This window comes from Pelobates fuscus, chromosome 3 (genome assembly GCF_036172605.1).
Source record: "Pelobates fuscus isolate aPelFus1 chromosome 3, aPelFus1.pri, whole genome shotgun sequence".
NCBI lineage: Eukaryota > Metazoa > Chordata > Amphibia > Anura > Pelobatidae > Pelobates > Pelobates fuscus.
The window spans coordinates 92,732,188-92,987,162 of record NC_086319.1 but is presented as its reverse complement, the minus strand read 5'-3'; the positions used below and the strand labels follow the sequence as shown (position 1 = coordinate 92,987,162).

The 254,975-nt window shown below is 42.4% G+C and overlaps 1 protein-coding gene across 2 annotated transcripts; it reads right to left on the bottom strand.

Annotated features, from left to right (window-relative positions):
- Positions 1-81,796: 81,796 nt before the first annotated feature.
- STK10 (serine/threonine kinase 10) lies at positions 81,797-196,626 on the bottom strand. 2 transcript variants are annotated; one of them, XM_063447360.1, is made up of 19 exons: positions 196,384-196,626; positions 165,193-165,357; positions 119,352-119,400; positions 117,367-117,516; positions 110,766-110,838; positions 105,346-105,540; positions 104,458-104,539; positions 103,099-103,238; positions 102,288-102,813; positions 97,454-97,584; positions 95,757-95,880; positions 94,305-94,484; positions 93,116-93,208; positions 91,238-91,367; positions 89,438-89,562; positions 88,868-89,056; positions 86,921-87,046; positions 86,375-86,488; positions 81,797-83,379 (listed from the first exon to the last, which is right to left on the bottom strand). In XM_063447360.1, the coding sequence occupies exons 1-19, from the start codon at positions 196,537-196,539 to the stop codon at positions 83,242-83,244; spliced, it is 2,886 nt and encodes a 961-aa protein (XP_063303430.1). In that variant the 5' UTR covers positions 196,540-196,626; the 3' UTR covers positions 81,797-83,241. The 2 variants fall into 2 exon arrangements, with proteins under 2 accessions (XP_063303430.1, XP_063303429.1); XM_063447359.1 differs by having other exon boundaries at positions 102,288-102,824; positions 103,107-103,238.
- Positions 196,627-254,975: the final 58,349 nt, after the last annotated feature.

Genomic DNA, 254,975 nt, shown 5'->3' with positions numbered 1-254,975 from the left:
TAGTACATTTATTGTATATAGTTGTTTTTCTTTACCATTTGTTTTGTCTCTACCCATTTTTTTTTGCTTATTTGCTGTAGCTAGTTTATGATCTATCACACACTACTACCCATACTTCCAGGTGATGGGAATGGCCTGAGGATTATTTCTGAAGACCATTTACATCTTTCTTCTTTTGTTTGCCGTTTTTTGCTATACTGGGGTTAAGCCCTGTTCTGAGATCCCTGGAGTCTCTTGGCGGTATATAGGACACTGGGATGCTTAAGGTGTTTTTCATTCTCTTTCTGGAATGTGAATAGACCGATACACACCCAGAGCCCTACAATTGTTTTTGTTCCTTACTATTATTTATATAGCGCCATCATATTCCGCAGCGCTGTACGATAGGTACACAAGGCAAACATTAAATTCTAACAAAACATACATGGCATACGGAAACAGGAGGTGATGATGGACAAATATAATAAGGGAAGTAAGGGAATCACATGATCGGCATGAACCTGAAGGATGGGAGGCATGGTGGGGAGGAGGAGGGCAGTAGATGGAAGACAGCACAGAGATTGCAAGGGATGATAAATTAATGGGTGATCTGGTTATGGAGAGCATTAAAGGACCACTATAGGCACCCAGATCACTTCAGCTTAATGAAGTGGTCTGGGTGCCAGGTCCATCTAGGGCTAACCCTGCCTGCTGGTTTAACCCCTTCCTCCCACTTCAGCTCAGCGGGAGTGGGGCCATGAGGATGGGGGGGGGGGGGGACCTATTAACACTATAGGCCAGAAAAATGAGTTCGTTTTCCTGGCACTAGAGTGGTCCTTTAAGCACGAGAACTCTGAACCCTAAATGAAACAGGAAGCCAGTGTAGAGACTGACAGAGGGGTGAGAGTTCCTGGATATCAGGTAGGCACAGTCATATCCTCCAACTTGTGCCAATTGATAGTTGGGATGTTGGAAGGTTATGCAGACCACATCTGGTCATCTGGAATGGATCGAGTATTTCCTTTTTGGAGTTTGTTAGGATATAAAAAAAAATTATCTTAATTTTCACTTTACTCATTAAATTCAATAATAATCTTTGAATTTTTGGACCCTACAATGAATAAAGGATCCACAAGGGGACATTTCAACATCACTGTATCGCAACACCACCGTTACACACAGCTTCCTTCGTTGGTGAAGCTGTCACCCAGGCCGACTCTAGGGACCTGAATCATGTTTATCACATTACTTGTATACAACACATCACCTATAATAAAGAATTTCAGGTGGATATAGGGGTGAAACTATTTTTATTTGATTTTGGTTTAGTTGTATGCATCCCCTAGTGGGCCTGTTTCTTGTTAGCGTTCTAAAGCTAATTTTATCTGGTGCCACTCTAGTCGCCATAACAACCTCACTGAATTAAGTTGTTATGGTGCCAGAAGGTGCCAGGCGCTATCTTACCTTACCTTAATTGCACTAATTAAAAAATGGTTTGACCCCAAAGTTTCAAAGACAGCACCTGTCAGATCTGCCCAGTTACTTCATTCAGAGTGCCGAGGTTTCAGCCCTGATGGGGTGAGAGCGTCAGTTAGCTTAACATACAGAAAACTGAGTGAATAATCCATGCCCAGTCTGAATCCTGATTAAAATTTCAAAACATCAGAACTTAGCTGGACAGAGTAAACAGGTGCTCTCTTTGAAACTTTGGGGTAAAACCATTCGTTAACGGTTTTACCCTTTTAAAGTGACACTATAGTCACCTAAACAACTTTAGCTTAAAGGACCACTCTAGGCACCCAGACCACTTCAGCTTAATGAAGTGGTATGGGTGCCAGGTCCAGCTAGGGTTAACTAATTTTTTTATAAACATAGCAGTTTCAGAGAAACTGCTATGTTTATCAATTAGTTAAGCCTTCCCCTTTTTCCTCTAGTGGCTGTCTCACTGACAGCCGCTAGAGGCGCTTGCGTGATTCTCACTGTGAAAATCACAGTGAGAGCACGCAAGCGTCCATAGGAAAGCATTATGAATGCTTTCCTATGCGACCGGCTGAATGCGCGCGCAGCTCTTGCCGCGCGTGCGCATTCAGCCGACGGGGAGGAACGGAGGCGGAGAGGAGGAGGAGAGCTCTCCGCCCAGCGCTGGAAAAAGGTAAGTTTTAACCCTTTTCCCCTTTCCAGAGCCGGGCGGGAGGGGGTCCCTGAGGGTGGGGGCACCCTCAGGGCACTCTAGTGCCAGGAAAACGAGTATGCTTTCCTGGCACTAGAGTGGTCCTTTAATGAAGCAGTTTTGGAGTATAGACCATGCCCCGGTAGTCTAACTGCTCAAGTCTCTGCCATTCAGGAGTTAAATCACTTTAACATAGCCTTCCCAAACACTTCCTGTAAATAGCCATCTAATGTCTACACTTCCTATATTGCACAGTCTTTTTAATTAAGAATTTCTTACCTCCTGCTCTGTTAATAGCCTGCTAGGGCCTGCAACACCCTCCTGTGTATAATTAAAGTTCAACTTACACAGCAGGAGATAAAAACCTTTAAAGTAATTTAACATCTGATTGAAGCTGAAACCATTTTGTTTTCATGCAGGCTGTGTCAGTCACAGCCAGGAAAGGTTTGGTTAAGGCAGAATAAAGAGAAACAAAAGTGATTTAACTCCTAAATGGCAAATAATTGAGCAGTGAGTCTGCAGGGGCATGATCTATACGCCAACACTGCTTCATTAAGCCAAAGTTTTTTGTGACAATAGTGTCTGGGACCTCCCAGCACCATAAATTCATTGCAATAAGTTTTTATGGTGCTCAGTGTGTCCCTTTAATAATACAATTCTAGCAGCCTGACTCTCTTTTTTTTTCATTCACCTGTAAATATATTTTTATTCTGTGTCCCTGTGTAGTAGATTATTTTATGCAAACCAATAAGTTTGAATGACTATCTGTTCCTGTCCAAATTAAAAATAATAAAGTTGCGTGCACGCTGAAGTAAATTCACACTGAGACACGAGGTTCAGGTTAAATGAAAGAACTTCGAGAAAATTTAATGGCATCTGTTAAAAAGTGGGTGCGCAGACCCTTATAAAGCACAATTACATCATAAGCATTGTCAGAGATAACATTGATTTATGCATTAATAATTGGTTTAGGTGTTAAGTGGTTAGTTAAATGCCCTCCCATCAAGAGGTGGTGACATCCTTGTCACGAGAGTGGACACAAGGTGTAAGTGTCATCCCGTTAGCACGAGGTGTCCCTTGATGGGAGGGGGGCTTTGGCAGCAATTTTGAGTAGTTAGCATTATTAGTTTCAAAGTTAGAATTCAAGGTTCTTTTAGTAAATACACATTTTATGATTCAGCTGACACATGCTTATCAGGACCAAAATGTAGCTCAGTTGGAACAATGTTTCATTAAACAGAAACTCATTGTTCCACTGACGCACACTTCCTCCTGACACAGCATTCTTTAAGACAATTTTTATGAGGCCTAAAGACAATTTTTATATGAGGCCTAATAATTCTACAACAGTCCCCCCTTAAAATGTTAGTTACTAAAAGATAAACTTTATTTGTTAATATCAGAAGACTTGTTAACCCAAAGACACATAAACCCCATGACCGCTAACTTGGTGTTATTGCAAAGTGCAGTCGTATGTAATAAATATAGTACAAAATATCATTAGCAGTGATGGTTATGGACTCAACCCTCGTCTTTTACTGTGAAATTATCTGGTACCCCCTTGGCACACCTATGGCATCAATATATAAATATATGTACAGGCCAACCTGTTTTTTACAGGGGTGCCCCTTTTTGTTCTGAAGCATGAATGTGGTGTGTCAAGAGTACCTTGTCATGTATTATGTGTATGGACATAATAACCTTGGCTAGGGCACATTTACTTATTCATCATAGTATGAAACCTGTCCCATGCTATGTCAGTGTAGGTGGACCTAAATCATTTAGTCAATATTGATATCACCACAAACTCAAGATGGGCAGATAATCTTGAAAAAGCTTGGCGTCTGAATCTTTTTAGCTTCACGAGGTCTCCTTTTTGGGGTCCTCGGCTTTCCATCGATGGCAGGTGGTCAGGCGTTATTATGGCCATCAAAACACCTACTTGTTGACATCTTTTTAAGTAACTTTTCCTTTAGAATCAAAGGTTTGTCAAGATCAACAAATGTTACTTCCCATGTTGCAGAGAGAGAGAGTCTTGAATCTGGAATGGTGAATCCACTGAGTGATCTCTGCAACTTTCACGATGAATTACTGGGTATATGGTCTTGGTTGTCACATTGATGACCGGCTAGGCCTCTGGTCATCCTGACAAAATGTCTATTATAACTATTGCATATCTGAACCGGCAACTCTCTGGCACCTGGATATAGTCACTTGGATTCTTGAAAGGGATAGTGAGAGTTAGCTAGATGCTTAGGATTCTCCTCCTCTTCTGCCTGAGCTGTCCTTGGCACAAATGACACAGGATCGGCAGTAACAGTTGATCAGAGGAGTAATTATAGGTGCTTCAGAGTATTTAGAGATCAAAGAGTTCATGAGGGTCTTGGATAGGTATAAAACTCCATGGGCCCACTGGACCACTGCCCAGTACATGTTTTTTGGGTAAACAGAACTTGAGAGTGTTGGAGTACAGCCCGTCTTTAAGGGTTGCCCCTTTCTGTTTTCCAGCTTTGTATTTCTTCAGGGTCAGCAGCTGCTTGTTATTCCTTTAGGAGCTTGAGATCTGTAGATAGGATCTTCATGGTGAATATAGAAGTTTCTTCAGCGGACACCCTTCTGTCCACTTCCCTTGGTGCACTTGCGGCTTGTTTGGCAGCTTGGTCGGCTGAGTAGTGCTTCTTCTAAATTCAGTTTTCCGTGGGCCTTCACTTTCATGGCCACTTCTTCAGAAGGAGTAGGGCATCCACCAACTTCTTAATAGCCGTGCTATGCTTAACTGGCGTGCCAGTCGCTGTGTGAAATCTACTTGTCTTCCAGATTGATCCAAAATCATGTGCCACACGCAGGGCATATCTTGAGTCAGTGTAGGTATTAGCACGTCTTCCTTCAGACATTTTGCATGCCACTGAGAAGGCTGTCAATTCAGCGTCTTGAGCAGATGTGGGTGAGGAAAGTGAAGATGCTTGACGTACCTGATCTTCTGTAGCAACAGCAAATCCAGTATGGTACCTTCCCTCTTCATCCGCAAACAGAGTGGAGTCAGGATCTGGGAAAGCTACTGCATGCCCTGTTGAGAGGTGTCTTGTTTCTTCTTTCATCTGTTCAAAGCAACCATGAGGAGCAGTAGGAGAGGTATCCTCACCTATTTCTGTGTGAGATTGGGGGTATTTGTCTTTCCATTTACAGTTCTCTTGCTGACCCCCCTCTGTAGAGAGCTGATATTCAAGTTCCTTTCATGAGATTTCTGGGGACTTAGTGAAGAAAACATGAGGGACAGCCACCTCCCAGTGATGATACATGTGTCTTACTTCCATAGTCCCTCCACCAGTCTGAATAATTATTTTTCGTAGTGTGGTATTCCCCCCTGGGAAGTGGCAGAAGAGCGGCCGGAGTAACAATTCTTCAAAATATGATGTTGTTAGGTAGAGGCAGAGTTGTCTGTGGGCGGAAATGTCCTAGAGAAGTAAGGTGCTTTGGCTGGATACAATAGAGAATAGAATTAATATCATGAGGAGCAAGAATTATTAGGACCGGCACTAGAGGTGCCACACCACTGGGGGCTGCCATATTGGATGTGGGCACGACTTGAGCAGGTTGAGGCAGGGTAGGCGTGATCGGGGTAGGGGGTGTGGCAATGGAAGGTGCATGGGAAGTGGCTGAATAGGGCGAAGTTGCGAGGCAAGGGTAGGAGAATGGTCAGGCCATTTGGGCAGGTGCCAGGGCGGGGCACGGGTAGGGCGGAGGAGATGGGTAGGGATTAAGAAGGGAGGAAGCATATATATGGTGGTGGGGAGATAGAGGAATGAGCGGCGGGTGGAGTAGGAGGGGAAGAAGGAGGAGTAGGAAGGACATGAGGAGAAGGTGGAGTAGGAAGGACAGGAGATGAGTAGGAAGAGGAGAAGGTGGAGTAGGAAGGACAGGAGGAGTAGGAGGAGGAGAAGGTGGAGTAGGAAGGGCAGTAGATGAAGGAGGAGGGAGAAGGTGGAGTAGGAAGGACGGGAGGAGTAGGAGGAGGAGAAGATGGAGTAGGAAGGGCAGCAGATGAAGGAGGAGGGATCGGTGGAAGGAGTAAGAGGAGGTGGGCAGGTAAGGGAGCAGACAGGTGATGTAGTAGTGGAGGTGGGCATGGTTGTGGATGGGTTTGAAGGGAGGAAGAGCGGACGGGAGAAATGGATTGGAGGGGGAGGGTTGTAAAGGAGTGGACGAGGGTGACGAGATCTATGGGACTGATGGGGGGAGAATAAGGATCCATCAGCATTCAAGACCAGGTAGAAATGAGGAGGCAGGTAGGATTCTCTTCCGCTATGGAGGCCGCAAATAGCCCATTTACAACAACTATTAACTGACCCTATGCTTTCCCTATAGAAAAATAATAAAAGGCTAACAAGCACATCTGTCTGAACAGGCCTCGAACGCTTCACTCCGTGGGTATCCCGCAGTGGCTAACCCACTACATCTCCCACACCAGACTTGTGCCCGTGGAGACAGACGCTATCCCTGACTCTCCGTTCTTTATTTTATTTATTTAGTTATTTTTTTTTTTCTAACATATCTCAAAATATAATTCTTACATACATCACAAATATACATTATCACAATTTTATGTCTCGCAAAAGGGATAAAACTTATTCTACTCTTCACTGATAATGTATTAAAACATACAAAATAGACAAATAACATTGTTTTCTGCGAAATAAATGAAAAAGATAATGGAGATTTTGTTAAGCTTTATAAATAGCTATACATTAATTTACCTTTTTTTTTTTCTTTTTGGTTTCCAGTTTCTGGCTGCTAGTACTTGCTGCTAGTAACAGATCTGGAATCAATACATTATAATGCCCAAAGTCTCGACTCATATGTATATGCAATAATAAAATATCTGGGCTTACATCAAAATTTATGTTAATCAGTTTTTTGAATCTTGGAGCCTATCATTTTCCAATAAAGACAGATTAGAGCACACTCCCACCTTCATAGTTTATGCTAGTATCTAAATCCTATTCCATTTGTAAATAGTTAGGCTTATAATGTTTTCTGGTTCCTTTTCAATTAGATCAAAACATTTTGAGACCAATCCTTTAACTGTATTACCATTTGTTCAAGAAATCTTTGTTTATTAGAAATTTATTTTAGTAAATATTCTTTAAGATAACCCTTTTTCCAGCATGTTATCAATTTTTGTACACAAAGTTAAAACACATTTGTTACTTACACGTGAATCGATATATCTATATATTTTCTCCATCATTAACCATCACTTGTCACAGACACATTTCTGATATAGGGAAACAAATAGCAGGATTATTTTAGTAATTGTAACTTTCTTGTTCATAATATGTAGAGTACAAGGAAAACAGCATATCATAAGACAGGATGAGCATGATAGGGGTAGGCCTCTTGATGGAGGCAGCCATGACAGGGGCGGGGAAGGAAATGATGACAAGCGTGGAAGTGACGACCATGATATGTGTGGGAAAGGAAGAGACAGGGTAAGGGCGGAAGTGACATCAGTTTAGGAGCGTACGTGACTGTAGATAATGGTAATTAGGTGGAGGTCACGGGACTGGCTGTGCCAACCTCCTTTTGTACTAGGCTGACGTACTTTCAACATTACACTATATCATGACTAATAAAATAAGGCAGAGAAGCAACATTCTGTTCTGCAAAAATGAAATACTAAACTATGAACAGACTTGACGGGTTAAATAAGACAGTTGAGAATATTATGCATTTAACAGCCCGTAAAGCTGTCTCAAGAAACATGTACTTTAAGATAACATGATGCAAAATAAACTCACGGAATTCAATCAATTTACCTTATCATCCAACAGCCATTAATCACTTCACATACTAACTTAACAACTTTGCATATTCCCTCTATCCACATTGTATAGTATTGCAACAAATCACACTTGCCTTTACACTTAACTCGTCCAAATAATCCTCTATTCTTGCATCAGATTCACTCCTTAACCATCCTATCAACTTCTATTGAAATAACAAAATACACAATTAGAATATCTTCTAGCAAAAATCCAATTTCTAACTCTTATCAGTAGCTCTGACTAACTTCACTGATACAGACCTGCCACATTCTCCACTGAATGCAGGCATGTCACTCCTCCCCCCCAAACCCGTACCTCACAGAACGCAAGAGAGGGAGGGGTGGGGGGAGAGAGAGAGAGAAAAACAAGAAAAACTGCAGGCATGAAATTTAACCACTTTAACCGCGCTGGAAGGACAGTTACGTTACAATTATTGCGAGCAAAGAGACACAAAAACACAACATTTAGACAATACACCCCCACCTAGGGTACCCATACTATAGCAACAATTGAAATAATCCCTGATCCAGTCAGGTCAACAAACAATACAAAACCCCCACAGCATTTAAGATTGGGGTAGGGTGGGGACCAGGGATGGTGACCGTGGTCAGATACATTTCGGTCATTGCTGACTGGGGAAGTTGGGAGTGGTCACCTCCTGGGCGCTGGCTGGGAGAATTTCCCAGTAACACAATTATTATGATAAACATACAATCTTAAACCTTTGTGATCAATCTCCTCCTCAACCCATCCTTCTTGCTGAATAGCTCTCGCTACTCTATATCAAGCTTCTGCTGTACGGATCAAATCATGGTCTGCCAGCTTGCCTTTCTTTTCTGTCAGTAACTTACGCCAACTCTCTGGCTGCAATCTGCCGCACGGAGGTACGGTAATTCCACATACTTTGGCAATCTTATCAACTTGCTTAACCATCTCTTCTCCTTCTTATGGCAATTCCACATACTTTAGCAATCTTATCAACTTTCTTAACCATCTCTATCTTCAACCAGATCACATGCTAACCAACCCTTACTGGGTTTATCTAACTTCTGTCCCATCCTCCCTATATAAGGCGTCCCAGATATAGAGAAAGAGAGAAAAGAAGGTCTACAGTGCTCGACTGCTACGTAAGAGTGGGTTCCTATGTACATCTTCCCAAAACGTAGACTAGTCACTAATTCCGCCTACCCGAGGTAGCCGCGGATTGGAGCGTGGCGAGAAGTGTGTGACCAATCACTTCTCTCAACAAAGAGAAAATAGGAGGGGAAAGAGTAAATAATACAGAGAATAAGATAAGAGTAAGCACAGGAATCAGTGTGACAGACAATTAAGACAACATTTCAGATAAAATACAGTGCATGCATCACAGTTCAAATAAAATCAACAGTAATCCCTTTCCTTTACTCGTGTGGCAAAAGCCACCTCCCTCAACCTCGTAGTGTCCCCGCTCGGGGAATGACTGCAGTTTAGCCGCACTACCTGGCGGCCACGGGAAACAGCAACCAACTCCGACCTGAGTCCCGTATAGCCTCCCTAATTACAGTGGTTCGTAACCACCTCTTCCCTCACTCCCGTAGTGCCCCTGCAGACCCACCCGCAAGTATCACTACCACGTGGTGATGGAGACAGCAATGCCTGCCCGAATCCACACGCCACAAAAATAAAAAACTGGAATTACTACCAGCCTCAGCGCTCGAGGCTGAAGTGTACCACCTCTCTGTAAGCAGAGTAAAGAAGTGTCCAATGAGGCTAGCTAAGCTGTCAAAGTGACACTATGGGGAACCCCCAGGAAGCAGTGAGTCTACACCGACCTCCACAGATCCCCCCTCCTCTTTTTCCTTACTGCCGTAGCCACTCGGCACCTAAAAGAGGTAAACAGGTAATAGAGGACCCCCAGGAAAACTTCCACAGATCCACCCCCCTCTTTCCTTACAGCCACAGCCACGTGGCTACTAAAAGGGGTAAACAGGCAATCACTCAACCCGGGTACTAAGCTAAAGACAAACCAATTCAAACACACCCAGGTAACAGATAGCCAACAGTTGCAGGTAAAGTAAGTATCCAATTAAAAATACAAGGTCTCTGGGCAAGTAATTACCTGACTTTGATGTCCCCTCGGAAGCAGTCTCAGACACTGGGACAGGTAAATCACAGGGGGCAGGAACATACCGGCTAGGTGCTGCAGCAATCTCTACCGTGTATTTCAGAGGTGATCAATCTCTTTCCTTCCCCCAGGATTCATCCACCCAGCGTCTTCTTGGACGGCTGTCCGGGCGGGCATAACCCAGAGCCCCACGTTGATGCGCCAAATTGTAGTAGATTATTTTATGCAAACCAATAAGTTTGAATGACTATCTGTTCCTGTCCAAATTAAAAATAATAAAGTTGCGTGCACGCTGAAGTAAATTCACACTGAGACACGAGGTTCAGGTTAAATGAAAGAACTTCGAGAAAATGTAATGGCATCTGTTAAAAAGTGGGTGCGCAGACCCTTATAAAGCACAATTACATCATAAGCATTGTCAGAGATAACATTGATTTATGCATTAATAATTGGTTTAGGTGTTAAGTGGTTAGTTAAATGCCCTCCCATCAAAAGGTGGTGACATCCTTGTCACGAGAGTGGACACAAGGTGTAAGTGTCATCCCGTTAGCACGAGGTGTCCCTTGATGGGAGGGGGGCTTTGGCAGCAATTTTGAGTAGTTAGCATTATTAGTTTCAAAGTTAGAATTCAAGGTTCTTTTAGTAAATACACATTTTATGATTCAGCTGACACATGCTTTTCCGACCAAAATGTAGCTCAGTTGGAACAATGTTTCATTAAACAGAAACTCATTGTTCCACTGACGCACACTTCCTCCTGACACAGCATTCTTTAAGACAATTTTTATGAGGCCTAATAATTCTACAACACCTGTACTCCTTCCTCTCAGGCTGGCCCTGGTAATTTCCCAACAATTAAAATCAAGTTCTTCCACTGGAAACCTTGCATAAATAAATTAAGAAATATTCATATAAAAATTAATTACAGTGTCTGCATCATATATAAAGCTCAGTTCGATAAATACTGCACAACACAAGGAGCAATTTAACCACCAGGATATACCAGTTGGTTCACACAGAGATACTGGCCATCCACTAGCCAAAGTAAGGAGAGGTAAGATTAGAGCCTTAGTTTGTATTTATCGTTTTATTTATCTTGTTATATCACTGTATAACCAGAGGGACCTAATGCCAATGGGCAGGGGTTGAGGGCTCTAATAAAATATATAAGGGATGACCTAATGTCCCCACCCAAGCCCCCACTCACTGGCTGCTCACTGTTTAGTATAAATAACCCCACCTGCCTCATGGTATTAATTTAACTCTTTAACTTGTTTAATATGGTGACTGACTTTCACACCAAGGCTGCCAAGGGTTAACTATTGCCCACTGGATGGCATACAGACTTTAGTGTATAACCCTGTTAGAATTCTACCCAACACATTTTATATTGTTCTGGAACGCCTATAATTAAAATAAAAATGTAAGCAGGTTTAAGCTGTGAAATCAAAAACATTTTCTTCTTTGATTTCGGCAGGTGAATATATTTTCCTCAAATCGAGAAGCAGGACGAGCCATGGCTAAGGTTACAAGCAAAGATGTCGGCTCTGTAAATGTACGCGGAAAATTACCGGAATCTTTATCTAATGAGACAATCACAGTGGATGTTACAGAAATCCTGCCACCACCTTCACCAATATATTTATATTACTTGGAAACCAATAATTTACCATCTGATGGACAATCCTCTACCAATAGAAAACCAGATTGGAAGCCTGTTACAGCATTTTATAAATATTTCATAGCCTCCTGCATCCCTTGTATTGATTGGAGCTTACCTGGAAAGAGGGACACAAAATTGTGTAAAAATTATTAGAAATCTACAACTGAGTAACATAAATACAATAAGCACTTTGTTTTTAAAAGAAACTGTTATATAAAAATATCCTCTAATAAAATCCTTCATTAAAACCTATTTTCTGTCCATTGACGTTAACTCTGCCAGAAGATATTCTGCTTCCACAGAAGGTCTAATATGGTTTGTGATGTGCCACGTTATTTCTGTAGCCTGTGTAGCCAAAAAGTCCTCGCGCCTGCCCTGTGTCTACGTTCTCATGTTACTTCTATTACATGTCTTTACTGCTTTTACATTTTGGGACTAAGGATAATTTGGAGTGAACAGTATCTCTTGAAATTCTCTCTCTATTTACATATATTTATTTTAGAATTATTTCATTCATTCTGTTTATATTTTTATTATTATTATATTATTATTATTATTATATTTATGTTTCTATGTTTCTATGTTACCCCTTCTTTCCCTGTTTGTATAACTATTTTTTATTTGCAAAGACATGACAACGGTGTATGGATCTTTCATCGTTATTTATCTGAAGTGGAGCATGTTGGCCTCAGCCCTTCACATCAGATTATGTAAAGACAGTTCTGGCAGGAAATGATATCATGGGAAAATAGGGATTTAGGGATAGTGGGGGTTAATCGCAAGGAATTATTTTTTTCATGGTGAGACGACATTGTGAAATAAAGGACTTTGTGAAATCAGAGTTGGCCCAGTCTAATGGCACACCTTGTATTGCTTGTCTACTCTCAAAATAAACCGGTCCTGCCCTCCTACACTGAAATTCACTGTAATTAGTACATATCAGGTTTTCTTTAAGGAAATCACTGACTAATAAGCCTTATATAAACCGTTCCAGAGATAGATTAGTCCTCACACTGTACATGACCAGCAGTCGGACGCCAGTAAGAATGGAGGCATTTCAGATTCTGGCCGTGTTTCTCACTCTCGTTATCGCCACCTACGCTGCTCCCCTCACTCCAGACTCGCAGAACATTCCAGGATACACAGACTCTCCAGAGAAAGATCTAGAGTTAAATTCAACCACTGAGGAGGTAAGTTACACATCACTGATTTTTACCAGATTAGAATATCATGGAGGTGCCTCACCATACCCAGAGAAGGGCTAGAGGGTAAGCTCTGTGGGTGGGCTGGCGGGCAGGCGGACTAGTTAACGGGTCTATGTGTGGGTGGGTGGGTCTGTGGACAGACGGACCTGTGAATCTGCTAATCCACCCCCAAAATGTCAGCACAGTATACGAGTTGGATCAATCTAAAAAGATATACACACATTCAATGAAAACAGTAAACTATTCTTAAAATAAAACATTCTGAATTTGTATTCCCAATTTATTCCACATTAACCTGTGTTGTCTTCACTAAATTCACTGAGCAGATCAGAATCCATGTAACATTATCACACCCATTTAAAGGTACACTGAGCACAAACAAATGCTATTTCTCAATTTAGAAACTTTGTTTTTTAGAAGCTTTGTCAGCCTCATTATCCTTTCTGAAAAATGGTAATGTTTACATTTTATTTAAAACATCCCCTCTGTTTGCAGTTAGACAAATGGTCATTACAGGCATTTCATCCTTAAAGGGTTACTCCAAGCGCCATAACCACTGCAGTGATTTGAAGTGGTCATGGTGCCTGGAGTCTTTATGTGCGTTTGCTTTAAAACTCTGTACATACAGGATTTAACCTCCTTGACTCCACCTCCATAATAGCATAGCCAACTCAGAACAAGAGTTCCAGCCTGACTAATATTAATTATGTGCATATTCACAGAATTGCCTTCGTTGGCTGAGAGCAGTCAGCTCACATTCTCATCCAATAAATGGCCAGCGGGATCAACTCTGCAGAAGCTAGGTATCATCACTGGCCGCTAGAGAACCCTTGTGGTCTGGTGGGGACCCAGGTAAAAGGGCAGTAAAGCTTGTTTTAATGGTTATGATTAGTGATGTCGCGAACACGAAATTTTCAGTTCGCAAATGGCGAACGGGAACTTCCGCAAACGTTCGCGAACCGGCGAACCGGGCGAACCGCCATTGACTTCAATGGGCAGGCGAATTTTAAAACCCACAGGGACTCTTTCTGGACATAAAAATGATGGAAAAGTTGTTTCAAGGGGACTAACACCTGGACTGTGGCATGCCGGAGGGGATCCATGGCAAAACTCCCATGGAAAATTACACAGTTGATGCAGAGTCTGGTTTTAATCCATAAAGGGCAGAAATCACCTAACATTCCTAAATTGATTGGAATAACGTGCTTTAAAACATCAGGTATGATGTTGTATCGATCAGGTAGTGTAAGGGTTACGCCCGCTTCACAGTGACAGACCAAACTCCCCGTTTAACGCACCGCAAACAACCGCAAACAGTCCATTTGCACAACCGCAAACTCCCCATTTGCACATGTTTTAGTGCAAACTAGTCTAACTACTAATATAGTTGAAACATGCTACTTTTATTCATGCCAGAAAACCATGCAGGCCAGACTAACAAACATGCCAGGGCCAATCATAGTTAGCCACCTCAGATAGTAACATGGTGTAACGGACTGTTTCGCCCACAAGAGGATAAAACCCAGTTTAGGCGATAATCCCCTTTTCCATAGACCAGCAGCTACTGCAAGCACCAATCTCCCGAACTGCAAACTGCACGAATTCACCAACTCCCGAACTGGAAACACACGAACCCTGCAATCAGCCGAACAGGAAAAGCATACAATCCGCTTACACTCCTGGCAGTCAGCACACAATCCAATTCCCACAAAAACGAGACGACACATCGGTTTGAGGGTCAAGCAGAATCTCTTTTACTGAGGGCTACCTGCCCAGTATTTATGCAGGTCTCCCACTTGGTGGACACTCCCCTAAGGGACCAAATGGGAGACAGACAAGTATCACTTTAGTACATACAGCCACAATACTTTCCCACAATGCATCCTGGCTTCCTCCTCTCTGTCCTGGAGATAATTAGAGAAGTAATTAAATTATCTCCCAGGACAGAGGCAAGACTCCATTATACACGTGGTGATACAAATACAGTATATCACTTTAAAATACATAAAGACACATTTTATACATAAAACACAGACATGTAACATATCCCCAGATAGCTCAGGTCTGAGTGCACATTATTAGGTGAATGGCACTCAGACCACACGAATACAGTTTAATTGCCATGGAGCTAAAGTCTTTAATTATATGAACAGGCTCCATGGCTGTGCTATCTGGGTTAAAACATTCACATAAAACAAACTACCGAATTTCCATGCATTCGTTTAATCCATACGAATTAGAACCAGGGTCTGGAGGTTCAGCGGTGCCTGCACGTAAAAGTGTCCGATTTTGGTGCATGAAAGCCGGGCAGAAAAGTGTTGGCTGCCCGGGGAGCTCCAGAACACCACCACCTAGCGGCCGCTAAGTGTAACAGCGGCCACCCAGTAACAATCAATTAAGCTGCGGCTAACCGCAGCTTCAGGGAGGTAAACTGGCAGCACACTCCAGCTTCTGGGTGGCCAATCAACGGCGCCGGCCTGCTTCCCACGGCTCTGGGGAAGCTGATAAACGGCTGTTTGTTCGGTAGATAGAATCTACCAAACGGCTGTGCAGAGAGGGAGAAATAAATCCTCCTGCACAGCAAAATTAACCCTTTAGCTGCCGGTCCATAATCTAAAGGCAGCAGGCGGGCAACCAGGCTCCTCCAGTTCACAGTGGCGAGGTTGACTTCGCCACTCATGGCTCCCTCTATATACAGAGTAACATGGCTCCTCTCTATATACAGAGTAACATGGCTCCTCTCTATATACAGAGTAATATGGCTTCCCTCTATATACCGTGTAAACATGGCTCCCTCTATATACAGAATAACATGGCTTCCCTCTATATACCGTGTAAACATGGCTCCCTCGATAGAATCTACCGAACGGCTGTGCAGAGAGGGAGAAATAAATCCTCCTGCACAGCAAAATTAACCCTTTAGCTGCCGGTCCATAATCTAAAGGCAGCAGGCGGGCAACCAGGCTCCTCCAGTTCACAGTGGCGAGGTTGGCTTCGCCACACATGGCTCCCTCTATATACAGAGTAACATGGCTCCTCTCTATATACAGAGTAATATGGCTTCCCTCTATATACCGTGTAAACATGGCTCCCTCTATATACAGAATAACATGGCTTCCCTCTATATACCGTGTAAACATGGCTCCCTCTATATACAGAATAACATGGCTCCCTCTATATACAGAATAACATGGCTTCCCTCTATATACCGTGTAAACATGGCTCCCTCTGTATACAGACTAACATGGCTCCCTCTATATACACAGTGTAAACATGGCTCATTTCTATATACAGAGTAACATGGCTTCCCTCTATATACCGTGTAAACATGGCTCCCTCTATATACAGTATAACATGGCTCCCTCTATATACAGTATAACATGGCTCCCTCTACATACAGAGTAACATGGCTTCCCTCTATATACCGTGTAAACATGGCTCCCTCTATATACAGAGTAACATGGCTTCCTTCTATATACCGTGTAAACATGGCTCCCTCTATATACAGAATAACATGGCTCCCTCTACATACAGAGTAACATGGCTTCCCTCTATATACCGTGTAAACATGGCTCCCTCTATATACAGAATAACATGGCCTGTTTCATCCATACTAAGTGGTCTGTCGTTACTGGGGGGTTTAATGGGGTTAGATTTTGTTTTAGGCTGCATTGCGATTCCCCACTACGTACATACATGTGTGTGTATAGTGTGTGTATAGTGTGTACAGTGTGTGTTTATAGTGTGTGCAGTGTGTGTATAGTGTGTGCAGTGTGTGTATAGTGTGTATAGTGTGTATGCAGTGTGTGTATAGTGTGTGCAGTGTGTATAGTGTGTATATAGTGTGTATGCAGTGTGTGTATAGGGTGTATGCAGTGTGTGTATAGTGTGTGCAGTGTGTGCAGTGTTTGCAGTGTGTGTAGAGTGTCTGAAGAGTGTGTGTAGAGTGTGTATAGTGTGTGTATAGTGTGTGTAGAGCGGCGGGTGGGGGCCCTAAATGAAAATCCCTCCCCCTCCCCCATCAAAGCCCCAAAGCCCCTAGTCACACAACCAAATAAAAAAGCCCCTACCTACCCCCCTCACCCTAAAAAATAGTGAGGGGGGGATAAAATTACTACCCTGTAAAGTAAAATTCAACTTACTATTCAACGTCTTCTTTTTTCTAAAATCTTCATTTTTCAGCCCCAAAAAAGGCCAAATAAAAAGCCATCATACCCGTCGAACTTAAAAATAAAATAAAAAACCCGAACGCCAAAAAAAATGAATCCATCTTCACCCATGGAGGGCTCCGTGTCAGTGTTTATCAGGGATCCTTAGGATAGGTGTCAATCCATATCTGCCAAGTGACCCTATGTAGGGGGAACAGTCCATACTCTGCTCTGTGTCAGTGTCTGGAGGGAGTATCTGCAGTAACACAGAGTGTCTGGGGGGAGTATCTGCAGTAACACAGGGTGTCTGGAGGGAGTATCTGCAGTAATACAGAGTGTCTGGGGGGAGTATCTGCTTGAAACATTTATATGCACAAAAAATAAAATAAAAAAAATAATAATAAATTGCAACAAAAAAAATAGTTGCAGCTTCCGAATTAATCTAAAATGGATGCTGTCCAGTAGGTGGGAGGGTCTGCTAGGGAGGGTGTGCTGCTGATTGGCTGTAATGTGTCTGCTGACTGTGAGGTACAGGGTCAAAGTTTACTCAATGATGACGAATAGGGGGCGGACCGAACATCCCATGTGTTCGCCCGCGGTGGAAGACGCGAACATGCTATGTTCGCCAGGAACTATTCGCCAGCAAACCGTTCGGGACATCACTAGTTATGATGCTTGGAGTAACCCTTTAAGACCTTCACATTTTATATTTTTTTGTTTCTCTGATGGCAGTTCCTCTTACCTTTAACACCATAAATGCAATTGAACAATTTACTGGGTACCAATAGATGCAAACATAAAATACACTTAAAGGGACACTCCACTGCCCAAAAACAAAAATCACTGTTTAGTAGATAAATCTCGAATGAAGATATCTATGCATTTACATTTTTCCATTGAGAGTATATCTGAGAACAGTTTTCACAAAAGGATCAGCGATAGATAAAGCTACAAAAATGTAAGTTTTATATTAGGAGGCAGCACACCTTCGGATGAGAAGGGTTCCCTCTTGATACCCCACAATTTATAAAGAAAGAGATGCAAAGTAATAAGGTTGCGCCTTGTAGAATTTGGAATATTTCAAAATAGTGAAAAAGATAAAATATCCGATAAAACAATTAAAATGCAAATAAAAAAGTGAAAAAGAAAATGTAAAAATATAATAAAAAGTCTTAAAGAGAACAGCCAAGCTTGATAGAGTCAGACGTTCTTGACGGTTTGATTCTTGTAGTTCCAGAGGTGCATGCAAGACATAAAAGGAGGGACTCCAATGGTACAGTATATAATGAGGTATATAAATAGTGCTGGATGGTTATAATTCTACTCACACCTACCAGAGCTATGTCCAGCTCTGGTGTGTATAGCGTGAAGTGGAATGATCCCCACTTCTAGGATATGTGTGGTAGATAGTTTTTTTTTTTTAAATATTTCCAGTATTAGCAATTCCGGACCGGGAAAGAGAGAAGGTAGTAAATATAGTGCTCACTGTATCAAATTGTAATAAAAATAGATAACTGCGGAGGAGATGTACTCACATTTCTGGTGTGATCCCCACCTAGGATTCTTTGGTCCTCGCTTGGGATGGTAAAATCAGGATGCCAGGTATAGAGAGTATTATTACAAAATTTATTTTATTAGTACAAAAAATATAAAATAATCTTCAACGCGTTTCGTCTTGCAAGGCTTTATCAAGTAGAATAATCAAATGAAATAATCAACCTGGCATGTCTTTGTTTATATAGGGGACTAATTACATACAAATTATTGAATTTTGGTGCCAAAATGACGTCACGTGGGTGGGTCAATAACAAAATATTGTATAGAGTATAAAAATCTAACATACATATCTTACATAAATAATCTGATTGATGCTTCTATGTTGTTAACTTTATGTTTAAAAACAAGGCTTATTCTAAGTGTTATTAAGTTATTCGGTATAGCTTCCCCATCATGTGGCGTGCTATGTGCGCACGTGTACAGTGTGTTTGTTATCTGCGCATGTCTTTAGCCGCATGGGAGGGAAATGCGGATGTTGCCGCGCCCTCATTTATGCGTCGTGACTCACGTCATGAGTATGGATGTTTATTCACTTCCGCATCACGTGAGCGGGCTTCAAAAGAGAAGGGAGATGTAATCTCCTCTCTCTATTTATTCGAATGAAGCTTAAAAGTTTTATAATAGAGAGCAAGCTAAGGGTTTATATATTGTCTTTGTACATTTGATGTGATAACTTTGCCTGACTCTAATATCTAATAACACAGTAAAGGAGTTTAAGCATGCGTGGGATAGGCATAAGGCTATCCTAACTACCAGATAAGGCCTGGGACTAATGAAAGTATTTAGAAAATTTGGCAGACTAGATAGGCCGAATGGTTCTTATCTGCCGTCACATTCTATGTTTCTATGTTTCTAAGTAATAGTTGAGAATAGGAAATAAAATAAAACCTTAAGATTAGTTATCAACAATGAGATGAACTTAAATATATCTATATGGAGAGGGGGACTGATAATAGGACTCCTATTTAGGGAGATAAATATTAAAATGTTTAAAAGTGTAGGGAATGTAATATATAAATAAGGGTAAAGATTGTTTAGATAATAGGTATAGAAGATAAAAAAGAGAGAAATAGGATTATGAAATGAAAAGAAAGAGGAAAAAGATATATGATAAAATAAAAAATAAATAAATATAAATATAAAAATAGGACTAGAGATAAAACATGGATGAAACTACAGATACAAATGTGGATAGGTAAGAAATAAAAATAGTTATACATATATGTGCAGACATTGTTAAAAAAATAGTAAATAAAAAATAGTAAAAATATAATAAACTAAAGTGAGATGTAAGTACAAAACAAATAGAGAAAAAAAATAGCTAGTAAGTAGTTAGAGAGAAAAAGAGGGATGTAAAAACTGTTTTATAAAAAGTTATGAAGGTCGAAGTCCACATTTAGACTTTGCGGGGCGAGAGTTTTTAAATTAAAAACCCATTCCATTCCTGTACTTCCTAAGATCTTTTTAATGTCGCCACCTCTCCATGGGATATTGCACTTTTTTATTCCTAGTGCATCAGCGGGGTGTGAGCTGGGTGTGAGCGGTTTCGTTTGCTGGGGGGATTGGTAGTTGGTTGAGTGTGTCTTGTGCCGTTTGGCACTTATTCAGCAGGTTTGGTTTTTCCCCCTAAGGTGCAGGATCTAGGTCTAGAACATTTTACGTTGCGGGTGTGCCTCAAGGGTCGCAGGTGTTTGAGGTGTGTATAGTTTTATATTATGTCCTTTGTGTCTTGGGTGGGGTGGAGGGGGAGGGATTTGTGGGGATGAGGGAGTGTGGGTGCAGGATGGATGGTTATGTTTAGAGAGGTGGGGGTGAGTGGAATGTGTCAGGGGGTGGTGCGAGGGTGGTTCTCTCGGGGAGGTCACTCGCCCCTGGGTCCCTCTTTAGACCCCGAGCTAGCGTCCCACTATCCAGGGGTCCCAGATCTTATGATAGTGTTTGGTTGTGTCGTGTAGGAGGGCCGAGAGTTTTTCCATTTCCATGGTTTTGCCGTCTTTTTGGAACATTGTCGCCAGGGAGGGGGTGGTTTGGATTCCCCACTGTTCTGCTATTGTGCGCCTTGTGGCCAGGGCTAATTTTGCTACTAGTTTACTTTGTGCCCATGTGAGGGGGGGATGGGGCTTAGAAAGGAGCCATATCCATGGGTCCTTGGGATGTCTTCATGTAGGACCCTAGAGACGAGGTTAGTGACCGCCATCCATAGTTGGGAGCTTTGTGGGCTTTCCCACTACATATGGATGTATGTGCCCTGATGTCCGCATTTCTTCCAACAGGAGTCTGTAAGCGTATGTCCCATTTGTTTCAGTCTCAAGGGTGTCAGATACCAGCATAGCATTGTTTTGTATGCTTGTTCCTTGTGATTTACGCATATAGTGAGTGATGCCGTAGTTTCCCATATGTCCGTCCAGTCTGAGGGGTCAAACGGGGGGTCTATGTCTCTTTCCCACGTTTTTGTGTATGTGAGTGCGTCTGATGGGGAGTTGGAACTCAGAAGGGAAATCTGTCCTTTGTGGATGGGGTTTGGGGTTTGTAGGCAGGTTTTTTCAAGCATGAAAAAAAGTTTGAGTTTTGTGGTGGCTGTTTCTGTGTGCTGCGCAGTATCGGAGCTATCGGAAGTGGTCAAAGGTGTTCAGTGGTACCTGTCGTGGTAGTTCTGGGAATTGTAAGAGTCGTTGGCCCTGGAAGAAGTGCAGGTATCTAACAAGGCCATTATCTTCAAAGTGTGCAAAGTCTTGGGGAGTCAGGCCTGGAGGGAACCGTTTGTTCCACAGGACTGGCGTGAGTGGTGATGGAGTGTTTATTATGTGTTGTCGTGCGATGGTCGCATCCCATATGTGTAATGATATCGTCAGAGCCGGTGTCATCGGCGGGGTGTCTGGTCTGTCCCTTTTGGGCAGCCAGAAGAGGAGCGAAGGGTGGTCTCTGCCTAGTAGATCGTGTTTCAACCCATAATTTTATGCCTGGTGGTGCATGCAGGTGTTAGATTTGGGCTAGTTGGGCTGCTTGGTAGTAGTGGTAGAAGTTTGGGAGGCCTAGGCCTCCAGTCTTGACGGGTTTATACATTGTCTTGATTCTTAGTCTCCTGTCTATCCAAATAAATTTGTCTATCTTCGTTTGGAGGGTTTTGAAATCTTGTTTCGATATGGGGATAGGCAGAGCTTGGAATAGGTAGAGGAAGCGTGGGAGGAGGTTCATTTTTATCGAGGCTATTCTGCTGAGCCATGAGATGGATATGGGTTTCCATCTCTGCAAATCCTCATGTGCTTGTTGAAGCAGAGGTGTTTAATTTAGTGTATAGGTCTTGGAAAGGTCCTCGGGGAGGCGTGTACCCAAGTAGTTGATGCTCTGTGTGTTGTATTTAAATGAATGTGTGCGTTTTATATGGGCTGGGGATTGTTGTGGGATACCTAGTGGTAGAGCTTACGTTTTGTCCAGGTTTAGTTTATATACAGAAAGGTTAGCATAAGTCTGTAGGAGTGTGAGTAGTGGTGGTAGGGAGTGGCTGGGGTTGGTGATGGTCAGGAGGATGTCATCGGCGTATGCCACAATTTTGTGTTCTTCACACCTGATTTTCAGTACCTGAATCGTTGCAGCATATATTTTGGAGTACAGGTTCAAGGGAGAGGGCAAAAAGGAGTGGGGACAGTAGGCATCCCTGTCTCGTTCCGTTTCGTATAGTAAATTCCGGTGCTTTAGTGTTGGGGACGAGAAGGGTGGCCGTGGGTTGGTCATATAAAATTGTGAGAGCCCTGATGATGGGATTGGGGAACCAACATTTTTGCAGGGTTGCGAAGAGGAAGGTCCAGAGCAGGCAGTCAAATGCCTTTTTGGCATCCATCGAGAGGAGTAGGGTCGGGATGCCCCTGTGTTGGGCCCTCCAGATTAGGTCTATCATGCGCAGGGCCGGCCTTAGGCCTTTAGGCACCCTGTGCGAAAAATCTTCACAGCGCCCCCCCTTCCCCCCCTCCATCCCCCTTTCCACACACCATGTCACACACACACACAGGCAGACAGCCATACAAATGCACACAAACACACGCAGGCAGTCACACACAGACAGCCACACACAAACACACACACAGACATAGAATGTGATGGCAGATAAGAACCATTAGGCCCATCTAGTCTGCCCAGTCAGTCACACATAGGCAGTCACACACACACACACACACACAGTCAGACAGCCAAACACACAGAGGCAGACAGACAGCCACACACAAACACACAGGCAGACAGCCAAACACACAGAGGCTGACAGACACACACACACAGTCACACACACACACACACACAGGCAGACAGTCACACACACAGACAGTCAAACACACAGACAGTGACACACACACAGGCAGACAGCCACACACACACACACACACACACACATGCAGACAGTCACACACACAGAGAGTCAAACACACAGTCACACACACAGGCAAACAGCCACACACACAGGCAGACACACACATAGACAGTCACACACACACCGACAGTCATACACACACAGACAGTCACACACTCACACACACACACACAGGCAGACAGTCGAACACACAGACACACACACACACAAGCAGACAGTCACATAGTTACCTCTGTTAATTATGGAGGCAGACAGGCAGTGCAGCTACTGGATTCTGGTTGTTGGGGGAAGCAGGGACTCCTTCATGCTTCCCCTGCAGCAGTTTTTCCGGCGCATTTAGCTTCGCCCCGCCGCACGGTAAGCTCCGCCCCGCCGCAATATTTTTTTTTTATTCCGCCGGCCATGTGTGAGCTGTGTGGGCCACATGGCGCCCCCTGCTCCATGGCGCCCTGTGCAGCCGCACAGCTCGCACACCCCTAAGGCCGTCCCTGATCATGTGTCTCGTATTGTCGCATGCTTGCCGGTTGGGGATAAATCCAACTTGGTCTGGATGGATGAGTTTTGGGAGGAAGGGCTTGATTCTGTACTGTTGGTTCTCCTTTCAGTAGTGAATTACAGAGAGTGGTTAGGTGGGGTATTAGTATATCAGCGAATGTCTTATAATAGAGGCCTGTGAAACCATCTGTTCCCGGACATTTGTTGGGTTTTATGGCCTTCAGTGTGAGTGCCACTTCCTCGTCTGTGATAGGGGGGAGAGCACCCTCATCTCTGCGTCTGTGAGGGTCAGAAGGGGAGTCTCCTTGAGGTAGGTATTTTGTTGGAAGTGTAGGTGTTTGACGCAGTTCCGTTGTGTGGTCATATAGTGAGGAGAAGTAGTCGGAGAAGATAGAGGCTACGCGATCGGGATCGTTGTGGATGTGTCCACCGGGTGAGTTGATTTTGTCTATTTGTTTGGTGTGATAATTGTTTTTTTAAAGCTTGGCTTTTGATGTAAAAGATAAAGCATTCCGAGCTAACTTCCAGTTATGTATTGAATTGTAAAACAAAATAAGGAAAAACAAGTATGCACACCGCCCTTACCACAGTCAGGGCCGGTGCAAGGATTTTTGACTACACAGGCGAAGATGCGTTTTGCCGCCCCTCCTCCCCCCCAAAAAATGCGTCTTCACCTGTGTGTCAAGTAACCCCCCCCTTTTGAATTTCTTACCCCCTTCAGAGTTTTATATCCTATCATTCGAATATCTTACTCCCTTTTTCTCCTTTATGTGTCTTACACCCGCTTTGTTGTGTTTTATCTCCTCGTGTTTCTCTTACAACCCATTTGTGTATTTTTTACTTACTCCAGCCTCTTTGTCTGTCTCTTTCTTCTCCCCAGCTCCTTTGTGTGTCTCTTTCTCCCCCAGAGTCCCTTTGTACGTCTTTCTCCCCACAACCCTTCTGTCTATGTGTCCTTCCTCAGCCCCTCTGTGTGTCTCTTTGCCCCCGTGTGCATTCAGCCTCTGTGACTTTCTTTGTGCCCCCCAGCATTCCTGTGTCTTTCAATGTCCCCCTCCCCTATACCTTTCATTGTCCCACCTCCCCTCCTGTGCCTTTAAATGTCCCCCACCTTTTATTGCCTCCCCTGAACCTTTTATTATCCCCATACCCTCCTGTACCTTTTATTGCCCCTCCATTTCCTCCTGTAATTCTTATTGCCCACCTACCCTCCTGTAACTCTTCTTGTCCCCCTCCCCTACTGTTACTCTTCTTGCCCCTCCCCTACTGTAACTCTTCTTGTCCCCCCACCTGTAACTCTTCTTGTCCCCCCTCCTGTAACTCTTCTCTCCCCCTGTAACTTTTATTGTGTCCCCCCCCTGTAACTCTTCTCTCCCCCCTGTAACTTTTATTGTGTCCCCCCTCCTGTAACTCTTATTGTGTCCCCCCTCCTGTAACTCTTCTCTCCCCCCTGTAACTTTTATTTTGCCCCCCCCTACTGTAACTCTTCTCTCCCCCCCTGTAACTTTTATTGTGTCCCCCCTCCTGTAACTCTTCTCTCTCCCCCTGTAACTTTTATTGTGTACCCCTCCTGTAACTTTTCTCCCCACCCGTTACTTTTATTGTGTCCCCCCTGTAACTTTTCTCCCCACCCCTGTAACTTTTCTCCCCACCCCTGTTACTTTTATTGTGCCCCCCCTCCTGTAACTTTTCTCCCCACCCTGAAACTTGTATTGTCCTCCACTCCCCTCCTACCTTTCATTGGGCCCCCTTCTCTCTCCATGTAGCGTGGTTGAGCGGGCGGTATGTGGTAGAGGATCCCATTTCCTGTCCCGGTCTGACAGGAAGCAGTTTGTTGCATCTCCTGTCAGACCGGGTAAACCGCCGCCGGCCCGCCCGCTCGGCCACTCTACACGCAATGACCGGCAGGAGAGGAGCACTATGCAGGGTGCTCTCCTCCTGCCGGTCACCCCAGGATTGCGCCCCCCGGGCCAGTGCGCCCTAAGGCGGCCACTTGTGCCGCCTTATGGTAGCGCCGGCCCTAACCACAGTGTGTAGAGTGTGATAAACAAATATTGTCCCTTTAACTTTTTTCAAAAGATAGAGTATATATATATTGTATTGAATTGTGTCGCTCTGGTTGTAACAGCGCCATTTTAAGATTCAATCGACGGCTTTATTTAACCTTTTGTGTCTTTGTAATTTTCTATGTTGTCAGTATTTCTACACAATGACTCAAAAATAGAATTCGGCTCCTTCTATAAAGAGAAAGGTAAGGAGGGGAAAGAGAGAGATATCAAAAGAGAGACAGAGATGGAGGGAGGAAAGAGAGAGAGAGATAGAAGGAGGAACGAGACAGAGAGATAGAAGGAAGAACATGAGAGATAGAAAGAAATAGAGGGGAAGATGGAAGAAGAGAACAAGAGAGAGGTAAATAGAAGAATATACCGTCAGTAATTAGATCATTGCTATTTTCTGTACTGTATCCTGCCACCATTAGTAGTGGTTATAATGTATAAACCACACCTGCCGTAGTCTGCTAGAAAAGTGAAATGGCTACTGTCTGCCACTTTACTGTTCAGTATTCATTCACATAAATCCGTGACTGCATAAAATATTAATGGCCTGATTGTTGGAGAATACATGGAGGGGTCGATACAAAGTTCTAACAGGACAATCAGCAATAATCTCCCATTGGTTTCACCTTCCCCCTTACATTGCTCTATATGTAGAGACCATACTAAGAGATTGTTATTTCTGATCAAAAGAGACAGGGGCAAATTATTATTTAAATAACAGTCCTCAAGACCCACCAACAGTCCAGGTTTTGTGAGTATCCTCATTGGAATAAACCAGGAAAATACATCAATCCTGGGCTGTTGGTGGGCTGTGAGGACTTGTTCGGGAACCACTGGATTATCTGCTTCGGGCAAACAAAGGGAAATCAATTATTGGTTGGGATATGGTATAAACCACCTAATGTAAATATTATTGAGGAAGAACAGCTGTTAGAGCAAATTGAGAAAGCTGCAAATCGAGGTAACACGTTAATTATTGTAGATTTTAATTACCCAGACATAAATTGGGATAGAGGGACTAGTACTTCAGCAAGGTGAATCAGGTTTTTGAATGTGTTAAATGACACCTTTATGTCACAACTGGTATAAGCACCAACTAGAAAGGATGCTTGTCTGGATCTCGTCATAACAAACAATGTTAATCTTTTAACCAACATTCAAGTAGGGGAGCATTTGGGAAATAGTGATCACAATATGGTAAATTTTTAAATAAACTCAAAAAAGCAAAAACAAGTGGGGTTTACTAAAACATATAATTTTTAAAAAGCCAATTTCAATAAGATTAGGGCAGCTCTACAACATATCGACTGGCATAAACTCATTAGTGATAAAAACACTGAGGATAAATGGAAACTATTCAAATAAATATTAGAAAGGTACATTTCTCAGTATGTACCATTGGGTAATAAATATAAAAGAAACAAATTAAAACCAGTGTGCCTTAGTAGAGAAAAGGGCATTTAAAGCATTTAAATCAGACAAATCAGAGGCATCCTATTTAAGATATAAGGAAGCCAATAACGATTGCAAAAAGGCAATTAAGTGGCTAAACTAGAAAATGAGAAATTGATAGCAAAAGAATGCAAAACCAACCCCAAATGTATTTTCAAGTACATCAATTCTAAAAAAAACTAAAAAAATGAAAGTGTAGGTACACTGGAAACAGAGTTGGGTTTATTAGCTAATGGAGACCAGGAAAAAGCAGAAATTTTAAATAACTATTTTTCTTCAGTATACATTAATGAGGATCCTATGGCAAAAGATATGCAAATGATTTCTGCAAAAAACTTGCAAATAACTTGTGATTGGATAACTCGAGACAAGGTGCTACAGCTATTAAAGAAAATGAATGTAAATAAAGCTCTGGGGCCTGACGGTATTCACCCACAAGTACTTAAGGAGCTAAGTGGGGAAATAAGTGAACCTATGCATTTAATTTTTCAAGATTCTTTTGTTTCAGGTGTTGTACCGGAGGGTTGGAGGAAGGCAGATGTTGTTCCTATATTTAAAAATGGTTCAAAATCCTTGCCTGGAAATTATAGACCTGTGAGCTTAACTTCTGTAACTGGGAAAATATTTGAAGATCTATTAAGGGATAATATTCAGGAATTCATTGGGAAGAACTTTGTCATTAGCAATAACAAGCATGGTTTTATGAAACATAGGTCATGTCAAACTAACCTAATTGCATTCTACGAAGAAGTAAGTAGAAGTATAGATCAGGGTGTTGCAGTGGATGTGATCTACTTGGATTTTTCCAAGGCATTTGATACGGTTCCTCACAATAGGCTAGTCTTCAAACTAAAAGAAATTGGTCTAGATGAATATTCTTGTTCTTAGGTAGAACATTGGCTTAAGGATAGAGTACAACGAGTTGTAATTAATGGTAGCTTTTCCGGCCGGACAAAAGTTGTAAGTGGTGTCCCTCAGTGTTCTGTTTTGGGACCACTTCTATTTAACATATTTATAAATGATCTTGAAATAGGCATTGAAAGCCATGTATCAGTGTTTGCAGATGACACAAAACTTTGTAAAGTAATAAAATGTGAGCAGGATATTGCTTTGGTGCAGAGAGATTTGGATAGATTGGGGGACTGGGCACTAAAATGGCAGATGAAATGTAACGTAGAGAAATGCAAAGTTATGCACTTCGGGGTTAAGAATGCACAAGCAACTTACACACTAAATGGTAGTGAATTAGGGATAACCACACACGAGAAGGATTTGGGAATTGTTATAGACAACAAATTAGGCAGCAATATGCAATGTCAATCTGCAGTTGCTAAGGCCAGTAAAGTTTTGTCATGTATAAATAGGGGCATAAATTCTCGTAATGAAAATGTAATTTTGCCTCTTTATAAATCGCTGGTAAGACCACACCTTGAATATGCTGTGCAATTGTGGGCACCTGTTCTAAAGAAGGATATCATGGCACTAGAAAAAGTCCAGAGACGAGCTACAAAATTGATAAAAGGAATGGAGCATTTCAGTTATGAAGAAAGGTTAAAGGAACACTATAGTCACCTAAATTACTTTAGCTAAATAAAGCAGTTTTAGTGTATAGATCATTCCCCTGCAATTTCACTGCTCAATTCACTGTCATTTAGGAGTTAAATTACTTTGTTTCTGTTTATGCAGCCCTAGCCACACCTCCCCTGGCTATGATTGACAGAGCCTGCATGAAAAAAAAACTGGTTTCACTTTCAAACAGATGTAATTTACCTTAAATAATTGTATCTCAATCTCTAAATTGAACTTTAATCACATACAGGAGGCTCTTGCAGGGTCTAGCAAGCTATTAACATAGCAGGGGATAAGAAAATCTTAATTAAACAGAACTTGCAATAAAGAAAGCCTAACTAGGGCTCTATTTACAGGAAGTGTTTATGGAAGGCTGTGCAAGTCACATGCAGGGAGGTGTGACTGGGGTTCATAAACAAAGGGATTTATCTCCAAAATGGCAGAGGATTGAGCAGTGAGGCTGCAGGGGCATGTTCTATACACCAAAACTGCTTCATTAAGCTAAAGTTGTTCAGGTGACTATAGTGTCCCTTTAAAAAAATTAAACCTGTTTAGTTTGGAAAAACGGCGCCTGAGAGGGGATATGATAACTTTATACAAATATATTTGGGGCCAGTACAAACCTAATCTGGAAATCTATTCATAAACAGGGCTATACATAGGACACGAGGTCACACATTTAGGCTGGAAGAAAGGAGATTTCATCTAAGGCAAAGAAAAGTTTTTTTTACAGTAAGAGCAAGAAGGATATGGAATTCTCTGCATGAAGAGGTGGTTTTATTAGAGTCACTACAGGTGTTTCAACTGCAATAGGATAAATACTTGCAAAAACATAACATACAGGGATATAATTTCTAATTAGTGGGGTAATAGCTGCTCGATCCAAGGAGACATCTGACTGCTATTTTGGGGTCAAGAAGGAATTTTTGTCCTGGTTTCTGGCAAAATTGGAAGCGCTTCAGACTGAGTTTTTTTGCCTTCTTTTGGATCAACAGCAACAACATATGTGAGGAAGGCTGAACTTGATGGACACAAGTCTCTTTTCAGCTATGTAACTATGTAACTATGTAATGTATATCCATTGGTGTGATTTAATTTTTATTTTTTTTTGCAGGTGATTGTGCAGACAAGTCAGTCCAATGGCAGAGATACACAGGAACTTCAGCAGAATCAACAACAGTCACTCAAAATGACAAATTTGACCGAAATACAAAATATAGTACATTGCCTTCCCTGTATATTTACCAAACTCCCAAGTGTATGACCTGGTGACCGGTCACTGTCAAGACCAATAAACACAGCCATTATTTAACTGTCATAATGCGTACTGTTCTGAATTCCTGAGAATTATACCATCAACAAACCATATTCTGCAGTTTACAGCTGTATGGGGTGCAACACACAGATTGAAAATTAAACAATGATTCATGCAGGCTGTGTCAGTCTCAGCCAGGGGAGGTGTGGTTAGGGCTGTATGAACAGAAATAAAAGTGATTTAAATCCTAAATGGCTAAAAATTGAGCAGTGACACTACAGATGCATGATCTACACACCAAAACTGCCTCATTAAGTTAGCATTGTTTTGGTGACCAGGCCCGGACTGGCCATCGGGCAAACCGGGCAAATGCCCAGTGGGCCGCGGTGGCCAGGGGCCGAGGCCGGCAGGGGAAATCCCAGGATCTCCCCTGCCGGTCCATGCAGAGGCGGCGCTATCCTAGCGCCGGCCCGCTGTTTTCCATGAAGGGCCGGTGGGGAGATCAAAGATCTCCCTCACCGGCCCACATGCTGTCACACGCAGCCGCCAGCGGGGAGAGAGGGAGGGAGACAGCTAGCCAGGGGAGGAGGACCTAACTTGCAGCTCTCCCGGGTTTCTCTCGCGAGATCCGGACGGTTGCCATGGCAACGGTCCGGTTCTCGCGAGAGTGAACTCTAGCCTAACAGACTAGAGTTTACTTACCACGAGGACCACCAGGGATGGATGTCAGCAGCAGGATCCCCACCCTTCCAGGCTACAGGTAAGAAAGGGGGGGGGGGGTATAATGTATTTTTTTTTATTATAAAAAAATGTTTTCTTCGACTATAGTGTAAAGTGGGACCACTAAAAGCCACAGGCAGATAGGGACGCCTAAATATACAAAGTGTTCTGTGTTATAAGGCGCTTAAAATAGTAAAACTTAAAGTGCTCTCAGTTATAGCAGCTTTCACACAAAAATAGGAACTCTCTATTCCTATTACATCAAATACAAGAAAAACACTATTTAACAGACAAGTGCCAAATTAGTGAAGGTGTGCAGCGCTGAAAAGTAGATTACTTACTCCCAAATTGTTGGGGATATAGTAGTGTGTAAATGGCTGTATAAAAAAAGGGAAAAGTATATAGTGCAACACTGTTGAATTAAAGTGGAAATATATATTCCAAATGGAAGCACTCACGTGGTCTAGAGCCTATTATGGATTGGCTCTAATCACTTGCGCCGTTGTGCACTTAAGGTGGCACACACCTTCTAGATCCACGTGTAAGATGTTCCTCAGAAGCATGTAAAACAAAGAGGTAGGGGGGGAGACAGGGAGAATTGCCCTGGTGCAGAAATCCTTAATCAGGTAAGGTATAGTGCAAACATATATAGATGGCTTCTCACCTTAAAAAGAGCCTATCACTTGGCTCTAAGTGTGTAAGTAGATGAGTCCAGTTCTAGGGTGACTCTACCCTTCTTTGAGCAGGATAAATGGTCCACCAACGTGTAGATTCAATAAAATTTATATTTATTCCATTAGTATAAAACTTTTATAAAATAAGTTGCAATACATACACAGTGGTGGTAAGTCCAAAGTCCAAAACGCGTTTAGCCGATTCTGTTCGGCTTTTTCAATTGGTAATGTGCTTCCTGCTCTCTCATACATATATATCCCTGTCTGAACACTGATTGGTTGCAGGAGATCGTGATACGGCCAATCACGAGTGCTCCTGTTGAAGATGGGTGTGTAGCTTCAATATGCCAATAATCTATCCCGTATGCGTGACGTCATCACGCACGCACACGCGTGCGCGTGTCGTCACTTCCGGGAACCTGAAAAGTGTGTATACACCTCTGTAGTCTTATTGATCCGATCCCACTGGATCCAGAAAACGGATATTTCTTCGTATATTGCCTCCATAGTCCATAATACTTCATTATCTTGCATCAATATGGCAGATGGTTATGGCATTAGTGTCTTTATTCGTTCAATCATCGTTGTATTGATGTCCATGTCTCCATTTTGGTTATGGGCAAAGTCCTGGCATCACTTAATCCTTATAGTGAGTAGTTCCTAAAGCCATATGCTCATTATCAGAGCAAACAAACGGATATAACAACATATAAAATAATTAGTATAGACATTATTCTATTAGTGAACTCCTATAAAAACATATATAAATAGCATAAAAATGGTGATGTGCAAAAATAAGCAATTGAGGACATAATTAATGTTCATAGGCTCTTATACAAGCCAGACCATACCAATATAAGTGTTAATACACCCATTATTAGAATCCAAATAGATCTAGACCCAAGATGATTGAATGAGCCACTGTTAAAAATAGAAAATTATTAAAATAGATAAATATAGATAATAATTAGTATAGGACAAAAATAATAAAAAATGTAAAAATCTATATATTAAATTAATTATAAAAAGTGGCACAATTCAAAATCATCATTGAGTCCATGTGGTTGCATGGTATTAAGATTAAAAATCCACTGCATCTCTGTTTGTCCGATCAATTTTATGGGGTCCCCACCTCTCCAATTGCCGATTACTTTCTGGATTCCCATAAATTTCAGCAGTGACGGGTCACTATTATGTTTATTCTTGAAGTGTAGGGACACACTGTGTTTTAGGAAACCATTTCTAATGTTCCTAATGTGCTCTTGAATTCTTGTATTCAATTCTGTAGGCCTTTTACAGTAACAATAATGATGATTATGATATTTAATAAGGAATTATTTTTGTAACTTTGCCCCTACCTAGAACACAGACAAGTGTTAATAGAATTATTCCTGTGTTTTGATTCTGATCCCTATAGCATAGGAAGCCACCATCCTGCCCCTTTCCAAACCTAATGCCAATTTTAGAACTAAATATACAGCCAGCAATAACATACTTTCACCAATACTTTTTTACTATTTATAATGCATCCCACTTAACAGAAATATCTGCTATACTTATTTATTTAACATCAAGTGTTCAGTGTAATTACCTAACATAACACACACATCACCCTCACACAGCACCCTAACACACACATCACCCTCACACAGCACCCTAACACACACACATACATCACCCTAACACACACAGCACCCTCACTGACACATCTTCCTAACACATACAGCACCCTAACACATACAGCACCCTAACACACTCATCACCCTCACACACACAGAACCCTCACACAGCACCCTAACACACACACATATACACACATCACCATCGCACAGCACCCTGACACACACAGCACCCTGACACACACACATATAACCCTCACACAGCACCCTAACACACACTGCACACCTCACACACACACACTGCACACCTCACACACACACACAGCACCCACACACACACACGCACACACACACTATACTCCTCACAAATGCACACTACACCCTTCACACACACACACTACACACAGCAACCTCCAAACACGCTGCACCACTCATACACACACAATACTTCCAAATATATATGTATATATACTACAGAACCCTTTTTCAGTGGGCCGCTGTGAATAAAAAATGCCCGGGCCAAAGTTTTTCCCCAGTCCGGTCCTGTTGGTGACAATAGTGTCCCTTTTTTAAAAAATGCAGCCTTGCTGTCAGGACAGTGACCCCAAGCACGCAGAGTATAACCTACCAAAGAAACGTATTACCGGACCTTAGGACGGCCAGCTTTAACGTTTTAGAATAGTCGTGGAAATAGCCAAAAGTCAGCGGATACCAGAAAGTGGAACACTGAATAAACTAGCCATAGTCCGGATACCAGAGAGGAGAAAAGTCAAAAGGGCAAGCCAGAGGTCAAAATACGAGGAGACTAACAGAGGAAGTATCAAGCACTAGAGGGAACCAAGAAAGGAATCACAATAGGGCACTGATCTAGGGAGAAAGACGCTCTTTTATACTAGAGCGTCTTTGGCTTTAACACCACGCCTCAAAAACGTTCGTGAGCGTGGAATACATTGCATCTGTGCAGTATAATCCTTCTGTCGTCGGCGTCGACGTCATAAGAGGAGGCGTGCGAGGAGCGGCATGCGGCCGACAAGCTATGCCGTTGCCTGGAAGTGTTGGAACCTGAAGCTATGCCGCGCGTGTTAGGAAGGAGAAAGGTAAGGTATCATGACGCTTCCAGTGAATGAATAGTTTGTGCCTATTGATTATTTTGACTATTTTATTTTGATGTGGGAATAGATGGTGTAGACACCACAGCGGCCATATTGATAAATAAGTAAGGAAACGTCTGATTAAATTGTGATACTTACTCTCACATGTTAAATTATCCAAATTGTCTGATTTAATATTAATTAATATGGGATTTCATGATTCACTGTAATGATGACATATTCACCATATAAATCTATATTTTAAATATATATACATTTATCTGTTCAGATCTGGGAATTGGACTTTTGTCAAATTAACGTTTATATATTTAAGTGTTATTTCTGCCCAACGCATTTCATACAATTCTGGAATAGTGATGTACCGAACTGTCCGCTGGCGAACAGTTCCCGGTGAAATTAGCGTGTTCGCGTTCGCCGCGGCGGGCGGACACATGCGCAGTTCGATCCGCCCCCTATTCGTCATCATTGGGCAAACTTTGACCCTGTGCCTCTCGGTCAGCAGACACATTACAGCCAATCAGCAGCACTCCCTCCCTTCCACACCCTCCAACCTCCCTCCCAGCATCCATTTTCGATTCATTCGGAAGATGCATGCTTAGTGAGAGGAGGGAAAGTTTAGCTGCTGCTGATTACATAGGGAAATTGATAGCTAGGCTAGGGTATTCAGTGTCCACTACAATCCCGAAGGACTCATCTGATCTCTGCTGTAAGGACAGCACCCCAAAAAGCCATTTTTAGGGCTATAACATCAGGCTGCTTTTTTTTTTTTTTTTTCCTGTGTAATGTAATTGCAGGTGCCTGCCTGCCAGCTTCTGTGTGAGGTTCACATTGGATACTGTGCCTACTTGCCCAGTGCCACCACTCATATCTGTTTTAACAATAGGTTAAGCTTTACATTTAAACTAAATATTTTGTTTTCACTGTAATAGAAGAGCAGTTGCCTGCCTGCCTGCCAGCTTCTGTGTGAGGTTCACATTGGATACTGTGCCTATTTGCCCAGTGCCACCACTCATATCTGTTTTAACAATAGGTTAAGCTTTACATTTAAAATAAATATATTTTTTTCACTGTAATAGAAGAGCAGTTGCCTGCCTGCCAGCTTCTGTGTGAGGTTCACATTGGATACTGTGCCTATTTGCCCAGTGCCACCACTCATATCTGTTTTAACAATAGGTTAAGCTTTACATTTAAAATAAATATTTTTTTTCACTGTAATAGAAGAGCAGTTGCCTGCCTGCCAGCTTCTGTGTGAGGTTCACATTGGATACTGTGCCTATTTGCCCAGTGCCACCACTCATTTCTGTTTTAACAATAGGTTAAGCTTTACATTTAAAATAAATATTTTTTTTTCACTGTAATAGAAGAGCAGTTAGTTGTCTGCAAGCGTCTGTGTTTCAGGCCTACTTCAGCGTGTGCTCTGCAGACCTGTGCCAGCGTGCTTTGACAGTTGCCAATCATATCTGGTGTCTCTATAGCGTGCTTTTACAACCAAAATTTTGTTTCCACTGTAATAGAAGAGCAGTTGCCTGCCTGCCAGCTTCTGTGTGAGGTTCACATTGGATACTGTGCCTATTTGCCCAGTGCCACCACTCATATCTGTTTTAACAATTGGTTAAGCTTTCGATTTAAAAGAAATATTTTTTTTTCACTGTAATAGTGATACCGGAGAAACTGACGGAAGCCAAGCACAGAGAGATGGACACAGGTTTCTTCAGGAAGGAAGAGATTCTTTATTGGATCACCGATCGGGACTCAGAGGGACTAGCGTCACCAAAATACAGCAAAGTCTGAGTACTGAATACATAGAGTACATTCCTTATATAGCACTGTAGCTCCTCCCACAATTAACTACACCCACACATACCCTTAACCTATTTAATGAATAGAGTCTAAACTCATCCATCCGGTCTAACCACGTGGCTCATCTGATACAAAGGAGAGGGACGCGTAATTCCAGTTCTTACATTCCTGCACCTGGTCAGTACAGTGATGACAGTATCTTAGCTACGTGTAATTAAGTAACTGATACTACAAACACATATACATACATATGCCTTGTGGCAATCTTAGCCTGCTAAACTTGTATTTTACTGGAATTACATCACATTCCCCCCTTTGATGCCTCTGATATTTCACAATTACTTGAGGCATCACTTAACCTTGGTTTGCATATACCTCAGGTTACCATGAACCAGACCAGACTTTTCTTATGATGTGAATCTTTTCAACACTCATCTTCCTGCATAGTTTCTCCCTGATCTAAAGCCTTATACTTATATATGGCCATTATCTGTGCAGCAGCCTTCCTCTCTGCTATAGTTCCTATCAGGCTTTGCACAGACCTAACTACTAAGGGTATAAGACACGGCAGGAGTAGACACAACATTAAAATTAGTAGGACTCCACCTACCACTGCCTTAAGCCCTCCAAACCACTCATACCAGCTACCAAACCAACTACTTGGATTATACCCTTTCCATACCTGAGTAGGCACATGCGCTAGTTTAACCATATGGCTAGTAAGCTCAGCTATTGCTTGCCCTTCGTCATCTATTTGAAGACAGCAATTACTTAGGTTAAACTTCCCACATACACCTCCCTCTACTGCCAAAAGGTAATCCAAGGCTAATCTATTTTGGTAGACTGCTGTCCTCATCCTGGTGTTATGCTTCGCTAGAAGATTGAGCGCTTGTGATGTCTCATTTGTGATAATCTCAACCACCGCCTGTAATCTTATAATACGGTTGAGCATATAAATAGGGGTTCTATAACCAAAGGTACCATCCTCAGCCCACGTGGCTGGCCCATAGTAATCTATAATACGCTGGGGAGGCCATTCATCATCTTCCCAGGCGCCTATCTCTATGGGTCCCCTTTTCTTCCTATGATTCACATCATACACTTTAACACCTAAAGTCTCACCTGTTTCAATCGGTAACAAGAAGAAGGATGGTTTGAGCATACCTAACACACATGCCCCTTCCCAGTCCTGTGGCAACTCCGAATAGGCTTTCTTACCACAGATCCAGTACAAATTTGCTGGGGCTCTCCAGGTAGATGTGATGGATAGATCAAACCACACATCCTTTAAATTGGCATATCTAGCAAACGGGTTAGATGGTTCTGAGACATTTGAAGCCGACCACCAAGTTGTATTCTTTGTATCATCATCATAAGCTTTTTGCCCTAGACAAGTTAATTCTCCTACAGAAGTATTATACATTATTCCTTTCCTTGCTATGCAAACATAACCTATGATGGAGGTCTTTAATCTCCACTCAGATTTACCTCTAACACTCATATGATAATCGGCTTGTGTAGATATTAATTGGTCAACTGCCTCAGAACCGGACATTACCTCCTTTGCTTCCCAAGGCCATTGGTCTCCCATGTTAGTACCTCCACACACATAGCAGTTGGTAACATTAAGACTACCGGCAATACTTTCAGCTAAATCGATGAACAGGTTTTTAGCATTATGGGGGATCTTATTATCTATACTCATCTCTGCGTAAAAGGAATGGTATACTTGATGAGTCTGGGAGGATACCGTATCAGTCTCTATTCCTATAAACAATAATGTCCCAGGATCTAAACCCGTCCCGTATATTTGAAACCCAAATAAATTTCCATACTTATCTAAGAACTTGTCGGGGTTATTAATGAGTATATGGACTGGGTTGCATTCCATAGACTTACAATAAGGGCTAGTCGGCAACTTAGTCACTATCATGTCTTTGTCTACTGTCTGTCCCCAAGTTGCCCACCCCACACAAGACCAATATGGGCAAAAGTTATAATCTCTATTTGGGCATCTAGGACTTACATATTTATTTTTGCTACTGAGACAAATATATTTATCGTTAGACCCATACGTCCTCTCCCATCTAAGATCCCCACATACATTCCACGGCTTTCTACCACTCGATATCGCTTTACACGCATCAAATAGCAGAACACCCGAAGAATGTACGGATTCTAACACCGTTTTATTAATTAGGGTCCCCTGAGGATCTCCATTCCTGAGAGTCAACCAGATTGTACGAGGCTGATACTCCGGACTGAAGCACTTAGGTTCTCCTACTCCTAAATGGCACACACTATAATCTATATTTAAGTATCTACATCTCGATACATCTCCTTTACATTCGTATTGTGAATGCCAAATTAGGGTTTGGGAAATATGGTTACCTGTTCTCGTAGTCTTAATGCATACCTCACAGCTAGGAGTGTCGGTACCTCTACCTTCCTGAATATAAAAACACATATAAATAAACACTATCAAAAGCACATCTTTCGCCGTCATCCTCAGTCTTCGTCCGTGCGATGGCGCCTCAGCTTCCAGGATGTGAGGGGCTGCAGGGAATGGAGTTCTGCTCATCTTCACAGGTGTCCCTTCGAGACTTTCCTGGCTTATACACTATGTGATGGTAAGCGGACAGGCTTTATTATGGCCTTCTCACTCACACCTGTAACAATAAAATTTGTAATCCACAATAATTCCTCGTTACTCCGACTGAGTAGTGCGTTTTAACCGGATCTTGCAGGGATTCTCTGGATCTGCTGTAACTTGCCAAGAATCGACTGCTGCTGGTTTAACCCTGGAGTGATGTATCCACGGAGTCACTTCTGCTACTTTTATTGCTGTAGGGGTAGACAAAAGAACAACATAAGGACCTCTCCACTTGGGCCCTAACGGTACAGTATTCCACTCTTTAATCCACACTTGGTCTCCTGGATGGTAACTATGAACAGGGGGATAAATATTCACAGGTAATCTATCTTGTACCCATTTCTGTACCTCCTCCATAGTTTTACCCAACTCTACAACCTGCTGCCGAGTAATTCCTTCTCCCAACTGACTCAAGTCCCCCCTTAAGTTACCAAGTACGGGAGGTGGTCGCCCATACATGATTTCAAAAGGAGAGAGGCCCATCCTTCTGGTAGGGGTACTGCGGATTCGCAATAAAGCTATGGGTAAGAGAACGTTCCACTTAAGTTGGGTTTCCTGACACATTTTAGCCAACTGGTTCTTTATAGTTCTATTCATTCTCTCTACCTTACCAGAACTCTGGGGTCTATATGCAGTATGAAGCCTCCACTTTATACCAAGCATATGAGTCAGTTGTTGTAGGCACTGGTGAACAAAAGCTGGACCATTGTCCGATCCTATAGAACAGGGTAGTCCATATCGGGGTATTATTTCTCGTAGCAGGAATCTCACAACTTCTCCTGCTTTCTCTGTACGAGTAGGACATGCTTCTACCCAGCCTGAATAGGTGCACACAATTACCAGCAGGTAACGATGTCCACCCGATTTAGGCATCACTGTAAAGTCTATTTGTAGATCGGACATGGGGAGTCCCCCCATAAACTGGACTCCTGGTGGCTTTACTGGTCCTTGTCTTGCATTATTTTTAGCACACGTTACACATCTACGTACAATGGCCTGAGTCAAGTTGGACAATCTTGGTATGTAGAAATGTTTTCTAAGAGATTCTTCAGTACTGTCTCTCCCAGAATGTGTCCCGTTGTGATAATTTTGGACAATTTCTACCGCTAGCGATGCTGGTATAACTATTCTTCCATCTTCTAGCTGATATCACTTGTTCTCCAGATACTTTCCCGGTTCAGTCTTTAACCACTCCTCTTCTTGAGCTGTATAAACTGGAGTCCATTGGGACAGTGGAGTTGGTATAAGAGCAGCTATATGCCCCACATACTCCTGTCTTCCTGATTCAGCAGCACGCTTAGCTGCACTATCTGCCATCCGATTTCCCTTGGTTACATCACCATCACCTCTCAGATGTGCTCGACAATGAATAATACCGACTTCTTTCGGCTCCCACACTGCTTCCAATAGTTGTAGGATTTCAGCTGCGTACTTGATTTCTTTGCCTTCTGAATTCAGTAGTCCTCTTTCTTTATACAAAGCTCCGTGGGCATGAGTGGTTAAAAACGCATACTTAGAGTCCGTATAGATATTTACTCTTAAACCTTCAGCCAATTGTAACGCTCGTGTTAGTGCTATTAATTCTGCCTTTTGTGCTGATGTTCCTTTCGCCAGTGGCCGAGCTTCTATCACCTTGTCTATTGTTGTCACTGCATATCCTGCATAGCGGATCCCTTCTTTCACATAACTACTGCCGTCGGTGTAATATTGAACATCGGGGTTCTGGATGGGAAAATCACGAAGATCTGGTCTACTTGAGAATACTTCATCCATTACTTCCAAACAATCATGTTGACTTTCAGTAGGTTGTGGCAAAAGGGTAGCTGGATTTAAGGTGTTTACAGTCTCTAAATGCACTCTTGGGTTTTCACACAACATTGCTTGATACTTGGTCATACGGCTGTTACTAAACCAATGATTTCCTTTGTAATCCAACAACGTCTGTACTGCATGTGGGACTCGTACATAAAGTTCTTGACCCAGAGTGAGTTTATCGGCTTCAGCTACTAGCAGGGCGGCTGCAGCTACGGCTCTTAGACAAGGTGGAAATCCGCTGGCCACTGCATCCAATTGTTTAGACATGTAGGCAACAGGTCTTTGCCATGATCCCAAGTACTGTGTCAATACTCCCACAGCCATTCTTCTTTGCTCGTGTACATATAAGTAGAATGGTCGTGTGTGATCAGGTAGACCTAATGCTGGGGCACTCATCAAAGCCTTCTTCACATCTTCAAATGCCGTTTGCTGTTCTTGGGTCCATAAGAAGGGGTCGTGCTCTGTACCTTTGATAGCTGCGTACAGAGGTTTTGCTAGTATCGCATAGCTGGGAATCCATATCCTACAGAAGCCTGCTGCCCCCAAGAATTCTCGCACTTGTCTTCTATTCTTGGGTATTGGTATTTGGCAGACAGCTTCTTTTCTCTCTGGCCCCATAATTCTTTGACCTTCAGAGATATGGAATCCTAGATACTTGACAGTTGGCAAACACAACTGAGCCTTCTTTCTAGACACCTTGTATCCTGCCTTCCAGAGAATGTGTAGTAGATCGTGCGTTGCTTGCTGACAGATTTCTTTTGTAACTGCTGCTATCAACAAGTCATCTACATATTGTAACAATACACACTCTCCTGGGATGGACTCGAAATCCAATAGATCTTGACTTAGGGCTGAACCAAATAGGGTAGGTGAATTTTTAAACCCTTGGGGCAGTCTTGTCCAAGTCATTTGGCGTTTTGAGCCCGTTACAGCGTTCTCCCATTGGAAAGCAAAAATACATTGACTTTCTGCGGCAATTCGGAGGCAAAAGAAGGCATCTTTGAGGTCTAAAACTGTGAAGTAAGTAGCCCCGCCCGGAATTAAAGCAAGCAGGTTATATGGATTGGGTACAACTGGATGTATGCTAACAACCGCATCATTGACTGCTCTTAAGTCCTGCACAGGTCGATACTCATCTGTGCCGGGCTTTTGAACAGGCAGCAATGGGGTGTTCCAGGGGGAAGTACAGAATTTTAGGATACCATACCGTATGAACTTATCCAGATAGGATTGGATGTTCTTCTTAGCCTTCTGCGGAATGTGATATTGTCTTAGGCTCACTGGATAAACCCCATGTTTCAGTTCAATTTTTATTGGTGGAATATTGCGGGCCAGTCCTGGTGGGTTGTTCTCTGCCCAAACTCCTGGTATGTTAAATAATGTCTCATCACTCCTAGGGTTTTGGCTAGTCAACACTGTATAAAGTCGCCACTCTTCTTCCTTTGGTACGGATAAAGTCATAATACCTGAAGGTCCATTAAACTTTAAAGATGTTGTTCCATCTGGTAGGAACGTAATCTGCGCTTGTAATTTGGATAGCATATCACGTCCCAGCAATTGGACTGGACATTCAGGCATATAAAGGAATTGGTGTTTTACTACGTGGCCTCCCAATGTACAGAGTCGACTTTTAAGAACCGGTCTTTCAGCACTTCTTCCAGTTGCTCCTATCACAGTAATAGTCCTTCCAGATGGAGGAGCAACTAGATTAGTCACCACTGAATGTTCAGCACCAGTGTCGATCATGAACGCACTCCTTTTCCCCCCTATTGATACATCGACCATAGGCTCCGCTCGACCAAGGGGGATGGAGCCCGGTCGGTATCAATAGTCCTCCATGACCGTGTCAGCCAATCCTACGAAGTCCCTACCTTCTCTATCGCGGGACCTTTGCGCTGCTGGAATATATCTGTCTTCCCTAACACTTCCTCTGTTCCCATTACTCCCTCTATAACCATTACTCCCTCCGGGGCCTCCTCTACCTCTCGCTCTGCCTCTAAAGTTTCCGTAGCCTGCCCTGGGTTGGTCTCTCTCGTACTGCTCTCTTTGCGGACATTCGTTCCTCCAATGCCCTTCTTCCTTGCAATACGCACACTGATCCCTACTCAAAGGCTCCCTACTCCATCTATTATTGCCTCTATCTGGGCCCCGTTTATCTACGCCTGCGATCGCTACCGCTAGCATATCAGCCTTTTTACGCATCTTGCGCTCCTCCTCTTTCTTGCTTTCTGTTTCCCTATTCATATAGACCTTATTAGCTACCTCCATTAGTTGGGAGATTGACATACCTGCAAACCCTTCTAACTTTTGTAGCTTGCGCTTAATATCTCCGTAAGCTTGGCTGACAAAGGCGGAGTTAACCATTCGGGAATTGTCTGCGTCTTCCGGATTAAAGGGGGTGTACAAGCGGTACGCCTCCAATAATCGGTCATAAAAGACACTGGGCGCTTCATCGCTTTTCTGGATCACCTCAACTGTCTTCGACATGTTAATGGCTTTCTTTCCTCCGGCTTTCATGCCAGCAATTATAGCGTCTCTATAGGCTCTGAGTTGAACCATATCAGCACCATTTACGTTCCAATCGGGATCAGTGTTGGGATAATGTGTTGCGGCCCATGCTGCTGGATTAGCTTGGTTCAAAGCACGGGCTCTATCCTCTAATGCTTTAATGGCTGCTTGATTTATTCTTGTCCTTTCCTCATTGTTAAATAAAGTCATTAATAACTGCTGGCAATCAGCCCATGTCGGATTATGTGTCTGTACTATTGAGGTGAACAGATCAGTCATGGCTTGTGGTTTCTCAGTATACGAGGAATTATGGGTCTTCCAGTTTAAAAGGTCGGTAGTGGTGAAAGGGACATATACGAAGACAGGGTCAGCGTGTGCCATTTGACCTGCGGCATCGATATAAGCTGACCCGGGATTTAAGCGAAGAGGCATCTGATAGTGCTTTAATTGTTGGGCACCAGTCAACTGTCGGGTTTGGATGGGGCTACGTAGGGAAGCGTCAGTCATGGGTTCCGGTCGGGGAGATATAGGGTATGGGGATGTGGGAGGTTGGTTTTGGGAAAAGGTAGTGAATAGAACACTTCGGGCCGAGCTAGATGAAGCTTGACCGGAAGTCTGAAGTGGCGCCAAATCAGGATATTCGTTTCTAATGGGGGTGGGTTCTGGTTCCGGAAGGGGAGATTTAGTACGAGGGGGGGTGGATCCTGTACTGGAGGAGGAAGCGGAAGTGGATGAGGGTAATGAGGGAAGGGTTACAGGACTTCCTGTATTTGCGTCACTTCCTCTTACCGGAAAGTAAGGGGGCGGCAAAGGGATCTCGGACTCAGGGGGCGTGTCCAAAATGGGCCTAACACCAGCCCTAGTGGACGAACAAGTCCTAGCTACCATGAGGCGACACTGTTCCTCGTGGCATGTCCGGAGCCATTTTGGCGAGTCATTTACGGCCTGTCTCCAACAATCAATATAAGGAAACTGGCCGTAAAGTTCAGGCCTACCTGATACAGCCACGTGTAAGCGCTGTACCAGAGTTGGATCCAAACTGCCACGTGGCGGCCATGCCGCAACCAAAGTAGGCCACTCCCTAGTGCACAAAGTGACCAAACGTACAGGGGACATCTTAACCCCAAAATCACAAACTTTGAATCCCTTTTTAAAATTCTTAACCATACATCCTAAGGGATCCGGAATCGTTGACTGCGACGCACCCATATTTAACAGTGGAACGTCGTCGACAACGATTACTATACATGCGTACTATTCAACAGTCACACCCGTTTCCTCTGGCAACAGCACCACGTGGTACGGTTACCAAGTGAAACGTACACAATAACAATAAACACTCAGGGAATTCCCGTACACACACAGCTGCTACACCAGTCACTATATAATCAATATTATGCCCTTTGGCGTAACTACACAGTCACCCACGCTATAATTCTCTATATACGAATTACCCGTCTATAACACACCCCAGTAACATCGTCTTTTACAAATAGCGGTTACAGTACGGTTAGCATAGGTCAAAGCACAAGTTAAGGTCACAATACAATTATTAGTGGTTATGGTGTTAAACATGCAATGGACGACAATGATTAGTACTTATTATATAATGTCAGTAAATATACAGGGTTATGGTACCGTGCACTATAATACAGCAACACACTATTAACACTCTCGCTAGACGGCTGAGCTCGCGCTATCTAACAAGATATACACTTTACTAAAACAATCGTTAACACATTTACAATTCCCAACTAAACTATTGGCCAGTACCTTGAATGGACTACCTAAAACTATATACACCCGTTTTGGTTAGCCACACTGCCCAATCACCACATATACATAGCGAGCTAGAGAACCGAATTTACACAGGCGCCTCTTAGTCGCACTATACAACGAGCTAGAGATCCGAATTTACACAGGCGCCTCTTAGTCGTACTATCAAAAGTCTAGTGGGTTCCAAATTTACACGCCTTCCCACTTAGCCCAGATAGGATGAGAACTAGCGAACCGAATTTACACAGGCGCCGCTTAGTCTCCCGGTCCCTCCGACCTAGCGAACGTAATATACACCCTAGAACGCTAGTCTAGACAAGACACCGGTGTCCGGCTAGGGCTATTTACACCAGGACCCCGCCTGACTAACCAAATCAAACGGTCTGACTAAAGAGCGTTCGATCGAGCGGTGCGCCTTCGCTCCTTCCCTCCGACAGAGGGGGCAGATACAGATTCAAAAACCCCTTTGGGCCTACCGCACAATCGGTATACCCTTAGCGGGTCCTGCCGTCTAAAACAGCAGTTATCTTACCTCCTCGTTCCTGAACCTGAGTTCACACTCATCGACGGGGACACCCCAGCACTTCTCACGTAGAGGCCGATGATCTCCTGGACAACAGACCAGTGGCGCCGAGACGAAGGGAGGTCCACGCAGAAGTTCAGGGGTGCAGCCGTAGAGAACGTGGGCAAAGATAGACCGTCTCACGCCTCTGCCTCTCAGCTACCGTTGAACGATGAGCTTCCCGGCCAATGCACCAAATGATACCGGAGAAACTGACGGAAGCCAAGCACAGAGAGATGGACACAGGTTTCTTCAGGAAGGAAGAGATTCTTTATTGGATCACCGATCGGGACTCAGAGGGACTAGCGTCACCAAAATACAGCAAAGTCTGAGTACTGAATACATAGAGTACATTCCTTATATAGCACTGTAGCTCCTCCCACAATTAACTACACCCACACATACCCTTAACCTATTTAATGAATAGAGTCTAAACTCATCCATCCGGTCTAACCACGTGGCTCATCTGATACAAAGGAGAGGGACGCGTAATTCCAGTTCTTACATTCCTGCACCTGGTCAGTACAGTGATGACAGTATCTTAGCTACGTGTAATTAAGTAACTGATACTACAAACACATATACATACATATGCCTTGTGGCAATCTTAGCCTGCTAAACTTGTATTTTACTGGAATTACATCACAATAGAAGAGCAGTTAGTTGTCTGCAAGCGTCTGTGTTTCAGGCCTACTTCAGCGTGTGCTCTGCAGACCTGTGCCAGCGTGCTTTGACAGTTGCCAATCATATCTGGTGTCTCTTTAGCATGCTTTTACAACCAAAATTTTGTTTCCACTGTAATAGAAGAGCAGTTGCCTGCCTGCCAGCTTCTGTGTGAGGTTCACATTGGATACTGTGCCTATTTGCCCAGTGCCACCACTCATATCTGTTTTAACAATTGGTTAAGCTTTCGATTTAAAATAAATAATTTATTTTTCACTGTAATAGAAGAGCAGTTAGTTGTCTGCAAGCGTCTGTGTTTCAGGCCTACTTCAGCGTGTGCTCTGCAGACCTGTGCCAGCGTGCTTTGACAGTTGCCAATCATATCTGGTGTCTCTTTAGCGTGCTTTTACAACCAAAATTTTGTTTCCACTGTAATAGAAGAGCAGTTGCCTGCCTGCCAGCTTCTGTGTGAGGTTCACATTGGATACTGTGCCTATTTGCCCAGTGCCACCACTCATATCTGTTTTAACAATTGGTTATGATACCGGAGAAACTGACGGAAGCCAAGCACAGAGAGATGGACACAGGTTTCTTCAGGAAGGAAGAGATTCTTTATTGGATCACCGATCGGGACTCAGAGGGACTAATGTCACCAAAATACAGCAAGTTCTGAGCCCCGGACAATAGTGCAGGCTCCTTATATAGGCACATAACTCCTCCCATATTAAGCTCCACCCGCACATTTTCTTGACCAATCAATACAAATAAGAATTAACTTCCTGCTTGACCGCATGGCCTGTCCAGCACAATGGAGGAGGGGAATACTACATGCTGTATTCTTGCACATGCTCCGTACACTACTGATCGTATCTTGCCTCGTGCAACCAACTGATCGATACGTCAGCATATGCACGTACACATGCCACGTGGTAATCTCGGCCTACTAAATTTATTTTTACCGAGATTCCACCACATTCCCCCCTTTGATGCCTCTTGATATTTCACAATTACTTGAGGCATCACTTAACCTTGGTTTGCATACACCGCAAGTTACCTTGAACCAGACCAGACTTATCTATGATGTGAATCTTCAACACTCATCTTCCTGCATTGGTTCTCCCTGATCTAGAGCCTTATATTTATAAATTGCCATTATCTGTGCAGCAGCCTTCCTCTCTGCTATATTTTCTATCAGGCTTTGCACAGACCTAACTACTAAGGGTATAAGACACGGCAGGAGTAGACACAACATTAAAATCAGTAGGACTCCACCTACCACTGCGTTAAGCCCTCCAAACCACTCATACCAGCTACCAAACCAACTACTTGGATTATACCCTTTCCATACCTGAGTAGGCACATGCGCTAGTTTAACCATATGGCTAGTAAGCTCAGCTATTGCTTGCCCTTCGTCATCTATTTGAAGACAGCAATTGCTCAGGTTAAACTTCCCACATACACCTCCCTCTACTGCCAAAAGGTAATCCAAGGCTAATCTATTTTGGTATACTGCTGTCCTCATCCTGGTATTATGCTTCGCTAGAAGATTGAGCGCTTGTGATGTCTCGTTAGTAATGATCTCAACCACTGCCTGTAATCTTATAATACGGTTGAGCATATAAATTGGGGTTCTATAACCAAAGGTACCGTCCTCTGCCCACGTGGCTGGCCCATAGTAATCTATAATACGCGGGGGAGGCCATTCATTATCTTCCCAGGCGCCTATCTCTATGGGTCCCCTTTTCTTCCTATGATTCACATCATACACTTTAACACCTAAAGTCTCACCTGTTTCAATAGGTAACAAGAAGAAGGATGGTTTGAGCATACCCAACACACATGCCCCTTCCCAGTCCTGTGGCAACTCCGAATAGGCTTTCTTACCACAGATCCAGTACAAATTTGCTGGGGCTCTCCAGTTAGATGTGATGGATAGGTCAAACCACACATCCTTTAAATTGGCGTATCTAGCAAACGAGTTAGATGGTTCTGAGACATTTGAAGCCGACCACCAAGTTGTATTCTTTGTATCATCATCATAAGCTTTTTGCCCTAGACAAGTTAATTCTCCTACAGAAGTATTATACATAATTCCTTTCCTTGCTATGCAAACATAACCTATGATGGAGGTCTTTAATCTCCACTCAGATTTACCTCTAACACTCATATGATAATCGGCTTGTGTAGATATTAATTGGTCAACTGCCTCAGAACCGGACATTACCTCCTTTGCTTCCCAAGGCCATTGGTCTCCCATGTTAGTACCTCCACACACATAGCAGTTGGTAACATTAAGACTACCGGCAATACTTTCAGCTAAATCAATAAACAGGTTTTTAGCATTATGGGGGATCTTATTATCTATGCTCATCTCTTCATAAAAGGAATGGTATACTTGATGAGCCTGGGAGGATACCGTATCAGTCTCTATCCCTATAAACAATACTGTCCCAGGATCTAAACCCGTCCCATATATTTGAAACCCAAATAAATTACCATATTTATCTAAGAACTTGTCGGGGTTATTTATAAGTATATGGACTGGATTGCATTCCATAGACTTACAATATGGGCTGGTAGGCAACTTAGTCACAATCATGTCCTTGTCTACTGTCTGTCCCCAAGTTGCCCACCCCACACAAGACCAATGGGCAAAAGTTATAATCTCTATTTGGGCATCTAGGACTCACATACTTATTTTTACTACTGGGACAAATATATTTATCATTAGACAAATACGTCCTCTCCCAACTAAGATCCCCACATACATTCTACGGCTTTCTACCACTTGATATCGCCTTACACGCATCAAATAGCAGAACACCCGAAGAATGTACGGATTCTAATACCGTCTTATTAATTAGGGTCCCCTGAGGATCTCCATTCCTGAGAGTCAACCAAATTGTACGAGGTTGATACTCTGGACTGAAGCACTTAGGTTCTCCTACTCCTAAATGGCACACACTATATTCTATATTTAAGTATCTACATCTTGATACATCTCCTTTACACTCGTATTGCGAATGCCAAATTAGGGTTTGGGAAATATGGTTACCTGTTCTTGTAGTCTTAATGCATACCTCACAGCTAGGAGTGTCGGTACCTCTACCTTCCTGAATATAAAAATACACATATAAAAACATTATCAGAAACACATCTTTCGTCGTCATCCTCAGTCTTCGTCCGTGCGAAGGCACCTCAGCTTCCAGGAGGTAAGGGCTGCAGGGAATGGAGTTCTGCTCGTCTTCACAGGGGTCCCTTCGGGACTTTTCCTGGCTTATACACTATACGTCGGTGAGCAGACAGGCTTTATTATGGCCTTCTCACTCACTTACCAAATCTCTGAAACAATAAAATTTGTAATCCACAAAGTTCCTCGTCACTCCGACTGAGTCGTGCGCTTTAACCGGATCTTGCAGGGATTCTCTGGATCTGCTGTAACTTGCCAAGAATCGACTGCTGCTGGTTTAACCCTGGAGTGATGTATCCACGGAGTCACTTCGGCTACTTTTATCGCTGTAGGGGTAGACAAAAGAACAACATAAGGACCTCTCCACTTGGGCCCTAACGGTACATTATTCCACTCTTTAATCCACACTTGGTCTCCTGGGTGGTAACTATGAACTGGGGGATAAATATTCACAGGTAATCTATCTTGTACCCATTTCTGTACCTCCTCCATAGTCTTACCCAACTCTACAACCTGCTGCCGGGTAATTCCTTCTCCCAACTGACTCAAATCCCCCTTTAAGTTACCAAGTACGGGAGGTGGTCGCCCATACATGATTTCAAAAGGAGAGAGGCCCATCCTTCTGGTAGGTGTACTGCGGATTCGCAATAGAGCTATGGGCAAGAGAACGTTCCACTTAAGTTGGGTTTCCTGACACATTTTAGCCAACTGATTCTTAATAGTTCTATTAATTCTCTCTACCTTACCAGAACTCTGGGGTCTATATGCCGTATGAAGCCTCCACTTTATACCAAGCATATGAGTCAGTTGTTGTAGGCACTGATGAACAAAAGCTGGACCATTGTCCGATCCTATAGAGCAGGGTAGTCCATATCGGGGTATTATTTCTCGTAGCAGGAATCTCACAACTTCCCCTGCTTTCTCCGTACGAGTAGGACATGCTTCTACCCAGCCTGAATAGGTACACACAACTACCAGCAGGTAGCAATGTCCACCAGATTTAGGCATCACTGTATAGTCAATTTGTAAATCGGACATGGGGAGTCCCCCCATAAACTGGACTCCTGGTGGCTTTACTGGTCCTTGCCTTGCATTATTTTGAGCACACGTTACACATCTTCGTACAATGGCCTGAGTCAAGTTGGACAATCTTGGTATGTAGAAATGTTTTCTGAGAGATTCTTCTGTGCTGTCTCTCCCAGAATGTGTCCCGTTGTGATAGTTTTGGACAATTTCTACCGCTAGTGATGCTGGAATTGGATGGAGACTATTCTTCCATCTTCTAACTGATACCATTTGTTCTCCAAATACTTTCCAGGTTCAGTCTTTAACCACTCCTCTTCTTGAGCTGTATAAACTGGAGTCCATTGAGACAGTGGAGTTGGTATAAGAGCAGCTATATGCCCCACATACTCCTGTCTTCCCGATTCAGCGGCACGCTTAGCTGCACTATCTGCCATCCGATTTCCTTTGGTTACATCACCATCTCCTCTCAGATGCGCTCGACAATGTATAATACCGACTTCTTTCGGCTCCCACACTGCTTCCAATAGTTGTAGGATTTCAGCTGCGTACTTGATTTCTTTGCCTTCTGAATTCAATAGTCCTCTTTCTTTATACAAAGCTCCGTGGGCATGAGTGGTTAAAAACGCATACTTGGAGTCCGTGTAGATGTTCACTCTTAAACCTTCAGCCAATTGTAACGCTCGTGTCAGTGCTATCAATTCTGCCTTTTGTGCTGATGTTCCTTTTGCCAGTGGCCGAGCTTCTATCACCTTGTCTATCGTTGTTACTGCATATCCTGCATAGCGGATCCCTTCTTTCACATAACTACTGCCGTCGGTGTAATATTGAACATCGGCGTTCTGGATGGGAAAATCACGAAGATCTGGTCTACTTGAAAATACTTCATCCATTACTTCCAAACAATCATGTTGACTTTCAGTAGGTTGTGGCAAAAGGGTAGCTGGATTTAAGGTGTTTACAGTCTCTAAATGCACTCTTGGGTTTTCACACAACATTGCTTGATACTTGGTCATACGGCTGTTACTAAACCAATGATTTCCTTTGTAATCCAACAACGTCTGTACTGCATGTGGGACTCGTACATAAAGTTCTTGACCCAGAGTGAGTTTATCGGCTTCAGCTACTAGCAGGGCGGCTGCAGCTACGGCTCTTAGACAAGGTGGAAGTCCGCTGGCCACTGCATCCAGTTGCTTAGACATGTAGGCGACAGGTCTTTGCCATGATCCCAAGTACTGTGTCAATACTCCCAAAGCCATTCTTCTTTGCTCATGTACATACAGGTAGAATGGTCGTGTGTGATCAGGTAGACCTAATGCTGGGGCACTCATCAGAGCCTTCTTCACATCTTCAAATGCCGTTTGCTGTTCTTGAGTCCATAAGAAGGGGTCGTGCTCTGTACCTTTGATAGCTGCATACAGAGGTTTTGCCAGTATCGCGTAGCTGGGAATCCATATCCTACAGAAGCCTGCTGCCCCCAAGAATTCTCGCACTTGTCTTCTATTCTTGGGTATCGGTATTTGGCACACGGCTTCTTTTCTCTCTGGCCCCATAATTCTTTGACCTTCAGAGATATGGAATCCCAGATATTTGACAGTTGGCAAACACAACTGAGCCTTCTTTCTAGACACCTTGTATCCTGCCTTCCAGAGAATGTGTAGTAGATCGTGCGTTGCTTGCTGACATATTTCCTTTGTAACTGCTGCTATCAACAAGTCATCTACATATTGTAACAATACACACTCTCCTGGGATGGACTCGAAATCCAGTAGATCCTGACTTAGAGCTGAACCAAAAAGGGTAGGTGAATTTTTAAACCCTTGGGGCAGTCTTGTCCAGGTCATTTGGCGTTTTGAGCCCGTTACAGCGTTTTCCCATTGGAAAGCGAAGATACATTGACTTTCTGCGGCAATTCGGAGGCAAAAGAAGGCATCTTTGAGGTCTAGGACTGTAAAGTAAGTAGCCCCGCCCGGAATTAAAGCAAGCAGGTTATATGGATTGGGTACAACTGGATGTATACTAACAACCGCATCATTGACTGCTCTCAAGTCCTGCACAGGTCGATACTCATCTGTACCGGGCTTTTGAACAGGCAGCAATGGGGTGTTCCAGGGGGAAGTACAGAATTTTAGGATACCATACCGTATGAACTTATCCAGATAAGATTGGATGTTCTTCTTAGCCTTCTGTGGGATGTGATATTGTCTTAGGCTTACTGGATAAACCCCAAGTTTTAGTTCGATTTTAATAGGTGGAATATTGCGGGCCAGTCCTGGTGGGTTGTTCTCTGCCCAAACTCCTGGTATGTTGAATAAGGACTCATCACTCCTAGGGTTTTGGCTAGTCAACGCTGTATAAAGTCGCCACTCTTCTTCCTTTGGTACGGATAATGTCATAATACCTGAAGGTCCATTAAACTTTAAGGATGTTGTTCCATTTGGTAGGAACGTAATCTGCGCTTGTAACTTAGATAGCATATCACGTCCCAGCAATTGGACTGGACATACAGGCATATAAAGGAATTGATGTTTTACTACGTGGCCTCCCAATGTACAGAGTCGACTTTTAAGAACTGGTTTTGCAGCACTTCTTCCAGTTGCTCCTATTACAGTAATAGTTCTTCCAGATGGAGGAGCAACTAGGTCAGTCACCACCGAATGTTCAGCACCAGTGTCGATCATGAACGCACTCCTTTTTCCCCCTATTGATACATCGACCATAGGCTCCGCTCGACCAAGGGGGATGGAGCCCGGTCGGTATCAATAGTCCTCCATGACCGTGTCAGCCAATCCTACAAAGTCCCTACCTTCTCTATCGCGGGACCTTTGCGCTGCTGGATAGTACCTATCTTCCCTTACACTTCCTCTGTTCCCATTACTCCCTCTATTACCATTGCTCCCTCCGGGGCCTCCTCTACCTCTCGCTCTGCCTATAAAGTTTCCGTAACCTGCCCTGGGTAGGTCTCTCTCGTACTGCTCTCTTTGCGGACCCTCGTTTCTCCAATGCCCTTCTTCCTTGCAATACGCGCACTGATTCCTACTCAAAGGCTCCCTATTCCATCTACTATCGCCTCTATCTGGGCCCGTCTATCTACGCCTGCGATCGCTACCGCTAGCATATCAGCCTTCTTACGCATCTTGCGCTCTTCCTCTTTCTTAGTCTCTGTTTCCCTGTTCATGTATACTTTATTTGCTACCTCCATTAGTTGGGTGATAGACATTCCTGCAAACCCTTCTAACTTCTGTAGCTTGCGCTTAATATCTCCGTAAGCTTGGCTGACAAAGGCGGAGTTTACCATTCGGGAATTATCTGCGTCTTCCGGATTAAAGGGGGTATACAAACGGTATGCCTCCAATAATCGGTCATAAAAGACACTGGGTGCTTCATCACTTTTCTTAATCAACTCAACTGTCTTCGACATATTAATAGCTTTCTTTCCTCCGGCTTTCATGCCAGCAATTATAGCGTCTCTATAGGCTTTGAGTTGGACCATATCTGCGCCATTAACATTCCAGTCGGGATCGGTGTTAGGATAATGTGTTGCGGCCCATGCTGCCGGATTGGCTTGATTTAAAGCACGGGCTCTATCCTCTAGCGCTTTAATGGCCGCTTGGTTAATCCTTGTCCTTTCCTCATTATTAAACAATGTCATTAATAACTGCTGGCAATCAGCCCATGTCGGATTATGTGTCTGAACTATCGAGGTGAACAGATCGGTCATAGCTTGTGGTTTCTCAGTGTACGAGGAATTGTGGGTCTTCCAATTCAAGAGATCGGTAGTCGTGAACGGGACATATACGAAGACTGGGTCAGCATGTGCCATTTGACCTGCGGCATCGAGATAGGCTGACCCAGGATTCAGACGAAGAGGCATCTGATAATGTCTAAGTTGTTGGGTATCGGTCAGTTGTCGGGTTAGTATAGGGCTACGTGGAGGGGCGTCAGTTATGGGTTCCAGTCGGGGGGAAATAAGGCATGAGGATGTGGGAGCATGATTTTGGGAAAAGTTGGTAAATAGAATACTCCCAGCCGAGCTAGAAGAAGCTTGACCGGAAGTTTGAAGTGGCGCCAACTCAGGATATTCAGATCTAACGGGGGTTGGTTCTGGTTCCGGAAGGGGAGGTTTAATACGAGGGGGGGTGGCTTCTGTACTAGAGGAGGAAGCGGAAGTGGATGAGGGCAATGAGGGGAGGGGTATAGAACTTCCTGCACTCGCGTCACCTCTTCCTGTAGGGAAGTAAGGGGGCGGCAAAGGGATCTCGGACTCAGGGGGCGTGTCCAAAATGGGCCTAACCACAGTCCTAGTGGACAAACAAGTCCTGGCCACCATGAGGCGACATTGCTCCTCGTGGCATATCTGAATCCATTTTGGCGAGTCGTTTACGGCCTGTCTCCAACAATCAATATATGGAAACTGTCCGTAAAGTTCAGGCCTACCTGCACAAAGTGACCAAACGTACAGGAGACATTTTAACCCCAAAATCACATGTTTTAAATCCCTTTTTAAAATGCTTTACCATACAACCTAAGGGATCCAAAATCGTTGACTCCGACGCGCCCATACTTATCAATGGAACGTCGTTGACAACGAATACTATGCACGCGTACTATTCAACAGTCACACCCGTTTCCTCTGGCAACAGCACCACGTGGTACGGTTACCAAGTGAAACGTACACAATAACAATAAACACTCAGGGAATTCCCGTACACACACAGCTGTTACACCAGTCACTAAATAATCAATATTATGCCCTTTGGTGAAACTATACAGTCACCCACGCTATAATTCTCTATATATGAATTACCCGTCTATAACACACCCCAGTAACATCGTCTTTTACAAATAGCAGTTACAGTACGGTTAGCATAGGTCAAAGCACAATTTAAGGTCACAATACAATTATTAGTGGTTATGGTGTTAAACATGCAATAGACGACAATGATTAGTACTTATATACAGTGTCAGTAAATATACAGGGTTATGGTACCGTGCACTATGATACAGCAACACACTATTAACACTCTCGCTAGACGGCTGAGCTCGCGCTATCTAACAAGATATACACTTTACTAACAATCTTTAACACATTTACAATCCCAACTAAACTATTGGCCAGTACCTTGAATGGACTACCTAAAACTATGTACACCCGTTTTGGTTAGCCACACTGCCCAAGCACCACATATAGCTACCTAGAGGGCGGAATTTACAACAGAACCCTCTTAGTCTATTTACTCTATCAAAAATCTAGTGGGTTCCAAATTTACACGCCTTCCCACTTAGCCAAGATAGGTTGAGATCTAGCGAACCGAATTTACACAGGCGCCGCTTAGTCTCCCGGTCCCTCCGACCTAGCGAACGTAATATACACCCTAGAACGCTAGTCTAGACAAGACACCGGTGTCCGGCTAGGGCTATTTACACAGGACCCCGCCTGACTCCAAACCAAATCAAACGGTCTTACTAAAGAGCGTTCGATTGAGCGGTGCGCCTTCGCTCCTTCCCTACGACAGAGGGGGCAGATTCCATACACAATTCAAACCCCTTATGGGCCTACCGCACAATCGGTATACCCCTAGTGGGTCTGCCGTCTAAAACAGCAGTTGTCTTACCTCCTCGTTCCTGAACCTGAGTTCACACTCATCGACGGGGACACCCCAGCACTTCTTACGTAGAGGCCGATGATCTCCTGGACAACAGACCAGTGGCGCCGAGACGAAGGGAGGTCCACGCAGAAGTTCAGGGGTGCAGCCGTAGAGAACGTGGGCAAAGATAGACCATCTCACGCCTCTGCCTCTCAGCTACCGTTGAACGATGAGCTTCCCGGCCAATGCACCAAATGATACCGGAGAAACTGACGGAAGCCAAGCACAGAGAGATGGACACAGGTTTCTTCAGGAAGGAAGAGATTCTTTATTGGATCACCGATCGGGACTCAGAGGGACTAATGTCACCAAAATACAGCAAGTTCTGAGCCCCGGACAATAGTGCAGGCTCCTTATATAGGCACATAACTCCTCCCATATTAAGCTCCACCCGCACATTCTCTTGACCAATCAATACAAATAAGAATTAACTTCCTGCTTGACCGCATGGCCTGTCCAGCACAATGGAGGAGGGGAATACTACATCCTGTATTCTTGCACATGCTCCGTACACTACTGATCGTATCTTGCCTCGTGCAACCAACTGATCGATACGTCAGCATATGCACGTACACATGCCACGTGGTAATCTCGGCCTACTAAATTTATTTTTACCGAGATTCCACCACAGTTAAGCTTTAGATTTAAAAGAAATAATTTTTTTTCACTGTAATAGAAGAGCAGTTAGTTGTCTGCAAGCGTCTGTGTTTCAGGCCTACTTCAGCGTGTGCTCTGCAGACCTGTGCCAGCGTGCTTTGACAGTTGCCAATCATATCTGGTGTCTCTTTAGCGTGCTTTTACAACCAAAATTTTGTTTCCACTGTAATAGAAGAGCAGTTGCCTGCCTGCCAGCTTCTGTGTGAGGTTCACATTGGATACTGTGCCTATTTGCCCAGTGCCACCACTCATATCTGTTTTAATAATTGGTTAAGCTTTCGATTTAAAAGAAAAATTTTTTTTTCACTCTAATAGAAGAGCAGTTAGTTGTCTGCGTTTCAGGCCTACTTCAGCGTGTGCTCTGCAGACCTGTGCCAGCGTGCTTTGACAGTTGCCACTCATATCTTGTGTCTCTATAGCGTGCTTTTACAACCAAAATTTGTTTTTCACTGTTATAGATTGAATAGCAGTTACTTGTCTTCAAGCGGGTGTCTCAGGCCTACAGTGTGTGCTCTGCAGAACTGTTCCAGTGCACATTGCCAATCATATCTGGTCTCACAGTAGCTTGCACGCATAGTACCACAAATCCCCCAAAAAATGACAGGCAGAGGCAGGCCACCCCGCAGGGGCCATCGTGGTCGTGGTGCTGTGATTCCCTTTTGCCCTAGAATAATGCCCAGTTTTCAGAAGCCACGTACCCTGAACTTGAAAAGTTCTGAGGACTTAGTTGACTGGCTAACACAGGACACCCAATCTTGTACAGCCTCCGCTCGGAACCTTGACGCACCATCCTCCTCCAGCTTAGCTTCAGGCACCTCTCAAGATAGCACTCACCCGCCTGCCGCCACCACCAAAACTAGCACCACAGCCGCTTTACTTGGTATGTCAGAGGAGTTATTCACACACCCGTTTGAAGAAATGAGTGATGCGCAACCATTATTGCTAGAGGATGTAGATAACAGGGATATGTCTCAGGCAGGCAGCATTAAACACATGGAGGTACGGTGTGATGATGATGATGTTGTACCCGCTGCTGCTTCCTTTTCTGAGTTGTCAGATACAAGCGAAGCGGTTGATGATGACGATGCGTCCATGGATGTCACGTGGGTGCCCGCTAGAAGAGAAGAAGAACAGGGCGAAAGTTCAGATGGGGAGACAGAGAGGAGGAGGAGGAGACCAGTTGGAAGCGGGGGGGGTCGTCGCAAGGAGCTAGTGGCACAGTCAGACAGCATGCATCGGCACCCGGGGTCAGCCCGACAGCACGCCAATCAACGCATGCTGTGTCCACCACCAGAATGCCGTCATTGCAGAGCTCAGCAGTGTGGCATTTTTTTTGTGTGTCTGCCTCTGACAACAGCGATGTCATTTGCAACCTGTGCCAAAGGAAACTGAGTCGTGGGAGGTCCAACACCCACCTAGGTACAACTGCTTTGCGTAGGCACATGATCTCACATCACAAATGCCTATGGGATCAACACATGAGTACAAGCAGCACGCCTACTCTAAGCCGCCATCCTCCTCCTGGTCCAGCATCTTCAGCCACGTCAACCACTGCTGTCCTTCTTGCCCCCTCTCAACCATCCGCCACTCCGTCTCCCGCCTTGAGCAGTTCCCGCTCATCTGCCCACAGTCATGTGTCTGTCAAGGACATGTTTGAGCGTAAGAAGCCAATGTCACCAAGTCACCCCCTTGCCCAGCGTCTGACAGCTGGCTTGTCCGAACTATTAGCCCGCCAGCTTTTACCATACAATCTGGTTGAGTCTGAGGCGTTCAAAAAATTTGTAGCTATTGGGACACCGCAGTGGAAGGTACCCGGATGGAATTTCTTTTCACAAAAGGCAATCCCCAACTTGTACTCGATTGTGCAAAAGGAAGTCATGGCATGTCTGGCACACAGTGTTGGGGCAAGGGTCCATCTGACCACTGATACCTGGTCTGCAAAGCATGGTCAGGGCAGGTATATCACCTACACTGCGCATTGGGTAAACCTGCTGACGGCTGCCAAGCATGGAATGCGTGGCATTGCAGAGGAGTTGGTGACACTGCCACGAATTGCAGGCAGTCCTGCTGCCACCTCCTCTACTCCTCCTACTCCATCCTCTTCCATAACCTCCTCGGCTGAGTCCTCTTGTGCCGCTGCTTCTTGCTCCACATCAACGGCATCCCCCCAGCTCCCCAGGTACTATTCCACATCCCGGATACGGCAGTGTCACGCCGTCTTGGGTTTGACTTGCTTGAAAGCAGAGAGTCACACCGGACAAGCACTCCTGTCCGCCCTGAACGCACAGGTGGAAAAGTGGCTGACTCCGCAGCAACTGGATATCGGCAAAGTGGTGTGTGACAACGGAAAAAAATTGATAGCGGCATTGAAGTTGGGCAAGATGACACATGTGCCGTGCATGGCACATGTGTGTAATCTGATCGTACAACGCTTTGTGCATAAGTACACAGGCTTACAGGACGTCCTGAAGCAGGCCAGGAAGGTGTGTGGCCATTTCAGGCGTTCCTACACGGCCATGGCTCACTTTGCCGATATCCAGCGGCGAAACAACATGCCAGTGAGGCGCTTGATTTGCGACAGCCCTACACGTTGGAATTCAACACTCCTAATGTTCGACCGCCTGCTCCAACAAGAAAAAGCTGTTAATGATAATGAATATTTGTATGACCGGGGTGCTAGGACAGCCTCTGGGGAGCTGGGAATTGTTTTGCCACGTTACTGGACGCTCATGCGCAATGCCTGTAGGCTCATGCGTCCTTTTGAGGAGGTGACAAACCTAGTCAGTCGCAGTTGTGTGTGTGCGTGTGTATGGCTGTCTGCCTGTGTGTGTGTGTGTGACAGGGTGAAGATTTCTTGCACATGGGTGTGGCAGGGTGAAGATTTCTTGCACAGGGCGCCCAAAGGCCTAAGGCTGGCCCTGCGCATGGGTCAGTGGCTCTGCACCAGACTTCCCTCCAATTGATCAAAGTTAAAGGATTTCAAGTGGACTGATTACAATTACAGGGCCTCTAAAGAGTCCTGTATTGTTATTTGTCATCACTACCTTCCCGCGTCGGGAAGATTTCTTGCACAGGGCGCCCAAAGGCCTAAGGCTGGCCCTGCGCATGGGTCAGTGGCTCTGCACCAGACTTCCCTCCAATTGATCAAAGTTAAAGGATTTCAAGTGGACTGATTACAATTACAGGGCCTCTAAAGAGTCCTGTATTGTTATTTGTCGTCATTTTATTTGGGTCATTTGCGCCCCTGCTGCCTTCCTTGCATGTGGTAGCTGTTTGTCAGGGATTTGTCAATCCATATCTGCCAAGTGACCCTATGTAGGGGGAACAGTCTCTATTCTGCTCTGTGTCAGTGTGTATCAGGGATCATTAGGATAGGTGTCAATCCATATCTGCCAAGTGACCCTATGTAGGAGGAACAGTCCCTATTCTGCTCTGTGTCACTGTGTATCAGGGATCATTAGGATAGGTGTCAATCCATATCTGCCAAGTGACCCTATGTAGGGGGAACAGTCTCTATTCTGCTCTGTGTCAGTGTGTATCAGGGATCATTAGGATAGGTGTCAATCCATATCTGCCAAGTGACCCTATGTAGGAGGAACAGTCCCTATTCTGCTCTGTGTCACTGTGTATCAGGGATCATTAGGATAGGTGTCAATCCATATCTGCCAAGTGACCCTATGTAGGAGGAACAGTCCCTATTCTGCTCTGTGTCACTGTATATCAGGGATCATTAGGATAGGTGTCAATCCATATCTGCCAAGTGACCCTATGTAGGGGGAACAGTCCCTATTCTGCTCTGTGTCAGTGTGTATCAGGGGTTTTGAGGACAGGTGTCAATCCATATCTGCCAAGTGACCCTATGTAGGGGGAACAGTCTCTATTCTGCTCTGTGTCAGTGTGTATCAGGGGTTTTGAGGACAGGTGTCAATCCATATCTGCCAAGTGACCCTATGTAGGGGGAACAGTCTCTATTCTGCTCTGTGTCAGTGTGTATCAGGGCTGGGCTTTGAGGACAGGTGTCAATGTTAGGTGATTTCTGCCCTTTATGGATTAAAAGCAGACTCTGCATCAACTGTGCAATTTTCCATGGGAGTTTTGCCATGAATCCCCCTCTGGCATGCCACAGTCCAGGTGTTAGTCCCCTTGAAACAACTTTTCCATCACTATTGTGGCCAGAAAGAGTCCCTGTTGTTTTTAAAATTCGCCCGCCCATTGAAGTCAATGGCGGTTCGCGTGGTTCGCCGGTTCGCGAACATTTGCGGAAGTTCGCGTTCGCCGTTCGCGAACCGAAAATTCCGGGTTCGCGACAACACTATTCTGGAACGTCTTATGTTAGAAATATTTTGTAGCAGGTTTAAGCAAGACGTTCCTCACTGTGAAATCAATCCAATATCAGTAACCATTTGTTCTTTGATTTCGGCAAGTGAATATATTTTCCTTAAATCGAAGAGCAGGACGAGCCATGACTAAGGTTACAAGGAAAGATGGCGGCAGGGGCGTACCTAGAGCATTTGGCACCTGGGGCGGGTCCTATTTTTTTAAGAAATGGTATTCCTTTGTGAGGTATTTTTAATAAGCAACCTGCTAAATACTCCAAAATGGGACATAGACACAGAGTAAAAATTCTAAGTTTGAAAAAACCCTGAAATGGATGTGTCTCAAATGTGCCCCTTCAACATCCACATATACCTGTCAGAGGTACAAACGGGGATATTGCTGTACTAAGACAACATCGCTGAGCAACATATGAAGTATGTTCACATGTCTCTTTTCAGCCTATGTAACTATGTATTATACTGCCGTAGCACACTTAAGGTTTGCAAAATATATAGTAAAAACTCACTGTGGGGGGCGGAGCCTAACTGCTGAGCCAGCCGGACGCACTGTGGCCGAACTCCGCGGAAAAACAGCCTAAAACATTGATTAACGATGATTAAAATCAAGTAATCAAAGCCTGCAAAACTTACAGCGACTGTGTGTCCTCGAGCACATTAATCCACCGGAGATTGGCCGGCGCCTGGTGGTTCTGGACCATGGGAGGGTGGAGGCCTACTACACGAGGGGGGGAGGGAGACGGCCGATTCCTCTACCCCCGGGCTCCAATACCCTCGCAGGGATCATCAGAGCACGTCCTACCCCCCCCCGCCGGTGAGGGAAATCCCGGCATCTGTCAGCCGTGCTGCAGGGTCTGGGGGCATGTCTGCCCTGCTACACAATGACACAGACACCACCTGAAATGGCGGCACAGAGAACCCCTGACAAGGGAGGACAGCCACCCGACCTCCAGGGCAAACTAGAAGAACTACTCGCACATTTCTGGCGCAAGCTAGAGGGCAGAGCTCACCCACCTGCCCCACAATCAACTGGCAGCCATATGCCCCACAGGCTGACCCAACATGGGAGAAAGCCCCTGCAGGCCCGAACCCCCCATGTCCTCCCTCACTCTTTGGGGGTCAAAATGACCCCCATAATAGCATAATTACAATGACAATGGGGGAACCTATTGTCCCCCCCTGCCCCACCCATGAGCAGTGGGTGGGGCCCCAAATGACAATGGGGGGACCTATTGTCCTCCCCCCCTGCCCCACCCATGTAACCCCCCCCAGGTGACTAGGCGTCCCCAAGCCCCTAGTCAACCCCCCACCCAAAATAAAATAATACACCCCTCACCCTAAAGATAGTAAGAAGTGAACAAGAAAACTAAATACCTGTAAATAAAACTTACCATTTGATGTCTTCTTTTTTCAGCCCCAAAAAAGGCAAATAAAAATCCATAATACCCATCGCAACTGTTAAAAAAAAAAACCAAACAGAGCGCAAAAAAAAAAAACCTGATGCTAAAAAAGTAATACATCGTCAGCCAGCGAGGTCACCGCGCAGAGCTCCGCAGGGTGGGAAACAGCTCATGGAATTTGACTTGCTCCCAAGCCAACCAATCAGAGTGCTCTGACAGGTAAATTAAGAGACTGACAGGTAAGTCTCTACATTTACCTGTCCCAGCACTCTGGTTGGTTGGCTTGTATTTAGAGTGCTCTGTGTCATTTTACACAGCGTGGGAAAGTTCTTTGGAATTTTCCCATGCTGTGTAATTTGACTCATAACACTGTGATTGGTTGCTTTTCAAATTGAAAACAACCAATCACAGTGTTGTGTCAAGTGCAGTGGGGGATTTACACAATAGGTCCCCCACCCCCATTTTCATTTAGGGCCCCCACCCGCCGCTCATGGGCGGGGCCGGGGGGAGGACAATAAGTTCCCCCCATTTTCATTTAAGGAACCCACCCGCTGTTCATGGGTAAGGGGGGGACAATAGGTCCCCCTCAATTTTCATTTAGGGCCCCCACCTGCCGCTCATGGGTGGGAGCCGGGAAGGGACAATAGGTGTTCCCCCCATTTTCATTTAGGGCCCCCACCCGCCGCTCATGTGTGGGGGGCCAGGAGGACACGCTAGGTCCACCTTTTAGTTTAATAGCCCCCACTCGCGCGGCACGGGTGGTGGCTCGGGAGGACATCAGGGGGGCTTTTTTTCAACAGTGACCAGCCACTGGCTGCTCCCTGTTTAGTAGACATGCCCATACATGCGGTATAGTAGTAGGGGCAGGTCTACTAGTATTAGTACATTTGTAATTTAGTAAATTCGACTGAAACATGGCTTTCAGCCTTTTGGTAGATAGCTGCCTAATACCGTGGGAATTAAGGAGTTATCTACTAAGATGCAACCGTGGCACGAATAGATCGGAATTTCATTCATTCGAATGTAATTCTGATCCGAAGAAAGCAGACATGTAAACAATACATCTGTATAATGGTGTAAAAGGCTTCAAAAAATGGAGTACAAATCTTTTAGAAAATTCAATGGGTGATAAACATTGTTTTAATCGGTTGATGAGCACATGTGAGGTTAGTTTCCAGTCTCAAATTGATGGAGCCTGCCACTTAGTGGTGAAGTTGTGAAGTTATTAAATGCAACCATGAAAACGCTGGTTTTGTACAACAATGCAATACAAAGTTATTACTGGTAAAACAGAACGTTTCGCTTTATAGCTTTTATGAAACTATAAGTTCAAATCCAATTCTAAGGCTGGCCTGAAAGGTGGTGCTGTTCCCTAGCTTACAAAAATGCCTACACCAATGTTACAGAGAAATAAGAAAACGATTTAAAACCCCCAAAGTAAATAAAAAAAGTTTGCGTTTTCCTTATTTTGGAATCAAAATTTATCTCTGCTTTTTTTTTTTCTTCCTTTTTCTGTGTTTCTATTTTTTGTTCCAATAAAAGTACCTTTTTAATTTCTAAATTAGTAAAATACTCCTGTACAGATGATATGGTAGGAATGCATATTTAGAAATATGGAAAACACTACAGGATGTGTTGAGTGAACCTAGTCACAACCTAATGTAAAAGGGACAAGTAGGGTTGCAGACAGAGGTCTAACTAAAAATCACGGGCGCATGTCTCATTCCTCCCCCCAGCCCCTCCAGGTGTCTTATTCCCTCCCCCCAGCCCCTCCATGCGTCTCATTCCGTCCAAGCCCCTCCATGTGTCTCATCCACGGATGTAGGAACCGGGGGGGGGGGGGGGGGGGGGGGTGAAGGACGCATCTCCCTCAGGAAATCATGCGGGAGGACAGGTAATGGAGAATCCCCTGGCACATCGAGATACCGGGAAATCCGGACTGGCACATCGAGATACCGGGAAATTTCAGGCCAGTGCGCGGCCACCTAGTGCATACTGGCCTGCAGGCCACATGGCGCAATTACAGAGTAACCGGCAGGAGGGGACATGCTCCCCTCCTGCCGGTCACAGAATGTAGTGTGGCCGAGCAGGCAGAATGCAGGTAGAGGAGCTTCTATTCCCCTAGCTGGTCTGACGGGAAGTGCTCACTGAGAGCACATGACTGCTTCCTGTCAGACCGGGTAGAAACTCCTACAGAAACTCCTCTACTGCGGTCTGCCTGCTCGGCCACGCTACAGCAAGGTACAGGGAGAGCTGGGGGAGGACTAATGGGACAAAGGAAAATATTAGTTTGGCCCATGTTTAGAAATCAGCCTTTACCAAGGACTAAACAGGTGAGACATTGAATTTCCATAAGAGATGATTTATCATCATTGGTAAACAGAGGTGGGTTGGAGGTGGGTAGAAGGTCTCAAATGAAGGACAATATTAAAATTCTTCATTTGAGAATATTAATAATAATAAATATTAAAAGCTGCAATATATTTAAGCATGGAAATTATGTTAAATATCTGTTCAAACATGTCTGACAGTTACTGATGAAAAACAATTGTAAAGGTGGATGATCTTGTGCTCTTTTTTTTTTACTCTCTTTATGTTCTCCCACTTCTTTTCAAACCAAATATTTGGGAGCCCATCATATTCTTTTAACCCCTTAAGGACACATGACATGTTTGACATGTCATGATTCCCTTTTATTCCAGAAGTTTGGTCCTTAAGAGGTTAAAGGCAAGAGATGAGTCTAGAACTGTGAGTAATATAATTGTTCTGTTGTTTACTGTGGGAAACACACCACCAGGAGCTGTTAATATGGCCCTAAGAGATGTTTATACAGAGCAATATTGGTTGTTATAGTGAAGATTTAACAGAGAAAAGAGGAGTTTTTACACAAAGATAATACACGTAGCAACTAATCGACCAGAATCATCTACATATTGATTAAAACCCAGACCTGTTGTGATTAAATTCTCCTCTAAAATCCTGCAGTTTTAAAAAGATTTTTCTGCTCAAAATTAAGCTCCAGACATAATGAAACACAGCCACTATTAATAAAGAGTTATTGCAAGTCAACCCATAAACATTTGGAGAAATGGTGATTTATCTTCGATAACTATTGGAAACAATGACTAAAGCTTAGTAATGAAATAGGAAAGGAGCAATGAATATTATTGAGACAGATAGTAAGATTTTGTTGAAAACAAGTGTTAAATGTAGACCTGCTTTTTTAGGACATAATACATTCCTCTGAATGTACGGGCACCTCAGTCTAGAGTCTAGACAAGCAGATGTTTGTATAGTTCAACCATATTTATCCTTTGGTGATGGTGTTTACAATAGCTCATCTTTTCTCATATGCTTTAAGATCCATCAAGATTACAGTTTTCATCATCCAGGTATCTCTACTAGTGGATGGCTTACCTCAAGCCCTAAATTCTTTGATTCAAACCTACAACTACTGGAATTGCAGGTAGTCAACAACACCTGTCAAGTCACACCTAATGTTCCCTCGGATCCCTGGTGTCTGAAGGACTATGGGAAAATGTAGCTCAAGAGCATGACTACCAAAGCTCATGCTTAATTTTTCATGATTTTCAAGATATTTAAGACCTTATACACTTGAAAGGCTGTCCTGCCGGGCAAGATATAATTTTGGCGTGCGTGTGTGCCAGGATGAACCACAGTTGTGAACAGGAATGATGTCTATAATATTAATTATGAACACACCCGTCATCCGGTATAAGCCGGTACCTATCATAATAGCAGTCCTGCCATAGTTGACAGGTGTGAGTCACCTACTTTGGTATAGGTGAGGGTAAAACGCATAATTTAGTGGTCAAACCTGGTGCTTGATTTTTTTTTTTTTTTAAATAAATGAGTAAAGACAGAGTGGGTAGATTAATTAATCAATGTGACCAATACAAAAAAATATGGGGCTGTAGCCGTCAACTGCACATCTTGTAGACAAAGCAGTTCTAACCTTGGATTGTTCTCAAATCCTTATGCTGGATAACTAACATGGTTATACAATAAAGTAATAGTTCAAAATTAATTTCCCATTTAAGGCCAAAGTAGCCAAATTGTCAGCATAACTAGTCTCATAATTGAAATTCACTTTGAACTCACAATTCCGACTTTAGTGAATACCCATATAATGTTACCAGATCCACCAGTTATTCCTGGACACATACCCATATGATATCGGTAGGCAATACATGGGAAGTGATGCCCTGCAATAACAATTTATGTTCCGCATGAGGGAAGTAAATGAATGGAAGAGGAATCCTGCAGCCCATGTATGCTATATATTGCCAGTGACTGGTCAGTATTTTTATGACCTGCCCATTATTAAAAAAGTGCGATCTGTTCATGAAATCATAAGAAATCTGGAAAATAGCTGGCTCTATATGTTATCAATCTCTCTTTCATCTACAGCCCCTCCCTTATAGAGACAGCAGCCAAAACCATCCCCAAAAAGACAAACTTTGCACTGAACTTTATTTTTTATTTATACGAACTCGTTAACTGCAAAAAACACTTTGGGGTTTATTTACTAAACATAAATTAAATTGCAGTGAGCTGAAAAGTGGGATCCAACATGTAGGCAGCATTTTTTTGTCTTTTTGGGCCTAAATGCCCTAAACACAGCTCCCCCTGTAGTGACATCATGCTTTACTATGGTGCAAGGTGCATGAAGCCGTGTTTATAACCAGCCAAACTACAGCTCTTCAGAGCAGCGCTTCCTTTAATGGTGTGATCAGGGGCTCTGTTGTCTAAGTTACTAGTGCCCCTGCCAGCAGTATGCAACCATGGGTGTTTTACCCAGCAGCCATTCACACCGGCTCACTTTCCACTTGTCTTCTGCAAGCAGGCGAGGAAAGATTTTGAGCCTTGTCAAAATGATAAAAAGAATATATAATTTTCAAGGAAAATATACTCGTATTTTCTAGGTTTATGTACAGTTAATGTTTTAGCTCTGTGAATTGAGTGTACACTCATCATTTACAACTCTGCAGATCAGGGGTTGGTGGGATATGTAGTTCCGTATGAATGTAATTGATGCAGAAATAGGCATTTCAGGGGGGCGAGGCCTGGCAGACAAGATGGCTGGACATGCCTTTTGAGTGCTCTGACATGAAGGAACCAAAATTCAAATATTACTGCCCAAAATCGAACTACTAACAGCCTTGTATGCCCGTGACTTACCACTGAATAGAGTGAGAGCTTCTGGACACAGGTCCCACACAAATCAATGGAGAAACACCTCTGTCTGACCATGTGGCCTACTCTGAGAGGCAACCTAGTAGCCAAGAGAGGAGGCCGATCTTCAGGCACAGAGACCGATCTGAAAAGCTACCATCCAGGAGCCCCGCAGCCCCTTCCCCTTCGACTGGTGGGGGTCATGCCGGTCCCCGCTGGGGAAACCTACTCACCTGACAAGCTGGGATAACATGCTGAGCCGACCTCACGACGAAACCAAAATGGCGGCCGCGCCACAGCTTGTGCAGCCTCTGGAGGGCCCAGGAATCCAGCGATGAAGGGAGCACTTTGAAGCTCAATTCAACCTGATTTGTCAAGCGTTCTGGAAACGCATAGAGCACAGGCCTCCCTACTGCACCTTACCTACCGAACCGGAGAACAAGGACGCGACTGCAACCTTCCTACCACGCTCAAAGCCATGATATTTTACTAAGCATTTTTACACTTTTCATTTAATTACCACCCTCTGCCAAATCTGCTGGCTATGTTATATATTTTGTGTTTTTTTGTTTTACAGGTTTAATTTTTATAGAGATTGTCTGACTACTAGAAATATATTTACATTCTGCTACAGCCCCTGTGTACGAAACTACTCCACATTTCTATCTTCGACAGATGTGTTAGGGACTTGCAAGGTGAAATAAAAGCTGCCCTAATTTTTACTTGCCCCTTCGCTCACTTTCCTTTTGCTCTTTAGTGAAGTGACACTATTTGACAATCACGTGTCGCAGGGAGACCTTATCAGGGTCTTTTTAGACCATGTGGGTGTCCCTGGCTGAGATGGGCTCACCTAATTACCCCGCATTCAGACAGGACCACCATGGCTGCACGATGCTCAACAAAAGTGAATTATAGGGCGGTGTACAGCATGCACGCTGCACACAATTCATAGGTCAGTGTGGGGCCACTAAATAGGACCTCCATCTGTCAGAGGGATCCCAGGTATCCATTGATAACTGGATCTTCACTGTGTAACCAGAGATTTAACCTTGCTCACTCCTAAAATGCAATATTATATTCTGACCCAAGGGATTTTTAACCCCTTAAGGACCAAACTTCTGGAATAAAAGGGAATCATGACTGGTCATGATACCGGAGAAACTGACGGAAGCCAAGCACAGAGAGATGGACACAGGTTTCTTCAGGAAGGAAGAGATTCTTTATTCAATTCACCGAACGGGACTCAGAGGGACTAATTTCACCACAATACAACAAGATCTGAGCCCCGGACAATAGTGTAGGCTCCTTATATAGGCATGTAACTCCTCCCATAATAAGCTCCACCCACACATACTCTTACCCAATCAATCGAACAAGAACTAACTTCCTGTTTGACCGCATGGCTTGCCCAGCACAATGGAGGAGGGGAATACTACATCCGGTATTCTCGCACATGCGCCGTACACTACTGATTGTATCTTTGCCACGTGCAACCAACCGACCGATACACCAGTATATGCACGTACACATGCCACGTGGTAATCTCGGCCTACTAAATTTATTTTTACCGAGATTCCACCCCATTCCCCCCTTTGATGCCTCTGATATTTTCACAATTCCGGAGGCATCACTTAACCATAGTTTGCATATACCTCAGGTTGCCATGAACCAGACCAGACTTTGCGACTCCCTAAAGATATGAATCCCTCAACATTCCTCTTCTTGTACTGGTTCTCCCTGATTTAGAGCCTCATATCTATATATGGCCATTATCTGTGCAGCAGCCTTTCTTTCTGCTATATTTTCTATAATGCCCTGCACAGACCTAACTACCAAAGGAACAAGACATGGTAGGAGAAGACACAGCATTAAGATTAGCATGACTCCACCAACCAATGCCTTAAGTCCTCCAAACTGCTCATACCAATTACCAAACCAACTACTTGGATTATACCCTTTCCATACCTGAGTAGGCACATGCGCTAGTTTAACCATATGGCTAGTAAGCTCAGCTATTGCTTGCCCTTCATCATCTATTTGAAGACAGCAATTGCTTAGGTTAAACTTCCCACATACACCTCCCTCTACTGCCAATAGGTAATCCAAAGCTAATCTATTTTGGTAAACGGCTGTCCTCATTCTAGTATTATGCTTCGCTAGGAGATTGAGCGCTTGTGATGTCTCATTGGTAATTATCTCAACCACTGCCTGTAACCTTATAATACGGTTGAGCATATATATTGGGGTTCTATATCTAAAAGTACCATCCTCTGCCCATGTAGCTGGCCCATAATAATCTATAATATGCTGGGGAGGCCATTCATTATCTTCCCAGGTACCTATCTCTAGGGGGGCCCTTTTCTTCCTATGATTCACATCATATACTTTAACTCCCAAAGTCTCTCCTGTTTCAATAGGCAACAAGCAGAAGGATGGTTTGAGCATACCTAACACACTGGGAAGGGGTCCCAGTCCTGTGGTAACTCCGAATAGGCTTTCTTACCACAGATCCAGTACAAATTTGCCGGGGCTTTCCAACTAGATGTGATAGATAGATAAAACCACACGTCCTTTAAATTGGTAGAACATGCAAACGGGTTAGGTGGTTCTTCGACATTTGAAGCCGACCAACCAGGTTGTATTCTTTGTATTATCATCATAAGCTTTTTGCCCTAGACAAGTTAATTCTCCTACAGATGTATTAAACATTATTCCTTTCCTTGCTATGCAAACATAACCTATAATGGAGGTCTTTAATCGCCACTCAGATTTACCTCTAACACTCATTTGATAATCGGCTTGAGAAGATATTATTTGTTCAATTGTCTCAGAACCAGAATACATTACCTCCTTTGCTTCCCAGGGCCATTGGTCTCCCATGTTAGTACCTCCACACACATAGCAGTTGGTCACATTAAGACTACCAGCAATACTCTCAGCTAGATCAATAAACAGGTTTTTAGCATTATGGGGGATCTTATTTTCTACACTCATCTCTTCATAAAAAGAATGGAAAACCTGATGAGTTTGGGATGCTACGGTATCGGTCTCTATCCCTATAAATAATATTGTCCCAGGATCCAAACCCGTCCCATATATGAAAACCAAATAAGTTTCCGAACCTATCTATAAATTGTTCAGGATTATTAATAAGTATATGGACTGGGTTACACTCCATAGACTTACAATATGGTTTGGTAGGCAACTTAGTAACAATCATATCCCTATCTACTGTCTGTCCCCAAGTTGCCCACCCCACACAAGACCAATATGGACAATAATTATAATCCCTATCTGGGCATTTTGGATTTACGTACTTGTTTTTACTACTGGGACAAATATACTTATCATTAGACCCATACGTTCTCTCCCACTTAAGATCCCCGCATACATTCCACGGTTTTCTACCACTTGATATCGCCTTACATGCATCAAATAGCAGAACACACGAAGAATGTACGGTTTCTAATACTGTTTTATTTATTAGGGTCCCCTGTGGGTCTCCATTCCGGAGGGTCAACCAAATTGTACGGGGTTGATACTCTGGATTGAAGCACTTAGGTTCTCCTACTCCTAAATGGCATACACTATACTCTATGCCTAAGTATCTAAACCTAGATACATATCCTTTGCACTCATATTGTGAATGCCAAATAAGGGTCTGGGAAATATGATTACCTGATATAGTAGTCTTAATGCAAACCTCACAGCTAGGTGTGTCGGTACCTCTACCTTCCTGAATAATTAAAATCACAAAAGTATACATTATCAAAAGCACTTCTTTCGACGTTTTCATCCTCAGTCTTCGTCCGTGCGATGGCACCTCAGCTTCCAGGGTGTAAGGGCTGCAAGGAATGGAGTTCTGCAGGTCCTCTCTTCCCTTCACAGAGGTCCCTTCAAGACACCCTGGCTATGACACGTGGGTAAGTGGTCAGGCTTTATTATGGCCGTCAAAACACTCACTTGCTGATCTCTTTAAACACACTTGAAATCCCGATATCTCCTCGTCACTCCGACTGAGTCGTGTGCTTTAACCGGATCTTGCAGGGATTCTCTGGATCTGTTGTAGCTTGCCAAGAATCTACTGCTGCTGGTTTAACCCTGGAGTGATGAATCCACGGAGTCACTTCAGCCACCTTTATAGCTGTAGGGGTAGACAAAAGAACAACATAAGGACCCCTCCACTTAGGCCCTAACGGTACACTGTTCCAGTCTTTAATCCATACTTGATCTCCTGGATGATAACTATGAACAGGGGGATAAATATTCACAGGTAATCTATCTTGTACCCATTTCTGTACCTCCTCCATAGTTTTACCCAACTCTACAACCTGCTGCCGGGTAATTCCTTCTCCCAACTGACTCAAATCCCCCCTTAAGTTACCAAGTACGGGAGGTGGACGCCCATACATGATTTCAAAAGGTGAGAGACCCATCCTTCTGGTAGGTGTACTACGAATACGCAACAGAGCTATGGGCAAAAGAACATTCCACTTAAGCTGAGTCTCTTGACACATCTTTGCTAATTGGTTCTTAATAGTTCTGTTCATCCTTTCTACTTTACCAGAGCTCTGAGGTCTATATGCCGTATGAAGCTTCCACTTAATACCAAGCATATGAGTCAGTTGTTGTAGGCACTGGTGAACAAAGGCTGGACCATTATCCGATCCTATAGAGCATGGTAGTCCATATCGGGGTATTATTTCTCGCAACAGGAATCGTACAACTTCTCCTGCTTTCTCTGTACAAGTAGGACATGCTTCTACCCACCCTGAATAGGTACACACAACTACTAGTAGGTAGCGATGTCCACCGGATTTAGGCATTACAGTATAGTCTATTTGAAGATCGGACATAGGGAGTCCCCCCATATACTGGACTCCCGGTGGTTTCACTGGTCCTTGCCTTGCATTATTCTTGGCACATATCACACATCTTCGTACAATGGCTTGAGTCAAGTTGGACAATCTTGGTATATAGAAATGTTTCCTGAGAGATTCTTCCATACTATCTCTTCCAGAATGTGTCCCATTGTGATAGTTCTGGACAATTTCTACAGCTAGTGATGCTGGAATAACTATTCTTCCATCTTCTAACTGATACCATTTGTTCTCCAGGTATTTCCCAGTTTCAGTCTTTAACCACTCTTCTTCTTGAGCTGTATAAACTGGAGTCCATTGAGACAGTGGAGTCGGTATAAGAGCAGCTATATGTTCCACATACTCCTGTCTTCCTGCTTCAGCGGCACGCTTAGCTGCATTATCTGCCATCCGATTTCCTTTGGTTACATCACCATCTCCTTTCAGATGCGCCCGACAATGTATGATACCAACTTCTTTCGGTTCCCACACGGCTTCCAGTAGTTGTAATATCTCAGCTGCGTACTTGATTTCTTTACCCTCTGAATTCAATAATCCTCTTTCTTTATACAAAGCTCCGTGGGCATGAGTGGTTAAAAACGCATACTTGGAGTCCGTGTAGATGTTCACTCTTAAACCTTCAGCCAATTGTAACGCTCGTGTGAGTGCAATTAGTTCTGCCTTCTGTGCCGATGTTCCTTTTGACAATGGCCGAGCTTCTATCACCTTGTCTATGGTTGTTACTGCATATCCTGCATAGCGAATCCCTTCTTTCACATAACTACTGCCGTCCGTATAGTACTGGACATCAGGGTTCTGGATGGGAAAGTCACGAAGATCTGGTCTACTTGAAAATACTTCATCCATCACCTCCAGGCAATCATGTTGACTCTCAGTAGGTTGTGGCAAAAGGGTAGCTGGATTTAAGGTGTTAACAGTCTCTAAATGCACTCTTGGGTTTTCACACAACATAGCTTGATACTTAGTCATGCGGCTGTTACTAAACCAATGATTGCCTTTATAGTCTAGCAACGTTTGTACTGCGTGCGGGACTCGCACATAGAGTTCTTGACCCAGAGTGAGTTTATCAGCTTCGGCTACCAGCAGGGCAGCGGCAAGGTGGAAGACCACTGGCCACTGCATCCAGCTGTTTGGATATATATGCAACAGGTTGTTGCCATGATCCCAAGTACTGTGTCAATACTCCCACAGCCATTCTTCTTTGCTCGTGTACATATAAGTAGAACGGGCGTGTATGATCAGGTAGACCTAATGCTGGGGCACTCATCAAAGCCTTCTTCACATCTTCAAATGCCTTTTGCTGTTCAGGGGTCCACAGGAAGGGATCGTGTTCTGTACCCTTTATAGCTGCATACAGAGGTTTCGCCAATATCGCATAACTGGGAATCCATATCCTACAGAAGCCTGCTGCCCCCAAGAATTCCCGCACTTGTCTTCTATTCTTGGGTATTGGTATTTGGCATACAGCTTCTTTTCTCTCTGGCCCCATTATTCTTTGACCTTCAGAGATATGGAATCCCAGATACTTGACAGTTGGCAAACACAACTGAGCCTTCTTTCTAGACACCTTGTATCCTGCCTTCCAGAGAATGTGTAGTAAATCATGTGTTGCTTGCTGACAAATTTCTCTAGTAACTGCCGCTATCAACAAATCATCTACGTATTGCAATAGTACACACTCTCCTGGGATGGACTTGAAATCCAGTAAGTCTTGACTTAAAGCTGAACCAAATAGGGTAGGTGAATTTTTAAACCCTTGGGGCAGTCTTGTCCAAATCATCTGGCGTTTCGAGCCCGTTACTGCATTTCCCCATTGGAATGCGAAGATACACTGGCTTTCCGCAGCAATTCGAAGGCAAAATAAGGCATCTTTGAGATCTAAGACAGTAAAATAGGTAGCCCCGCCCGGAATTAAAGCAAGCAGGCTATATGGATTGGGCACAACTGGGTGTATACTTACGACCGCATCATTGACTGCTCTCAAGTCCTGCACAGGGCGATACTCATCTGTACCGGGCTTTTGAACAGGCAACAATGGGGTGTTCCAGGGGGAAGTACAGAATTTTAGGATACCATACCGTATGAACTTATCCAAATATGATTGTATGTTCTTCTTGGCCTTTTGTGGGATGTGGTATTGTCTTAAGCTCACTGGATAAACCCCAAGTTTCAGTTCGATTCGAATTGGTGGAATATTGCGAGCAAGTCCCGGTGGGTTGTTCTCTGCCCACACTCCTGGTATATTGAACAAGGATTCATCACTCTTAGGGTTTTGGCTAGTCAACACTGTATAAAGTCACCACTCTTCTTCCTTTGGTACAGATATTGTCATTATACCTGAAGGTCCGTTGAACTTTAAAGATGTTGTTCCATTAGGTAGAAACGTTATCTGTGCTTGTAATTTAGACAACAAATCACGTCCTAGCAGTTGGACTGGACATTCAGGCATATAAAGGAATTGATGTTTCACTACGTGGCCTCCCAATGAACAGAGTCGACTTTTAAGAACCGGTTTAGCAGCACTCCCTCCAGTTGCTCCTATTACGGTGATAGTTCTTCCAGATGGAGGAGCAACTAGGTCAGTCACCACCGAATGTTCAGCACCAGTATCGATCATGAACGCACTCCTTTTTCCCCCTATTGCTACATCGACCATAGGCTCCGCTCGGCCAAGCGGGATGGAGCCCGGTCGGTATCAATAGTCCTCCATGACTGTGTCAGCCAACCCTACAAAGTCCCTATCTTCTCTATCGCGGGGTCTCTGCGCTGCTGGATAGTACCTGTCTCCACTAACACTTCCTCTATTGTTACTATTCCCTCTCGCTCTACCTCTATAATTACTGCTATATCCTGCCCTAGGTCTGTCTCTCTCATAATGTTCCCTTTGTGGACACTCACTTCTCCAATGCCCTTCTTCCCTACAGTACGCGCATTGATTCCTACTCAGGGGTTCCCTATTCCATTTACTCTCGCCTTTATCCGTTCCCCTATACACTTCCTTTTCCCTTCTATCTATGCCTGCGATCGCTACCGCTAGCATATCTGCCTTTCTACGCATCTTGCGCTCTTCCTCCTTCTTTGTCTCGGTTTCCCTATTCATATATACCTTGTTTGCTACCTCCATTAGTTGGGTTATGGACATCCCTACAAACCCTTCTAAATTTTGTAGCTTGCGCTTTATATCTCCATAGGCTTGGCTGACAAAAGCAGAGTTAACCATCCAGGAATTCTCAGGAGCCTCCGGATTAAAGGGGGTATACAAACGGTATGCCTCCAATAATCGGTCATAAAAGACACTGGGCGATTTATCACATTTCTGTAATACCTCAGCCGTCTTAGACATGTTAATCGCCTTCTTTCCTCCAGCTTTCATGCCAGCAATAATAGCGTCCCTGTAAGCTTTTAAATGGACCATGTCTGCGCCATTGACATTCCAATTTGGATCGGTGTTTGGATAATGGGCTGCGGCCCATGCTGCTGGGTTGGCCTGATTTTGTGTACGGGCCTCTTCTTCCAGCGCTTTAATTGGCTCTTGATTTATCCTAGTCCTTTCCTCATTATTAAACAATGTCATTAATAATTGCTGGCAATCAGCCCAAGTGGGATTGTGTGTCTGGACTATTGAGGTAAACAAATTGGTCATGGCTTGAGGCTTTTCGGTGTAAGAGGAGTTATGGGTCTTCCAATTAAAGAGATCGGTGGTTGTAAAAGGGACATAGACGTAGACTGGATCAGCATATTGTATCTGGCCGTCATCGTTAATGTGTGTCGGGCCAGGAGTCAATCGAAGAGGCATTTGATAATGTCAGGGTTGGAGGGTACCGGTCAGTTGTCGGGTTAGTATGGGGCTTCGTTGAGATGCGTCAGTTAGGGGTTCCGGTCGAGGGGTAGTAAGACAAGGGGATGGGGAAGCTTTACTAAGGGGAAGGTTGGTGAGTAGAATATTCCGGGCCGGGCTAAGAAGAGCCTGACCGGAAACTAGATATGGCGCCAAATCTGGGTATGTGGAGTTAACGGAGGTAGGTACCGGAAGGGGAGGGTTTGAAGCAAGGGGACTGGGCTCTGAGCTAGTGGAGGGAGTAGGTGGGGACAATGGGGCAAGGGGAGGAGCGTTTCCAACAGCACCTCCTGTTCCTCTTCCGGTGGAGGAGGAGTAAGGGGGCGGCATGGGGATCTCAGACTCAGGGGGCGTGTTCAAAATGGGCGTGATTATGGCCTTAGTGGACAAGCGAGTCCTGGCCACCATGAGGCGACATTGCTCCTCGTGGCATACTCTGATCCATTTTGGCGAGTCATTAACGGCCTGCCTCCAACAATCGATATATGGAAACTGGCCGTAAAGTTCAGGCCTACCTGATACAGCCACGTGTACACGCTGTACCAGATTAGGATCCAAACTGCCACGTGGTGGCCATGCGGCAACCAAAGTAGGCCATTCCCTACTACACAAAGTAGTCAGGCGTGCTGGAGACATCTTTACCCCAAAATCACATGCAGTATATCCCTTTTTAAAGTTTTTTATCATACATCCTAAGGGATCCAAAATCGTCGAATCTGACGCGCCCATACTTAACAATGGAGCGTCATCTCCAACAGAAACTACACAAACACTCTTCCAACGGTCACACCCGTTCCCTCGGCAACAGCACCACGTGGTACAGTTACTAAGCGAAACGCACACAACAAAACACTCAGGGAATTCCCGTACACACAGCTGTTACACCAGTCACTAAGTAACTAATACTGTGCCCTTTGGCGAAACTATACAGTCACCCACGCTATAATTCCCTATATCTGAATTACCCGTCTATAACATACCCCAGTAACATCGTCTTTACAAACAGTAGTTATAGTACGGTTAGCATTGGTTAGAGTACAATTTAAAGTCACAGTTCAATTAGTAGTGGTTATGGTGTTAAACATACAACATAGACGACAATTATTAGTACTTATTTACAGTGTCAGTAATTATACATGGTTATGGTACCGTGCGCTTTAATACAATTACACACTATTCACACTCTCGCTAGACGGCAGAGCTCACGCTATCTAGCAAGATATACACGCTACTAAACAATCTTTATCACATATACAATCCCAACTAATCTATTGGCCAGTACCTTGATGGACTACCTAAAACTATCTACATCCGTTTTGGTTAGCCACACTGCCCAAGCACCACATATAGCGAACTAGAGGGCGGAATTTACAACAGAACCCTTTTAGTCTATCTACTCTATCAAAAGTCTAGTGGGTTCCAAATTTACACGCCTTCCCACTTAGCCAAGATAGGTTGAGATCTAGCGAACCGAATTTACACAGGCGCCGCTTAGTCTCCCGGTCCCTCCGACCTAGCGAACAAAATATACACCGTAGAACACCGGACACCGGTGTCCGGCTGGGGCTATTTACACCAGAACCCTGCCTGACTCCAAACCAAAATTAAACGGGCTGACTACAGGGCGTTTAATTGAGCGGTGCGCCTTCGCTCCTTCCCTCCACTGGAGGGGGCAGATTCCAAATAACCCCTTATGGGCCTACCGCACAATCGGTATCCAATACCCCTAGTGGGTCCACCATCTAAAACAGCGTTCGTCTTACCTCCCCGTTCCTGAACCTGAGTTCACACTCATCGACGGGGACACCCCAGCACTTACTACGTAGAGGCCGATGATCTCCTGGACAACAGACCAGTGGCGCCGAGACGAAGGGAGGTCCACGCAGAAGTTCAGGGGTGCAGCCGTAGAGAACGTGGCAAAGATAGACCGTCTCACGCCTCTGCTTCTCAGCTACCGTTGAACGATGAGCTTCCCGGCCAATGCACCAAATGATACCGGAGAAACTGACGGAAGCCAAGCACAGAGAGATGGACACAGGTTTCTTCAGGAAGGAAGAGATTCTTTATTCAATTCACCGAACGGGACTCAGAGGGACTAATTTCACCACAATACAACAAGATCTGAGCCCCGGACAATAGTGTAGGCTCCTTAAATAGGCATGTAACTCCTCCCATAATAAGCTCCACCCACACATACTCTTACCCAATCAATCGAACAAGAAATAACTTCCTGTTTGACCGCATGGCTTGCCCAGCACAATGGAGGAGGGGAATACTACATCCGGTATTCTCACACATGCTCCGTACACTACTGAATTGTATCTTTGCCACGTGCAACCAACCGACCGATACACCAGTATATGCACGTACACATGCCACGTGGTAATCTCGGCCTTCTAAATTTATTTTTACCGAGATTCCACCACAGTCACAAATGTCATGTGTCCTTAAGGGGTTAAAGCCCACCATTTCAAGAACTTAATGGAATGTCCTAAGGGTGTTAAAGCAATCTTGATATACACGGTACATCACCTGCCATCAAGGTATTATTTTATGTTTTAGGTGAAATCTGTTGAGATTCCCCTTATTATTCAAGTATGTTTTGGAGTGAAAGAAGATCAGTAAAATTAGATATTTTTTCCATTCCACTATAAAGAGATACAATTCCAACTTTCTAAAATATATGTTTTTATAGGATAATTTAATGTTTATGTATTTAATAAAACGACCTTTAGAATTAAACTATCAATGCATATAGTTGAATTCTCCTCTGAAAGGCAAACTCCAGAATAAATCCTAAAATGAGCATCTACTATATATCAGGGCTCAACATATCACAGGAGCCCGTTATCTTAGAGGCAAGCGGGAAGCTGGCTGTGGAATTGTAGAGTCGGGCAGAGCAGGGACATCACAGCTCCCTGGCCACCCGGCAACTATACATGCAGACAGCCACCCACCTCCATGATCCCCCCCCCCCCCCCCCCCGAGCTCGCTGCCAGCCAGCACTGGACCCTATATTAAAACAAGCAATAATGTGTGTGTTTATGTGTCTGTTTAGGTCATGATATGTGTGTGTTTAGGTGACCAGATCCCTTCCGTTCACAAGGGAATGGTGTTTTTATTCACCATCCCCCCCGCCCCCCCATGCTGTGCTGGTCTACCCTGGACTGCCCCTGCCTGTATGGTTGAGATTATCAAGCTTGATGATCTCAGCCAATCTGATGTTTTCCCATAGGATTGGCTGCAAATCAATGCATCTGTACGGAGAACTTCAGCGCTCCCATTCAGATCGTGGAGACACTGAATGTAGGTGCTGCACACTGTGCAGCACTGACACAAAGCACCTCTAGTGACCATCTGAGTGACTGTCACTAAAGGTGACACTAGGAAGCAATGTAAACACTGCCTTTTCTCTGAATAGACAGTGTGTATATTGAAGAGCCTGCAGGGACAGGCAATAGACACCAAAACCACTACATTAAGCTGTAGTAGTCCTGGTGACTATCGTGTCCCTTTATGAATTGTATTTTTGTTGTTTAATATAAAGCTTTCTAAGTTAAAAAAAAATATATATATGGCTCCTAACTTTTTAAGCTGGCTTCTAGATTCAATACAAATTTGTCAATCACTACTATATGCACCAAAACAACATTTGCTTAATTTAGTTATTTTGGAGCATAGGTCATGCCCCTGCATTCTCAACGCTTAATTCTACGTCATTTAGGAGTAAAATCACTTTGTTTACACACCTCCTCGCATGTGACTTGCACAGCCCAAATATTTTCTGTAAGGAGAGATCTAATGTTTAAAACTTCCTTTATTTTTTCACGCAGTCTGTGTTATTCACAGCCAGGAGAGTTGTGGCTAGGACTGCATAGACAACTGTTTTAACTCCTAAATTGCAGAGATTTGAGCAGTGAGACTGAAGAAGCATGATCTACACACAAAAACGGCTTCCTTAAGCTAAAGCGGTGTGATGCCTATTGTATCCCTTTAGGGAAAGAGGGTACCATAAGGGTACCAAAGTGGAGGAAGTGAGAGAGTGAAGAACTGGTGGATGTGCTCATATAACAAATCTAAGAAAAACCATCAGCAGGATTCCCAGTAAATGTGAGCATGTGTATGTCAAAGGCAAAGCATATACAAGCAAGGGGGTCTGGCATATTGCAAAATGAGTGTGGTTTTATGAACACCAAATTTCAACTATTTAATAATGGAAATGCAGCAACTGTGATTTTCCAGTTTATAGCAACAGAGATTAAACTTAATCTTATTAACATTTATTTCAACAGGGAGAGAGTGTTTTTGCTGCAGCTCCAATCAGCCTTACTTGAAGTCATTATTACTGATGTCGTGAGTTCAATAAGATGCTTCTTAGAGAGAAGCATTGAGATACAAGGTCTGTGCGACAATCACTGTGATCCACCAGCAATGATTCCCATAGAGAAGTACTCAAAACAATGCACTCACTTCCAATTCAAAGTGAGTGAGACAGCCAGTCCTTCCACATGCCTGCTTGACAGCCCAGAGAGAATTACTGGATTTATAAAAAAAAAACAAAACAAAAAAAACAAGTGTTGATTACTCTTTAAAGGGACACTATAGTCACCAAAACAACTTTAGCTTAATGAAGCAGTATTGGTGTATAGATCATGCCCCTGCAGTCTTTGTTTCTGTTTATGAAGCTCTAGCCACACCTCGCTGTGACTGATACAGCATGTATGGAAAAAATGGTTTAATTTCCAATCACTTACTTTAAAAGTTTTTAACTTCTGCTCTGCAAATTGAATTTCAAAGGATCACAATAGGGTCAGGAACATAAACATGTATTCCTGACCCTATAGTGTTAACACCACCATCTAACCCCCCTCCCGGCTTCTCATGCCTCCATAAATATAGCAAAATCTTACTGTATTCAAGCCAGAAGCTGTAACTCTGCAAGCTGTTTCCCTCAGAAAAACAAGCAGTCTGCTGACATCATCAGAAGTGGTAGCCTGATCCAATCACAATGCTTCCCCATAGGATTGGCTGAGACTGACAGAGGCAGATCAGGGGCAGATCCAGCATGATTCAAACACAGCCCATGCCAATCAACATATCCTCATAGAGATGAATTGAATCAATGCATCTCTATGAGGAAAGTTCAGTGTCTGCATGCAGAGGGAGGAGACACTGAATGTTTGGATGCATTTTAGGCAGCCATGACTCAGGAAGCATCTCGAACAGCTATCTGAGGAGTGGCCAGTGAAGTTATCACTAGGCTGTAATGTAAACACTGTATTTTCTCTGAAAAGACTGTGTTTACAGAAAAAAGCCTGAAGGTACACACCAGAACAAATTCAATAAGCTGTAGTAGTTCTGGTGACTATAGTGTCCCTTTAATTACATACATGAGTATCCTGGTCTAGCAAGCTATTAACAGAGCAGGAGGTAAGAAATTCTAGCCTAAAAATAATGTGCAATAAAGTATAAACATTAAATGACTCTACAGGAAGGCTGTGTAGGTGACATGCAGTGACGTGTGGCTGGGGCTGCAGAAAAATACTCATTTAACTCCTAAATGGCAGAGTATTGAGCAGCGAGACTACAGGTTCATGATCTATACACTAAAATGGCTTCATTAAGCTAAAGTTGTTTTGGTGACTATAGTGTCCCTTTAAATCAGCATGTGTACAAAATAACCCAGAGAGGACATGCAATCAACATGTAAAGCACAGTGAACTGAAATATTCCATTAAGCAGGGATTTTGATAGGTCATATTAGAACCCACTTCCTATACAAAGCAATATTTGGGGTGTTTAGAAAAAGAACTGGAGAGAATGTTTCTATTTATATGAAAACCATCACAGATTACTCACAAGCACTACAACAAAAGTACTTACACACAATTCAATTTCCAATACATTACTTTATTAGCATCTTATTTACATTACACAGTGTTTACCCCATAGCTCTGATCATATAGACTCTGTATACACACCTGGAATAAATTGAGAATCTGTCAATTGAAAACTCTTGCCATAGAGGTTTCATTCCTGAATATATATATTTCTATTTTACAACTCTCTTAGAAACAATTTGGGTGAAAGAACAAAGATTAGGATATTGCACTTAAGTGAAACTACAATGATAAAGTAGATTAAACCTTCTGTATTGCTTACATTGTTAGTAGCTCAACGTGAAGCTATATTTGTTTCTATTTTCTATAAATACTGTAATCAAAAGGAGGGATTGTGCAACTGGGAACACCACAACCCCTGCCCAAAACACAGAACCCCTTTAGAATGTGTATTTGGTACTTGTTGCTGTGCCCATCTGTAACATTAACAAGAGAAAAAAAAAAAACAACCCCACAAAATATGGGAATGTAGATTAGAATAAGTACATAAATATAGAGGAAAAAGTGATGGCACAGGAGTTTATAAAATGCTAAATTATATCTTTGATTGTTATACAATACTTTTGTTATCTATAATAGGTCAAAATAGTCATGTTTACTAAGGTACTTTGGCGCTATAAGGCACTGCCGATGCATAGTTTGCAATCTGTCTAAAGCCCAGACTCTGTAAATATGGCCATCATATTAAAGACTGGCCAGCAGTCCACTCACTAAATTTCTGTGAGGTAAAAAGTGCTCTTACGAATCACCCAAATAAAATTAACATCTCCCCTTAAGTTATTCGAAAGCACCCAGTTATTAGATCATAATATATTGAAAACATTTTTTTGCTTGGTCCCTCATGAAAAAATGTACATTGTGTGACCTTACACAATTATTTCACTGACAAACTACTGTCAGTCAACATATATGCAGTAACAAAAAAAATTATATTTTTTTTATTCTTCATCTAAATGTTAAAAGGAACCTCAGCTAAAGGGCTCTTTCACATTTCTTTCGAACCTGGTGGTTGAGCGGTAGAAGCCATTCATTCACACCTGGGATTAGAAGATATACATACACACAGATATTTACCCAATATCATCGCTCTGGCATAGACTACAGCACATGTGTTAAAAGTTGACTATTTAATCTTTGTTGATCTACATATACCATAATTCTTGGAAGTTTAGACCAACATCATCTTGAAAGGCAAAGGTGACACTCCTGGCCAATGTTTCCCCAAGAAGACATTTTATACATTTATGTTCAGGAAACCATTTTCCCCCTTCAGTTTAAATGATCTTCAAATAGGCTGACTTCTTACTTATTTTCACATTTTGTAATCCTTTGCTCTGTGATCACACTCAACACAAAAGGAAACAGGAGGCTACTGTTTACATTTTTGGTATGGGACTCAAAGTCTAAATGGTTCTACTTCTGGACATGAAGAGGTTAGGACGCCTCAGCAGAGCTGTATGGATAGAACTTGGCAGGCTTCTGAGGCGTCAGTGTTTGTACTCCAGCTTCCTCACTCATCCGGAAAAAAATCTCCTGCTCCTGCTTTTTCAGTTCCAGGTCCTCTTCCAAAGCCTGTTAAGAGAAAGAAAAAAAAAATAGCATACATTACTATCTTTTGAGATTACATGCCCAGATCCATTGGTTGCCTTATTTTATGATCAGCAAAATGTTTTTTGAGGCCCGAGAAAAAAAACATAGAAATCAATCTATCCCAGACCTGGGTGCATCTATCTTTGCTTTCTGTCAATCATTGTTCTAAATCTTTCCCTTTACGGCCATTGAACACAATTAAAGGGACACTATAGTCACCAAAACAACTTTAGCTTACTGAAGCAGTTTTAGTGTAAAGATAATGCCTCTGAAGTACCACTGCTCAATTCTCAGCCATTTAGGAATTAAATCATTTTGTTTCTGTTTATGCAGCCTTAGCCACACTTCCTGTGGCTGTGATTGACAACCTGCATTAAAACAAAATGGTTTCATTTTCAATCATGTATAAAACTTACTAAAAACATTTTTATCTCTTGCTCTGTAAATTGAACTGGAATCACATATAGGAGGCTCCTGCAATGCATAGCAAGCTATTAACAGAGCAGGAGATAAGACATTCTAAATTGAACAGAATTTAAATAAAGGAAGTGTAAACATTAGATCTCACTTTACAGGAAGTGTTTAGAAGGCTGTGTAAGTAATTTCCGGGGAGGGTGATTATGTGGATGATCGTTGTGTAAAACTGTTTAATATATATTCTGACTGCCCTACCTTTAGAACTTTGCACCACTGTTCTGTAAGTGAAACAAGGACAGTGACTGACATTTCTTATGAATTATTTAGCTTTATCTGTAAATTTATTGTTATTCACAGCTGGTCCTTACTACATATCACATTCAAGACTTAAGAAATTGACTGTTCTGCTATTGGCACCATCTGCAGGTGATAACTTCATAAACTATACATTTAGCTGAACACCACTAATCATATGTGCTAGAGCTCCCTCTGCTGCTCCCTATAGGATATTGCAAATTTAGATATTTTAATTCCTGGGCCCCAGCTCATGAGAAACATGGATTAAATCATTTTATGGCACATGAAATTGGGAACCATTTGTAATCGACTCATTGCTAGTAAAATCAGGATGACAATGATGGTGCATTACCAAATTAAGCCCCACACACGATTGAAATGTTTTGAGCTTCATACCTTTTAACTGAAAGTTGCTATGCCTGGATGGCAGTTTTGGACTCTCTGAATAACCCAAGGCACTGGTAATGGTATGTGTCCGGATCATGAGAAATACAGACAATGCAACATTTATTGAACTGGGGACAATCACTACAAATTTTCATGGAGGACATTCTGCTCTCTGTCTAACAGGGATAGGCAACCTTTGGCACTCCAGATGTTGTGGACTACATCCCCCATAATGCTCTTACACCCATAATCCTGGCAAAGCATCATGGTAGGTGTAGTCCAAAACATCTGCAGTGCCGAAGGTTGCCTATGCCTGGACCAACCCCTAGGCCAGAACAGTTGTACTGTGGCACCAAGGCATAACTTTGGTGCAAGTAATAGAGTTCTCAAAATTTTAACAGATTTTGGGAATTACTCCGTTGGCCCTGGTGTAACCTACACCCAGAATTCACTCTTGCTATTCCCAAAATACTCCTTACACTTTAGACGAGACACTTGAGGACTGCCATTAGTGTAACGTGCCACGTACTTGCCATAAGCTGTTGATTATCTGGGAATTTTTTCATTGGTTTTGGACACTCCATAGACCACGAGGTCTGCCTAATACCTCATTGGTATTTTTCCATTATGAGTAGTCACTTTATCTACGTACCATCACTCAATAAAAAGTTAACAAGAATAAAATAAAACAATGTTTGTGTAACCTCCTCCTGCATGCTCTTTCAGATTCGCATTTACTTTTCAAACAGCCTTTTGTATTATCACTTCTTAGAGTTTACCACTAACTGGTTATTCCCAGATGCGGAGGAATTTGGAGGGACTTTTAGCAGCAATTACTTCTACACACATAAATGTATTGGGATGAAAAATAATCAAACATGGTAGCAATTTAATATTCTTTAAACAGGGCTCAAAATTAAATATGGTGACTCGAATTATCAAAAGCTCCATTTAGATATCCACTCCTCTGCAGCTACATTTATAATATGGAATTAACAATTCGGAATTTTCACTGATAATTTTGTCCAGCGCTGGATAGTGGTGACAGGCTGAGAGAGCTAGGGCAGATTAGCCTATCAAACCCAGTTTGACGAATTGGAGATGGTTAAAGGGAAACTATAGACACCCAGACCACATCATCTTATTGAAGTTGTCTGGGCACAGGGTCCCTATTGTCCTTAGTCGTGCAATGGAAAACATTTAGAGAAACGGCAATGTTTACATTGCAGGGCTAAGACAGCCTTCTCCTGGCAGTCTACCAGAGAGCCACTAGAGGAGATTCCTGCTCGTTGGTTGACACTTGGTCGCCTGACGCTGGACGCCCTCACGCTCTGCATGAGTAGATCCAGCGTCAGAGAAATCTCCATAGGAAAGCATTGATTCGTACATCTGTATTAGGTCCTCCCGTCTGATGAGGTCATTGGAAGTAAATAATAAAAAAAGTTTATTGGCCTGGGGAGAGGGGAGGCAGATGGAACTATAGCATCCCTTTAATGTGAAAGTGTGATTATCGCAGTAACAATTACCATGAATAGGGGGAAGTCTCTAGGTGCCGAGGAGAGCCTAGTTTTTTAAAATAAAAAAACTGGGGAACGTGCTTGGAGATTATGCAGCATAACCACTACCCCAAGCTGCAGTGGCATTACAAGTAAGAAGCCAAGCTGTTCAAAAACGGTTTGACGGTTTGGAAATGGGTGGGTGCCAAGGCACTCCTGACAGAGAGCTGTAATGTTTCTAGTGCTTGTAGTGTTATGGCGACTAGGCTGACCCTTTTACATGTTCTATGCCAATCCCATTTTTTTCATACGTTTGTTTTCCCAAAGGTAATGAAAATTTTACACATGGTGCTTGTAAAGTACAATGTTGTGCTCATTACCTTCTTGCGTGGCCTCAGTTTCTCTCTCCATTCTTTCATCACTTGAGAGTGCCCATCATCCAGAGCCTTCAGTTTCTGGGTCTCGTGTTCTACCAGCAAGTGGCATTTCTCATTCTAGAACCAAATGTATTTGTTTCAAACAAAAACCAACACAGACAATGAAACATAAAAAACATTAATTCACAAGATATTTCTACCTGGACAAGAGATTCTACTGCTTTTATTAAAGGACTACATATGCCAGTCAGACATGTTTGTATAGTTAAAGTGCACCATTAAATGGATAATACAATAAAATAGGAAAATTTACATTTTTAAGCTTAGGACAAAATCTAATTCTTTGAAAAGTACATCTGTAGATGTCTTCAATTAAAATAATGGTAATAATACTGATCTGCTAGGTAGAAATATATGTATGATAAATGTAACACACAGTTGATTAAGACATGAAATGTACACTCTAAGTTGAATATCTTTGCCAGGCACTGTCCGAGATCTCCAAGCCCACCGCTATTCCCAGAATTTGGCTGAACTTAAGTTAGTCACCTGAAGTTGTTGGAGTTCTCGGACGTTGCTGTCGCATTCCGCTTGCATTTCAATTATTTGATGCTCGTGCTTCTGTTGCTGCTGTAGCCTCTCTGCTTTTTGCTTCCTTTCCTCTTGCTGAGAGAACTGTGATGTAAGGAATCCAAAGGTTAGGTATGGTACATGTAACAGGAATCCAAGCACATGTTTAGGATTACAAATTTACAGTTGCCGCTTGAAGACCACAGGAAATAATGTTCTTTTATGTCAAAGAATAAAACATACAGATGCAGATATACCAAACACAGGATACCGTCAAAGCACTATAAATAAAAAGAAAATGAACCAGCATCATCATAAAGAATGTGGCTTTGAGACCTTTGTTGAAGATTTGCCAAGACTGTCTGGTATGACATTTCTAGATTTTTTAAGTCTTTCATTTCATGTAGTAAATGAATTAAATAAAGCTAAGGAGTGCACATTTATCTATGAAGATATATATATATATATATATATATATATATATATATATATATATACATATATATACACATATATATATATATATATACATACACGTGATTTCAATGGCAAGGGGGACAAAGATCAGATTACGGGTGAATTAAGTAAAGATGAGTGCTAAGTAAAGGAATTAATTTGAAGCAACACTGGGTTTAAAGTATATACAATATCTCAGAACACTGTTTTGACAAGCAGGGATGGCATCTGTTTAAAGGACCAAGCACCATAACCACTACAAATCACTTTAAAAAGCCCTGCTCACTAGATCTGTGACAAACTGACACTTATTGAAAGAAAATAAGATTTTTGTATGTTTGTTCAATAAAAAAATATACACATGGACAATAAAAAGGCATGCTTTAGCCACTGTGATACAGACCAGATGCAAGATCCTGATTTCTTAATTTATTTCACTGGCCACAGAACAGAGTTAACTCACTCTCAGAATAATAGGAAAAGTAGACCTAATATTTATCTCTCAGTTGGAAAGAGAATCCAGATACATTCTACAACAGTAAATTAGACAGTGTATGTCACAGAGTTAATGTAAAACTATACCACTAATTAAAATACAATATTTGCCTCCAAAGGAAACACTCCAGGCTATTTGAGCCATTTGCATGAACAATTACGATTCCTCTCCTCACTGAAAGAACTTGAGAAACTAGGAGAGACGTCAGCCATACCACCACCACATTACAAACTAGGTTGGATGAGGAAAATCCACATTGTCTAATGAATTCCAACTTTACTGTGATTTTTTTGACCTTTACTTGTTTTGCAGAGGATTGGGGACATTAAATCCTGTTTATTGATTATCACAAACTTTTTTAACGCAGCTCTGTCATTCAAAAGTTACCTTCCTCTAGTGGTTTCTTCTTCTCTTCAAATCTGTTATTCTCTTCTTTCTATTCTCCTGTCTAGTCTCCCCCCCCCCACCCCCACCCCTAAAATACGCAAGACAAAGTTTGGACTACTTTGTCTTATGCATTTTTCCTACACTTGACAAAAGGTGAAGCTTAAGGCGAAATGCAGGTTGTTAATATTTGTCAAGTCCCACTTTCCCACAATACTCGGTACTTTCAAGAGCATAGCAAATAAATTAACAGTGAGCATTTGCAGAACTTTAAAAAGAGAACACAAAAGCACTCCCAGGATCCCATAACATGGCAGCAGCTTGGAACGGGATCCAGGACCTCATCTCAACTAATTAAGTAAAACCAGTTTAAATGCAAAAAAAACAAATATACAAAACTAGCTTGCCCCATGACAGAACTGCTTTGATGTCAATATTTTAGAAAGTGATTTTGGTAGTAAATTTGGGGGGTCTGTGACTCCAAAAAAGGGACACTTGTAAAGTCTGAATAAACCACAGGGGTCAGTGGACCATATGCATTACCACCTTTGAGATCACTGATAAAGATAGTAACTCCATCCTTGACTTACCTGCTTTATCTTCTCTCTCTGTTCTGCAGAGTTCCCAATTGAACTAATATGAAGACTCTTCTTGTACATAGCCATTCGGGTCTTCCCTTCACTTCTTTGGATCTTTGGTAGACGGGCTCTTTCTTGCTGCTGCCGAAGTCGGAGCTGCTCCAACATGCGCTGGTTGTAGTGCTGCATCTGTTCTTGTTCCTAGGTGGAAGAAATTAAACTACAGTATTAACAAAATTTAAAAAAAATGATAATATGTTGTTCTGGTATTATTAATCCTTTGAGAAGCACACACAAATATAAGCGACTGAAATGGAAATTAATGTAATATTTCATTCTTTCCATGCCTAGATGATAAACACATTAAAAAGGATTCCAGGCCAACGTTTGAGTCACACTAATAACTTGGATTACATTCCTACCTGGACAGAAAGCCAAGTTGCAATATTTAAATAGATAATCTGCAGAATACATTTAAGCCAAAGTATAGTTGCTACCCCTTTTTAAATGTTTACTCTCCTAAAAATAAAATAAAAAAATTGAAGAACAAGAGAGGGGCCCCACGGCCGCTAGGTGTGATACCTTATCATGCTTTCGTAGAAGCTCATGGCGTTGCAAGAAGTACTGGTCTTTCAGTTGCTGCTTCATCAGCTGGTGTCTCTCCTGAAGGTGGCGCTCTTCCAAGTCCCAGATGAATGCTTCTCTGTCTGTGTGATAAGCAATTTGCAAGCACGAAAACGGTCAAAATTTAACTATCTGTGTTGACCTCAACTGTACATAAGGTTTTACTTCAAACCAGAAATAAACTGTGTACACACATTCAGAGATTATTCACATCGGATACAGATGTATAGATATAGAGAGAGATATTGTGTTTAAATTTAATTAAGTCACCATCTTTCCTTGACAAAGTATAGTTCATTTAACTGCTAAGAAGCTAATTGGGAGTTCCTATAACATTTCTCTCTTAATTTAACTGTTGCTGTATATAATTTGGTCTTTTTTTGTACTGTGACTATTTTCTGTTCATAATAAACATTCCTGTAAAAAAGTTCTGCCTCTGTCTGATAAAGAATCACATTGCCTAAATAAAGGATGTCAAACTCTTGGCCCACAATGAATATCTTTGTGTCCCGGTGAGCTGCGAGTTTCACATGTTAAGGCAGAGTAGGCACCTGCTCTCCCCACATTGCAGGTGCCTACTCTGCTAAAATTTTCCCGGCCGCGGAGGAGAGGTTGCTGGCGAAGGAGATCAGTCTGCTCTTCCTGCTAGTCACTGTTCGCGTGTGAGCGCCCTCTGTAGTGATGCCGGGTGCTGGAATAGGACATCATTCCGTCCCGGCATCACTAAACTGCGCACATGAGGGAGCAGTGAGGAGCAGGAGGGGAGACCCCAGGGAGAGGCCCCACACCAGCTCCCAAGGGTAGAAAGCAACAAATAAAATTATTTGTGAGTGTGTGCAAGAATGTGTAAATGTGTGTGTCGTCTGCCTGTTAGTGAGTATGTGTCTGCCAGAGTTAAGCGTGGGTGGTGTTAAAGGACCACTATAGTGCCAGGAAAACACTCTTTTTCCTGGCACTATAGTGTCCTGAGGGTCCCCCCACCCTCAGGGTCCCCCTCCCGCCGGGCTCTGGAGACAGGAAGGGGTTAAAATCTTACCTTTCTCCAGCGCCGGGCAGGGAGCTTTCCTCCTCCTCTCCTCGTTCCTAGCGACGTCATCGGCTGAATGCGCATGCGCGGCAGGAGGCGCGCGCACGCGCATTCAGCCAGTTCATAGGAAAGCATTTACAATGCTTTTTTTATGGACGCTGGCGTCTTCTCACTGTGATTTTCACAGTGAGAAGCAAGCAAGCACCTCTAGCGGCTGTCAATGAGACAGCCACTAGAGGCTGGATTAACCCTCAGTGTAAACATAGCAGTTTCTTTGAAACTGCTATGTTTATAAAAAAAAAAAAAAAAAAAAAAGGGTTAATCCTAGATGGACCAGGCACCCAGACCACTTCATTAAGCTGAAGGGGTCTGGGTGCCTATAGTGGTCCTTTAAGTGGGATTTTATATCATTATTTTCAGTCTGGGGCAGACAAATAATGATTTTTAACCCTTTCATTGTCTGAACCAAGTTGTGTGCACGATTGCAGTAGTGTGACCGTGACAATCTGCAACTTTTGCAATCTGTCTTTAGATAATTGCATGCATGTTTTCATTAGGGGTATATCTACTAAATAGTGATGTTTTATTTATTTTGTATTTGGGCAGTGGAGGGACCCTTTATCCTCTAAATGGCAGAGAACTACATCTATACACCAAAACGGCTTTGTAAAGCAACAAGAAGAAACAGGTATGGTGCTTAGAATAATCTTAACCAAGGTCAAAGCATTTACCTCTGAGAAGTTGCTGTTTCTTAGTTAGGAACTCTCGTTCTTTACTATAGATCTCTTTCTTGTTTTCCATCGTTATCGTCCTCATTGCCTGGGCCAAATCCTCTTTTTGCTTACTTAAAAACTTTTGTTCCTGCACTCATCCAGAGGAAAGACAAGAAATCAGAATTGTACTGGTGACACAGAAGAGAGATACAAGATCATAATTTATTTTAACAAAGTTTGGGGAAAATCATCTGTACTCGAATATAAAGGATAACAGCCAAGGCAAAAAAAAAAAAAAAAAGAAAGCAGAGTAGCAAATTTTGTTTTAGTAAATAAACGTGTATTATTTAACCCCTTCGCGACGCTGGATGGAATTTTTTCATAATTTACTAACGTTAACCCCGGATCGCCCTATGGGGATCTGAACGTGCGCTGCGTGAGTTCAATGTGATTTTCACACTGAGAATCATGGAAGCGGCCTCAAGTGGCTGTCAGGGAGACCGCCATAAGAGGCTGGATTAACCCTGCAATGTAAACATAGCAGTTTCTCTGAAACTGCTATGTTTTCAGCTAGAGGTTTAAAACTAGGGGGACCTGGCATCCAAACCACTTCATTGAACTTTAAGGATTTAAGACAAGCTTCTGAAGCGGTGTCCTTAAGGGGTTAGTGTTTTTAGTGGAACTAAAAGACTTAAGATTTCAAGGAATGCAGAACTAAGCACCCTAGCTTGCTTTGGAACTTTGCTTTGAAGTCAAAATAAAAATAAAAATAGTATTTACATACAGATTAGTTAACGGGAAAGCGCTTTGAATCCCAGTGGGTCAAAGCTTGTTGGTATTCAAAAGATCAACAACATCACATTCCTCCGATATTGCCAGCACAAAGCCACCAAAGAATCTGATTCAGGCAGATTTCCAGGGCCAGGTACTGATAGCACTGTGTGTTCTTAAAGAACAGTGTTTTCACACAGGTAGGCTGTACACCTTGTTCACTCGCTTTCTAAATGGATCCATTTAGTGATTAGGTTTGTAAACACGACACTACAGGAACAGGACTGAAATTAAATTACTTTATACTTTTATTTCTTCTTTTTTCTTTTCTGGAAATATCACAGTTCAATTAAAAGGTCGGACAAAAGATGAATGCTTCAAAGACCAGCTAAACTTAATATAAACTAAAAAGTGGGTATAATTACCTCAATGAGCGCTGATAAAAGTTTAACTTTTTGGGTACTGTGAAATGGAACATACTAGCATACACAACCTCCCTCTTTCTCAAAAATACAAAAAAACACTATTCATCTGAAATTCCTAAGATGTGACAAACATAAGCTTGACCAAAAAAAGAAATAAGATTCCTTAAAAACCCCCCCAAAACAGTGAACTTTAATTACATTGTCCCCCTCGTATGACCAATGAATATTCTATATATTTCACCAAAATTGTAATGTTGATATCAACGAATCTTTTCCGGACACGATTCTATTGTCTTGGCATGAGCCGTTGCATATTCTTCCTATTTGTACAATAAGCTTTCACCATCATGTTTCCTGACCGTTTAGATGAGCTCCTTTGTGCAGTCTAAACACCAGCAGCCTAAAACATTCTCAATCAAACTTGCCCATGGGGTCTACTGCACCAATGTCTCCCAGTATGATGACACTTTACACAGTTTTTACAGGACGACAAAGTTCAGTCGACCATAATGTGCACACTGGATAAAATTCAGTATTTGAGAAAAAAAAAAAAAAAAAAAAACTTAATACACTAAGTCATTAAACATTTTACCAGTAGAATTTTGTAAAAAAAAAAAAAAAAACTTGACTGTTCATTACCGTGCTACTCTGACAGAGTCTAAAAAGTTAGGAAGGGCAGAGTACTCCAAATAAATCTCACCTCAACTTGCTTATGATTACCAAATTCTTCCATCTTCACCTTCATGCTTTCCCTACGTTGCTGACGCGGGAGTTTCTCCACAGCCATCTTTACCTTAAACAGTACAAATTAGGGAATTAAAAAGCTGCTCATTGGCCAAAAATAATGCCTTAACAAAGAGGTAATAGGGTATTTAAAAAAAAACCAAAAAAAAAAAAAAACACACACATACACCACTTAGGATCACAATTAACTTCTCACAGATATTTTTTTATATATATTGGATGGGACAAAATGTAGACAGGAGGTAAAATGTTAAATGTGTCACACAAACAATGTTCATGACGAGCAATAGGACCAAAAAGCTGAGAGGCTGGCTTATGACATGCTTCTTGTCCACTTATCTCAGGAGGAGGTCTGTAGGCTGCAGCCAAATGCCACAAAACTCCCAGTGAAAAAGATGCTTACCGGTATGTTTTCTTTTAGTCTACGTATGGGTGGCATGGATTCAGTTTACAATCCTGATTAGCAGCAAGATGAACCGCTACAAACAGTGGGGCCAACGGGCGCACTGCCTCCCATACAGAAACTGTTTTTGCAGCTTAAATAGATCTTGCACATTTTTGGAAGCATTTGCAAAAATTTTAATAGGAAAAGAAAGTGATACAAACCGCAACCTAGTACCTTGAGCTTGACAAAGGTGAGTGATCTATAGTTCCAAATGCCCAAGGCATGGATACCAAATTTTATTTGGTTATTATTAATATTATTAGTTATGGAGGGCCCACAGCCACAGCAAAGTTATGTTACCCAACAAATGAAGGTTCACAGAGTCACTGTACTCAAAAGAAAAATTAAATGTATGTTTGTCTGATCAATTTCCTCTATTTGTACCTGTCCATGATTGCCACCATATTTCTCTGGGTGCTGGTGCAAGGTTTATCCAGGATTTCATATTTTATTTCCCTCCTCTATACAGCAAACTAATAAGCTATACAGATTTTACCATACAGAGTGTTACCATACAATGAAAAACATATCAGGAAACCATACAGTAACACTTTTTTTTTTTTTTTTTTTTTTAAAGTGATCCTGTGTATTAAGTTCACCTCATTAAAATTTGTTGAAAACCGTTATTGCATTTCTTTTATTTTTATAGAGTTTATATCCGCGAGCCAGTTACTCTACTTTTTAATTCAGTTACAGTTACCTCCTTCTTTTTTTGCTTAAGCATCTCTAAGAACTTGGTATATTCTCGCTCCTGGTCAGTTCTGATACGTTTGGCCTCATCTCGTCTACGCACTGCGTGTTCTTGCTCCATCCGCTCAATTTGCTGTTTCTGCTGCTTCTCCAGAATTTCAAGTTCTGTGTCATAGAACTTTTTCTTAGCCTGCAAAGTCAACAATATTATCCACTGGGACACTTGTGCAAACCAAATATAGATGTTCACAGCAGTTTGCTAATGAAAATAAATATTGAAACTTCTATCTCCTTCTTTTGTTACGCAGTCTATAGAGTAAGAGCGTACTCATGTATGCTTTGATTTGTACAGATTTAAATAAGTAATTTTTATCTTAGTAAGTATAGCAAAATTTACCTTTCAACACCTCAAGTTAGGCCTCTAGGAGTCAAACAATCGAGACCTGTCTTGCCAACTATGCATCTGCAAGGATTATAAAGAGAGTGTCTGTCCTCGTGTTTTCCTGAGGAAGGGACACTGTGCACATGTGCGGTTTTAAGCTCCCATTCTGCTGGGAGGGCTATGACAGGGTACTTCTCCCGCCAACTGACCTATATCAGCCCCCAAAATCTACTTTCAGTCTTATTTTGAAAACAGGTTTATGCATAAAAGAGGAAAACATACAACATAAACATGTTTGTTAAACATCCTGCAGATCTAAATACTCAGTTTTCCATTTAACATATATGTGGTGTGGACAGCTGAGCCCTACTCCAGCTATAGGATTACAATTCTCTCACTATACTGCTATCTAAAAAAAAAAAAACATTTTCCATATTTGCAAGGCATTAGCAGTGAACATGTTCACATTTAAATGGATATTATAATCACCAAAACAACGAGAGCTTAATGACTCCATGTTGGTGTATAGATCATGCCTCTGAAGCCTTTACTGCTTAATTCTCTACCATTTAGAAGTTACTTTTGTTTCTGTTTATGCAGCCCTATCCGCATTTCCCCTATTCATTTTCAATCAGGTCTTAACTTGCATTAGAACCATTTATCTCCTGTTCTGAAAATTGAACTTGAATCACAAACAGGAGGCTCTTGCAAGGTCTAGCAGGCTATCAACAATGCAAGAGATAAATTCTAAATTAAACAGACTTTACAGGAAGTGTTTAGGAAGGCTGTGTATGTCACATGCAGGGAGGTGTGACTAGGGTTGCATGAACAAAGTGATTTAACTCCTAAATGGCAAAGAATTGAGCAATGACATGGCAGGGGCTTGATCTATACAACAAAACTGCTTCATTAAGCTAAAGTTGTTTTGGTGACTATCGTGTCCCTTTAATGTAATCAATTCTAGCAAACTCATGGAATGCATTCTCATAGTAGTGCTTTTAGGAGGTGCAACATTTATTTATTTAAATAGTGTAAAAATTCTCACATGCATCTCTGTGTTCCCTAACCAGAAATACATACGCTCATTTCCTGCTCAAAACGCCGCAACATCTGTTCCTGCTGCAAGTGATGCTTAGTGGTCAGCTGTGCCTGGTTTCTATGCTCCTCCTTCTGCAGCAATTTTAACTCTCGCAACTCTTGGCGCCTTGACAAGGAAACGAATAAGTGAGCAATTATAAAATAACCAAGAGAGCACAACTGGAGAAGACATAAAATGTTCTAATATGGTAGATATTGTTTTTCTATAGAGAGAGACATACCTCCCAACATTTGAAATATACAAAGAGGGACACTTTCATTTTAAGCGTATAAGTGGGTTGTAGAGAGGGCAGGGACGGCTCTAAGAGAAGTTATAGGTGACTTACTAATAATTTAGAGTAATGTATCACATTTACACAGACTGATTTATAAAGACATTTATTGTCGTGTACAGACACATTACTGTGCGCATTTATTGCTGTGGACACAACAATAGTATAGAAAAGAAAAGAGATTTGGCCCCAAAATATGGACTGTCCCTCCTAAACAGAGACACTTTGGAGGTGTGCATATATAAAGTAAGAATGTATCATAAGAAGTTGACAAATGTTAAATTCATGGACTGAAAAGTAGAAAAGACAGGAAGCACATCAGCGATGCAAATATATGTATGAGAGCAAGTCTCTCTAACAGTTAATCTCTAATTTACAGGACCTTAAATAGTTACAGACAACACTGGGAAATAAAGTAGTCATTTAGCTGTAACACATGGCACGCTTTCAATGACGTTGAACAGTTCCATATTAGTCCGCTGAGGCACAGAAAAAATTACAATGTAAAGCTGTAATGTTTTTTCTGGGCAACGGTACTTTGGAAAGACATGTTTTTGGGAGTTGCAACTCCCGAGAGCTCGTCCTTTCCAATTACTGTTAGTCTAATAAATAAAAAAAGTTTTACATCGATTATGCGTCAAGAACCAAAAATCAACAAGCAAAGTGATTTCCTGAATGTTTGTGAATATAAAGCACTACTTATTAAAAAATACCAATATGAAAAGGGAATGCATCTACCCCTGGATTCTGTATTTGTTCAATTCCCTGCAGGGATTCGGCTTACACAAGGCTTGGCTCAGTGCACTGTGCTCACTTTAGCAATGGTCAATCACCTGTTCCTCCACCAAATAAATAAAACTGTTGTGAGGAGTTTCTCAAAGAGAGATCTAAAATTTCACCACGACATGGGAGCAGGTTTCACATGCAACAACAGAGCCCACAGTTTCTGAATGCGGGACACATAAATCTCAGGGGTTAATTGACCAATGGGGTATTTCAATGAGAGTAAAATTTCAATGAATGATATTTGATGAGAACATGAAGATTTGGGATAATTAAAGTTTAAAAGACTGACATTAAAAGAATACAGCCTTGGCCAAAAATTTGCTTCTCGCTTTGTACAAAAGGAGGATCATATGAATCGTTCATATAAAAAATAAAATAAAAAAAATAACACATAATAAATGTTTATATCTAAAGCTATAGTTAATCATTGACACAGTTTAAAGAGTTTATGAGTGAATGCACTTATTTAAGTGATGGAATGTATCTACAATAAAGCGATAACAGACCTATGGAGGTGTAAATACATACATTTTATGACATGGCAGTGTATTGGTGGGAGCAGTATTTGGACGTCCTACACTGTGGTGGCTAGAAGTGGCAGACAGCAGTCACTTCACTCACCTTAAGAAACGCATTTCCTCATCTTTCTTCTCATCCTCACTGATGATCTTTGAGGTAGTAACACTAACTTGCACTCCATCCACTACGTACCTCCTTGTACGTTTTAAGGTCTTGTTGTGAGCTCGCGATTCCTGAGGCAAATAAACAAAATGAATTAATATGGTTGAAAACTACAGTATACATTGAGAAATGCTCACTATGGCCGTGCTACACTGAAGGAGAAAATGAACATAGTTGGAGAAAAAATTTCAATAACAGACACCCAAGGCACCAGAAATCTACTTGGGAAGGTTTTTTTGAAAAATATTTGATAATTACAAGTGAAAACCCAACAGCAGCCACTAGAGGGCTCTCTTTCAAGACCTCAAATTGAAACGTCATATTTTTAACTTAAAGTGAAATTGAAAGGGTTTTTCCAACCACAAAAAACAAACAAACAAACAAAAAAAAAAAACAGCATGGTTTTAATAACCCCCCCCCCCCCCCCACACCCCAAAATCTAAATCATTTCTCTGTCAAATCACTGAAGTGGTCATAGTGCATTGGCGTAAGCATTTAATTTTTGCTATAACATTTGCATGTATGGCAGAAACTATTTGAGAACACAAAGTGGTACTTAAAGATACAAGTCACGCTGAATGGCCATAAAGTATTTATATAGCGCCAACATATTCCGCAGCACTGTACAATAGGTAAACAAAAACTCTATTCTAACAAAGCACAACACACTATAGCAGTAGGTGAAGAGGGCCCAAATGAGCTTACAAACTAAAAACATTAAAAAGCTATATGGATGCATCTTTGTGGCAAAGCTAAATTTTTCAATGATCAATTTAGTTCTTATAGATTGTGGGCACTGAATGTCTTGCTTATTAGGCATTGGCAGATCTAAAAGCCCTGTGTTCATTAAGTGGGTACTTCTTTCCATTTTGGAAAAGGATCCCTAAAAAAAATTAAACAGATCATTATGGCGGCAAATATTGTCATGCGTCCTTAAGGGGTTAAGAGTTTTTTCATTGCGGTTGTGATCAATATGTTAACAGATTAAAACACTGTATGCTTATATTTATAAATGTATGCACCGGTAATCAGAACACCACCATTTTTTTGTGTTATATATGCCCATTTTACAGTATTAGAAATGTGTGTGAATGAAATAGAAACCAGTCTTTACCAATGGTGAAAGCAAATCATAGTAAAAAAAATGTAAAATCCAAATTTCACCTGACCATATTATTTCAGGAATTGCAGAAGAGTAAGCAGAATCAGAATGGTGAACTCTTGTGAACAAATATTCTAGGGGTCGCAGTCAATCATTAACAGAGCAGGAATAGAGGAGGGTGGGTGATTTTGTGATCTATGTCCTAAGGCTTCCAAGAAGCAATAGCAGTATCTATACTTTGCCCTCAAAGTAAACATTCTAACTGCTTGTTAAACAGATAAGCAGTAATGTCTAAATCTGGATGTTGGAGGCCTAATATTCCTAGGATGCTCAACAAGCCTGGCTCAATATTAATGAATTTGCAATTGTCAAAGCAAAAGGGTTAGGAGGATTAGCCGCTGATGGAACAGAAGACAACAAGATACGCAACATTCTACAGTCCTGACGTGGACTTTAATGCAATCAAAAAGGCTCAAACAGAAGCGGTTTCACAATGTTTGGGTGTGTCCTTTTCTCTTTCTTGCTGAGAAGCATTTAACTTCATTCTACACAAAGGCCAACATAATCCGCTGCCCCGGAACCTGCAGCAAAAGCTCAGGAAATCCTGTCATGCTACAGCTATTGATGCAACAGGTAGTTTAAGTGGTTTTAACAAAGAACAGCAGATGGTAATGCACAGTTTCCAATGAATTGTTAATGCTAAAAATGAACAAATTCATCTTTCAAGTTTATTGAATGCGACAACCCATATTTCTAACCTTAAACACAAAACATTTACCACCTATGGTGTTCTACCACTTTGCCCTCAGGGGAAACAAAAAAAAGTTCCCACTGAATCTCATGAAAAATTATTCACAGCAACTGATATATCACAGCGTTAAAGTGCCCACTATGGTTCGACTAAAGTTGTGTCTGGTGAAGATCCCCTTCACAGGACAAGCAGTAAGACTGAAAATCACACTAAGCCAGCACACTAAGCCAGCACACTGTATACAGGATTGCTAATCTTGACTAGAGTTGATTCAGAGTGTAAGAAGACATTAGTGTGAAGGTACAATTAAAACGGAATAATCAATTTGCTTTAAATTGGATGTCCATAATGTCCCAATATCACAATTGCATGAGATATTTTGTTTCTTTTTTGTTATCCGCTTCAAAAATAATTTACATTTTAGGCCACATTGGCTAAACAGGGAAATATTCTCCAAGTCAGCTATGTTTTTATTTATCATAAAATGTAAAATTCCCACTTTAATGAAAGAAAACCTAGATGTTTAGGTCTTAAGGCTTGTAATGGCCAATTGCTCATTATGGACACGCTGATAATGTACTGCTCGAAATCTCAGCTCAAACGGTTTGAGAAGTCTGCAATAAAAAAAAAAAGCAATCTCTAAGCTTGCCTATGACCTTCTTCCGATTCATGATTCGACCATCTCCAGGTTTGTATGGCAGTCTTGAGCGCCCAGGATCGAGAGAGCACCGCTGTACCTACCAAAAGGCAAAAGGGGAAGTGGGATTCCCATCCATCCGGGATTACCACAGAGCAACTCACCTTAGACACCAATGCTGTGGATTCAACTGGAGAGGACTCAGGTGGAGGAAATGCTCTCTGCTTCAGTGTGGTTGCATGGCCTACTCCTAACAGAGTAGGCCAGGCAACATTTACGGACCCACCCATTCATAGGAGCGACCCTGTGGGTGTGGAACTCTGTTAAGACTAGGCTTACACTATCCACAACGCCAGGCCCATTAACCCCACTCATATATAACTCTAAGATCACTGGTGGCCTTACACCTAGAGACATCAACGCCTTTGGGGAGTCGGACTGGACATGCATACACCAGTGGTGCACATTGGACGCACTGAAGCGGCTCCCGGATCTACTGCCAAACAGGACTCCCAACAGGTCTAGACAGATTTTGCCACTTCCAAGGCAGTTAAATCTTACTACACTTCCCAATATGGGCGACACCTATTCCACAGGGATCGAACAGAGTTTAAGGAACTGTGCAGGGTGAGGGCATACCTCTATAAGGGAATCTCTGTGATATATACGCTGCTCCAGTCATCCGGCCCATCCGAACAGGATCACGCTCACGACCTCTCAGTGGACGAAAATCGATGTTTTGACGCACCAGAGCACCATGTGCTACAAACAAGAGCTCAACTACAAATTGTTGACGGGTGGTCCAGAACCCCGGAGAGAATACATTGTATGATCCATGAGGTATCAGAATGCTGCTGGAGATGTGAGGAGGAGGTGGGCTCTGATCCCCACTTCTGGTGGTCTTGCAGGAAACTAATCTCTTACTGGATGGAGGTCCATACAACGATCAAAGACATACTGGATATCGACCTCCCTTTTCAGCCTCTCTAGATGCTCCTCCACCACAATGCCTCTCTCGAGGTAAAAGAAGACACTAACCAAACACCTTTTAAACGCAGCTAAACTGCTGATTCCGGCTAGGTGGCGCTCCACTACTGTGCCCACCCTCCAACAGTGGATGGCGAAGGTGGAAGAGATCCATGACATGGAAATGCGCACAGCCTGAAGGGTACTATGGAACACTGCCTGCAGAGATGACTGGATGGACTAGTTGTCCTGACGACCGACCTAGAAACCTAAACCTTTGTGGCACTTTGGTGACTGCAATAGAGCGGAATGACTGAGATGGAACCAACTTCAAGCACACTGACGAGACAGGCGGGCGGGTTGTGCTACATTGCATCTCTTCAGTCCCGGTGATGGTGCTGAGGGTGCTCCTTCCGACAGTGGGTCTCAGGTCAGCCACCACCAACCTCCCCCCCCCCATCCCTTTTTTCCCCGCTCTCTTTCCTATCTCTTCTTCCTCTTCATATCTCACCCCATCTGTTGCCTTCCTTCTCCCCTACCTCTCCCCCCCACAAATATCTAGTTGATCGTTTGTCTATGCTAACACAACCAATGTTTCTTGATCTCCTATACTCCTGCAATGCTGCATTCTACTGAGTATCTGTCTTTTCTGTGTAAAAAAATACAATCATAAATAAAGATTGTCCAAAAAACAAACAAAAAAAAAACGCAGTCTCCCCTTTTGGAACTTTAACAAGTTAGCTTGGGTGAAAGTTTGACTCCTGCTTCATACATGTGGTGAAGCAGACACCAATCTGTTGATATTACCCGCACCAGTGCCATGCATGAGCAAGAGGCTTACCTGAGCATGCATGCTTATAAGTGTGCTACTGGGGCCAATTCATACATCATACAAGATCCAGCGCACTCGTTCATTCACAAAAATATCTTGTATGAACTGGCCACAGCAACACCCTTATAAGTATGCAGGTTCAGGTGAGTGCAGCCCTCTTGGTTTCACTTTTTTTTGGGGGGAGTCTTACGCCAACTCCCCGGTTTTGCAACCCTCACTGTCACATGATCTCATTCCAGGGCCCTATTTAGTCTTGACCTGCAGAGAGTCCCAGGAGGAATCATTTCCCAATTAAGTGGGTTAATCTCGTAAGCGCAGGCATCAAGTAGCTAGAGTAAGACCTGCCAAGAATGAGGTACATTGACATTGTAGCAAGCTTATGTAATATATGATCATATACTGTAACTATACAGTTATTTTATTTCTGACTAGTGGCCAAGTTGAATGAACAGATTTGGAAAAGGAAAAAATAAATGGTTTCCTTACCCTAAGTGATAAAGAGCCAGTTTCATTAAGTGACAGATCCGCAGACAAATTCATACTTATGTCCATACTGTCTGAAGCAGAGTTGCTACCGGAATCAGAATCCCTCTTCGATCGGCTACTAAATAAACGTCCAGTGAGATCCAGAGACCCATTGGGCATTAGTTCTCCAGACTGTCGATGTGAGCCACTGCTTTTTGGTCTATGACGTGTGCTGCTAGCCAGTTCTAGATCATGTTCCCTGTTTTGGCTGTTCTCTGCCATAGATTTCCTCTTTGGGTCCAAGTTGGCAATGAGTGGGTTGACAATGATGATATCGGGCTTATCCACCACCGCAGGAAGATTTTGTACATTGTCATTCAAAGAAGTCTTACTTTCTACTTTGCTGCTTAACTCATTTTCTGGAACTTGGTAATATTTATCTGTTTTCTGAGCATCCAGTTCTCTGCGAAGTTTTAATCCATTACTCACAGGATCATTGTTAATCTTGTTTTTGTCCATCTCAAATGAGTTGCGGTCATCTTTCTTGCTTACAGGTGGCTACAAAGCAAAAAATAAATAAGCAAAGGAATTGAAATGCACACAAAATATAAATATAGGTTATATATAACTCTCCCCAAACACACACACGCACAAATGCTGTCACCACAAAAACTTGGTTCATCTAATGTAACACGCACCTTGGATTGCAACGTATGTAAGCAAGACGGTTTGTGGATTTTAAATAGCATTTTAGTAAAGTATGTGCTATAATTCTAAAAGCCATTTAATTTATAAAAAGATTACTACTTGAGTGAAAGGGCTGGGAGAACACGAACTTACAGAGATGGGTTCAGGAGAATCGTCTTCTTCCACTTCCCCATTGTCTTCTATTTCATCCAAAACTTCAGCCTTGGCTTCTGCCACCAGATCCCTCAGTGGTTTGTTACTGGACACTTTATTTACAAAAGGGTGCTGGGAATAGAAAGATTGGTTAAAACATACATACAGTGCAGCTACAGTCTAAATGCAAGCATTATCACTGTAGTAATACATTTAATGAAAATGGAAGATGTTTCGGAGATGGGAGAAAACAAATTGTATATTTATATGGGGAGAAATCCTACTTCTAGAATTCCATCTTTCTGCATACATACACCCAAGTTATGAGGTGATGATTTTGTAAAAGACGAATGTTGTGTTAGAGAATAAAGACAAAACAGTCTTATAATCTTTACATTTACTGCAGAATAGCATATTTTTAGATATTTGACCATTTCTAGTCAACTGAAAGGTATTCTCCTGGCACCACAATGAAGTTATGGTAAAAGGATATCCCAAATTCCATCTTGCTTTGAAAGGTTACTCCCACCAAAAACCAATGTTTTCATAAAAACACTGGTTCTGGTTAAAGTCTTTCTGAAGTTACCCGCAGCCTCCAGTCCAAATTCTTCATGAAGCGTAATCCTTACCTTAAGTCACTCCTGCCTGGACAGAGGGGATGGGACAGTGAAATCATTTTAGGGCTTTTACCGCTATCAGAACTAATTCTGTGGTGACCCATCCACGGGTGATTAAGATTAATAGTTTTTTTTTAATTGCAGTGCAGTTTTGATTTTTCAGTTTTTTTTTGTTTTGTTTTTTAACTGCACTGGTAAACTCAGCCCTTATCCACCCACAGCACATTTATAATGAGTACTTTAGCAAAATATAAACTTTTAAAAAAAATATTAAACATGTGTCTGAGTGCTCAATGTCAAAAGGCAAAAATCCCATTTGTCTGTGGGAAAAACAAAACAAATGCATGTTATATAACCAGTTAAGAGGGCAGTGTACCCCTTGAATTCATGATACAGGCATCTGACATTGGTTATCATTTGATCAGTCATCACCAATGTTCCTATGAAAAAAACAATGATAGATTCCTCACAGTGTAGCCATTTGTGGCCTGTGGATTTCAGGCCAATGTAATATAAATGATTGCATTATTATTCTGGAATTTTAGAATGACGTGATAAATGCGTCCTCCGTCTCTAAAGGGCATTGCACTACATGTTTAAAGATCAAGAAAAACACGAACAGCCCCCCACCCTCAAAACAAACAAGCCAAAAACAAAACACAAAATGTAAATTAAACAATAAAAACCATACATTATTCAAGCAGATTGTTGTGGTTCCAACAACTTTGGCTCACCTCCAAAAGCTGCACAGGACTTGGCCTGGTCTCTGGATTCTTATCTAGAGCCTTCTTCAGGAAGTCTCGGAACTCCTGGGACCTACAAAAAACAGTTGGTTAGGTCATTCCAGATATGACAGGGAAGGTATAAGATACTGTGCCCCCCCCCCCCCACCCCACTCATTCACGTACTCATTTCCCCAATTTCTGGCCGCACTCCCAGAGAAAGCTTTAAATTCAACCTTTGGTTAGAATAAGAGGACACACATCTGTGCCTTCAGCCAAGGCACAATTATCTACTGAAGAGAATCAGAAAGGACATTTTTAGTATGAATAAATATTTCATTATTTTTCAATTCATTCAAAAAAGGTCTGCTTCATAAAGCGGAAATATATTTTCTCTATGGCTCTTTAATCACAATGTTCAAAAGTGCACTTCGATCTTTTACTGTAGTATGTATATGAACAGCAAATTCTATATTACCAGGGTTATTTACTAAAGCAAGAATTTAAAGTGAATTTCACATTTAAGGCCAGAGTAGCCAAACTGAAAGCATAGCGATTTAAATAATTTTTCCAGTTCGACTATTTTGATTTTAAATTTGAGATTCACTTTGAATTTACACTTTAGTGCATAACACTGTAGACCCCAAAGGTTGAAACCGTTTTTAATATGTTGTTCATTAAATCATCTGATGCACTGGTAAAAATTACAAGATCCTCTTAGTGTGGCTTGTCCTTTCTTTCTATATATTTATATATACACACACAAACACACACACACACAAACAAACACACACACACACAAACAAACACAAACAAACACACACACACACAAACAAACACAAACAAACACAAACAAACACAAACAAACACAAACAAACACAAACAAACACAAACACTTACCATTTGGAAGGGGAGGAAAGGGTTGGTGGCTCAGATTTTGCAATCTTCAGAAGAACACGCATAGGGTTTAGCTCATGGTGAGGTGGTTCCATCTGAGCCATTTCGATAAGAGTTATTCCTAAAGACCATATATCTGCTTTATAATCATATGGGGCATCTTTCATGGTCTCACACATCACCACCTCTGGAGCCATCCTGAAAAAATAAATAAAAAAAGAAGCAAGAGTTCACAGTATATAAGGAAACATGACAGCTAAACACTGCCTCACCAGTATAATGTATTTCCTTGATGCCATTCGGTTTGAAGCATAAAGAGAATGTAGCCAACAGCTGGAGTTAAAATGCTCAAAGCTACAAGGTTAGGGCAAAAAATATTCTTAACTCTATGAGTAAACCATCAATACGGAAGCAAATACATATGGGATGTAAATGTGTCCCCAAGTCATTCATTATTATTGCATTTTTTTTTCCACTTCAATTTAAAAAAAAAGTAAAGTATAAATTTAAAATGTATGAAAGCATTCATACCAAAATAGAAAAACAGGAAAGACTGATGATTTATTTTTCCAGCAGTTGTGGTCTAAAATGTGAAATTTACTTTTGAATTTCAGACTGTTCACATTTTAGTGAATAATCCTGTTTGTGCATTCCTGGTTCAAGAGCACCATTTTTTTTTTTTTTTTTTTTTTTTTTTTTTTAACACAAACTGGATTATCGGCTAAACCGTGAATTAAGGGGAATTTAAAACTGATTCGCAATATTCAGATTGCATTAAAACGGTCTGTAGTAAATTATTTTAAAATCGGCACTTTATGCCTAGATTCGGCAATTTGGTTATGAATTCCTTGCAATCCAGTAAGTAAACCAAACAGTGGATATCCGGGCATAGTAATAGTAATCCAAGCCTGATATAACAATCAGTGGACTGGATTTTGCTCTGAAGTCATAGGGCTGTTACTCCTTGTTGCACAAGAAAGAAAGTCTCAAGTTGTAAATACTTAAAAGGAAAAACACTATAGTGTTGGAAATACAAGCATACATTCCCAACGCTATATGGCCCCCTTGCCATGTGAGGGTTGGAAAGGCGAGTTTTACTTACCTTTCCGTCTTCGCTGGGCTGGTCTCCCTGGGGAAGTTCTGCCTCTTTGGCTGAGATTCTCAGCATAGGAAAATTATATCATATCATTGGGATGCAAGTGCACATGCCAAACATATGAGACCATGTGACTGAGACAGACTAGTTTCACTCTGCTATTGCGGCGTAAGCTCCTCTAGTGTCAGCCAGTGTGATATTCACTACAGGCATTTTAAAGGGACACTCCAGGCACCCAGACCACTTCTGCCCATTGGAGTGGTCTGGGTGCCAACTCCCACTACTCTTAACCCTGCCAGCGTAATTATTGCAGTTTTTTTTATAAACTGCAATAATTACCTTGCAGGGTTAACTCCACCTCTAGTGGCTGTCTACTAAACAGCCACTATATGGCACTTCCTGGTTTCTAGCACAGGAAACCAGTGCTAGAGCGTCGCTGGAGGTCCTCACGCTGTGTGAGGACCTCCAGCGTCGCTCATTTCCCCATAGGAAAGCATTTTCAATGCTCTCCTATGGGTAGCGCTAAGGCCCCACATTAGGTCTCCCCGGCCGGTGGGCGGGATCAGTCTCGCTGACGCAATCAGAGGGAGGAGCTGCGCAGAGGAAGAAGCAGCGACGTGGGACATCATGCCTCAGGTAAGTTACTGAATGGGTTTTAACCCCTTCAGCAACCGGGGATTGGGGGGTGGGAGGGAGAGGGGACCTGCAGTGCCAGGAAAACGGATTGTTTTCCTGGCACTGGAGTTTCCCTTTAAACCTGCAATGTGAACACTGTCTTTCCTACAGAATGGCAAGCTTTTCAGTTGCAGGATTAAAATGACAGTGAAATGGCACCTTCACGACTTCACTGAGATGAAGTGTCTAAACTGTCCTTTTAAAGCGGCCCACAATGGACATCTTTGTGGCCTGGCGAGCCGGGAGTACATGCTTGGTAAAATGTACCCGGCTCGGGAGGAGGGCAAGCGAGGGAGCTCCGTGTTCCTGCTCCTCACTGCTCCCTCGCGCGCGCCATCTGTTGTGAAGCCAGGCGCCGGAATATGATGTCATATTTCGGCATCACTAAACTGCACGTGAGGGAGCAGTGATGAGCAGATAGAAGATCCCCACTGGACCTCAGGGAGAGGCCCCACATTGGTTCCCAAAGGAAGGGAGCAATAAAGAAACGTATGTGTGTGCGCGTGTTTCATTGGCTGCGACTTAACAGCGGAGAACCTGGAGGTGCGTTGAGGAACGCAACGACACATTCCGACGTGCTCCACCTTCACAGGGTTTCAAGAAGTAGCGGAAGGATCAGATTTGGCACAGGGTGCGGTCGGCACCTTTTGGGGTATACCAGAGGCCGGAGTCGCATACTGGCATCGGCAATGTGAGTGGAGTGCTGGGATCTAGTAAATGGGGGGACGACGACTGGGATATAGTAAATGGGGGGATGACGACTGGGATCTAGTAAATGGGGGGACGACGACTGGGATCTAGTAAATGGGGGGACGACGACTGGGATCTAGTAAATGGGGGGACGACGACTGGGATCTAGTAAATGGGGGGACGACGACTGGGATCTAGTAAATGGGGGGACGACGACTGGGATTTAGTAGGGGGGACGACGACTGGGATTTAGTAGGGGGGACGACGACTGGGATTTAGTAGGGGGGACGACGACTGGGATTTAGTAGGGGGGGTGCTTTTTTTTTTATACTGTGCTTTTCAAAATAAACCTACGTTTCTATGAAAAAAAATTTGTAGCCCACAAACTTAAACCTTGTTTATGTGGCCCATGCTAAACTTTGAGTTTGACATGCTTGCTTTAAAGGGACACTGAGTAGCAATCCATGTTTAATTAAATTGATAGGTTTTTGCCACATTGATTATACTGTATTATTTTGCAGGTTAAAATTAAATATTTGCACATGAAAAAACAAACATTACCGTATATAATAACTTTTTAAGGAAGCCTGCAACCGTAGCTACGCCTCCTCACTCCTGAAAAATACTTTTCTGAAACGTATGCACAGAGTTTAGCCTCCAACAATGCTGGGTGATCTGATACAATACAAAGCAAGCTGATTTAGAAGAAAAAGATACCCAGGGAGACATAGTAAAACATAGTAAGGATATCACTAACTGTAGTTTAGGTTATGAATTAAAGAAGATCTTTCACTTTCCAGGATTTCGGTATATTTCACAGAGACTCCAGAAACAAACACATCCAACGTTGGTCTGGTGGCTGCAGGGGAGGGGGAGGTGAGTAACTATCCTCAGGTTCTCTCTCACGGCCACCACCATCTTCATGCGGCTGTGCTCGTCGGCTCTTGGCACCATGTCAGTGCTGTACTCTCACACATGCACAAGAGTTTAAGACAAGACTGGAGGATACTCTATAGAGAGCCAAACATTTGTGACAGCCAATGGGATTGGAACAAACATTGGATTGGACATAAGAGCTCAGCCTCTTTTCAACCTAAAGCTCTACTATAAGAGAAAATAGTCCCTACTCTGTCCTATGGAATCTGCGTTGGAAGACTTTATCAGTATTTCAGAGAAGATAAATCTTTACGAAATACTGAAAAGTCTGCTTTAAAAGCAGCCATTCATGTCTGTCAGTGGCTGAGCTGTGTGCATACATTTGATAAGGAATAGTTTTTCTGGAGTGGAGGGGCATGGCAAAGGAGTCAGACTTGGGGTGTAGCATGCTGCAAATTATTTGTACAAAAACGATAGGATTTGAGCATGCAAATAAATACATATTAAAGAGGTAAAATCCTATTAAATGCATTCATTTTGTACTGGCGCCCAGAGTATCCCTTTATAGGAACCTTTGGAAGAACAAGAAAAATAAAATAAAAAAATGTTAACCCCATTTCTCTCCAGGTTACAACTCCTCCACCCGCGTCAATTGTGGAACCAACAGGCATGTGTGGCACTTCCCACACGAGTTAAACCCTCCCCTTTAGAAAGCATTGAATGAATGCTTTCCTGCGAGGAATTTGAAGATATAAGACACACTGCATGAAGTCATCCATCATCATTTCACAGAGTAAAAGTCTGTTTGGGGCCCAGAAGGCTGTCAGCATGAGTTAACCCTGCAATGTAAATATTGCAGGGTAAAAGAGACAGGGCACTCCACCCAGATTACATCAATGAGATGAAGTGGTCTGGGTGCTTATGGAGTCCCTTTAACTCATTAATACAAAAAAACAAACCAGTCACATTCAAGTCTACGGAGACTGCTCCATTGACATTTATTAAACCAGCCAAAACATGGACTTTTAAAAACAGCCTTTGCCTTTGAAATCCCCAGTGACTTCGTGTTTCTTTTTGTATAAAGAGATCATTAACCTTTACTAAACCAAAAAACACTTAACATTCATGGAAAATTTCCATCCATGGTTCAACTACATTAGGAAGCACAAACTTTGTGTACAATTATATCACTGCAAATTTGAGATTTCTGTAGGAAACACAAGTCTTATAGCTTGACTGTACTAACCATTAATTACTGACTTCAGGTGGTAGGGGTTTTCAGCTACTCCCCCTCCCCCACCATAGCTTTCTTGGTTTGTGCAATTAATAATAATTAAAAAAAAGCTATGGTGGGGGGAAAAAGTAACTGAAAACCCCTACCACCTGAAGTCAGTACATTATTAAACACAGATCTACACACGTCAGTCAAGCTATAAGACGTGTGTGTGTGTGTATAATATATATATATATATATATAAAATTAGATTTATTACACAATGCTTCACTTCCCTGAACAGATGAGATTGAAAATCCCTTGCTATGTGGCTTGCATTGCCCTCTACCACGAACCATTTAAAATGCGGACACAATATATTTCAAGGGCACGAATTGATGAAGTAGAAATATTGTTTTGTGTGAAATCTGCCTGCCTAATGAATAACTAGCAAAGCTAGATTACTGGCTTCTCGTTTGCCTTTAAAAAGGATGATCAAACAGAAAGGCAAATGTAAACATTTAAGTTCCTCATAAATGGCAACGTTGTACATTGCTAGAGAAAATGTACAGTGTGTATGCGCCCAAACCACTTTATAAAGATGAAACGGCCTTGGCGCCAAGAGCATAAAGAAAAAAAAAAAGGGTATCAAAAAGCAGATACAAATTCCCATTCGAGTAACAAGGTAAACCTTAGATTAGGTATTCTGGGAACTAATCAGGAGAACTTACAATTTTGACTTGAAATAACATTATACAAAGCGGACTAGCTAAGATTTTCAGGGCTAATAAAGGTTATGTGAGCCACTGACTACAACTACTTTAGCAGTATTTGTCCTTTTATGATCCCATGTAAAGTTAGGCGGTTTCTTACCAGTATGGGGTCCCAATGAAAGAGTCCCTTCTTTGCACCGTCCTTACATTTTTCGCAGACACTCCAAAATCAGCTAAAAGAAAAAGGCAGATATTCACTATAACAGACTTCAAACTAGAAAGGCCGACAGACGCACTGGGTAAATGAAAATAATGGTTTATTAATTAAGAACAGCAAAAACTAATAAAATTTTAAAAAGCAAATCAAAGCTCTAATAATCCAGCGCTCTACTAAACAGAAGTGTCACACAACAACATCAATAGAAAAAAAAAAGTCTCTAAAATAAGAACTATAAATATTGGGCTATCAATGCTCTTTCCATTAACACAATCTGAAATAGAAACGTATTGAGCAGAAATTATAAAGCATGGAATTTTTAAGCGAGAAAACAAAGGAGACTGTATGTAATGTATCTGTAAACTTTAAACTAACCCTTTCACTACCAAGCGGCTTAGAAAAAGAATATAAGTATTTTGGGTGTCCAGGAAACAAATGTTTAAAAAATTTTTTATTTTTTTTTGTTTCAGTGTGCATAGATAGAATATTATTTAATGGGGAAGAAAAAAAACAAAACAATTACATTCTTTCACATTGTTTTAAGCAAATCATGACATTACAGATGAGAAATGAAACAGTTGGTCAGAATTGCAACTGCCATGATGCCCAAGATTGGAAAAAAAACATTTTGGGTCTTTTAAAGTTCTAAAACAGGCGAGATTCGATCATTTGGTAACCCCCTGTTCAGTCGTTTAATAAAATGTACACTTCTTACACCCGATTTAACTTAAAGTGCTCTAGATTCTGTAATATGCATATCATTCACATACATAAACATGCACAACTATCTGGTTGAAAAATACAAAATATTGTTTTATAACACAGCCGTGAACTTGACGATTTTAAAAGAAAGAAAGGAAAAAGACAGAGAGGGCAGTAGATGACTGGAATTTCAATCCAACCCCACTCAGAGTCTCCCGCATGACTGCTGCAGTAAGAATGCGACACCACATGCGGCTTGCTAACATGGCTCCTGGGAGTAGTCCATGAAGATTTTGCTATAGAAACAACTGGCCAGGTGCTCAGCCCAAATGAAGATCAAACAGAGTAACAGTTGATTCAAGTCTACTGCTAGATTAGAGCTAATTCCCCAAATACTCTTCTTCTAACAAGAGTTTTTTTTTTATAAATTTGCTCCACTGCCTAGAACACATCTTATGGCTTTACTCTGGAGTAGTTTATTACAAGAGGTGTGCATTTAGGATTCCTCAATAGATCTGACACTCCTCCTTGCTTTCTGCAAACATAGGACGCCTGAAGCAAAACAGGTATGTGTATGCTTGCACAGAGCCATGTCTTTCAGCAGCAAGGTGTGGAGTGAGATCTTTATAATGTGTCTTTCATTGCATTTACAAAGTGGGTAGCAGTTTTAACACAAAGAACAGAGATCCAAATTATTATCCTTTCAAGAATAACTTTTGGCCGCCGACCTAAAAGTCGGATCTGTTCGAAAACTGAAAAGGTTGCTTGTGTCTTAGATTCCAAGACAAAAAGGCAATAAAATTAAACTAAGCTATATGGTCTAAACTAGGTGTGGTAGGCAATAACGCATCATGATATTTGCATGTATTTCAACCGCAGTTAAGGGTCTATCTCTTGGCTATTACAGGTCTAGACAGTTACCAACACACTTGGCACCCTTTGGACTTGCTAAGTACCATAAGAAATGTAGATCACAATCATCTGGAGGGCCAGTTTAGCCATCAAAGATCTAGATACTGAGTGAGACCAAAGGAAAGCCTGGGTCCCATAATCTTCACAGAAAAATCTTCAATAAAAAAAAAAAAAAGGAATAAAAAAAGTTTAATAGCATCAAATTCAAGAGCTTGTTTCAAGTACAGTATTTTCTTGTGTTAAAAAAAGGTGTATAGCCACACTCAACTGTATTCATTTTATAACCATTGTAAAGATGAAGGGCTCGATCAACACAGATATAAACAAGTAGTATGGTTACTACAAATGGCACACTAACCATCCGAGCTACCTCACTGCCAACATTCTTCGAGGTCATAGTCGCAAATCACATACGTACGAATGACAAAACGCATTCTGAATAGCCTCTAATAACATTTGCAAGGATATTCACTGAAGTGAGAATTTTTGGGAAGTGAATATCCTATTTAAGACCAGAATAGCTGAACTGGAAAATTTATCCATGTCAGCTATGCTTCCAGTTTGATATATGAAATGGAATAAAGCCTTTCTCACAGCAATGATAAATGGCAAGGCTAACATCTGCAGGGAGAGCGACAGCCAGTTTTATGAACGGATTCTTGAAGACCTAAGATCGTTCATCTGAAAAGTGGCACAGCTTAGATGAAATGTGCTGGTAATTTCAATTCCTGCTGTGTGCAGAAATAGCTGACATGCTCCAATTCTAGGCAAACGCATAGCACAATATAACTTATCAATAGAAAAAGATTGTATAAATCAGCCCTAAAATAAAGAAATTATAATTTATGGATTATTTAATTTTTTTTATTTATTTTTTATTAAATCAGTAACAAATGATTAAATGCACTGGGGTGGTGTGTGTGTGTGATTTGGGAATTAATTTGGTGCAACTTTATGCCCATTTAAATGGCCACTAAACTCACTAAGATCACTTCATATACAATGCAGGGATAAACACATGTCTAACGGCTCTCTTCCAGACAGCCACTAGATGGTGCGTCCTCACCTACAACCATGAGATTCGGTTATTTGCCGTTCAATGCCCTCGCATGTTTCATGAGGACACCAAACGTTCGCTGATGTTTCTCATAGAGAAGCATTAGATTGCTGGAGTGTGGTGCTTCCGTCGCATATGCTTCTCATTCATGATGAGAAGCATTCGATCAAATGAAAAGTCAGAATGTGTCAGGCGAAAAAGGAGGTGAATCAGGGGACTGCAACAACAGCATCTCGACACTGGAAATGAGGTAATTAAAAAATATTGCACTGATATTTTTAGTAAAATAATAAAGGGGAGGGGGAGACAGGTCACTGTAATGGCAGGGAACGTATACAGAACAAGTTACCAAATCAAAAGACTTTGTGCTATTATTCTATTCATCTCACTTGCCAACGCCATGTGGCAATTGCAGCTCAAAAGAACTGCTAGGTATTGTCTATTCCTTTTTTATTTATTTTTTTTAAGTCCTGGGATATGTCCATTTCAAAATGTGCATAATCCGTCAAAAAAGGAATCCCTTTTGACAAGTTCAGTGCACTACTGCAGTGGAATGCAACAGTCTGACACCTGGTCCAACCACAGTACAGGGTATTCCAACTTAGCTTGCCTAATTTCAAAACTGCCACCAAACTATGCAGGTCTTGCACTGCTACGGCAACAGTATGTGAACAAAATTTAAATAAATAAATTAAAAGCAAGTGTGTAGTCTTTTTATAGCCATTTGGCAGTCCGTTGAGCTGTTCCATTCCATAAGCTGAGAAGTGAGCAAATACAAAACAGATCACCATGTACATTAGTGATGACAGGAAAAAATATGGATGAGATGGAGCTATGATATTTGTATTTTTTCCATGGACAGGTTTAGGAATTATTTTTCGACGGTATACTGATCTACCCATAGGAGTGTAAAGTAACTTTTTTTTTTTTTTTTTATAGGACTTGTTCATCTGACCCTTCTACAAAATAAAATGCTGTCAAGGTGTTTACATATACTAGAAGCAAATGAAACCAAATACAAAGACCATTTTAACAACTTCAGTTTTCATACTTTCATGACATCTGAAACGCTATGGACATTTCAATTTATGTTGGTCTCCTCAGCGCTGAGCAGTCTATCCAAAGCGTGACGCCGATTGTTCAGGTAGATAAACAAATGCATATCCTTACAACAGAAGATAAAACAACCAAAATCTCTCCAGTGCTCACATGACTATTAGCGGTATCTAACAGAACAAAACCAAAACGCGTTGTTAGTGCGTCATGATTAACCTTGCAGGGGACAGCGGTAACGAGAGCACCTGCAAAACGCTGAACAGGAACAGTGGAGAAAGCTCTTAACTGGCTACAAGTTCCTAAAGTCTGTCTGATCATCTCATGCCAATTAGTGTGAGTGGCAATATACCACTCTACAACTGCGAGTTTGTTAAGAAGGACTACGCGTTTAATAAAATGTTTTACATTTTATATTAAATATTACATTACATTTTATTACAGTGTTGTACTATGAATATTGTTTCTTGCAACAACTTGCACATGTTCTTCAGAGGTAACGATCTGAAAATCCTACTAAATAAGGAACAAAATAGGACACTTTTTTTTTATAACCCATCTATTCTAGTGTCCATCCCGACGAGTGATGGCTCAATGAATGAGTTTTACTTACCTTTCAGGCTTTACCACGCTGAACTATGTGGGAAAGCTCAGACTCCTTGGTTGAGATCAACGAAATCCAATGTTTTCCCATAGGAAAGCATTTGGAGGCTAGTGCACCAATCAGATGCACTTTGGGTGTTACTTGGCTATTTTCGTCCATAGTGCCACTAGAGGCATTTTAGCCCTGCAATATAAACATTGCCGTTCCTGCATAACGTCAATGTTTTCACTTGCAGGGTTAAAAGTAGTGTAACATGGAACCCAGACCACTTCAATATGAAGTGGTCTTGGTGCCTATAGAGCTTGGTACAATCTGCTTTATGGCAGATTAATAAAAAGATTCTTAAAACAGTTTGGCAGAAAATATTTCTAATATCCTTGACATATTTAAAAAAATAACATTCTTAACATTCTCTAACTCAACATCTGTGTTAAATATATCCATATATAAATGTACTGTGAACTTAAATTCCTTTGTTTGTGAAATGGCTAATTTAAAACACAACAAATTGCTAAGTAGAGGTCCCCAAGAGACCCTGCGCCCTGTTATGCTGCTTCTTAGGTGGAGAGCACAAACTGAAACTTTATTAAAACCACAACTAAGTATTCCTTTCAAGCAGGGATACCTCATTGTGGTTTGAATTTAACCCCTTAAGGACCAAACTTCTGGAATAAAAGGGAATCATGACATGTCACACATGTCATGTGTCCTTAAGGGGTTAAATATTACATCACTTCTATAACATAGGCTGTGAGGGACAACCTTGAACTTATTTGCTCATGATTACAAAGAAAAAAAACTATAATTAAAGATTTGTGGAGCTATACTTGGATAAAACAGAATTCTAGTTTGTCACAGACATAAATTAAAGGGGCACCTTAGGCATCCTAACCAGTGCACTGTAGTGGTTATGGTGTCAAAAGTCCCCTGGCACCATCCAATTGTTAAGAGTCAAATCGTTTTAGAATGATTTGCCACTGTCCCTAGTCTCCTGGGAGCCAGTCGTCCTGCCCTCTTCTACCACAAAGTGGAAGTTCCACTTCTACACTAAAAGCATCAATTTAGTTTCCTATTTTGAATTCATTGGCTAAGGTGTGTCAGCTGATACACTGTCAATTAAATCAGTCCTGAGGTGGCTGGAATTAATAGGGCACAATACAATTAAAAGATTTAGTAAAACAAAAAACAAAGTGAAAGCAAAGGGATATTTAATGGTTAGTGTACTTGCACTGTGTTTTATTTAACAGCCTGTACATTTGTTATTAGAGCGATGTCATAGCAGATATTGTATATTGAAAAAAATTAAACTGAAATTATATCATTATCCTCTGTAACAGCCTTGAAGCAGGTTAATGAATGATACCACCCACCTCAGTCACAACAAGGTATTGCCTGAACATGCAACACACACTATACTCCAATGCGTTCCTACTGCGCACTTGTGCAACGAGTATGTGCCTTTACTTCTGCTCACATCAGTACTCTACAGGCAAATATCAACTGGTTTCTGAAACCCAATGTCTGCTGGGAATGCAAGCTGAAAGATGAGCTAAATTCTGCAAGCGTATCCCTTTACTTTACAAAACCCATGCATGTTAAGGATAGAACAATCATATTTTTAGCTGGGATACTTATATGAACGTTCTCCACGCCATTTAACTCAAAAAGAAGGGGAGTATATCATGTGTTCACTTCAGGGAGCCTAATGAAAAATACATTCTGCATGCCTGCGTTACGAGCCCTGCCTTACACATGTTTAATAAGGGTATCTCCTTAAAGCGTGGTGTCCTACACGTAGGTCCAGTGGTTCAATGAATGAAGGAATTAACTCAATCCTCCTGTAGTTCGCCTCCAAGAATTAATTTAGATAACATCTAGACTAATGTTCAATAAAACCACAATCAAACTATACTGCAACAAACGCAGATGCTTTTTTGGAACAAGTTAATGGAAATTGGTCTGCAATAGTGCTTGAGAAATCAGTTCTCAAGGACCATCCCAATTCTACCAAAATGGAAGACTGATGAAAGGTTGACACTGTTTAAGATGCACTTCTTTAGGTAAAGAATGGTTAGCAATTATAATTGATCAGGGTCTTACTTGTCTGAGAATCACTACCATACCGCACTAGATTTTCACAGATTGAAAAAAAAACCAAAAAAACAATATACAAATTATCATTCAAACAACCCATAAAATAAAGTTCTTCCTCTCACCTAGCTTGATATCCCCATCCTGTGTCAGAAGCACGTTTCCAGCTTTCAGGTCACGATGGATGATCTTCACGCTGTGGAGGTAGGCCAAGGCTTCCAACATCTGTCTGCAGACTGTTTTGATCTGAGGTTCCGTTAGTCCATGATCGAGCTCTGTAACAAATACATTTTATATTCACAATTTCAGCATGCAAATCAACAGTATGATTAGTACTTTTATTACCGGATAAAAGACCCACAAAACAACGGGCAAAAACTACTCTAGCAGGAAGTTATGACATGCAAACAGGTTTGCGTGCCTTAACAGGACACAAATGTCCACTAAAATGCCCATAACAGACATCAATAATACATCATGCGCTGAACTACCAGCGGTACAGTGACCAGAACCCCAGTAGGCATTCAAACATCAGCAATATTCACACACAAGCAATGCATCAAGGGAAGTGTACGGCAGTTGATCTGCCTTTTGGCCATCCCTGTTCTATGGGAGGGGGCAAGTTTTGTTTTTTTAGCACGAGGCCCCTCTCTTCATTAGTTGCACTAATGAAATAAATTATATTTTCATTATAGTTATTATAGATCTGCAATTAGAAATTTAGCATGAGAGTGCATTTTAAATAAGAAAACAAACACATGGTCCTTTTGAGACATTACAAAATTCCATAAACAATACGCAATTTAACATTTGCTGGAATGGTCTGCCTCAGATGTTCCTCTTTATGGGATTAAATTATTTTTTTTTGCACACATAGGAGGAGGTGCACGAGTGCAAAAATGTGAAGAAAACCAGTCTTAATACACATTTTGAAGTGTTATCCAAGGTTCCATCCAGTTCAGTTCATGATTGTTTCATTCCACATGTCTCTGGAGCTGGAAGTTTGATTATATAAGGAAGAACCCATCTTCACATTTCACCAACACTTTTGAGAGTAACTCGTATGCACAGTAGATCACGTGCTTATAGTATGTTATACAATGCTTCTGGTTTATGTTCACTACATATTTTCCACTTGTCTTTTTGTTTGAATTTGCTATTGGGATCTAAAGAATCCTTTGAGAACGTGATGAGCTCCCTAGCCATATAAGGGAATTTAATGTTATTTAATGTTTAAGGGGATACTGTAATAAGGGGAAGTAGTCTCAGTGTGCTCGTATAAACATTTCAACAAGGACAGATTGTTTCAGTATTCCTTTAAAATATAGTATATACAGAATAATGGATATGCTCTAGTTTACCTTTACAGGAAGACTCTTCTTGTGTTTCACTTTATACATCAATGGATTTGTGCATTACATCTAACCAAACGGACACATGATTACAAATCTGAATCCTTTGATTCCAGGCACAAGCAATATTCTGTAACTCCTCTCTATACTAGTGATGGCAAACCATTGTGAGCTAGCGTCCAGGCAGTAGCAGAAATCAAGTGATTGTTTTTAAAGTGCCAAGAACCTTTTTTTGTTCATCGCTCATTTTCAGTTTGTTGTGTAATTGCTGGTGCTCCTCGTTTGACTCCATTCTTCTCTCTATCTATGCTTTCCTCCTTTCATTTCTGTATCTCACTTCTCCTGATATCAGTGACCGTTATGACAGGTTGAGAACAAATAATGACTGCCATCTTTCAGGACTCCGGTTAATAGGTGGCAGTCGAGCCAACACTACCCTATGCTTTTTTCCAATCCCATAACCCACATCTGCACTAACACGTGTCAGCTACATGTCTCTAGAGATAATCCAAAATCAAGTCTTCCTGTATGATTAGCCAAGGCAAACAAGTACAGCTATTTTTTTTTATTTTTTTTTTCAAATTTCGGTTCTCAACTCTGCAGTATAAAGGGTTGTGATTAATAGGTTTTTAAAACAAACTTGATATACTTTCCTGAAAGCTAATAAATATAAAGAAATTGTAGTTAAATAGAACCAATGATGCAGATCACAAAAATCCCAAAAATCCTTAGTTTGCAAAGTTTTATATCTCACATACCGAGCATTATGGCATCCACAGCTCCTCCTTGGCAAAACTCGATCATAATCTGCCAAGAAAACAAACAAAGCAAAAACATATCCATTAATCACAATATAGAATGTAAGTGCAAGTAAGAACAGAAAGTAAAACAACAAATCTAGACATTAAAGGCCCCATTGCAGTACCGCTTACTTCTAGGTTAAAGTAACTTTTTTATTTTGTTCTGATTTAGGATTGCCATATAGTCAGTGTTTTCCTGGAAATACATCAATTCTAGATACTGAAAAAATCCTGCCCTGTAGCAGTAGAATTTATATACAGCAGAATGACTAAGTGTCGTCCTTGGAGGATCGGACGCAGGGAGAACGTGGACATATTAAAGTTTTTAGTTTTTTTGGGGGTGAGCGGGGGATGTGAGAGACCTGCACAGTAAAGGTTACAAAAACAGTGTTTAATTATTAAAACATTGTTTGGTTGGAGTAGTCCTTTAATCAAGAATGAATCCCATGCTTTGATAATTAAATCAAGTTATTTTTCTTGAAATGTATACTTTTATGAATTTTGACAAAGAGCATGGGATGCCCTTTTAATTAGCATGGTATTAAACAAGATGCAAAGGACATGAGTATGATGATACAGCTTTGAAAATGACACAACCAAAAATTATGTTGAAACCTTGCAAATATACCCATGAGAAACACTAGACCCAGGTTTCTGGTCTTTGGACAAGATACGAGAGCAGATGTGATATGCCAAATAGATTTGCATTTAAGAGTGGATAAAATGTTGATAAATGGTTTATATGGAGGTTATTAAAGGAATACTGTAGGCCCCAAAACAACTTTAGCTTTATCAAAATTGTTTTGGTGTATTGATCATGCCCCTGCAGTCTCACTGCTCGTATTCTGCCATTTAGGAGTTTGATTACTTTGTTTATGGAGCCATAGCTACACCTCCCCTGGCTGTGACTGACAGTCTTTCTAAACACTTCCTGTAGAGAGAAATCTAATGTTCAAATGTCCCTTGCACAGAATTTTAATTTGGAATTTCTAATATCCTGGTCGGTTAAGAGCCTGCAGTAACCTTGTGAGTAATTAAAGAAAAAAAAAATTCAAATTTTCCAAGGGTTCCCCAACCCCGAATAAAGAGACACTATTGTCACCAGAACAACTACAGCTTAATGTTGGTGCTCCAGTAAATCTAGTTTGTCCTGGTAGGCCTTTTGCTGTATAGAGGTGTCCCTAGGCAGTAATGTAAACACAGCCTTTTTACATAAAAGGCTGTGTTTACATTACTGCCTAGGGACACCTCTAATGACAGTCACTCGGACACGCGCTAAAAATGCTTCCCGGGTTAGTGCTGCACATTATGTTCAGCATCTCCATGTCTGCATGGATGCGCATTCTCTAGTCTCGAAGGGGAGTTCTCCCACTTTTTGAACCATAGGGAGTGAACACCCACAGGGAGGGAGGAGAGAGCTACTTTTCCCCTTTGATTACGTTCTGTCTGCAAGGGGAAGATTTTCATGTCTGCTGGTACAGTGCACTGACAACAGACTTCAAGGGAAACTCCAGTGCCAGGAAAACAATCAGTTTTCCTGGCACTGCAGGTCCCCTCTCCCTCCCACCCCCCAATCCCCGGTTGCTGAAGGGGTGAAAACCCCCTTCAGTAACTTACCAGAGGCAGAGACATGTCCCACGTCGCTGCTTCTTCCTCCGCTCCTCCTCTGTATTACGTCGGCTGATGGGCGAGACTGACCCTGCCCACCGGCTGGAGAGACCTAATGCGCATGCGCAGTAATGCCACGCATGCACATTAGAGTTCCCCATAGGAAAGCATTGAAAATGCTTTTCAATGCTTTCCTATGGGGAAATGAGCGAAGCTGGAGGTTCTCACACAGTGTGAGGACGTCCAGCGACGCTCTAGCACAGGTTTTCTGTGCTATGATGCAGGAAGTGCCCTCTAGTGGCTGTCTAGCAGACAGCCACTAGAGGTGGAGTTAACCCTGCAAGGTAATTATTGCAGTTTTTAAAAAACTGCAATAATTACATTTGCAGGGTTAAGAGTAGTGGGAGTTGGCACACAGACCACTCCAATGGCCAGAAGTGGTCTGGGTGCCTAGAGTGTCCCTTTAACCCCTTAAGGACCAAACTTCTGGAATAAAAGGGAATCATGACGTGTCACACACGTCATGTGTCCTTAAGGGGTTAAAATAGGCAAAGAATTGACATTGGCAGCCAGGAACAGTTCTGGCTTGCCGATGTCACATGTGCTGGGGGTGCAACTAGCCCCCAGCATACAAGTGCAAATAACTCCGTATGTGCAGTGTTTCAAGTTGAAACACGGCGCACATACAGACTTATACCACCATGACCAGTTCAAATCACTGAAGTGGTGACAGTGGTTGGAGTAAACCTTTAAACTTAATTGAAAATAACACTATTTTTAAAGCAGGCTGTGTGAGTCACAACCAAGGGAGATGTGACTAGGGCTGCATAAACACAATCAAAAGTAATTTAACTCCTAAATGGCACAGAAGTGAGCAGTGCAAACACCAAAACTGATTCAGTAAACTTTAAATAAAGTTAACTTTTCTAAATAAAAAACTTAAAGTTGTTTTGGTGCCTTTAGTGTCCCTTTAAGGTTACATTAATCTTATCACTATTCTGTAGCAGACCAACAGGTGTGCCTAACACTTATTTTCCCATTCCCCTCCATAAACTTGGAGGTGATCATCTTTAATGATTTAATAGTAAGTGTCTTGCAGAGTTTTATGGATGGACCCTAACATGACTCACCCTGTAGATTAGATATACAGATGTGCAGGTATAAAAGGTGTTCATACAATGGCATAAATGGGACTTTAATTACATTTTGGGCATCGTTTTTCTCCAGGCTCCACACATTCTTCATTAACCATAATGAATGGATATTGGGGTGAGCAAACTTTGGCCTGACAGTGGCGTGACTACTATTCCCATAATGCTGCTTGATTTGCTGGTTGGCACAGAACTAAATTAACTGTAGCACAGCGATAGCTGTATGACCAAGGTAGCAAATTCTTCGATCACACATCTGCAGCTGAACTGAATGCAGAAGTTCAATATTTTACAGCCTCTCTCTCTCCCCATCTAAAAATTAAGTGTGATCCTTTGCCACAAGATGATCTATAAGGCGCACGTTCTTCATTGTTCTACTGTACAGGAAGTCTGCAAATTATAATGTGCAGGTTGCTTGCTTATTGTCACAAGCTCCACACATGTAGCATCCCGTATAAAACTGGGAACAGCCTTCTGGGATACAACTGCTTCCTCCAGATAACAACCATGGCACTTGAAAGGAAGTTATGCAGTTTAACCCCTTTTTCTCCAAGAATAAAACTCCATCTCTGATGCTAAACATGCTTTTAAGGTTTTACAGTTCAATTAAATGGGATGTAAAACATGCAGTGCTGGAAGACAGAACCCGGCTTGACAAGTCCATGATTGCGAGACACTAGTGGCTGGTAGGGAGCAAGGAACATTTATCTCAAGTGGATACTTAATAGGTACTTAAAAAAGTCTAATAAAGCAGTTGTAATGCCCGCAGAGTCCCTGTATCGGTTAGACAATTACAGTTGATCAAAGAATCGAAGCATTTATATTTACAGTGAAATAAAAAATTCTAAAAAAAACAAACAAATAATTTAACTGTTGTGTAATATCGTCATAGATATGAAAAGAAAACGGAATACTCATGTGTGGGGCCCTATACATGCATGCTCTGAAAATATCCTATAAAAAGCCATGGAAGGACAGTGGTTGGTTAAGAGAATAAAGTAATTTGATGCTTTAAAGGGATGTCTCCATGGACATTGGACGTCTTTTATGAAAGATCATGGTAATTTTGTCTTTAAAACCAAAAACACTTCCCCTATATTTCTGAAGTGACTGAAAGTAGAAGGAACACCATTGTACTTCCAACGCATCCTCACACGCATTGGTAGGACAAAGATAATGTTTTGCTATGTATTGTGGAGGGATGGACCTTTAGCAATGCAAAGTATGATCGATGTGATTGTGTGCAATGCATGTTATGTATATGACAAAGCTGTCTTGAATGCCAAGATATAGAATATGATAACTGAAGAAAAGTTGCTTGTGGCAAACTACGCACTTCAGGAATGAGGTGAGTAATGCCATAGCTTTGAGTTTGGTATTTTGAAGGATTGTGGACCTGAAGCTAGTAAATGAAGTCGTATTCAAGTGAAAATAATTCACTCTTGAATATTCACACTTCGTTATTAATGTGCTACAGTGTTCCACCACTCCTGATACCATGGTGTACATTTTGTAACGCAATTAAACATGTCATACGTGCATGTCATGGCGTAAATGCACAGTAGTATCAGAAGTACGCATGTATACATTCCCATTACACTGTTCAGCGTACATGATTAAATCCCATGTCTAAACACCGTGGCTCAAAATTCCTTGCCCTAGTGGACAGGTCTAAAAATGTACTGGCTAATGAAAGCATTGAGACAAACGCAAATTCAACTGGGGTCAAGATCTACTTGCCATTTGCTGAATGTTCACTAGTCAATAGCTAGAGGAAGAGTGTAAATTCTGAGCCCTACAAACACCATGGACACTAAATCTGAAAGAAAATCCTGAGTGCTTAACTTGTGAGCAAGTCTACATAACATTCCTTGATGGAACACTATACAAGGCCCTGGAGAGAAAGTAACTGATCCATTTTCTCTTAAAACAAATGGTTTTGAATTAACCATTTCAGGACAGCCTGTCATAAAAGCTTTAGTCTACTTTCAACCTAACCTAGATTCGAATCCCAGACACCTCACCAGTTAGTGTCCCTGGGAAAGATGTCAAATGATATATAGTCACCTACCGCAAATCCTTATAGATTGTAAACTAATTTGAGCAGGGACTACTTAAACTCATTTTTGTATGTCAATTACTTGTCAAATATCCCCATTTCATAATTGTACAGCACTGTGGAATATATTGGCAGTCTAGAAATAAAAAAGTTAAAGTGAGATTACGTAAGTCTTAGATCTGAGTGAATGTAGAAAATCTTGAAAAACATGCCCTTGCGGCAGATATTTGTTCAAATAAATGTTTGATGAGCTTTGTGTGAATGTTCAGTAAGCATTAATTTTAGCAACGGTCAGCTACAGCTCTTGATTTAGCCCCATGTGTTGAGAACTCTCCCAACATCCATCATGGTGCCACACATCCTACGTTGCCCCAATAGGTAGATCTAATTTTAATTGAAACTATCATGAGGATACCTAGCACATCCTGATAGGGACATAGGACAGTTGAGAAATCTTTGTGATTTTCTAGGTTCTATGCATATTTTGCAGAACCCAGACTGTGACAACACGTGTTGTCTGGTGGACTGGGGGTTCAGGGAAAGGTAGGTGTTAATTACTAGAACGTGTGCCTTGTGGCTGCTGCAATGTTGATTTGGTGCATCCTCTTCAGCTCCTGGCACTTCTTATGCCAAGAGCTATGTCCGTTCAACACGGATGTATATTGAGGACCCTGCAGGAGACGCCATAGACAATTCCTTTTTCCCCTTTAGCCATCACTAGTGATGGTTTGACAGCGGTAGCTCTGCCTTTTTGTCAAGCGCCCCTACTTTATCTTCTGATTATGACTGCAATAGAGCATCAGTAAAATTTCAAAATTCTTGAAATGGGGGGGGGGGGGGGGGAGGAGAGAAAGACAGCTGTTTTAGTACATACTCCTATCTGTCCCAGATTTATTCTTATGTTTAACTTGTTGCAACTTTTGGTGCATGCATATAAAATTGTACACGGAAGAACAATAATACTACACACTTGTTCATACGATATGTATCAATAGACAATTTGCTAAATTGCCATATTCTACTACAGTCATAAAAGATGTGTTAAGATAATTTGAATAGTATTGTCCAATCTTAAAATAAACTTCAAACAAACGGATGTTGATTACTAATTGCATTTTTCTGTTTTGCCAACACATCTCTGTAATATTCAGAAATCAATTATAGTGTTAGGCTGAAACAATACGCAAGATGCAGAGGATATGGGTTTACCCAATACAGTAGGAATTTAACTTAACACGCAAGGGAAATAAATGTGTCTACTAAATTAATATACCACATTAAAACTGTGGACAAATCAAATGATATGCTCATATATCTCCATTAATTCACCCATGTGGGCATAATAGCATAGCTCACCCACAGGGAAAGCACTACTCTAGCAAACACTGTGAGGGGTGGGGGAGGAGTCTTTAGTGTCATAATCTAAAGCACACATTCATCCTAGCCTGCCAAGAAAGATTATCGATCAATCCAAATCACAACGTGTACATGTCACAGAAACTTCATACACACAGTAGGGGCATGAACATGTTCCGATAACTCATCACAGAAGGGATTTACTTAGAAATGATCTCTAGATTCCATTGAGGAAAACCTTTGCATTTACATAGCTTCACTTAAAAATAAAATAAAAAATAAAGTATAGCAACGCTCAGAAACTGCTGGGAGCACCAAACATCCACAGCTCAGTACAGCAGTGTGGTAACACCACCAATAGCTAATCAGGTTGTGGTTATGTTATCAGCTTAATTTGTATCGCTAAACCACGCTACTCATGGAAACAGTACCTCTGATAAATGCATTTTATATGTGCAAATCATATGTAAAAACCATAAGGAGTCCCAAATCACATTCGCAGGTAGATCTTGTTTATATCAGGGATGGGTGACCAATGCTAATCAGAAGGAACAGTTAGAGCACAGGTACAGCAGTAACTGGTTAACACCTCCTGCATTCCACACATTCCTGCTTTACTGCCAGCCAAGCTTACACACAAACTATGTAGGGCAGTATTTATTGAAGGACAAACAGAAGCAGCCAAGCATGCAGGTTTTGATCAACTGCCGTGATAACATTTATCTAAATTCTGTGTCTGCACTGTATATAGTGCGATCACTTCTGAGAAAAAAGTGGTACATAATACCTCACCTCTACCTAACCCTACCAGGTTATTTTTGTTATTTTTTTTTTTTTAAGGTAAATAGACAAACTGAGTGAGAAAAGAAGCGAAACAAAAAAAAATATAGAAGCACTGTACGGTCACACAAAGTGATACAAAAAGAAAAAGGAATTAAAATAAGATAAGATAAAACCTATGATTATATTGTTACTGGCAGTTTTAGAATGTGTGCTACACTTATATAGGTAGTGATCATTAATCACAAGTAGCTGCTTTCTACAGCATTAGAGGGGAGCCTACAGCATGGACGTACAGTAAGATCCCAATGTCCCATATGTTATACAGCATGATGTGATTGTGAACTCCTGGGATACCTGCACCTGCAGAAGTACAGGCTCCTAGGAATGTGCTAAAATAACAAAGCCACCAGAACATTCTCAGTGACTGAAGCCATAGGAAGCACAAAGCATGTGTCACACAGAAAGCAAAACACACAAAAAAACATTTGAACTGTGACCTGCACATTATAGCATCAATCCTGTTAGACCCTGTATAGCAGATGTATCTATTCACATTCTCTGGACTGGTAAAAACTTTTCACAGTTAATTTAGATCACAAAAGGAGACCCAACCCCACTATATAAAAACACGAAACACACCAAAATCTATTCCCGTGAACTTTTGCAGGTGCAAGGACATGTTCATCGAGGCATGTTCTTGAATGGAGAAATATTGGGTGTTCTGGCGACTTTCAACACATGCACAGTAGCAGCAACATAAATGATAAGAGAAGCCTTATAAGCCTGTAGGCAGGTTGTATCTGACAGTTTCCTAGATAAAGTCACCTGGCTGAATTACTGCAAACAGTTTATGCCTATTGCACATCTTCCACTGTAAGAAATGCAAAGGCCTGTTACTCCACTCACACATGAAATAATATGAATAAAACACCAGCCTCTAGAACATGGCCTGTTTGCTTAATACAGACTTACTGTACTGCCAAACTTAAATTACGATGGGGCACAACAGAAAATGATGTCCGAGGGGCGCATTACCCTAGCACTCTAAGCTACTTGTTCATATGCCAGTTGCACCTACTCACCGCTTTCCTCACACTCACCTCGAGCCTACTCACATAGTGTACCATCTTGAGTGGAAGCCTTACTCTACTAGCATATACTCACGCGACTACACTACACCAATCTCATATCAAACAGGCATCCCTCCATTACACTTGCAACGACTCGAAACGGTCTGATAGCCTGAGCAAAATGCTGATACTTGTGTTACTGCTTACCAAAGTTACCTCTTGCATACATATTTTAAAATGTGCAGTTATATCTAATGCCACTGTTATACTATGTGTTTTCGTGCTCCTGCTGTTGTGGCAGCATAAGACTGATTTGTTATTTGTACACAAAATAAAAAAAATAAAACAATAAAAACACTTATTAAAAACATGTTTTTAATACCATTGAAATGATAAATTATCTCTAACATACAGTGGACGAGAGCATAGATTTTTAATTTATTTTTTGTTACAAAAAAATTAATAAAAAAAACTCAAATTAAAAAAATTCAGACGTCTTGTAAAAAGATCGCTTTGGCAAACAAACTGTGGTACACAATTTTTAAAAAAAAATAGTAATAAAAAATAAAAACTCAAAACACAAACTCATATTCCTAATATTTGCAACATATAAAATCTGTAAATTTTGCAGAGTGGAATTTTTTTGTTGTTGCCTGGTTTAATAAAGCAATAACATGATGGCAGACATTCATTTTCAAACACTGACCATTGCATGTAAATATCCAAGCCTTCCATCTACATTTTGAATAAATAGCCATGCAGAACACAGTGAGGTTTCAAAGACCCAACATACTGAAAATAAACATTATAAACAGCTGTTTTCACCAAGTACTAGACTTTTCATTTATTAGGGTGCTTCCAAGTAAAATAACACACGCAACTTGGTCTCTTCCAGAGGATATTTGTTATTCCAATGTGAGATGTTGTCATGCAAATAGGAAGGCCCTGCATTCCACAAGTGCATGTCTAATGTATCCCTATGTAACAAAAGCAACAGAAATGTGCTCTATAAATCTCACTGCAAAAACCTGTTGTCCTGACTGGGGAACAGAGTGATTAACTTCAAAGCAGCTAGCATATACTGCAATGATGGTCTGACCAGTCAATCAGTTTCATATTCAGCTACTCAATAGAATACATCCCATTCATATTCACCCAGCATCCATCTCAAAGTGGGAATTTTAAAATTGGCAGACATGAAAATAATAAAAATGAACAGGATTGCTTTAAAAGGAAGCACCATAACTACTATAGTGCATTGTAGCGTTCAGAATACCACGCGTGCCCAGGAACCCCCACACCTCTGGAGTGCAAAGCTTAGCTCATTGATTGTTCTCAGCCAAGGTGCCAGGAGTGAACCATTTTTTTTTTATTGTGTTTGTTGAAAAGTAGAAAGACCTAAATTCACAAAGTGATATAACATACCGCACTGGTTTACAGGTTTACCTGCTACATCTGTTCGAGAACAATCTGCTTTCGATAGATCGGTCTGTTCAAAGTGAAGCCAAGCAGATGTCAACTTGATTTCACAAAACATTAGCAAATGTGTGAGTGTCGTGGGGTGGAGGTGCTATATTTAAGGGAAGACTTAAATATTGTAAAGCGCTACGGAATATGTTGGCGCTATATAAATGGCAATAATAATAAAAGCATGGAGGTTGTTAAAAATAACAATACAAATAGACCAAGAGGTATGAGAACCTTATTTTTCTGTCATATGGTGGCAGTACCAGTGGGTTTTGCTCCTTCCTGTGGACAAGCATCTAACAAGCTTAATTAAATCAACAAAACCCCTCCCCCTTGCCCTATAAGAAGGGCTATCCGGCAAAACCAACCCCAGTTTTCCTTTCTTGTCCCGAGAGGGAAGGACACAGCATCTGGAGGGTGAGACACACAGGCTGCTGGTCTGGGGGATTCCGGTCCGAGAGCTGCCCGGGCGGTTAGCTGAGAGACCATGCTACCTCCGTTATGGTTACGGAGCAAATGGATACATTGCCTCTTATGCCGAGAAGGTTCCGGCGAATACTTTCTGGAGGCGGTCTTGATGACCTGCGCACAGCGGTGGAACGCACGCCCGGGAGGTGATGCGTTCCACCAAAAGTTTCCGGTGGTGCGCATGCGCATGCCGAAACTTTATAAAAAAAAAAAGCGCGAAGTTTGATGCTCGGCATAGATGAAGCTGTGCAGTACCCACTGACAGCATGGATGCTTGCCAGAAGTGGTACGCCGTGTCACCAACCCCCCACACGGTTCAGAGGCATTTTGAGGTGAGGTGAATTAATCTTTCCTTCAAAATGATCTCTGTAAAAGTTTAGACACTTCATTTGCAAAGTGTGAAGCCACGTGGTAAGAAGAGGACGAAGATGACGGTATATGTACCCACTTTATGCACTATGATGAATTGCTGTGAGCAGTATAGGTACTCTCTATATGCTCTATGACGAATTGCTGTGAGCAGTATATGTACTCGCTATATGCACTATGACGAATTGCTGTGAGCAGTATATGTACTCACTATATGCACTATGACGAAGTGCTGTGTGCAGAAGATGTATGCAATATATGCACTACGATGTGTTGCTGTGAACAGTATATGTAATCACTATATGTTCTATGACGAGTTACTATGAGCAGTATATATACTCACTATATGCACTATGATGAATTGCTGTGAGCAGCATATGTACTCGCTATATGCACTATGACGAATTGCTGTGAGTAGTATATGTACTCACTATATGCACCATGACGACTTGCTGTGTGCAGAAGATGTATGCAATATATGCACTACGACGTGTTGCTGTGAACAGTATATGTAATCACTATATGTTCTATGACGAGTTACTATGAGCAGTATATATATATACTCACTATATGCACTAGGACGTGTTGCTGTGAACAGTATATGTAATCACTATATGTTCTATGACGAGTTACTATGAGCAGTATATATTCTCACTATATGCACTATGACGTGTTACTATGTGCAGTATATATTCTCACTATATGCACTATGACGTGTTGCTGTGAACAGTATATGTAATCACTATATGTTCTATTACGAGTTACTATGAGCAGTATATATTCTCTCTATATGCACTGTTGTGTTGCTGTGAACAGTATAGGTTACCACTATATGTTCTATGACAAGTTCTGTGAGCAGTGTATGCACTCACTATAGGCACTATGACGAGTTGCTGTGCACAGTATATGTACCCACTATATGCTCTGTGTGTGAGTGTCTAAGATGACTCGGCCTCAGTAGGGTACACACTATAAAGTCCTTGTATAAGGACAAGAACCTCTTTAGATGTATCCACTAGATGCTCTATGTCGCATTGTTTTGTTATCCACTCGACCTTAGTAGATGCACCCACTATATGCTCTATGCCGAGTTTGAAGTGTGGCCTCCGCTTCATTAGTTGTATGCACTGTATTCGTTAAGAATGAGAACTCAACCTCCGTGCATGCTCTGTTAGGAGTTACTTGAGGACTTAGCCTTAGTATATGCATCTACTATATACTCTGTCGAGTTGATGGGTGGTCTCAACTTTAGTAACCACTATAGGCTATTTTAGGGGGGTTCTTTTCCTTTTATATACTCTATAAAAAAAAAAAAAAAAAAAAAAAGCCTCACTAGTTTATGGGATATAGGTATACTCTATATGCCTTATGTATGAGGTACTGGGAAGACAGGGCCTCAGTATATGTCTTCACTAGTTTCTCTATGGATGAGTTACCAGGAGATGTATGCTCATTAGACGGTATAGAGATGGCATCTTCACAGTAGCTCATATATCTATATCTGTATCTATATCATCTCCACAGGAGTTGCGTAACCCTGGTATATGGCATAGGTTGTGTAGGTATGCTTTCTGTTCATACAAGATTCAGTATAGGTTACTGATATCTCTGGCAATTTGGACGGTTAACGAACACACACAATGTAGGTGTTTTTTCATCAACACACTGCAGAACAGGATTAACCTCTGCCCCAGTCGTTTCAGAAATTGCAGTGGTCTAATAAATTCCGTTACTTGTAGCAGGTGATTAGCGTGTAACCTCGGTACTGTCTAAAGAAGTACTGTTGTGTATATTAAGGCGATTATTTTAATTTTTGGAGATCAGACTGAGCGTACAGAGGGAAAAATTTCTGAGACCGACGTTTCCCCAGCAATCCATATATTCTATTGCCTATTCATAAGAGTCCCTAGATCTCGTAACATGTTAAAAAAGAAATCCCACTGTTTTCTCTCCCCGATCATAGAAGAAGGGGTGTTGGTAGTAGCGGATCCAATTTTCAAATTAGATAGAGTTCATTTCAGGAAGTCTGTCTTCCGTCTAATGTTTTCTGGTTGGGGATCGCTACAGATGCTCTTTTTTAATCCCCTTCATGTTTCGTGGTAATGATTAAGGGAAAATCCGCAGATTCCAGGGGTTTTAAGGTGTATTGCCACCCTTCATCTCTTCATTCCGTAGATATGGCAGAAGGCTGTAAATTTTCATGCGCACTCTTCTACAGGGTTGGTACATCAACCGGCAGGGAGGAACCGGTGTAGGCGCTCTCTCTCTCTCCTGCATGCGGTTATCTTGCTGAGGTGCAAATTCATCTAGTAGATATTTCGGTAGTTCCTTTCAGAGGGATTGACATAGCCGTCTAGCTCAGAGAGGGTATTTGGAATTAGGAAGTTTGGTCCTTATGTCCGTGTAATTTGACTCTCTGGAGTGGAAAATTGTTGTTCCAGTCAGGGCTCTGTTGACAAACTTTTCAACGACCAAGTCACTTCCTGTTTCAGTACAGGTCCCTCGGTGATGGATTACTCTCTTTGTAATGTGTCTTACTTCCGCTTACGTTTTTTCTAGTTGTCTTAGAAAATTAGGTCTATCGGAGCCTTATCCTGGTTCTTATTCCATGCTGAGCATAAAGATTCTGATTCCCAAACGTTCAAAGCTCTATCGGTCTCATGATGTATAGGGATCTACCCTAGTGGTTCTGTAGAGTTTCAGGTTGATAGCCTGACTACGGCTAGGGTTCCTCTTCATCATCTAGGTCTGCGGGAAGATTTGTTTGGCTATGTTGCTTGGCAACTATATATCCTGTTTAACCCCTTAAGGACCAAACTTCTGGAATAAAAGGGAATCATGACATGTCACACATGTCATGTGTCCTTAAGGGGTAAAAGGTCTACTTTCTGATAAGGGTTAGAAAATTTTTGGGGGGATTTTGGGAACACCCCTGCTGGTGTGTTTCATTCGTCTAAAAACCCTTGCTTTAATGTCTTCTGGTTTTTTGTTCGGCAGGCTTCTGCGTTTTCTGCTTTGAGGTCCAGGCCTTCAAGCCTGAGAATCCTGCTGTTCTTAGAGTTTACATCCAGATTTTAAGCTTGAGGTTTTTTGTAATCTGCCAGGTCCAGACATCCTCCTAGAGTTTTGTTTTCCCTTCCTGGTATTTTTGTCCTTGAATTTTGATATATTTTGTTACATTTTTTTTAGGTAACACCCGTTCGATCCTGTTAAAGGGTTTCCCTTACAAGTTTTGTTTCTCCAGGACACCTTCTTGGGGGCCATCTTATCGGCTAATATGTTCAGAGAGCTTCAGTCATTTTTCATCCCCAGATGATTTTTCAGTATTGCTCATGGACACGGTGGTTCTTCACGCTAAACATTTTTTTTTTTTTTCCCTACGGGTTGGTACTAAGTGTAGCTTGAAGGAGCTTTGTAATGTCTCTTTTCCTAGGACTGAAGAGCTCAGTTATTCTGGTCCTCTGTTTGTTAGCCTCCCATAAAAGGTGCAAGGATACAGTGATTCCTGCAACTCTTTTGTTTCATTTGACTCAGGCGAGTATGTTGGTTGGCCATTTTCTCCCGGTGGTCTTCAAGTTCCGGCTTCTCTCAGGACGCTTGGAGTATTGGCTGCCTCTGGGCCAGTAAGAACACTTGTTTTTTCTAGTGGCCTTCTGTTAGGCACCATCTTGGGCTTCCATTCCACATTTTCATAAAGCTCTACAGGTTAGAGATGTTCTCATCCTCTGAAACTGCTTTTTAGGTGTATAAGTTGCGACCTACGGTGACATTGAACCCGCCCTAGTTAAGGATCTTGCTATATCCCACTGGTACTGCCACCATATGACAGAAAAAACAGAAATTTTTACTTACCGTAAATTCTTTTTTTCTTAATATGGTGGCAGTGCAGCTTCCCTCCCTCTATTTTACATTATCTTGATTCAGTATGAGTTCTATTTGGGATTTTTCTTGCTACTTACTGAGGTTGGTTTTGCCGGATAGCCCTTCTTATAGGGCAAGGGGGAGGGGTTTTGTTGATTTAATTAAGCTTGTTAGATGCTTGTCCACAGGAAGGAGCAAAACCCACTGGTACTGCCACCATATTAAGAAAAAAAGAATTTACGGTAAGTAAAAATTTCTGTTTTTCCCAGTACATGGGAGACGCACAAAAGATGACCCACTAGATGGTGGAAAATTTGCAGACACTTTATTTTTTATTTTTTTATAAATATGCTTTTAAAGTGCATTAAATTGTCACTCCAGGTTGCGGTTTATCATTTGTTTTAATTAATATGCATTGTTTTCCCTGTTACCACCGCAACAGATCTGTATTTAATTTTAATTTCAGTACGCAAACTGTCAAACTCTGAGAGATCATCCTGAAACAGAGTCGTCTTAATAAATGTGGTATCCTTGTAGAGATGATCTTGCAAATATCTGTACATCTGAAGCAGTGTACATGGTGAGAAAGTCTTAATAAACAGCTGGAATAGGAAGTGAACTAAGAACGGAACATTTGGGGCACTCATAAGTGAGCAAGTGGTAGCTACTGGACACAAATTGCAGTCAGTATGGTTTGTTGGAAACAACTATAGTGGATGATCCTTTCTAAAAATAATAAATTAGGACGCCATAGGGACATGCCATTCAGAACATTACTGCACTATTTTTTTTTTTTTTATAACTAACAATAGTGAGCAGAATTGAATGCACTGAAGTTGGTTCAGAAAATTAGGCAGTTAGGAGCCATTCTAAAAAAAGCTCCATACACCAGAGCAGCAAAGCTGGTTATGAGATGTGTTTCCTTTTAACCTAGGACTGGACAAATAAAAAAATAAAAAAAAAGATGGGGGCATCTGTCCTTATCTCAACGTTGTGCAGTAACATACAGCTTTCCTCACTAGCTCTCAGTCACCATTTAACATCCTAATCAGTGGCATAAGACTGCATTTAAAAACGCAGATGATCTCAGATTAGATAAATAAAAATGATCAAATTCCTTTAGTTTCTTTATGAAACTGTATTAGAATTTCATGGATATCCCAATGCAGCCAAGAGCTATATAGAGACAAAGAAGGGACTACGAATTCCGCAAAGCCTTGCTTAAGAGTGCTATTCATGGTAAATTATGATGAAAAACAGGCATACCAAAAATCATATGGAAATTCATGTGAGATTGCAAAAAGGCAGTAATTAATCATGAAGAAAGTTGGAAAGGGCACAATTAGGTGGCGGTAGGCAGATTTTATTGGAAAGCCATGAAATGTTTCAGCACCCACAGCAGTGTTGATTAAGCTTGACAGGTACCCGAAGTTCTTAACAAGTTTCATTTTAGGAGCAGGAAACCTGCAGGTGCAACCACACCCTGCCTATTCCAGTGCACATTTCTGTGTGAGGAGGGAGTGATTAGGTAGGTATATCATTTTTAAAGAAGGTCTGTCAGATTTCAGGGTTTTGGCATATTTTGTGGCTGGCGACTAGGTGGTATAGTGGAAATAGCTCTACTTATCCAAATAGTCTAACTGGTGCCACCATATTTTATAACATTTTAGCACTTCATCTGCCAGTAGCCTGCGTTACTTCTGTACTCTTCCACATGCACAAGAGTACAATGTTCCATAGAACAATCTACGGAAAAAACATGGTGTCCTCAGGGCCGGCGCTACCATTAAGGCGGACTAGGCAGCCGCCTAGGGAAGGGTCGCCGCCAGGAGCGCCGGCCCCCCTAATGCTGCAGCCGCCCGAGCGCTCTATAGAGCGCCTGAGGCGGCTGCAGCTTCGCCCGGGCTGGTGCATCCATGAGGACGCACCACCCGGGAGCAGCATGAGGAGAGGGGCTGACAGGAGGGAAGCGCTCAGCGCTCCCTCCTGTCACTCCCTCGCTGTAGCGTGGCCGAGCCCTGTATGATCCGCCGGTACAGGTAGCATTTGTCTCCTGTACCCGGACGGACTAACAGGAAGTGAACACTGAGTGTTCACTTCCTTTTAGTCCGGCCGGGTACAGGAAACAAAAGCTCCCTGTACCCGCGGACAGTACAGAGCTCGGCCACGCTACAACATAGGTAGGGGAGGGTGGGGGGGAATAAAGGGAGGGGGGGAGAAATAAATGGAGAGGGGGGGAGAAATAAATGGAGAGGGAGGGGGAGGGGAGAAATAAATGGAGGGGGGAATAAATGGAGAGGGAGGGAGGAGGAGAAATAAATGGAGAGGGAGGGGGGGAGAAATAAATGGAGAGGGAGAGGGGGAGAAATAAATGGAGAGGGAGAGGGGGAGAAGAGAGTGACAAGGGAGGAGGGAGAGATTGACATCCATCACACACACACACAATGCACCCCTTGCACACAGAAAAACACACAATGCATTACACACACACACAAGCAGTTCAACCCTTACATACAATGCATCCCTTACACACACAGAAACACACAATGTATTCCTTACACACACGCAATGCACCCCTTACAGACGCACACACTGCATCCCGTACATACACAGAAACACACATTGCAGCCCTTACACATACAAACACAGATTCACACAATGCATTCCTTACACACATATCAGGACATCCCCTACTCCTGTGAACAAACTATTTGGTGGAACATGAAGGTGGACCCTGGGGCCCAGACCATGAGCTGTGTAAAGGGCCTTTAAAAAAATGGAGCTGCTTTCCGTTCTCCCAGAACACAAACAGCCTCCAGAGAGCCTATTCTACACCAGACGAGTGGAGCCAGACTGCAGCTAGAGCCCATCACCATCCTCATCTGATTGTAAGTAGGCAATCTAGTATATTATTCGTGGCACTAATCTCTAATTTACCTCACATTAAAGGGACACTTTAGTCCCAAGAACCACTGCAGCTTAATGTAGTGGTTCTGGTGTCTATAGCCTGTCCCTGCAGGCCTTTTAATGTAAACACGGCGGCACTGCAGCACTTGCGTTAGATTGTGATGTCATATGGGGGGGGGGGGGGCGGCAAACTTTACTTTTGCCTAGGGCGGCAAAAATCCTTGCACCGGCCCTGGGTGTCCTTTTCACACAGTTATCACTAGTGATGGCTGTGGATACGGTCTTCCAGAGAATGCTGAAACTGGCATAGCTATCTGCTTTTTTTTCCTAAAGTAGACCCTGCTTTGCCTTATATATTTCAATTCATTCAATGAAATCCCAATGCGGTCTAGAAGAGTATTTCATAAAGGTTTTATCAATACCAATTACTTGTGGCCAAGAGTTTTATAGAGCCACGGTAAATCTACAGTGATTTTGTCAGTACAAACATGTGAAATTAATCTATACTTATCTGAAGGTAGAGGTCATCCACATGATTTGTGAAAGGCAACTTATTTTATTTTTTAAGATGGCCGTCTTTACTGGCCCACACGCAGAATGTCTTAATAACATAAGAGAACTCTTATATGATTGATATTGTATACAACACAATATATGCTTATTATGTGTACTCAACTGTGTACCTTTGAACATAGAAATGTATTCAAATTAATCTATAGCCAATAAACAAGTGTTTGGGCGGATGTGGTGTCACAGCTCCTAAACCACATTATATGAAGAAAAGTAGAGGTCAATTTTCTTCTATTTTACATGACAAAACAAAAGCATTTTTAAGCAGTAAAGTCAAGGCAGCCTTCAGTTCCATATTGAGCTGTAAAAAAAAATCATTTTAGAAGTTAACACTAAGCAAGAACAGTTGAATAAGCTCCTCACCAAAGACTTCCTGTTTAAACACAGGTTCTTGGCAAGATATCAGCGAGGTCAGTGGTTTTCAAGCAGATTGCAATGCTATAATAGTGTGTATCAAGCCACCTCAGTATTAAAACTGGGATTCGCATAAGGCGAAAAATTAAAAAATTAAAACAAACAGTTATTTATTGGCAATTAATGAAGACCAATGTGGGTAGAAATATTTAGATATCTATAGCGGAAGACTATAAGTAAAATGTTCTTTTTAGAATTAAACAGTGAAAGTAAACAAAAAGGTTGATACCGTTTGGAAAGTTATCTCAATCAAGTGTGCCTTGACCCAAAAAAGGCTAAGAACCACTGAGCTAGGTTATTTCTCCAACTTGCTAAGGGTGAGGATATTCAACATTTAACTGCTCACTTTCTCTAGAGGTTTTATACAGTGCTCAAAGATCAATATGCACTTGTCATGATCCACCTAATCAATGAAAATATCTCCCTTCAGGATTCCAGAATCAATCTATGCCCAGAACAAATGCTAATGTAGGTATATTATGTATGTTTAACCCCTTGGTGAGCAGACAGTTTTTCAGTTTTCTTACCGATAAGGACCAGGGCTCTTTTTAAATTTCTGCTGTGTTTGTGTTTAGCTGTAATTTTCCTCTTACTCATTTACTGTACCCACACATATAAGTTTTTCACGCCATTAAATGATCTTTCTAAATATACCATTATTTTCACCATGTCATGTCATAATTCCATATAATTATTTTTTTTATAAAATACGATAAAAAAATTAAAAAACAAAAACAAAAACAAAAAAATCTAAAAAAAAACATTTTTTCGATCTTTGACCCCCACAATCTTTTGCGCATCTACAACCGCCAAAAAACACCCGTGATAAAATGGTTTTTAAATTTTGTCCTGAGTTTAGAAATATCCAATGTTAACATGCTTTTTCTGGAAAGGTATAGGGCTATAAGTACAAGTAGCACTTTGCTATTTCCAAACCATTATTTTTTAAAATGAAAGTTACATTGTAACACTGATATGTGTCAGGAATCCCTGAATAACCCTTTACTTGTATATATTTTTTTAAAAGAAGACAACCTAAGGTATTAAACTTGTTTTTTTTTTTACTCTTTTCATGCAACCATTTTACCAGAAATCTATGCCAAATGCAATTTTTTTTTTCATAATTGGTGATTTTTTATTTTACAAACATGGCAATTTAAGAATACATGTACAAAGAACTGCTAAAGAAAATATGTGTTCAGCAACATCTCCCGAGTACAGTGATACCACCCATGTATAGGTGTGCCAGGATCTCTGGGGGCTAAAAGACCTTAATTGGAGGGTACGCATTCCAGTTTTCACAACTTGGAATTTTCACAGCTGGTCATCATGCACCCATGTCCTATTTGGGAAAATTTTTAAGTCGGCCAGTGTAGTTTACCCCCATCAAACCATAGATTTTTGAAAAGTAGACACCCTAGGGTATTTCAAATGGTGGTATTTTAAAACTTGCCATGCACTAATTCTACCACCAGTCTTTGTCAAACTTTTGGGTAGTCATTTTTTGTGGTGTTTTTCTCTCACATTGTACTTTAGGCATGGATTCTCAGTTCCTGTTATGTGTTACTGACAAAGAACACCCCAATATGTTTTCAGCAACATCTCCTGGGTACAACAGTGCCTCAATGTTCAGGTTTTACGGGTTTTAGCAAACTTACAGGAGTAATAGTAATATAGGACTTTCCCCTTTTCCATGTTGGCACATTGAAATTTGGCAGATTGGTTTGCTGGGCCTATGTTGCCTTTGAGACCATATAGCGAACCAGGAATGAAAACTAACCCATCACGTCATACCATTTGTAAAAGGAGACAACCCAGGGTATTCAAAATGGGATAAAGTTAGCGTTAAAAAGTTAGCGTTCATATGTTTTAAAAAAAAAAATATATATATATATATATATATATATATATATATATATATATATATATATACACACATATACACACACACACACACACACACACACACACATAAATATATACACATACATAAGCTGTAACAGTAAGATAATAACAATAGCACCAGTCGGTTGTGGTATGCCGGAACAGACGTATGGGGTAGGCCTGTAATAAAAAATGGCCTACCCATTGAATTGTGAAAAAAGGGGAGAAGTGGGAGGGATGACCGAACCTAGTGATGACGGTTCTGACGTGGAGGGGGCCTGAGTTTTTATAGCTGGGTAACCCCTCCCACAATTACAGGTTACGCCTTCTCATGTGAGCACCAGTCGGTTGTGTTGTGCCAGAACCAACGAATGGGGTAGGCCTGTAATAAAAGAGGCCAAAAAGTTGATGTATACAAATAAACTTTATTATACACATGTAACACAGCTAAACCTTTAAATACCAAACTCAATTCCTGTTCTGGTTGTGGAAAAAACTGGTATATGCTGCGGATTTCCACAATCCAAGTCTTAATTATATAAGCAGGGACATTGTGGCTTGAAGCCGCTAAAGCGGCTCCAATTCTGAATTAGTGGCCAGAAAAAGCCGTGGTGTCAAGACCGGGTCTAATAAACAGAGTACAGATGTAGAATGTAAACTTCGTAGTTGTCAGAGGTTTGCCATATAATGGAAGTAGTGGCAAATTAGGGTTAAGACTGGCTAGTGCTTAACAATATGTGTCAAGTAATTTAACGGGACACCATTGGTTACCGGTGGGATAATAGCATACTTAATGCTGCTGGTCAAGACTCTTCTCCTCCACCAGTCTCGATCTTATGTGAAGGTCACTGTGCGCCAGGAGGAAGTGAAGGGATCTGCAATTACTTCCTCCCGGCACTGAAGCCGCGCAAGGGAATGATTGTGCGGGTGGTCTGGTCTGTGATATGTGGGCGGGCATTGGGTCTGTGAAATGGGGGCGGGCAGCGAACAGAGACGATTTTACCAAGTGTCCTGCTAGCTTGTAAGTTATCTGTGTGGCCGCAGCGCCGGGAGAAAGTAATTAAAGATCCCTTCCTCTCGGTACACCTGCGCACAGAAAGCTACACGGGGATTGAAATAGGAGGAGGAGTGAATGGGCTGACCAATCCCAGGCGCCTGGGCAAAATTCTTAGTCGCCATGGCGACCGGGATTTGTCAAGCCCTGTTCTAATGAAATCATATATATGCATTATATATGTATAATATAAGTGTATTTTGAGATATGTGTATATATGTCAAAGTACACTTATAATGAAGTCATATATGCATTATATATGTATAATATATTGAAAAATGCTTTCATTATTTTATAATATATTATACATATTAGATATGTATAATATATTTACTTATTTTTTAGCAGCCTGGGGGACTGCCTGACAGCTCAGACAGTCCCCCTGCTGGCACCTCCTAGAGTCCATGGTGATGACATGGCCCTGGAGGTCCAGAGCTGCTGCAAGGGGACTGCTGGGGACTACGGCAGTCCCCCCCGACCATGATCGCCGGCCCAGGTAAGTCCCGTGTTTCTATTTGCTGCGGATGCGGTCCTTAATGTCAAAATACAGTTAGAATAAAAGTACTTATACATATATATATTTTTAAAGTAATTGTTTTTAAGAATTATGAATTTTTCATAATATATACACTATATAGTTTATATATATATATATATATATATATATATATATATATATATATATATATATATATGTGGGTAATTTTACTCTAATTGTATTTTTATATTAATATATGTGTACTGAAATGCAAAAAAGAGACTCAGGTAGAGAGACAGTGTCAGGTTGCTAGTGATTGTTGGGGGGTAACCCCTATGAGAAATAAATTAGAAAAGTAGAACCAAAAACTCGAACCCCAAAATTACAGGAGGAGAGGTGTCCTATAGGAAAAACCACTCTCTCTTCTCTATATGGAGCGAGTATATATTATAGCAACCCATTCGCAGTATTTGTTGATTAACTAAAATATAACCTTTAATAAATCATTAAAATAAGTAGTAGAGAAAAAATGTAAATCGAGTAGAAAAAATATATATATATATATACACACAAAATCTAAAAAGGCTGTAGTCAACTAGCCTTTGTTACCGTCAGGGCTTGAATAGCCTCAGTCTGTTTGCAGCCACGGTGGTTGCAGGTAGAAGCAAAAAAGTAGTGGTTATTAAGGTTGTAAAGATTGTCGGAGTTTGACTTAAACACCATCCACATACCACAACAACTTGCCACCCTGGAGGCAAACAAACCCAAACAAATCCAGATTTGAGCCCCCTATTGTTAGCTGAAAAAAATTATCACAGCAGCTAGGACACAGTGTAGTAGTCTGTAAATAGCGTAACACACAGGGGTAAGTAGTGACCAGAAAAAACCTGATCAAAACCTCCACATCCCTAGTCTATAGCGTTAAGAGTAGTTAAGCTAAGTGTCCCTGCCGCCGGTTACAAAGAAACAGCTCACTGCTTCAGTTCAATTGTTCAAAGATTCGCTGGAGAGTAAAGGAAACATACTATCGGTCCCTATTTTTCAACTCCATAAGGTTACGATAATTCTTAAACAGGCGTCCCTGCGCTAGAGAAACAACTGGAGAGTATTTCAAAGAAAACTTCTATCTGTCCCTAGTTTTCAAGCTCCATCTCTAGCTAGTATTAAACATAAAATAATCAGGCGTCCCGACGCGCGTTTCGCCAATACTTGGCTCGTCCAGGGGAACCGGGTTACTGCCTGGTGGTAGTTTAAATATCCCTCCCTCCCTTCCCATTGGTCGATTGTTAGCCAATACTGGGAGGGGAGGGGCTGGGAGTAAGTGAGTGTTGGTTTAACCCTTCGAGATCGGGTACAGGTTCGGCACTCCAACCGACATCATTAAAATTGCTGTATCCTGTAGTGGTACAGTAATGATTATATCGTCTTTAGGCAATAGTGACAAAAGTGTCCATAGGACAACAAGCATCCACCTTCAAACCAGTTTTTCCAATAAGAGGTTCACAAACAGTAGTTATATATATGCTCCGTTTCTATATATACACACATGGCCAGACACTAAGAATATAATGTCCTTGTACAACATACAGTCTAATGTTGATGTGCTGGCACTCAGTTAGAACGAAACGTTTTTTAGGTGTTTCTAGGGAGTAATGGTTCATCGAGCGTCCCCACACCTTAGATATGACTACATTCTCCTGGGGATCCAGTGAGGCACTCTGGGTCCCAGTATACTCTTAGATAATGTCTAGGTCCTTTGATTAGTGGAATGTAGGGTTTATATGAGCATAAATATAAGATAAAGTTAGGGAAGAGAAAAAAATGTGAAAAAACATGTGAAAAAAAAAAAAAAAAATGATGAGAAAAAAATGAAATCCTGTTTCTTATGTTGTAAGCCAGTGCTGTAAACCATGCTGTAGTTCCATTATCTGGAATTCTGTACATTCTCCACTAGGGATTATCCCCTCTCTGTAAGTGCCACGATGAATGTAGAGAAACCAAACTAGTAATGCTGTAGGAAAATGTACACTTCACATTTTCAACATCTACTAGTTAAAATATTCGAAAAGAAACGAAACAGACCCCTCTTTTTATCTTCCCAGAGATTCTTAGGCATGAATAAATGGAGTAAAATTAAATTCTTCATTCAGTCCTCTAGGGTATAGGGTCTGAAAAGAATAAATCCAGCGAGACTCAGCCTTTAGCAGAGAAATATTAATGTCACCCTTTCGATGGTTCAGAGTCAGTTGTTGTAATACCTGAAACTTCAAGACTTCAGGTTTAGACGCATGGTTGATCCTTACATGTTTTGAAATCAGAGTTTCAATGTGTAGATTGGAGATGGAATTAATGTGCTGTAAGATGCGTCTGCGTAGTTGCTGATAGGTTTTTCCTATATACTGTAGCCCACACTCACATGTTATTATATAGATAACATTGGTGGAACTACAGTTGATGAATGCATTGATGGTTATCTCTGTTGAAGTTCTTTTATTCCAGACAGACCTGGTTGGTGCAATAAATTTACAGGCTTTACAATGTCCGCATTTGAAAAGGCCTTTGGTTGTTAACCAGGTGGAAGTAAGAGGTGTTGTCGAGCCAGGTTTCAGGTGACTATGTGTTAGTATGTCACCAAGATTGTTTGCTCGTCTAAAAGTCATAGAGGGTTGTTTAGTGATGGTCTTTCTCACACTGGTGTCATATTGTAGTAACGGCCAATTTCTGCTTAAGACATGTTGTGCTGTGTTCCAATGTTTATCAAAAGTTCCTATGAATCTTGTCAGACTCGGGGTGTTACTGAGTTCCCTAGGAGGTCTATGTAGGCTTTCGGATCTGTCTACATTAGTGGTTCTTTGGTAGGCTCTTTTGAGAATTCTGTTGGGATAGCCCAATGACTTAAATCTAGTTCTTAAATCTTTCGCTTCTTTCTCAAAATCCTCCTGGTTTGAACAGTTTCTCTTAGCTCTTAAATATTGGCCATATGGAATGTTGGCCTTTAAATGAAAAGGGTGGTAGCTTTGCCAGTGCAGCAAACTGTTTGTTGCTGTTGGTTTCCTAAAAAGTGATGTGCTTACATCCCCATTTTCATGTATGTTGATGTTCAGATCTAAGAAGACCAGGTGTTTTTCGTCAATGACATGAGTGAGTTGGAGATTAATATCATTGTGATTGAGTTCATCAACCAGCTGTTTGAATTGGGAGAAGGAACCTGTCCAAAAGATCAGAATATCATCTATGTAGCGAAACCATTTGTGTATAGATGGAAAGTAATTTGAGTTTGACACATTAAACACAATTGTCTCCTCCCACCATCCCAAAAATAGATTCGCATAGCTGGGTGCGCAAGACGAACCCATAGCCGTGCCCCTTGTCTGTAAATAATATTTTCCATTAAAGGTGAAATAGTTGTGTGTTAACACAAAACGGAGCAAAGTTAGAATAAAAGTTTGTTCTTGTTCGATAAAGGTTCCCGATTTTTCCAAAAAATAGGCTACTCCAGCTATACCATTCTCGTGTGGGATGTTGTTATATAATGCCACTACATCCAAGCTGGCTATAGATGTATAAGGGGGCACCGTCAGATTCTCTAGAGCCAGAAGGGTCTGTTTTGTATCGCGTATGTAGGATTTTAGTTTCTGTACCAGTGGTTTTAATATCTTGTCCAGGAATTTACTAGCTCGCTCAGTCAGGCTATGGTTCCCAGAAATAATTGGTCTCCCCGGAGGCTTGTGCATATCTTTGTGCACCTTGGGGAGACAGTAAAAGGTTGCTATGGTTATATTAGATTGTGCAACAATGTATTTGAATTCATTCTGGGTAATTATTTTGTCAGTTAAAGCTAACTGTGCCAGCTCTTGTAATTCCTTAAAGAAAACCTTCGTTGGGTCATCCTTAAGTAGCTGGTAAGCAGCTGTATCAGAAAGGTGTGCCATACACATGTCCACATATTGTCCCCTTTCCATGAGAACAATATTCCCCCCCTTGTCGGAGGATTTTATAACCATGTCATCTCGTTGTTTTAGCTCTTGTAGAGCCAACTTTTCTACATAGTTTAAATTAGACCTGGATGGTTCGTGTATACCTTGGTTCTCTAATTCATTGGTACAGATCTGGACAAACATGTCAATGCAGGGAAATTCTTTAAGGTTAGGAGTAAACCACGACAGTGGTTTCAAATCGGTCAATGATTCTCCAAGTGCCTGTTCAGAGGATAAATCTGTCAGGAGTTGGAAAATATCACTATCTTCAGGGGTCAGGCCTAATTCTTTAAGATTTTTTAGACTTCTCTTTTCATGGTAGGCATGTAGGGCCAGTTTACGTCCAAATAGGTTCACGTCTTTGGCCCAATTGAACATGTTATACGTTGGGGTTGGTATAAACGATAGTCCCTTAGACAGTAGGGTAAGATGCCTAGGTTTCAATTCAAAATTAGATAGATTTATAATTTTGTTTTCCATGTGGGTCTCTATTGGTAGTTGGATTTGTGCATCTTGTACCCCCACTTCTTTCTGTCCCTTAGTCTTTCCCTTTGTGGTCGTGGCCAGTCCTGGTCTAAAAAAGTAGTAGACGTGGACTGGATAGGGCCAGAGGGACCTGAGGGGCCTTCACGTCCTGAGGGATAATCACCACCAGAGGGAGCTGAGCCATCTGAGAAGGAGATATTTCTATCAGAATTTCTCAGGATCCCTCTCGGTTGGGCCCCAGGGGCAGGTTGTCTGTCTAGATGTAGATCTTTTATTGAACCTTGGTCTATCCTCTGACTCTGACCATTCCGTTTCATCTGAGGAGGAGAACCCTTTATTTCCCATATTAGTATTCTTCAACCTCCGTTTGTTTTTATTTTTAAAGATATTTCCCTCTTGGAAGTCCCTATAGTCCCTCTGGAACTTGTAATGTTTTTTTTGTCTTATATTTTTTTTGAAATTCTCCAAATTTTTTTGTAATTTTACTTCCATAGTGGTGTACGTGGGTTCCTTATCAAATATTTTTATTTTCTTAATTTCAATATCCAAATCACCATTAGTCTTGTCTAAATTCTCTTGTTCTAACTTTATCAGAAATTGCATAATCTTAGCAGAACAGTCTAGCAGAATGGAATTCCACTCTGCAATCTGTTCTTCCGTTTTTACTTTGTCTGGCAATAAAATATCTGGCCTCGGACCTCTAGGTACCAGTTTCTGTTCAATGTAGTGCCTTAGACTAGTAAGTTCCCAAAAACCTTTAAGTTGGGTTTGGTATAGTTTTTGAATAGAAAAAAATGCTTGATTGATATCTGTTGGATCAAAGCTACTGTTCCCCAATGGGTTGTTAGAAAAAACATTAGCTACGTCTTCAGATCTTAGATCTGGATGGACAACTTGTCCTAAAAAGTCAGTCATATTAATATCAGTTTGCTATAGAGCCCAAACTATTCTTCCATTTTAGAAAAAGGAAAAATGATCTTACTGTTGTATCGATTGTCTCCCTATCTTCAAATAATGGTATTGAAACCCAAAGATAACTGAAATGCAAAAAAGAGACTCAGGTAGAGAGACAGTGTCAGGTTGCTAGTGATTGTTGGGGGGTAACCCCTATGAGAAATAAATTAGAAAAGTAGAACCAAAAACTCGAACCCCAAAATTACAGGAGGAGAGGTGTCCTATAGGAAAAACCACTCTCTCTTCTCTATATGGAGCGAGTATATATTATAGCAACCCATTCGCAGTATTTGTTGATTAACTAAAATATAACCTTTAATAAATCATTAAAATAAGTAGTAGAGAAAAAATGTAAATCGAGTAGAAAAAAAATATATATATATATACACACAAAATCTAAAAAGGCTGTAGTCAACTAGCCTTTGTTACTGTCAGGGCTTGAATAGCCTCAGTCTGTTTGCAGCCACGGTGGTTGCAGGTAGAAGCAAAAAAGTAGTGGTTATTAAGGTTGTAAAGATTGTCGGAGTTTGACTTAAACACCATCCACATACCACAACAACTTGCCACCCTAGAGGCAAACAAACCCAAACAAATCCAGATTTGAGCCCCCTATTGTTAGCTGAAAAAAATTATTATCACAGCAGCTAGGACACAGTGTAGTAGTCTGTAAATAGCGTAACACACAGGGGTAAGTAGTGACCAGAAAAAAACTGATCAAAACCTCCACATCCGTTAATCAACAAATACTGCGAATGGGTTGCTATAATATATACTCGCTCCATATAGAGAAGAGAGAGTGGTTTTTCCTATAGGACACCTCTCCTCCTGTAATTTTGGGGTTCGAGTTTTTGGTTCTACTTTTCTAATTTATTTCTCATAGGGGTTACCCCCCAACAATCACTAGCAACCTGACACTGTCTCTCTACCTGAGTCTCTTTTTTGCATTTCAGTTATCTTTGGGTTTCAATACCATTATTTGAAGATAGGGAGACAATCGATACAACAGTAAGATCATTTTTCCTTTTTCTAAAATGGAAGAATAGTTTGGGCTCTATAGCAAACTGATATTAATATGACTGACTTTTTAGGACAAGTTGTCCATCCAGATCTAAGATCTGAAGACGTAGCTAATGTTTTTTCTAACAACCCATTGGGGAACAGTAGCTTTGATCCAACAGATATCAATCAAGCATTTTTTTCTATTCAAAAACTATACCAAACCCAACTTAAAGGTTTTTGGGAACTTACTAGTCTAAGGCACTACATTGAACAGAAACTGGTACCTAGAGGTCCGAGGCCAGATATTTTATTGCCAGACAAAGTAAAAACGGAAGAACAGATTGCAGAGTGGAATTCCATTCTGCTAGACTGTTCTGCTAAGATTATGCAATTTCTGATAAAGTTAGAACAAGAGAATTTAGACAAGACTAATGGTGATTTGGATATTGAAATTAAGAAAATAAAAATATTTGATAAGGAACCCACGTACACCACTATGGAAGTAAAATTACAAAAAAATTTGGAGAATTTCAAAAAAAATATAAGACAAAAAAAACATTACAAGTTCCAGAGGGACTATAGGGACTTCCAAGAGGGAAATATCTTTAAAAATAAAAACAAACGGAGGTTGAAGAATACTAATATGGGAAATAAAGGGTTCTCCTCCTCAGATGAAACGGAATGGTCAGAGTCAGAGGATAGACCAAGGTTCAATAAAAGATCTACATCTAGACAGACAACCTGCCCCTGGGGCCCAACCGAGAGGGATCCTGAGAAATTCTGATAGAAATATCTCCTTCTCAGATGGCTCAGCTCCCTCTGGTGGTGATTATCCCTCAGGACGTGAAGGCCCCTCAGGTCCCTCTGGCCCTATCCAGTCCACGTCTACTACTTTTTTTAGACCAGGACTGGCCACGACCACAAAGGGAAAGACTAAGGGACAGAAAGAAGTGGGGGTACAAGATGCACAAATCCAACTACCAATAGAGACCCACATGGAAAACAAAATTATAAATCTATCTAATTTTGAATTGAAACCTAGGCATCTTACCCTACTGTCTAAGGGACTATCGTTTATACCAACCCCAACGTATAACATGTTCAATTGGGCCAAAGACGTGAACCTATTTGGACGTAAACTGGCCCTACATGCCTACCATGAAAAGAGAAGTCTAAAAAATCTTAAAGAATTAGGCCTGACCCCTGAAGATAGTGATATTTTCCAACTCCTGACAGATTTATCCTCTGAACAGGCACTTGGAGAATCATTGACCGATTTGAAACCACTGTCGTGGTTTACTCCTAACCTTAAAGAATTTCCCTGCATTGACATGTTTGTCCAGATCTGTACCAATGAATTAGAGAACCAAGGTATACACGAACCATCCAGGTCTAATTTAAACTATGTAGAAAAGTTGGCTCTACAAGAGCTAAAACAACGAGATGACATGGTTATAAAATCCTCCGACAAGGGGGGGAATATTGTTCTCATGGAAAGGGGACAATATGTGGACATGTGTATGGCACACCTTTCTGATACAGCTGCTTACCAGCTACTTAAGGATGACCCAACGAAGGTTTTCTTTAAGGAATTACAAGAGCTGGCACAGTTAGCTTTAACTGACAAAATAATTACCCAGAATGAATTCAAATACATTGTTGCACAATCTAATATAACCATAGCAACCTTTTACTGTCTCCCCAAGGTGCACAAAGATATGCACAAGCCTCCGGGGAGACCAATTATTTCTGGGAACCATAGCCTGACTGAGCGAGCTAGTAAATTCCTGGACAAGATATTAAAACCACTGGTACAGAAACTAAAATCCTACATACGCGATACAAAACAGACCCTTCTGGCTCTAGAGAATCTGACGGTGCCCCCTTATACATCTATAGCCAGCTTGGATGTAGTAGCATTATATAACAACATCCCACACGAGAATGGTATAGCTGGAGTAGCCTATTTTTTGGAAAAATCGGGAACCTTTATCGAACAAGAACAAACTTTTATTCTAACTTTGCTCCGTTTTGTGTTAACACACAACTATTTCACCTTTAATGGAAAATATTATTTACAGACAAGGGGCACGGCTATGGGTTCGTCTTGCGCACCCAGCTATGCAAATCTATTTTTGGGATGGTGGGAGGAGACAATTGTGTTTAATGTGTCAAACTCAAATTACTTTCCATCTATACACAATATCATCTATACATAGATGATATTCTGATCTTTTGGACAGGTTCCTTCTCCCAATTCAAACAGCTGGTTGATGAACTCAATCACAATGATATTAATCTCCAACTCACTCATGTCATTGACGAAAAACACCTGGTCTTCTTAGATCTGAACATCAACATACATGAAAATGGGGATGTAAGCACATCACTTTTTAGGAAACCAACAGCAACAAACAGTTTGCTGCACTGGCAAAGCTACCACCCTTTTCATTTAAAGGCCAACATTCCATATGGCCAATATTTAAGAGCTAAGAGAAACTGTTCAAACCAGGAGGATTTTGAGAAAGAAGCGAAAGATTTAAGAACTAGATTTAAGTCATTGGGCTATCCCAACAGAATTCTCAAAAGAGCCTACCAAAGAACCACTAATGTAGACAGATCCGAAAGCCTACATAGACCTCCTAGGGAACTCAGTAACACCCCGAGTCTGACAAGATTCATAGGAACTTTTGATAAACATTGGAACACAGCACAACATGTCTTAAGCAGAAATTGGCCGTTACTACAATATGACACCAGTGTGAGAAAGACCATCACTAAACAACCCTCTATGACTTTTAGACGAGCAAACAATCTTGGTGACATACTAACACATAGTCACCTGAAACCTGGCTCGACAACACCTCTTACTTCCACCTGGTTAACAACCAAAGGCCTTTTCAAATGCGGACATTGTAAAGCCTGTAAATTTATTGCACCAACCAGGTCTGTCTGGAATAAAAGAACTTCAACAGAGATAACCATCAATGCATTCATCAACTGTAGTTCCACCAATGTTATCTATATAATAACATGTGAGTGTGGGCTACAGTATATAGGAAAAACCTATCAGCAACTACGCAGACGCATCTTACAGCACATTAATTCCATCTCCAATCTACACATTGAAACTCCGATTTCAAAACATGTAAGGATCAACCATGCGTCTAAACCTGAAGTCTTGAAGTTTCAGGTATTACAACAACTGACTCTGAACCATCGAAAGGGTGACATTAATATTTCTCTGCTAAAGGCTGAGTCTCGCTGGATTTATTCTTTTCAGACCCTATACCCTAGAGGACTGAATGAAGAATTTAATTTTACTCCATTTATTCATGCCTAAGAATCTCTGGGAAGATAAAAAGAGGGGTCTGTTTAGTTTCTTTTCGAATATTTTAACTAGTAGATGTTGAAAATGTGAAGTGTACATTTTCCTACAGCATTACTAGTTTGGTTTCTCTACATTCATCGTGGCACTTACAGAGAGGGGATAATCCCTAGTGGAGAATGTACAGAATTCCAGATAATGGAACTACAGCATGGTTTACAGCACTGGCTTACAACATAAGAAACAGGATTTCATTTTTTTCTCATCATTTTTTTTTTTTTTTTTCACATGTTTTTTCACATTTTTTTCTCTTCCCTAACTTTATCTTATATTTATGCTCATATAAACCCTACATTCCACTAATCAAAGGACCTAGACATTATCTAAGAGTATACTGGGACCCAGAGTGCCTCACTGGATCCCCAGGAGAATGTAGTCATATCTAAGGTGTGGGGACGCTCGATGAACCATTACTCCCTAGAAACACCTAAAAAACGTTTCGTTCTAACTGAGTGCCAGCACATCAACATTAGACTGTATGTTGTACAAGGACATTATATTCTTAGTGTCTGGCCATGTGTGTATATATAGAAACGGAGCATATATATAACTACTGTTTGTGAACCTCTTATTGGAAAAACTGGTTTGAAGGTGGATGCTTGTTGTCCTATGGACACTTTTGTCACTATTGCCTAAAGACGATATAATCATTACTGTACCACTACAGGATACAGCAATTTTAATGATGTCGGTTGGAGTGCCGAACCTGTACCCGATCTCGAAGGGTTAAACCAACACTCACTTACTCCCAGCCCCTCCCCTCCCAGTATTGGCTAACAATCGACCAATGGGAAGGGAGGGAGGGATATTTAAACTACCACCAGGCAGTAACCCGGTTCCCCTGGACGAGCCAAGTATTGGCGAAACGCGCGTCGGGACGCCTGATTATTTTATGTTTAATACTAGCTAGAGATGGAGCTTGAAAACTAGGGACAGATAGAAGTTTTCTTTGAAATACTCTCCAGTTGTTTCTCTAGCGCAGGGACGCCTGTTTAAGAATTATCGTAACCTTATGGAGTTGAAAAATAGGGACCGATAGTATGTTTCCTTTACTCTCCAGCGAATCTTTGAACAATTGAACTGAAGCAGTGAGCTGTTTCTTTGTAACCGGCGGCAGGGACACTTAGCTTAACTACTCTTAACGCTATAGACTAGGGATGTGGAGGTTTTGATCAGGTTTTTTCTGGTCACTACTTACCCCTGTGTGTTACGCTATTTACAGACTACTACACTGTGTCCTAGCTGCTGTGATAATTTTTTTCAGCTAACAATAGGGGGCTCAAATCTGGATTTGTTTGGGTTTGTTTGCCTCCAGGGTGGCAAGTTGTTGTGGTATGTGGATGGTGTTTAAGTCAAACTCCGACAATCTTTACAACCTTAATAACCACTACTTTTTTGCTTCTACCTGCAACCACCGTGGCTGCAAACAGACTGAGGCTATTCAAGCCCTGACGGTAACAAAGGCTAGTTGACTACAGCCTTTTTAGATTTTGTGTGTATATATATATATATTTTTTCTACTCGATTTACATTTTTTCTCTACTACTTATTTTAATGATTTATTAAAGGTTATATTTTAGTTAATCAACAAATACTGCGAATGGGTTGCTATAATATATACTCGCTCCATATAGAGAAGAGAGAGTGGTTTTTCCTATAGGACACCTCTCCTCCTGTAATTTTGGGGTTCGAGTTTTTGGTTCTACTTTTCTAATTTAATATATGTGTACAGTTTATGCAGTCCCCCTGCTGGCAGCACTATGGACACCTATCGCAGCCATGTGAACGCTCACATGCTGTCATTTTTTTTTTTTTTTTTTTTAATTGAAATCCACTCAGCCTCCCTAGCTTTTGAGAGCTCCAGTGGATAGGCAGTGACATTACAGCTCCCTCCCTTGCCACCCAGCTCCATGCCACACACCGGCCAGACTCTGCTCTTCCACAGCCGACCTGCTGCCTGCATTCTCCCACACCGCTTCAGGCCGACAGATCCCAGATGCCAGGCCAAAATTCCTAGTCACCATTGTGACCTGGCACCTGGAATTTGTCGAGTCCTGCCATATACACTACAGTGTGCCCCGTTGTAAACAGTCAAACCACTTTAGAACAGATTGCCTGCTTACATGGGGTCCTATAGGCTCCTTAATCTATCCAACAGAGAGCCGGAAGCTCTATCTGAGAAGTGTTCAGAGGTGCAGTGCCTGAGAGTGATCAGCTCTCAGCAAATGATCTGGTTGTGCACTCCAGTTCTTAGTTTAGGAGAGATAATGAAGGCTCCTACTCAAGAGCTTACAGCTCTCTGACAGATTTAGTGGAGGGAGGGAGCGGTACCCAGTTAACTACAGGTTAGAAGTTAAACCATTCTAAAATGGTTCGAATATTTACAACGCAGTGAGCTGTAGTGGTCCTTTAACAACATCCACTTTCAATAAGTAATTCGGGATGCCAATTGGTGCCTTTTTCTCAGCTCAGAATTGTGAATTGGTGTTGTCCCATTCTGCTTGGCATTTCATGGGACAGAATGAATAATTAAGTTTTCTTTTTCTGCAGAATGGCAGACTGAACAAACTGTTTCCTCCGCTCCAATATGACAATACTATGAAGTCTCTTGAAGCAGACAGCTCTTTGTGCTCCCGCGACAGGGTACAACTACTCTGTAGGTGGGGATGGAAGAATATGTTTTTGTTCAGTGCTCCAAATTCCAACACTTGGAATGCACAATGTTCTTATTCACGTTAAGCCTTATCTGCCCACTAACTTCACTGAATTCATACATATGAATAGATACTTTGCCTCTGCATAGATTCCAAAGGATGCATTAATTTCCCAGACAAGAAAATCGTCAACCCAGTGGGCCAAGAGTGCATTTGGTACCTCTTTTAGAAAATAGTAAATATTACCCTGAGAAGTTGTGATGTATAGAAAGAGTCTGGATTATTTAGTTCCCCCTAATAGTGAGAACATGAATAACAGTGAAACATAAACCCACACGACCCTTTCAGTGTTTACAGAAATTACACATCTAAAAGCTTTAAAAAGTTACAGAAATATTAAAGGGACATTATAGTCACCAGAACAACTACAGCTTAATGTAGTTGTTCTGATAAGTATAATAGCTCCCTTCATGCATTTTCATGTAAACACTGCCATTTCAGAGAAAAAGCAGTGCTTACATTGCCCCTAGGGACACCTCCAAGTGGCCACTCCTTAGATGGCCACTGGATGGGCTTCCTGGCTCAGGGCTGCACAGTAAGCAGCCTTGCCGTTCAGCGCCCCCACGCTCTGCATGGAGACGCTGAATTTTCCTCATAGAGATGTATTGATTTAATGCATCTCTATGAGGAGGTCCTGATTGGCCAAAACGACATTTGGCCCGGCACTGTGCCGATTTTAGCCAATCCAAAACCGCCCATTTCAATGATGTCACAAAGTGGGCGGATCCAGCACCGGCGCTGGAAATAAAGTGAGTTATCCTTTTATAGAGGGGGCTGGCCACCTAAATGGTGGGTTAAACACTATAGGGTCAGGAATACATGTTTGTGTTCCTGACCCTATAGTGATTCATTAAATATGTAACTAATTTAACAAATTTTAAATGGATGATTTTAGTGGTTGTGTCAAAACAGTTCAATTCCAATTTACGAGATAACGCATTTTCACAAATCGTGAAAAGAAATTTAAAAATTTTCAAAAAGGAATTTGTGTTCTCCAGTGAGCTCTTCAGAATACTCTAAGCCAATTTTGCCACCCAGTTCTCTGCCAGGCTATTCGGTTGAATTTATATATACCTGCATAGCAGATGTCTAGTGGACACCTGGCAGAAGATGCACTCATGTGAAACATTCAGCTTTCTATGAGACTGGGAAATTACAAGTTTGATGCCAATGTCGCCAGCACAGTGAAAAATTAAAGGGTTAAACCAAGCACCATGACCGCTCCAGTGATTTGACGTGGACATGAAGTGGTCATGGTTCCTGGAATCTGTGTGTGCGCATGCAACATTTCACTTTGAATCTGTACACAATAAAAGATTGGCACCACCTCTGGCAGCGTCATTTGTCAGCTCAGAATAATGCTCCGGGCTGACTCGAGCATGCTGGAGTCAGACAGCCAGTGGCAGCATGCCCCCATCCACTACAGCCATGGGGGTGATATCAGGCTAAAGGGAAGAATTTGGACTCCGTAATGAAACAGAAGTATTAGTGTGTTTAATAGTTTTTTCCTTTTTAAATAAAATAAAGGTGGGAGGGGGGCCACCTCAAAAAGGTTACTTCAACCGAAACGAATTTTATGAAAACACTAGTTTTGAGGTGGAGTAGCCCTTTATTTTGGCTGTTCTTGCAACCTGCTATTACCGTACAGGAAATGCATCCTTCCCTTACCTATTGTGCCACTTTACCCCACAACCTCTAGTGTAAGCGCATTTGAGCAGGGCCCTCAACACCCTCTGTTCCTGTGCATCCAGCTCACCTTGTTACAAATACTTTTTAGTCCACCTATTGCACAGTGCTATGGAATTGATTTGCGCTTTATAAATAATAATAAACAATAAACATGAACTAGTCATCTACACAATTTGTGACACAAATTTAGTATGCCCCCATCTTCCCACCTCACAAATTGCAGCATTTCTTTTGTTTGTTTTTGCTGCAATAATACTGCTGTATGTCATCCGGTGTAAATATACTATCCTAAAAGGTATTGATTCATTAATATCTAAATTATTTGAATCCAAATATCAATGTGAATGTTGAAAGATTTTTACAGCTACGAAATATTCAAAGCTTGGCTATTTTTCCCAATTGGATTTCAAGTCACTTCAATTTAAGCTTTAGAAAATAAAGTGAACTAAACAAATAAAAAGTATTTGCCGGATACACAGAACCTTCTTTTAGAGTTTAATTTTCTTTGTTTTGCCGGTTTACTTGAATTCATTAAAGAGGCAGTCAGATGAAAACAATTTCAATGATCATGTCCCTTTAACAATCTAGCACTTTGTTTCTATAGAAAAATTCCTTATAATAAATTATTCAAAATGATTCTTTATTGCACACCTTTGCAAACATTCGTCAGCTTGTGTTTTGGGTTTTCTTTTTGAGAAAGGAAAAAAAAACTAAATAAAAAAAACTTACAGAACAAGTTTGCTGAAACAACAGTCCCCTGTGTTAAAGGGTAGCATCATTAATTTTCATTGAGGGAAGAAGCACTAGGCCAATGTCTTGTTTGGTTAACCTAATCTCCTTTTCAACAACCCAAGAGACAAGGTGTTAGCCCAAAGCATAGATATATTTACTGTTCAATAATTCTCGCCTAGAATGAAGCAAGCAGGACATACACGCAAAGAAGCTGACCGCTAACACACACACATAAGGGAATAAGACAAACATGAAATACAGCACATTGCATTGATCTTATGAAATTAATGTAATCTGGTATATTTGTCTATCTATATGGTGAGCAGACTGTAACATTACTGACTATCGCTATTTACATTTGTAGAAAACAGACTGCTTATTGAGTGGGAGTCTCTTCGGAAGTAACAAACCTCATTTCAAATGTGTGTCATTTATCAGCACCTTGTACATGCATAAGTTCTGCGTTACAGTTGCGGACACTTTACACGAACAGGAAAGGGCTATACTGGCACGCAGACTGCTTTCACTGCAAACTGCTGTGGGTTATTTTCTTAAAGATCGCATATCTTAGCAAGTAACTGAATGAACCAGACTTCTACATTTCACCAAACTTAGCAAGGCTAAGCAAATCTACAGATTGCGAACTCAATGAGACGTGCCCTTTCAAAAGAGAACGGTCATCACATTTTCACTTCTCATCTTTTTGTAAAAAAAAAACAAAACAAAAAAAAATTACCAAAAAAAAAAAAACAACTAGTAATTTGTTTTTAAATGAGGTATATGGATTTAAGAAAATTGCACTTTATCTGGCTGGCAGTGAATAATGGGTCAGATTCTATTGTTATCTGACCAACCAGTGCTAAACCTAACTTGCCTGCTGCAGCTATTGCTCTGTGAGAATCTGCAGCAGGCAAGTTAACTTTAATAGCAGTTTATTTTATAACAGTAGAATCAAGTCCAACCTTTAAAAAAAAAAAAATTTACTATTTGATTACAGCTGTCCTTTAAGTAGATTTGTCACATTTCAAATAAAGGCATCTGAAGTCAGAACGTAAGCGTAGCTATTACGCTTTGTTTTGGTAAGTTGACTCCTTCTAAACGTGGAACACGGCAAGCACCATTGGGTTTTAGTGCGGTTTGACAACCTATCTGGGTCCCCTAGGCATAGTGGACAAGATTTTTCTCCTGCAGAAGCAAAAGTCTCTATAGAGTAAAGTACGGCTGATCCAGGACTGCACCCATTGGCTGAGAACGCTCGTCTGATGTTATCAGCCAATGAGTGCGGTTCTGCATAGGCATGTTCAGATCTAGTATTAACATTCTTCTGCAGAAGAAGACCAGAAGCAGGGACTGGAGACACAAGCACTCAAGTTAATTGTCAAACCGTACTAAAATTGTTTGTCTGCTTGCTGTGGGACTGTGCCAGACAATCCTGGCACCATAACCAATACAGCAGGCTTGAATGGTCAGGTCTGTGGAGTGTTCCTTTAACGTGGATCTGTTTTAGTTAATTCTTTAACCAAAATGTAACTATGTACATAGTATTTCTCCCCTCCCACCCCCCATACAAGGTGGTAAAAGGCATTGTTAAAATAAATGGTCAAATTTAGCATTAACGTTAGCATTTTAGGAGTACCTCTTCCCTTACACAGATCACAAGGATAACTGGTTTCCTTTAATTTGATTAAAGGACCACTATAGGCACCCAGACCACTTCAGCTTAATGAAGTGGTCTGGGTGCCAGGTCCATCTAGGATTAACCCTTTCATAGAAACTGCTATGTTTACAAATGGGTTAATCCAGCCTCTAGTGGCTGTCTCATTGACACGCTTCTCACTGTGATTTTCCTATGAGACTGGCTGAATGTGCGCGTGGCTCTTGCCATGCATGCGCATTCAGCCGATGACGGCAGAAGAAGAAGGGTCCCCAGCGCCGAGGGAGCCCGGCGCTGGAAAAAAGGTAAGGGATTAACCCCTTCCTCACCCAAGAGGTGAGGGGGACCCAAGGGCCCTATAGAGCCAGGAAAACAAGTATGTTTTACTGGCACTATAGTGGTCCTTTAATGGCCAAGGTCTGCAAAATTTAGACTACAGACCAATTAACAGTCTGACTTTACTTAGACAGCCTTCAGAAACAAAATGACATAAGGAGGACTATTTGATAAGGAGTAGTCTTTCGAATAAGAGAAATAAATAAAAAAGTGTGTGTGTGTGTGTGTGTGTGATTATAAACTGCCAGATTTATTTATTTTTTTGAAATTCTTTATTTTTTTTTCAACAGTCGCATGACAAACCATGCAATGTTATACATAAAAATGTTCCATCTTGGGTGTTCCAAAAACAGTACCTGTATATTCCACTTACTATAGCCAAACATATTTCAGTATAATTTCATTAGGAACATGTATGCATATATGCTATCCCACATGGAGAGCAACAAAACTGCCATTTAAAAAAATAAAATATGAACATAGCAATTAGATGCTTACATAAATTATTTCTCCCATGTTGCTAAACTGGTTCTTAAACAGCCATTCTTCTAGCGCCACCATACCTTTATTTTACTGTTGTTATAAAATAAATTAATTCATTTAAAAAAAATTGTATATGTATTTCCTTATAGCATAACTGAACAAGCTGCGGTGATCTGAAACCATCATCTAAAAGGCAACAGGAAATTTAAGAAGATTATAACAGAGTACAGAAGAGATAATGAAGAATAAACTAAACTAGAGTGCCATAGGATAGAACCCATCCACCTCAGCCGCCCAATGACATTCCTGATTTCAAATACATAGTTTTATACTAAAAACTGAAATATCCACTTTAATAGGAATTCAGTCTGACATTATGCCTATTTCAAAGGAAAATGTCGCAAATTATCCATGCGATTCCCCTTTAAAAATACAAAATACAAAACTTTCAGAAACAGAAGGAACGGTGGAAAAACTAGTTTAACTCAAACGACGGGAAAATAAAAAACAACTTGGCCAAATATATCAGTTGGTACAATCAGCAAAAGACAAAGAAAAAAAAAAACACCTTCCTAATAATCTGTGAAAGTAATGAAACTTTTGGGTAAATACACAATAAAACATACACAAATAGAAATGTTAAAGCCTGTAATTAAACAATTGGGTATGTGATGACCATCCAGCTCAATTGTTTAACAGATATTATTAAAGGGACACTATAGTCACCAGAACACCTACAGCTTATTGAATTTGTTCTGGTGAGTAGAATCATTACCTTCAGGCTTTTTGCTGTAAACACTGTCTTTTCAGAGAAAATGCAGTGTTTACATTACAGCCTAGTGATAACTCTACTGGCCACTCCTCGGAGGTCTGTTAGAGATCCTTCCTGGGTCATTGCTGCCTAAAATGCATCCACACATTCAGTATCTCCTCCCTCTGCATGCAGACACTGAACTTTCCTCATACAGATTCATTGATTCAATTCATCTCTATGAGGAGATGCTGATTGGCCAGGGCTGTGTTTGAATCATGCTGGCTCTGCCCCTGATCTGCCTCCTGGTCAGTTTCAGCCAATCCTTTGGGGAAGCATTGTGATTGGATCAGGCCACCACTTCTGATGATGTCAGAGGAAGTTCACAGGCAGAGGCAGCAACTTCAGACTTGAATACAAGTAAGATTTTGCTATATTTATGAAAGCATGAGGGGTCCAGGGGGGCTAGATGGTGGTGTTAACACTATAGGGTCAGGGATACATATTTGTGTTCCTGACCCTATAGTGCTCCTTTAAATGTAGTTTACGGTAAATACTAATCTATAAAAAGTGCTAGGATATGGATTATTGAGCTGTAGAACGGTAGGCTCTGAATTTTCTTTATGAGGTCTTGACTGTAAAAACACATTCTTTTACCAAGCACACAGTCAGCGAAATAATGTGCACGTGTCAAGGAGTGGTGGCGTTTTTAATGGCTATTGAACAAAGTAATGATCTGTAAACAGATACCGGAAATAGCAGACACAATAAGTCAATAAACGGGATTTGTGAGTCACCTCACTGCACCACTATGTAATTAAATGGATTAGTAGAGTCATTGCTAGTTTGCCTCAGGCAACCTTGGGAACATGGCAACCCAGGAGACTGATTATCAACGCGAAAACATGCTGGTAATTAGTTCATTTACGTATACCTCTTTAACGCAATAAGTACCTTTCCCTGATACATGCACATCCTAAACAAGTCTCAGTGGAAACACTCTAGAGATCACTTGCTATTATCCTAGAAGCGTAAATCCCACGTGTTCTGCAGTGACACTATATAAGAAGGAGAAAGTTTGAGGGCCACAGAAAGAAAGAAAAACTGCTTTTTTTTAGTTGCCTTTATGTTTTCAATCAAACTGCCAGATTTCTAATAGATTGCTAAAAATATTATGGAAGCTGCCATTTGAGACATTCTAAAAGCATAAATTTGCTTTATTAACCAACGTGATAACCACATGGGAGAGAGAGGCAGTGTCTCATGCTCTCCCGCACCTCACCCAGCCTTTGAGTAAGGTACACAAGATGATGGCAGTATTGACACACACACACACTTTAATTCAGTGTATGGCATCATATGACGGATCAGGTTTTCAAATCCCATTTTGCACAGCCAGATGCAACACTCCACGCATGTAATGGACACTGTGCAGTCCCTTGCATTAGAGCAGCAATTGCCGCTTCTAAAATGTTTTCAGAAACAGATATGATAGATCTCAGCATATTAAGAAAAGTGGTAATAGTTCTATTAAGAAAAGTAGACCAATTTAATTAATTGCTTCCCTGATATTAAAAGAAATCTAGCCAGGGGCGGAGCTAGCATGGGAGCTCATAAGACGCACCTTCAGTGAGCTCCGATATGCAGCCCACTTAAAGTGGTCATTTGGAGGCCAAAACCAGGGTTGATATCTGCCCTAGACACACTTTTCAACACCTACAGATATGAGGAAGTGCTCTAAAAAGCAACGAGCGGCACAGGCAGGCGGTTCCCGTGACATTGGGGAATATCTTGCACGAGTCCTACAGGGTGTCGAACCTAAGGTGGCAGCCATGTCAGCAGATAAAACCTCATCCCCTGAGGAGCGGGAGATGGATACTCTTGATGACTTTTTCAGAGTGGCCCTCTATAATCCTTCCTCTGATGAGGAGGACGAAATTCCCTCCACCAGAGGACTCCTGAAGGAGCTGAAGGTCAGAGAAGAAGTGTGCACGCATAACTGTGGCCGAACTACCTGCTTAGATAGGCAGACTCTTTCTGGCACTGTTGAAGCAGAAATCAACCTCCGCCGTAGCAGTGGTTGCGATCATATAAGTCTCTGACCTACCTGGAGCGAAGAATAAGGGATCCTGCGATACTACTGCACAGCGGTCTCGTATGGGCAATACATTTGCCATTATGAATGCTACTAGAAGCATACCCACTGGCGCCCAGCAACTTGAAGGTAACACTATCCTTTTATCAGGATCTCTCCAGGACCACCCTGAGATGGAAAGTCTTGTTGGGTCATGTCAAACGAATACTCCACAACAAGGAGGCCTATCATTGGGGCAACCGGAGGTCCTGGAAGTGTAACACAATGGAGTGGTTCTGAAAATGGTCCACACCACAGAATGAGCTTGGGGAACTGGGTCTCTCTCTCTCTCTCTCCAACCTACCACAGCAGACAGTGATGAGAGCTTGGTAGTAGAGAAAGTTGCTGCAACCCGTACTAACTTGTGGCCAGCACTAGGCCCCTGTCCAGAGGGTCCCTAAAAACAATGGCATATTCAAGTCTTTGCTCACGAAGGGGCACAACAGTCACAATTGGCTGTTCACCAACAGCCCCATGAGTCTTGAGTTCTTATTTCTTGCATTGCACAGTTTATTCACCCCCCATTTTTCCGCTATGACATCTATCTAATCTAGTTAGCCAATATTATATTTCACATTTGTGCTATGTATTTAGCTTCGTCTCCAGCTCATATCTTCACATGGCAGTAAGCGCCAGTGTTAGCTTGGAGTTTGGTCTCACATTCCAAATTCCACCCTTATACATAAGTGTTCTACTTAGCAACCTTAGCATCCCTTCATTTTAACAATGTGTTAGCACTTGTTCATCCTATGACTGAAACATTTTGAATGCTATTAGGATCCAGACTTATGCTTAAAATTACTATAAGTCTGGCAAAACATATAAGCTCTGTTACACACTGATACGACGATGATCTGCAGATGCCAATGTTTATTCAAGTTACCCATGAAAAAAAAAAAATGCAGTTAGTGTTCTATTGCTTGTCAATGCATCTGCATAATAAAAATAATTTTAAAAAAAGCCCTTGCAGTAAAGGGACACTATAGTTACCAAAACAACTTTAGCTTAATGAAGCAGTTTTAGTGTTTATTTCATGCCCTTGAAGTCTCACTTCTTAATTCACTGCCACTTAGGAGTTAAAGGACCACTATAGTGCCAGGAAAACAAACTTGTTTTCCTGGCACTATGTAGTCCTTATGTCCCCCCCACCCTCATGGCCCCCCTCCCGCTGGGCTGAAGGTGTTAAAACCCGGCGGTTACCTTAATCCAGCGTCGGGCTCCCTCGTTGCTGGTGGCCTCTTCTACCCCTCCGACGTTGGCTCCCGAGTGGAACGCCCATAGGAAAGCATTACTCAATGCTTTCCTATGGATGTCAGCGTCTTCTCACTTATTTTCACAGTGAGAATCGCGGAAGCGGCCTCTAGTGGCCGTCAGTGAGACAGCCACTAGAGGCTGGATTAACCCTGCAGTGTAAACATAGTTTCTCTGAAGCTGCTATGTTTTCAGCTGCAGAGTTAAAACTAGAGGGCCCTGGCACCCAGACCACTTCATTGAGCTGAAGTGGTCTTGGTGCCTATAGAGGTCCTTTAAATAATTTTGTTTCTAACCATGCAGACCTAGCCACACCTCCCCTGGCTCTGATTGACACAGATTGCATGAAAAAAAAAAATGGATTTCATTTCAATTAGATATTATTACTTTAACATGTTTTTATCTCCTGCACGGTTAATTGGACTTCATTTACATGCAGGAGGCTACTGCAGCATCTAGCAAGCTATTAAAGGACCACTCTAGTGCCAGGAAAGCATACTCGTTTTCCTGGCACTAGAGTGCCCTGAGGGTGCCCCCACCCTCAGGGACCCCCTCCCGCCCGGCTCTGGAAAGGGGAAAGGGGTAAAAACTTACCTTTTTCCAGCGCTGGGCGGAGAGATCTCCTCCTGCTCTCCTCCTCCGATCCTCCTCTTCTCCTCCCCGTCGGCTGAATGCGCACGCGCGGCAAGAGCTGCGCGCGCATTCAGCCGGTCACATAGGAAAGCATTCATAATGCTTTCCTATGGACGCTGGCGTGCTCTCACTGTGAAAATCACAGTGAGAAGCACGCAAGCGCCTCTAGTGGCTGTCAGTGAGACAGCCACTAGAGGACATAGGGGGAAGGCTTAACCCATTCATAAACATAGCAGTTTCTCTGAAACTGCTATGTTTATGAAAAAATGGGTTAACCCTAGAAGGACCTGGCACCCAGACCACCTCATTAAGCTGAAGTGGTCCGGGTGCCTAGAGTGGTCCTTTAAGGAGCAGGAGATAAAGAAAAGAAAAAAGTTAAGCAGAATTTACAATAAAGTGTAAACATTAGATAATTCTTTACAAGAAGTATTTTGTTAAGGCTGTGTAAGTCACATGCAGAGAAGTGTGCCTAGGACTGCAAAAAACAACAGGATTTAACTCCTAGATGGTAGATAATTACGCAGTTGGACTTCAGGGGCATGATCTATACACCAAAACTGCTTCATTAAACTAAAATTGTTTTGGTGATTAATGTGTCCCTTTAAGATTTAATCAGAGGGATAAAAACAAAACAAAAATCACAATATAAAAGATACATAAATGCTGAAGTATGGATTATGGGAAATAACACTGTCCCTGGGTTCTGGATACAGCCATACACCACTTGACCTGCAGTTTAACGACTTAGAATAATTTTTCAGAAAACAACTCAAAAGGCATCATTTTTCCCATAACGCAGGCCTATAAATACAGACTATTTATGCACTATAAATATGACGGAAATCAAAGTTTGATTACACGAGGGCAATATCTATGTGGCATAATCATTTAGCTCAGTAAACCCCTGCCCTTACAATTGTAATTAAAACTAAATCTCAACGCTGACTTTTAAACCCAGCAGCAACAGAACACTGTACTTTGTATTCCTATAAATTCAATATTCACTCTAATATTTTTTTTTGGTACCAACGTAGCATAGCATGACTACAGGATAACCATCTACTGCACAAGCGGATGATGAGGGAGTTTAAAGAGATTAGGAGGACGAACTCTGGTTACTGTAACTCATCTTGGAAGATTCTTAGTTAGACTATTTTCAAATGACAGTGTATAAATTCCTCCTCCATGCACTCCCACCTTCAGAAATCAATGGGGAAAAAAAAACTGGAACTCAACTGCCCTGAGCAATTATTATGCTTCAAATGAAGGAGTCAACAAACAAAGCCATGAACATTCATGACTCCCTATCCTGACTAGACTTCTGAAGCTGTACAGTTATGTAACCCAGGTCAAACTTTGCTAGGCTAAATTTAAACTGCTATGTACCTTGAGAAATTGAGTATTTTTAGAGCATCTGTATTTGGTCACACCCAATTACTTACTAAACATAGAACAATGTACTAACAAATCTGTTACGCATAACTTTGTTCAGACTTGTCTGTAACGGCGTACAGTGCCAAGTAGACGGGCTAGTAGGAAATGCCTTGTTGCTCCTCAGCTGCTTGTATGCAAGAAAAAATGCAAGTTATGGCATTTATGGAATATACAAAAGAAAGCCAGTACCAGCCCCTGAACACTATGGAAGCACACAAGCGAGCGTTAAGCACTTCAGACATCCAGCTTGGAATTCTTTGTTAGCTAAATAATCAGGGATAGTATGTCACATTGAAAGTTAAGATATTCAAATCCCCACTTGATGGTTGGTAGGGCAACATATTCCTTTTACAGACTGGCAAATGTTACAAAACTTTGTGAGAACTCTACATATAAAAAACAAAACCATAAATACAGAATGTGAAAAGGAAAATTTATTTTTTTTTAAAAAGCCTTTTGTCACTTTTGTCATACCAACCTCCTCAATGATTATTTGGTCATTATGGTTTTATTTCTTTTGTTTATTCTTGACGGATTATATATAAAAGGTGTTATCTTTTTGCAACACTTCTACTTTTAAGCAGACCTTTCATAACAGAGTTTATATTAAAGAAATCACTAAGCTTTGATGTCAGTCATATTCTTGTGCAAGGAATGGAAGAGGGAACAATGCATTGCTGCTTACCCATAGCTTGTTCTCATAGTAGAAGGCACCGAGCAGTTTCACAATATTGGGGTGGTTGCAGTTGGCCAAGATGTCAATTTCAACCATGTAATCCTCCAGCTCCTCCTCGTTCTTGGTTTCAATAACCTTGGCAGCAGCCAACGCACCTGTTTCTCGGTTTTTAGCCTAGAACAAGAAATGAAAGGAAGTGAGGTTTAGGCTATAAGTTCCAAACCTTTTTTTAGACAGACACATTTCAGTAACAGTCACGTTCCCAAGGCAAACCTGGATTTCTTTTATTTAAACTTCATCAGCAACGCATAAATGTCACATGTATGGGAATCCTTACTAGAGAGATAAGCAGAGGTTTAGTCAAATTGCCTTATTAGTTTTAATTGCCAGATTGGATTTCTAATTTTAATGCGGATTCTCATTAAATAGAACATTATAAATACTGCATTAAACCCATTACATTCCTGAATTCAATGTGTTTGTGGCATACACTTGGTTGGCTTGAGGTACAGGAATGTGTAACACATTTCTCTACATTCTCTAGATAATTTTTTATAATATAAAAAAAATTGTACATTCTATTTTTTTACATTGTGACTGACACTTTTTCTTTCACTTCTGAAATGAGTCGATCTGCCAGAAGGTGCCATCCTTCTAAAACCATTTAACATGACTGATAAAAATACATTCAGAAAACAAGTGTCACATTGGCCTTATCGTAAGCAGTTCTAATAGGCACCCAGACCATTTCAGCTCAATGAAGTGGTCTGGGTGCCAGGTCCCTCTAGTTTTAACCCTGCAGCTGAAAACAGTGTTAATCCACTGAGTGTTAATTCAGCCTTTAATGGCCGTCTCAATGACAGCCGCTAGAGGCGCTTCCACGATACTCACTGTGAAAATCACATTGAGAAGACGCTGGACGTCCATAGGAAAGCTTTGAGTAATGCTTTCACATGGGCTGTTTGAATGCGCGCGCGGCTCTTGCCGCACATGTACATTCGGAGCCGACGTCGGCAGAAGGAGAAGAGTTCCCCAGCACAGAGGGAGCCAGGCGCTGGAGAAAGGTAAGTGGCTGGAGGGGTTTTAACCCATTCAGCCTAGCGGGTGGGGGACCCTGATGGTGGGGTGGGGGACCTTATGACCCTATAGTGCAAGGAAAATAGAGTTTGTTTTCCTGGCACTATAGTTGTCCTTTAAGGAGGAGTAGTTTTATCACTGCATAATAGTCCGGAAAATACAATACACACAGAGGTAGAATATAAACTATCATAAAATAACCAAATACCCTGGTGTTTCTTCATTATAATAATCACAGTTCAATTGCTAGCTGTACATGGAAAAGGTGTTTGTGTTGTTTGTTTCTATAAACAGGTATACAAACATTCCCTTGCTTTCCAGGAATTAATGGCTATTGTTAACTCGCCTTTTATAAACTAAACAATCTATGAAAACATTTATATAAAACAGAACCTACTTTACGATAATCATATTTGATTTTGCAAGGTCAATGAAAACACAAAAGCAATCACTTCTTGGAATTGCACACAAGCAAAACCAGTTAAATGATAAGAGAAAATATGACACCCCTTCCCCCCCCAAAACATAGAAGGAAAAAAACCCTCACCACAACATGAAACTGGAGTACATAATCAAGTCTGGAAAAATGTGTTTGAAAATTGTTCTCTTTTGCTTACAGTGTAAACGTGTAATTATTGCTGTGCTCTGTCCTTCAGGTTTGTACGCTCTAAATGATTAAGGTTTGTTATGAGATATGATGTAATATTTATCCAATAGAACAATGCTAAACGTTTGCAATTGTGTTCCTGCAGTCAGTTCACATTTTGGACTTGCACAATTTACTGGAAGGGAAATAGACTGTATGTAGCAGACTGGAGATTTATTTCAGGGTAAGTCACCCCACAGAACAAGCAACGTTTCAGCTCCCCACAACTTTAACAACGCATAAGCAGGGAATTAAGCATGTGTGTGTGTGTGTGTGTGTGTGTGTGTGTATATAGCTACATACTGATTAACCCCTTAGTGACCAGACCGTTTTTCAATTTTCTTACCGTTTGGGACCAGGGCTCTTTTTAAATGTCTGCAGTGTTTGTGGTTAGCTGTAAATGTTTCTCTCATTTACTGTACCCACACATATTATATACGGTACCTTTTTTTCGCCATTAGTCTTTCTAAAGATACCATTATTTTCAGCACGTCATATAAATTACTATACATTTTTTTTTTTATAAAATATGATAAAAAAATGTGAAAGTAAAAACCACACCCCTTTTCATACTTTGACCCCCAAAATCTGTTACGCATCTACAATCGCCAAAAAAACCCGTACTAAAAAACAGTTACTACATTTTGTCCTGAGTTTAGAAATACCCAATGTTAACAGTTAAATAGGGCAAGAAGTACATGTAGCGCTATTTCCAAACCATTATTTTTTTTTAAATGAACGCAAGTTACATGGTAACACTGATATCTGTCAGGAATCCCTGAATAACCCTTCACTTGTATATATTTTTTTGAAAAAAAGACAACCTACGGTATTAAACTTTGGGGTATTTTGACTCTTCATGCAATTATTTTTTATTTTGACCACCAATCTATGCCAAAAAAAAAAAAATGGTGATTTTTTTGACACACACAGCAATTTAAGAATAGATGTACGGAGAACTTTAAGGGTTACTGCCAAAGAACACCCCAATATGTGTTCAGCAACATCTCCCGAGTATAGGGATACCCCCCCATGTATAGGTGTGTCGGGTTCTCTGGGGGCTAAAAGACCTTATTTGGAGGGTGCGCTTTTCAGTTTTCCACCTTGTAATTTCACAGCTGGTCATCATGCACCCATGTCCTATTTGGGACATTTTTGAAGCCAGCCAATGTAATTTACCCCCATCAAAACAATATATTTTTGAAAAGTAGACACCCTTGGGTATTTCAAATGGTGGTATTTTAACACTTTCCATACACTAATTCTACCACCAGTCTTTGTCAAACTTTTAGGTGATCATTTTTTTATTTTTTTTCTCTTACATTATACTTTAGGCATGAATTCTCAGTTCCTGTTATGTGTTACTGACAAAGAACACCCCAATATGTGTTCAGCAACATCTCCAGAGAACAACAGTGCCCCCAATATAGAGCTTTTATGGGTTTTTGCAAACTTACAGGGTCAAATGTAGGGCTTTCCCCTTTTCCATGTTTGCACAGTGAAATTTGCCAGATTGGTTTGCTGGGCCTATGTTGCCTTTGAGACCGTATAGCAGCCCAGGAATGAAAGTTAACCCATCATGGCATTTGTAAAAGTAGACAACCCCGGGTATTACAAATGGGGTATGTCCAGTCATTTCTAGTAGCCAAAGTTGGCATTCATATTTGATTCTTGCATTTTTTTTTTTTTTTATATATTTATTACGCAAAAACTGCACTTTTACTGGTGATTTAATCGTCGTGATAAGTTTTACTTTTTTTAAACAAACACTCATTTGTGTTCAGCAAAGCTTCCCGAGTATAACAATACCCACCCCGTACAGGTTTTATGGTGTTTTAGAAAGTTACAGGGTCAGTATAGGGCTTGCCCGATTCAGTTTGCCAGATTGGTTTGCTGGGTCGGTGTTGCCTTTTGAGACCATATGGTAGCCCAGGAATGTGAAATAACCATCATGCAATACCATTTTCAAATGTAGACAACCCAGGGTATTAAAAATGGGCTATGTAAACGCTGGTACCTCGGTTTACAAACGCCTCGGTTAAAGGACCACTCTAGGCACCCAGACCACTTCAGCTTAATGAGGTGGTCTGGGTGCCAGGTCCTTCTAGGGTTAACCCATTTTTTCATAAACATAGCAGTTTCAGAGAAACTGCTATGTTTATGAATGGGTTAAGCCTTCCCCTATTTCCTCTAGTGGCTGTCTCATTGACAGCCGCTAGAGGCGCTTGCGTGCTTCTCACTGTGAAAATCACAGTGAGAGCACGCAAGCGTCCATAGGAAAGCATTACGCCTGGCCGTAAGTGCGAGCAGTCGTAAAACAGGTAGGTCACTAAATGAGAGCCACCTGTATATGTATATTATACTTGTTTTATTATTATTATTATTTTTTTTCTCTTTCACTTTTTAGCAGCCTGGGGGACTGCCTGACCGTACCCTTGCTGGCAGCTCCTATAGTGGCGATGTGATCACATGGCCCTGGAGGTCCGGAGCTGCTTCGGGGAGGGGGAGGAGAAGAGAGCGAGTGAGATAAAATTCCATTCTAAGTGTATATTGATATAAATATTAATATCAAAATACATTTAGAATAAAATTACACATTTAAAAAACTATTTTTACAATATATATATTAATAAAAAAAAAAACAGTATGAGATATTTATTTAGATTAATGTATTAACTTTATTAAAAAAAAAAATTACTGGCAGCACTGTGGACACGTGACAGCTCTTTTAGAGCAGTCACATGGTCCCTGGGGGTCCTAAATTGCAGAGGGGGGACTGTCTGGGTGGGGGAACAGTGGCGATCGGTAAGAACATGGAGAGGGAGAGGGTTCATTTTTTTTAATTTAATTTTTATTTTAACTGAGTGCCTTGACCCTTTGATGCACTCAGTACACGCAAAGTAGGGATCGACCGATTATCGGTTATACCGATATAAATCGGCCGATATTCGGTATTTTCTGCAATATCGGTATCGGCCAATAGGGATACCGATATTGCCGATAATACCTCCCAGGACCGCCAGGCTCATTACAAGCCCGGCGGTCCTGGGGGTGCAGGCAGCAAGCGTTTACTCACCTCCCAGCAGCTCCTCCAGCTCCCCAGTGTAAATCTCGCGAGACCCGCGGCCAGCTCTGACGGCCGCGGGTCTCGCGAGATTTACACTGGGGAGCTGGAGGAGCTGCTGGGAGGTCAGTAAACGCTTGCTGCCCACCCCACTTCCCTCCCCTCCCCTCCCCTCCCCTCCCCCAGCTAAGCCAATGCCACTGGACCACCAGGGATTAACATATCCCCCCTCCCTGGCAAGGCAACAAGCAGGGAGGGGGGGACAACAAAAAATAAATAATAATCATAATTAAATATATATAAAAAAAATAATAATTTAATAAAATTAAAAACAAAATTTTTAATAAAAAATGCCCCCTCACACACACACACTATTATTATACACATACACTACACAAACACACTGTGTATATAATTCAGTGTGTTTGTGTATATATAATGCACACTACACACACACACACACACACACTGCATTATATACACACACACACTGCATTATATACACACACACTATACAAACACACACACTGCATTATATACACACACACACTATACAAACACACACACTATACAAACACACACACTATACAAACACACTGCATTATATACGCACACACACTATACAAACACACACTGCATTATATACACACACGCTATACACACACACACACACACACACTATACAAAACACACACTGCATTATATACACACACCCTATACAAACACACACTGCATCCACTACACACACATACACAGCTCCCCTGTCTAAACACACTGCATCCACTACACGTGGCATGTATATTTTGTGCATTTACCTTTAGAAATAGTTTTTTATTTTCCAAAATGGTAAATGTACAGAATGTCGGCAAATTATATCGGCTATCGGCCTGAAAGTTCACAGGATATCGGTATCGGTATCGGCTCTAAAAAATCAATATCGGTCGATCCCTAACGCAAAGCATGGGAAGCCTGCCTGAAGGCTTCCAATACTCTTGCCTACACTGCTGGGCGTCACGTGCTGCATCCCGGAAGTGATTGTTCCGGGTGGAGCGATCACTCGGGGGCCCGGTAGTGTGTGGGGGGGGGGGGGGGGTTATTGCACAATGCCTTGATATCGAGGCATCGTGTAATACCCTCAGAGCGGCTGAAGCTCTCAAATTTACCGTAAGGTTAGTTTTTTGTCGGACGTACTTCATACGTCCGCAGTCCTTAAGGGGTTAATCACATGGTCTGCAATTAGCAATGTAGAAAATGTGACATGGAGTCTTGTGGGTACAGTTCAGCCTACCCATCGTATTTTTAGATTTATTTAATGTTACATGCAATTGGCAGAGGATGGAAAGAAATTCAGTTTAATACATGGATTTGCAGTTATCCATGACTTGCAGATATGAGCTTGGTGTAAATCCATGAAATTACGGAATACAAGTGTATTTGCAAATGAATTGGCAATAGCAAAAAACTAAATAAAAACTTTCATGCTACTGTAGCTTTAAGCATTTTTGAATACTCCATGCCACAATTTTTTTTTATTATTTCATTTATACTCCATGTATAAATGAATCAAGTCAATGAGAACTAAATGCAAAATGGTCTGTCCTGTGTGGCAAAATTCATACACTATTTAAAGGGACACTAGTCACTAAAACAACTTTAGATTAATGAAGCAATGTTGGTGTATAGATCATGCCCATGTAGAGGCTCTGCTCAATTTTCTGCCATTTAGAAGTAAGATCACTTTTATTATAGAGCGTTATTAAAGGAACACTATAGTCACCTAAATTACTTTAGCTAAATAAAGCAGTTTTAGTGTATAGATCATTCCCCTGCAATTTCACTGCTCAATTCACTGTCATTTAGGAGTTAAATCACTTTGTTTCTGTTTATGCAGCCCTAGCCACACCTCCCCTGGCTATGATTGACAGAGCCTGCATGAAAAAAAAAAAATGGTTTCACTTTCAAACAGATTTAATTTACCTTAAAGGACCACTCTAGTGCCAGGAAAGCATACTCGTTTTCCTGGCACTAGAGTGCCCTGAGGGTGCCCCCACCCTCAGGGACCCCCTCCCGCCCGGCTCTGGAAAGGGGAAAGGGGTAAAAACTTACCTTTTTCCAGCGCTGGGCGGAGAGCTCTCCTCCTCCTCTCCGCCTCCGTTCCTCCCCGTCGGCTGAATGCGCACGCGCGGCAAGAGCTGCGCGCGCATTCAGCAGGTCGCATAGGAAAGCATTTACAATGCTTTCCTATGGACGCTTGCGTGCTCTCACTGTGATTTTCACAGTGAGAATCACGCAAGCGCCTCTAGCGGCTGTCAGTGAGACAGCCACTAGAGGAAATAGGGGAAGGCTTAACTAATTGATAAACATAGCAGTTTCTCTGAAACTGCTATGTTTATAAAAAAATTAGTTAACCCTAGCTGGACCTGGCACCCATACCACTTCATTAAGCTGAAGTGGTCTGGGTGCCTAGAGTGGTCCTTTAAATAATTGTATCTCAATCTCTAAATTGAACTTGAATCACATACAGGAGGCTCTTGCAGGGTCTAGCAAGCTATTAACATAGCAGGGGATAAGAAAATCTTAATTAAACAGAACTTGCAATAAAGAAAGCCTAACTAGGGCTCTCTTTACAGGAAGTGTTTATGGAAGGCTGTGCAAGTCACATGCAGGGAGGTGTGACTAGGGTTCATAAACAAAGGGATTTAACTCCTAAATGGCAGAGGATTGAGCAGTGAGGCTGCAGGGGCATGTTCTATACACCAAAACTGTTTCATTAAGCTAAAGTTGTTCAGGTGACTATAGTGTCCCTTTAACAACCCCCTGCATGTGACTTGCACAGCTTTCCTAAACATTTCCTGTAATGTGTAATCTTCCTTAACTGTGCATTCTGTTTACTTTAGAATTACTTATATCCTGCATTGGTAGTAGGCCTTCTAGACCACGTAGGAGCCTCCTATGTGTGATTTAATTTCAATTTACAGAGCAGGAAAAACAAGTAAAGCAATTTAACATCTGATTGAAAATGAAACCATTTTCTTGTCCATGCAGGCTGTGCCAGTCACAGCCAGGATAGGTGGGGTTAGTGCTGAATACACAGAAACAAGAGAGGTCTAACTCCTAAATGGCAGAGAATTGAGCATAGAGACTGCAAGGACAGGATCTATACACCAAAACTACTTCATTAAGCAAAAGTTGTTTTGCTGCTTATAGTGTCCCTTTAATTTACTAAACACAGTAAAAATAATAAAAATAAATAAATAAATGTAGACAAAGTGTTGAGTTAAGTATATTTTCACACAGCTAAGAACTTCGTTATAATAACCTACTTTTTTAAGTATAGATTTACTGTGCACTGCAATTCAGTGTATAGTAATTAAACCGGTCCTCTTGTTTTGAAAAACCTGTGGCATATTAATACAGAAAAATGCTATTAAGATCGGATCTCAATGATAAAGATACAATTAATAATTGGGAAAACTATCTTGAAACATTCTGGCAGTTTTCAACTTGGCTTATTGACTTAGTGACTCACAGAGTCATCATGCAGATGATTTTATTCATTACAAATATGTCCTGTAGGATGTATTCTTCAGCTTAAAGCCAAGTGTGGGAACTGAGAAGTGAACATGTAATAAAAGGATGTTGTATCAAAAGCAGAAGTTACCAAAGAGGAATACATTTCATGACCCATCAAAAAAAAAAAAAATAAATAAATCTTATGACTCAGTCACAAACTGCTGCCTTACACAATATCCAGCTAACATGAACCGTCCATATACATTGTACCGGTGCCTCAAACATTTTGGATATAAGGGACCGTCCAATTCCCCAACAGTCCCCAGGGAACCAACACCTCAGCAAATACTGCAAGTAGAGTCATGCCAACATTAGTGACACTATGGTACAATTCTCAAAACAACAACAATTAAATATGCAAAGCAGTCTCAGTGTGAGAGTGAGACTACCTGCATAGTCTGGAAATATATACAGCGCGGTAGAGTCTAAATACAAAATCTGACTATCAAAATAATATGGTCAAAAGACCCCTATCAAACAAAGTATATACAGGTGATCCTACAATCCCTTGCCAGTCCAGAGTGCTATAGCTAAGGAGATAATTTGTACTTAATCAGTATCCTCACTCAGCCCTAGTGATAAGCTTTATTGTGATCTGCTATAGGGATATGAGTGTCAAATAGCTAAATCTCCATAGTCTAAACACCCTAGAATATGTCAATGTTAGGGTAAATAAAGGCTCAAAAATTGAGCAATGTCCATTACAGAGAGAGAGAGATAGAAACTAGTAGAAAAATGAAGCATCAGTCAAAATCAGACTGATAGTTAAAATTAAGAAAGCCTCTCTCCCTGTAAAACTAACTAGACAGGCAAAGGAAAGAAAAAAAGGAAATAAATTAAGTGGTGATCATGATGCTACAAACACCAGTGCCCAGTGCAGGAAAAAACGCCCAACGTGCGTTTTGGTGCTTAGGAGATGCACCTTCGTCAGGGGCCAGGTACAATTCTCAAATGCATTTAGAAATGCATTCAAAGCAAGGAGTACTCACTGGTTGATTTTCCAGTGTATTTAATTACAGCGAAAGTATAATTAGCACCAAAAATAACTTCATATTTAAGGCAAACAGCACGGTCTCCATTTTAAATTCCCCAATAATTGAATCTACATGTGATACTCGAAAAATTTGAATATCGCGCCAAAGTGCATTTATATTATTATTTATTTTTTATAAAATATTTTACCAGGAAAGATATATTGCGATTTCTCTCGTTTTCAAGTATGTCCTGGGTCCACAAAACATTGCATTGATATAGTTTTTGTATTTTATTGTACCCTATTATATCAATACACAATATATACAAAATTTAACATAGAACAGGTAGGAAAAATATAATCAACCATGACAGGTGCATTCTGTTTTGAGGTATGTAGAGAGGGATCTCTTAAAGGACTTTAGGCTTAGGGAAGATTTTAAATTGTGCGGGAGGTCATTCCACAATTGCGGTGCTCTGTCAGTAATTATATCAGTAATGCAACATAAAAGGGGAAACTAATATCTGAGATAGACGCATTACATGCAAAGCAAGATAGTTCAAGCCGTGATTTTTCATAAGCAGGCCCGGACTGGCCATCGGGCACACCGGGAAAATGCCCGGTGGGCCGCGGTGGCCATGGGCCGAGGCCGGCAGGGGAAGGTCCCAGGATCTCCCCTGCCGGTCTTTGCAGGGCCGGCACTATCTGAGCGCCGGCCCCGCTGTTTTCAATGAGGGGCCGGTGAGGAGATCAATGATCTCCCTCACCGGCCCCTTGGAGAGACCTATGGCTGGGGAGGGAGGGAGGGAGAGAACCCGGCGGAGCTCTAACTTGCAGCTCCGCCGGGTTCCTCTCGCGAGATCCGGTGCGTTGCCATGGCACACACACACACACAGCACTATCACACACATCACCCTCAGCACTCACACAGCACTATCACCCTCAGCATTCACACATCACACACAGCACTATCACAAAACACATCATACACAGCACTGTCACACACATCATACACAGCACTGTCACACACATCATACACAGCAGTGTCACACACATCATACACAGCAGTGTCACACACATCATACACAGCACCCATCATACACAATACTTCCAAATTATATATATATATATATATATATATATATATATACACATATACATACATACACACACACACATATACATATATACACACACACACACACACACACACACACACACACCTCTTTTCTATTCATGAATCACTACAATTACAGGGCTATTCAACAACGTGCGAATTGTGCAGAATTAGAGAGTGAGTAGGTAACAGGAGCACTAAACGAAAGTGGATGTTTATTAAGGCAGATAGCATTGTGGATTTGCAATTGTGGGGTGAACACAGAGTTATTGTGAATATAACATTTTAGACTGAAATGGCCATATCTGAAAATTATCACGTATGTTTTCAGTTCACTATTTTGGCATAAAAGATTTAATTCGTTTTCAAAAAAAGACACTTCAGACACTATAACCATTTCCTCTTACTGAATTGGTTATAGTGCCTAAAGAAGTTTAACACTGAATGAGGCCCCCTGGCTTCCCATAGCCCAACATCCACAGGAGGTATGCCTAAGACAAAGATCAAACACTGCATTCTAATTCATACTTGAAATGGCACTGTGATAGCTGACCCAGCCTGACACGCTCAGCCAATCAATGCCGTGTTCAGCATCAAAACATTACAAATTGTTTAAGGTGGAATGGAAGAACCCCATTTTAACCACTTTAAGAAGATGAAGCAATTATGGTGTCCCTTTAGTTTCCAACGAATTACACTCGTAAATTGGTCTGGTGCGCACGCACACTTGTCCTTTTGCCTACCTACCTGGCCCTTTAACAGTTTCAAGATTCTCCTAGACTACTGAAATCTTGATAATATAACCTTTCACAATCTGTTACCCAATAATATCACTATTTAGAGGTCTGCATACTTCCAGCAAACCCAAACCATTAAAGTGCCTTTTTCCCCCCATGTGATAGCTTAATCATGCCCACTCTTGTTCTCAAACATTTCCTCACTATCTCCCACCTTATTCCTCCCCCCCGCCCCCGCTTCACCAAGGGATCACAATTTTGGGAGATCATCCAGATGTTGTGGACTAGATCTCCCATAATGCTAGCAAAGCATCAGAGGAACATATGAAGTGCTAAAGATTGCCAAACCGTGCTCTACAAGATTCTGGCTAAAATACACAGTCTTTTCATTTGGCTAACCACATTCCACAGAGTTAGCCGATCCAGCCAGACCCTTCTATCAGGGTTGGTTACTGGCTAAAATAACATTAATGTCGTCTTAACAGTCCCTCCTTCTAAGAAAGGTAACCATGATCTCTTACTGTTTCTCCAAAGTTACTTACCACCCAATTCCAAAATTCAATGTGCTCTTAGTAGTACATGTAGTGTTCTCATACTAAGTTGTAGGTACATTGGCGTTGTGGCAATGGATTATCATATGTTGTAACAAAAACCCATTATTTTCCGCTAGGTGAGGTGACACACACACACACACACACACACACACCCCCCCCCCCCCCCCCCCCCGTGCCTGTTCTATGCCTTTAAATTTAGTCTGTTTTTTTAAATCTGATTGCATCACTATCAATGTACTGTGCTGCCGCATACTTTGGGAATTTTGGAAATAAATATAATGATTGCATTGGAAAGAAAACATTGACAGATTGGATTAATAATGACGGTCATGAAACAGACTGGAAAAGAACTTGCTGACCTAAGCCAATCTTTCCCAGTGTGGAGACATTATGAACTAGGCAGCAGTAAAGAACCACCAAAACAAAATACGGTAGATGTCTGAACAGACAGATATTGTGCATGCCTGGAAGCATTGTTATTCAATACGCTGAATTTCCTTGCACTACAATACAGAGCTAGTTTTCATACAATGTATAACTACAGTTCATGAATTATGCCTGTTGCACACGGTTCCACAGCACTATGCATGTAACGGACTTGGAGATCTGTGTTAAACTTTACAGGTTTCAAATCATGCTTTAATAAGACTGGCAAAAAAATCCATTATAAAATGAAGCCCCCATTGAGGTTTTCAAGCAAATGTGCACCTTCTACCCCATGCTAATAGCAATGAGGGATTCCACTTTTTTCGAGTTGTGAACTTATATTTATCCTGTCCCTTTTTTTTAAAATTTTTTTTTAATATCTCATCAAGGGAATTGATGATTTATTACCATTAGTAAGTACTAAAAGCATAGCGGTCAACCATCTGAGCAGATTTGTTCAATACATACAAAATTGCTGCCATTCTAGAGTATGATTAGTAAGAGTCTAGTCATATAATCCTAAATGGACCAGCCACAAAGAAGGAAGAACCCTTATGTGCAGCGTCCCAGACAGCAGAGATATTTTATTAGACGTCAGGGAGACTCATTATGCTGGTCTCTTTCTAGTATTTCCTTAGCAGCAAAGAATTCTGGCAGTTCTGATTGGATTGCAATATATTGGTGCAAGAGTATTGCTTGCACCCAACTCCATCTGAGATGCCATCAGATCTCTCTGATTCTCGTATCTCCGTTTTGGACCACTCAACCATGGTTTCTAACACTCATCGACACAGAGATTACACCCTCTTTCTTCAGACCGCCTCTTGCACTTTGACAGGAACTACCATCTCCTTCAAGGAACATTCAGGCCTCTAGCTACCTCTCGGGGTACCCTGGTTTGTCTCAGACATTTCATAGTCTACTATTGACCTGTTGGAAGGAGCTTGGGCTCCAGAAAAAGGAAATTCTTCCACCATCCCTGGAATTCATGGGTTAGTTGGTGCGTGGAACAACATGTAAATTCTGCATCAGCTCCTGCGAATTATATTTTCCATTGCCTTAAAAAGCTTTTAGACTTATCGCACGATCAAGCTATATTGGCTTGCCTATTGAGCTGGACATTGTGAATTTAATAGTGTTCATACAAAGAAAAACCTATTAATTTGCAGTCTTCTCAGAGGCATCAGGTTTGCTCGACCACCTCAACCAAGAAACACGTCACATTGGAATATGAACTTAGTCTTCCATCTTTTTGAATCTTAGTTGGATAATAAGGAACTTTATCTTTGACAATTCTCAGCTAAGTTAGTCATGCTTTTCTGACGGATATCCTGCAAGGGTGTTTCAGACGTCTGAGCTTGGATATGGATGCATGTCCTTCTACTCCTGATATAATCGTAAATGGCCCAGTGTGGGCTGCTTGATCAAGGTACAGAAATGTCATGTGCCCCAATTCTTTCTGCCGTACCCTAGTAAACCTGGAGGAGAGTTATGTTGATCTAGGTAAAATACAAAAACCCGTATGTAATTGCCAACTAGCACTGGAGCATCAGGACCAAAGCCAGAGTCTGACACAGTAGATGTTACGACTGGCTGAGATTGATCGAATGACAGGGAAGTTATGGTAAAAAAAATGGTTATTTTTAGAAATGTGTGATTAAATGCAAGTAGTTCTTAAATCTGTAAAGGGTTGGGCAAAACACATATGACAAAACTATCAGGAATTTAAATATTCACCCTAATATGTTCATTGGGGCCAATGTGTTATATCCCATTTGTACTGCATGTGTTATCTACCAGATATCAACTTTTTAAAAATGTATATTTTTAAACTGCAGATGTCATCATAGTTAATCATTAATTCATACAACATAATCCCAGAATTATGGGATATGAAACTGGTGTATAAATGGTTAAGTTGTAAATACCGTACATATTTCCGGTCTAATGTTTGTGCTACAGCTTAAAGACATTTTATATAGAGCTAATCACTGGTTAGGAAAATACCTGTTACCTAAGGAGTGAAATTACAAAAACAATACATCAAGCACCATAAGCAATCTCCTCAAAAACTACAACCTGGTGGCCATTTTTTTTTTTTTTTTTTTTTTACTTTTTGTAGCTTCACAAAGGAAGGTGCATAATCTTGCACTAAAAACCGACTTGTCTGAATGATTCAGAACCTAAACAAGTGCAGCTTAGTCTACATAGGTGAATCATTTTCTGGTACTGGCTTTCCAGCAGACAAGCAGTTAAAACATCACGTATAAAGACAATTCCCACATGGTTTCAGTTTTGTCCCTCAACATATCATGGAGAATTGGAGATGCTTTAAAAAGCTCTACAAACAAGAAAAACAAGAGTATTTAACTAATGCAAGATATTCAATACAAAACAGAGCTTTGTGTTTTCAGCTAGACCACTTATGTTACCCAGATCACTTCATCTCAATGTAGTTTTAACCCTGCAATGTAAAACATTACCATTGTTTGGAAACTGCAATGTTTACATTGCAGGATTAAATCCGCCTCTAGTTGCCTTCTTGGTGACAGCCACTAGAGGTGCTTCCGATGCAAAGATCAGGTACAACTCGATCATACGGCACAGAAGATCACAGAAAAGCAACTCAATGCATTGCTATGGGGAAGCCTGGGTGCGCATACAGCATGTTGGCATTAAGTCCCCAATGCTCCTCTGTGAGGAGCATTGCATTAAACCATTGCAGAGGAGGCAATGTCTTCTCGATGACATCATAGAACACGAAAGGCTGAGCAGCGCTGAGGGAGTCTTGTCACTGTAATAAGGAGAGTAAAAACTTTAATATATGGCAAACTGTGTGTAGGAGGAGGTGGGACGAATACACTGCATGGCATACATGACATGTGCATGGTTTATAGTTCTAAGAGTACAATACGACAACCATGATCGAGCGCACAGAATATATAGCTGTACAGCATCTCACGAAAAGCATCAGGAGGATCAGAATTGGGTGAAAGATGTAAAAAATAAAAATCAGTGACAGTTCAACCTGATAGCAGTCAGGCAACATGACGTTTTTATTTACACAGAAAAGGATGCACTTATGATAAAAAAATTTTTTATTTTTTTTAAATAGGCAGCAAATATTTTCTGCCTGTAAACATCACACAGGACATTGACCATATCCTCCTCCACATTTCACTCTCCGAGTTCATTTTTTCTAATTTGGACTGCAACCAATTTGCTGCTCCAAAGGGCAAGTGCAACAAAGATGTCATTTAAAAGATAATATATAAATACAGGCCTGAAAGGTTTAAAATATACCAGCCATTCCTAGAAAGAATTTGGCCTAGATTTGAAATACATAAAAATAAAATGGAGAGGAATATTACCTACACCAAATTATAAAACGCAATACCCAACGGCAGAGTGGATACATACACATGTACATATTACCCCCACACACAGGGGGATTATGGAATATGTAGTGCAGTGTGTCCCAGATCGCTTAATTCACGTAAAGGAATAAATCTACTTTGCAAATTAAAGTATTCGCATGGCTTCTACTATACTACCAAAATGTAATTCATGATTTTTTTCCCCACCGCCCCCCTCAAAGATACTTGCAGCAACGCATGCACCAAATATGCTTGTTCAGAAAAAGCAGTAAGAGAAATTAAGGGAAGAATGAAGTCACGTTAGTGAAGACCTAATTGCATCTGCAACAATTTACAAAAATCACTGCAGCACTAACAGAATAATTGGAAGACCTCTTTCCACCACGTAAAGGATACAAGTTCCAAATTGCAAAAAAAATAAAAATATCCAATACTTACATATAGATACAGGGTAAATCTAAAAGCATCAGCATAATGGTGAAAATCCCTATGGCAGTGGACAGGATTGTAAGCTCTTTTGAGCAGGTTTCTTCTCAACCTACTGTTCCTGTAACATTTTGTAATTGTCTATTGTTAAATTATCCCCTTTACAATACTGTACAGCGCTGCAGAATATGCTGGCGCTATATAAACGGTGATGATAATGTGTGCCCAGAGTGCACATATTTTTTGTTCAAACACGCATTGCATGTACTCACTGGCAAAGAGTATAACATACAACCTTTACTCCCACTGAAGCTAGATAGAATGTATATTTAAAGTGCTTTCGTAACACAGCTCATTGAGAAGAGGAGAAGGCCAAGGTTCTAGAGCAACATGTCTGACTATTCCATTGGCTCCGTGTAGCCAATAGATGTGGAAGAAAACCTCCTTTGTTGTTGGACTGTAAGGGAGTGGTTTCTGTCCCCAGTCATAAAAATGCAGATTTCTAATGAAAATTGCCAGCATCTAAACAGAGTGATGTCATGTCGCTCCGTTACTCTACTCCCTACACGCGCGGTGGGTGCCATACGTGGAGAGCAGAAGAAGGACATCCTGTGGCCAGCCTAGAGAATTGATTTTTAAAGAGCTAAAGTTGCTTTGGGCACTACAGGTGCCCTTTAACTGAACAAGGCGTCACATCACCTGGATCTTGTATTTTCACAAAGAAGAGACCTTAGAAGACTTCTACAGGAAACATGATCTATAGATTCGTTCATGTAGAAGGCACAATAGGTTCCATTCTGTTTTTAACCCATTTAAAAACACCTAGCGAGCAACACTATTAAGGAATGCAAGAAATGACGGTCATAAGCAGCCTCTATGATTTTACTCAGACTGCATTTTTTTTTGGTCTGTGGGCAACAGGAAAACTTGTCCACAAGCAGTTCTTTATCGATAAAAGCAGCAGGACTCCGCGTATGGTGATAAGTAATCAAGAGGGTGTGCAGAGGATGTTCACTTCAATTTGAGAGCTTGCTATTACAGACGGCAAAGTAACAGCTCTAACTGGTTCAAAAGTGTCCTGTCACCTTACTTAAACCTACATTTTATAGTAAAGTATATGGGAAAAGAAACGTGTTAGAAATCCACATTCTTTGTTTACCAGTGAGCAGAGTATACCACAATGTTACAAGATCTGCGTGATTATTCCTTCAATTTGGTAGGTTTGTTGTGGTACCCACATGAGCCAGGAGGGGAAGGAAAGTTCATGCCAGGATAAGGTAAACAAAGCCAACTTTCACCCCAAATTAATTACTATTGCCATAGCATAGTGAATACAAAAATATAGATTAGTATTAAAACTACTTGCTGAAGGAAGCAAATAGTGTCCTTAAAGCGGCACGGTCATGCCGAATCTCCCAAATGCCCCTACTCGCTATACCACGAGTAGGGGCATGTCTACTAAACAGTGAGCCGCCTGTGGCAAAAAACCCCAAACCCTACTATCCGGCTCCCACCCCTGCGCGGTGTGTGGGGGCCATAAAGATAATATGGGGGGGAGGGGGGTACCTACTGTGCAGCAGGTGGGGGCCCCAAGTCAAATTCCCCCCCCCCCATCAAAGGTGACTAGGGGTCCCCAAGCCCCTAGTTACCCACCCCCCTCACCCAAATAAAAAGGCCCCTACCTACCCCCCTCACCATAAAAAATAGTGAGGGGGGGGGGAATAAAATTACTACCCTGTAAAGTAAAATTAAACTTACCAGTCAACGTCTTCTTTTTTCTAAAATCGTAATTTTTCAGCCCCAAAAAAGGCCAAATAAAAAACCATCATACCCATCGAACTTAAAATAAAAAACCCGAGCGCAAAAAAAATAATCCTTCTTCACCCATGGAGGGCTCCGCACAGACTGAGCTCTGTAGGGCGGGGGAAGGCTTATAAAGCCTTGCCCCGCAATTAGGCTAAGAACACTATGATTGGTTTGTTTAAGCCAGAGTGCTCTTTGTCATTTTACACAGCGTGGGAAAGTTCTTTGGAATTTTTCCACGCTGTGTAAAGTGACACAGAGCACTGTGATTGGATGGATTTCAAGCCATCCAATCACAGTGCTCTTTGTCATTTTACACAGTGTGGGAAAATTCCAAAGAACTTGCGTTCTAAAACATCATTCAGTTAGAACGCAATTCAGGAGTTTCGGCTAAAATGACAGGAAGCATCGCGAGATCACAGAGGAAAGGTAAGAATTGTGGGAAAATTGCTCTGACCAGCGGAAATGAAGCACACTTTGCTCCTCTGCTGGTCAAAGCTGGTCAAGCGGAGGGAACCTCCATAAGGCAAAGAGTCCCTACTTTGTCTTATGATTTTAAAGAAAACTAAAGAAGACAGGAAGAAAAGAAGAACAGATCCTGAGAGAGGGGGAGAAGAGGAAGAGATTAAGGAAAGGTAAGTTCGGCATGACAGTGTCGCTTTAAGGAATCCTTACAAATGATGCGGGAATACCATGGAGAAAGCCACAGGTTGTATATATTCATGTACATTTACTCCAAGAAGCCAGCCAATGAGAAGAAAAATGTGGTTTCCTGCACATTTCATTTCTGGAGAACCTTTTCAATTGCAACATATGTAGCCAGGATTAATAAGTGCATATTGAAAAAAACTGAGAAACCAATTCATCTTTTGTATAGATCTAGCTAATGCACATAATATATTAGACCAGTCTGATACAGTATTATTAAGTCTTGCACACAGATTAAAGGAACACTATATGGTCAGGAACACAAACATGTATTACTGACCCTATAATGTTTAAAACACCATCTAGACCCCCTAAGCCCCATAAATATAGTAAAATCTTAATTTTATTCAAGTCTACAGCTGCTGGCTCTGCCCCTGATCTGCCTGCTTGGCTGACATCATAAGTGATTCTCTGAGCCAATCACAATGCTTTACCGTAGGATTGGCTGAGGCTGTTGAGGAGGCAGATCAGGGCAATGCTAGCACAAGCCAAACACAGCCCTGGTCAATCATACAAATGCATCTCTATGAGGAAAGTTCAGTACCTCCATGCACAGTGTGCAGCACTGCCCAGTAAGCACCTCTAGGAGTCAACTGAGGAGTGGCTGGTGGAGTTATCACTAGGCTGTAATGTAAACGCTATTTTCTCTGAAAAAAAAAAAAAAAAAAAATGTTTACTGCAAAAAGCCTGAAGGTAATGATTATACTCACCAGAACAAATACAATAAGCTGTATTTGTTCTGGTGACTATAGTGTTCCTTTAATGAGCAAGTTACTTTCTCATCATAGAGAATGCATCTTGCAGGGCACTAAGGACCATGACCCAACACCACTATACTAATAAGCACCTCTTAACATAGCATAAACAATACCAAAGTAGAATATATCATTTCAGAAAAATGGCAGGACAGACGTTGAAGTCTAATTTCAAGCTGCATGCAGTTAGCTCCAGTTGGCAGAAAACATATAAACTAGCAAAAAACACAAACAAAAAACGTATCATCTGAATAATGCTAGAATCTAGGGGGTTTGCCAATAACTGCAGCCTGTGGCCTTTTGACCGGAAAGTCACCCTTTTCACACTGTAAGGCGGGGAGCGAAAGTTCCACTAGCGTACGGAAAATAAATGCAGTGGTTAAATATTACAGAATAGTCTTTTAAAGCACATGTGCAACTGCCTGTGGGGTTTCACACTTTCAATGCTGGTGTTAGCTTTACACTGGTTAACTACAGCACCAGAATGACAAAAATAAAAACGAAGGCAGCCCTCCAGGTGAAAATGACCCATTATGTTCTGTATGCATGATACAATATAAACCGTGAATGGTCTATTAAATGGGATAATGCAAGTTTGCTGCACTGAAAATAAGGATTTCTAGTTATTGGGACACCCATACGTCCAAGGTTTACTTTTTTTTTTTTTTTTTTTTTTTTAAATGAAAAACACAAAACAACAAATATAACAAAATGAGTGGGAACAATGGTTGTAACCATTTGCAGATTAGAGATGAAGCCCTTATTTCTCATGGAACAGAGAACCCAAAAGTCTGTTCTGTGATTTCTTTGAGTTGGTTCAGGCCATGAAAAAAAAAAAAAAAGCCATGAAGTCTGGGTGCAATGCTGTGCACAAGGAAAAAAACAAAAAATAAAAAAACATTTAATTTTTTTTTATTTTTTTTAATAACATTGGTTTGTTAAACAGCTGCAGTGGCATTGTACTCACAGTAGTAAATAGAGATTTATATTTGATGCCTCTCCGCCTCTCCCCCCACCCCCCCCGTTTTTTCTTTAATCATAGGGTGTAAGTGGGGGAAGGTTTGGAGATGAATATTACAAAACTCTCCTATAGAGAGTGAAAAGTCTCCAAGCAGGATCTGGCATATTATCACATGAGTTTTAATCAGATACAGACCTTGTGACAATAACAGTTTCACAACTCTGATATATTCTATCTACAGTTTAATGACAGACCTTCCCAGAATAAAACCCTGATCGTACTCTTGAACTGGGTATCCAGTTTACTTCACTAAAACATGAAGCAGATTAATGCAGGTTACCATCTACTAAACATAAATAGAAAAGTCATAATAAAAGGCACATGGGTCTTTTAAATTACGCTAGAACATGTCTGATAAGAGACTTTACTTTCTTAAGTCCACTGTATTTTGCAAACCACACTAACCCACCCTAGAAAATGTGCCCTTAGCTCACTGCTGATAAGAACAATTTCAGATGGGCGTTGTCTACAAAACACAACACAATCATTTCCATAGATACTAATAAAGCCTAACGGTGAGTTAAGCAATTTATGAATCAACTTAGAACTGTAGATTATGCTAAAGTAGTGTACCTACAATCTTAATTTTAGTAATGACAGGAGGCGAATATTTGCATAACTTTACTGAAAATCTCCAGCAGCACAGATCATAAACAACCAATCAGAAAAAAGGAGGAAGTTCCACAAAAGGCCCTGTAAGACCACGCCCTTCCCTCTTTCTTTGTAGCGACAATAAAAACAGGTAACAAATACATAAAACCATGACAAAACAAAAATAACGTATGGTAAAGTTCCAAATAATCAATGCTGAATTCCATAGATCCAGACGGGGAAATAGTCAAAGAAGGGTGAAACTGCATCCTTGACTCTAGAAGTGAACCAATTACACTGAAAGAAAAAGAAAAAAGTGAAAGGCATCTGAAATCGAAGGCCCTAAAGTCCACAACGCGCAATAATAGGATACATTTTTTCTAAGAGAGAGACCTGGGTTATCCAGCCAAACTCCAAGTAAAACGCAGCACAACTTCTACATCCCAGATACGAGAATATGTAGGAGTTGAAAGCCTGGATAGCTTAGCTCCCCACAACAAGCGACATACCAGAGGGTCGTGGCCCACTGGGACTCCTTGTATGGGAACGTGTGCCGCAGAAATGGCTGAGCGTACCACATTGAGTGAGCAGTATGATCGCCCTTGGGGGGGAAAAAAAGCTGTGATAATTAGTTCAAGACGAGTGAGATAGGTGCAGTAATGGGACAGAATCCCTATCCAGACACCAGCAACTCCAAAAGGACCATGCCGAGGTGTAGCATTTCCTGGTGCCGGGGCCCATGAGTCCCATAAAAGGTCCTTAGTCACTTGTGATAGGTCCAGGAGCGATGAGGACCCCGGAAACCGTCCAAGCCATTAGGTCTAGTTTCTGATCCATGATGAGAGGTTGAGGTTCTCCCCTCGATTCCCATCAAAAGCAGAGGGAAGGATGGCCAAAGAAGTGGGTGATCTTGTGACATCTCCAATAGATCCGAGAACCATGCTTGTCTCTGCCAGAGAGGTGCTATGAGGAGGAGTGAAGCCCTGTGGATGTGTGTGTGGCAGAGTACAATCGCGAGCATGGAGAATGGAGGGAAAGCATGGTTCCGCCTAGGCAATTGATATATTGCACCGCAGAAACCTTGTTCATGCGGAGTAGGATGTAGAAGTTTGACATATCTTTGGCCAGACTGAGAATTGCAAAGGATTCAAGAAAGTGGACAACAAATTTAGTTTGCAATCGTAGCCTGGTTGTGGATTCACAGAAGATTAGCAAAATCACCCAGGTACATTAGACAAAGCATGCCTGCGGATCAAATGTGAGCCATCACCGGTTTCAGTAGCTTTGTGAAACACCACGGAGCCGAACTGAAATGGAAAGGCAGACGTGAACTGGCATGTTCATCCTCTCCACAGGAAACTGAGAAAGTGTTGTCATTCCCAAGCGACCGGCAATAGTCCTTCAGATCCAGTCAGGTGAACCAGTCGTTTTCGAGGAGGAGGTCCTAAAGGAGATATATCCTTTCCATTTTTAAATGTCTGAAAACTATGTATTTGTTGATGTTCTGGGGTTTTATAACCAGTCGGTAGTCTCCTGATTTCTTCTTGAATATAAAAAAAAAAATTTGCTGAAGAAACCATCCCTGTCCGGTGCGTATTGCACCGAAGAAAAGAGACAGGTTGCCAGCAGTACAGTTGAAGACCGATAGGCCAAAAATAGGACTCACCTGTAGCGAAAACATCCACGACCTGTTTCTAGTTCCTCTGGCTCTGTCTGAGCCCCTGTAGTATGAGGACCTCTGTGTAGTGGTCGGGTAGAAGTTGGATGAAGGAGAATATGAGAAGCGGCTGGTGGCTCGGCTCCGTTGCCGACCAGCCCTCGCAAAAATCGCAGAAAACTTGTTTGAGCGATTATTGCGCCTTACTTACAAAAAGGTCATAAACAGGTTAACGTGCTTTTTCAATTCGGCAATGAAAGGTTCCCTGAAGAGAAGACCTTTCGCAAGGGGCCTGAAGTCTTGATCCTAAATCCAGCAGAAGCTGTGCGGCATTGGCATTGCCTAGAAGGCAGATTGAACGTTGGGCCCATTCTCGGAAAGCGTTTTGGTCAACCTGTGTACCCTGGGTGAGAGCTAGGTCAGCAAAATAAAGTGTATTTGCTATAAGGTCAAGGAGATCCAGCAATTTGTCTTGCATGGCTTTAGGACCCTTTCCGTGGGTACCGGCCTGACCGACACCTAAAGACCGCTACAGTAGTGTCGAACTCCAGTGTCATGGCCACTTTGTCAGGCAATAGTGGTCTTGGGCATTCGGCTTTGAGGCGTGCCCGAACCTCTTTCTCCATGGGTTTTATGGAGCAAGTATTATATGAACTGAGCCATATGATCTGGGAGGCTCCATTCCGGTTACCTCGGATGTTGGATAGTGCGAGGGTCGAATAGTGGGATCCCTTGCACATCTAGGAAGCATCAGTCTTCAGGCACAGTTGTCACCAGGCGGCTCAGTATGCCCTTGAGGTGACCTTCCTTCAATACGGCTTCTGACATACTTAGAAGACGTCGTGATACGATCAGTATGCCGTGCACATAACAAGCATTGATAGTCCTGTACCATATGGGGACTGATCCCAGTAAGATTCGCATCAGCAGGACCTGTATGTGTTTAACTGGGGGCTCACCCCAGGTGGTGTGCCATGAAAACCCAGAGGACACCCACATCAGTAATTCTACACTTGGTACAGTATATAATATATCCCCGTTAAAGGGTAGTAGTGATTGCCTTCAGACCGTATATAATACACTCAGTCCAGAAATTCCACATATATCGTATGTCCAATACGGTTTTGGTAGTCTTGTATCAATTGAAGAAATGACAGGCAGTATAAACAATCCAGCAATGTGAAGCAAGTACCTTTAGCTGATATTCAGTACTTGAATGGGGACAGTTAGTGGTAATCCTAGTCATGAGGTCTCCTAAAGACCAGATCAAGTGAATCCCGATCTGGAATGAAGATCTGAGGCAATCAGTAGGAGAAGTGACAGAGGAACAAATCCACGATGTGCCAGACTCATGGTATAACTGGGGCTCAACCAGAACCCTGGTAGCATAGGTCCTCGGTGTATTAGGTGCCAGTGAAAGAGGGCTCACCCTCCAGTGGTACAAAACAGGGTTTCCCTTGAGTGCTATGGGAGACATAATAGTCTTATGAAATTGGGGTTCACCCAATAAGACCCCTCTGTGGGGTTTGGTACCTGAGAGGGGCTCACTCTCTAAACAGATGCTCGGAGGCGTGTCAAACAGACCTGAGGGGAGTGGAGGATGGAAAGAAAAAACGAATAAAGCCCAAAAATCGGTAGGACAGAAGTGGGGAGACAGATAGGCAGTGAATCAATCTAAATAAATCTACGTAACCAAAATAAAGTTAAAATTACACAGTGAAATCAATAAGGCACAGGGAGAACAAATACTCTGACCTGTGCACTTGGCTGGAGCAGCAAAGAAAGAGGAAGGATGTGGTCTTACAGGGCCTTTTGTTTAACATCCGCCTTTTTTCTGATTGGTTGTTTATGACCTGTGCTGCTGGAGATTTTCAGTTAAGAGAGCTATGCAAATATGAAGCCTCCTGTCATGTGGTAAAATTCAGAACTTATATCATAACCATGTCCAAATATTCACAGTTTTTCCAACTGAACTCTGAACCAACTTTCTTCTTCCATAGAGTTTTTAACACTGTCAGGAATAAACGTTTGTAGTCATGACACTATAGTATTCCTTTAACACATTTAAATGGGAATTGCTGTAACAAAAGTGTTTCTCGTGAGGTCTGGTTCTCAAATCTTGACCACTGCTCAGGAATTTGAATTTCAAACCATCTCCTCGCAAAAATACTGTTTAAGATGTCTGCTAAAGGAGGCATGAGAGGGAATAGACATGTCAGTGCATGTCCACACAAGGAAGGGTGAATACAGGTCCCACTGAACCCTTAAGGGAATTCATTTCTTTTGAATGGCATGAGTGAGAGATACATGGGTGACATCTATTGTAACATCAAACACTAAAAGTTTAAAACTAAAAAGGACCACTGCATCCAGACCACTTTAATGAACGTACTTTGCATGTCCCTTTAAAAGCTATTCTAAATGAAAACAAAGTGACTAGCTATTGAATTAATGAGTATTGATCGTCTAACAAGGTTTGATAGTCGGATCATTTTCTGTTCAGTTTATGTTCTATCAAAAACAAAATAAAATCGAGTAACAAAAATTCTATATAAACCATAAAAGGAAGTGCAAAGTAAACAAGGAGAACACAATGTGGCTTTCCAAGAAGCAAAGATCCTTGTTTCAACATCAATGTATGCTGGGTGTGACTGGATAAACTGCTTTTATCTCGTAATGACTAAAGTGCCTAAAATTAGAATAAGACTCTGAAACATCACTTGTTAAAGGGAACATGGTTTATAAATCCTTGATCTTTCTGGCTTCATGTCACTCTACTGCCATCACCACAAAGGAACACACCCCACCCTGACACCAGTTATGGGGACATTCCTGGAAAAAGTCTATGAGCGAAAAAGAAACAAAAAAAACAAAAAAACTTGCTAAACCACATAATGAACCTGTTCCTTCTTTCTTCTGAAAATGAATGGAATACTCCGACGTTAGAAACCTATACATTTTTTAAGAATGCCGGAGAGTTACTTAAATAGTTTAGATTAGTGCCCAACACCACCCTCAGAAACATTATTACTTAATCCAAACCCAACGGTAGCAGGCTCCCTCATTGAAGTTCCACTCCCCCTTTGAAGTATTGATCTCCCAGTCAATCCAATGCTTGTCAGAGAGAAGCACAGAGAGGTAGGACTTATGCTCAGCATTGAAACCATTCTGATTCTCAGCCAGACCAAAGTGACATTATAGAAACATAGGATTTCTCTCTTCACTTTTATAAAATATGACAAACCACAAGCTGAAGAGCTGAAGAGAACTGGAGTATACCTTTAAAGAGACAACCTGCCCTGTTGGTTATGTTGCCAGAAGGTCCGTAACGCACTCCAACTGCTAAAAAAACAGAACTATTTTCAAATGGACTTATGCTTACATAGGCCATCCAGCCAAACTCTCTTAACAGATAATGCTAAAGTGGAAGTTTCTCTTTCACGTTAGTAATTTCATATGGAAAGGATTTAGCGAACAGAAAAGAAAGTTGCTCAAAATAATAATAACTCATACCGAGTTCGTTGGAATGTCACTTAAATTCCAATCCAGTCAAAAGATATACTGAGACAAAATAAGGGCTACTTTTGTGCAGTATATTTCCTTCACCTGACACTTCTAGACATTGGGCGGAGCTACCACCATCTAGAAGCATCAATCTCCCAGCCGTCACCAGAGATATTAGCTGTGTCTATGCAGCACCACGTGGCCTTGCTGGATCCTCCTTTCACCTCAATTCTGTACTGTCCCACATGTGACAGAGTAAACGCGACATTGGCTCCTGGCGCTTCAGAAGAGGACCAGACTTTAACATTAAAAAAAAAAAAAAACGTAAAAATTACATTTGTTGAGTCAAACATTTTCAATTTACTTTCGCATGACATGTTGCATTCAGTACATTTTGAACCCGATTTGTTTTAAACACAAGTTTCTGTTTAGGACATGGAAGGATTGTAGTAAGACTTTCTAATTCTTTCAGCCGTCGATTATTGATGAGGTCATAGGCATCTCCACATACTATAGATGCCTATGAAAATATACTGCATATGTTCAGGAAGATATTACTAGGGCCAGCTGTCTCAGGCCTGTTTTGTATTGTTGTGCATGTGAATCTAGTGATTTTGCGTTTATGGGTCATTTTTTTTTTTGTATTTTTGCTAAATAAAAATACAAAGAGGTGACAGCTTTCTTTTAAATGTAAAACCCAGTTATATATGGGTCTCAAGTGCCAGTGCGTTTCTGATCTGTTTGCTGAACGGTGTTGTATACTACTTGGGGTATTTTAGAAATTCGTATATCAGAGGCTTGGTGGAATATGTATGAAATATCAAAAGTGATGTGGTACTGCACACAGGGAAGTAAAACTCACTAGTATTTTTTCCTCTACCCAGAGTAAACCATGAAACTTTCACACAATATATGCTTTGGCCATATGTGAAGAAAAAAAAAAATTGAGATATCCAGATAGTGAATTTGTCTATTTTAGGCAATCCTGCAAATATATAAAACTTTGCTTAACCCCTTAAGGACACATGACATGTGTGACATGTCATGATTCCCTTTTATTCCAGAAGTTTGGTCCTTAAGGGGTTAAAGCTGCACTGTCATCTATCGCAGGGTCAAAATGAAGCACCATTAAGATAAAGTGGTCGGGGTGCTTAAAGTGGTGGCCCTTTAAATTCCAGGATGCAACAGACAAAAAGTGGACACATCACAGACATATAGTTTGTTATTTTTCAATGAGTCTGCTTAAAGGGAATCTCCAGTGCCAGGAAAACAATACGTTTTCCTGGCACTGGAGGGTCCCTCTCCCTCCCACCCCCCAATCCCCAGTTACTGAAGGGGTGAAAACCCCTTCAGTCACTTACCTGAGGCAGCGGCGGTGTCCCTCTCCGCTGTCTCCTCCTCCGCGCCGCTCCTCCTCTTCATTGCGTCGGCCAGTGGTCGAGACTGATCCCGCCCACCGGCCGAGAAGACCTTATGCGCATACGCGGCAATGCCACGCATGCGCATTACGTCTCCCCATAGGAAAGCATTGAAAAATAATTTCAATGCTTTCCTATGGGGAAATGAGCGACGCTCGAGGTCCTCACACAGCGTGAAGACGTCCAGCGACGCTCTAGCACAGAAAACCTGTGCTATGAAGGAGGAAGTAACCTCTAGTAGACAGCCACTAGAGGTGGAGTTAACCCTGCAAGGTAATTATTGCAGTTTCTACAAAACTGCAATAATTACACTTGCAGGGTTAAGAGTAGTTAAGAGGGAGTTGGCACCCAGACCACCCCAATGGGCAGAACGGGTCTGGGTGCCTGGAGTGTCCCTTTAACAATATGAGCTGCATTGTTAGGCTCCAGAATTCAGCTGTTTTGTCGCATCTGTGCAATATGATTCAGTATTTCAGAATCAAGACCGACATTCTTAAATAGTGTGAACAATGTTTAGATTTTAAAGTCCAAATGTCTGTGGACAGATCTGGATGAATTTTGTAAATTTAGATCTGGGGTATTTAAAATTTAGTGAATAGACCTCCAATGAGGTCTATTGATCTAGTGAAAGATTGTAAATTAAAGTCCATTTACATAGCTGTTACGTTCTCAAATAAGGCAATTTCCGTCCTCTAGTCTACAAAAATATGCAAGCCTCTGATAAAAGCATAATTTATAAATACAGCTTTAGTGGACTTTTAGCATTATATATATATATATATATATATATATATATATATATATATATATATATATATATATATATATATATATATATATATATATATATATATATATATATATATATATATATATATATATATATATATATATATATATATATATATGTGTGTATTCGTGTGAGCTGGAAATGAGAGAGTGAAATATTTGGTAGACACAACTAAATAATAAATGTTAACTGGGAGAAAGTTTCAGTAGAACACATACTGTACAGTGCTGTACTCTCACATGCACAGGAATACAACACTGAGGTCTGTGGAGGGGCCCACAAATCAACAGCAACCTCAATAGACAAAGCCCCTTTCCCTACATCCTTCACTAGTGACAGCTGGGAAAAACGACGAAACACGACGGTTTCCATACTTGGCCTTCGAATATCTTTTCACTGTGTTAGAATTTCTGTGAAATTTCGGGAAATTCCAAAGCAATCAATTTGAGTATTTTATAAAAAGATGTTATCTTTATGAAATACTCATTCTGGATTAGGAGGGGGTGGTACAGCTGCTTTAACCCCTTAAGAACACATGACGTGTGTGACATGTCATGATTCCCTTTTATTCCAGAAGTTTGGTCCTTAAGGGGTTAAGCAAGTCTCGCTGAGACTAGCATACATCTTAATATATTCACTTTTTCGTACCAATTACAGAAGAATAAAGTTAAGAGTTAAAATTAAAAAAACTAAAAGTAAAGGTTTGACAATTTGTTATGATCTCATGTAACAGCAAGAATCAGTGGCTCCTGTCACTTAAACCAATGAATAACACAAGATTGTGAGCTGCACTGGGTTTCTTTATTGTGACATACAGAAGTAGGAAGAGTTTGTCATACCTAATTATTACTCACAGCAGGAGAATACAATCAGAACAGGTGGAACGGTCATAAATACCTCAAATATTGACAGTGCACAAGGAAATCGGCTGTGTAAAAGAATAGGTTACACCATTTTATCTATCCAATTCACATCAAGAGGGAAAACGTGAACAGTACGCAGCAAAATATGCCTGCAATTCTCTATGTTAACAGGTGTAATTTAAAACTAACTGTATAACTTTAAAGTCATGTTCTTCTCCGAATATCTCAGCTAATAAACTCAAAATTAAGGTGAAGGGAGCTTCAGTTTATTAAAAGTTAGTGATTAGGCCTGTACCTTAAAACTTCACAGGACAATAGTATGGTCAAGCTGTGTGTCCAAAAGAGACAGTTCACCGAATTATTGAGACAACAAAAATAAACAACATGTTTTACAGACTGTACACATAAATCACTTAATACACACACACACACACAGACAGACACACAGACAGAGGTCCCAAACTTGTGGGCCATGATCCCTATTCTGAAAGGCACAAGCATTTTATTTGTGCTGGTATCAAGTTGTGTACCATGAAATGCATGGTAAATTGATGAAAATAAAGAGTTTACATTAAAAGGTATTTTATCTGTGTGGACAAATAAGAGAGGCAGTTCGCTGGATGTGTTTAAAAGTGGTAAAGAGTTCTGAACAAATATCACAAATTTCAACTTTGCCAATGAAAGCAATGCCACCTTAGACGCTGTGACCTACCCTCAAACACAGCCTCCACAGGCACTTACACACAGCCTCCATTGACCCACCTCACATACAGCCTCCACACACCATCACCACATACAGCCTCCACACACCATCACCACATACAGCCTCCACAGGCACTGAAACCTCCTTTAAAACACACAGCCTCCACCGGCACTGACATCCCCTCTCTCAGCCTCCACCATCGCTAACCCACAACCAGCACTATCCCCCTCACAGCCTCCACCTGTCAGCCCCCCCCTCTCACAGCCTCCACCTGTCAGCCCCCCCCTCTCACAGCCTCCACCTGTCAGCCCCCCCCTCTCACAGCCTCCACCTGTCAGCCCCCCCCTCTCACAGCCTCCACCTGTCAGCCCCCCCCTCTCACAGCCTCCACCTGTCAGCCCCCCCTCTCACAGCCTCCACCTGTCAGCCCCCCCCCTCACAGCCTCCACCTGTCAGCCCCCCCCTCACAGCCTCCACCTGTCAGCCCCCCCCTCACAGCCTCCACCTGTCAGCCCCCCCCTCACAGCCTCCACCTGTCAGCCCCCCCCCTCACAGCCTCCACCTGTCAGCCCCCCCCCTCTCACAGCCTCCACCTGTCAGCCCCCCCTCTCACAGCCTCCACCTGTCAGCCCCCCCTCTCACAGCCTCCACCTGTCAGCCCCCCCTCTCACAGCCTCCACCTGTCAGCCCCCCCTCTCACAGCCTCCACCTGTCAGCCCCCCCTCTCACAGCCTCCACCTGTCGGCCCCCCCTCTCACAGCCACCACCTGTCGGCCCCCCCCTCTCACAGCCTCCACCTGTCGGCCCCCCCCTCTCACAGCCTCCACCTGTCAGCCCCCCCCCTCTCACAGCCTCCACCTGTCAGCCCCCCCCCCTCTCACAGCCTCCACCTGTCAGCCCCCCCCCTCTCACAGCCTCCACCTGTCAGCCCCCCCCTCTCACAGCCTCCACCTGTCAGCCCCCCCCCTCTCACAGCCTCCACCTGTCAGCCCCCCCCCCTCTCACAGCCTCCACCTGTCAGCCCCCCCCCTCTCACAGCCTCCACCTGTCAGCCCCCCCTCTCACAGCCTCCACCTGTCAGCCCCCCCTCTCACAGCCTCCACCTGTCAGCCCCCCCCTCTCATAGCCTCCACCTGTCAGCCCCCCCCTCTCACAGCCTCCACCTGTCAGCCCCCCACTCTCACAGCCTCCACCTGTCAGCCCCCCACTCTCACAGCCTCCACCTGTCAGCCCCCCACTCTCACAGCCTCCACCTGTCAGCCCCCCACTCTCACAGCCTCCACCTGTCAGCCCCCCACTCTCACAGCCTCCACCTGTCAGCCCCACTCTCACAGCCTCCACCAGTAACGCGCCAACACATTCCGTAGCGCTGTACAGCAGGTGTCCTCCCCTGTACCCCGATACAGCCCGCTCTCACCTTGTACACTTTCCCGAAGGCTCCGTCCCCGAGCTCCCCGACGATCTCCCACACCAGGTTGGGGTCCAGGTCCCTGCGGACATGCTCGTACTCCCGCAGCTTCCTCTTCTCAAAGGTAGACAACCGCAGAATGCGGCGGAAATTGGCGAACGCCATGTCCAGCCCGCGATCCTGGCTAGCGAGCGGCGGGCATGTGAGAAGCTCCACGGAGAGGAGAGCTGACACGGCGGACAGGAGGACCCGCTCTGGGAGCGACTGAGACACTCAGAGCAAGGCGGAACCAAGCCATTCCATGACCCCGCCCCTAACCACGCCCATGGGGCGGGCCAAACGGCGGCAGCATGCAGGAGAGGGAGGACAGGCTAGGCTGGTGGGGCGTGGCTTAGAGCAAGTGGGCGTGTCCTTTATGTGCTCTGTATATAAATAGAGGCAGCAGGCAGGCTGATCTGGGTCATTTTGGGGGTAATTGAAAGTGTTAGCGTGCCATCCAGAGTTAGTGGGAAAATATTCCTTTTTTTTATTATTTTTATTTTACCTGGAAATGGAATGTAAATTTTTTTTATTTAAGGTTCTCTGTAGCATTGTATTATAATGTTCTGTGTTTTACAAATTTTAGCAGCGTACTATCAGCTTGTTACAGTCAGCATTATATATTGATATATTTTACCATGATATGGCATTCCTTGTGTCCATGCTTACAGCCATAATCATTGCCGGATGCATGGACCAAACGGGTACATGTGCGCAGTAATGACACCAAACAGAGCTGACTTTAGTAGGGTTATTTACTAAAGTGAGAATTCAAAGTGCATTTTACATTTAAACAAACACCATAACTTAATCTAAAGGAAGTTGTAATTGTGCCAGGAGGCCCCCAGCGCACACTTACCCCGAGGGGTTAAACCGTTCTCGAACAGTTTAACGCCTTAGTTGCCTTCAGTTCGGGCAGTGGTGGCTATGGGCCGAGGCAGGAATGGGAGATCTCAATCACCGGCCCACATGTAGTATATTGCGGCTGGCGGGCGATAGAGGGAAGGAGGAAGCCGGAGGAGCTCTAACCTGCAGCTCCGCCGGGTTCCTCTCGCGAGTTTCGGAGATCCGCCCTGTGTCTAAAAGTGTCAACCATAGGAAAAATACTGAAACAAAGTAGTCCCTGCTTTGTGTCAGTATGACAGTATTTCATACTGTGCATCTGTGCATCTAACTATACTTTGACATTGTTACTCCACAGTGATACCAATAAATTCTCACAACTGTATATTGTACCTAATTATATTGTAAAGTCTGATTATAAAAGACCAAAAGTCTGATTTATATATGCTTATTCGCTTTATGTCCTGATTATCGTTTCTTACAAAATATGTATCTGTGCTTTTACCTATTAATGGTCTTTGCCGAATCCCTTCATCCCAGCTCTCCCTGCCTATTCCCTACCTCTCCCACTCTTCCTGGTATTCTGAAAGAGGCTTCTGTCCCTAAAAGTTGCTGGATCTCCACAGCTTGCGGCCCCTTTCAAACGTTTGCTCTCACAAAGCAGAATTTACAGAATACATTACTAAAGCATGAACTCTTTCACACATTATTATGAACATTATTGTCGGATATTTATCCAACAACCAGCTTGTACTAGTAGGGTGAAACAATATTTGACCTTCTCCCATTCTTAGTGGATAAACTAAAAATATTGGGGGTTATAAATAAAGCATTTGACGCCTGTGTTAGAATGGCAGATTTTCTGTGAAAGTTAAAGGAACGCCCTAAACACCAAAACCACTACAGCTCGAAAGGTTGGACTTTTTTCCGTGGGATTCTGGGCGCTGATCCCCACCTCCACTAATGATGATGGAGAGCCAGAAACTAAGCAGGAGTTAGCTCTCCTGAGATAAGCCCTGCAGGTTTAGCCCCTTCAGAAAGCTTTCAGGGAGTTGGAGAACAGCACCTGTGCCACTACAGTAATATGTAGTGGTTATGGTGGTTGGAGTGTCCCTTTCAAAAGCATTCACAAGCTTCCTTTTTTTTGAAGGAATAAAAAATCCTGTTGTGAATTTAATCAATAGTAAAATTGTCGGAAAAAAACAGACAGAGTAGAGGGGGCGGGGCCTGACCAGCATGGAAGACAGACGTGCTACTGCAGAGCTCCTCAGACAATAGGGCAATTTCTGTCATTTATGGCCCTAAACAACTCAAAACTGGCAACCCAAATAGACTTACCTGACCCACAAATGGGCACTAAACTGACACTGAGGTCTGCAACCAATCTGAGGCCGGCTGACCGACTGACTTCTAACATGAGGCTTGGCGCTCGTAGAGCGGGAGAGGCGGCCGATCTCCCGGTCCGGCGCCACAAGATGCCGGTGCATAGCAAGCAGGAGCCCCGTTACTCCCCCCCCCCGGACCGTCGGTGGTGATCGCGGTCCACATCAGGGAGGCAAACTAAGACCAGAGAGGGTGCAGTGGGGGACTGCACTGAAAAGCACGCAACACGACGCGGCAACCAGCATGGCGGATGCCACGCGTCCCCCGAAGCCTGCAGATCCGCAGCAAGGGACCCTACAGAGGTTGGATGCAATTTTTGACAATTTCTGGCGCAAGCTGGAGGCCAGACTACAACCGCTTACCTCATTACAGACAAGCGAGCGACACATGAGCAACCAGCACATCGCTACCAAAATGGCCGCCATACCTTAACTGAAGCGAAGCAACGTGGGCCTATCAACACTGGAGCGGAGGGAAGCCTGTGAAACCAAGACGGAAATCAAGCCAGCAGCACCCACCAAGAGGGCGTTCGAAACTGCAGTCCTGACTGCCCGACACCCTTCTGGGCTGGGAGCCCACCAGGAGTTCACTCCATGCCGTCCATACACCCGTGGGGACACCCGGGACAGGGCCTCCGAGCCAACCACCGAGATTGGGAGGCTCCATGGACACAAGGCGAGGGCTCTCACTAAGGCCCGGAGCCGGAGAGGCAGGAAACTGGGACGCAGAGGAAACACCCGAACGGAACGGCGAATCCGCCAAAACACAACATACCCACCTGTCTCCAGCGGCCATTGCACACAGACCCTGACTGGGAGAAACAATACCAACCTGTGGACAACTCTGGGCAACTCTGACAAGGCCACTCTGGGGGGCAAAACCATACCAGCAGCTGGCGTGGGCTGAGGGCTGCACTGAGACTCTTAAGTTAACTTTGGCTGGAGTGCTGGGTAACACACCTTCCGATTAGCTAAACCATAACGCATAAGTTTGTTATATTTTCCTAGGATCTATTGTAGCCTAAAATCCTGTCTCCTCGCTAGGCAACATCCCCCTAGGATAAGTTAAGTTGTGAAGGCCTAGCCTGACATGCTATATACCAGACACCAGCCTATTTGCAGCATAAGTACCACCGTTTGGTCTGATATGCCATGAACCCAGCCTGTTTCGACTAATGGTCTCCCCCACACATCACACACCACTCTCCCTCCATTTAGTATCACAGTGGCTCCAACAGTCTCTGCCTCCCCATATCTGCCTAGCATGTTCCAAGCATTTAATATTCAGAAAACTCCATTTGTTTCTTGAATAGCTTAACTGCAGCATATATTCAGAGTTTTCGACATATTCGCCTTGCTTTTGCATCTCTATACCCTATATGCTGATTTAGCATGATTCAAGCTTGTACCTAAATACAAAATTAGTGCACTGTTCTAACGTACCCCGATGCTCTCAATGTTATGCTATCATTGTTCTGAAACCTGCATGTGGACTGCCTTTGGGGTACCACATGCCTGTATGTTACCCTCATATGCACTGCAAAAAAAAAACAGACGGAGTAAAAAATTCAAAAGATTAATAAAAAAGTGTCCAAAAGGTGGATTTTTTTTGGCGCACTACAGAAAAGGTTAGGGAAAAATTAATCAATATATGAAGGATGGAGTAACTTTTTTTTACACATAATTAAATAGTGCATGTGTTCAAAACTGGCGCAAATGAGAATGTAAAGTTTTATACATGACCCTCATTATTTTTAAAATCACTCCGCAGAATATCCAACAGCAGAACCATCCAAAATGGCTGCAACTTACCATTGCTATGCATGAGGCTTGCATCCCCCCTCTATACCGACAATTGCTGTTAACTGCCCTCCTTGGAGCTCCCTGGGACAAGCAGGGTTATTTACCAAAAATTAGAATTTGAAGTGAATTTAAATTTTAAAGCCAAGGTAACTGTACTGAAAGCATGGCTGATTTCGAGAATTTTTCAGTTTGGCGATTTTCACCTAAAATTCGAAATTCACTTTGCGTTCACCTAGAATTCTCACTTCAGCCCTGTAGGTGAGCACCTGGAGCTCCTCCTTTGTTCGAGATCCAGTAATTTCCTAACGTGCAGCCAGACAAAACATGCTTTTCCACTCACATAGACTTGTCGGTCTGCGGCCTCATGGACTTCAGACTCTGCCTAAAGGAGCACACTAGCAATCTTACATACAGGGGAGAGTGCTGCAAGGGAGCCTGGTAGGTCAAGGTACATTGACCAGATTGCTGGGGGGGGTTTAACCCTCCCAAACCCTTCTTCAAATAATTCACCTTTCCCATCTCATCTAGCATTTATGTACTGAAGAGGGGTGGCTGAAGATGTATTACTTGGGGAGATATATAGGAGAAAATAGCTAGAAGAGTTTCCATTTTAAAGGGCCACTATAGTGCCAGGAAAACATACTCGTTTTCCTGGCACTATAGTGCCCTGAGGGTGCCCCCACCCTCAGGGTCCCCCTCCCGCCGGGCTCTGGTGTGAGGAAGGGGTTAAACTTACCTCTTTCTCCAGCGCCGGGCGGGGAGCTCTCCTCCTCCTCTCCGCCTCCGATCCTCCCTTTCGGCTGAATGCGCATGCGTGGCAAGAGCTGCGCGCGCATTCAGCCAGTCTCATAGGAAAGCATTTACAATGCATTCCTATGGACGCTTGCGTGCTCTCACTGTGATTTTCTCAGTGAGAATCACGCAAGCGCCTCTAGCGGCTGTCAGTGAGACAGCTACTAGAGGATTTGGAGGCTGAATTAACCCTATTATAAACATAGCAGTTTCTATGAAACTGCTATGTTTATAATAAAAGGGCAGGGCCGGATTAACATAGGGGCTGATGGAGCTGCAGCTCCAGGCCCAGGCCCATGGAATAGGCCCATTGATTTAAAAAAAAAAAACACACACACACACACTACTCTTAGGGATTCCACCTTTCTTTTATTTTATTGGCACAGCCAGTATTTGAGGCTGCCTGGCTGGTGCCAATATTGCAGTGATACTGGCAATACAAATGCTGGTATTTTTCTCAGTATAAACAAGAGATTACTCTGCAATACCAGCACTGGCCAGTAGGGGCCGCTGTATGTGGAGACAGGCAGGGATAGGAAGTTCCAGTATATCCCTCCCTGCCTATCTCTACTCACTGATCTGCAGGGGTGCAGCTACAGAGAGTCCAGACAGCAACACCCACCCTGCAGAGACAGCCTACAGCTCAGTGAAGTAAGGAATGGGGGAAAGGATGGAAGGAGACATACACTAAGGCACTAAGGGACACTGGGAGACATTATGGCAGACACTGAGACACTAAGGGACATTGGGAGACATTATGACACAGACACATGGGGACACAGTGTGCCTAGTCTCCCAGTGACCCCTAGTCTCCCAGTGCCCCCAGTCTGCCAGTGTCTCACTGTCTCCATGTCTCCTAGTGCCTCCATGTCTCCCAGTGCCTCAAGTGTCTCAACGTCTCCAAGCTAGTGTCCCTGGTGTCTGTGGCCATGGTGTCTCAGTGTCCCCATGTCTCAATGTCCCCATGTCCCCCAGCCAGTGTCTCTAGTGTCTGTGTCCCTGGTGTCTGCGTCCCCATGTCTTCAAGTGTCCCCTATTTTCCCAGTGTCCCCATGTGTCCCAGCCAGAGTCCCCTAGTCTCCCAGTGTCACTGGTGTCTCCATGTCCCTAGGTCTCCCCGTGTCCCCAGGTCTCCCCATCTTCCTAGTGTCCTAGTGACATGGGGACCCTGGGATACATGGGGACACAGGGAGACATAGGGCATTGAGACACTGTGATACATAGGATCACTGGGAGACCTGGGGACACGCCACTAGGGGACACTGGGAGACATGGGGCAATGAGACACTGATACATAGGAACACTGAGACCTGAAGTTATCAACACATGGGGGGCACTGAGTCATGAGGGCAATGGGAGACATGGGGGGCACTGGGAGGAATCCATCTATACAGCAGAATCAAACTAAGTAGTTTTTTGGTGATTTTACAGCATTTTCTCTTATGTCACTCCTTGTGATTTACATCATGTGATGTCACCCATACATATTTAATTATGCAAATTAGTAAGGCCGGTATGTTTTTTCCAAGAAAGGTGGCAACCCTAACTACTTTTCACATACTCTTACTTAAGTATGGAAACTTAAGAGGGATGTATGGAAATAAAACTTGTGTGCCTGGCTGACAGTGAATATAGTTAAAGGGACACTATAGTCACCAGAACAACTGCAGCTTATTGAACTTGTTCTGGTGAGTAGAATCATTACTGTCAGGCTTTTTGCTGTAAACACTGTCTTTTCAGAGAAAATGCAGTCTTTACATTACAGCCTAGTGATAACTTCACTGGCCACTCCTCAGATGGCTGTTACAGATCCTTCCTGTGTCATGGTTGCCTAAAATGCATCCAAACATTCAGTGTCTCCTCCCTTTGCATGCAGACACTGAACTTTCCTCATAGAGATTCATTAATTCAATTCATCTCTCTAAGGAGATGCTGATTGGCCAGGGCTGTGTTTGAATCATGCTGGCTCTGACCTGACTCTTTGTCAGTCTCAGCCAATCCTATGGGGAAGCACTGTGATTGGATCGGGCCACCACTTCTAATGATGTCAGCAGACTGCTTTTTTATGAGGCAAACAGCATGCAGAGTTACAGCTTCAGGCTTGAATATAGTAAGATTTTGCTATATTTATGGAGGCATGATGGGCCCAGGGGGCTAGATGGTGGTGTTAACACTATAGGGTCATGAATTCATGTTTGTGTTCCTGACCCTATAGTGATCCTTTAAGGTAATGCTGACTTTGGTCTCTCTAACACAGTGGCATGTTCCCTTTCTTCTACACTCACTACATACAGATTTTCTCTGTCCCAGACTATATACCAGGAGCTTCTGCCTGCTAGTAAGAAGGTAAGGAGACAAGTGGACCAGCGATTGCTAGGGGACAGTCCTTAGAAAGCGTTGAGCGAGCGCATCATTAGATGCATTTATGCCAAGCTCAGGGTGCTGCCTGCATAGTATGCCCTTAGTTGGCCAGCTGCATGATTGGCAGGTAGCCTGACATGCATTCATGCCAGGTTGGCCTTCTAATTCTTTGTGCAGACGTGTCCTCTTTTTGGGCATGTTCGCCCCTTTTGGCAGGTTACGTGATTTGTGTCAGTGGCACACCCTTTTACCGTGCCCATTGACTTCCTGCTTGATTGGACACTGCTGTTGGGGGTTATGGATTTACTTGAAAGATGAAAACATAAATTAGAGAGAGATTAGCATAGAGTGTTTGTTTTCTTATAGCTGCTTTTTTCTTTCTCTCCAGCACCATCTCCATCAGATACGTGATGCTTGGGAGTGTTTTACTGTTTTTGGTCGATATCATTCTGTAATTGGGCCCGTCATAATTGTCAGCACCAGGCCCACTGGGCTCTTAATCTGGCCCTGTAAAAAGGGTTAATCCTAGAGGGACCTGGCACCCAGACCACTTCATTAAGCTGAAGTGGTCTGGGTGCCTAGAGTGGTCCTTTAATTATCAATGAGTGTGGAAGATGCATTGTGTTGGTGCGGATTCAGTAGGTGGAGTTTTTGAGGCTGAACCGATGTGGGTAATACTTTGTCCTTGGTTTCAGGCATCACGATGTCTTGCATCTTTTTTTCTTGATTTTGCTTCTGCTTAGGCGTAACCTGCCGCAAATATTGTGGTTCCACCTAAGCTACTTAAAGTGTTTTTTGTCCCGGCTACATAGCCCACTACTGCGTGTGACTTGCAGTACACATTTACCTCTGCTGTCACATAAAGAGAAGTGGATTTTAAGATCCTTAATTATGTAAAAATGTCCCCCCAATGCCAAATCCAGTTGGCATCCTACCATTGTGTTCTTGTCATAAATGCTCGACCCCTCATGCTGACCTCTTCCATTGCACTCTTAATTGTGATGGCATTGTTATTGGGCTGGGAATGTTCCTCAGTAAGTCGAATCATTAATTCCCTGTTGCAAATGAGGAGATTTTGCAATTGAGAAACGGTTGAGGTTAGAGACAGTCACTTTAACGAGTAACGGCTGGTTGGTAAAAATTTCCATAAGCACTGTAAGTGAGCCCTTATTCATGACCCACTACAAAAAAGAATAGGAATGGTCACTGGCAACATAGACCCCTAATTCCCCACGTATCTCTTTCTCTCTGTGTATTACATTAGGATCATAAGATTTAAAGTAGTCTGTGTGCTGTGGTCTTGTAGATTTAACCCTAGAAACCAAAAACAAATGTTGCGCTAAAAAGAATTCTTAACATCCATTGTTTAAACGAATTCTGTTTTTTTTTTTTTTTAACATAACACAATCTAGTGCAGATTATCTTTATTATAGGTATACAGTGACTGATATACACATATGAGGATTGCACTCACACTTACCAGAGCCGTATCAACCCTGCCTCTGGGTGAGAAAGACTCCACATTAGAGGGAATAACTCCCACAACGCTCAGAAGACCAGAAGACCTTTATTTCCAAAAATGGCACTCTTTATATGCAGTGGCTGTAGGGATGACAAAACCAGAAAACCCCAATGGCATAGTATAACATGAATTTTATTATATAAAAAAACAATTAAAACTGCTTACTCCAAGCAATGGTGGGTATACCATATAGTAATCCCACAAACAAGCTCAAATGCGTCATAAAACGCAGACTTGCATGTGCTAATTCCAAGTTACATCAGACGTCAGGTCCTGGCAGGGAAGGGGGACAAAGTGACACAAGATTTGTGGGAGGCAACGCTGGACTGGGGAAAAAGAGATAGAGAGTGGCTGGGAGAAGAGAAAGAGGCACACAGAGTCTGGAGTTAGAAAGAGACACACAGATGAGATTTGGAAGGGGAGAAAGAGACAAAGTGTCTGGGGCTAAGAACAACACAAAAGGGGCTGGGGGAAAGAGAAATACAGAGGCTGGAGAAGGGTAAAAAGAAACACACATGGACTGGGATGAAGTAAAAGATGTACAAGGGTCGCTGTAAGAGAAAAAAAAGGAGACAATTGGAGACAAGATACACTAAACGAGGTAAAGGTAATAGACGTAAATTGATGTGATCCTGACAGTAATACACACATATATATGCATGTATATTGATGTGTGTATTAGTAACATATAACTATGCCTATAATATTTACACATATTGTAATATACATTTATATATGCATAATACACACATAAATGTCATTAATATATATACACACACACGTGTGTGTGTGTGTAATGAGCACGTGTGTGTGTGTGTGTAATGAGCACGTGTGTGTGTGTGTGTGTGTAATGAGCACGTATTGGCCCTGTCTTGTTGCTAGTTGCATACTCATGCACAATAACATATTCAAAGTGAAGAGCGCACCCATAGAACTTCAAAATTAACCAGATCACTTCATTTTTTTAGTTGTGCAACTGCAGACATTCAGCATTTCAGTACCATTACTAAAATGTCCTTAATAGGCCAAAGTAGTTGTACTGAAACATTGATTACATGCAAATGTACGTCTACTTAAAATAAAGGCGCTCTTTTGTTTATTTTGACGCCCTATATGCGTTCTTTCGTTGGAGTAAGAGTTTTCAATTTTAAGTTATTTTTTCACCCTCTATATCAGCACACTATGCTGGCGCGACGCATTATTGGGCTGGTATAGAATTTTTTTCCAGGGCTGATTTTAGTTCCCAGTCCGGCCCTGCTGGCTCCCCCTCTCAGTAACGTATTTCATGACACGTTTCGCCCGCCTCTATTCCTCTGGGCTTCCTCAGACGCAGTGTTTCCATTGTAGGGTTAACTAGAGATCTTCCCATGTTGTTAATGCCAAACTTAGTTGCTAATCAAATGCTGCTCCTAGAGCAGCATTTGATTGGTGCAGCGTGGCGATTTGCCATGCATGTGCACTAGTCTCCCAATGCTTCCCTATGGGGATACATTGTATTGGTTGAGATGATCAAGATTAATGACCTCAGCCAAGGAGGAAATGTGGCCATGGGGAGAACAGTGCGGTGAGGAACAAAAGATAAGCAAATCTTCCTTTATTCATGCACTCCAATCGGAGGACAAAGACCACTAACAACTAGCCTACAGTATAGCGTTAGGAATAGTTGTTTAAGAAAATAATATTTTTTTATCTAGTGGATACATGGCCCCATTATTTATATTTTAATAACAAAATTACATTGACATCAATACTCTGTTCATTTCAAACGTTCCCTAATATCCTCTGGTGCAATGAAATTGGGTTAGTATGTATGGTTTGCTTATTTTTGTTAGTTATGTTAGAATTACATCCCCAAATTACTTAAATGTCTGTGAGCTGACTCACAAATTTAATCCCTCTTGGCATAAACAAAAGATTTAACCCTGAAAACGTAAGAACTGAACTGTACCGAGATAATGGGATTAATATATATATATATATATATATATATACAAAAAACAAAAATCCTTGCACTCAAGCCAAATAGTAAATTCAAGCCAAAAATGGCTTTTACTTGCCGGGTGCCAGTCTTCAGGGGAATGTAGTATATATAATAAACTGGAACTGCACTCACGGTCTTCCAATGTAATAAATTCTTTATTTCATCAAAATCAAAATCGACGTTTAAATTATTATTAACCTCATGGCTTAAATTTATCATAATAGATTTATAGCTGGGCACACTAGGAACTCTTAGTTTCAGTTTTGTACATAATGCATTAGTAAAGTCAGTAAGATTAAAAAATGGAATACACTTTGTTTATACGATAGTTAAAGGCCTCTTTTCACTTTTATGTATTATAATTATTATTATGATTTTTTGATATAGTATTTTTTATTATATATACATTGATACACTAAACACAGTATTAAGAGCTGGTACAAGATGACATGTATACAGATGAAGGTAGTGATTATTTACTCAGAGACACTTACTAAAAATTTAATATATCACACATACTTCGGCCCAAATTTTTTTTTTACCATATATAAGTCACGATAAACATATGAAGGTAGAATGATTGTATTGATAGATTAGAATTATTAATATGAATTTATTATATATTAACACATTGTTACACAAAGTAATTCATCACCATGAGGCAAACTTATTATAAATACTATCGGGTATATGTAATTATCAGTTTTGCTCAATATAGACTTAGTGTTACTTAATCAGAGCGATAGATTAAGTGCTTTCTTAAATATCTCCTGTTTCTAATGCATATTTTAAAACTTAGTGTCACTAGTATTTTTAACTTATTACTATTTTTCTTTCAGAAAGGCTTGTTTCCCCAATTATATTTTTAGTTAGCCACCAAGGATGCCCGGCTGTCTACGTGTACACAGCGGGTTGCCTGGGCGATGGCATCAACGTTACTAAGGTAACGGCGTTTCACCACGTCATCACGTGGGCGTGAGACGTCGACGTGGGTGACGCCAGACTGAATGACACACACATGGGGTAAGTTATTGTTTTATGATATTGGGGGGTATATATGTGAGTTTGGGATGTATTGCAATTGTCACTTTATCCTGAGGAAGGTCCCTGTGCAGACCGAAATGTTGATTTTGATTTTGATGAAATAAATAATTTATTACATTGGAAGACCGTGAGTGCAGTTCCAGTTTATTATATATATATATATATATATATAACAATCAATCAAAGAAGGGAGCACTCCAGGTCTTCAGTTAAGTGGAAAAAATATATTTACAGTATCAAAGCATGGTACAAATTCTGTGTAGACGAAATCAACGTTTCGACCCTGCTGGGGTCTTTATCAAGATCGTGATCTTGATAAAGACCCCAGCAGGGTCGAAACGTTGATTTCGTCTACACAGAATTTGTACCATGCTTTGATACTCTAAATATATTTTTTCCACTTAATTGAAGACCTGGAGTGCTCCCTTCTTTGATTGATTGTTATATATTTTGACGCGGGATTGCACCTAGGCACTTGTTTTATAAGATTTGATATAGGAGGAGTGCCTTGTTTACCTATTTTAAATGTGACAGCTTCTCTATTAAGTGGTTTGTTTTGCTGAAATGTATATCTAATTAAATTATGCAATTTGATCTATACATTGGGCTTATAAAACCGGTAGCAAATATATGAATTCAATATTACACTTGCCCTTAAGTTTGCATACGAGTCTCTAAATGACTATTGTTGTTGATATTGTGGCCTTAACTGACATATCATTAGGCCAGTTGCAAACATGATTGCAACTATGATATATAGATTTAAAGCAGGGAAACTATTTTAGTTTTTTTTAATGCTGGATAGCTGGGAATGGGAATTCCAGAAAGGACAGATAATATGAAATAAGGTCATAAGACAAATGAGTGGCACATGGATATCTCCCAAGTGTCCCTATTTAGGAGAGATAGTCCCTATTTTGGGCCCAAATCCCTCTGACGATCTTTTCTATCGTAATGTCCCTCTTTTATAGAAGCTCTATATTGTCGGTGTGTCTGAGTGTATAACAGAGCTCCACAGCAACAATACTCCCAGTAATGTGTCTTTAAAGTACAATTAATATGTTTAGCAATCAGTCTGTGTAAATAGCATACATTTTTCTTGCCTAGATTACATTTTGGTTGCATAAATTATTATTAGTAAATCACCTACAATTTCTGAGAAGAGCCCCACCTCCTGCCAAACCCCCACTCACATCCCTTAAGTGAAAGTCTCCACTTTGTCCATTTAAAATGTTGGTACTTATGAACATGGAATGATACAAATGCCACGGTAATTAAGTGATTGACATAGTGCCTAGAATGCTTGGGTAAGGAAGTTCTTTGTGAAAATTCCAGAGCAGGATGAGGTTGATGGCAGGTAGTGAAATGGTAGGAGGTGAATGAAATGCATGATAGGAGCCATGAAATAGGTGCATGTGATAGTATCCTCAACAAACAGAGAATATGACAATTTGACAGGATCCAAAGAGGAAAAGCAGGATAGGTACGTATTACCAGTCCGGGTGGCTGAATTTAACAAGAGGTCCAGACAGGAAAAGCTCACCTGCAAGCAGTTGAGGCAAGGTCAGAAACAGGTCTTGTAGCCCATGGAGCAGTGAAGCTAATGGGTATGGGCCTTGACATTGCTAGGAGACCGGCATAGAATGTTGGTTGTGTTTGTGATTGGCTAGAGAAATTGGGGGCGGGATTTTGGCTTTATGGGGTATATATAGGGGCCATTTTAGATCAGAGGACATCTTAATTTAATCCTCACTTACCTGTTGTTTCCCCACCCTCCTTCCCCCTTTGTTTTTAGCTACGGTTTGGTCACGGTGGCAGGAGAATGATAGACAAGTTGGGGTGTAGGTCGTTTCTTCATATCCTAAGTTTTAGTTCACTAAGAACAGTAAGGTTTGGAATGGTGTTGGTAGGTTCTGGCTTGTTGGTAGCTCCGAACCAGTGGCGTACATACCAGGGTCGCAGGGGTCGCGGCCGCGACCGGGCCCGGCCCACCAGGGGGCCCGGCCGCCCCTGCGACCCGGTATGTACGCTCTGGGCCAGCCTCTTCTCCTGGGGGGCCCAGGAGCCGGCCACCTCCGGGCCCCCCGAGGCTGGCCCTGCTTACACCCGGCGGCCGGCGGGTGCGCGAGGGAGCACTCTCCCCTGAGTGCTTCCTCTTCAGCTCCCTCGCGCACCGCACTGATACCGGAGCCGGAAGATGATGTCATCTTCCGGCGCCGGTATCAGTACGCGGCGCGCGAGGGAGCTGAAGAGGAAGCACTCAGGGGAGAGTGCTCCCTCGCGCGCCCGCAGGACCAGCCAGCCTGCCGGGTGACCGGCCCCCCCAGGAGCCCAGCAGCACCACTGGACCCCAGGGAATCCCCTCAGCACTCCAAAAGGTAAGGAGGCTGGGGGGATTAAATTAAAAAAAAACATGTGTAAGTGTAAGTGTGTGAGTGTTAGTGTGTGTGTGTGTGAGTGTTAGTGTGTGTGTGTGTGAGTGTGAGTGTGTTAGTGTGTGTGTGTTAGTGTGTGAGTGTTAGTGTGTGTGAGTGTGAGTGTTAGTGTGTGTGTGTTAGTGTGTGTGTGTGTGTGTGTTAGTGTGTGTGTGAGTGAGTGTTAGTGTGTGTGTGTGTGTGTGTGTGAGTGAGTGTTAGTGTGTGTGTGTGTTAGTGTGTGTGTGAGCGTGTGTGTGTGTTAGTGTGTGTGAGCGTTAGTGTGTGTGTGTGTGTGTTAGTGTGAGTGTTGGTGTTTGTGTTAGAGTGTGTGTCTGCTAGTGAGTGTCAGTGAGTGTGTTACTGTGTGTGTCTGTTACTGAGTGTGTGTGTGTTAGTGAGTCTGTTTGATGTCTGTTAGTGAGTGTGTGTTTGTCAGTGAGAGTGTATGTTTTGTAAGTGAGTGTGTATGTATGTCTGCCGCTGAGTGTGTCTTTGTCAGTAAATGTGTGTGTCTGTTAGCTAGTGTGTATGCATTTGTTCGTGAGAGTGTGTGTGTGTCTTCACCACTTACCTTTCTCCAGCGCCGGACTCCCATGGCGCTGGGGATCCCTCCGCCTCTCAGCTCCGAATGCGCATGCACGGCAAGAGCCGCGCACGCATTCAAACCGCCCATAGGAAAGCATTACTCAATGCTTTCCTATGGACGTTCAGTGTCTTAAAATGGCGGAAGCGCCTCTAGCGGCTGTCAGTGAGACAGTCACTAGAGGCTGGATTAACCCTCAGTGAAACATAACAGTTTCTCTGAAACTGCTATGCTTTCAGCTGCAGGGTTAAAACTAGAGGGACCTGACACCCAGACCACTTCATTGAGCTGATGTGATCTGGGTGTCTGTAGTGGTCCTTTAAGTGTGTGTGCATCTGCATGCAGTGGCGTACATACCGCGGTCGCAACCCCTATGACCAGGTGCCCGCCGCCATGTGTTGCTGCCCCGGCCCGCGCAGAGTAAGCGCGAGGGGGGGGCCCACGGATCAATTTTCGCACCGGGGCCCCATGGGTCATGTGTACGCCACTGCTCCGAACCTGGTGTGTATAGGGCAGTGATGGTGAACCTATGACATGCCGAGCCCTCTCTTTGCCTTGGGCGGCACTGCCTTGTTAGCTTCGTGTCCTGGGGGGCCCAAGAGCTGGCCGGCTGGCCACCTTTGGACACCACCCGATTCATGCGGCAGCTTAATTTGCGGTCGGGCGGTGAGGGAGTGCTGTAGTTTGAGCTCTTACTGCTGAGCTCCATCGCGCGCCGATTAGTGAGGCCGGGAGCCGGAATATGATGTCAGACTGGCTCCCGGTATCACTAAGCGGCGTGCGAGTGAGCGGAGCAGGAAGATCAGAGCTCCCTCGCTGCCTACTCTGCCAGTTCGCCCCCTGTCTGCCTGTCCAGCAGCCCCTGCAGCCCCACTGGACCCCAGGTGAGGAATCCACTCCAGTTCTCCCACGGAGGCTGGGTGGAGTTAAATTAAAATAAACTAAAAATAATATTAGTAATTTTTGAGTGTTGGGGAAATGTGTATGAGTGTGTGTCTGTCAGTTAATGTGTGTGTGTCTGTGAGTGAGTGTGTGTCTGTGAGTGTGTGTGTGTCTGTCGGTCACTCTGTGTATGTCTGTCAGTGAATGTGTGTGTGTCTGTCAGTTATTGTGTTTGTATGTCTGTGAATGTGTGTGTGTGTTTGTCTGTCAATCACTCTGTGTCTGTCTGTGAGTGAGTGTGTGTGTGTGTGTCAGTCACTGTGTGTGTGTGTCTGTCAGTGTATGTGTATCTGTGAGTGTCAGTGTATATATGTGAGTGTATGTGTATCTGTGAGTGTCAGTGTATATGTATCTGTGAGTGTCTGTATATCTGTATGTGTGTCAGTGTGTGTGTATCTGTGAGTGTCAGTGTTTATAATTGCTGTGTTTAATTGCCCTGTTGGAAAAAAAGTCGGTTTGTATTGTGGTTTGGTTACTCGGGCTCAAAAATGTTCGCCATCACTGGTATACGGTGTTTCTCGGTATACACCTACAGTGTGAAAACCCGAGAAATCATGTCCTCGGTGGCAATGGTTTATGTTTTATATGTTATTTATATGCTATTATGTGATATCAATTATTGTTGATGTGGGTCATTGTTTGGGGTAGAATTGTTAAACGAGTTGGGGTTGATATGCGCTGATATTACTGCGCTATATGTCCTATAACCCTCAGCCAGCCATTTAAAAAAAAATTGACAATGATGTTGGATTTGTAACTCCCAAAGCTCATACCTGGTCTGCTGTGCTTTGAAATGTGCAGGCCATTTACTGAACCTGTCTGGCCCCATATTTAGTTATCCATAAGTCGACACATTAAATTAGGACTTGAAAAGGGTGATTCAGCAATGCATTATGGGTGAAGAGTGGCAGTTCCCATTCCCAATCTGTTTTTGAGCTGCCAAGCACCCATAGCCCAGACATTGGTTAAAGCTTAGAAAAGTCAGTGTATGTTCCTTTGCCCTCTCAAAGGAGCTCAGTGCATGTTAGAATACATATCCATATGATCATCTATAAGCACGTATTCAAGTAAGTATGAGTTAACATTATGGGTTCACACTGAGTTCATGATGATATAATGGTATCCTCTGCAGGATGAATTACTGTGGGATAAATTAATAATAATTGAAAAATACAGGGATGAAGTATATACATAATTTCAGCATGGCAAGTACTATATGCGTGCGTCTTACACCCCATTGTTAACTTTTATTACACAAAAGACTGATGATATGGAAAATAATTCAACACAGCTTGAAAATGCATGGAATGCATGAGTTATATAAGTATTGTCTAATATAACCTATTATTTAGTTTGTTAATTAACCTATTGGATAACTTCACATCCACATCTCAGCCGCAGCTTCATACTCCATGTATAAATTTGGACACTGCCCGCTCGAATGGCAAGTCTTTATTTAAATTACATTCGCGACACATCACACTCACCTATAAAGTGATCGCGCCATCTCTGCGATCCCATTTTGGTACTTTTTGGAGTCACATAAATGACATGGACCAATCAGAACATTTGTAAGCCTATATAATACTTGTTTGCTAATCCTGAAATTACATTGGTTCAGTTACTTCAACAGTCTTATTTACTCCAGTCATGTATCTATGTATCCTATCCTATCCTATCCTAGCAGTGCCATTGTAGACATCACATCACCATTCTATTGTGTTATGCTCATTTTGGCTTAGAATGCACTGTTTCACCAGCAACATTTCAAACTTATATGCAGCATCACCATCTGTAAAGAAAGAGTCTCTGCATCAGTTGCAAAGATGTTAATCCACTGCTTCAATGCCAGCCTGGATAGTGCTACCTGCAAGAAAGGTCTAAGAACACACATATAGTAGTACTTCAGATAATGGAGCCATCCGATGTGCAGGATCGGAAAGGTAGATTGAGAAGGTGGACAGACATATTTTCTTGGCACACATTAGGATTGTTGATATCAACTGAGCATCATTTTATTACCACAACCTGAATGAGTTTTAATAAGCATGAATAAGTGTGTACATTTTTTCATGGTCACAGTCTATCCATCTTCCAGTGGCTACTTCCAGCAAAATAAAGAGCTGCTTTATAAAGCACGTCTTTTGAGGTTGACCCCACACATTTAACAATGAGTATAGTGGTAGATGGCAAAAATACCAAGAAAAATTCAGTACATTCTGGGGTAAAGGGAATTCCCAATCAGATTTAAAAATATATATCTAATAAAGTGTCAAGTGGGTGTATATCTCCCTTTGCCCTCTCCCAGATACCATGCTTCCTAACCATCTCAGTTTAGCCGGGAAAGTCCAGTCATTCAGGTCCTGTCCCACCGTCCCAACTTTGTTCCCTAGTGAGTCTCGCTTTTGGGTACATAAGGAAACTATCCCAGGAAGCATAGTGCGTGCTCATCATTATATGCTCTTGTGCTATGCGAAGAGCACTGAACCAGTACTCCATGCATGCACTATCGCCAGTGGACTAGCCTACTTGATTTTCAAACCTGGCTGATCTGTCAATTTTTCGGGTGGACCTGCCCACTATCCAGGTTTGTTCACTCCCTTAGGGTGGCACCTGTGACCATCACTAGCATGCCCACTTCTAAACCCACCGAATAGTGTCCCACTTGCAGCGATGCAGAGGTTGGCAAGTATGAGATACCATTGTGCAAGTAGGCATGATAATGGGGGTATCTTATAATAACCTTGCAGATACCCAGGGCCACCATCTTTTCTCCTCTCCCCCACAATGCCACTATCTCCTCTTAATCATGCCAGTGTCATTGTCTCTTTCATCTCTATCTCAGTGTCTCTGTAACCCATATTTCCCTGCCCCATGGCCACTGAACCATGGATGCTACCTTTTCTTTGTTGTCTAATTGTGGCCAGTACAGTTCCTCATACCATTGCCATACCATATGTCTAAGCTCTAACTTCTGAATGCGCACAAAAGCTAAATCAATCAACCCTTCCTGACTACATATGTTCATATTTATATTTTGAAATGCATTGTAAAAATTTCCACATGTCAAGGATTTTTTTCAGTACTAAAGGTTAAGCAAATATCTCTACAAGCTGCAGGACTGGATTTACATTGCAGATGCCTATAGATGCGAGGTTCTCCAGTAACAAAGAGGATCTTCTGCCACTACCACCTCACTTTCTAGCAATGCAGCTACTACTACTGCTATTTCTTTGTAGTAAAAACTAATGAACAAAGTTGGTGCATTTTGCAGGTAGAGCAGTAGGGTAGGGTTGTAAAGGATGTGAGTTAAAGTGGAAAAAAAAGGAATATAAGCAATGTGCTTATAAATAATGTACTTTTTAATTTTCAATTCTATGTCAGGCAGATGCTTATCAAAGCAGCTGCTAATCTAATAAAAAAGATCAGTAGTATAGTGCTTCACAAGGCTGCTTAGGCAGAGGGGGTGATGTTCCCCGGGTGACGTTCTAGAGAGTTTGCTGAGGAACATAATATTTCTGTACACCTGTCTACTAATTCACATCTATCTCAGAATATCTGGTGCTTGTTTCTGACTACTCACGCAAGTTGTTCATTGATAGACAGGAGAGACATGACATGGAAAGGTCGGGAAATGTCATGACATAGTCCCATCTCTCTTTTACAGTATGGGTTATTAGGCATGTGCATGGGGAAAATTTTTGGTTTGGTTCGGCATTCCGAAATTCGGGACTTCGGCACTTCCACACTTCGGAACTTCAGCAACTTCGGCACTTCGGAAATTTGGTTTTCGGAACTTCGGGACTTCGGCAATTCGGCTATTCGACAATTAATCTATTCGGACATTCGAAAGTACCCGAATGTCCGAAATGCCCAAAATTCGTCCGAATTCACATTCGGACCGAAACGAATTGCACATGTCTATGGGTTATCGAGTTGTTCTGGAAAGGTGTTTCTGGAATTTAGCAGTGCCCCTGAGATGAGCTAGTGAAACTGTAAAGATACATATCATTGAGTTACATCACTTACTTGATGCTCCTACCTCAGCAAAAAGGCATCACATCAGTTACATCACTTACCTTGTGTTCCTACCTCATCAAGTAGGCACCACATCTGCTTTACACCCTCAGACACCTCTGCCAGTATTTCTGACGCTAGACACTGTAGATCTGCCAGTTTTTAAGACATCATGACATTGACGCTAAATAATTGCGACCTTGCCAACGCCCATTCATGTTTTGGGGTTGTGGCTATTAAGAAATACTTGAGCTTTGCATGTGTTTATTGCCCTCTTGAGGTTTCGTTGGGATCCCAATAGTGTGTACAAAATTACCTGTGATTTCCTGGTTATCTATCTTGGTTTGCGTGACTACTCTGATATCTGTATACCTTGCCTCTCTTTGCTTTTCGATACTGCATTTTCTAGATCACAGCCTGTTTTCCTTGACGCTGATATTTTGTATCACAAAAGCATTTTTATTAATTGCGGGTCACTCTAAGGTCCGGTATCCCCTACTATTCTTTATTCTTCTCTTAATTAACATAGCTTTAAGCACTAGGGTGTAGGGTGTGCAAATTCACCTTGACAGACACTTTATAATGTAAAAAATAATATAACCCTGCTTGTGTTTTTTTGCCCAAAGTATTACCCTAGAGTCTAGACTTAGCTTATCTGCAGTGCATTTAAATGATGTGGTCCTGGTGACTTTTGTGGTCTTTTCACAATTTTGTTTACATGCGCAAGTATAGTCTGTAAATAGCAATAGCCTTTATAAATACAAGCTCCTATGAAAACCCATGGATGATAAATCTCCCTATTCAATGCGTTAATAAAAACAATACATTTAAATTTAATTGTGTCTTGCGCAAAATGAGATCTATTACTAAGTTAAGAATGTGAGCTTTCTAACAAATTTAACTGTCAGAACCAGTTGTGATAGCATTCAAAGATCTCAACGGAAAGAGTTCACATTAAAATTTCTCAATCTGTTAAACTTTACATGCTTTATTTATATAAAACATTTTTAGCGGTTGCCGGTGCTCTGAACAAGATGAAAGCAGAAGAACACTCTTTGCTGTAGAATCTGTTCGTAGACAGCTTGTATTGTTTAATGTTGGTGAGAAATACCAATGTGTTAGTAGATTACGTTAAGAACCGTAATGTCCATAAGATGAACTCCCAGAATGTTTAGAAGAGTCTCCGGGAAGGTGTGTATGAATCAGGCAGGTCACTGAAATCCCATTTATAGCATGCAGTATTTATACAAAGCTGGTACATTTAGATAATTCTTATGGGTCAGAATGATACCGGAGAAACTGACGGAAGCCAAGCACAGAGAGATGGACACAGGTTTCTTCAGGAAGGAAGAGATTCTTTATTGGATCACCGATCGGGACTCAGAGGGACTAGCGTCACCAAAATACAGCAAAGTCTGAGTACTGAATACATAGAGTACATTCCTTATATAGCACTGTAGCTCCTCCCACAATTAACTACACCCACACATACCCTTAACCTATTTAATAAATAGAGTCTAAACTCATCCATCCGGTCTAACCACGTGGCTCATCTGATACAAAGGAGAGGGACGCGTAATTCCAGTTCTTACATTCCTGCACCTGGTCAGTACAGTGATGACAGTATCTTAGCTACGTGTTATTAACTAACTGATACTACAAACACATATACATACATATGCCTTGTGGCAATCTTAGCCTGCTAAACTTGTATTTTACTGGAATTACATCACATTCCCCCCTTTGATGCCTCTGATATTTCACAATTACTTGAGGCATCACTTAACCTTGGTTTGCATATACCTCAGGTTACCATGAACCAGACCAGACTTATCTTATGATGTGAATCTTTTAACACTCATCTTCCTGCATTGGTTCTCCTTGATCTAGAGCCTTATACTTATATATCGCCATTATCTGTGCAGCAGCCTTCCTCTCTGCTATACTTCCTATCAGGCTTTGCACAGACCTAACTACTAAGGGTATAAGACACGGTAGGAGTAGACACAACAGTAAAATCAGTAGGACTCCACCTACCACTGCCTTAAGCCCTCCAAACCACTCATACCAGCTACCAAACCAACCACTTGGATCGTACCCTTTCCATACCTGAGTAGGCACATGCACTAGTTTAACCATATGGCTAGTAAGCTCAGCTATTGCTTGCCCTTCGTCATCTATTTGAAGACAGCAATTGCTCAGGTTAAACTTCCCACATACACCTCCCTCTACTGCCAAAAGGTAATCCAAGGCTAATCTATTTTGGTACACTGCTGTCCTCATCCTGGTGTTATGCTTCGCTAGAAGATTGAGCGCTTGTGAGGTCTCATTAGTAATAATCTCAACCACCGCCTGTAATCTTATAATACGGTTGAGCATATAAATAGGGGTTCTATAACCAAAGGTACCATCCTCAGCCCACGTGGCTGGCCCATAATAATCTATAATACGCTGGGGAGGCCATTCATCATCTTCCCAGGCGCCTATCTCTATGGGTCCCCTTTTCTTCCTATGATTCACATCATACACTTTAACACCTAAAGTCTCACCTGTTTCAATCGGTAACAAGAAGAAGGATGGTTTGAGCATACCCAACACACATGCCCCTTCCCAGTCCTGTGGCAACTCCGAATAGGCTTTCTTACCACAGATCCAGTACAAATTTGCTGGGGCTCTCCAGGTAGATGTGATGGATAGATCAAACCACACATCCTTTAAATTGGCATATCTAGCAAACGGGTTAGATGGTTCTGAGACATTTGAAGCCGACCACCAAGTTGTATTCTTTGTATCATCATCATAAGCTTTTTGCCCTAGACAAGTTAATTCTCCTACAGAAGTATTATACATTATTCCTTTCCTTGCTATGCAAACATAACCTATGATGGAGGTCTTTAATCTCCACTCAGATCTACCTCTAACACTCAAATGATAATCGGCTTGTGTAGATATTAGTTGGTCAACTGCCTCAGAACCGGACATTACCTCCTTTGCTTCCCAAGGCCATTGGTCTCCCATGTTAGTACCTCCACACACATAGCAGTTGGTAACATTAAGACTACCGGCAATACTTTCAGCTAGGTCAATGAACAGGTTTTTAGCGTTATGGGGGATCTTATTATCTATACTCATCTCTTCATAAAAGGAATGGTATACTTGATGAGTCTGGGAGGATACCGTATCAGTCTCTATTCCTATAAACAATAATGTCCCAGGATCTAAACCCGTCCCGTATATTTGAAACCCAAATAAATTTCCATACTTATCTAAGAACTTGTCGGGGTTATTAATGAGTATATGGACTGGGTTGCATTCCATAGACTTACAATAAGGGCTAGTCGGCAACTTAGTCACTATCATGTCTTTGTCTACTGTCTGTCCCCAAGTTGCCCACCCCACACAAGACCAATATGGGCAAAAGTTATAATCTCTATTTGGGCATCTAGGACTTACATATTTATTTTTGCTACTGGGACAAATATATTTATCGTTAGACCCATACGTCCTCTCCCATCTAAGATCCCCACATACATTCCACGGCTTTCTACCACTCGATATCGCTTTACACGCATCAAATAGCAGAACACCCGAAGAATGTACGGATTCTAACACCGTTTTATTAATTAGGGTCCCCTGAGGATCTCCATTCCTGAGAGTCAACCAGATTGTACGAGGCTGATACTCCGGACTGAAGCACTTAGGTTCTCCTACTCCTAAATGGCACACACTATAATCTATATTTAAGTATCTACATCTCGATACATCTCCTTTACACTCGTATTGTGAATGCCAAATTAGGGTTTGGGAAATATGGTTACCTGTTCTCGTAGTCTTAATGCATACCTCACAGCTAGGAGTGTCGGTACCTCTACCTTCCTGAATATAAAAACACATGTAAATAAACACAATCAAAAGCACATCTTTCGCCGTCATCCTCAGTCTTCGTCCGTGCGATGGAACCTCAGCTTCCAGGATGTGAGGGCTGCAGGGAATGGAGTTCTGCTCATCTTCACAGGTGTCCCTTCGAGACTTTCCTGGCTTATACACTATGTGATGGTAAGCGGACAGGCTTTATTATGGCCTTCTCACTCACACCTGTAACAATAAAATTTGTAATCCACAATAATTCCTCGTTACTCCGACTGAGTAGTGCGTTTCAACCGGATCTTGCAGGGATTCTCTGGATCTGCTGTAATTTGCCAAGAATCGACTGCTGCTGGTTTAACCCTGGAGTGATGTATCCACGGAGTTACTTCGGCTACTTTTATCGCTGTAGGGGTAGACAAAAGAACAACATAAGGACCTCTCCACTTGGGCCCTAACGGTACATTATTCCACTCTTTAATCCACACTTGGTCTCCTGGATGATAACTATGAACAGGGGGATAAATATTCACAGGTAATCTATCTTGTACCCATTTCTGTACCTCCTCCATAGTCTTACCCAACTCTACAACCTGCTGCCGGGTAATTCCTTCTCCCAACTGACTCAAGTCCCCCCTTAAGTTACCAAGTACGGGAGGTGGTCGCCCATACATGATTTCAAAAGGAGAGAGGCCCATCCTTCTGGTAGGGGTACTGCGGATTCGCAATAAAGCCATGGGTAAGAGAACGTTCCACTTAAGTTGGGTTTCCTGACACATTTTAGCCAACTGGTTCTTTATAGTTCTATTCATTCTCTCTACCTTACCAGAACTCTGGGGTCTATATGCAGTATGAAGCCTCCACTTTATACCAAGCATATGAGTCAGTTGTTGTAGGCACTGATGAACAAAAGCTGGACCATTGTCCGATCCTATAGAACAGGGTAGTCCATATCGGGGTATTATTTCTCGTAGCAGGAATCTTACAACTTCTCCTGCTTTCTCTGTACGAGTAGGACATGCTTCTACCCAGCCTGAATAGGTGCACACAATTACCAACAGGTAACGATGTCCGCCCGATTTAGGCATTACTGTAAAGTCTATTTGTAGATCGGACATGGGGAGTCCCCCCATAAACTGGACTCCTGGTGGCTTTACTGGTCCTTGTCTTGCATTATTCTTAGCACACGTTACACATCTGCGTACAATGGCCTGAGTCAAGTTGGACAATCTTGGTATGTAGAAATGTTTCCTGAGAGATTCTTCAGTACTGTCTCTCCCAGAATGTGTCCCGTTGTGATAATTTTGGACAATTTCTACCGCTAGTGATGCTGGTATGACTATTCTTCCATCTTCTAGCTGATACCACTTGTTCTCCAAATACTTTCCCGGTTCAGTCTTTAACCACTCCTCTTCTTGAGCTGTATAAACTGGAGTCCATTGGGACAGTGGAGTTGGTATAAGAGCAGCTATATGCCCCACATACTCCTGTCTTCCTGATTCAGCAGCACGCTTAGCTGCACTATCTGCCATCCGATTTCCCTTGGTTACATCACCATCTCCTCTCAGATGCGCTCGACAATGTATGATACCGACTTCTTTCGGCTCCCACACTGCTTCCAATAGTTGTAGGATTTCAGCTGCGTACTTGATTTCTTTGCCTTCTGAATTCAGTAGTCCTCTTTCTTTATACAAAGCTCCGTGGGCATGAGTGGTTAAAAACGCATACTTAGAGTCCGTATAGATATTTACTCTTAAACCTTCAGCCAATTGTAACGCTCGTGTTAGTGCTATTAATTCTGCCTTTTGTGCTGATGTTCCTTTCGCCAGTGGCCGAGCTTCTATCACCTTGTCTATTGTTGTCACTGCATATCCTGCATAGCGGATCCCTTCTTTCACATAACTACTGCCGTCGGTGTAATATTGAACATCGGGGTTCTGGATGGGAAAATCACGAAGATCTGGTCTACTTGAAAATACTTCATCCATTACTTCCAAACAATCATGTTGACTTTCAGTAGGTTGCGGCAAAAGGGTAGCTGGATTTAAGGTGTTTACAGTCTCTAAATGCACTCTTGGGTTTTCACACAACATTGCTTGATACTTGGTCATACGGCTGTTACTAAACCAATGATTTCCTTTGTAATCCAACAACGTCTGTACTGCATGTGGGACTCGTACATAAAGTTCTTGACCCAGAGTGAGTTTATCGGCTTCAGCTACTAGCAGGGCGGCTGCAGCTACGGCTCTTAGACAAGGTGGAAGTCCGCTGGCCACTGCATCCAGTTGCTTAGACATGTAGGCAACAGGTCTTTGCCATGATCCCAAGTACTGTGTCAATACTCCCACAGCCATTCTTCTTTGCTCGTGTACATATAAGTAGAATGGTCGTGTGTGATCAGGTAGACCTAATGCTGGGGCACTCATCAAAGCCTTCTTCACATCTTCAAATGCCGTTTGCTGTTCTTGGGTCCATAAGAAGGGGTCGTGCTCTGTACCTTTGATGGCTGCGTACAGAGGTTTTGCCAGTATCGCATAGCTGGGAATCCATATCCTACAGAAGCCTGCTGCCCCCAAGAATTCTCGCACTTGTCTTCTATTCTTGGGTATTGGTATTTGGCAGACAGCTTCTTTTCTCTCTGGCCCCATAATCCTTTGACCTTCAGAGATATGGAATCCCAGATACTTGACAGTTGGCAAACACAACTGAGCCTTCTTCCTGGACACCTTGTATCCTGCCTTCCAGAGAATATGTAGTAGATCGTGCGTTGCTTGCTGACATTTTTCTTTTGTAACCGCTGCTATCAACAAGTCATCTACATACTGTAACAATACACACTCTCCTGGGATGGACTCGAAATCCAATAGATCTTGACTTAGGGCTGAACCAAATAGGGTAGGTGAATTTTTAAACCCTTGGGGCAGTCTTGTCCAAGTCATTTGGCGTTTTGAGCCCGTTACAGCGTTCTCCCATTGGAAAGCGAAAATACATTGACTTTCTGTGGCAATTCGGAGGCAAAAGAAGGCATCTTTGAGATCTAAGACTGTGAAGTAAGTAGCCCCGCCCGGAATTAAAGCAAGCAGGTTATATGGATTGGGTACACTGGATGTATGCTAACAACCGCATCATTGACTGCTCTTAAGTCCTGTACAGGTCGATACTCATCTGTACCGGGCTTTTGAACAGGCAGCAATGGGGTGTTCCAGGGGGAAGTACAGAATTTTAGGATACCATACCGTATGAACTTATCCAGATAGGATTGGATGTTCTTCTTAGCCTTCTGCGGAATGTGATATTGTCTTAGGCTCACTGGATAAACCCCATGTTTCAGTTCAATTTTTATTGGTGGAATATTGCGGGCCAGTCCTGGTGGGTTGTTCTCTGCCCAAACTCCTGGTATGTTAAACAATGTCTCATCACTCCTAGGGTTTTGGCTAGTCAACACTGTATAAAGTCGCCACTCTTCTTCCTTTGGTACGGATAAAGTCATAATACCTGAAGGTCCATTAAACTTTAAAGATGTTGTTCCATCTGGTAGGAACGTAATCTGCGCTTGTAATTTGGATAGCATATCACGTCCCAGCAATTGGACTGGACATTCAGGCATATAAAGGAATTGGTGTTTTACTACGTGGCCTCCCAATGTACAGAGTCGACTTTTAAGAACCGGTTTTTCAGCACTTCTTCCAGTTGCTCCTATCACAGTAATAGTCCTTCCAGATGGAGGAGCAACTAGATTAGTCACCACTGAATGTTCAGCACCAGTGTCGATCATGAACGCACTCCTTTTCCCCCCTATTGATACATCGACCATAGGCTCCGCTCGACCAAGGGGGATGGAGCCCGGTCGGTATCAATAGTCCTCCATGACAGTGTCAGCCAATCCTACAAAGTCCCTACCTTCTCTATCGCGGGACCTTTGCGCTGCTGGAATATACCTGTCTTCCCTAACACTTCCTCTGTTCCCATTACTCCCTCTATAACCATTACTCCCTCCGGGGCCTCCTCTACCTCTCGCTCTACCTCTAAAGTTTCCGTAGCCTGCCCTGGGTTGGTCTCTCTCGTACTGCTCTCTTTGCGGACATTCGTTCCTCCAATGCCCTTCTTCCTTGCAATACGCACACTGATCCCTACTCAAAGGCTCCCTACTCCATCTATTATTGCCTCTATCTGGGCCCCGTTTATCTACGCCTGCGATCGCTACCGCTAGCATATCAGCCTTTTTACGCATCTTGCGCTCTTCCTCTTTCTTACTTTCTGTATCCCTGTTCATATAGACCTTATTTGCTACCTCCATTAGTTGGGTGATGGACATACCTGCAAACCCTTCTAACTTTTGTAGCTTGCGCTTAATATCTCCGTATGCTTGGCTGACAAAGGCGGAGTTAACCATTCGGGAATTGTCTGCGTCTTCCGGATTAAAGGGGGTATACAAGCGGTACGCCTCCAATAATCGGTCATAAAAGACACTGGGCGCTTCATCGCTTTTCTGGATCACCTCAACTGTCTTTGACATATTAATAGCCTTCTTTCCTCCGGCTTTCATGCCAGCAATTATAGCGTCTCTATAGGCTCTGAGTTGAACCATATCAGCACCATTTACGTTCCAATCGGGATCGGTGTTGGGATAGTGTGTCGCGGCCCATGCTGCTGGATTGGCTTGGTTCAAAGCACGGGCTCTATCCTCTAATGCTTTAATGGCTGCTTGATTTATTCTTGTCCTTTCCTCATTGTTAAATAAAGTCATTAGTAACTGCTGGCAATCAGCCCATGTCGGATTATGCGTCTGTACTATTGAGGTGAACAGATCAGTCATGGCTTGTGGTTTCTCAGTATACGAGGAATTATGGGTCTTCCAGTTTAAAAGGTCGGTAGTGGTGAAAGGGACATATACGAAGACAGGGTCAGCGTGTGCCATTTGACCTGCGGCATCGATATAAGCTGACCCGGGATTCAGACGAAGAGGCATCTGATAGTGCTTTAATTGTTGGGCACCAGTCAACTGTCGGGTTTGGATGGGGCTACGTAGAGAGGCGTCAGTCATGGGTTCCGGTCGGGGAGAGATAGGGTATGGGGATGTGGGAGGTCGGTTTTGGGAAAAGGTCGTAAATAAAACACTTCGAGCCGAGCTAGATGAAGCTTGACCGGAAGTCTGAAGTGGCGCCAAATCAGGATATTCGTTTCTAATGGGGGTGGATTCTGGTTCCGGAAGGGGAGATTTAGTACGAGGGGGGGTGGATCCTGTACTGGAGGAGGAAGCGGAAGTGGATGAGGGTAATGAGGGGAGGGGTGCAGGACTTCCTGCGTTTGCGTCACTTCTTCTTAACGGAAAGTAAGGGGGCGGCAAAGGGATCTCGGACTCAGGGGGCGTGTCCAAAATGGGCCTAACACCAGTCCTAGTGGACGAGCAAGTCCTAGCTACCATGAGGCGACACTGCTCCTCGTGGCATGTCTGGAGCCATTTTGGCGAGTCATTTACGGCCTGTCTCCAACAGTCAATATAAGGAAACTGGCCGTAAAGTTCAGGCCTACCTGATACAGCCACGTGTAAGCGCTGTACCAGAGTTAGATCCAAACTGCCACGTGGCGGCCATGCCGCAACCAAAGTAGGCCACTCTCTAGTACACAAAGTAACTAAACGCACAGGAGACATCTTTACCCCAAAATCACAAATTTTAAATCCCTTTTTAAAATTCTTCACCATACAACCTAAGGGATCCGGAATCGTTGACTGCGACGCACCCATATTTAACAGTGGAACGTTGTCGACAACGATTACTATACACGCGTACTATTCAACAGTCACACCCGTTTCCTCTGGCAACAGCACCACGTGGTACGGTTATCAAGTGAAACGTACACAATAACAATAAACACTCAGGGAATTCCCGTACACACACAGCTGCTACACCAGTCACTATATAATCAATATTATGCCCTTTGGCGTAACTATACAGTCACCCACGCTATAATTCTCTATATACGAATTACCCGTCTATAACACACCCCAGTAACATCGTCTTTTACAAATAGCGGTTACAGTACGGTTAGCATAGGTCAAAGCACAAGTTAAGGTCACAATACAATTATTAGTGGTTATGGTGTTAAACATGCAATGGACGACAATGATTAGTACTTATTATATAATGTCAGTAAATATACAGGGTTATGGTACCGTGCACTATAATACAGCAACACACTATTAACACTCTCGCTAGACGGCTGAGCTCGCGCTATCTAACAAGATATACACTTTACTAAAACAATCGTTAACACATTTACAATTCCCAACTAAACTATTGGCCAGTACCTTGAATGGACTACCTAAAACTATATACACCCGTTTTGGTTAGCCACACTGCCCAATCACCACATATACATAGCGAGCTAGAGATCCGAATTTACACAGGCGCCTCTTAGTCGCACTATACAACGAGCTAGAGATCCGAATTTACACAGGCGCCTCTTAGTCGTACTATCAAAAGTCTAGTGGGTTCCAAATTTACACGCCTTCCCACTTAGCCCAGATAGGATGAGAACTAGCGAACCGAATTTACACAGGCGCCGCTTAGTCTCCCGGTCCCTCCGACCTAGCGAACGTAATATACACCCTAGAACGCTAGTCTAGACAAGACACCGGTGTCCGGCTAGGGCTATCTTACACCAGGACCCCGCCTGACTAACCAAATCAAACGGTCTGACTAAAGAGCGTTCGATCGAGCGGTGCGCCTTCGCTCCTTCCCTCCGACAGAGGGGGCAGATACAGATTCAAAAACCCCTTTGGGCCTACCGCACAATCGGTATACCCCTAGCGGGTCCTGCCGTCTAAAACAGCAGTTGTCTTACCTCCTCGTTCCTGAACCTGAGTTCACACTCATCGACGGGGACACCCCAGCACTTCTCACGTAGAGGCCGATGATCTCCTGGACAACAGACCAGTGGCGCCGAGACGAAGGGAGGTCCACGCAGAAGTTCAGGGGTGCAGCCGTAGAGAACGTGGGCAAAGATAGACCGTCTCACGCCTCTGCCTCTCAGCTACCGTTGAACGATGAGCTTCCCGGCCAATGCACCAAATGATACCGGAGAAACTGACGGAAGCCAAGCACAGAGAGATGGACACAGGTTTCTTCAGGAAGGAAGAGATTCTTTATTGGATCACCGATCGGGACTCAGAGGGACTAGCGTCACCAAAATACAGCAAAGTCTGAGTACTGAATACATAGAGTACATTCCTTATATAGCACTGTAGCTCCTCCCACAATTAACTACACCCACACATACCCTTAACCTATTTAATAAATAGAGTCTAAACTCATCCATCCGGTCTAACCACGTGGCTCATCTGATACAAAGGAGAGGGACGCGTAATTCCAGTTCTTACATTCCTGCACCTGGTCAGTACAGTGATGACAGTATCTTAGCTACGTGTTATTAACTAACTGATACTACAAACACATATACATACATATGCCTTGTGGCAATCTTAGCCTGCTAAACTTGTATTTTACTGGAATTACATCACAAGACCACACTGGCAAGCACTGTCATAAATTATGCAATTGTTTCAAATGTGGATAGAGAATTCGGAGTTTATACAGAGTGACTGTTTAATCCAACTTGTCATAGTTTATATAACAGTGGTTGAGGAAAAAATACCTCTGTACTTAAAAAAAGTGGTAATAATTTCCTAAACAGTTATCTATTTAAAAAAAATTTAACGGGTCTAAGAAATTGAAATGGTCACTCAGTTATTTAAGTTTGGAATGGACTGTGTATATCTCTACAAAGGTACAAGTCATGAGTACAAGGTTTGATTCTCCAGGCAACTTACGATATATCTAATCATGGCTTGACAGTAAAATGTATTGACATTCTAAGTGTGAAAGTACATTTCTGAAGGAAACATCTAGCTAACATTACACAAGGATAAAATCATCTCACAAAAAGATGAGCCATACTACAGGAGGCTTCATGCGTCTTTCTCATTTGATATCGCAGCTACCAGATCTTAGATAAGTAGCCACCTGCCCAGATCTGGATTACCCATAAGGTGGCATAGACGGCTACATAGGGCCTCGGTTTAGAGATGACTGCGCCTTTCTGGATCCGGAGCTCTGGCTCTAAGAAGGCCCTTCTCACTCTCCAATACCTTGAGGAAGCATTGTGGCCTGCACCAATATCCAATGCAGATCACTTCTTGAGCTCCCACGCAGTCCCCCTGGTTCTTTTCAGTGACTCAGAACACTGCAGCCATTGACTCAAACTGCAGGGAGCTCTGAAAGTGATCATCACCCCATATCCGCACCAGTAAAGAAGACATTACAAAATAATTTTGTTGATATATTTCCTATATTTGTGGCCATAATCTGTTTTACATAAGTATAAAAAAATAAATAAATAAATATATATATATATATTTTCAGTACCTCAACTCTACAGTGCTGTATGGTGCACACATACTATAGCCCCACTCCTATACAGCCTACAAGTATCTTTCTAATGTTAAAAAGTTAGTTTCTGTTTTGAAATACAATGGTCATCAGGGCAACATTTTCATTACAGGGTGATATTGTCACGAGAGCTGTACCTCAACACGCAAGAAAGAGGAAATCCACAGAAGGTGGATTAAAAATGCGTGTTACCGAGCCTTAGAGTGGCTGGACTTAACGTATTAATATAGCGAGAATCAAGGTCAAGGATACAGAAACACACAAAGTCAACACAAAGCCGGGTCAGGATACCAGAAAATACAAGTCAAATACGAAGCTGAGGTCAGGATACCAGAAATCACAAGGTCAATAAGAAGTCGAGTCAGGATACCAGAAATCACAAGGTCAATAAGAAGCCGGGTCAGGATACTAGAAGTCACAAGGTCAAATACGAAGCCAAGGTCAAACACAGAAAATCAATAGGGAATCACTAGGAGCATAAAGCGAGGAATCATTCAGAAATCACGATAGTGCAAAGAATATATGGGCCAAAGCAAGCCTCAAATAGGCTTACCTGTTTATTCATTGGTCCATGTCATCATTGAGACTCAAAATAGATTAGGTTCACAATGATGACATGGTCACTTTAAGAACAAGCGTGACATCAAGCCTACACTCTATATAAGGGAGTCATGCCACGCGGCCGTGTGGAGCAGTCGGTACGCGCGGCAGGAGGAGGGCTGACCAGTGGGAGGTAAGTGTCAGGATCAAGACAGGGATCCAACACACAGTGTACTAGAACTATAAAGACGTATACCGGAGCTTAGAGTGGCCGGACTAACGGCAAGCAAACAAGAAATGGTCAGGGACAAGCCGAGGTCGAGGGAACGAGAAGACAGGTAAGCGTAAGCCAGGCCGAGTACAAGGATAGGAGAGGGAAGCAAAGTCAAGAAACAAGCCAAGTCAAAACCGTAGAACACTAAGAGAATATAAACACACTGAGGGAACAGGCAAGCTGAAACCACAACAGGGCAATGACTCACAGTAAGTGAGTACATTTTATACCCTGTCTCTTTAATTGATATCCACGCCCCCAGAACGTCCTGGTTTGAGATTTCCCGCAGGTCGTGACGTCGACGTCATGACGTCGGCGGAGTTGCGCCGCGCCATAAAAGGGGACGGGGCTATCACGGCCAGCGTCCAAAGTGCCGAAATTGCTGGAGGAGAAGGAGGTGTGAGTGGCAGGTACCAGTACCCTTTTATACCAGTACTCTTAGGAACGCCCTTCGGGCAAAAAGGACCAGGACGAGACGGAAAACGGGCATGATATGCTCGAAGAAGGCGAGGTGCGCGGACATCCGCATGAGAAACCCAGGACCTTTCCTGGGTTTCTCATGCGGATGTCCGCGAGGTGCGCGGACATCCGCATGAGAAACCCAGGACCTTTCCTCAGGGCCATAACCTTTCCAGTCAACGAGATACTGTAATCCCCCACGAGAGATGCGGGAGTCAAGAATTAAATTAACCTCAAATTCTTCCTGATCCTCAACCTGAACAGAAGAGGGAGGAGTCGGGGCAGAGGTGTATCTATTACAAACGAGAGGCTTCAGAAGCGAAACATGAAAAGAATCAGGAATGCGTAAACCAGGAGGAAGAGCAAGTTGATAAGCAACTGGGTTGATCCTCTGTAAGACTTTGCAAGGTACAATGTAACGAGGGGCGAATTTCATGGAAGGAACTTTCAACCTTATGTGTCTCGTACTTAACCATACCTTATCCCCCGGGTAAAAAACAAGAGCAGGCCTTCTGCGTTTATCAGCATGTTGTTTAAATAAAGCTGAAGTGTGACCAAGAACACAGTGAATCTGATCCCACAACTTCCTCAGATTGGCAACATGGACATCAACCATCGGTATACCCTGTGAGGAGGACACCGACGGAAAAATGGTAGGGTGGAAGCCATAATTCATTAAGAAGGGGCTATTATGAGTAGACTCGCAAACCAAATTGTTGTGTGCAAACTCCGCCCAAGGAATCAAATCAACCCAATTATCTTGATGTTCAGATACAAAACAGTGCAAATATTGTTCGATCTTCTGGTTGGTACGTTCGGCAGCCCCATTAGATTGGGGATGGTAGGCCGAAGAGAAATTCAATTTTATACCCAACTGGGAACAGAAGGATCTCCAAAAACGAGAGAGAAACTGGGGACCTCTATCAGAGACAATATCTGCAGGGATACCATGCAAGCGAAAGATTTCCCTTGCAAACATTTCAGCTAATGCGGGTGCAGAAGGAAGCTTGGGCAAGGGGATAAAGTGAGACATTTTAGTAAACCTGTCAACAACCGTGAGAATAACTGTTTGTTTATTGGATACTGGTAATTCAACAATAAAGTCCATAGCTACACTGGACCATGGTGTTTTAGGAATTTCTAAAGGTTGAAGTAGACCACAAGGAAGGGCGTGAGGCTGTTTATTTTTAGCACAGACCACACAAGCCATAACATATTCCCTAACATCCTTACGTAAGGAAGGCCACCAAAAACTTTGGGAAATTAGAGAATGGGTCTTATGAATGCCCAGATGTCCGGAAATCTTACTGTCGTGAAAGCATGAAAGTAATTCGCTCTGGAGATTGGGAGGTACAAAATACTTTCCCTCCGGAGTAGGAATAGGTGCCGTGCATTGAACCTTTTCAATATTTAGTAGCAATGGAGAGTGCACTTTTAGACTGGTGTTGGCTATAATATGCTGTTTGGGAATAACAGAAGACATAGGGACTTCAGCGAAAGTGACAGGTTCGTGTTGGCATGAGAGAGCGTCTGCCTTGGTATTCTTGGAGCCCGGTCTGTAGGTAAGTATGTAATTAAAATGGGCAAGGAACAGGGACCAACGAGCCTGTCTGGCGGACAACCTTTTGACCCCTCTGATGAAAGATAGATTCTTATGGTCAGTTAAATAGTAACTGGTTGTAGAGTCCCTTCTAACAGATGCCTCCATTCCTTTAACGCCAATATTATAGCCAATAGTTCTCTGTCTCCAATGTCATATCTTCTCTCCATGTCAGACCATTTTTTAGAAAAAAAAACAAGGATGCAAAGGTTTATCCAACCCTTGTCTTTGCGACAGTACAGCCCCTATTCCTGTCTCAGACGCATCAACCTCTAGCAAAAAAGGTAGAGAAGTGTCAGGATGACCCAAAATCGGGGCCGAAGCAAATGTCTCCTTGAGAGTCTTGAAGGCAGCCAAAGCCTCCATAGACCAAATTTTGGTATTGGCACCCTTCTTTGTCATGTTAGTAATGGGTGCTATTATGGAAGAAAACCCGTTAATGAAGCGCCTATAATAGTTGGAGAATCCGATAAACCTTTGTATGGCTTTGAGTCCAGTGGGCAAAGGCCAGTTTAAAATAGACTGAAGTTTACCAGGGTCCATCTTGAAACCTTCATCGGAAATGACATAGCCCAGAAAATCTATCTGGGATTGGTCAAAACTACACTTCTCTAATATGCAGTACAACCCGTGTTGTAAAAGTTTGCGCAACACTTTTCTAACTTGTCTGTGGTGAATCTCCTTGTCTCTGGAATATATTAGTATATCGTCCAAGTATACTATACATTCCTCTTGGAATTCTCTAAACACCTCATTGGTTAGCTCCTGAAAGACAGCTGGGGCATTACATAGCCCGAATGGCATAACTGTGTATTCATAGTGACCGTAATGGATATTGAATGCAGTTTTCCATTCATCACCCTGCCGGATTCTAACCAAGTTATAAGCTCCTCATAAGTCCAACTTGGTAAAAATGTTGGAACCCTTGAGTCTATCGAATAACTTGGTAATCAGAGGAATAGGATAAGCATTTTTAATTGTTATTTTTTTATTCAGACCCCGGTAGTCTATGCATGGCCTCAGAGTGCCATCCTTTTTTGTGACAAAGAAAAATCCAGCCCCCGCTGGTGATGTAGACCTTCTGATAAAGCCCTTGTCCAAATTTTACTTTATATATGCCTCTAGTACTAGGTTCTCCTTAGTGGATAATGTGTACAGAGTACCTCTGGGAGGCATCGTGCCAGGTAGAAGTTTAATAGTGAAGTCAAATGACCTGTGGGGAGGTAAGGTGTCAGCTCTCCCTTTATCAAAGACTGTTTTAAGATCCTGGTATTGGAGAGGTATATGTAAGTCAGAGACCTGGGAAGAGTTGGTAGGTATGTCTGCTTTGGGAGCTGGAGTGATCCGTTGCAAGCATCTGCCATTACAACCAAAACCCCATGACGTTATCTCTCCTAGTTCCCAGTCAATGACGGGATTGTGTTTTCTTAAGCATGGATACCCCAGAACTACAGGAAATGAAGGTGAAGAAATTAACAGTAAGGATATAATTTCTTCGTGTAATGCGCCAATCGTAGCTTTGATTGGTATGGTCTCATGAGAAATCACGGGCTCTGATAGTGGTCTACCATCTATGGCCTCAACGGCCAAGGGTGTCTCTCTTAAATGAAAAGGAAGGAGTTGTTTCTTGGCAAAGGTGAGATCCATGAAGCTTTCTGCTGCTCCAGAATCTATTAGGGCAAAGGTATTAGCCGAACTCTTCTCCCAGACCAACGAGATAGGAACTAGAAGCCTATGGTCTTTCTGTTTATTTATAGAGTACGAGATCGCGTCACCCAAGGCCTGTCCTCTGGAGGTACTTAGGTGCGAGCGTTTCCCGGCCTAGTGGGGCAGGTAAAGCGTAGGTGACCCCTCTGTCCACAATATAATCAAAGACCTTCCCTTCTCCTGTATTGTCTCTCCTGTTCAGTTAAGCAAGTAGCCCCTAACTGCATTGGCTCAGGTAGTGCTAGAGCCATAGAATCGGAATTCTGGAATGAGGGAGCTAATCTGATGGACGGTCTACGGATTCTCTCTCTGGTGTTCTGTCTTTGTCTCATACGTTCGTCTATACGAGAAATAAATGAAATCAGATCTTCCAAATTCTCAGGAAGTTCTCTAGTGGCCACCTCATCTAAAATTTCATCAGATAAGCCATTTAGAAAAACATCCATAAAGGCTTGTTCGTTCCATTTTACCTCAGAGGCCAAAGATCTGAATTCTAATGCGTAATTCACCAGAGTATTATTTCCTTGCCTGAGACGTAGTAACGCCTTAGCGGCGTTGGCCCTTCTTCCTGGAGGATCGAAAGTTCTCCTAAATGCTTCACAAAAGCATTATAATTATACACTAGTGGGTTATCATTTTCCCATAACGGATTAGCCCATCTAAGTGCCCTATCTATCAGTAAGGTTATGATAAATCCGACCTTAGCTCTGTCAGTAGGATAGGCCCGTGGTTGTAATTCGAAATGAATGCTAATCTGGTTCAGAAAACCCCGACAAGTCTCTGGTGAACCTCCATAACGTAGTGGCGAAGTAACCCGGGAGGAAGCCCCTACAGTAGCTACCTCTAGGCCTGTGTTAACCGGAGCAATAAAAGAAGTACGAGTCTCCTCAGGCTGCAGATTCGGCCGAGATAATAGTGACTGTAAAGCCATAGCAATTTGGTCCATTCTATGGTCCATGGCTTCAAATTTAGAGTCCTGAGAGGAGCCCTGGGAACTAGTACCTGCAGGATCCATTGGCCCTATCGTAATGTCAGGATCAAGACAGGGATCCAACACGCAGTGTACTAGAACTATAAAGACGTATACCGGACCTTAGAGTGGCCGGACTAACGTCAAGCAAACAAGGAATGGTCAAGCCGAGGTTGAGGGAACGAGAAGACAGGTAAGCATAAGCCGGGCCGAGTAAAAGGATAGGAGAGGGAAGCAAAGTCAAGAAACAAGCCAAGTCAAAACCGTAGAACACTAAAAGAATATATAAACGCACTGAGGGAACAGGCAAGCTGAAACCACGACAGGGCAATGACTCACAGTAAGTGAGTACCTTTTGTACCCTGTCTCTTTAATTGATATCCAAGCCCCCAGAACGTCCTGGTTTGAGATTTCCCGCGGGTCGTGACGTCATTGACGTCATGACGTCGGCGTAGTTGTGCCGTGTCATAAAAGTGCCGAAATTGCTGGAGGAGAAGGAGGTGTGAGTGGCAGGTACCATGACAGTAAGTACATGCCACAGATATAACCAGTCTGGACCTGATCAAATCCCAGCAATGCTGTTGAAGCTCAATGCGCCAGCAATTGCTAAACCTGTCACAACCCTAATTAACAAATCCTTGGTGTCTGGATACATACCCAAACTTTGGAAGACTGTGAGAGTAGTGCCTATCCATAAAAGTAGTGACACTACTTTAGTTTCTAACTATCGTCCAATATAATTGCTCCCAGTCTTGTCAAAAATCTTAGAAGAATGGGTCCATACGCAACTATGTGAGTATTACCAACAACCTAACTATCTGACCCCTGATCAATCGGGCTTTCGCCAGAATCACTCCACTACAACTGCCCTATTAAAAGTTTGCAATGACAGCCAAACTGGCATGGAACAAGGAGACATAACTAAAGCTATTTTCCTTGATTTTGCTTTTAACACAGTAGACCACAAACTAAAAAACTCAGGTATTGGTGATCGTCCGCTAACCTGGTTTTGATCATATGTATAGTATCGCTCACAATATGTGTCCATTTCTGACAGCGACTCCCTCCCTCTCCCAGTCACGTGTGGTGTTCCCCAAGGTTCCATTCTCAGCCCCCTACTATATACATTATTTAGAAATGATCTGCCTAATGTCTGCCAATCCTCAAATGTACACATGTACGCAGACGACACAGTAATCTATGCAAGCAAATCCGATCTACCGCAGGTTGAGGCTGTGCTTCAAGATCAGTTTACAGAGGTAGAAAAGTGGATCGCAAAAAAACAAACTCTTCCTAAACACTGACAAAACTGTCACAATGATCTTTGGAACAGTACCTAAATTACACAAATTACACAATTCCCACCTATCCATCAAAACAAATTCAAATAGCACAATGAACGCAGTCCACTCTTTCAAATACCTGGGTATATGGTTAGACCACAATCTATCTTTTGGCCTCCACATAGAAAAACTTGATTCTAAACTTTATCCAAAACCAGGTGCACTGTACAGAAACAAATCCTGCCTAAGCCCTACAGTAAAGAAAAAGATTGTACAGCAAATGCTGATCCACCCCCAAGTGTCCTCCTATTCATGCTGATGTAGTATATGCAACTGCACCGCAAACCCACCTTAATAAACTCAATGCATTGTATAACTCGTTCTGCCGCTTTGTGCTACAATATAATTACATGACCCACCATTGTGACATGCTAAAAGAACTGTCGCTGGAATCCCAACTCACTCTTCATCTTTCCATCCTTGTGTTTAAGAGCTTTTCTGGGAAGCTCCCACCCCACCTGAGCAAAATGCTCTCTCCAGCTGTTCCCACCTCCTATAACCTCCGATCCAGTACCAGCACTTTATTTAGTCTACAAAAAGAAAGCAGCCTAATCCTCCTTCTCCTACAGAGCGCCGCAATTGTGGAACGACCTCCCGCACACTTTTAAATCTTCCCCAAGCCTAGAGTCCTTTAAGAGACCATCTCTACATATTTCAAAACAGAATGCATGTGTCATGGTTGATTATATATTTCCTACCTGTTCTATGTTAAATTTGGTGTATATTGTGTATTAATATTTTATAGAAATCTCAATGTATCTTTCCTGGTAAAATATTTTATAAATAATAAAATAATAAATAATAACAAGGCCACCTCTTGCTCAACTCCTCAACTAGTTTGTCTAAGTCTGTAACTGGTAGTGATAGTAAAATGTTGTGTTCTATTTGCAGTACACAATTGTTTGAGCAACAAATAAAATTACTTTAATTTATCACCCTTTGCATAGACTCGTCACACATGAGCCCATACACTATGGAGGAAACTTGGGCATCGATTTAATAGTTTGGGAGAAACTTTGTAAATTATGTAATATTTTTGGATGAACTTTATGAATGACTTTTTCAACAAATTAAATTATCAAAAGCCATATATAAAAAAAATGCAAAATAAATATGTCAAAAGATAATAAAACATTGAAGAAAACTAAATACATATATTTTATAATATGAAATCATTTTAAAAGTATATCCAAAAATATTAAATCACTTGGAAAGTGTATCCAATAATATTAAATCAAGGCCTTAGTTAGAAACAACTTATTACCGGAACAATAATGTCAAATAAGAATATATACAATACATACACAACATAACCTTCTATGATAAATTTGATGATGGCACAGAGAGGTAGAATCTTCTTATATAAGTTTGTCAACGAACCAGTGGCGGATCCAGTGAGGGGGCAACGGGGCAATTGCCTAGTTCTCCTCTCGCGAGCATGGAGCTTTGCAGCGGTTACCATGGCAATGTTCAGTTCTCGCGAGAGTGAACTCTAGCCTGAGCTGCAGGTTAGAGTTCACTAGAACCAGTAGAGCCACCAGGGATGAAGAGAAAGGAATGTCTCCCCCTCCATCAGCAAAGGTAAGACGGGAGGGGGACATTAGCTATATTTATTTAGCAATTATTTAATAATTTACATTTTTTTAATCTTTAATCTGCCACCTACACACTGCATCACACACAAATACAGCCCCCACTACACACACAGCCTCCCTTACACACCCTGTCCCCACTTACACACACTTTTCCCCTCTTACACACACAGCCCCCACTTATACACACTGTCCCCCTTTCACACACAGCCCCCTTACACACACTGTCCCCCATACACACACTGCCCCCTAACACACATTGTCCCCATGCACACACAGCCCCCCTTACACACACAGCCCCCCTCTTACACCCACTGTCCCCCATGCACACACAGTCCCCCTTACACACACAGCTCCCCCTTACACACAATGTCTCCATGCACACACAGCCCCCCTCTTACACACACTGCCCCATGCAAACACAGCCCCCCCTTACATACACTGTCCCCCATGCACTCACTGCCCCCCTTACACGCACTGTCCCCCATGCACACACAGCCACCCTCTTACACACACTCTCCCTCATGCACACACAGCCCCCCCTTGATGGTGATGGTGCTTGGTGTAGACCTTTAAGTTTTTCCTAACAAATGAATCACAACCAGTAACACACATCCAAATAATGAAGGCAGGGACTTATATACTTGGCCATTGTATTGGTAAAGCTGCCGGATTAGATTAACACGCACCCAAGAAGCTTCCCACAGAGATTTGCCTTTTACATAGCTTGGAATACAGAATGAATGGGACACTATTGTTTTCAGAGCTCCAGAGCCAAATTGGCTTTAAAATGAGTATATCTGCTTTAATTGCCACACATATTTGAACAATTACAGTTTTAGTTTTAAGAAGTTACAAGGGGATGAATCTAAATGGAAGTTAAAATGTAAACTTTTACTATATTCATACTTGTGAACTGGGGAAATTCTAGGTTTCTGGTTTATAAGAGGAGCTGTTTCTAATCATATTAATTTTACTATTTAGTACGTTAAAAGGACACACTCAAAGCAAGCATTAACATGAAAACTGGTGTCAGTTAATGACATCAAAAGTAAAATATATTGTCACCTAATTATTAAAGGGACACTAAGCAATAAAAACACATAAAGCAGTTTTAGTGTATAGATCAGGGGTTACCAATAATTTTTTTCCCGTGGAAACCTTTGACATAGTATTTTCTTTATAAACTGTTTAGTCTTATGATACTCTTGAAGTTTTCGCTTAAAAAAGGCAATGTCTTTATCTTTCTACAACGTAATTTAGCAGGTGCTAACGAATTGTTTGGCAACATTTTCTTGCAAAGTAAGCATTGTGCTTGAGGAACATTTTTATTTCTGGCACTTGTGAATCCAAATGATAAGTAGCTGTTGTTATATTTTCTTTTCTTTGTTTGAGAAGAAGATTGGGTAGCATTGTGTGCTTTTCTTTTTAACTTTGACTTGTCACTTGTCTCTGCTATTTAAAGGAACAGTAGATTCAACTATTTCAGACCTGTTTACTTGATTTCTTGTTGTATCTTTTTCTCATTTTTTGTAACCCTATACTCCGGCTGAGTATTTCCGTTATAAGTCTCCCCAAATCCCAAGTTATTATTATTATTATTGCCATTTATATAGCGCCAACAGATTCCGTAGCGCTTTACAATATTAAGTGACACAGTGATCAGAGGTCTTAGCTACCCAAACATCAGCCTTGATGAAGGGTACAACAGGAATGTTTTTTTTTTTTTTTTTTGACAATCTTTATTTTCCATTTTTTATTTTCCATTTTATGGTGTACATTTACTGTTTACGTGCAATAGTACAAGATAACTGAGTCAATCGTAGGCTATTCCGTAGCTACATCATGGTTGTCTTATGTCTAGGTAGCTGTATTCGGGTTTTCAGTAAATTTAAATAGTTCACAAAAGTAACAATCTTAACTGAGATAACAACTTCGGGGGATAAGTGATTACATATTGTGTTTGTGTGCACGGTTGTGGTGCGGATACCCTCCCTTTTAGCCCCTCCGGAGCATCCACCAAGTCGTTAGGTGTCGCATTGGCATTATAACGGTGTGATTTTGTGCATGTGCATTTTCATGGGTAGCTATCTTTTCGTTCTGGCACCTGTGACTCTCTACTCTTAGTTTGGTTTCAGTCTGTGGGACATGGGACTGGCAAGGATACACAGGTGGGTACGTAAGCCTAAGGTTTAGGTTTTATATATATGTGCAGAGTATGTGGGGTCGTTTCGTTGTCCGAATCGCGGTGGGTACGTCTTGGGTTTCTTTCGTCATGAATTTCTCTCGCGTGTTTTTGTCTTTGTGCCTAACGTGTGTGTTGTTGGGTGAACAGGAATAATCAAAACAGCAAAACAATATAAATTCACCTGTGTGCAGACAGCAAACACACTTAGTGGGTATTAGGTGAAACAAACACACAAATTACCCTTAGTTAGCTGTATTGTAGATAAGGATTCCTCTTATATCCTCAAGGCAATAACAACAAAACACCAAAGAATGGCAATCTACAATACAGAAGTAATAGAGAGGAACATAGCGCAATATTGTCACAGAGAATAAGTGCTTGGCCAGCAACCCCGGAACGCATGACGTAACCGGAAGTGGTATGGAGTCCGAACCCGGAAGTAAGCGATTAAGCTGGCGTTTTCGCGCCAAAACGGACGGATTTAAAAAGAGAGACTGTGGACTAAGATCTTATGCCTGCATATGGACGGTATTATGCTCGATGCCCCTGAGGAAGTTCAACTTTGAACGAAACGCGTAGGGCTTGTTCAGTATAGTGTTCAGAGTATTTTGCTGCTGATTTTATTTTATATTTATATTTTTACTTTATTTTATTTGTACATCTGGCTTTCCTGCTCCATTGGATTTTTCCATTGGGATTCGTTATTCCATCTGAACCTGATGTGCCTGTTTGACACTTCCGTTTTGTAAGTGTATTTGTGAATAAAGCGTGTAACTTTTTTACTTGGATACTCTGCACTATTATTTCTCTTTTTCCTCCTATGCATGAAATTGATGTCCAACCAGTCCTGAAGTTTCCACACCATTATATTTGATATGCCTTCAATCAAACTATGTTTGTGAGTGCAATCCTCTATATTATTTATTTTTATTCTCTGTGACAATATTGCGCTATGTTCCTCTCTATTACTTCTGTATTGTAGATTGCCATTCTTTGGGGTGAACAGGAATGTTTTAATGGGACACGGTACATCCAATTTATACCAAACATGGACACAGTCAAACCCGCCCTGGGACACTCCCACAACATGGCTGTGCACAAAGAACATAACGCATAAAAATACTCCAAAACATAGCAAAGACATAAAATAACCCCACACATAATATATCCCCAAATAGCTCCTGGTCCCAGCTATGATCCTTGCAAATAACGGAGCTATCCGATGTACAGAGCCCGGAAATCGTCGTATAAAGTCTGGGCTTGAGGCTCTGTACATACCCGAAAATAGTTCCACAGAATCACTTGGTTTCGGCCAGTAGATTCAAACTTGGAGCCTAAACCACGCTGCAAACAATCAGTGCTCATGGAGGGGAGGGGTTCCAAGCTAAGCTCTTTAACTCGCGCCGACCTATCAGGAAAAAGGGTGTGAACCCAGCTTGCGTGAACCCAGAGTGCACATGGAATGGCTGACTGAGAGCGAGCTGATGGAGGGCAGGCTAACGGAGGATGGGCTGAAAGAGGGCAGGCTGATGGAGGGCGGGCTAACGGCAGGCATGCATAACGGTCTTGCAATCTCTTTTTCGGCAGCACTGACCCAGGAAGCACCTCCAGTGGCCATCTAAGGAGTGGTCACTTGGAGGCAGGGGCGGGCTGGGCCAGGGGGCAGGGAGGCAATTGCCCCCCAGGCTGCCCGAAATTCTTTTAGGACCGGCCGCGACGGGCCGGCCCTTTAAATGCTGCAGCCGCCGCGGATGCAGACTGCTGCATTAGCTTTTCCCTCCCTCCCCTCCCCTGTAGCGTGGCCGAGCTGCTTTCCGGTCCGCGGTGCCCGGCTGGAGTGATGGGAAGGTGCACACTGAGTGTGCACCTTCCTGTCAGTCCGGCCGGTTACAGGAAACAGAAACTCCTGTTCCGCGCGGAGTTCCTGTTTCCTGTAACCGGCCGGACTGACAGGAAGGTGCACACTAAGTGTGCACCTTCCTATCACTCCGGCCGGGCACTGCGGACCGGAAAGCAGCTCGGCCACGCTACAGGGGAGGGGGTAAGAAGAAGGGAGGGGGGGAGTAAGAAGAGGGGAGGGGGGAGTAAGAAGAGGGGAGGGGGGGAGTAAGAAGAGGGGAGGGGGGAATAAGAAGAGGGGAGGGGGGGAATAAGAAGAGGGGAGGGGGGAATAAGAAGAGGGGCGGGGGGGAGTTAGAAGAGGGGAGGGGGGAATAAGAAGAGGGGAGGGGGGAATAAGAAGAGTGGGGAGTAAGAAGAGGGGAGGAGGGGGAGAGTGAGGGGGGAGTAAGAGGAGGGGGGAGTAAGAAGAGGGGATGGGGAGTAAGAAGAGGAGGGGGAGAGTGAGGGGGGAGTAAGAGGAGGGGGGAGTAAGAAGAGGGGATGGGGAGTAAGAAGAGGGGAGGGGGAGAGTAAGAGGGGAGGGGGGAGTTAGAGGGGAGGTGGGGAGTAAGAAGAGGGGAGTAAGAAGAAGGGGGAGTAAGAAGAGGGGAGGGGGGAGTAAGAAGAGGGGAGGGGGAGTAAGAAGAGGGGAGGGGGGAGTAAGAAGAGGGGAGGGGGAGATTTAGAGGGGAGGGGGGAGTTAGAGGGGAGGGGGAGAGTGTGGGGGAGTAAGAAGAGGGGAGGGGGAGTAAGAGGAGGTGGGGAATAAGAAGAAGGGGGGGAGTAAGAAGAAGGGGGAGTAAGAAGAGGGAGGGGGGAGTAAGAGGGGAGGGGGGAGTAAGAAGAAGGGAGGGAGAGTAAGAAGAGGGGAGGGGGGAGTAAGAGGAGGGGGGAGTAAGAAGAGGGGAGGGGGGGAGTAAGAAGAGGGGAGGGGGGAGTAAGAAGAGGGGAGGGGGAGTAAGAAGAGGGGAGGGGGAGTAAGAAGAGGGGAGGGGGAGTAAGAAGAGGGGAGGGGGGAGAGTAAGAGGGGAGGGGGGAGTTAGAGGGGAGGGGGAGAGTGAGGGGGAGTAAGAAGAGGGGAGGGGGAGTAAGAGGAGGTGGGGAGTAAGAAGAAGGGGGGAGTAAGAAGAAGGGGGAGTAAGAGGGGAGGGGGGAGTAAGAAGAAGGGAGGGAGAGTAAGAAGAGGGGAGGGGGGAGTAAGAGGAGGGGGGAGTAAGAAGAGGGGAGGGGGGGAGTAAGAAGAGGGGAGGGGGGAGTAAGAAGAGGGGAGGGGGAGTAAGAAGAGGGGAGGGGGAGTAAGAAGAGGAGAGGGGGAGTAAGAAGGGGAGGGGGGAGTAAGAAGAAGGGAGGGGGAGTAAGAAGAGGGGAGGGGGGAGTAAGAGGGGAGGGGGGAGTAAGAAGAGGGGAGGGGGGAGTAAGGGGGGGAGTAAGAAGAGGGGGGGTGGAGTAAGAAGAGGGGGGAGTAAGAAGAGGGGAGGGGGGAGTTAGAGGGGAGGGGGAGAGTGAGGGGGAGTAAGAAGAGGGGAGGGGGAGTAAGAGGAGGTGGGGAGTAAGAAGAAGGGGGGAGTAAGAAGAAGGGGGAGTAAGAAGAGGGAGGGGGGAGTAAGAGGGGAGGGGGGAGTAAGAAGAAGGGAGGGAGAGTAAGAAGAGGGGAGGGGGGAGTAAGAGGAGGGGGGAGTAAGAAGAGGGGAGGGGGGAGTAAGAAGAGGGAGGGGGAGTAAGAAGAGGGGAGGGGGAGTAAGAAGAGGGGAGGGGGAGTAAGAAGGGGAGGGGGGAGTAAGAAGAAGGGAGGGGGAGTAAGAAGAGGGGAGGGGGGAGTAAGAGGGGAGGGGGGAGTAAGAAGAGGGGAGGGGGGGTAAGGGGGGGGAGTAAGAAGAGGGGGGGTGGAGTAAGAAGAGGGGGGGAGTAAGAAGAGGGGAGGGGGGAGTAAGAAGAAGAGGGGGAGGTGGAGTAAGAAGAGGTAGAGGGGGAGGGAGGAGTAAGAAGGAGGGGAGATAAGAAAAATAAGGGGTTGAGTAAGAAGAGGGGGGAGTAAGAAGGAGGGGAGATAAGAAAAAGAGGGGGTAAGAAGAAGAAGGGGAAGTAAGAAGAAGAGGGGTGAGTAAGAAGAAGAGGGGGAAGGGTAGTAAGAAGAGGGGAGATAAGAAAAATAGGGGGTAAGAAGAAGTGGGAGTAAGAAAAGAGTGGGGAGTAAGAAGAGTGGGGAGTAAGAAGGAGAGGGGGAAGTAAGAAGAAGAGGGGGAAGTAAGAAGGAGGGGGGAGTAAGAAGAAGAGGGGGGAGTAAGAAGAAGAGGGACAGGGGGCAAGACAGGGAGCTCTTTCACACTATGCGCACAGGGGAGTAAGAAGAGGGGGGAGTAAGAAGGAGGGGAGATAAGAAAAATAGGGGGTAAGAAGAAGGGGGAGTAAGAAAAAGAGTGGGGAGTAAGAAGAGTGGGGAGTAAGAAGGAGAGTGGGAAGTAAGAAGAAGAGGGGGAAGTAAGAAGGATGGGGGGAGTAAGAAGAAGAGGGGGGAGTAAGAAGAAGAGGGGGGAGTAAGAAGAAGAGAGGAGGAGTAAGAAGAAGAGGGGGGTAAGAAGAAGGGGGGGTAAGAAGAAGGGTGAATGTAAGAAGAAGAGGAAGAGGGGGTAAGAAGAAGAAGGGGGAGTAAGAAGAAGTAGGAGGGTTAAGAAGCTCTAAGGGACAGAAGGGACAGCTCTGTAGGACAGGGGGCAAGACAGGGAGCTCTTTCACACTATGCGCACACACACACACACACACAATGCATCCCTATACTTACACAGAAACACACAATGCATCCCTATACACACAGAAACACAACATGCTTCCCTTACACACAGAGAAACACACAATGCATCCATTACACACAGGGGCGGGCTGGGCCGGGGGGCAGGGAGGCAATTGCCCCCCAGGCCGCCCGAAATTCTTTTAGGACCGGCCGCGGCGGGCCGGCCCTTTAAATGCTGCAGCCGCCGAGCGCTCTGTAAAGAGCGCTCAGGCGGCTGCAGAACAGATTCTCCCCTCCCTCCCCTCCCTTGTAGGTGGCCGAGCTGGTCTCCGGTCCGCGGTCCCGGCCGGAGTGATAGGAAAGTGCACTGAGTGTGCACTTCCTGTCAGTCCGGCCGGGTACAGGAAACAGAAACCCCTGTTCCGCGCGGAACAGGAGTTTCTGTTTCCTGTACCCGGCCGGACTGACAGGAAGGTGCACACTGAGCACCTTCCTGTCACTCCGGCCGGGACCGCGGACCGGAGTGCAGCTCGGCCACCTACAGGGGAGGGGGTAAGAAGGAGGGGGGGGTAAGAAGGAGGGGGGGGTAAGAAGGAGGGGGGGTAAGAAGGAGGGGGGGGTAAGAAGGAGGGGGGGGTAAGAAGGAGGGGGGGGTAAGAAGGAGGGGGGGAGGGGGGTAAGAAGGAGGGGGGGAGGGGGGTAAGAAGGAGGGGGGGAGGGGGGTAAGAAGGAGGGGGGGAGGGGGGTAAGAAGGAGGGGGGGGGGTAAGAAGAAGGAGGGGGTAAGAGTAAGAAGAAGGAGGGGGTAAGAGTAAGAAGAGGGGAGGGGGTAAGAGTAAGAAGAGGGGAGGGGGTAAGAGTAAAAAGAGGGGAGGGGGTAAGAGTAAAAAGAGGGGAGGGGGTAAGAGTAAAAAGAGGGGAGGGGGTGAGAGTAAGAAGAGGGGAGGGGGTGAGAGTAAAAAGAGGGGAGGGGGTGAGAGTAAAAAGAGGGGAGGGGTGAGAGTAAAAAGAGGGGAGGGGTGAGAGTAAAAAGAGGGGAGGGGGGGAGAGTAAAAAGAGGGGAGGGGGGGAGAGTAAGAAGAGGGGAGGGAGGGAGAGTAAGAAGAAGGGGGGAGGGGGAAGAGTAAAAAGAGGGGAGGGGGGAAGAGTAAAAAGAGGGGAGGGGGGAAGAGTAAAAAGAGGGGGGGGGGGGAAGAGTAAAAAGAGGGGGGGGGGGAAGTAAAAAGAGGGGAGGGGGAGAGTAAAAAGAGGGGGGAGAGTAAAAAGAGGGAAGGGGGGAGAGTAAAAAGAGGGGAGGGGGGAGAGTAAAAAGAGGGGAGGGGGGGAGAGTAAGAAAAGGGGAGGGCCGAGGGGGGGAGAGTAAAAAGAGGGGAGGGGGGAGAGTATAAAGAGGGGAGGGGGGGAGAGTAAAAAGAGGGGAGGGGGGAGAGTAAAAAGAGGGGAGGGGGGAGAGTAAAAAGAGGGGAGGGGGGGAGAGTAAGAAAAGGGGAGGGGGGGAGAGTAAGAAAAGGGGAGGGGGAGAGTAAGAAGAAGGGGGGAGTAAGAAGAGGGGAGGGAGGAGTAAGAAGAGGGGAGGGAGGAGGAAGAAGGGCGGGGGGAGTAAGAAGAGGGAAGAGAGAGAGTAAGAAGAGGGGAGGGGGATAATAAGAGGGGGGAGTAAGAAGAAGGGGAGATAAGAAAAAGAGGGGGGTAAGAAGAAGAAGGGGGTAAGAAGAAGAGGGGGGTAAGAAGAAGAAGGGGGAGTAAGAAGAAGAAGGGGGAGTAAGAAGAAGAGGGGGGAGTAAGAAGAAGAAGGGGGTAAGAAGAAGAAGGAAGGGGTAAGAAGAAGGGGGAGTAATAAGAAGAAGGGGGTAAGAAGAACAGAGGGGGGAGTAAGAAGAAGAGGGGGGAGTAAAAAGAAGAGGGGGGAGTAAAAAGAAGAAGGGGGTAAGAAGAAGAAGGGGGTAAGAAGAAGAAGGGGGGTAAGAAGAAGAAGGAAGGGGTAAGAAGAAGGAGGAGGGTAAGAAGAAGGGGGAGTAATAAGAAGAAGGGGTAAGAAGAACAAGGGGGGGAGTAAGAAGAACACAGGGAGGAGGGGGGGTGAGAACACACAGAGGGAGGAGTGAGAAGAACACAGGGAGGGTGGAGGGGGGATGAGAAGAGCACAGGGAGGGTGGGTGAGTGTGAGAAGAGACCGCTAGGGGAGGGTGGGGGAGAGGAGAGACCACTAAGGGGCAGAGGAGAGCTCTAAGGGACAGAAGGGACAGCTCTATAGGACAGGGGGCAAAACAGGGAGCTCTTTAACACTACGCGCACGCACACACACACACACACACAATGCATCCCTATACATACACAGAAACACAATGCATCCCTATACATACACAGAAACACACAATGCATCCCTATACATACACAGAAACAGAACATGCTTCCCTTACACACAGAGAAACACACAATGCATCCATTACACACACACACAATGCAACCCTTACACACAAAGACAATGCATCATTTGCACACATACACAGAAACATACAATGCAAACCCTTACACACACATGCAAACACACACACTGTTTTTCTTACATACACACAGAAACACAATGCATCTCTTACACTCAATGCACACACATACAGACACACACCTTGCATCCCTTATGCATACAAACACAGATTCACACAATGCATCCCTCACACACAACCAGAAACACATAATACATCCCTTATACACAAATACACACTGCTTCCACTACACACAAACACACTGCATCACCTGCACAAACTGGTATCCCTATACACTACATACCATAAGCACACATATTAGATAACACATAACACATCCCCTACACACTCCACTCCCTGTGAGCGAGCTCATGGGTGGGTGGAACATACAAGTGGACTTATGAGTGGGCCTTATGGGCATACTCACCGTCAGGCACTGGAGCCCAGACCTTGAGCTGTGTAAGAGGCCCCCAAAAAATGGAGCTGTTCCAATTCGCCCAGAACGTTGAATTTTGTGACCACAGTTGCAAACAGCCTCCAGAGGTCCTGTTCTACACCAGACCAGTGGAGCCAAACTGCAGCCCATCATCATCCTCATCTAATTGTAAGTAGGCAATCTAATCTATAATTTACCTCACATTAAAGGGACACTATAGCTTAATGAAGTGGTTCTGGTGTCTATAGCTGGTCCCTGCAGGCTTTTTAATGTAAACACACACTGTGTGCAGCACTGGCGTTAGTTCATATGGCAGATCATACGGGTGGGGCATTGTGATGTCACATGGGGGGGGGGGGGCAAATTAATATTTTGTCTAGGGCGGCAAAAATCCTTGCACCGGCTCTGATCCTGGGCAGGTGCACCAGTCTACTGGTGACCCACAGGAGGGGAGTGCACTGATTGCACTGCACTCTCCTCCTGCCCAGACCCGTCTTGACCGCAGTGCAAGTGCCCTCTGCCCCTAATTTACAGTGGCTCACACTCACAACAAGCAGTGCCTGGAGCCCTTTGCAGAGACGGAAACAAAGAGGTTCTGCGGCAGCTGGCCGTCCTGCAAGCATTACATTAAACAGCTGTTCCCCATGCAGCCACAGGTGGCGTTGTGCTGGGAGACTGTGATTACTCTTCATTTCCTCCCAGCCTACAGAACAGCGCATGGGGGAGAGAGGAGGAGGCATGATTTAATCTTGAATAAATCCTCTAAGCAAACCTTTATAAATTTGGGGGGGATCAGCTCTAGTTTCCACAGTTTATTTGTGTTTACTCTCATCTCTGTATTAATATTGAGGGATGTCTAAGTAGTAACATCAGTGTGTGTCAGCAGGGCCAGCCGTTGGGGTGGGCAAGCTGTGCGGTCACGCAGGGTGCCATGACCACAGAGGCGCCCGGCGGCCAACACAGCTCACAAGTTGGGTACACCAGCATATTTAATTTAAACGATTCGCTGGTGGTCCACTGGTGCGCACCAGCAGTAGGTGCAGTCAGATCATATCCTCTCCCTCGTGGTTCCGGCGCTCAGTTACTGAGTCAGAGCACAGGCTCAGAGATTCTCAGCCTGTGCTCTGACAACATTGAAAGTCAGAGCCGTGAAGGAGCGGGTATGGCAAAGAGCTACTGATTAGCATTACATCAATATCCGTTATAAAACCAGAAAAAGGTGGGCATGGATGGTGAACTGATTTGGTGGCGCAATGGGCCACTTGACTGGTTTTGCCCCCCAGGCCTAAGGCTGCCAGCCCTCCCCTGATTACACACACACACAATGCAACCCTTACACACAAAGACAATGCATCCTTTGCACACATACACAGAAACAGACAATGCAAACACACACACACTGCTTTTCTTACATACACACAGAAACACAATGCATCTCTTACACATACAAACACAGATTCACACAATGCATCCCTTACACACAACCAGAAACACATAATACATCCCTTATACACAAATACACACTGCTTCCACTACACACAAACACACTGCATCACCTGCACAAACTGGTATCCCTATACACTACATACCATAAGCACACATATTAGATCCTCTACAATAACTCATAACACATCCCCTACACACTCCACTCCCTGTGAGCGAACTCATGGGTGGGTGGAACATATAAGTGGACTTATGAGTGGGCCTTATGGGCATACCCACCGTCAGGCCCTGGGGCCCAGACCTTGAGCCCAAAAAATGGAGCTGCTTCTAATTCTCCAAGAACATTGAATTTTGTGACCACGGTTGCAAACAGCCTCCAGAGATCCTGTTCTACACCAGATCAGTGGAGCCAAACTGCAGCCCATCATCATCCTCATCTAATTGTAAGTTGGCAATCTAGTATATTATTAGTGACACTAATCTATAATTTACCTCACATTAAAGGGACACTATAGCTTAATGAAGTGGTTGTGGTGTCTATAGCTGGTCCCTGCAGGCTTTTTAATGTAAACACACACTGTGTGCAACACTGGCGTTAGTTCATATGGCAGATCATATGGGTGGGGCATTGTGATGTCACATGGGGGGGGTGGCAAATTTATATTTTGTCTAGGGCGGCAAAAATCCTTGCACCGGCTCTGATCCTGGGCAGGTGCACCAGTCTACTGGTGACCCACAGGAGGGGAGTTCACTGATTGCACTGCACTCTCCTCCTGCCCAGACCCATCTTGACCGCAGTGCAAGTGCCCTCTGCCCTCTGCCCCTAATTTAAAGTGTCTCACACTCACAACAAGCAGTGCCTGGAGCCCTTTGCAGAGACGGAAACAAAGAGGTTCTGCGGCAGCTGGCCGTCCTGCAAGCATTACATTAAACAGCTGTTCCCCATGCAGCCACAGGTGGCGTTGTGCTGGGAGACTGTGATTACTCTTCACTTCCTCCCAGCCTACAGAGCAGCGCATGGGGAGAGAGAGGAGGAGGCATGATTTAATCTTACAATAAATCCTCTAAGCAAACCTTTATAAATGTGGGGGGATCAGCTCTGTTTCCACAGTTTATTGGTGTTTACTCTGATGTCTGTATTAATATTGAGGGATGTCTAAGTAGTAACGTCAGTGTGTGTCAGCAGGGCCAGCCGTTGGGGTGGGCAAGCTGTGCGGTCACGCAGGGTGCCATGACAACAGAGGCACCCGGCGGCCAACACAGCTCACAAGTTGGGTACACCAGCATATTTAATTTAAACGATTCGCTGGTGGTCCACTGGTGCGCACCAGCAGTAGGTGCAGTCAGATCATATCCTCTCCCTCGTGGTTCTGGCGCTCAGTTAGTGAGTCAGAGCACAGGCTCAGAGATTCTCAGCCTGCGTTCTGACAACATTGAAAGTCAGAGCCGTGAAGGAGCGGGTATGGCAAAGAGCTACTGATTAGCATAACATCAATATCCGTTATAAAACCAGGAAAAGGTGGGCATGGATGGTGAACTGATTTGGTGGTGCAATGGGCCACTTGACTGGTTTTGCCCCCCAGGCCTAAGGCTGCCAGCCCTCCCCTGCTTGGAGGTGTCCCTAGAGGCAATGTAAACACCGCCTTTTCTCTGAAAAGACAGTGTTTGCATGAAAAAAGCCTGAAGGGAACTATTATACTCACCAAAACAACTACATTAAGCTGTAGTTGTTCTGGTGACTATAGTGTCCCTTTAATGTAAATAGATGTAGTGTGAGTGGGCAACCTTGACAACTGACAATATTTACTTTAACTGCTCTGCCTTAAAGGACCACTCTAGGCACCCAGACCACTTCAGCTTAATGAAGTGGTCTGGGTGCCAGGTCCAGCTAGGGTTAACTAATTGTTTTATAAACATAGCAGTTTCAGAGAAACTGCTATGTTTATCAATTAGTTAAGCCTTCCCCTATTTCCTCTAGTGGCTGTCTCACTGACAGCCGCTAGAGGCGCTTGCGTGATTCTCACTGTGAAAATCACAGTGAGAGCACGCAAGCGTCCATAGGAAAGCATTATGAATGCTTTCCTATGTGACCGGCTGAATGCGCGCGCAGCTCTTGCCGCGCGTGCGCATTCAGCCGACGGGCAGGAACGGAGGCGGAGAGGAGGAGGAGAGCTCCCCGGCCAGCGCTGGAAAAAGGTAAGTTATTTATTTATTTTTTTTTAAATTCTTTATTTTGTGTTGTGCAGGTGGGTACAAGATATGAACAAACGCCACAACAGCGTGATACAAGATTGACATACGTTGGGTAGTGGCATGAGGATTCGCACCTTTTTTATAATTTTAACTAGCTTGGACAATTATATTGTTAGAGTAAAAGCATATAAAACAAGTGAGAACATTTAATGGATAACAGCGTGCATCAGCTATTATGTGACATATAAGGTTGCACTTTTCTATATTTAACTAGATAATGCTTATGATCGACAAAGATTATATCAATAAGAGAGGAGGATGCTATCTGGTCAGGTCTGACTGCCGTTTAAGACATGGGTTGAGTGATTAGACAATTCAGCTCTATGAGATGTGAGACACCAAAAAAAAATACTAAATACAGTAAAATTATTTTAGATCATTGTAAGCCTACGGATTTATCAGTCGTGTAGTGTATTGGATTTGAATCAATTATAATTATAGTCCCCGGTGGTCTAGTTTTACACAATTTAGATGCAAGTTGTCTATAAGGTTAGTGGTAACATCATTCCATTTTACAGGCAGTCAGTTTTTTATTTCTAATTAGACCTAAATAATAAGAGGGAGGCAGTGTGTGACTTCCGTTAATTCAGACGGTCCCCTTCACCAAAATATAGTGGGACACCAAACTGGGTCTTGGGATTTAAGGGCACGCTGTAAACTGCCGCTGGTAGGATAAGCACACCAGTGAGACCAGCTCTGAGTAATTCCAATACAACAAGAAATCAAGATTAGTTGCATGAGATTTGGACGCCCATGGAACCCTAGAGGTTTCTGTTGTAGATGTAAAGATGAGAATTCAGCATAATAAATGACAAAATTGAGAGAAAAAAAAAAAAGGAACATCCCAAACAGAGTTTAACTGAAATTACAATGCACAACATTTCCTACGCTATACGTGGAACTTTATGTTAGGTTTTACGTTTAGCCTTTCCCTTTCCTTCTTTTTCCTTCCTTCCCTTCGTGTATATGTTAGCTATATTATGTCATAAAGCAGGTAAAACATTGTGTATGTACATTAGGGTAGGGTATGTTATACATTTCAACTTATCTGGGCATATGCAGAAGGTGGGTGTCAGAGCATCAGGACTCTGCCAACGGTAACATTGTCCCATAAATTGTAAGCTGGAGAGACAGGAGTTTGGCCTCCAGCTCCACTGGCCTGTCCATTTACCCCCCTAGCCTATGCCAACATGGTCCACTGAACTGTCCAGCTTAGAGGTGAATTGCCAGGGAGCGACTTGCTCGTTTGGTGAGGAGATACTCGGCCATGAGTAGCTTGAGTGTCGGCTCAGAGGTGACCGGGGAGTTTTCTCCGTGTAGCTGAGGACAGACGCCTGTATGATAGGACTCATCACTCTGCGTTAGCGGCTGGCAGGGTGTCGGACTACTCTTCGCCACCCCAGCTGGTCATGCGGTTTCCGTGGTGGACGTCGCTTTGCTCGGTTGGGAGGCAAGTGCTTGTTCTGGTTGGATCTCATGCCCGTCTTCGTTCGCACTGGAGCAGGGCCTTGTCGTTTTGGGGGTGGGAATCTTCCCCTGCCCTGGTGCTGCGGGAGGGCTGGTGGTTATAGACTACCATTCTGGGGACCCACAAGACCCAGGGTCGCCCCTTGCGGGGTAGTGCGGTGAGTATCATTCAGTCGCTGGTTTGGTCGCTGTGCTGCCCTCCACCAATGTGGCCGGCATCTCCGGGTCATACCCTTCGTTGCACTCAGCCCGGGAGGGCTCCGGACGCGTGGAGCTGGAGTGTGGTTCCTCTGCTTGTCTTCGGCTCTCATCCTTGCGGCCTTTTGGCAGCGTGGGGTTGCTGGCTGCATGTAGGCCTCTAGTTTCGCCCAAAAACTATCAAAGATTCTGTCGATAGGGTCTTTCGTGCAATCTTTAGTTGTTGCTGTAGTAGTTTGGTGCCATCGTTTGTCCGACACTTGCGTGTCAGGATGCTCCACCATCTTGGGGACCCCTGCCTCCATTTTGTGTAGGGAGGTCAGTGCGCCTGTCTCTCGGTGCGGAGGCCAGAGCACCCCGTCCGGTGGGGACCGAGATATCCCCCATCGGTCCATGGGGGGGGGTGAGTTTGTTCCTCATTCTTAATGCGGTTGGCATCTGGCGGGAAGGCGGCCGTCCGACCCCCGTGCCTCCGCTAGGCCTCACGTTGCCGCTGCAGTTCCCGGTCGAGTCCGTCGTCATGGATGGTACCGACAGGTCCATGGGAACTTCCTCCGTGTATTGAGCCCAATTGCGGTAAGTTTCCATCAGTCAGATTCGGGATATACACGTTTTTTGGACTCTCTCCGCAGGAGCTCACACAACGTGCGACTAGTCTGTTAGCTAGTTCGGCTCCGCCCCCAAAAGGTAAGTTTTTACCCCTTTCCCCTTTCCAGAGCCGGGCGGGAGGGGGTCCCTGAGGGTGGGGGCACCCTCAGGGCACTCTAGTGCCAGGAAAACGAGTGTGCTTTCCTGGCACTAGAGTGGTCCTTTAATGCCAGAAATCACCACTTTTGCATGTGTTTATAAAGCTATTATACTGTGCTTGCTGTGGCTTTTAAATTCTAATTTTAGCCTTCAAAATGTACAATCTATGCACAGCAACTGTGGTTCCTTGTATAAATTATAGAGAAATACATTCCTTGTCCCTGTGCCTTTCCTGTCTCTGATTTATAAGTTCATAAACAATACACATACAAGACTCATCCACCCCAGCCAAATACATCAACAGGGAAGCAATGCTTTCTCCTGGCTGTGTACACATACTTGAATGTGTTGTATTCCTACAAGGAGGATGTATTTCACATGAGCCAACACCTCAAGTGTGACTTTCACATTTATGAACTGGGGCTTCTATTGATATATTCAGCAGTTTCATTCATGGTTTTTTCATGAATGAAACTGCTACCACATGCTGAACTATATAACCTATTAACTATGTTGGGCAGGAATTGTTACAATATTCCCAACACATGAATTGACAACAATACGAGGGATACGATTGGCTGAGCGATTTCAGCTACTTCCTGGTCTGAAGAGCTCTCTCGGCAGAAGATATAAATCCTATGGGTATGCAGCAAATGAGTGAACTTCAAAAGTGAATATTTTATTTATTTATTTATTTCAATTAAAACATTTTCTTGAAGAGCTGACATGGCGTGGTATACATATAGATGACAAAATAGTCATAAAGAGTTAAAATGCAACTGAGTTAGGAAATTGTGGTAGCAATCGGTTAATAGAGTGATGTCAACAAATTCGGTTTCAGGAGCGAAAAAGTACACGTTTGATTCTCTTTAGTACTTACAGTATGTCTGATATTTTTTATAGCTGTCCTCTTGTAGGTTTTTTAGGTTTAACCAGGAAATTGTTATTGCTGCAAGTACCGTAGATTCTAACTGTAACTACTGTGTGTGGATAATATACCAGCATGCAGACATTAAGACATTTACATTCTGCTGACATTTTTAGGAATCTCTAATCCAAATACAGCTAAACTTGGTATGTGACCATTTCATTCATCTTTTTTTTTTTCGTCCTATCCTATCTACTATATTTGACAAAATTGGATTTATACTTTTAAATTGATATTTCACAACCAGTCTGAATATTGAACAACAAAAATATAAACCAATGACATATTTTATCCGGCAATATTTCTGTAAAGGATAAATGAAAAAATACAATAGTATAAATTTAGAGAATCTCTTATTCATTCTGAGTACATGAAATTACTCCCCCCCCCCCCCCCCCCCCTAGGTTTAGGTGCTAGGTATTCATCTCAAGATTAAAATATTATTATTTTTGTTTTAATTAAATGCGCTTAGTAGTGAAGGCATTCATCAAAAGGAGTTTACAGTCAATGAAGCATATTCCTGTTTTCTCCCAACATAAGTATAAATTAAAGATCAATGCCAGGTAGGGGTTATAAGCCATCACGGGGCTGACGATTTGCCATAAATTGATCAGGGACATATAAAAAAATGAAGTTTAGTAAAATATGCTGTGTGGTAGCTGAAAAGAATGCCCAATGAGCACAAAAAGATCAGATGACCTGGTAGACCACGGCACGCAGTAAAAGTCATAAATGAAGAATATTTGGTTTAGGAATGTGAAGAAACATTCAGAGTACCTGGCAAATCAAGAACAATGTCCGATTTGTCGATATAGAAGTGTCAAAGACAGCCATACAAAGAAGAGTATCCCAGCATAACCAATGAGGATTTACTGAGCATTCAGGTCTAGTAGGGAGACAGTTAGCCATTATCCTTTAATGTTGCCAATTCCCCAGTGTCTCCCTTTCTAGCAAATCTCTCTGACAGCTAATAGGGGCTATAAACAACGTTTCTATCCATGACTATGTGCACAAAGAGTGTTTGGCACAGCCTGTCGACATCCAATTTATTTGCTTTAATGCGCAAATGAATAATAATGCGCAAATAGGTTTCAGATAGTTGATTAGAGCTGATTAGAGCATTTATGATTTTACTGTATTCCCTGGTTTTTGGTTTGGCCGATAATGACTTCTCTTTGCTATCTTCTAGACCAGGTCTAGGCAACCTTCAACACTGCAGACGTTATGGACTACATCTCCCATAATGCTTTCACAGCCATAATGCTACAAAGCATCATGGGGAGATATCGTCTACAACATCTGGTTGCCGAAGTTTGCCAACCCCT

Excerpts from the sequence above, each read along its gene's own strand:
- STK10 (XM_063447359.1), bottom strand. The coding sequence starts at position 196,539 with ATGGCGTTCGCCAATTTCCGCCGCATTCTGCGGTTGTCTACCTTTGAG. Across the intron at positions 119,401-165,192 it reads ACTATGAGAACAAGCTATGG|ATTATGATCGAGTTTTGCCA; the intron begins GTAAGCAGCAAT and ends TTTTCTTGGCAG. Across the intron at positions 89,057-89,437 it reads TTCTACGAAAGCATGATAAG|GAACAAGAACAGATGCAGCA; the intron begins GTATCACACCTA and ends TCTTCCACCTAG.